Genomic DNA, 266,746 nt, shown 5'->3' on the forward strand with positions numbered 1-266,746 from the left:
GCCTTTTCCTAGGCCGTGTGGGTTGGCGGTGGCTCTGTGTGGAGCTTCTGCTGAAAGCTGAAGACTTGAGGCTCCTTGGGCAGCAGTCACTTGGGTCTCACATACAGTGCAGGGCCTGGGCTTCTGCTCTAGACCCACCCGAGTCAGAGAAAGCCCCACTGGGGGTCTCCCGTCCTCATCATCACTGCTGGCTCAGCTTCCCTCCTTTTTCAGGGTTCGCCCTAGGACACCCTCTTCTGGGCAGCCTGCTTCTGCCAATATGCCCAGTCTGTGGGACCTCAAAGACACAGAAATGGTGCCCATGATGGGAGTCCCAAGTGATATACTATGAACAGTGGAGCATTTGAGTTTGCTTATTAAGTTTTTGGGTTTTTTTTAAAGAAGTTAAAGCAGACTCAAGTGTTTATTCATTTATTTATCCATTCATTCCTATTGTTTATATTGATCTGTACACCAGGTACATTAGTTTTCTGACATAGTATCATAACTCATCTTTAGATATTTTTATTCCTAAATTACAGATGAGGAAACTGAGAGGCAAGGGGTAGCAGGCACTTAATCCTTGTCTGGCTTGTACTGGTCTTCCAGCTTGGTGGTGGGGTGCTGGTAGCCTGGGCCTTGACCTTAAAGTGAAGGAGGCAATGAGGGGAGTTGGATGTGCCTGTGGGCCATACGTGACAGAAGAGGGGGTTATGAAAGAGAAGGCTGGTGGGACTTGAACAGACGTGGGGAAAGAGAAAGTGGGGAATGGGGTGCCCTCAAGCCCTTGCAGAGCAGCTAGTGGCTAGATGGTGGGTACCCAGTATAAATCATCCTGCAGAGGTGCCCTGGCAGAAAGTGATAAGTCTGCCTTGAGGGTGGGGTGGGTCACCTCATGTCTCCTCCTCCTCTGGGCTGAAGATGGGGGAGGGAGTCCAGCTCATGAGCCGCACCCATCCCTAGGGGTTATCCAGAACTGTTGTTGGAGGGGAGGTGTCCCTAGCAGGTGGGAGAGGGTGAGCAAGTGAGCCCTGTGCCAGTGCTTTTCATTCAAAATCTCCCTCCTTCCTTCCACAGTAAGAAAGTAAGAAAGGCGTAACAGCCTCATTTTAGAGATGAGAAAGGAGGCCAACCATGTCCAGTGACTTGCCTGTGGTCACAAAGTTGGGCTGGGGTAAAGCCAGGATACAAACTTGCCTTTCCTAGTCTGGTGGTGGACTTTGGTGTAAACCCCAAAGCAGTTGGTGCCAGGGACAGGGCTGGGCAGGTGGTGGGGCAAGGGAGCCAAATAGAAGGGGAGCAGTGGATAATTGAGCACCCCCCCCCAACACCCACCCTCCCAGCACCCCCTTATTCTGGGCCAAAAAAAGAGGCAGGGGACTTTTAGGTAACTAGTGGGTCCTATGGGCACACACAGAGGTCATGCACATCCTGGCATAATAGGCCTGGCAGAGTGCAGAACACTGAGAAAGAATGAGTGTGTGTGTAAATGAATGAATGAGGGAGAAGTGTGTGTGCAAATGAATGAATGAATGGAGGAGAGAATGGATGAAAGCTGGGTTTGGAGGCCTGTGTCTGTCTGTGAACCCGTGTGCTCCTGCATGGATGCGACAGCCTGCTCCTCCCGAGTCCTCTGAGCTCCTGCAGGTCCAGCCTGGCCAGGAGGGCACCTTTCGGGGTGTGGTGGCAGAAGCACAGAATTGGGAGTGAGGGACCCCCAGTCTGCTTGACCCCCGGGTCTGCTGCTTCCTGGTGGTAAGGTCCTGAGCGAGGCGCTTCACTTCAGCCTCGCCCTCTGCATAGCAGGCCTACAGACTCGTGGCTCCGGAGCTCGTCACCCACGACCGCCTACTAAGCTTCATGAACGGGAAGGCTCTGCACTGATGGCGCCCTGATTGCGAGCAGCCACAGCCCTGGACACAGTCCACAGGCAGCTGGCCGGCCAAGAGGCTGAACAGGACCTGGGGAAGGGCTGAGAAGGGAAGGCTTCAGGCTGAGCGGGGGCCAGGGGCGGTGAACACCCAGGGCAGAACTGGACTGGGGAGGCGGAGCTCCTGGCTGCCCCAGGCCACACAGTCCCCCGTGTAGCTCTGCACCGCCAGCCGCACAGGCCAGCTGGGGTCCTCCCTACCCCCTGGGTTCACATCCTCCGGGATGCGTTGCTCAAACCGGGTTCCTCATAGTCACCACCTCACTTAGTCTGCCCAATTGTCCAATTACCCAGCTGGGTAACAAGTACCCTAATTTTATACCAGGGAGGTGCTTCCGGGAGGTGATTTGCTTAAGGAAACACAGTTGAGAAGTAGCAGAGGCAGGATTTGAGCCAGGGACCAGGCACCCAGACACCCCAGCCCCTCCGGCAGAGTGCAGGCCCCCCGCCCTGCAGCCCTCTGGCCCCAGGAGCACGGTCTCGAGCTCAGGGAGGGCCCTCGCTCTGCTCTGTGGGGCCTGTCTTGGCTTTTCACGGCGTGGGGAGCCCAGCACCTTGGTGGAAGCAGAGCAGGTAACACTGGGAGTCCTGGCTCCCCACAGACTTCCTCCCAGCCACGGTGGGTAGCACTCCCCCACTTCCGACCCAGGAGCACAGGGCCAGCCAATCAGGGAGCCCCTCAAAGTCCATAGGGGTGCTGGCGGCCAGGGGGTTTTCAGTAGTGGATGGGAGACGGCCCAGTTCTGGGCAACTGAGAAGAGCTCCTGGAGAGCAGACCTGGGCCCCAGTCAGGTAGGCCCCGGGTGACAGGGAAAGGCCCCCATGGCCAAGCCCACATCTACTTCTTGGGTTCACCAGCATGCCCTACCGCCCCCCACAGCCCAGCTGAGCAGTAGGCACAGTCTCCCCAGTTGCCCCCAAATGCCTTAACGAACTCTTTGCCCACAAGGGTTTCATGCTGTCCCTTCTAGGTACAGGAGCCACGGCCATAGGCAGGGCTCAGGCTGACCACAGCCTGGCCTTTCTGCCCTCCACCGGGCTGTGGTCACATGTCCGCACACAGCGTCCATGGTGTGGGCCACAGGAAGCCCCTGTGGACTTCCAGAGGGTGCCCCTCAAGGTCACCATGGGCAAGGAACAGCATGCCAGGGCAGTGGGTGCCCCTCCAACTGCCCACTGGAGGCAAGGAGCCACAGTAGTTTCCATGGGTCCCTTCTCCTTCATTGAATAAACTCATTTTGAGGAGTATCCTGGTATGTTTCCTGGCTGTTGCGTCCGAATTGGAATAGGCATGGGGAGAGAGTGGGGACTGGGAGGTGTGGCTGGGCTGGGCTGGGCTGGGCGGGGGGCGGCTGGGGCTGGGGACCAGAGGCTTGAATGCAGGAGGTCTTCTGGAAGGATCTGCCGGCCCTCTCCCCTCCTGCACGGAGCCTTGCCTCTCCTGCTGCTGGGGCTGGAGTCTCAGGACTGGCCACAGCCTCTACTGTCAGCCCCAGGCTGCCTTCGTCGGGCCTCATCTTGGAGTGAGGCTGACTTCCTGCCTGTCTGGGTCCCCTGTGCCGTTCACCCAGGGTGCCCAGGCCTGACACGTACTCCCTCCCCAGGCCTGAGTGGTACCTTGGTGGGAAACCCCTGACACCATAGAGACTTCTCCTCCCAGGCCGGTGCTGCTCTGAGTTCGGAGGAGGGAGATGAGAGGTGGCTTCCCCTGACACTCACTGCCTGCCCCATGGCCGGGGTGCCGCCACCGCTTGCCCCCCCAACACCCATAGTACTATCGCTCACCCCTGCACCCCTCCTCGTATAATCCTCTCTGGAACCTGGGAGCTGTTACTGTTATTGTCCCTATGGCAAAGATGGGAAACTGAGCTCAGTCAGGGGATATCTCGGCCTGCCCAGGGCCCCAGATATTGGGGGGAGAAGCCCTGGGCAGGGCTCCTCTGCCTCCCAGCCCCCTACTCCAATCCATGAGGAATTGTTCAGTTGGCTCCACTGCTGTATCAGTGAATGCTGGGGGCGGGGGACACCTGTGGGTGCAGGGGGACTGCTGGGGGCACGGTACACCCCTTCTTCTGCTTGGACTTACCCCAGCCCTGGGCCCAGAGGTCATGGAGACCTCCTGAAACCCCTTCCTGGGGGAGCTGCTCAAGGGCAGACAAGCCTGGTGAGGTGCTAATTACTAGGCTAATTGGAGCTGAGGGAGCTACAGATGGCCTGGTTGACAGGAGATGGGCACTGCGAAAGGGGGAGGGGGCTGTCGGCAGAGGGTAAGGAGGCAGGCCAAGGCCCAGGCCCAGAGCAGGCTGTGTTTGTTCAGAAATCGTTGATTGCCTAGCACACTGACCAGCTGCCTTAAAATGCATCCTGGGCTCCTCCACACTTCAGTCTGGCCCTGGCCTTCTCCCCAGGACCTGTGTTCTGAGGCCATGCTTGTTGGGAGAGTTCCCTGTGCCTGGGGATCGGCGGGGGGTGGTGGGGTTGCAGACTGCTTGCTCTGAGGGAGTGCGTGTGGAGGAGGCAGGCCCAGCACCCTGTCCTGGGGCCTCCAGGCCTGCTGCAGCCAAGCAGACACGGGGTGGGCGCTGTGGGACACCGCTGTGGGAACAGAGGAGAAGTCACGGAGCTGGATCATCTTGGAGGGGTCTGGGGCTCACCCTTCCAGCCCCACCTCTTTCTGGACCTTGGCCTGGGCTCCCTCCTTCTGAGGGCTGGCCTGTGTGGCCTCCTGAGGGCACCGGAGGGCTAGCGAGATGGACTTGTGCCCTGTGACGATAGAGGCCTCATTGATAGGTGATGAGATTGACCCCCAGACGGAGGGCAGGGGAGTTAGTGAGGCCATTTTGCTGCAACTAGAAAGGAAACAGGTAGCACCCCCTTCCACCCCCCAGATTTCACTGTTCACAGCCCACCTTTCTGGCTCAGTAACTCTTAGAACTCTGGAACTAGGGGGGACTTTGATCCGCTAGGGCCAGACCTCTGGCTTCAGCAGGGCAGCATGTGGCTGTCCCTCTGGGTGCTTCAGCCCATGCCAACTCTAGCCCAGCTGGCTCCCTGGACTCCAGGCCTTTATTTAGGCTGAGTCCCAGCAAGCGGAGCTTCTCTGCTCCTTTCTGCCTGGTCAGGCGCTCTGCACTCGGCAGGCTCTGGTTCCGTCTGCATCCCAGACTGCTCTGTGACCTTCTGCTGGGCCTCCCGGGGCGCGCACAGCCCCTGCTCCTGCTCCTGCCCACCCCTCACCAGGTGGCACCCAGGCCCAGGTAACTGGAAGGGGGAGCCGGGAGGCTGCACACTGCCAACAACGGATGCTTGTCCCCCCTCCCCTCCCTCCCAGGAAACTTTCAGAAGTAAATTAGATGATGGTTATGAAAGGCCTTTGGTTGTGATTCTGGTTTAATAACATGATAATAATCACTCCAATTTTGTAAGTCTCCACTTCTGAGCCAGGCATTGTGCTGGGTACTTTCTGTGCACATCTCACAGCAACCCTCCAGGGCTGAAGTTTTTATTATCTCCACTTTTCAATGAGGAAACAAAGGCTCAGAGAGACCAAGCAACTCATCTGAAGTTACAGAGCAGCTAAGTGAGGGAGACTCCCAAGTCACTACCCTCACAATGGGAGCGGGGTTGTTATTATTTTTTTGCCGACCTGTTTCCTTCCCCCTTTGCCCTCCCTGCCTCCCTGTTATCCTCCGCCTGGTAAGCTTGCATCATTACTAGAGCCCAGGAGTCCAATTAGGGACCCTCCCCAAGGGAGGTGACTGAGGCAATCCCTGCCCCAGGGGGGCCCCCCTGAACCCAAGTTTTAATTAGCCCGAGCTGCCCGCTGCTGCACCGGCTCAGCCCGGCTTTCTCGGAGGAGGCAGGACTGTACTGACCAGCAAAGTGGCACAGCCTGAGGCCTCCCCTCCCTCCCCGCAGGGGAAGGAGGCCTGCCGGGGGCCCCAGGCCCTCCACAGCTCCCTGAGTCTGCCTTGGCATTATTTCATTTAATCCATTAAATGGATTAATAAAGTCAATGGATTAAGTGACTTAATCCATTAAATGGCTTAAATAACTTCCACATGTTAATATTTGTAAAACATTTACAATAGTGCCGGATACATAGTAAAGGCTATATGAGTGTTACATTAAAAAGACAAGTTAGCAGGGATGAGGCACAGGCTCTTCTTGGATATGAAGATGGCACGGTCCTGGAGCACGTGGCAATGCTGGGTGGCCCACGTGGTCTGTCAGCATCTGTAATGCTCGCCCCTTGCAATGGGGGAAGCTTGGGGCTGAGAACACAGGGCTTGGGGGAAGGCAACGAGCAGGTGTGGACAGGAAGCTGTGTGCCAATCGCCGCACCGAGCATTTTGCCAACTGTGCACTGCCTTATGAGACAGGCGTTATCATCCCAGTCTGTCGATGAGGCGGTCGAGGTGCAGACTGGCAATCAACACGTCCAAGGTCACACAACCACTGGGAAGCAGAGCAGGATTTAGACAACACCTATGCCCTGTACCCTGGGAAACCTGACTCCCGTGTACCCTACTTCAGGCTACGGGACGGTGGTCAGTAAGGCCGACAGGGCCACACTCATAACCCCCAAAGAGGGCAAATTGCTTTTCTCTGCTCCTACTCAGCCTCCCTTCAACCAGTCGGAAACCTGAGGGCTTTGAATGTGGGCATTTGTGTGGAGGACCCTGGAGACCCCTTTCCCGGGGCAGGGCTGTGTGCTGAAGTTGAGATAATGATAAGGAGTTTCTGAGGTTGGAGAGCTGAGGCACCGCCTCCGCCCCTCCTGGGACCATGAGGCCTCCGGACCCGGCCTGGCTGTGCGTCTTCTCCTCAGCAGCAGTGGCTGTACCAGCCCCAAGCCAGAGCTGAGCCCTCGGACGTGGTTGCCTGGTAACCTGCCCTAAGTGACGGAAACCCCAGCGGGCCACTAATGAGAGGGCAGCGTCAGCCACCTGGCCCAGGCCCCACTGGCCTTAGGAAGGCTCCGATGGACAGTCCTCCCAGCCTGCCCACGGTAGGAGGGGAGGGTGCTCTGGCGGAGGGAAGAGGCCCCGGCAGAACCAGGAGAAGCAGGGTTGGCAGCCCCCCAAGACCTTTGAACTGAGGAGCTGGGGAAAGGTAATTCCCAATGGAGGCCAAAGCCCGACGGCAACGAGGGGGGCACTGGGCCAGAGGCAGGGTTGTGGGTATAGCCCGCCCAGGCCCAAACATCCACCCTGGAAACAGCTCTGCCAGGGCACAGAGGCCGGGGGAGGGGTCCCCAGAGGGAGGCCCTGGAGCGGGGGAGGAAGGAGGTGACCAGGGAAGCTGGCAGAAGCCCAGGCGTGGGGCAGGGGGAGCAGCCTCTCGCAACACTGCGCGAGAAATGCACCAGCCTCCGCCCCTCCTCCTCCTCGCAGCCTCGCCCTGAGGCGGGCAGGTGGAGCCAGTCGGGCGTCTTCCCACCCGAGGGTGCCGGGTGGGCTGGAGAGGCGGACGCAGTGTACAGACTGGACCAGCCTTCAGGAGGCCCAGGGTCCAGGCCTGTCTGCCCCAGACTCTGGGCATGTGGCTGCCCCTTCCTGGGCCTCGGTGTCCCCATGTCGAAGGGGGCCTGACAGGAGGCTCTTGCTGGTCTGAAGTTTGGTGTCACGGGTCCAAGAGGCTGAGAGGGGGAGGGCCGGGGCTTCAGGGGAGCTGTGGCCGCAGGGGCTCCTTTCAGGCTCTCATCTCTGGACCCAGGGGGGTTTTCCGCCTTTCTTCTCTTTCAGATGTGCAGAGCTCTCCTCTGCCATTAATCCGTCCTCCATAACCACGGCCTGGCTCAGCCCTGTGCTGGGCACTAGAGTCCCAGCGCTCCGGAAGACCCAGGCCATGCCCTGGGGGAGGTCCCTACCCAGCCTCGTAGAGGAGCCGGGCTCGTAACCAGGCAGTTCAAGCCCAGGATGCTGGGCTGGCACAGAGATGAGTTCAGAATGCTATGCGGCCTCAGAAGAAATGATCAGACTTGCCTGGAGCTCTGGAAGGCTTCCTGGGGGAGAGGCCTGAGTCTTGAAGGCTGGCTGGACAAGGAAAGAGCTGGACAAGCAGCTAAGGCCGAAGGAGAGCGCGCAGCACCGTGACCCAGCAAGCAGCTCGGGCTGGCCCTGGGAGCGGCAAGCGCCAGTCGGGAAGCGGGCAGAAGCCAGAGCAGGGGACTGTATCCCGAGGGGGGCCGTTGGAAGCTCAAGCTCGGAGGTGACAGGGTCAAATGTAGGCACTAGAAAGATCTCCACGGGGGTAGGGAACGTTTCCTATTGCTTCCAGCCCCAAGCCAGACACCCCAGTGACTGGGCTCTGTACAGCCAGAATGGGGGACCCGCCCCCAATTCAAGGTCCAACGCCCTATTCCTCAGGCCTCCCCTGGGCCATGGCAGCTGCACACCCACACAGCACACGTGGCGCTGGAGACCTACGGTCTGTTTTACACGTGTCTCTCACGGCCCTGAGCGATGGCACCTTGGTCCCTGCTGACTGCCAGCATAAAGCCTGGGGGCCCTCAATATTCGGTAGATTGAAGGAGGGGAAGGATGGTTAATCCAACCTGGCTGTTAATTAATCAGTGAGCTCCCCCTGCCCTACAATAAGGTCCCCAAATTATTGTGTGTCGGTTTTTCTAGACAGTAAGCTGGCAGGCACGGTCCTGCAGAGTGACCCACTGGAAGCTCATTCTTTTTCTTAGTCTTTGGGATCCACCTATGAGAGATTCTGATTTCCTCTGGAGGTGGGACAGGGATCTCCCAGAGTTTGGGGGGGCTCCCCGCTCCCTTTACACCATGTCAGAGCAGCGGGCTACTGCCTCCTTAGCCTTCCTGCAGAAGGAAGTTCTGATTTGCCTACACACCCTTGGAACGTGGCTCATCTCACTCCCATCAGACCCCATGAGCCTCCCCCTCCCAGCCCCCAGAAGATGTTCTGAGACTAGGCTGAAGGCCACGGGCACAGCTCAGCCCTCAGGCGCTGTGTGCTTGGGTGCCAGAGGGTTCCTGAACACCAGCTGTGCCTGGACTTTCTCTCAGAAGGGTTTGGGGGTCACACAGTCCTGAGCAGGGCAGTCCCAGCTCCTCTATTTCTTAGCTATGTCAGCAAGCTGCTCCCCTGCTCCTCCTCTAGAGCTACCACTGGTTGGGGGCTTCCTATAAAGCAAGGAGTGAACTGGCTGGCCCTGCACAAGCCCCGTGGCATGTTCTAATTGTGCCCACTTGACAGATGAGCAAACTGAGAAGTTAAGTTTACCTACGGTCACACAGTGAAGTAGGTCAAATCTCAGTTTGCTTGTTTTTCAAACTTCTGCCTGACATGGTGGTTGTAAGAATTAAATGAGGTAATGTCTAACAAGTGACTGGCACAGGGCCGTGCCCCAGTAAGTGCTCCTTGCCTTGCCCACTAACCAACACTGAGATATTCCTCTGCTGGCCGGGAGTGTGGATGAAGGAAGGGGTAGAGAGGAGTGAGGAGGAAGCAGAGAGGGCAGAGAGGACCTGTAATGCGGCCCGGGGCCCTTGCCTCCCCCAGGAGGAGGTGTGAAGGGCCTGGAGAGAGCATTACTGCGTGTCTTGGGGAGAGGCGCCACACTTCTCTGTTACTCAGCCAGTAGGGTGGCTGCCGGCACCATGTCTCCCTCCTCTGGGGTAAGAAGGAGCTCCCCAGGGGAGGGAAGGAGATCTGTGGCGATGGTATTATTAATAAACATAATGAGCTGAGATTCAGGGAGCTGGCCTTTTACCTTCCCTTCCCAGGGAGCCGGGAGGAGCCATCAATGTCTAGGCTAGGGCGGAGGAGAAGCAGGTGCCTGCAGAGCTTGTGTGATCCTGGTGTGCTGGTGGGGTGGGGGGCGTGAGTGTGGGACTTCCCTTCTAGGCTTTTCTATGCTACTTTTCTGTGTTAGCTCCACCCGGGAAGCCCACATAAGGACAGACAGGACCCTCCTCTGCTTCTGTTCCCTGTTTCTGCCAGACGCAATACCATTTCTCCTCTCCAAGACCGCAGCCTAATAAACACTTGGGGCTCGCAGGGCAGTCACCTGTATTGACCACCTTTCCTCCTCCAACAAAGGCTCGATAGCCGCCTCTCTCCGCAGGCTCTGAACGTGACCCTTGGGGTAGAGAAAAAGAGGGCAAAGTCTGGGGCACAGTCAGCTGACACTCCACAGAGCTTTTTGTAGTTTACAGGCAGTTTCCCACACTGGTTTTGTCCGACACTCATCTTGGTCTGTGAGGCAGGCGTCATAGTTCCCATTTTGCAGATGAGGAAATTGAGGGTCAGAAGGTCACAAAGTGGCTCCCAAGCCCCCGACCCTGTGTCCTTTCTTTTATAATCCAAGGTTTTTAAGGATGCCAAAAAGAAATGGACAAAACACTGATTAAGGGGGCTGCTATCTTTGTGAAGTGCCCCTAAATTAAGACGGTTCAATGGGGCTGCAGAATCCTAACTGGCCTCTAGGGTCTCACTAGGCTTGACCTGGTCTGGGTGGGCCCCACTCTGGCTCAGAGATTGGAGAGAACATCGAGCACCTAAACCTACAACCTGAGGGTCCTAGAGGCCCTGAAAGTGGGGAACTCCTCCCACACCCCAGCAGCAGGGCCGAGGTGGGGAATGGGTGCTGTGCTGGCGGAGGGGGAGGGGAGAGCAGAATCGTTGAGGACCAAGAGTGGGGAAGAACGGCCTATGACCTGAGGTCTGGCCATGGATCCTAATTGTCAGCACACAGATGCACTTCCTGACATCAACCTGTGGCAGCACGAAGATCTGCAGGCTGAGAGCCAGGAGATCTGAGTGTCTAACCCCAGCCTGCTGTGTGATCTTGGGAAATGCCCCAGCCTCTCTGATTCTCTTGACTATTTCTAAGAACCTTCCAGCTTTCAACTGATACCCTCTCCCCACGCCCTGGATAACCTCTGCCTCCTCTTCCTACTCCTCCTGTGACGTCCAGCCCCTCCTCCTCAGGTCAGCTGCTCCAGCTGCTCCCTGACTTGCGGAACCTGTGGCCTCAGGCCTGCTCTGCCCTCTGACTCGGGCAGACCTTTGGGATGTGAGTGGGTGGCCTGGGTGGATTTTGCCCCATGAACTTGCTCTGACCTTTGGCATGACCACCTGTTCCTCTCCTCCACAGCACACATTGTGGCCAGCCTTCGGGAAGCCTAGGGACTGTGAGGGACCAGGTTTCTGTAGAGAAGACAGCACCACAGGGGGGCCTCTCATTCGCTCAGATGGCCCAGAGTCAGAGCAGATGCCGAGAGCCCCCTTCCACCCCTCCAGCCCCTCTGGGAACCATGACATGCCTGGCTGGGATGCTCCACCCCAGCCCACCTCCCAGGCTTCACTGGCTTAAGCCCGTCTTACTGAGGGAGATTTGCCAAAAAGGTTCAGAGGTACCCACTGAGGCCGCTTGGGAAACCCCCTAGCACCCTCACTCCTGGCTCAATCCAGAGATGGGGAAATCACCCCTGCCACAACACCTCGGGTGCGGTGCCCTCGCAGGGGCTGAGACACATTTGCCCCCACTGCATCGAGAAGAGTGGACAGACTAAGGAGCCCTTCTCCAGCCCTCTGAGGCAACTAGTGCTGGCCAAGGGGGCCTGAGGACCTACTGTGTGTCGGGTATTTGAATACAACCTCCTCCGATCCTTACACCACCACTATTTTACTAAAATAGGGAAACCGAAACTCAACGAGGTCAAGCGGCATGCACAGCGTCACACAGCTACAAAGCGGCAATGACTGAATGATTCAACAGAGGGACTGAGTGAAGGTACGGAGAGCGGTGGGTACGGACAGCGCCCGGCGCCCGCGGCCGGCTTCCGGGAAGGCGGGCCCAGGCGGGCCCTCCGCACCCTCGGGCCCAGGGGAGCGCAGGCTCCCGGAGGCGCGGCTGGGCTCTGCCCCTCACCGCGCGGGCCGCCCCGCCCCCGCCCCGCCCCCGGCCCGGCCCCGCCCGGGACCGCAGACGGCGCCCGGCGGCGGCGCGAACAGCAGCTCCGAGGGTGGCTCGGGGCTCGGGGCTCCCCGCGACTCCCCGCGTGGCGCCCGGCCCAGCAAGGACCTGCAGTCCCGGCGGCGCTGGAGGATGCGGCCGCGGCCCCGGGCAGCAGCAGCGGGAAGCCTGACGCCCTGCAGGTAGAAGGTCGCCCACTTGGCGGGCGCGGAAACTTGGGCCGAGTTTGCGGGTGGCGCTGCCCCGGGGCGCCCCTACAGGCCGGCCCGGGGATGGGGCGCACAGGGCCTGGGCCAGGCGGGGCGGCTTCTGGCTGCCGAGGGTCCTCGGCGGGCGGGCTGCCGGGGCAGCTGCTCCGACTTTGCCCGGACTTCGAGGCTCCCGGAGCCGCGGCGGGGCCCCGGCGCCCGATCCGGCGTGGGGCTGGTGAGAAGGAGCCCAGGCCCGGCCCTCCGGGCCTCCCGCGGGGCCGGCTCACGTGGACGGCCCGGGCGGAGACGAGGGGGAGGCGGGGGGCTGGGCCAGGGGGGCGGCGGGTGCCGAGGCGTCTCGCGGCCCTGGACGCGCCCTGCTGGGACGGGACTGCCCTGCGGTTTCCTCGCGAGGGCTTGACTCACCCTCTGGCCGCAGCCCAGGCTGGGGATCGCCCCGAGGCGGTGGCTGCCCAGACTCCGCGGCCGAGCCCGTCTTTGGGTCTCCGTCCCCGGGGCACGGGGCACACGTGTGCCGGGGCCCCAGCAAGGGGAGAGGCGTTGCTGGAGGGGAATGTGTGCAGATAAGGGCCGTGCACGTACTTGCAGGCACGGGTCTGCGTGCGTGGCGGCGGCCTGTGTATCGGCCTGCTGGGGTGCACGTGCGTTTCAGCGCCGCCAGGCAGGACATGAGGACACCCGGAAGCCCCAAAGTCAGCTGAGGGCCCCGGGCCCCCGAGTCGCTGGCAGGGCAGGTAGTGTGAAGGGGGCGGAGGCCGCCCCCACGGCCGTTCCCCCTCCACGGGACCTGAGCTGCCCCGGGTTCGGTTGTAGAAGCCTGGCCCTGAGCCTCTGCCGAGAGGTGTGAGGAGGCTCGGAGGGGGCCGGGACCCCGCCCTCTGAGGGTCCAGACGCTGGTCACAGCTGGGCGGGATCGTTGCCTTCTCCTTGGTCTTTCCCATCGCTCATCAGATCTCCCAGGAAGGGGAAGAGAGAATTGGGCCTCGGAGCTGTTTGCTTCCCCTGCTACTTAGACTGGGATGGCCCCGCGCGGGGGTGCGCCCTTCTCCTGGGCCCTGGCTGAGGTGGGTGCCCCCAGCCCACTCCAACCTCAGCCAGCAAACAGCTCGGTGATGTGACCCTGCACCCTGGGGTCCCCTTTCTCCAAGCGATTGCTTGCCTCTTCAGTGTGTGTGTGTGTGTGTGTCAGGGAAGGAGGCACCTGCTTATTGGCTACCGTCTTGAATGGGCAGGGGTGCTTGAGGGAGTGTGCTGGCCATCTACTGGCGGGAAGTAACGCCCCCCCCATACCCTTCATACCTCTTTTGGATCCCCGGAGCCCCCATCTCTCCCCCAAAGATCCTGAGGGACCCAGGTGGCTTCACCTCTATTGGCTGGCTCCCCGGGGTGGGGGTGTTTCAGAAAGTCTCCAGGGCAAAGGGCACACAATGGGCAGAGCCCAGGAGAGAAGGACTCCTGCGGCTGGGGGTGGGGGTGGAGCAGACCCTAGGGAGCATGCCAGGGAGCCGGGACCAGGGCCAGTACTTAATTAATCCAGAGATGCCTGGGTGCTCAGCACCCCCAAAACGATACAACCTCTTCTTGCAAGGTTGCTGTGCAGCAGGATAGGGGCTTTCCTCCGGGGATGCAGTTCCCTCTCTTAGGGCATTGCTTTCGGGACTGTTGCCCTGAGGCCTCTTCCTCTGCGGAGCACCCCAGTCTCTAGTTTGGCCTGAGGTGTCAGATTCTGGCCAGGAGATGAGCTAACCTATCTGAGAGTCTTACCTGGTTTCCTTGGTGCAGTTAGACTGGGGTGGGAGTGGATATTGGCCCCCATACTGCCTTGGCTTTTCTTGTCCCCAAAATGTGCTGGTCTAACTCTGAGCCTGTGGCTGCCACTGGCTACCAGCCAGAAGGGAGGAGAGGGGGCTGATTTTGGCTCGGTGGTGATGAAACCTGTGACATCTGGCCCATCGCCTAATCATAGCAAGACTGTGCTGATTCATCCTTTTAAGCCACCTGAGAGTTTCAGGGCACAGGGGCTCTCGAGGAGGTATAAGTAGGTCAGCGTGGCCCTAGCAGATCAGCCTCAGGTGCCCCCTGAGGGGTCACTGGGGGCCTGCAGCCTCTGGGCCTGGGTCGCCATCCTTGCTTGGCCTTTCTTCAGGCCCTTAGTCTTTCTTTGGCAGTCAGCTTTTACATCAGGACGAAGGGTGTGGTTGCCAGCTCTTATGCTGCGGCCCCTGGGCCCTGCCTGGACAGCCACGTCCTTCCACCTCCCTACCTGCTTGTCCCTGGTTCCGTACTGCCCCCCACATGCCTTGGCATAACCAGCTACTGGGGTGCTGGGGTGGACACAGTCTCTTCCTGCACACTTTTGGGACCTTCGTGCTGGCACCACAGCACCACCTGCCGGGCAGCTGGTTCTCTCCTGCTGGAGGCAGGGCTCTGGTGAGAGGCGTGGGGTGGTACCAAGCAATGCCCTCTGTGACCTTTCCCCGGGGACCACCCTCTGGAACCGAGCCCAGAATCTGTGTCGCTTTTGACGTACAGACCTGGGTTCCAGGCCCAGCTCTGCCATTTTTGATAAGTCTGGTAGGTCAGGGAGTGAGAGCTAAAGAGCGTCACAGAAACTGAATTTGTAGACTGTGCAATTCCACGTCTTAGCTGTACTGGGCATCTTGGAATAAGAGCTTATTGTGAGAGGTAGGAAGACTCCCTCTCGGTCTCTTCTATCAGTGACTTTGAGATGCGTGGGCCCTCTTCTCTGTATATGGGGAGGGGGTAAGCAGCCAAGTGAATTGATCCTTAGGCTGTGCCCTGCAAAATTTGAAATCCCTAGGAAGGGGTCTTGGGAGTCAGGTGGAAGAAAGCGAAACAGAAGGTGCTCCTGGAGTGGGGGTGGGGGGGTGGGGGTAGGGCTGCTGCACAAGAATTTAATAAACAAAGGGTTGTGCTGCTTGAAATATAAAGCTGGGACTTCTGCATTATGTGGCTCATGCTTTCATCCATTCATAGTCATTGTGGAGCATCCACCGAGTGCCAAGTTCCCGGGTGTGGCAGTGAGCCAGCGAGGGCAGAGCCCTCTATTGTTTGCCTTACGCCTGTTCTCTGATGGCCCCTGCCTTCCCCCCTCTCTCCTAGGTCAGCGGTTGAATAGCTGGGGCCCTGGAGGCTTGAAGCCTTCACAGTGATGGCAGAGAAGCGGCCACTGGGGACCCTGGGGCCTGTGATGTATGGCAAGCTGCCTCGCCTAGAGGCTGACTCTGGGCCCGGACACAGCCTGCCCCCCTCTGCTGGTAACCAGGACCCCTGCAGCTACAAGGGTGCCTACTTCTCCTGCCCCATGGGGGGTGCTCCCAAGGCAGGGTCTGAGCGAGTGACATCCTGGGCTCCGTACCCCCCCGTGTATCCTTCCACCATGGCTGCACCCCCACTTCGGGCAGACAACCTGCTGCCCAGCTGCTTACTGTACCGCCCAGCAGCAGAAAGCTCTGAGAAGGTGCAAGACTCCGGCCCTGTTGACCTCCTGCCCTTCAGTCCCCAGGCCCATTCCTACCCAGGCCCGCCACTTGCAGCGCCCAAACCTGTCTACCGTAACCCTCTGTGTTATGGGCTCTCAACTTGCCTGGGGGAAGGGGCGGCAAAGAGGCCACTGGATGTTGATTGGGCGCTGGTGCCTGGGCCCCTGTTACCACCAGCTGACCCACCTTGTTCTCTGACCCCAGCTCCTGGCAAGGGCCAGTCGCTGGATGGCACCTTCTTGCGTGGGGTGCCGGCTGGGGGATCTGGCAAAGACCCCTCAGTGGGCTTCTCCCCGTGCCAGGCATTCCTGGAGAAGTATCGGACCATCCACAGCACAGGCTTCCTGGCTTCCAAGTATGCAGGTCCTTACTCTGGGGACCCCAAGCAGGCATTGTCTGAAGGACCCCCCAGTCCTTGGACCCACCTGGCCCAACCCCTGGGACCAGCCTGCCAGGATGCAGTGCCCGCCCACTACCCACTGCCTTGCCCTCCAGCCTGTCGCCACCCGGAGAAGCCGAGCCCCTACAGCTCAGTGCTTCCCCTGCAGCCTCTGGGAGCACCCAAGGGGGCTGGGTACCCAGCCGGCGGGCTGAGCAGCCCCTACCTGAGGCAGCAGGCAGCCCAGACGCCCTATATGCCCCCAGTGGGGCTGGACACTTACTCCTACCCAACTGCCCCCCTCCCAGCACCCTCGCCGGGCCTCCAGCTGGATCCCCCTCTCACTCCACAGTGCCCACTGGACTTTGCCCCCCAGACACTGGGCTTCCCTTACGCCCGGGATGACCTTTCTCTCTGTGGAGCATCCCCAGGGCTCGGAGGGGCGCCATCTTCCCAGAACAGCATGCAGGATGTGCCGCAGCCCAGTGCCTTCCAGCAGGCATGCCAGCCTCTGCCTGCCAACCAGCCATGCCCAGAGCCTGTGAGGCCAGCAGAGAAGCCAGTGCAGGAAGCCGAGAAGATGTGGCTGCCCAGATGCAGGAAAGAGCAGCTCCAGCCCCAGCTGGGTGAGCACCCTGGGGCGCCCATTGTAATTGGAGACAGTCCAGTTCCCTGCACCCCACCAGCACTCCCACCCTGCGCCCAGGAACGCCAGTCTCTTCCTCAGAACCAGGGCGCTCTGCCACCCAGCTCACCACCAATGCCTATTATTGACAATGTCTTCAGTCTGGCCCCCTACCGTGACTATCTGGATGCTCAGGCGCCCGAGGCCACGGCTGAGCCTGACCCAGCTCCAGCCCCCAAAGAGAGCCAGGACAAAGACTGCAGGGGCACCCTGCCTGGCCAGGAAGCCCCCTCAAGGGCACACTGCTCACTTAGGGAGGAGGTGGCCCTGGACTTGAGTGTGAAGAAGTCTGTGGCAGAGGCTTCCCCTGTCAAGGTCCCTAGTCCTGTGGTGCCTGCCAGACCCACTGCAGCCACGGATGTGCCAGGCATGGGGGGCACAGTCCCAGATCTGCCAGACCCAAAAAAGGCAGTAATAGAGGCACCAGGGCTGCCTGGGGAGCCAGTGACCACAGAGGCCACCCCAAGGACCAACTTCCACAGCTCCGTGGCCTTCATGTTCCGAAAATTCAAGATGCTCCGGCCAGCAGCACTGCCTGCAGCTGTGGTCCCATCCGTGCCCACCTCAGCCCCTGCCTCTACCCAGCCTGCACCCGCCCCCCCATCTGTGCCCCTTGGACTACAGATTGTCACCCAGCCCTTGCCCATGGCCTGCTTCAACCTGGCACTGCCCAGCCCTCCAGCTGCGGCTGTGGCCTCTCCCACCCCAGGCCCCCCCCCGGCCCCATCGCCAGCTCCAGCCCGGGCTCCAGCTCCAGGGGCAGGCCCTGCTCCAGCGTCTACCCCGACCGTAGCAGATTCCCCAGAGCAACACTTTGCAGGACTGCACGCGTCTCTGTGTGATGCCATCTCGGGCTCAGTGGCCCACTCCCCGCCTGAGAAGCTGCGTGAGTGGCTTGAGACGGCTGGGCCTTGGGGCCGGGCGGCGTGGCAGGACTGCCAGGGAGTGCAGGGGCTGCTGGGCAGGCTGCTGTCCCAGCTGCAAAGCTTCGTGTGCACACAGCAGTGCCCCTTCCCCCACGTGGTGCGGGCCGGGGCCATTTTCGTGCCCATCCACCTGGTGAAGGAGCGGCTCTTCCCAAGGTTGCCGCCCGCTTCCGTGGACCATGTGCTTCAGGAGCATCGCGTGGAGCTGCGGCCCACCACACTGTCGGAGGAGCGGGCGCTGCGGGAACGAGCCCTGCATGGCTGCACATCCCGCATGCTGAAGTTGCTGGCGCTGCGCCAGTTGCCTGACATCTACCCTGACCTCCTGGGCCTGCAGTGGCGTGACTGTGTGCGCCGCCAGCTGGGTGAGCATGGGGCGGCCCCAGTAGCCACCGGAGCTGTGTGAGCGAGTGACAGGTGTGTGGGCTGTGTGAGGGGTCACGGCCAGGGGCTGAGGGGTTCCTGGGCCTCTGGAAAGGGCGGGAAGGCCCAAGAACTTTGCCAGGGGAGGGAGCCGGCCTTCTAGAGCCCCCCATCATCCCTCTTCACACCAGCACCAGCGGGAGCCTTCACAGCCTCTTCTGGAAGTCTCTGAACGCGCCAACTGGTGCATCCCCATGGAAACCCTTCCTCGGCCTCCCCTCGTGCTGCGCCTTCCCGGGCTCCCTCCTCCTCTGCTGGGCCTTCTCTGTCTTGCAGCCTTCTTCTTTGGGCTCTGGGGCTTTGACGAGGCCGTTTTCTATCTCAGTTCATTTTCCCTGTGTCTGCATCTCACCCAGCCAACCCTCTTCTAAGCCTGAGCCCCAAATAGCCTACTGTGTGCTGGACTTCTGCACCTGGTGTTTCTCTGACTCTTTGCTCCTCCCTAACCACGCTTGTGAGCCCACTTCCCACCCCCCGTCTCCTCTCCCTTAGTGAACAGCGCCCCCACCCACCTGGCAAGGGTCCCACCCGCCTCCCCACTGTTGCCCTTTGTGCAGTTTTTGGCAGTCCCAGGTATCTGCATCTGGCGACCTGTGCCTGTGAACCAGAACATTGTTTTGTGGTTTGCTGTCCCTACTAAACGGTGCCTTACCCAGGTTGCTCTCCCGTGTGCTCTCTCGATGCCCTGGAGCATCTGCATGGGTTCAGGTCGCTTGGCCAGCTCTCAGGAAGTGCTGTGGTGTCTCGTGGTGTGTGCCATCTCACTTCTCAGCCAGGGCTTTGGTGATGGTGCCAGGTGGTGTCTGGCGTGATCACCCCTGCACAGGACGCCTGTGTCAAGGCCCAAGGCCCACCCTGTAGTCTTCCCCTCCCTGCTCCCTGCCCCCGCTGCCCAGCCTCTGTCCGGGCTGGGGCTGTGTCTTCACAGGAACTGCCCCTTGTCCCGCCTCCCCGCCACGCCTTCCTTGCTCTGGGCTTTCACCCGGGCCTGGGCTCCAGGCCCCGGGGGAGAAGGACCTCAAGTCAGTGAGGTACAGATGTGGGCTCGGAGTCTGACAGACAAGCATGACTGACCCCAAGCACTTAGCAGTTGGAGGCGTTGCCCTGACTGGGTGCCAAACAAATGCAAGTGTGCGCACTGTCTTCCTGGGTGAGGAGGGGATGAGTTTCCTGCATCCTTCAGGCCTCCTGGCCCCGTGTTCTCCTGTGGGCTGTCTGTGGCCCAAAGAGGGACAAACCCATTTTTCCTGGGCTGCCTGCTGGACAGGCCCGGGCACTTCACAGACCCTTCCTGCTCCGACTGGGCTTGCAAGAGCCTGGGGCCTGGTGAGCAAGTGACTGGGTGCAGCTTCCTGCCTCTGGCTGGGTGCCCCTGGCCTCACACCCTCCTTGAGCTGTGGGTCCTCCCCCGGCTTTTGGAGAGCCAGCCTTCCGTGGGCAACCTTAGACAGTGTTGGGGTCTGTAGCCTGACTGTGTGTTCATTTTCCAGGTGACTTTGACACTGAGGCTGGATCTGTGGCCTCCTCAGAACCCACCACAGCCAGAGAAGAGCCGGAGAGTCTAGCCCTGGCTGTGAAGTCACCTGCCCCCAAGGCCAGGAAGCCAGGGAGGAAGCCACCAACCCCTGGCCCGGAGAAAACAGAGGCAGCTGCTGGGGGAGGGTCCAGTGGTGCCTCCCCTGCCCCTGTGGGCAGCACCAGCCCACCTGGCCCCACGCTCAGGGCCCGCTTCCGCAGCCTGCTGGAAACTGCCTGGCTCAATGGCCTGGCCCTGCCCACTTGGGGTCACAAGGCCTCAGGACCGGAGCGGCCCTTGCCCCGCCCACAGCTGCTGGGGAGCCAGAGCCATCACCTGTAGCGCCGTCGCTGGAGTTGTTCGGACAGCTCCTGTCTGGGGATTACTCTCCCTACCCCTCCCTTCTGCCAGCCCAGCTGCCCAGGGCCAGAAGTGGACATGCCCTTGGAGGTTCTCCAGCTCTTACTGCCCACTCCTTCCAGCGGACGGGGTTGAGGGCCCCTGAGCGTTTAACTTGAGGGCCTTTGTTGGCAAAGGACTACTTCCTATTTCTTCCTTAGAGAAAACGTGCGGGCTTGGGAGCCCAAAGCCTTGGGCTTGAGTCCTGGCTCGTGTGTTCCTTGCTGTGTAATCCGGCCAGTCACTCCCTCCCTTGAGCCCTCAGGTCTCTGGAGAACAGGACAACCAGCCTACCTCACAGGACTGTTGTGGGAGTGATGCCTGACACACCCATTACGGTTTATTCTCTGCTCCCTCCCCAGGGCAGGGGCCTAGACCCCAGCCACATCCTGGAATTTGAGGCTAAGGCAAGCAGAACCTTCCTCTAGAAAGTTCCTGTATCACAGGACTTTGTTCTCTTACAGTGGGATATTGTTCGGTGTACGTGACTTACACTTCCCAGAGGCATCCCCCAGGAAAGCCCGCGGTTGCAACCCGTGCCCCTCATCCCCGGCCTGGAGCTCCCCTCCCGTGCTAAAGGGGGCACAGCCATCCTTGTTCTGGGCCTTCTGCTCACCCCTGGGAGTCCCTAGGCTGGTCCTGAATTAACAGCACTGGCTCCCCTGAGCTGCCTCCCCAACTGCGGCATCATCCCAAGAAAGCGTGTGTTTGCTGGAAGCCTAGCAGCGGGACTCGGGGACTAGAAGGCACAGGCCGAGTGATGGCCTGGGAGGTCTCTGAAGATAGGGAGTGGGGGTCCTGGCACTGCCCGAGCCCTGTCAGCCTTGCCTGCTGTGAATTACCTACCGGCAGAGCACCGAACAACCCCACAGCCGGCAGGTGGGCGTGGCCTAGTCAACATTTGTAACAAGGCTGTGGGCCCTGGAGGCAGGCCATTGAGCATTAAAGCGTTTGGGTTGTTTTTGGACCTGGGGCCTGGCCAGTGTTTGGGGGTCAGAGGGTGAGTGTATCCTTACCAGGTGCCTAACCCTGTGCTCACAGGTGGCAGCAGTCCCTGCCCTCAGCCCAGAAGGTGCTGAGACTCCAGCTCCTTTGTGCCAGCCAGCCCTGGCCGTGTGGGCCCTTGTCACATGCCCACCAGGCAGCCACTTCCCTGCTAAAGGAAAGCCCCTCCCTCCTGAGACCCTTGTGTGTCCTGGGTTGTTGGTCTGCAGCCCACTGCCCCATGAGAAATGCTGGTCACCAGACCCAGAACATGACCCTCTCCCAGGAATGCCTAGAACAGAGCTGTCACACCCTCCCCATGCTGGTGACTTTATCCCACTGAGAGGGACAGCTATTCCCACAACTCATCTGGTGTGGGGAGGCCTTTGGGTATCCCCTCCAGAATCCCTGCCTCTGCTGGGTTCTATTCCTACAGAGGTTTGTTCTCCGGGCTGCTGAGCGGCACCTGGGCCAGGGGTCAGTCCACTAGAGCAGGTCAGGTCTGCCCAGCATCAACTCTAATCTTTGTGGGTCTTACTGAGCCCAGCTCCGTATCCCCCCTGTGTACTGCGCCAGGATTTGGAGCGGCAGGTGCCATCACCCCCTGTATGTCTATCCACAGCAGACTTGAGGAGTTCCCTGGCCTGTGAAGGGGACAGGCCAGGCGATGGGCAATCCCAGCACACCGTGGTCACCACTGGGACAGAACCTGGGGGGCGGTTACTGTGGGAGCTCAGGAGGGGCCTCTCCTAGCCTGGGGATGAGGTGTCCTTGGGTCCCAGAAGAGGGGCTGCCTGCAGGAGGCCTTGAGGACAAGAAGGAAGACGTAGTAGCAGTGTGAAATGCCATCTGAGTCAGTTGAGCAGCTCATGCCGAGACCTAGAGGTAGATTTGGAAAAGGGGAAGACCCAGGTGCAGCTGCCCTGCAGGGACTGGCGGGGCCAGGAAGCAAGGCTGGAGACGCACCGGTTTCGAGCACATCCTCAGTGCAGACCTCGGTCCTGCATCCTGAAGAATAGGGATGCGGTGTGTGTGGTTTACAGAAAAAGGGTGAGGAGGGCATGAATGGCTTGAGGCTACTCGAGTAGAGGGAAGACAGGATTGCAGTGTAGACAGAGTCCTGGAGCCCCAGGCCTTGGGGAGCCAAGTGGAGGCTCTGCAACGCCTTCAGCTGCATCACCTCTTCGCTTTTACTTCCTGGCTTTATCCTTTCTTCCCCCCGCCCCCCCTTCCTGTCTTCCTTATGTTGCACACCTACTGTGCCCCTGCTACCTGCCAGGCATACATCTTGCCAGTGGTTACAGGGCCAGGTCCTAGGCCTCGGGATAGGCGGGGCCACTCAGCACCGGGTCTGTCCACTTGCGGCCCCAAAGGACCGTAATGGTGCAGGGCTGGATCTGGTCGGGGCAGGTGGCTGCTTCCCACGGGACGGCTCTGTGCTCGGAGCCACAGTGCGAGGGGAGAGACCTGGCCCTGCCCAGAGGATTCTAGGGGAGGATTGCCCAGGAGCTCTGGTGGGCGCGGGAAGAGGGCTCTGCCCGGGACTCCCGTCTGGGGGAAGCGGCGCCGCCTCCCCAGGCGGGTTTCACAAAGCCTGTTCCCCGTGGTCAGAGCATCGATGGCTAAGAGCCGAGGAGGGTGCTGGCTGCCCCCCACGCCTCCAGGGAACAAGCAGGTCCCCCTCCCCCTCGGCTCAGCGTGGGTCTCCGGGCCCCACAGCTTCCCTGTAACCATCGAAGGCTCCTGGCCTGGGCTGCACCCGGGTAGGTGACTTCTCAAACAGGATCACCTGGAAAATGGTTTCTTGGGCCCCAGAAAGAATAGTCCTAGTCAGGGCCCAGGAACCTGGGCTTTAATTGAACTTCCAAGGTGATTCTGAATTAGGGGTTCAGGAATCATTTTGAGTAACATCACTCCCTTTAGGTCACAGATGTTCAGGAAATGGGCTCAGGACTTGGCCGAAGGTCACATCAAGTAGGGCTGAGGGCCAGTGGGGAGGGAGGCCAGGAACCCTCTGCCCCCAGCTCTCTTCACCCCGTTGGCCTAGCTTGGACCCCTGCCTGGGCTTCTCTCTGCCCCAAGTGGCCCTGCTATGCAGCGTGTGTCTCTTGCCCTGTTAATAAAAGGAGGACGGTGCTCAGGTGAGCCCCCAGCTAGAGTGAGGCCCTGCTTCCTGGCCGCCCCACCGGACACCCCAGCCCAGTACAGAAGGCTGAGGAGGCCGACCTGCTGGCTTTGCTGCCCGGAGTTAAGCCTGCAGGGAGGTGGCCGAGAGGGAGCTACTCTGTCTCGAGCTGGTATCTCGTGGGGCGGAGGAGGGCAGGCCTGCGCCGGGGGGCGGGATTATGAGGACCCCCTCCCTTGGTGGCCCCCAGGTCCTTCCTGCCCTGGCTTGTTCTTGCCGAGGGGTGTGGATGGGGCAGCTGGGTCTCCCGTGAGCACCCTCAGGAGAAGGCCCAACTGTGACCTGAAAGAATGTGTCTCTTCCGACCACACAGTCGCCTTCCGGCGGTGGTGGTGGTGACCCCAGCCCACGGGGCCGGACCCCAGCCCAGTCTGCTTCACCATCAGGCCCCGCCCCAGCTGAGAAGGCCTGGAGGGAGCGTGGCTGTGGGGGAGGCCCCCGGGGGCCCTCCAGCCCTGGGCCCTGCTGCTGGCTCTTGTCCTCTGCTCTCTGGACCTTTTCCCTGCACAGCTCCCCTAGCCCCTGACCCCAGGAACCCCAAAGAGGAGGCCCAGCCCAGCCTAGTGCAGCCCTCCAGGCCCTAGGGCTGGGGACGGTGCTGCAGAGCCCCTCCTCTCCTCCCTGGCTGGACACGAGCCCCTGACCGGGCAGGCTGGCAGGCGGATGGACTCCTCGGGTGTGGTGTTTGCTGCTGTGGGGACCCTGACCCTGGGCCCTTGAGCTGTTGCCCACTCAGGCTCCCCCAGGCTGGGCCCTCTGCCTCAGCTTGGTCTGCTCCCCGTGTCTCCGGCACCCTGGCCTCCCAGACAGACCCAACTCTCAGGCCCCTGTGTCTTCTCAGGACAGGGCGGGCCTGGGGTCCTGGGAAAGGGGTGCTAAGCCCCTCAGAAGGACTTTATGAGGCTGGCAGGGGGTCCCTTATTTCTCTACCAGCGACCAGATGAGGTCATCTTTATGACTGCTTCTCAGATGGGGGCGATGGGACCGGGGAAGGCCCCCTCCCCTCCCGAGGGGAGTTCAGGGCCTGCCCTTTAAGTTTCACAGCTACTTCTCACCACAAACCTCCAGACCCAAGTACCCCTGTCAAAGGGACTGGGGCTTTGGCTTAGGGCCTGATGGCACAGAAGCCAGGGTCCCCTACCAGTCTTGTCTCCTGAGCCCTCAGCATTTCCTCCTATCCTTCATGAGGCCTGGGCTCCCATCCGCCTTGAGTGGGCAAGAGACTCTGGGAAAAGCCCCTTCTCAAGGAGGCCTGGGGCCCCCAACAGCCCTGGTCCCTGCCTCCCGTTCTGCAAGGCTTGGCCCTTCCCTGTGTGGGAGCCGGGGTAGCCCTGTCCAGCCTTTACTGCCACCCCTCAGCTTGCCACCTGCTAGCCCTGAGGAGTCACCAGGACGCCCGCTTCCAGAGGCCAGGCCCTCTGCAGTCCTTCCCGTGCACCACCAGCTTGGCGTCACCAAGTCCTGCGGGTGGCCAGTGTGCCCAGCCACTACAGGACTGGTCATCATGGGATTTGCGTGGTGCTTGCCCAGCACTGCCTTCCAGACCACAGGGCAGCCCAGGCCCCGGCTCCCAGTAGCCCAGCCCTTTCCAGTTGTTGCCAGCTTGGAGCCTTCCAGCCCCACGCGTTCTGTATCTGGAGCCGGCTTGGACCCCTCTCCTGGTCTCGCGGAGCCTAAGCCCCGGCAGCCTGACCCCAGGGTTCCTCGGGACTGAGGGGAGGCCTCCCGACTCGGCTGACGCCTCGCTCTGCACCTCCACGTAGCACCAGGAGGGAGCTCCGTTCCCTTGTGGCCCCCAGACCTGCACCCCTGATGAGGGCCCCAACCTCCAGAGGGGTGCACGCCCTGCAGGGGAGATGCCTGTGGCTCCGCACCACTTCCTCTCATGCTGCTCTCCCTCCCAGGGACCCCTCTGGGGCCGGGGGCCGTGGACCTCAGGGAGGCACAGCTCGGCCCCTCTTTCTCCTCACCCATGGGGGGGTCTCTCCACCAAGGCCCCTTTTCTGACTGCTGGGGGACCCACACCAATTCCTTGGACCAGCCAGACCTACGGCCCCCTGCTTTTTGACTGCTGAGCTTTCCTCAGCCTGGACACCGGAGTCTCTGGGCAGAGGCCTAACGGCCCCCATGACATTCCTCCCAAGCAGAGAGGCTACTTGGCCCCAGGCCCTGGCTTCCGGGCTAGGCTGGGCTGTGGGCGTGTCCCCAAGGCCACCAGGGCTCAGGCCTGAGAAGCCAGTGCTAACTCCTGCTGTGTTCCTGTCAGGCATCCTGCCCTGGGGACTGCTGGACCGCTATCCTGACCCACCCGGGGTCACGGGACGCTCCAGGAGACCATAGCCAGCCGCGAGGAGTGCCGGGTGATTCTGCACCCCTTTCTATGGTGCCCACTGGGTGGAAGGGCCTGGGAGCTGAGGGGACTACATGTCCCTTCCTCCCCACCGCCAGGTGGGTGGGTTCCAGCTTAGGAGTCTAACCAGAGGATGGGGCTGCCCCTGGCACAGAGGCGGATCTGAGCAGCCCAGCCCAGTCCCGCCCTTCAGCAGACTCATCCGGTCGGCAGGCCCAGCGTGTCTGCCCTGCCAGTGTCCGTCCCACCACTGCCCCTGCCCTGACAGCAGTCTGGCTCCAGTCCTGGCCTGAAACTTGGGACCTCTGAGTTGGAGGCCATGTGTGGCAGGTGCCAGCATGACGTGCCCATGGCCAGGGCAGGTGGCACGTCCGAGGCCCCAGGCCTGACTGCCGGGGCTGCCCTGCCCCTCTCCACTGCGTCTCATGCCTGTCAGCTCTCCTGCTGAATCCAGGCTCCGGCAGCTTCCGCTCAGCCAGGAAGTCCTACTGGCAGCAAGAATAGTGCATCTGAGTTTCAGGCCAAACAGAGAATGCTGGTTGCAGGGCGGGTGTCAGAGGGCCTGAGGCAGAATACCTGGGGGCCCCTCACTGCTTATCTGCCTTCCTCCGTGGCCCTCAGAGAAGGCCCTTTTCTCCACATCCTCTACCTTGCCCCAGGCACACACAACCCTGCCCCTGGTTCTCCCCTCGCTACAACCCCCCCCACCTCCCTCCCCGTGGGACTGGCAGCTCTGTTTTGCCCTGGGGTCCACATGAGATGCAATGAGTCCTGGTTTGCTCAACAAAGAGGGCCCATGGAGGCGGAGCAGCGGAACAGTTCCCTCACTGCCCCAGCTCTTAGTGGCAGAGCCCAGCCCAGCCCTGCCCAGGTGGCGCCCAGCTCAGAGGCCTCCCTCTCCTCTTTCTTCAGTTTAAGTGCGTGCTATCCTCCCCACCCAGCCTCCTGAAAGCCAGAATCTGTTTCTAACAAGTCTCCTCAGCTTCACAGGGCTGGAAGTGGGTGCTGCTGGCCCTGGGCTGTGCCCCGCTGCCTCCCAAGCCCCTTCCAGGCTGGCAAGAGGCCTAGGACCCATTGCTACTGGTGCCCACAGAGTCCTCTTCACCCCTGCTCCCTGCAGCCAGAGGTGCGTCTGTCTTCGGCCAGGTGGAGGTCCGGGGCACATTTTGCCCACCAGTTCAGACCCAGGTGCACCAGTGTATGAACAGCTCCTCCTGTCCTGTGGATCTGGCCTCGCTCAGCCCCAGTGGTGAGTGGGTGGATGTCTGCTGTCTTCCAGAACTGGCCCACCACACACCTTTGTCCTCCTGGGCTCCCTGGCAGAGGGATGCATGTCACTCACCCCTCTGACTGCCCTGAAGCCCAACCCAAACCTCCTCTGCCCCCAAGAACCTTTCCCTGAGGGTCCTCCCTACCCTCATACCCCCTCACACAGAGTGTTTAGTAGGGGCTCATGTTAGGGTTGGGTTTTTGGGGGTGACATATGAGGGCCTAGGGCCCACAAAGCTGTAATTCCTATAGGGCAAGGACCCTCATCTTCCCAAGCCCCACCTTCCAGGACAAGCCAGAGCCCTGCTTCCTGTGGTCTTGTGCCTGCTGGGAGCTGTGCTTGCCCAGGCTTACCTAATCTGACATGCCCATGAGACAGAAGGGGAGGCAGGACTAGCAGGCAGTCACCCCAGGACAGAGTTGCCAACACCCTTTCTGTTTTGTGGCCTGCAGGGTACACCTCAGAGCACCTAGGGCTGGAGAAGCTGCCCATCACCTTGGTGATCCCGAGATCAGCGCCCTGCTCATGGCAAAGGCCAACTCACACCTGCTGAGCAGCCTGCAAGCAGGTGTAGCCCCCCCACCCCACTCACCTGTGGCCTGGGAGGATGTTCCCAGAGGCCTGGGGCTGACAGCAGGATCAGGAGGACCGGGCATCCCAACCAAGCCCTGTCCGGGGGTACTCTGGGCTCCAGCGTCAGAACCGTTCAGCAGGGCCCTTCCCCTGCGAGGCTCGCAGCCTCAGAGAAAGCAAGCAGTTTCTCCAAGGTCACCCCGCAGGGAGGGGCAGAGTGGGCCGCTCGCCCTCAGCACCAGCCTTTTCCTCCCTGCCCCTCCGGGTGGCAGAACCTCTGGAGGCTGTAGCCTGGTAAGCAGGGAGGGCGAGGGGGCTGAGGGCCTCCCAGCCTTCCCTCACCTGCCAGCTCTTCTCCCACTGAGGAGAGTGGCCTTCGGGCTGCAGCATGAGGGCTGCGACTAGACAGGCACTTACATTGTTTGTCGAGCCTCAACCAGGCTGTGAGCTGAGGGTGGGGACAGGGTCTGCCTTAAGTGGACAGGATGTCCCAGGACATCTGCTTACGCTCTTGACCCCTGTGGTCTCTTCTGGGCATGATATGCCCCATGCTTAAGTGCCGGCACATGGCCACAGTGACTTCTCTGCCACCCTCTCTTCCTCGGGCCAGGGTCAGGGCACCTGAGGTTCTAGGCAGAGCTGGAGTGCAGAGCCAGGCCTGGCAGGTGGGTGCCCAGGTGCTGCAGGCCCCAGACACCAGCCCACGGACCTGAGCTCCCTGGCTTTGGCTGGTGAGTGAGACCCCCCACCAGCCTGCTGCCCCTCCAGGGAGTGGGCCTGGGTACAGCTGACCCTTTGTCTGCTTCTGGCCCCTCCTGTGCCTGCCAGGCTTTCAGCTAAACATGACTGTTTTGCCTATTTCCTAGACCATCCTCAAAGGAAGTTTATAGGGCCTCTCAGGGATATCATGTCTCTTGTCCATCAGGTCCTGCCAGACATGTGGGCACTTCAGTATGCCTGGGAACAGGCTGGAGGTAGCCAGGGGTCGTGACCTCCTTCTGGGACCTAGCCCCAGGGGTTCCCATAGGCCCTTCTCCATCTGAGCAAAGGCCTGGTAGGCAGCTGCCCCTTATCCCTGGAGGGCACTTGGGGAGGTGGAAGTAAGGGGAGGAAGGTCAGGCAAGAGATCTGTCCCTGCCTTTCCCACCCAAGGCCGGTTGAATGAGGGGTGCCCATCCCTGCCTGCCTCCCCTTCCTACAGGTGCAGCAGGGGCTAAGCCCCTTCCCTGACCTCCAGCAGGTGCTGATTTCAGATTCCCAGTGAGTGTTTCTGGGGTGGCCCTTTTCATACTCTCCCTGACCTTCAGGCCCTGGTGAACCACTGGCCCAGTGGAGCCTTGGCCTGGGCCAGCTTGTTTCCTGCACTGCCACCAACCAGAACCTGGGGCTGTGTGCCCTGACCCCTGGGCAGACAGAAGGAAGAAGCCGAGTCCCCCTTCCAGGTTCAGACCTGAGGAAAGCCCCTGCCATGGCGATGGGTAGTGAGGAATGCGGGCTCTGGACTCAGGGGGCTGCGGTTCTGACCTTGGGCAAGTCTTACCTTCTCTGCCTCCCTCTCCTCAGCTGTGAGGTGGGAGTAAAAGCACCTGTTTCACAGGTGTGTGATGAGCTTTAGGTTGTTAGCCTGAATGGAGTTCTGGGGGAGGTGGTGGGCAGCGTGATCAAGGCTACATTGCGTGTCCATTTCTCTGAATCCCTGATTTTTTCATTCTCCAGGGACTCGAAGTCACTGTGAAAACCAAATCTGTGCGATGCAGGTGGTGGGCATGGGAAATGTACCTTGCAGGCCCCATCCTGTCCAAAGGGAATAGACTTGCTCGTCCGTGTGGGGGAGCTGGTATTCCTGGGCCAGGCCCGCCCACTGTTCTGCAGACACCCTGGTGGCCATCTGGCCGCCCCACCTTCCAGGGTGGGCCTTTTCTGCTTATATGTTACAGGCACTGTCATGTCACCTCCAGAGAGGCCCTGCTAGGCATGTGGGTTCCCTTCCCTGTGCCCCTTCCTAGGGCATGTGCCTCTTCCCTGAAACCCAGCATTCACTGGATGTGTCTGAATTATGTCTTCATGAGAGGCCTCACATGAGGCTCAACATAGCCTAGTTTGTGGAAGACCAGAAAGCCAAAGCCGAAAGAGGTGAGGGGCTCAGAGCGCCCCCGGGCAACCTGGGTCCTTAGGCTCCATCCCTGTTCACCCCACGCCCCCTCCCACAGCACCTGCAAGGACACCTGTGGTCAGGGAGGTAGCCTGAGAGAATAAGGCTGGCATAACCGCCAACCCCAAACCAGACGAACACTAACGGGGATGTTCTAGACACGACAGTCAGCACAGCATCTTCCAAGGACTCCTCCTACACCCTGGCCTGCCCTGGCCCTTCAGTCTGAAGTGACCGATGGCGGGCATGTGACCTGGGATATGTGCATACATCAGGCTGGTTTTGGGGTGCTGGGTAGAGCCTTGGGGAGTGGGGGCAGGGGCCCTCAGGGGTATGAAAGGTTTGCATATTCCAGAAGCACAGAGGAAGCTGCCATAAGCTACAGCCGTCCTGCTGCCCCTGTCTGGCATCTGGCCAGGTGTCTTGCCAGTGGGTTTCAGCCCCGGGCAAGGTCGCTATGGATTCAATGTGACCAAAGAAATCGACAGCAAAACGTTCTTGGGTGAAAAGGTTTATTACCCGGCTTGTTTTCCTGGCGGTAGGTCGAGCACTAGCGTCTCTGCCCCCGCCCAGAGCACTGGGCCGAGCTCTCTATGGAGTGCAATAATAGCTATTGCCTAAAGCTGTGGAAGCAGAAGCCAGCAACAGGCCAGTTACATCATCAGGTGGTTTAAGTTCAGTGAGGATCCTGGCCGTAGGAACCCCAACTTCCCCACACTCCACCCCTTCAGGATTCTCGCCTTACAATCAACACACTTTCAATCCTCCGCAGTGGTCCCTCTGTGACAAGGCTGGTGCACTGCAACCAGATTCCACAATAACAACAGAGGATAACAACAACTTAGAGGTAATAAAAATTAAGATACAGCAAGATTTTGATACAAAAATTATAATAATCCTCAAGCCAGAGGTCGTTCCCAATCCACAAAGACCTTAGGGGTGATAAGACACATGTTTTAACACCACCAACAGAGGCCAATCTTGTCCATCAGGTAGGATGCATGCAAGAGAGTGGTCCTGTGACAGGACTGTAGCAGGAAGGGGGTCCCTTCCAGGTCTAGTGTACCACACTTTCACTCCTTTCCCCGTGGGGGTTACTGAAGGGTCCATATGTAGTGCTACTGGAGCTGCATGCACTGGCCACAATGATAAAACAAAACTCCCTGGTAAGATGCTCCTACCTTCTGGCCGTTCAGGATATACTACTGTGACCTTTGGGGGCCACTCTGCTGTTATTCCAGGAATACACAGGAGGCCAGCTTCCAGGCCTTGTCCCCAGGTGTCAGGAGAGCCAGCCATCACTGGTCCATGTGTCGTAAGGTCCAAGGCCACGTCCACTCAATGGAGTCTCCGGGGTTCAGTGCAGTTGGTGCTGGCAGCAGGATGTTATTCTGGTGGCTGAACCTCGGCTTCAGTGATTCTTCCTTGGTGTGTACTTGCAGTTGTACAGGGGAGGCAGCCGTGTGTGTTAACATGTCTACGGGGCTCAGGGCTCCCTTTCAGGGTCTCTTGTTCAAGCACCATAGCAAGGTCCATAAGCGGACTGACCATCCCTGCAGACTATTGGTATCTGACTTTAGCCCGGATTTTAACAAGCCACTGTGCCTCTCTGCCATGCCTGCTGCGGTAGGATTGTATGGCACATGAAACTTCCACTTGATTCCCAGCTGTCGCACCCATTCTTGCAGTGTATGTCCAGTAAAATGGGTGCCCTGATCACTCTCAATCACCTGTGGTCAGCCATAGGCGGCAAAGAGATGCTCCAGGCCTCTGTTGGTCGTCTGCTGGTCTGCACAACGGGTAGGAAAAAGCAACCAGAAGTCTAGTAGCCGTGTCTACACAAGTCATTGCATACCGATAGATATCCTTCTGACACAGGTAGAGGCCCAATGTAGTCTATCTGCCACCTGATGAGGGGTATAGGCCCCTTAGCTATTGTCCCATGTTGTTGTGGAACTCGGTGTAAGTCCCTTTTGGAGCACACGACACACTCCTGCTGGGCTCTACTAACTTCTTCAAAGGTCAAAGGCAAGCCCCACCGACAGGCTACAGCCCACATTGTCTTTTGCCCTGCATGCAACAAACACTGATGTAGCCATTGGGCAACATTAGAGGCAGGCTTTCCTTCTAACCAACGTATCTGGGCCAATTTATCTGCCTCATCATTTCCTGGGGATGCCACTGGGAAATGACCTGTCACATGGTACACTGAAATTATTTTAGTCTGACCACAGGACCATAAGTCTTGCCATAATTCTTGCCCCCAAAGGGGTTGGTGACCAACCAGCCAGTTGGCATGGTACCAGGTTGGTAGCCACAGGGTCAAGCCCCGATAGACAGCCCAGCTGTCAGTGCAGACAACTGTAGGACAGGGCTCCTGGCTGGTCACAAGCCACACAGCCCACAGCTCTGCCCACTGGCTGCTCTTCCCCTCACCATCTTCCATCCATATTGTCTCAGTCTTAGGATGGAAAGCTATGGCCCTCCATTTTGGGGGCTGCCCACAGGTGGAGCCATCTGTGTACCATGCATCTTCAGGTATAGGGGCTCTTCCCTCCGCATAGGGACTCTCTGCTACTGATGGTTCAAAAGCACGTTCTTCCTGCTTTTCACTAGTATATGGCACCATCCCCAATAAGCATTGGAGTTCTTCACTCAAGGGGCTACTAGAGAGGGCACTACACTGCTGTACGTAAGCACCCCACTTGGCCAGTGTGGGTGTTTGCACCACACCACTCCTTGGCTTTTGGGTCCAGTCTCGTACCCACCCCAAGATGGGATAAGTGGTTATTACCTTTATTGGGGCCATTCCAGTGATGGGTTCTGTAGCCAGCAAGGTGTGATACACGGCAGCCAGTTGTTGTTTTATAAAAGTGGATCATAACTCTGCCCCCTTCCAGAGTTGTGACCAGAATCCACAGGTTGGCGAGTTTGTTCAAGCCACTGCCAGAGACCCCAGCCATAACCATGTTCACTGACATGAACATCCAGCTCACAGGGCCTTGAAGGGTCTATTACACTCAAGGCCTGCATGGCCTTAACCGCCTGTTTTGCTGTAGTAAAGACCGATGCACATGTCTCATCCCAGTCCACCTGACACCCTTTCATACCAAACGGTATAAGGGCTTCAGAATTTGCACCAAGTGTGGGATAAACACTCTGCAGTAGCCTAGAAGACCCAGAAACTCCTGTAGCAATGCTGAAGTTGTGGGGGTAGGAGAGGCCTTTGTCTATAACTGCTTCTGGTATAACCTTGGTCTTACCCGACCAGAAGACCCCCAAGAATGTAACAGACAAACCAGGTCCCTGAACCTTGGTGCTGTTCACAGCCCATCCTTTCTCCTGTAGATGTTGCAGCAGTCTAGGTGCTGCACCTTCTAGATCTGAAAGAGAATCGGACGTGAGCATGACATCATCAATATAGTGGTCCAGCTGCACCATTGGCGGTTTCTCCCATGTAGCCAAGGCCTGGGCTACAAGTCCATGATGGATGGTGGGGCTGTGGATGTATCCCTGTGGGAGGACGGTGAAAGTCCATTGCCGTCCTTCCCACGTGAAGGCAAACTGTCCCTGACTTTTCTGCTCAATGTCAATGGAAAAGCAGGCATTAGCAAGATCTGCCACATAATGGTATGCTCCTAGTTCATGGCTGAGGGTATCCATCAGGCCTGCAATAGCGGGGACAGCAGCATGCATAGGGGGTGTGACTTTATTCAGTTCTCTGTAATCCACAGTCATACGCTAGGAGCCATCTGGCTTTTTTACAGGCCACACTGGGGAATTTAAAGGACTATGGGTGGGCTTTATAATACCCCCTTTTCCAGCTCCTGGAGAGTTTCTCCAATCTCTTTATGCCCTCCAGGCAGTTTGTATTGTTTGGTATTAGTCACCCGCCGAGGCACAGGCAAAGCTATGGGCAGGTGCCTAGCATGTCCCCTCAGAACTGCCTTCACCACACATACTCAGTCTGAACTCACCTGCAGTGGTCTGCAGCCAGAGACCCTGCAGGATATCAATCCCCAAAATATACTCAGGGATAGGAGATATATATACACAGTATACTCTTTTGGGAGTAGACACCCTATTCCCAAAGGGATTTGGACTTTTTTCACCCTGATAGCCTTCCCCCCGTATCCATCTATGATAGTGGGGGTCCTGGGGAGCCTCTCAGGGTTACCGTGAATCAGTGAACATTCAGCCCATGTCCACCAGAGCCAGGACACGTTGTATGTTCACTGGGGACCAATGGATAGCTATTTCAACATGTGGCCTCCGGTCCCCATGCTGGTCCCTCAGGGAAGATACCTTGACCTTCCCCTCAGTCAAACCGTGTTCCCCAGTCACCTTCCTGTGTGGGCTCGAGTGAGGTTGTCTCGTTCCCCAGCAGGAAGTCTTGCAAACACACAGGCCGGACTCGTGGCTCTGTCTCTGACCTCTGCCTCCTTGGTCTTAATGGCTGGAACTGCTGCTCTGGTTTCAGCTGTTGCCATAGCCATAGTAAGATTGTATTGGACTTTCCATCTAATTTCCTTCCATCTTCTCCTGCCCATATTAAATCAACCCATATCTGGGTCCTCATAACCTTCAGGGGGCCCTGTAAATTCTTCTTGTGAGTAACAGGTCTTATTTCTTTCTGGATTCTCATTGCTTCTGCCTCTCCTAAGTCTGCTACTATACGTGTTCCCTCACTTGTGGGCTGCCCTAAGTGAGGGGAAAGAATGGCCACTGGAGACCCAAAGAGGGATGTAGGAGCCATTTGAAGTACAATAGTTCTCATCCCATTAGTGAAAATCTCTTCATCTGGGCCATAATTCTCTGGACTATAGATGGCATTTCTCATGCCTAGCTCTCACAGCACCTGTTGGAGCTCAGCATATGTCTGCCATCTAACAGGAGAGGACAGTAGATCACCCAGATTGGACCACACAGCACAAAGTGCAACCATAAGCCAATCGAGGAGGGAGGGACTCCCTGGGGTCTGTAGTGCATTTTGTAATCACTGCCTCATTGCAGGCTGCACTGTCAGGGAAGACAGCTTTCCCATCTCTGATCCCGACAGAACAATTCCATCCACCCCGAAGTCCCACAAGCTGATATTGACTCCGAGGGCTTCTGCCTAAACCAGGAGCCAAAATCCACCAGCTCAGCCTGAGTATAGGGGCAGATCACAGAGTGCTCCACGACCTGGGGAAGGGGCTGCTCCTCTCCTTGGGGAACTTTCAGCTGCTGGGTCTTTATTTTCTTTACAACCACTCGGTGTGCTTTCAATACAGGAGGCACCAGAAATGGGGCTGATGGCACCTTTCTCTCCCCTCCCCCAAGTGCCTCCTTTGCTACCGTGCTTCGCAGCAATGCCAGCTCAGTCTTCAGAAGGTCTCTTACCTTCAGCTCAATGCTGCGCAGCTGACGTTCTCATGCCACCTCCACCTGTGCTTCCCTCAGGAGTTCCTCTGTTTCCTTGATGGCCTCTTCCTCCTTCAGAACATCTGGCAGCGCCGCTGTCTCGTCTTCAATGGCCTCTTGCTCCTGGTGCTCTCGTGCCGCCTCCTCCCGCATCCAGGCCATCTCCCTCCTCAGGGCATCCAGAGGTTTGCAGCTCGTGTTCTTGTGCCGCCATTTTTTGGGTCCTTTCAGGAGCGTGTCCTTCTCCTCTGTAGACTTTTTTAATACTGTGAGAAGCAGCCAACCCACAGTCCCCACTGCCTCCCGGGCACTCTGCTTCTCAAAGGATCTGCTTACTATACCAAGGGCCACCCCTCCTGCCCCAGGGGTCACCTCCCCTTGCCTCCAGTCCTGGGGTGGGGCCCAGCCCTCTAGGAGGCAAGCCCCCTCAGACCACACACCCACTGGGGGACAATCCACTGTCTCCCCGTTCATGGGGCAGCCCGCTGAGGCACCCCTCCCATGAGGGCAGCCTTTTTCCTTGGTCAACAGTGAACCCTGCCGACTTTACCAATTGTCTTGCCAGTGGGTTTCAGCCGCAGGCAAGTTCGCTATGGATTCAATGTGACCAAAGAAATTGACAGCAAAACATTCTTGGGGTGAAAGGGTTTATTACCCGGCTTGTTCTCCAGCGGTAGGTCGAGCACCAGCATCTCTGCCCCCGCCCCGAGCACTGGGCCGAGCTCTCTATGTAGCGCAATAACAGCTTATTGCCTAAAGGTGTGGAAGCGGCAGCCCAGCAACAGGCCAGTTACACCGTCAGGTGGTTTAAGTTCAGTGAGGATCCTGGGCATAGGAACCCCAACTTCCCCACAACCTGTAACTTCTCAGGGACATTTTCCTACATTGGTGGTTTTCAAAGTTTAGTCCCCAGACTGGCAGCATTAGCATCGCCTGGGAATTGTTGGAAATGCAAAATTTCAGGTCCCATTCCAGCACCACTGAGTGAGAACATGTCTGGGTGAGGGCCAGCATCTGTTCTACCAAGCCCAGGTGATTCTCCTGCAGGCTGATGTTTGAGAACAACCGCTCTAATAGTCAGATAACCTTTATTTCTCCCCAACTTCAAGCTCTACTACAAAGCCATGGTAATCAAGATAATTTGGTACTGGCACAGGAACAGAGCCACAGGCCAGTGGAACAGAATAGACTCCAGACATTAACCCAAACATATATGGTCAATTAATATTTGATAAAGGAGCCATGGACATACAATGGGGAAATGACAGCCTCTTCAACAGTTGGTGCTGGCAAAACTGGACAGCTACATGCAAGAGAATGAAACTGGATCACTGTCTAACCCCATACACAAAAGTAAATTCGAAATGGATCAAAGACCTGAATGTAAGTCATGAAACCATAAAACTCTTAGAAAAAAACATAGGCAAAAATCTCTTGGACATAAACATTAGCAACTTCTTCACGAATACATCTCCCTGGGGCAAGGAAAACAAACGCAAAAATGAACAAGTGGGACTATATCAAGCTGAAAAGCTTCTGTACAGCAAAGAACACCATCAATAGAACATAATGCATCCTACAGTATGGGAGGATATATTCATAAGTGACACATCCAATAAAGGGTGGACATCCAAAAATATATAAAGAGCCCATGCACCTCAACAAACAAAAATCAAATAATCCAATTAAAAAATGGGCAGAGGAGCTGAACAGACAGTTCTCCAAAGAAGAAATTCAGATGGCCAACAGGCACATGAAAAGATGCTCCACATCGCTTGTCATCAGAGAAATGCAAATTAAAACCACAATGAGATATCACCTCACACCAGTAAGGATCACCACCATCCAAAAGACAAACAACAACAAATGTTGGCGAGGTTGTGGAGAAAGGGGAACCCTCCTACATGCTGGTGGGAATGTAAATTAGTTCAACCATTGTGGAAAACAGTATGGAGGTTCCTCAAAATGCTCAAAATAGAAATACCATTTGACCCAGGAATTCCACTTCTAGGAATTTACCCTAAGAATGCAGCAGCCCAGTTTGAAAAAGACATATGCATCCCTGTGTTTTATCGCAGCACTATTTACAATAGATAAGAAATGGAAGCAACCTAAGTGTCCATCAGTAGATGAATGGATAAAGAAGATGTTGTACATATACACAATGGAATATTATTCAGCCATAAGAAGAAAACAAATCCTACCATTTGCAACAACATGGATTGAGCTAGAGGTTATTATGCTCAGTGAAATAAGCCAGGCAGAGAAAGACAAGTACCAAGTGATTTCACTCATATGTGGAGTATAAGAACAAAGAAAAACTGAAGGAACAAAACAGCAGCAGAATCACAGAACCCAAGAATGGACTAACAGTTACCAAAGGGAAAGGGACTGGGGAGAATGGGTGGGAAGGGAGAGATAAGGGCGGGGAAGAAGAAAGGAGGTATTATGCTTAGCATGTATAATGGAGGGGGGCACAGGGAGGGCTGTGCAGCACAGAGAAGACAAGTAGTGATTCTACATCTTACTACGCTGATGGACAGTGACTGTAATGGGGTTTGTGGGGGGCACTTGGTGAAGGGGAGAGCCTAGTAAACATAATGTTCTTCATGTAATTGTAGATTAATGATAACAAAATTAAAAAAGTAAAAAATAAATTTAAAAAATTCTTCCACAAAAAAATAAATATTTGTGAAACAAATCTATGACAGTGACATTAAAAGTGCATGTCACCCACCTTTTTGACTTATTTACATATTGAAATAATCTGATGTTAAGTTTGATGTTTGTTGTTTTGTTTTTCAAATATACTATCAACTTAAGGCAGCTTTCATCTATTCCTAATTTTTTTCTCCTTTTTAATCAAAAATGTTTTACCAAATCTATTAGTTTTTTCCTCTATTCTATTGATACGATGAAATACAATGAACCATTCTTATATCCTTAACATTTTTCTTTGACATGCTGTAGTATTTTAATACAGTGTTGACCTCAACATGCTGATGTTTATGATTTTTTAAAAGCTCTTTATAAATGAGATCAGTTTCAGCATGAATTGGGAAGCTTCCCATCTCTTTCTATTTATGGAGCAGTTTAATTGTCATGGGCTGTCTGTCCTTTGAAAGCCTGAGGGGCTGCAACAATAGAACCAGCTGGGCCTGGGGTACGGGGAGGTGGGAGGGTGGCAGTGGTGGAACTGAGAGATCTCAAACTGCTCAATTTCTCCTTTGGTCATTAATCTGTTTTCTAGTGTTCTTTTGTGGTTGCATTTCTGTCCTTTTGTTTTTACCTCTTCAAGTGACTATTGGAAACTTCCTTTCCTAGACCATCCATTTGCTCAAACTCACCAGTAAGCCAACTAATGCAATTTAAAACAACCTATTTCGCTTGTTAGATTGGGAAATATTAAGATAAAACATCTAATTGATACTGGGGTTCTTGTTCAGAGCCAAAGAATGAACTTCACAAACACTCAAGGTATGAATGCAAGGTAGAGGCTTTTATTAGATAAACTGAGAGGACAGAGCTCCTGGCTCACACCAGGAGGGGACAAGAGGGTTCGTGGTGGTGCATTCTCTAGGGGTTTTATATGCGGTTGAGGATTTTCAGGAATGGGGGTAAAGGGCTAGGGGTGCAGACTTGTTGTAAGACAGCCTGCCCTGCCCCCAGGTGGGCTGGATTTTTGTTTGCTGGAGAGGGTTTAAATATATTACTTCTTGACTTCTTGGACTGTTTATAGCTGGGATTCCTTATCAAATTAGTCTTTTGCCTAGGTTGCAGATTACTCGATTAGGATTAGAGAAGGAAAAACGGCACATAGGTACAGTTAAAAATAAGCTCGGCCTATCCTGCCTAAAGCAATCTATAGATTCAGTGCAATTCCTATTAAAATACCAACAGCATTCTTCAACGAACTAGAGAAAATCATCCTAAAATTCTTATAGAACCACAAAAGACCTTGAATAGCCAAAGCAATTCTGAGAAGGAAGAATAAAGCAGGGGGAATTATGCTCCCCAACTTCAAGCTCTACTACAAAGCCACAGTAATCAAGACAATTTGCTACTGGCACAAGAACAGACCCATAGACCAGTGGAACAGAATAGGGAGCCCAGATATAAACCCAAGCATATATGGTCAATTAATATACGATAAAGGAGCCATGGACATACAATAGGGAAATGACAGCCTCTTCAACAGCTGGTGTTGGCAAAACTGGACAGCTACATGCAAGAGAATGAAACTGGATCACTGTCTAACTCCATACACAAAAGTAAACTCGAAATGGATTAAAGACTTGAATGTAAGTCAGGAAACCATAAAACTCTTAGAAGACAACATAGGCAAACATCTCCTGAATATAAGCACGAGCAACTTCTTCCTGAACCCATCTCCTCGAGAAAGGGAAACAAAAGCAAAAATGAACTCATGGGACTACATCAAACTAAAAGGTTCTGTACGGCAAAGGACATCAACAAAACAAAAAGGCATCCTTCAGTATGGGAGAATATATTTGTAAACGACATATCTGACAAGGGGTTAACATCCAAAATATATAAAGAACTTACACACCTCAACACCCAAAAAGCAAATAACCCGATTAACAAATGGGCAGAGGATATGAAGAGTTGGTTCTCCAAAGAAGAAATTCAGATGGCCAACAGACACATGAAAAGATGCTCCACATCACTAATCATCAGGGAAATGCAAATTAAAACCACAATGAGATATCACCTCACACCAGTAAGGATCACCACCATCCAAAAGACAAACAACAACAAATGTTGGCGAGGCTGTGGAGAAAGGGGAACCCTCCTACACTGCTGGTGGGAATGTAAGCTAGTTCAACCATTGTGGAAAGCAGTATGGAGGTTCCTCAAAAAACTAAAAATAGAAATACCATTTGACCCCAGAATCCCACTTCTTGGAATATACCCAAAGAATACAACTTCTCAGATTCAAAAAGACTTATGCACCCCTATGTTCATTGCAGCACTTTTTACAATAGCCAAGATATGGAAGCAACCTAAGTGTCCATCAGTAGATGAATGGATAAAGAAGATGTGGTACATACATACAACGGAATATTATTCAGCCATAAGAAAGAAACAAATCCTACCATTTGCAACAACATGGATGGAGCTGGAGGATATTATGCTCAGTGAAATAAGCCAGGTGGAGAAAGACAAATACCAAATGATTTCCCTCATTTGTGGAGTATAACAATGAAGCAAAACTGAAGGAACAAAATGGCAGCAGACTCAGAGACTCCAAGAATGAACTAGTGGTTACCAAAGGGGAGGGGTGTGGGAGGGCGTGTGGGGAGGGAGGGAGAAGGGAACTGAGGGGTATTATGTGTAGTACACATGGTGTAGGGGATCACGGGGAGAACAGTGTATCACAGAGAAGGGACATAGTGGATCTCTGGCAACTTGCTGCACTGATGGACAGTGACTGCATTGGGGTATGGGTGGGTACTTGATAATATGGGTAAATGTAGTAACCACATTGTTTTTTCATGTGAAACCTTCATAAGAGTGTATATCAATCATACCTTAATAAAAAGAGTAAGCTGGCTCTTTTAGCAGGCTAAGGCAAATTTTACAGTGTCATGATCTAAGTGATACAGTGAAGTCACGGGTCATGCTGAGACACTCTTATTTGCGGAACATTCAAACATTCCAGGCCAAGTTATTCCTGGCTTTTTGAGCTTTAACTGATCTCACTGAAGAGATTCCTAGTCTGGTATCTTTACCCTAGGGAATTAGTGTGACTCTGACTTTGAATAATACTTAACAGTTTCCATTTGGGACTTCTTTGCACATTGTTACATTGTTTTGACTGTAATTATCTTGCTTTGCTTTTTTTCCGGAGGTCCTCACCCTACTCTGCCTAAACCCATGGTCCCTGTCTCATAATGTTGGTGAGGCCATAGGGGGAGAGTTCTCGAACATGTCACTAGTTAAAGCCCTTTTTGCTAGGCAACTAAGGGGACTCATCAAAATAAAATAAAATACCCAGGCACTTGAAGTAGGTATGTTACCGGTAACGTTCTGTTTCCTTATAAGGGTGCTGCTTACATGGGGCGTTCATATTTCAGTAAAGTTTTAAAAACGTCTTCTGCCACAGCCCCAGCTTATATAACCGCACTGCTTACTGGTGGAAAACCTGGGACTGACCCGACTACGCCTGCGTAGGAGCGTTACTCTGGCCCCTCCCCCCTCAGGCCGGACAAATTAAACTGCTCCCACTCCCGTCCTCCCTTCTCCTGCTTTCATTCTGCCCTCGGTTACACTGGGGGCTGGCGCTGCCCGTTTCTGGGGAAGGGCTCGGGGACGGGGAGCGGAGGCGCCGGCCTTCCGAGCCCCGGCAGCCCCAGGGTCCGCGCCCCGCCCCCGCGTCACGTGGCCGGCGCGTCAGGTGACCAGGCGCCGCCGGGAGGATAAGCTCCGCGGCCCGGGCCCCCTGGCGCGATGGTAGGCTTGGGGGCGCTGGGGGCGCTGGGGGCGCTGGGGGCGCTGGGGGCGGGCGGGGTAGGACCCCGGCTCGCTACTGCCGCTGCGGGGCGGAGGGGGCGCGGGTCTGCGGCGGCCCCTCGGCAGACACCTGCGGCGCGGTGCTGAGGGCCGCGGCCCGGGGGAGGAGAGCCCCCTCCGCCCACCCCCCAGCGGGACGGGCGAGGCCCCGGGGCGTGCTCGGCGGGGAGGGGGGGCCGCCGCCTTCTGGGGGAGGAGACCTTCCAGGCCCTCTGCGGCCCCAGGAGAATCTCCCAGGAACCTTGGGAAAGGACTTGCCTGCAGTTTGGCTCGTCTTCCTCGCTGTTCGGAAGCTGCTTCGCTCCTCCGAGAGCCAGGAAAGAAGAGGTTTGGAAGTGGGGCTTCCCAACTCGTGCATCCATTCGTTCCTGCTCTAGACCGTGCACATGCCAGGCCCTGGGGCTCCAGCTGAAGAGGCTTGAACTGACAGGCATGGTTAACAAGGCTTGAGAGAAGGGGCCTGACAGGGCCTCCTCGTGCATGGGACGCTTCCCGAGAACAGCATCAGCTTAGGGCGGGGAAGAAGGTGCCGGCTGCGTGCAGTGTCGTCTGTGTACCAGCGGTTAGGAGGCACTGGGGATGGGGGGCTGTATCTTCAGACAGGGGACACCGTGTTCCAAGACCAGATGAGAGTGAGCACAGTCCCCTGGGAGTGCATGCATGTCACCTGCTGCAAGAGTATAAACTGGAGGTTAATAGAAAATGGGGCTGGACAGGTGAGTAAAGGCCAAATCTTGCTGGGTCTTCAAAGCCACGAAAAGGAGTTTGAACTTCAAGAAGACGGCACTGGGAAGCTAGGAAGATCCTTTTGGCCGACCTGTGGAGAAAGCGGGAGGGGAGCAGAGAGTCCAAGCTGGGGCAGCAGATCTCCAGCAGGTGGCAGTGACCTGGGTTAGCGTGGAGATAGAAGTGGGGGAAGCCAGCAGGGCCCAGGGGCTAAATGCATGAGAGGAAAAGGAGACGGAGGAGTCTGGGCTTGGTGTTCAGTGAGGTGGGGAACCCAGGAGGGGGAGCGGGTTTCAGTGAGAGGAGCATCGGTCACTTCACACATGCTGCTGTTTAGGAGACAGTCCGGATTTAAGGGTTAGGAGCTTGGCAGAGAATCCACAATGGCAGTTATAAATTTGGGAGTCATCAACACAAAGATGATCTTTGAACCCTAAACACTTGGAACCTATCTCAGCAAGAAATTGAGTTGGGAAGAGAGAGCCTAGGACAAAGCCTAAGAAATGCTAGCATTTTTAGAAATTACACAAAGAACACATTCTGCAGTTTAAATAAAATAAATAATGGAGAGATGGCAGAAGTAAGAAAAAGATGGTAGAAGACTTTCATGGGTAGAAGTCAGGGGCCCGTGAACTTAGGAAAACTCTTACATTTAATTTTCACTGATTTCAAACTGAAAAATAGTCATTTCCCTCAGTTATGAATGTCAGCAATACGACCCGCTATTATCAGCACCTCTGACTTCGACACTAATTGAAATCAGGTGTTTTCACATCACATTACAGCTGTTGGCATTGTTTGCATATTGTTTATGCTTGTCATTTCTAAATTACAAGGGTTGTTAGACTTGAAGCGTATACCATATCACCAATTTGTTTTGAATATTTTGATAACTTTTCATAAGTTTTCTTCGCAATTCTAAGTATTTTATGCGTTTAAATTGTTCTGAGAAAGGCCTGTGGAATTCACCAGATGAGTCCATGTCACAAAAAGGTTAAAAAACCCTGAAATAGAGAAAAGTGCAAGACTGTCACCACCTTGCCAGTAGTCCCAGTCCTGTGTCCCAAGGTGATGACAGCAGGCAGTCTGAGGAGATTGCCGTTTGGGGCCTGGGGAAAGGAGAGTGAGCCAGCAAATGAGACCTGGGCTAGGCTAGAGTCCAGACGAAAATGCAGCTTCAAGAAGGAGGGGTTCATGCCAGATGCTGCTAAGGAAGGAAGGAAGACTGCATTTAGTGACAGGAGTCATTTGTGACTGTGGCTAGAGAACGTCTTCAGAGGCCCACATAAAAGCCCCAGCAAAGTTGAGTCAGGTGTGGTGGGTGGATGTGGCGGGTGAAAACGGGCAGGAGGGTTGGAGGTTGTGGAGCAGGTCTGCAGTGGTTGGTAAGGTGAACCGTGGGCCCAGGCAGAGGATGTGGAGTTGCCAGGCTGCATTGCAGGCCCGGCACAATCAGGAGAACATGGACACAAGTGTCTTCAGTTTGTGGGGTTTTGTTCCCGACATTTGTAATCAGCCCAGGTAGAGGCATGGCAAGATGCACATGTACGTTATAGTGGGTTAGAGCTTTGCCGGCCAAACAGAGCAAAGGACAATTGATTGGGGAAAAGAGGATGTTGGTAAGACATGGTTGACAGGATGGGTTTGCATTCTAAGAGAAGAAACAGACCTCGAATAAATAATAAAATGTGCAGTGATAGATGTTGTGGAAATGAAGATGATGGTGAAGAGCTATTTTTTTTTAACAATAAAATAATAAAATCTTCATACAATAAGCCACACATAGGTAAATGTACAGTTTGGTAAGACTTGACACATATGTGCTTGTGAAACCATTACCACAGTCAAGATAGTGAACATATTCATTGGCCCCTGACATTTCCTTGTGTGAGGGGTTATTTGAAAAGGTATGGTCAGAGAAGGCCCGTCCTTTGACCAGAGATGGTCAAGAAGCATCATTTGAAGAGAGACCTGAATGAGGAAGAGCAAGCCGCACAGAGGGGACGGCTTGGGTGATGGCAGGAGTGTGCCTGGTGGGACTGATGAATGGCAGGGAGGCCAGTGTGGCTGGAGCCGGGAAGGGAAGAGAGGGGAGAGGTCGTTGGTGGATGAGGCCAGGGGTTTGGTTTTGTTCCATGTAATACTCCCAGTACGTAGAGTGGGATCTGTCCCAGAGAAGGCACCCAGCTCATGTTTGCCCAGCAGATGAATGCCTGGGGTAGGCATCTGGACAAGTTTGGTGGCAAGGTGGGTCAAGAGAGTTCTCTGAACTGCCTGGGGAGACGTGGCCAGAGGACAAGGAGCAGGGGTCCCTGAGGAGCAAGTGTGGGAGACAACTGACCACCCTCAGCCCTCCCTGCAGCCTGACCACTCACCTCACTCCTGTGCAGAGGTTCCGGTTCTGTGGTGATCTGGACTGCCCCGACTGGGTCCTGGCAGAGATCAGCACGCTGGCCAAGATTGTTAAGTGCACGGGGTCTTCTTGGTGGTGGGGAGGGCGGGGCCGGGGATAGGCCACGCAGGCGCAGGGTGGTGAGGTCCCCTGGGGCCGCGGCCTCGGTGCCCTCTGCCCGTCCGAGCATGCTGTGGGGCTTTGGTCACGTGGCCGGGCCGTCTGGCTCATGGAAGGCCTCCCCCTTCAGTCCTCCGTGAAGCTGAGGTTGCTGTGTAGCCAGGTGCTGAAGGAGCTTCTGGGACGGGGGACTGACGTGAGTGCAGGGCCCGGCACCCCCTTGCCCCACGACCCTGTGTCCCCACTGCCCTGAAAGTGCCCCAGACCCAGGGGTGAGGGTGACGAGCCTCCTGCCGTCCCTGGATACCTAACATCCTCACCACAGGATTCGGGTTCAGGGGCAGGGGACTGGTGCCCCCGCTGAGCGCCTCCTTTCCCCCCAGTACGAGAAGATCCTGAAGCTCACGGCCGACGCCAGGTTTGGTGAGTATCCAGCCCCCAGCCCTCTGGGTGACCATGGGTACTTGGCCTGGGGCCTGGCACGGAGGCCTCTGCTCCCAGCAGCCCACCCTGACCCACCCACCTCAGCAGAGGAACACGAGGGGAAGAAAGACATTGACAGTCCCACCCCAGGGTCCTCTGCCAGCTCCCGGTGGGGTGGAAGCAGTGCTGGTGGCTCAAGGAGGCCTGGGGCCGCGGTGACACCCCCACCCTGCTCACGGGTCCTCCCAGAGTCGGGCGATGTGAAGGCCACTGTGGCAGTGCTGAGTTTCATCCTCTCCAGCGCGGCCAAACATAGCGTGGACGGCGAGTCCCTGTCCAGTGAACTGCAGCAGCTGGGACTGCCCAAAGGTAAGGGGGCTCAAGCGGCAGGCGGGTAGCCTGTGGGCCAGGGGCTGCTGGGCAGCAGGCCAGTGTGAGCCTGAGATGCGTCCTGCCTCTGTGGGCGAGGACCCTAAGTTTGCCGTCAGAGCAGCCCCAGCCTCCACCTCCTACCTCAGGGACCTCCTTTCCGCCCCCAGAGCACGCAGCCGGCCTGTGTCGCTGTTATGAGGAGAAGCAGAGCCCCCTGCAGGAGCACCTGCGGGCCTGCAGCCTTCGGGGTGAGTGTGGGGCACATCGGGGTGGGGCCTGGGTCCCAGTCTAGCAGGTGCATGCAGCGCGGAGGTGCTTGTCCTCAGAAAGGAGACGTAGCCATAGTCCCATGTTAGCAGCCAGAGCTGACTCCATGTCCACCCAGGTTTCTTTCCTCAGATCCGCTTGGAGAGTTTGGGCTTCCAGTTATTGAGTACCTGCTGTGGGTGAGAGGGGTGAGAGCTTCTCAGAGGCCGCAAGGCCTTGAAGGGCTGGGGGCTGCCTGGCCCGCCAGCCTGCGATCTTTTTTTTGAGAGGGTATCTCTCATATTTATTGATCAAATGGTTGTTAACAACAATAAAATTCTGTATAGGGGACTCAATGCACAATCATTAATCAACCTCAAGCCTAATTCTCAACAGTCTCCAATCTTCTGAAGCATAACAAGTCCTTACATGGTGAACAGTGCAAGGGCAGTCATATCACAGAAACTTTCGGTTTTGATCACGCATCATGAACTGTAAACAATCAGGTCAAATATGATTATTCGTTTGATTTTTATACTTGATTTATATGTGAATCCCACATTTCTCCCTTATTATTATTATTATTATTATTTTTAGTAAAATGCTGAAGTGGTAGGTAGATGCAAGATAAAGGTAGAAAACATAGTTTACTGCTGTAAGAGGGCAAATGTAGATGATCAGGTGTGTGCCTGTAGACTGAGTATTAATCCAAGCTAGACAAGCAGCCTGCGATCTCGAGGGCCCTGCCCTGTCTCGCAGTGAGCAGGCTGGCGGGCGCGGGCTGGCGTGTGGACTACACCCTGAGCTCTAGCCTGCTTCGGTCCGTGGAGGAGCCTGTGCTACACCTGCGGCTGGAGGCGGCAGCTGTGGCGGGTGCCCCGGCCCAGCCGATTGACATGTCCCTGTCGGCAGACAAGTTCCAGGCCCTCCTGGCAGGTGAGACTCAGTTCTAAGTGGGGAGGAAAGGGGCCCTTCCAGACCCCGCCTGACTGCTGCCACCCGCCTCCCCACCCCTGCAGAGCTGAAGCAGGCCCAGGCCCTGATGAGCTCCCTGGGCTGAGAGGAACGCTGGGCTGGGTGGGGCCGCCCGCCTGCATCGGGCCAGGGCCCTCCGGACATCTCTAACGGCGGGGGGGCCCCAGCTCCAGGACCCTGGGGCCTGGCCTCTCACATCTCTGGCTTCCTAGGTTCCCACTTTGAAAATTGAGCATGGGGATTCCGAGGACCTTTTCCAGTATTGCCTTCCCTTCCCCATGAAACGTACTTGTCAATGGTTTCACAAGCAGGAGGAATAAACAAGTGTAAAGGAGTGTGTGCCCATGTTTCTTTCTGGGTTCAGATCACCGGTTTCTGTGACATACGGATGTCTCAGCTGCTGACTGAGGCCTGTCAGGGTGGGGCGGAACACGGACCAAAGTGAAACAGCTGTCTTTAGGTCGGAACACCGGAGTCCCAGCTCCCAGTCCTGTGCTGCTCTTGGCTTTGTCCTCTCTGTGCTGGTCTTGTCCTTAGCCTGTCAGCAAAGAGGTGGCCCCCGGGCCAGACACCCCAGGTAGAAGAAGTAGAGAGCCCTTGTTCTCCTGCCATCTTCTTCAGGAAGAGAGAAAGGCCAGTGTGTGAACCACTTGTTGCCAAGAGGAACGAGGTTATGGACTGAATGCGTCCTGTGAAAGTGCATGTGCTGAAGCCCTAACCCCCATGAGATGCTTGTAGGAGGTGGGTTCTTTGGGAAGTAATTAAGTTCATATCAGGTCATGAGAGTGGGACCCTCATGATGGGATCAGTGCCCTTTTAAGAAGAGAGACTCTCCATGAGCATATACCAAGGAAAGGCCCCGTGGGAACACAGCAAGAGGGTGGCTGGCCATGAGGCAGGAGGGGCCCTCACCAAGAACCAGAGCGGCTAGCTCCTTGGCCTTGGACTTCCCAGCCTCTGGGACTATGAGAAATGTCGACTGTGTCAGCCATGCAGCCTATGGTATTTGGTTACAGTAGCCTGAGTAGACATACGGCCTCTCAGAACTGGCTTAGACCAACGCAGGCTCCTTGCAGAAGAGATGCTTCCAGGGCAGGGCCGGAGAACACAAGGCCAGCCAGAACATCTGGGGATGCAGGGAAGCTTACGACAGCACGTATGTGAGAAGGAGCCAGCTTGTCCCACTGGCCAAAGATGGGACAATTTAGGCATAAAAAGATAAGTGCTGACTCTACTCCTGCTTCTGGAAATGAAGTAGATGCACCTTTCCCTTTCCTCCCGCTGAGGACAGCTGGGAACCTTGGATGTTATAATGAAACGAACGTACGAGGACTGACAGATGGGGAGAAGGCAGGCCGGCTGGCTCCTCAGGACCTGAAGAATACAACAGAGTATTCAAGATTGTCTTTTCGCTTCATGTGTTCATGTGTTCAGACCGAAAAAGCGTGTTACCCTAGCCAGAGGCCCAGGACAGGGGCAGTCCAGCAAGACAGCAAGCTTCCAGGCAGTGCCTGCTGTGCTCCGGCAGGAAAACTGCAGCACCATTGGCACCTCTGCCAGCAAAGGCTGGGTGGAGGCCCAGACTCCCGCCCCATCTGGCAGAGAATCAGAAGGCCAAAGAAGGATCTCTAAACAGCAAGGAAATGGTAAAAGAAGGAATCTTGAAACATCTGGAAGGAAGAACAATAGAAGGAGTAAAAGTAATGCAGTCGGCTTTTCTTCGCTGGTGCTTTTTAAATTATGTTCAACAGTTGGAGCAAAACTTACATACAATATTTGATCTGATTCTCAGTGTGTGCAGAGGTTATTATAAACAGGAGAGGGTGAAGGGAAGTAAGGTTTCTACACTTCACGCAGCTGGATGAAATGTCGATACCAGTGAACTGTGGAAAGTGCAAGTGTGTAATGTAGTATGGAGAGCAGCCACTTCAAAGGCTTGTACAGTGTAAGGCACTCAAAAACAGTGTATAAGTCAAACTGAATTCTAAAAAATGTTCAAGTAGCCCACAAGAAAAAGAAGTCAAAAATGAAAAAGTGGCAGAAAGAAATCACAAGGAAAGCTCTTAAGTCTCCTCAAACGTGTAATACTAGCTTGGTTTCTCAGAATCCCAGAATCCCATGCATACTTCTCTCCTTACTATCATAACACTGCATTGTAATTTTGTATTTACTTGTTTGCCTCTTTTGCCAGTCTGAGTTTCTTAAGAATGGGCACTGTGTCCCCATGTCTGTATAGCCCCAATGCCTAATTAAAGTGCCCCTTCAGGAAATAGGTGCGGCGGGGGAAGATAAGGACAGTGACAGATTGAAAGGTGTTGAATGTAAACAAACTATGAGTCCATAATAGAAAAGAGTCCCTCCTCCACCAAAAAATACCGAGTCAATCTTGATTAGTCACCATTTGATGTTGTTACACCAAATTCTTAGTCTGAAACTTGATAATTAAAGAGAAGAAATTCAGAATATGGGTAAACTTGACTTTTGGGTATTTTAGGATGACCAAATAACCCATCGATGAGGTAAAGCTCTTCAGACTTCCAGCTAGTTAAGTGCCTCCAGCTAATTCCTGATTAATTGAGGCAAGGATCATGAGGGACGATAACGCTGAGTATTTGCGTGGCACTGAGCAGTTACCTGTGTAAACAACCCGGGGTCCCCCAAGTGGTGAATGGATGCACACTGGAACAGCTGCGCTGTGGAACACTCCGCAACAAAAAGGAGTGAATGGATAAGCATGTCAGCAAGGGTGGATCTCACACGCACTATGCTAAGAGAAGTCACACTCAAAAAGCTACATTCTAAAGATTCTTTTTATGTAGTAGTATGGACAAGGCACGCACTAGGGACAGAAAACAGCTCACTGGTTTACAGCGGGTAGGGTGAAAGTGCTGACTGCAAAGATGCATGCACAGATTTTGGGGGGGTGATGGAAATGTATTCCCTCTTTTTTTTTTTTTCCCAGTTGTCAGAAACTTTTATTTATTTTTATTTATTTTACTTTTTGTATTTTTAAAAATTTTTATTAAGGTATGATTGATATACACTTACGAAGGTTTCATGTGAAAAAACAATGTGGTTTCTACATTTACCCATATTATCAAGTCCCCACCCACACCCCAATGCAGTCACTGTCCATCAGTGCAGCAGGATGCCACAGATCCACTGTGTGCCTTTTCTGTGCTACACTGTTCTCCCCGTGACCCCCACACCATGTGTACTGAACATAACACCCCTCAGTCCCCTTCTCCCTCCCTCCCCACCCGGCCTCCCACACCCCTCCCTTTTGGTAACTGCTAGTTCATTCTTCGAGTCTCTGAGTCTGCTGCCATTTTGTTCCTTCAGTTTTGCTTCATTGTTATACTCTACAAATGAGGGAAATCATTGGGCACTTGTCTTTCTCCACCTGGCTTATTTCACTGTGTATTCCCTCTTGATTGTGCCAATAGTTATGTGAGGATATGTATTTGGGAAAACTCACTCTAAAAAGGGTGAATTTACTGAATGCAAATTATACCCTAATTTAAATAAAAAGAGACCAAAAAAAACACAAAATCACCCCACAGATTACTTAAGTGGTCACAGAGTGTGAAACATACCTTTGCAACGCAGAGGCTGTCAAAGTCTCACCCACGGTCAGTTCCAGCCTAAGTGGGACACCCAGATGTTGGGTGCTTCCAAATGCGATACAGTTTGGACTACAGAGCAGCCAGCATCTAGAAGATAGGTGATGATAATTATGATGGAAATAGATATGACAGATCTGAGGAAACATTCAGAAATCCACAATGTGATGGGGCATCTCAAAGGATGATTGGCTTGAACTCTTCAGAAAAGTATTATGAAGACCCCCCAAAAAGGGGTGGTGGGAAAGGTGATTGCATCCAATTAGAAATGACTAAAGAGACATATCCCTATTGGACACTTCCTTGAACAAACCAGCTATAAAAGGCATTTGGGGGACAATTAGGGAGATTTGAATGTGGATTAGGTATTAGATACTAAGTTATTAACTTTAGTAAATATGATAAAGGTTTTGTGGCTTTGTATGATACTGTTTTTTAGAAATGCAAGCCAAAGTGTTAAGGATGAAATGTCATAATTTATCTAATTTACTTTAAAACACACCAAAATAAGTAAGTAGATGAAGGGGGCAAATCATGGCCATGGGACAGGCACCGGTGCCTCTACACTTAGGATGAAACGCAGACGCCTTACAGAGGTGTCCTGAGTCAGAAGCTGACCTGACCTTGCTCATGTGTCTGCCCTCCCCTCCCAGCACTGCCCTCAGCCACACTCTACTGCATAGGCCATCTTTCAAAGGGCCAGTGGCTTTCCCGTCTTCGAGCCTTTGCACTGGCTGTTCCTGCCTGGTGTAAGGTCTTGCCCCCACTCTTTGCCTACTGGCTCCTGCTGAGGTCTCAACTTAAATGTTACTGCAGAGAGGGCCACCCGCCCCCTCCCTGCCCCACCATCACAGGACTACCGGAAGTGGGTTCTGCTTCTCAGCTCTAGTTTTTGTAGCTTGGCTGCACTTTGTACCTGGCAGGTGGTGGTGATGTTTTTGTTTATGTGTTATGTCTGACTGTGCATTGATACCTAGGATCACCACCGGGTCCCCTGGGCCTGCACTTATTGTGCATCTGTGCCAGCCCTGCACACAGCTGCAGGCTTCTCTTCATCTGTACGTTGCTGCTGTTTCCTGCTGGGAGTGTCTACCCTGTCCCAGACTAGCTGGGTGACTTCCCCTAGCCACAGAGAGACGGCTGCAACCAAGCAACTCAGACCTGACCCTGATTCTGCTGGTGCTGGGCACCAGGAAGCTAGGCTCCCAGCCAGGTGACTGCCCCGAAGCCCTTCCCACACCCCGGGCCCCCTAGCTCAGGACCCCCACCCCGAACAGCCTCTTACCACCTGCCCCTGCCCCAGGAACTACACTTCCCGGCAGGCGGTGGAGCGGCACCACGGCTCCCAGCGTGCTCCTGGGCGCGGCAACGCCCCTGGCTCAAAGCTGAGTGGCTGCAGGTTAGGGCTCTAGCCTTGCCGGGAGCTGCTCTGGACACAGGTACGCTGGGGCTGGGGGCAGCAGGATTGAGGAGAGGATGGTATTTGGGGGTCTTGGGGAGGAAGGGAGCAAGGGTTAACCGAGGGCAGGCCCCAGAGGTCGGGGGATGGGAGGCGAACCCTAGGGCACCCCTCCCTCGAGAAATTAGGTATCTGGACGTTCATCTCTTCCCACGAAACGAACCCTTTCAGGTGCCAGGCTCTGGTCAGCGCTGAGGTGGGGGAGCCAGGACAAAGGAGTGTGCCCTGGCTAAGCGCTCCACTCTGCCCCACACATACCTTCACCTTCCATCACACAATGTCCCGGGGTAGAAGAAACCTGGAGGGGGCAAGGGTGAGGAAGTGTGGTGTGCCCGAGACCCTAAATGGGCCTTTCCTAGTCCCCCTGGGCCGTGCTTGCCTAGAGCTCCGGGAGCCCCTCCTCGGAGCCCTGTGGACTTGGCTTCAGCAGATGCACCTGGGGACACCTGCCTGCCTTCCCTCTTCCTCGGCCCTGACCGAGGATGGTGGCAGGCTTGTCCTCACTGCTAGCCGAGCCTCCGAGCGTCCGTTTTCCCAGCTCTCTACCAGACAGGGTCAGGTCCATTCCCTCAGTCCTGTGGCAACAGATGCAGGACAGGTTCTAAGCAGATGGGGTGGTGAGCAAGCAGAGCTGCCACTCTGGGTGGGAGTGGTGCAGAGGCAGGCAGGAAGACAAATTCCAGGTTCTGGGAGTACCTCCAAGAAAAGAGGTGGAGGTGGGGGATGCTACCTTGGATGGGGTGGTCAGGAAGGACCTCTCTCAAGTGCCCCAGACGGGTAGGACAGCAGGTGTGAAGGCATGGAGATGGGAAGAGCAGGTTCTTGGAGCAAGTGAATGAGGGGAACCTGGGAGGAAATGAGATGATGGTTTGGGCCCAGACAGGATCTGGACTTTATTCTAAAAGCGTCAAGCTCCTGAAAGCCCATGGAAGGGGGTTAATGAGCAAGGCAGTCACACGTCCCCAGTCTGAGTTCCCCAGTGCCCTAGGCTTTCCCAGCACTCTCAGGTAGGGGCCAGGGGCTGTGAGGATAGCTGACTTTCCTGTCAACTCCAGTTGACTGTGGTCCCCTCTGACCCTCAGAGTTCTCCTTTGTAAATGAAGGTGATAATTCCTACCTCATAGTGTGCACACCTGGCCCAACCTGCTGTCATCCTCCTTCCACAGGGCCCAGCCACCCCTTCTACAGAATGCCTGAGGGTCCTGAGCTGCACCTGGCCAGCCACTTTGTGAATGAGGCATGCAAGGGGCTTGTGTTTGGCGGGTGTGTGGACAAGTCACCTGTCAGCCGCAACCCTGAGGTGCCCTTTGAGAGCAGTGCCTACTGCATCTCAGCCTCAGCCCGTGGCAAGGAACTGCGCCTTACACTGAGTCCCCTGCCTGGAGCCCAGCCCCCACAGGAGCCACTGGCCCTCATCTTCCACTTTGGCATGTCTGGCTCCTTCCAGCTGGCACCTGGTGATGCGCTGCCACCCCATGCCCATCTGCGCTTTTACACAGCTCCACCCGGTCCCCGACTCGCCCTCTGCTTTGTGGACATCCGCCGCTTTGGCCGCTGGGACCTTGGGGGCCAATGGCAGCCAGGCCGTGGGCCTTGTGTCTTGCTGGAGTATGAGCAGTTCAGGTAGGGCCAGCAGCTGGGGCCCTGGGCCCGGCTCTGTTAGCGCCTCACTGGCCAACGAGGGGTGAGTCCCAGGCCCTCTAGGCCTCAGTAGACCAAGACAGTGTCCTCTCCGGAGGACAGCCAACTGAGCTAATGGATAGGGAAACCCAACGCTTGTGTTGGGGGGTGAGGTTTAAGAGGAGGGTGGGTAGGCATGCCCTGGGAGCATGGCCAGTCAGCACCAGAGCGGGGGCTTGGATCAGCATCCCACTCTGCTTCTGGGTGCCCTCAGGAGGCTGAGAAGGAAGGAGGTGGAGCTTTAAGGACAGGACCAGAAAGGAAGCGAGCAGGAATTGCTTCAAGTGGGTGGGGAGAAGACTGCCTAATGACACAGACTGAGTTGGGTTTTGTGGTCTCCCACATTCTGCCTGCCCACTGGTCTGCATCCTGTGGTCTCCTGTGACTGTGTCCTGCTTGTGGGAAGGATAATAGCCCACCTAGGATGTGGCAGGTTATTTGAGATAACATGGTGTCAACCACTTCCCTCCCTCTAAAGATGAAACATGTATGAGTCCTGCTTCATGCCAGGCCTTCTGGGTGTTGGGAGTGCAGCATTAATCAAAAAGGATGTGGCTTCTGTTCCCACAGAGACAAAGTTCAGGCAGGGCAGGGGGAACAAGGACACAAACTAGATGATTTCAAATTGACACATCTGAAGAAAAATCTAACAGGCAGAGAATGACTTCTGGCCAGGGATGCAGGGGAGGGATATTAGAAGTGCCACTCTGACATCTGAGCCTGCCTGAAGAGAAGGAGCCAGCCACGCAGAGCTGTACAGGAGAAGCATTCTAACTGATAAGGATTGGGAACACAAAGGCCTGGTGTGGACCGGGCAAGCCCTCCCTCCCTAAAGGGCGGTGTGCCTTCAGTTGGACCTCAGGAGACTTTATTGCCCCATGGGGTGAGGCAGGGCTTCTGTTATCACAGAAGGCAGCTGACTCCAGGCCTTCCCGGGCATGACCTTAAGTACACCCCTGGGAAGCGTCTGCAGTGGTCCTGTATTCCTACCACCCCACTTTTCCTGGGGAGTCATGCCCCAAGTCAGCCGCCAGCTGGCTCTGAAGTTTCTGAGCATTTTGGCTGCTTTCAATCTTACAGCGGGGGAGCCTGTGGGCATCTGCTCCCTTCAGTGATCCAATCACCCAGGCTAACCTTTGCCTTTATCTTTACCCCAAAGCTCTGTCTTCTGGCCCCTATTTCATATGTTCCTTGTGCCTATCACTGAGTCAGTCTTGCCATGACCCTTTTACACAAAGAAAGAAGATGTGTCTTCGTGGTGGTGGTGAGAGACCTGTGACCCTTGCAGGCTGGTGGGGGCTGCTGGAGCACCGTGAGCCAGGACTTCCCCCCATGCACCTGCTGCCCACAGCCAGTGCCAGCTTCCCCAGGTCTTGAAAACAGCTGACGCTGCCGACGGCAAATCCCCGTACTGAAGCAACCAGAAGGCCTAGGGAGTTCCCGACTGAGCACCACGATGTCTGGGGATTGAGGCACTTTGGTGATATACATACAGTATATACAAACTCGCGTTTCCTTGAACACGTTGCTTCTGATTGGTATTTTTCACCTTTTGAAGTGAATTAACACCCCATATTGTTCCCATTTAACAGGTAGCAAAACTGAGGTTCCCACTGCCAAAATAGCACTGAGGCTGGGAAAAGGGGTCCTGGGACTCCCAGTTTCTTTCCCCAGCCCCTCTCTACTATCTCATGACAAGAAGGCTGGCAAGAATTGGGGGGTGCCCAGCATGGGGGGAGAATAAATCTCATGTGCCCAGGCTGTGTCCCCCCAGGAAAAATGTGTTACGAAACCTAGCGGACAAGGCCTTTGACCGGCCCATCTGTGAAGCCCTCTTGGACCAAAGGTTCTTCAATGGCATTGGAAACTATCTGCGGGCAGAGATCCTGCACCGGTCAGCAGGCAGCCCCGGGCATGAGGGCCGAGGTGGGCTGGCTGTGCCCCCATTCTCCACTGCCTACACGGCTTCTCCCCCACCCCCTTGCAGGCTGAAGGTACCCCCCTTCCAGAAGGCCCGCACAGTTCTGGAGGCACTACGGCAGCGCAGGCAGGTGAGGGCTCAAGGGGGGATGCACACCCACCCACTGGTGCAGGCCACCAGGGGCATGGTCTGGGGTCAGGTGTCTTCAGATCAGCTCCTTTCTCAGATTTGGGTCTCGCTTCCCCTTCTCTACAATGTATGTGATTGGGGGGTGGGGTTTGGACGCACATCTCTGAGTCCTGCCAAGCTCAGAGGGGATCTGCTCCCTGGGAGGTCAGCTACCTTCTGAGTGGGCCTGCCTCATGTTGACAGCCAGGTCCTGCCCCTGCCCTTCTCTAGAGCCCAGAACTGACCCTGAGCCAGAAGATCAGGGCCAAGCTGTGGAACCCGGACTTGCTGGAGCTGTGCCACTCGGTGCCCAAGGAAGTGGTCCAGCTGGGTGAGGTCCAGAAGGCAAAAATGGCCAGCCACCTCTGCTTTGGCATATTGTGAGACCCTGGGACAGTTCCTGCCCTTCTCTGGGCCTGGTTCCCTGCCTGCGAAATGGAAGTTTGCATATCTTCCAAGTTTGTTGCTAAATGCACTAGGCCTCTTCACTTGCCAGCTCTCTATGCCCTCCAAGGTGCCCCTAAGGCAGGCAGGGCAGGGATTCTTCCCCTCACTCCCGGATGGGGAAGCCACGGCCCAGAGCAGGGAACACACCAGCCTCAGGTCACACTGCCGGAAGAGGGGAGCCCTGGCCCTCTGACTCCGTCTGTCAGCTGACGCGGCTGAGCGCTGGGCCAGGTCACCCAGGCTCTCCTTCCTCCCAGCCTGACGCAGCCCTCTGACCTCCTGCTGCTCCTCTGTCCCACAGGGGGCAAAGGTTACGGGCCAGAGCGTGGGGAGGAGGACTTTGCTGCCTTTCGTGCCTGGCTGCGGTGCTACAGCATCCCCGGCATGAGCTCTCTGCGGGACCGGCACGGCCGCACCATCTGGTTCCAGGTTTGGGCCCTAACGCTCACGTAGTCAAAGGAAGCCGGTAGGGTGGGGATACCTGGAGTTACAGCAGGGCAAGAGCTGGGGTCTCCCAGGTGGAGGTGATCAGGGCCTATCTAGGGCCCCAAGGGCCACGCTGCTCCTGAGGTCTAAGCCTTCCCTGTGCTTCGCCCCCCACTCCTGAGTCCCAGCTAGTGCAGCAGCCCAAGGCGGAGTGGCCTTGTAGATGCGGGCTCTCACCTGGGGGGAAGAGGATCAGTCTTCCTAGGAGGAGCTTCACTGACCTGGAAGAGACAGGTGTGAGTTCCGCCTCTCCGGGGAAAACTACCCCTCCCCCAACTGGCTTGATTCCTAAATTCTCCTCATTACATTTTAGGGGGATGCTGGACCCCTGGCACCCAAAGGTAAGCTACTCCTAATGTAAGAAACTAACAGAGCAGAAGGCACTGGTTGCCTGCCAGAGCTACGCACGCTTCTCCATCCTAGTCCCTGCCCCAGGCCTGGGTGTTACTGGAGGGGGAGAGGGGGAGTCTGGGGAAAGGGGGCTGAGGCCACAGGGCCCTCCCGCCCCAACATCAGTGTCCTGCAGGGGGCACGTCCCGCATGAAGAAACTCAAGGGAGCACAGTGGGGTCCTGAGGACAGAGTGGAGGTACGGCCCCTACCCTAGGTGTGCTTCTACCTCCTTTGCCCTGTCCCCTGCCGGGGCCACACCTCCCAGACCAGGCTTTTGGGCAGCTGCCTTCCCCTAACAGGGGGGGTGCTGAGCATCCTCTGAACTACTCTCTTAGCCACTCAGGGACCTGGGTCTCACCCAGGACCCTCCACTTCCAAGCAAGCCCCGTTCCAGGACACGCAGGGCACGGAGAGGCCCTCCTGGGCAGCCTAGAGCCCAGCAGCCCAAGGAGACCAGCATCCAGCAGGATCCAGAAGACCCCCCAGTCCCTGGAAAGGGGAAGAGGATGGGATGATTGGCGACCTCGGGTGGGCCTTCCTCAACACCCTGTTCTGAGGAGGGAAGGGGCACCACCAAAACAGGCTGGTGGAGCAAGGCTGCTGGGGCAGCCCCCAGCCGGGGCTCTGAGCTGCCATCTCACCTGTCTTCCCCACAGGCTGCCGCAGAGCCCAGAAACCAAAGATCAAGGCTGATACCCTATCCTTGGAGCCTGAGAGGACGTCAGACTCCTAGCAGGATGGTCTCCTTCCTTGCGTCCACCTCAGCCCACTGGACCTGGTGGCCTGTGCGGCTTCCTAAAGGCAGGAGGTAGTTGTGGGGGCTGGCTGCCCATGGCTCTGTCAGCTGTTCCATGCACGACTATGACGTTTTAATTGTAATCCACCTTCCCCATTTTTTAAGCCCATGTAAAAAATGCTGTAACTTTTTATAAACTGATGAACTTCTTGATACTTCTTGGACCGGCTGCTAAAGGTCTGGGAAAGCCAAGTTGGGAGGGCCTGCTGCCAGCCCTGGGAACAGGTGGGCCACTTCTTCAGCACGTCAGACCGAGCCCCATACCAGTCCTCAAAGCCCTGGCTCTCAGAAGACAGTCTGCCTCTGCCGGGACATCCCCCCAGAGGTAGTGTGGAGATGCAGGCCCCAAGCAGCCCAGGCTCCACAGGTCCCCCAGTACAGGAGTCCTGAGGGCCTGTGGCTGTTCCTGACCCTGACTAGTCAACGCTCCTCTTAATGGGAGCCAACCAGAACTCCCCTCGGGCCTTCTCCCCAGCCCCAGGTCCTCGGCGTGCTGACACAGGGGAGGAGCTTCCTACTGCGCAGTCTCATAGCTTGTAGTCCCTGAAACCCTCCATCTCTGTCCTGGGGCTGCAGCCCCAATCTGCACACACAGACAACCTTAGGTCCGCTTGCTCCTGCCCCCAGGTGCCTGGGGAAAACCCTTCCCCGGTGAAAGCCGGAAGCTAGGCCCCCAGGGCAGTGAGCCAGTTCCCGCAGGGCTCCTGAGCCAAGGGTTTATTGCTCAAGCAGTGACAGAACCTTGCTTCAGGTTGGGGAGGCCAAATGAGGAGCCCCCAAAGGCTTCCCAAACAAAACCCCGCCCTCAGGGGCTCAGTTTTCTGGGGACCGCAGCGCGAGCACCAGGGACCGCACTTGGAAGGGAGAGAAGGTGAGCTTCAGGCAGGTGTCCCGGAGGGGCAGGTGGCCGGCGGGGTCACGCCGCTCCAGGAGGTCGCAGCTGGAGGACAGGAGGGGCTGTGAGGGCCCTGCTGGGGCTGGACTCCCACCCCCACTCTGCACCCCACTCACAGGAAGGCTTCCTTAACTGGCAGCGACGTGTGCAGCCAGCAATCGACGTGGCTGCCATGGGCTTCGTACAGACGTAGAACCAGCCTGCGCCCCTCCGGGCTGGCCTCGGCCTGTGGGAGGAGGTGGGTGGTGGGTGGTGACAGGTGAGGGACGGGCTTGGGACCCCACCCCGGCCCTTGCCTGTTTGACGGTCTCCACCACCACCGCAGGCGAGGACACTGAGAAGGCGCTCCAGGCAGCAGCGGGCGCCGGGCCCGGGACAGGCAGCACCAACAGGGGGAAGTTAAGGCTGTAGGCAGCTTGGATGACGCTGGCGTCCTGGAAAGAGCCTGGGTGCGGACCGGAAAGGGATGTGTGGTAGAAAGTAAGGGTGGGGGTGTGGGGCTGCAGCAGTCTCCCCTACGGACTGCTGGAGAAACCGAGGTTCAGAGGAGAGCGGTGCAGAGCGGCGTCCCGGGACGCAGCACTCACCCTGGTGCGGCATCAGCGCGTAGGTGAACTCATGGCGCCCCATGTCTGCAGTGGCGTCGGGGGCCTTAGGTGCCCGTAAGCTGGGGTGGGTAAAGCGGGTGTGAGCCGGGCAGGAGCTACCTAAGTTCTGCATCGGGAAGACCCCTGTCCCATGCCAGTTTCCCAGGCCTGACAGGTACCCAACTCACAGAGAGAGGCTGAGGACGCTGCCTCGGACCGACACGCCGTACTTGCAGTCATTGAGCAGGGCCAGCCCGAAGCCGTGCTCTGACAGATCCACCCAGCGGTGGGCCCACACCTGGGGGGCAGACACGAGACCACGTGACGGCCCCCCTCCTTGCGCCCCAGGGCTCCTTTCCCTACAGTGAGGGCAAGCGCTGGGACCACAGGGTTTGATTTCGGCTCTCACCACCCAACTGGTGTAAGCCTCAGTCCCTCATCTGTGAAATGGGGATAACAGTACTTACCCCACCAAATGGGCATGAATATCAAACTGAACATAAAGCATTTAGCATAATGCCTGGCACACATGTTAGGAACCAGCAAATGCTGGTCACCCTCCTCCTCACCCCTTACCACCACCTTGTCTCTTCCCAACCAGTGAGGATCCAGCCCCCCGGAGCCCATCCCATGTTGGACCTCAAATCGAGCCCAGTCCCAGGAGGTGTTGCAGTGGGTGGGCCGCTGCAGATGGCCAAACTGGACCTCATAGGTAGCCTGGGGGCTGCGCACACGGGCAGGGAACTCCACCTTCAGGAACTTGTGGGCCTCATGCCAGTGCACCTGGGTTAGCAGTGGGGGGGGACGCGGAGAGGGGCAAACACACACAGGCCTGGTCTGGCCCCTCTTCGCAGCCCCACTTGGGGAAAATGCCCACCACCCTGCCCCCACTGCTACCTCAGTGTGGAAGCAGACATAGGGGCAGCCAACATCCAGCACAACCTCCTGGCGCAGCCAACTGCTGGGGCTGATCTGCAGCAGGAACCAGGCGCTGCCTCGCACGCCACCCTCAGTGCCCACTGCCAATGTCCCTGACTGGCCCAGCACTGGCTTCCTGTGGGACAGGTGGGAGGCTTGAGCCAGGGCAGGCTGATGGAAGGGACCCAACACATCTGCACTCCCATCACCATCCCTCCAAGTCCTGCCCAACACGTACCGTGTCTCCAGGTGGTAATCCATGACGTCCCACGCATCCCAGTACAAGGGGACATCTTCAAACAGCACGAACTGGTTCCCCATGGCACCCTCAGCAATGGCCTCCCTGGAAGGACATGAGGATTAGTGCTTTACAACTATATGACCTTGGTCTCCCCAGCCGCTCAACATGGGGTGGGGGAAGGGTGAGTAGGCCCAGGGGATAGGAGACAACAAGCCCAGCCTGCCCTGATCCACTGGAGTCCCAGTCCACAGCCACTGGGGGATTGCTGTGGGTAGTGCTATGGCTGGCCTGAGACCAGAAGGAGCAGGGTCTGGGATCCACCTGCCAGGCACTGGGAGAGCGCAGTGGGGGTGGGCACCTGCCAGAAGCCACCAGCACCAGGGATGTCAGGCAGCCAGTCGGGTTCAGCCTCGCCCGGACGATGCCGTTGTCCAGAGTCACAGCACCGTCAGTCTCGGTGGGAGGAGGCCTTAAGGCTGAGTCTGCACGGGCTTCCCACAGCCAACAGCCTCCCAGCCCCACCCCGGCCCCGGCCCCGCCTCCCCACCTGCTCCTGGCTGGAGAGCTCAGACATATCCTGTTAGGGATGGCCCAGGACAGCCGCACCCCGTGGGACACGCCGGCACTCACCTCTTGCACTACCGACACAGGCTGTTGGGGCAGCAGGGGCTGCAGGGAGGCGGGGGTGGGAACAGGAGCATAGCCCATGCTGGGCACTGTCACCAGGGCTGGGGATAAGGCCTGAGCATCAGGGCTGCCTCCCTGCACTTCCGGAAGCCGTGCTCAGGAGGTGGAGACCGCTACCACTCTCCAGCCTGGGCGCCCCAGGGCACATCCCCAGGGCAGTGTTCCCAGCTCTCGACCCCTCCTGCTGCAGGGGCAGCCCCTCTCCCCAGCTCATACCGAGGCTGCGGGCCCCACCAGGCCTTGGCAGGGCCAACACTTCAGTGCGCTCCCAGGGCAGTGTGTTGACAATGAGGAGGCCCTCAGGACCTGGCTCCCCAGCGCACAGGGCTGCAGCTGCAGCACTGAGCAGTGTGTTGCCATGGGAACGGATGTCTAAGGAGAAATTGGTTGGCATGAGTGGCCAACGGGCCTGGGATGACCTGAGTGTCCTACGGGGGTGCTGGGGAGCGTGGCAGGAATGCTGTCAGCCTCACCTTCATAGTGGCACATGGCTTCCTCTGCCACCAGCTGGATGCAGCTTCCGGTCACCACATCATGGAACTGGTTCAGAAGCAGGAGTCTACGGAGGCCAAGGGCAGGAGATGGGGACGCCCGGGAGGGGAGGAGGAACGGAAGCTGGGGGGACAGTCACCGAGATGTCTGAGGTGAGGGCAGGCGGGCAGCAGGGGGCAGAAGCCGGGCTGACCTCCACAAGCCCTGCAGCTGGGCTGCTGGGTACAGAAACCGCGCGCTGCGGGCCAAGGCCAGGCTGCTGAGCAGCTCCACGTCGTGCAGGATCCGCTCACACTCCCGGTTCCCCTTCTTGATCTGAGCCGGGGGGAGGGTCAGTCATGGCCGCCTCAAGCTTCCCAGGACACCTTCCGAGAGCCCTCCCTCGCTCAGAACCCCGGACGGCTCCCCAGGGCTTCCTGCACAAAGCCTCTCCTTGGTGACCTGCCCCAGATCCTCCCCTCTCCCGTCAGCCCGGCCCCCCTCCTTCAGGGACTCGGTCCTGCCTCCTCCGGGCTCCTGACTGACTCAGCTCCCCGGTTTCTTTCCTCTCAGCTCCTCCTTGAAACACTGCCTGTTCCCTCGGATCTGGGCTGGGCTCCATCCCGGGCTGCCTTCTCCGACCCTCTGCAGAGTCCCTGACCTGGGCGTGGGTGGTATAGGTGCCGTTATGTAGCTCCAGGAAGAGCTCCCCGACCCACGTGCACAGCTGCCCGGAGTCGCTCTCCAGCGCCGAGAAGAGTTCTCCCGGAGAAGACAGCCGCACCCTAAAGGAAACGGCACGTCTGGGTGTCCCAGTGTCAGCGGTCACACGGCTCACCCTCCATGCCAGAGCAGGAGAAATCCAGCCACGGCGGAAAGGAGCTGCCTCAGGAAACTCCCGGGCCACACCAAGCCAGCTGTGGACACGCCAGCAGGGTTCTGTCTGCTGGGTTTAAGCCCTTCCCCACCCCCAGGGGGGAGGTCGGGAAGGGCCGACGGTCCAGGACTGCCTCAGACGGTCTAGAGGAGGGGTTGGGCCCAATGCTTGAGCAGGAAGAAGGGTTCCCGGTAAGGGCCGAGGGCTGCAGGAGGCCCAAGTCCGACCTCGGCAGCCCGTCTGTATTGCGCAGCCGCTTCAGGCGGTCCACCATGGTCTGGGTGGGGCCACCACCCCCGTCCCCAAAGCCGAAGAGGAAGGCGCTGTGGTTGGTCCGCCCCTTGTCCCGGTTTTGGGCCACTGTCTTCAGCACCTGGACAGGTGGGGAGAGGTCGGCGTGAGTCAGCCCGGGACAGGACACCCAGTCCTCTCCGGCCTGCCCGTCCCCGCACCTCGGCCACCAGGTGCCCCTCACCTCCTCCACGCGGCCCTGCATCCCGTATGAGTCACCAGGTGGGAAGTGGGCCAGCACACGGGAACCGTCCAGCCCCTCCCAGAAGAAGGTGTGGTGCTGCGGGCGGGGAGACAGAGGCAGAGGAGAACATCAGGGCCGAGGCAGAGCCAGGCCCTCAGACCGCCCCTGCCCGCCGCGGGACTCTGGGGCATGGGTACCTCTGGGTGGGAGTTGGGGGTCTGTCCAGGGACCCTCCATAAGCCTGAGGAGAGGTGAATGGGCCAGGCAGGGACCCACACCCGTTCTGACCCCGGCCCCCGGGGTCCTGCTCACCGGGAATGAGTTCACCAAGTTCCAGCTTAGTTTCTGAGTCAGGAAGTGCCGGATGCCACAGCTGCGCATGATCTGAGGCAGCTGTGCCGAGTAGCCAAATGTGTCTGGCAGCCAGAACTGCGGGGAGAAGGGCCTCTGCGGCACCGGACCAGGGCTCCGGCCCCTCCTGCCCACGGGCGCAGCAGCCCTCAGCCTACCTCGGAGCACCTCTTCCCGAACTCCTGCAGGAAGAAGTTCTGGCCCTGCAGGAACTGCCTCACCATGGCCTCTCCGCTCGGAAGATTCCCATCCTGGCAGGGAGGGAAGCGGGAGGCGGCTGGGGTCAGCGCCAGACGGGGACTGGGCAGGAGCCCCGCTCCCTGCCCTGCAGAAGCCAGGCTCTGACGAAGGGGCTATTAAGGCCGGCGCCCAGGCAGGGTCCGTTTCCTCCCCTCAGGCCCGACTGTCTATCCTCGGAAATGCAGGATGTATTTCCTACAGGGGACGTGAATGGCCCACAGAGCCATCAGCAAAGGCAGGAGGGCCATGGTGCTATGGCCTGAGGCTGAAGGGCCGCAGACCGCACTCACCATCTCCACCCAGGTGCCCCCGACAGGTGCAAACTGCCCACGGTTGGCAAACTCCTGGAGCCGGGCATACAGGCCCGGGTAGTGGACCTTCACCCACTCAAGCTGCTGTGCCTGTGAGGCAGATTGGGCAGTAGCTGGGTCAGGAGTGATACCCCTCCTGGGGCTGGGCATCTGGGTCCCAGTGGGCAGCTTCGCGTGGGGAAGAGCCCTGCCCCTCGGGCCTGAGAGACCCTCCGAACCTCACCCTTGGGCCTCCTGGGCTCCAGAGCCCCCCCACAGCTGTCTCTCTGACCTGGGAGCAGACAAAGATGAATTCAGGGTTCTGCTCCATGAGCCTCACGGCTGTCACCCAGCTCCGGGCACATTTTCGCACCGTTTCTTTGAAGGGCCAAAGCCAGGCTGGACAGAAAGGCGGGTGGAGAGGGGAAGGAGAGTGTCCCAGTGCCCAGCTCCTCACAGAGCTCTGGCCTCACCCCTGAGCTCCCCCCACCCAGACCGGGCCTGGCCTGGGCCACCAGAGGATCATCCTAGCCCTCCTCCCATTCCAGGCCCTTTTCCCTGCAAAACTCTGTGGCCTCCCTCCTGAGCTGTTGCTTCAGATCGTCCCTACAGAGTGAGAGTCATCAGTGGGAAAAGGAGCTTGGCACAGTTACCAGCTCATTTTCACAGGTTAGGAAATGGAGGCCCCAGGCCCTGCAATAGCCTCCCCCGGAGGTTTCATACCCCCAGACAGGATCCTGTGGGAGGCGTAGGAGCAAACCCTTCCCTGCAGCTGCACAGATGGATACCCTAGGGCAGAGGCACAGCTCCCCGAGATACACCTGCCGCGGCCAGCCCCCTGCACAAGGCACTACAGCTTCTCCTGACCTCTAGGCCTCGGACCCTCCCTGACCAGCCCAGAAGCCCACACTACCCCCACATCGCGGCATAACAGAGGAAGCACCTGTTCTGTGGTTCAGAAACCTCAGCTGCGAAAAGCTTCTGTACAGCAAAAGACACCATCAATAGAACAAAAAGGATCCCTACAGTATGTATGGGAGAATGTATTTGAAAATGACACATCCGATAAAGGCTTGACGTCCAGAATATATAAAGAGCTCACACGCCTCAACAAACAAAAAACAAATAACCCAATTAAAAAATGGGCACAGGATCTGAACAGTTCTCCAAAAAAGAAATACAGATGGCCAACAGACACATGAAAAGATGCTCCACATCGCTAATTATCAGAGAGATGCAAATTAAAACTACAATGAGGTATCACCTCACACCAGTAAGGATGGCTGCCATCCAAAAGACAGAGAACAACAAATATTGGTGAGGCTGTGGAGAAAGGGGAACCCTCCTACACTGCTGGTGGGAATGTAAATTAGTTCAACCATTGTGGAAAGCAGTATGGAGGTACATCAAAATGCTCAAAACAGACTTACCATTTGACCCAGGAATTGCACTCCTAGGAATTTACCCTAAGAATGCAGCAATCAAGTATGAGAAAGACCAATGTACCCCTATGTTTATCGCAGCACTATTTACAATAGCCAAGAATTGGAAGCAACCTAAATGTCCATCTATAGATGAATGGATAAAGAAGATGTGGTACATATACACAATGGAATACTACTCAGCCATAAGAAAAGGGCAAATCCAATCATTTGCAGCAACATGGATGGAGCTGGAGGGTATTATGCTCAGTGAAACAAGTCAAGCAGAGAAAGAGAAATACCAAATGATTTCACTTATCTGTGGAATATAAGAACAAAGGAAAAACTGAAGGAACAAAACAGCAGCAGACTCACAGAACCTAAGAATGGACTAACAGGTACCAAAGGGAAAGGGACTGGGGAGGGTGGGTGGGTAGGGAGGGATAAGGTGGGGGGGAAGAAGAAGGGGGGTATTAAGATTAGCATACATGGGGAGGTGGGAGAAAGGGGAGGGCTGTACAACACAGAGAGGGCAAGTAGTAATTCTACAACATTTGCTATGCTGATGGACAGTGACTGTAAAGGGGTTTATAGGGGGGACCTGGTATAGGGGAGAGCCTAGTAAACATAATATTCGTCATGTAAGTGTAGATTAATGATACCAAAAAAAAAAAAGGCAGTTCCTGTGTGGAGACCTCCAATGAGTCCTACACAAGGGTATAAAGGGCATATAAAAGTGTAGGCAAAGGGTCTGTTTGTGTTTATACAGAGGATCAAAGCCTAATTGGGCTACCCCGAAAATGAACTAAGATACGATATGAAAAAGAACTTCCAACATCAGCACTCTCTGGAAGACTCATGCCAGAAGATGATCATCAAAAAACCCCAACAAAGATCCACGCACTGCTACAGCTGTAGATGCACTCATCCCACCAGCTCCTGGACTTGCCATGGGAATGAAGAAGGAGATATCTAAGCTGGCCTGTGCATACAGTAAAACAACAAATTTGACTGGATCTATATTGTTGGAACTCAACCAAGAATTTGGAGAGGTGCAAATTGTAGTGCTCCAAACTCTTACAACTACAGACTATTTACTGTTAAAAGAACATATGGGATGTGAACATTCCCCAGGAATGGGTTGTTTTAATTTGTCTGATTTCTCTCAGACTGTTCAAGTTCAGTTGGACAATATCCACCATATCATAGATAAGTTTTCACAAATGCCTAAGGTGCCTAACTGGTTTTCTTGGTTTCACTGGAGATGGCTGGTTATTACAGGTATGCTTTGGTTATGTAACTATACTCCTATTATGTTAATGTGTGTGCGCAATTTAAGTAGTAGCTTCAAACCTATATATGCTGAAGTTACTCTACAAGAAGATATGTCAAAGAAATAATCAATCTTCCCATGTTTTCTTCCGTCTGCTACTTCTAAAGCTTTTCTTCTTTCTTCCTAACTACAACCCTTAAATAGAATTCGTGCCTCATATCAAATTTACCAAGTATCATAATTCTTCCAAGTGGTAAAGATACCTCAAGACAAATGCTGGGCATAGAAGCCACAGGGCATAAATATGCAAATAATTAAAAAGCTAACCTTTTCAAACAATAAGGCTTCCCTCTCACTTACCAACTTCACATTTCCCTGTATGGCCCCGGAAGATGACTGGTTAGCCAGAGACGGGTAAGATTCCTCAAGGGAGGAACAACCTAAGACAGGCACAGTCACAGGGGGGCCATCAGGTGAGAAATTGGGGATCAACAGAGGTGAGGCTTAGAACCTCACGCCCCCTGTTCTGAGAGAAATCTTCTGCATAAGTGGATGTTTTATTGCCCTTGTCTAGCTTGGATTAACACATAGTCTACAGGCACACACCTGACCATCTACATTTGCTCTCTTACAACACTAAACTATGTTTTCTACCTTTATCTTGTATCTACCTACCACTTCAGCATTTTATTAAAAATAATAATAATAAAGAGAGAAATGTGGTATCCACATATAAATCAAGTATAAAAACCAAATGAGTATTCATATTTGAACTGACTGTTTATAGTTCATAATGCATGAGCAAAACCGAAAGTTTCTGTGATGACTGCCCTTGTACTGTTTGCTATGTAACTTATTCACTATGTAAGAACTTGTTCGTTATGCTTCAGAAGATTGGAGACTGAAGAAAATTAGGCTTGGGGTGGATTAATGATTGTGCATTGAGCATTGACTCCCCTATACAGAATTTTATTGTTGTTAACAACCATTTGATCAATAAATATGAGAGATCCCCTCACAATAACAACAACAAAAAGTACACACTTCCAATTGTAAAATAAATAAGTAACCGGGATGTAATGTATAGCATAAGGAATATAGTCAAAATATTGTAACAGCTTGGTATGGTGATAGCTGGTACCTAGAATTATCATGTATATAAATGCTGAATCACTGTGTTGTACACCTGAAACTAATGTAATGTAATACTGTGTGTCAACTACCCTTCAATAAAAAATAATTATCTAAAAAAAAAAACAAAACAAAAAGAAACCTCAGCTGCATCAGAATCAAAACTTTGAGGAACTTGTTAAAAAGAGACTCCTCATAAGCTTCACAGACACTGCAAACGCATCAGGTTCAAACCTGAACTCCTGGTCCGACCCAGGGAACTTCCCCTGCCCTTGAGCCCCCATCTCGATCACGTCCACATCACTCTTCCCTGAGGCCTTGGGCACTCTTACTTTTGTCCAGACTCTTACTCATTCTCACTGAGTTCAAAGGTTACCTGCTCCCCAAAGCCTCTTGAATCCCCCCAACCCAGTTGGGTTAAGTGCTTCTTCTGGGCTCCCCAGCCCGCAATCTTCCATCATGGCACCAATTGTGTCTATTTTGTGATTATCAGTCTTATAATCCTCGTCTAAGCCCTTGTCTAGCATGGGGTCACACAGGGCATCAGATTTTGTTGAAAGAACAGATGAAGCCATACCTAGCACAGCCCTCAGCCAATCCCTTGCCCCATTCTACAGATGGAGAGAACTGAGGTCCAAGAGGGGCAAGAATTTGCTGAGGATCACGCAGTGCTTCAGGAATAGCCAGGGCTTCAAGGGCATTCCTGCCTCCCCAGACCACCCACAAGCTGCCACCCTACCTGTATCAATGTGGCAGTGCCCCATGGCATGGATAGTATGTTGGCTTTCACCTCCACGTTGGCCGAAGAACCTGGAGGCCAGAGCCTGGGCCACTGGGAAGGTCTCAGGCTGGGCAGGGTCACACACATTCACGATCTGGTTGGCCGTGTACAGGGCCTGGAAGCTGCGCTGGTTGTCCTCTCCAAGGCCCTGCAACAGCGTGCCCCCCCTTAGTCCCCATCTCAAGCAAGTGGGGTCTCCAGAATTAGGCCCTGGTGGATCTCCCAAGGAAGGGTTGTAGGTAGAGGTGCTCCCCGTCTCCGGCCCTCTGCTCCTGCTGGTCCCTGCAGCTCAGGACTGTCTTCCTCCTCCCCTTTGCACAGGGAAATCCTCTCTGTACTCAGGCAGGCAGAAACACTCTCCCTATTCCGGATTCCCAGACTCCCAACTATCTGACCCAAGAAACAACCCGCCTGGAGCAAGGCTAGAGAATGACCAGGGTGGGTGAGGGTGGCGAGTACCTTGGCCATGCCCAGCAGCAGCTCCAGGTCCACCAGGAGCTCACAGACATGCCGGCGGAACACGGCCAGCTCAGCCCGGCTCACCTGGAACCTCTTCTCTGGGTCAGGGGCTGCGATCATGCTCCCCTTCCCAGCTCCCAGGAGCCCGCTGCAGGCCACTTCCACATAGAGGGTCAGGCTACCAATGTGGGGAAGCAGCTTCAGGCCAAGGGACTGGCAAAGGACCCAGGGGGTATAGGGAGGGAGGAGCAAGAAGATGTCCGGCTGACCCCTTCCCATGCAGCTGCAGGGCCCCACAGTGTGTCAGGTGTGTGCGCAAGAGGGTCCTAATGGAAACCCAGACCGAACCTGCATTCTGCTGAGTATTCTGCCTCAGCTGGGGAGGATAAGTAGCCAAGTTTGCAACTGTGTGAATTTGCTGCCTTTTATTTCCAAAACTGTCGTTACAAAGCACTGTCTTGGTCTAAGACCCTCTTTGCATATTAAGAACATACTCGGATCTCCCAGGTCTAACCTTTCAGAGTGAGCATCCGTTAGCCAGCACGGTGTGGGACAGTCTCTGGAACAGCATGGCAGGCTGCGGTGCTGTTCTCAGTGCCGAGAGAGCAGACACGCCCTCCCCGGGGCAGCCTCCCTGCCCCTGCTCCCACCCCTCTCCCAAGTCCAGACCAGATTTCTCCTACCGAGTACCCCGTGTGTCTTTGCAGAGCCCTCATCAGGTTGGCAATTAGGGAAGTACAAATGAGCCCCCTTTGCTGTCAAAGGCCACGTTACTCACTATCATAGTCCTACATCTGGAAGGGTCAGACACACAGTGTTCAATAATTATAAAATATAGTAATAATGCCTAAGAAGAGTTTTTAAGGTGTCATAAAATACACGTTACTATATGGAATGAAAAAAATCAGGATGCCAAGTATCAAAGAAATACAACCTCAACTAGTAAAAACTATGCTTCGAAGAATTCCTGAGATGAATGCAGAGATGTTGATAATGGTCATTTCTAGGTGGTGGGACAATGGGAGCTACTTACTTTTTTGTGCTTTTCTGTATTTATCACAAGAAGACAAACATTATTTTCACAGAAAGAAAATCCTGCTTTTTAAAAACGAACTATGAAATTTGAGGATGATTATGTTGGAGGTGGGTGTGTTTCTGAGACCACTTTGGGCCTCAGCTCCTCCTTGCCCACTGGTGCCCTCTCCCCCATAGCACTGGTCAACTAGGGAACAGCAACTCACTCACCTCCGGGGGTCTCCTTCCCCCAGCCTGTCAGTCAGGACATAGCTAGTCTTCTCCCCTTCTTTGGTCAAACCCTGGTGGGTAGTGGGGTGAAAGAGACAGGGCCTCAGCCTTTAGACAGTTCAGATCAAGTATAAGCTGAAGGAGGCCATGCCCCTCCACCCTCCTCACTCTCAGGTATGGCTAAGATTGATAGATCAGGGACTCCTGGTAGCAGGTGCCCCAACCCCTATGGAGGCCAGTTCCATGACCAGCAAATGGCACCTGTTCACCAGCAGAAAAGCCCCTGGTCTTATGGGAAAGGCCTTGGGCAGGTGTCAGGAACCTTAGGTGTGACATCTGGTGGCCTCTGTACTCAAGTATCTGAAGGGAAATTCTTTGAAGTCAGGGACAGGTTTGCCTCATCCTCTGCTATACCCCTGGTGCTTAACACAGGGCCTAGCCCACAGAGGTCACTCAGGAGACATCTGCTGAGCCAATGAGGGAGGGTTTGCCATCTTTCCATATAGGCAGAACAACAGTCCTGAGACTTAAAAGTTAGTCCAGGTGGATTGGAAGCCGTGTGAACCTGAGTTAAGTGAACTAACCTCTGTATATCTGTTTCTTAACCTGTAATTGAGCATAAAGACTCACCACATAGGATTATAAAGATTAAATCTGATATGGTTGGATGCATAAACAAGACAATAGTTGTTATATTTGGGGAACTGGGATGGGGTTGTAGGGAGAGATCCATTACTTCAGAGGAAGAAGACCTAAATTTTTACTTTTTACTATCCAGAGCTGTTTGAAAGCATATATTACATAAAAGCAGACAATATGGTTTGCAAAGCCACTAGTCTGGCACCTGGCACCTACTAGAGGCCTAATAAATGGATCTGCTATACTTAGTGTTCTTGTACTTGATTAGAAACTATTTTCAGTCCAAATAGGGAGGTGGTCAGTTAGAGGCAGTGTTGGTTTAGCACTATTTGTGTTTGGACCCAGAACCTCGCCATTCAATTTCCCAGTATGAGAAGGACCAACACACAGGGGCCTAAGCAGCAACTTCTCCAGTCCTGAAATCCTGATGCCACACTGCAGGCAGAGCCACTCAGCTGTGGCTTCTCCAGAGACCAAGGCTGACATATGGTCATACCTGTCCCTAAGGCAGGGCACCTCACCTGGACAGGTTCCCCATCACGCCACACCAGACCTTCTCCATCACTTTCCCAGCGCAGATGAACTTCCTGATCCACCCATGCCTCTGGGATAGTCAGCTCAACCCGGAACCAACAGGTCCACCATCTGCAAGAGAGGCACTGAGATGGGCCCGGGGTGGAAGTCATCCTCGACATTCTTCCTTGGCTTCAGGGTCAGCAGGGGCTTGAGACTTTCTCCGAGTATCTGCAGTATCAGTCACATGATATTCTGCTTTGATCCACAAGAACAGAACAACAGGGTGTGAAGCAAGGTGGGGGAAAGAAGCAGAATCAAGGGTCTGTGCCCCTTCCCTAGGGTGCCCTCCCTTAAGGGGTGTCCAGGGACTGGGAGGATAAAATGAAAACTTCCCCACGAGTACTGAGACCAGGGAGCTGCTCCCAGCAGAGGGTGCTGCTCCGCCGCAAGAGGCTGTCTAGGGCAGAGGTCTGGCAACGGAGGTGTGGCCCTAAGAAGTCAGCGGGCCAAGAAGGGACCCTACCCTTCCGCCCGCCGTCCCGCCCTGCTCCGGGTGTTACCCACGTGGGCCCGAAGCTGTCGCCGACGTGTGCGGGGCGGAAGTCCTGCCGGACTGCCTCTTGGTAGGGGAGCCTCTCGGGCGTCAGGAAGCTGGAGAGCGCGGCCACCGGGCAGCTGTCCCCGAAGAGCCTGGGAGAGAGGGGCCTGTGGGCACGCGCTCTAGGCCATCCCCTTTCCGCCGTGGACCAGCCGCCGGATGGAGACGCGCGTCCTCCCGATCCACTGCCCCACACAGCACAGCCCTCCTCGACCCCTTCCTCCCGGGTTCCTGCCCCGTCCGCGCCGGGCACTTTGTCTTTCGGCCCTGGTGGCCGAAGCCTCGGTTTCCCTCCGGAAGGGAAGGCGGAGGAGCACGGATGCGGCCGACTGGCGCCCAGGGCGAGGGGACCCCACCTGCCGCGGAGGTTACAGTCGGTAAAGTAGAGCGGCGAGACGAATTTCTCCACCCGCTCCAGGGTAGTGCGCCAGTGCTTCAGGGCCGGCGCCGCCGCCATCGCCACGCGCCCGCCCCGTTCTCCGGAAGCTCCTGGAGCTGCCGCAGCGGCCCAGGGCCTGCAACCAAAGGTTCCGGCTTTCAAGGGCGCCTTCCGCCCCGGGGAGCTTTCCTGGGAACACCGGCAGCTCTCGGAAGCCCGGCCGCTCTGGACTTCTGAGCTGGGACACTGGAAGTTGAAAACCGCGCTTCCGGGGCGGCTTCCCTGTATCTTCTCCCAGCTAGTAGGCCACCGGGCAAATCCCTAAATATAATGGCAAGTTTGATGCCCAGATTCTCCCAATGTCTCAGGAGACGGGGAACCATTAGGCATGATAGGCGAAAGCCTCGGCTGCCGCCACGCTTGTCATCAAGCTTCAGAAGCAAGCGGTAACCCCCTTGCTCCCCAGTCTGTTTCACCTGTGGCTCTGGTTATCTGAAAAACCTGCCTTCTTAACATATAAAGAACGGGCGCCAGGGATAGGGGCTTTCAAGGTGATGGGTGGTCACAGAGTTGAGAGGGGTTTGCTACCCCAGTAGTAACCTGTTTCCTCTACTACATATTATATGTAGGTGGGCAACTGTTGCCCATCACCAGAAACTGCAAATATTTTGATTTGAGATGGCAGATCAGAGTCAAAACATTCAAGATCCTAATGGAAGAATGTATTTTACCACACAGAGACTGAAAGCCCTAATTCCAGAAACACCTCCAATTTCATCCTGTTACCCTAGCTGTACTCTGAACATAACCCTGTGCAGGGACAGCAACAGCTGGGGCCGCCCTGGTAAGGCCCCATCAATTTTCCCCATAATTCCAAGTCAACATGATCTTTCTTGAGCAGAGAGTTATTGCTGGGAAGACATGAATTATCTTCCCCAACCCCAATATGTATCACTCCACCTCCAAATCAGGGACTGCCCCCCAGCTTTGCCCTAAATCTTCCACAAGGCTATTTTGCCAACATACACTTTTGGGCTCAGTCTCCGGTCCGTGACAACAGAACAGTCTAAAATTGGAGAAGTCTACAGTGTTTCGAAAATCTACAAGCCAGAAAATTTTGTGGGTTTTGGGGATTTTTAATTAAAAAGCAAAACCACATAAAACACTGTTGGTTACTTTGTAACTATTACTAGGGTAATGGTTGCTGGAGAAAAATCCACCAGAACACTGGGAGGGTTTAGATGGTCTTTGTTCAAAGCCCAGAATGACTACATATAAATACCTAGTCACTCCTGTTTAACTGTCTGCCAGTCTGTTTACGATATAAAAAAATATATATATATTCTATTTATAGTTGCTAATGAAATGTATCAAATCTTCTCCCTCCCAACCCCAATTATACCACATGCCTTGTATATTACTGCTTTCAAATACTGGTTTGGTATTTGTTTGCCTTAATTTCCTATAAGGTTAAGAAAAAATAGAGAATACAAACTATATAGCCAGACAACTTACCCAAATATGAAATATTTCCAAACAGTTTAAATAAGGAGAAAAAACATGTACTAAAATAAGTTTCCTACTTTCAAAGTTTGGAATATTTTCATTTGGGCCAAGTCTGATTGACTATTAGCTACATAAAGTAAAATCCTATTTGCACAATGGATAAGGAGCTGAAGCCCAAACCTCTGCTTCACAACAGTTCTCTGGTGAGGACAAGGGACTTGGGTTGAGAATTTATTCCTTAAGAACCAAGCTTTATTTATTTACAAAAAAAATGTTGGGGCAAGGGGGAAGACAAGTTTTACACAAAAGTACTACAACAGTAACTCCCTTTGGTAAAAAGTGTAATAAATGTCTTGTACATCTGTTCATAGGTCCTAAATCTGAAGCCACATAGAACTATGGTACACAAGAAGCTAGAGCAGTTATGCTAGCACATCAAAGCATATTTCTTTTAATAAAAAATTGACAGTATGTACATTATTTACACACAAAAAAGGAAAACCAAGTTAAAATGTGTGTGTGTGTGTGTGTGAGAGAGAGAGTAAAGCTGGTGGATGGCACTAGGGTAGACTAGTTAAGAAGCAGGTACAAAACAGTTCCACGGGAGCTAAAAAGGACAACTGAATTGAACTTGTTGAGGTTGAGAACCAGAGGACAGAGGAAGGGTAGGCAGCAAGGGATTCGTCAGATATCAAATCCACAAGATGATCAATCCCAAAGCCAACTGCACTTCCCACATAAAAACTAATGGGTATCTAGATGTACTCGAGTGACCAGGAAAAAAAATGTAATAAAATCCAGTTGTTTTTTTCCTTTTGTGGGGAGAGGAAAGGTGCAGTGACCATCAGAGTTACAATCCATCTGAGTATGGAGTCCTTCCCCAGTCTGTTCGTCAATGCATACCCATCCAGTCAAGATGTGCACAGCATCTGGTTCCCCAGGCCCCAGGAGACTCCAGTCTTACCTCTGTTGGTATATGCAAGCAAGCTGCACGTCTCTGTGCTTGCATGGATTTCCTTCCCCTCTGGGGCAGGCTAACAGCCAAAAACCCACGGGAAAAGTTCCAGCTCTGGCTTTGTAAGGTATCCGTGTTCCTTTTATGTAGCCCACGTGGTGCCAGGTTGCACCAGCCACATACAGATCAGGCGGCCATGTCCCAGAGGCCCATGAGGATTGAAAGGCATCTTCCTTGTTTCTTCAGTGTGTGTGAGTGGATGTGCCCCCCTCCCCAACACACACTCCCCTCAAGTTATCTGCTCTGGCTTTGCAGTTATGGGGCTTTGAACACTGTGCCATATTTGACACGGTACTTGTTAATGCTCACAAAGTGCAGGGTCTCTGTGTCACAGGTGGTGGTACAGGGCACCAGGCCCTCCAGCCCTTCACCCATGAGCCATTTGCTGGTCTCTGCTGCCATTTCACGGGGCACATGCTCCTTGGTCCATTGATCTACCCAGGCCTGGAACCTCTGATGAAGCCGCTTGCTAACACGCTCATGGGACTGCAAAATGAAACAAAGAAAAAACACCATGAACCAGGACCAAAAAAGCTCAAATACAAAGCCCAATTTTCTCCTAAGCAGCAGAGGGAAGATGTGGGCTCAAGTGTCTGATACTACTCGTTAGTAAAAAGAAAGGCAATAGGAATCCATTTAAAGAGAATTGAAAAAAAAGTAAACACAGAACATGTAAGAGGCTGGAACCTATAAAGCTCACAAAAAAAATGCCAACACAGGGTCTGGGCAGAACTAGCCCAGTGCTTCTCAATTTCAGCAAGCATTAGTATTACCTGAGAAACCTGATACAAAGGTACAGGTTTCCTCATTGCCATCAATCTGCATTTTAAAACCAGCAACCCAGCTGATCCGAATGCACCCAGAATGAGACACAATGAGTTGTGGCTGTTGGTCATTTGTCAGCAGGGCAATCTACTTGTAAGTAAGACAATGCAAAGCAAATGACTTAAAACCCACTCTTCCTTCACCTACCCTGCCCAGCAGAATGCCAGGCACAGCAGTGAAGGTTTACGTTCCTACCTATGTATCCAGTAAATATTTATTGGTGCCCGTGTGCAAGACAGGATACAGGATACAAAGATGAATTAGGTGTTATCTAGTTCCCCAAATAATTTGAACCAGAGACACAGCACCATGAGAAAGTACATTAAGCCACCAACCCAACGTCTCCCACCTGTATGTTTTATAGTTTTTTCAGACTTAACCAGTTTCAAAACCAAATGCTTGATCTGCCCCCCAAACCTGGTAACCCCTCCTATCAGCAGGTGTATTCCTCAACTTCCCATTTACTCCAGCAGAACAAACGAAACCCACCACGCGTCATCCTCAGTGCTCTCCTTGCTCTCCTCTCCTCGCACCCAATCATCACCAAGTCTACTGCCGCCCTGGCAGTCCAGGCCACCGCCACCTCTCACCTGGACAAGAGCAGTCTTCTGGGAGGTCTCTGCCCTCCCAACTCTGTGCTCACACACACTCCCATTCTCCTCACAGTAGTCCAAGCCATCTTTGTCCGTGATGTCCCAGTGCGCCTCAAACATAACTGTGACCATGGCATATAAGGCCAAGCAATGTGACCTCTGTATACTCTTCCCACTTCATGCATCCCGTTTTCCCTATGGCTCAAGCCACAGTGATGTGGTCAGTTTCTCCAACATGCCAAGTCCTTTCCTTCCTCCCAGCCTTGTACTTGTGTGTTTCTTTTGACTACAAAGTACCAACCCCCAACTCCTCACTGGGATGGAGCCTTATCATTGGCCAAATCTCAAGTGTCACATCCTTAGAGAGGGCTCCCTAACAAAGCAGGGCCCGCGTGCCAGTTACCTGCGATCACTTCACCTAGTTTCTTTCCTTGGTGGTCTATCTCACTACATTATATGCTCCACTTCCTGGTCATCACAAGGCCTGGCACAATACCTGGGATGCAACTGTGCCAGGAAGCTTTCACAATGGAGACAGCATGTGAAACAGGATTCATACAAGTAATACCACTTGAAATGTAAACGCTTGAAGGAGCTTCACTGGAAGGTGCTACTAGCAGTTATGGGTTACACTGTGTCCCCTGCAGATTCCTATGATGAAGTCCTAACCCTCAGTACCTCAGAATATGATCTGACTTGGAAATTGGGTCCTTGAAGATGTAAGTAATTAAGATGAGGTCGTACTGTCATAGGGTGGGCTCATAATCCGTAACACACACACACACACGGAGAATGCTATGTGAAGACAAAGGCAGAGGTCTGCAAGCCAAGGAATGCCAAAGATTAAAAGCACACCACCAAAGACTAGGAGAGGTGTGGAATAGATTCTCCCTCACAGCTCTCAGAAGGTTCACACCAACTCTGCTAACACTTTAATTCAAACTTCTGGCTCCCGGAACTGTAAGACAGTAAAACTGCTCAGCCACACAGTCCGTGGTGCCGGTACAGCAGCCCTAGCAAGATGATACACCTGTTTACTCAACAATTTGCAAATCCAAAAGGAGGTTTTCATAAAAGGAGAGAAACAGTAAGAAGCCTCTGGGGATGGGCCTGATCCTGGCTGGGCAGGGATATATGTGGAGAGATTCCAGTTACTGGTTCTCACCTGATGCGCCCGGAGCAGGGCGGTCCTCCGATACATGTAGTCCTCAGACTTGATCACATATACCATCTTGTAGGAATTCAGCTTGAATCTACATTCCAGCTTATCCAGGCTGTCCACATTCTCCATGGTCTTCTTGCTATTCCCTTCTTTGCCTTCCTTTTCCTGCTGTTCTCGACCACGCTGACACTTCCGGATCCGCCGCAGATTCCTGCAAAGCAGTAAACCCTGCTGGATGAGAGCTTGTCCAGACAGACACAAACAACTCCCCTAAAAGGGGATAAAAACCTCAAAATCAGTTTTCCTTATTTCATTTATGTTTTCATAACACATCACAGTTCCAGTTACATATACAAAATGTTCAATGGTTTCATTGCTACAAAACAAAATTTTTTTTTTTACAAAACAAAATTTTAACTGCAGAGATACATAGAATAAAAATTACAAATCTTCAACCATTCCTTACTCCCAATTCTCCAATCTCTCTCGTCTTGTTTGCAGTTTTGATTTAAAACCTTCTAGGGGAAAAAACAAAACAAAACAACCTTTAAGGCCTCTCTGAATTAACATGTAATCACTCATACGGTTGTTTTGGGATTTGCTTAAAACACAACAGGATCATACTATGAATATTAATCTATTATTCTCAACTTTTCACTTAGTGTTGTAAAGATTTTTTTTTCATTGTACTACACATAGATTTATCTCATTCTCTTTAACTGCTGCAGAGGAAATGTACTTTAACCATCCCTGAACAACAATCAATCAGGGTTCCTCATCTGAACCACAGAGCACAGAAAATTATTTGAATACCTATTTTTTCAGTTCTCCCAGTACATTATTGCTATTCTACACACCAAGAAAAGGCAATTCACATCAATTGATGCCTTAGAGGATATTGAGAGCTTATTTCTCTCTAACAACAAGCAGAAAGGTTGTCAGCTAATCAATTATATTGTTTCCAATACTTTGCTATTAAAAACATTGCTTCAGTGATTTTCTTTGTACAGAAGCTTTTTAGCTTGATATAGTCCCATTTGTTCATTTTTTATTTTGTTTCCCTTGCCAGAGGAGATGCGTCCAGGAAAAAGTTGCTCATTTTTATTCAAGAGATTTTTGCCTTTGTTTTCTTCTAAGAGTTTTATAGTTTCATGACTTACATTCAGGTCTTTGATCCATTTCAACTTTACTTTTGTGCATGGAGTTAGACAATAATCCAATTTCATTCTCTTACATGTAGCTGTCCAGTTTTGCCAACACCAGTTGTTGAAGAGGCTGTGATTTCCCTACTGTATATCCATGGTTCCTTTATTGAATATTAATTGGCTGTATATGTTTGGGTTTATATCTGGGCTCTCTATTCTGTTCTATTGGTGTATGGGTCTGTTCTTGTGCCAGTACCAAGTGTCTTGATTACTGTAGCTTTGTAGCAGAGCTTGAAGTTGAGGAGCATAATCTCCCAGCTTTATTCTTCCTTTTCAGGACTGCTTTGGCTATTCAGGGTCTTTTGTGGTTCCATATGAATGTTAGAGCTATTTGTTCTAGTTTATTTAAGAATGCTGTTGGTACTATGACAGGAATTGCAACATTTTAAAAATTAAGGTATCATTGATACACAATCTTATGAAGGTTTCACATGAGCAACATTGTGCTCACTACATTCACCCATATTATCAAGTCCCTCTCCCCACACCCCATTGTAGTCACTGTCCATCAGCTTAGTTAAGATGCCAGTCACTACTTGTCTTCTCTGTGCTATTCTTGCCTTCCCCGTGACCCCCCTACATAATGTGTGCTAATCATAATACCCCTTAATCCCCTTCTCCCTCCCTCCCCACCTCCCTTCCCTTTAGTAACCACTAGTCCCTTCTTGGAGTCTGTGAGTCTGAGAAGCAGAAACATTTTAATTCAATCCCAGCCCCTTAGTTCACATCTTTTTAATATGTTGTGTGGTAAAATGAGAATCACACATAGAGCCCCTTTGTGTGCCTGAGTACAATGGTTCTCAAAGAAAGCCACTTGAGCACTGCTTGAGTCGCAAATGGATCATCATTTTTACCTGAAAAAAACAATTAACTAGCCAGCCTGGGGTATGTAGCAGATATTTTCTCAAAAAAATGAAGGGGGGCTTGCACTTCAAGGAAAATAACTGAACGTATTTGTTGTCTATGACAAGATTTAAGCTTTCAAGTAAAACTGAATTTTGTTAAACTGGTATTTGGTCACCATGAGCTGACAGTTTCCCACTACTTAAAGATGTGTTTGATGAGGTCAGTGACATACTAATAATGTGATTTTTTTAAATGTAAAATTATGTCATCATTTGGTAGGTCTGTATAACTTAATGAATTAATATTTTTCAAATAACCAACTGCATGAAGCTATAAAATCATGCATGAAAAGATCTGCTCAATGTACAAGATAGACCAGTGGATTTTGACATAACTGTATGAAAAGCTCACTAATATTTTCACCAATAGTGCAACTGACCTTTAAGAAGCCACCACCTGGAGTTTTGTTGTCACATCAAAAAATACCTACAATTACCTGAAAATATATTAAAATACTTTTTTTTTCTTCTACCTGAGTATGGATGGATTTCCTTCACATATTTCAAGGAAACAACACAGTGCAACAGACTGTGTATAGAACCAGATATGAGAATACAGTCATTCTTCTTTAAAGTCAAACATGAAACAGATTTGCAAAAATGAAAAGCACTGCCACTCTTTTCACAAAGTTTTTGTCTTAAAATAGCTTTTCATTAAAATACTATTTATAACAATGGGTTTAGTATTTTTTAAAATAAATTCATAAATATTTTAAATATTTTAATTTCTAATACGGCAAATATTACTAGAGGTAATCCACATAAAGAAAAGCTTTTTGGGGTACTGAATATCTATGAATATAAGGGGTCTCAAGGTCAAAAAGACTGAAAACCTTGGCTGTAATAGTTATTAGAAATCAAAGTCCTATGGTAAAGATGCCTCACCATGTTAACTGCCCTGACCCAGAGTGACTGCATCAATTTATATTTTCTCCCACAGTGTATTAATGTGCCATCCCTTCCCCAAACCCTCTACAACACAGATAATCTTTTAAAAAATGTGCCAATCTGGTGAGAAATACACAATGGTATGTTTATTGTACATTTTCTTAAGCATGGAGACTAAAACTGTTGAGAGAGGCCTGGCACAAAGCAGCTGCACAAAGTCTAAACAAATCAATGAATGGACAAATCTGGCAGGGCCCTTCTGCTCACACCCCTTTCCGTGGTCTGCTTAGGACTAAGTCCAGTAATACTTAGGATGGGTTTATTTGGACATAACCTCATATCCTAAGTTGAAAATGCATTTAATACACCTAACCTACCAAACCTCATAGCTTAGCCTAGCCTACCTTAATCATGCTTAGAACACTTCCACTAGCCTACAATTGGGAAAAATCATCTAACACAAAGTCTATTTTATAATTAAGTATTTAATATCTCATGTGATTTACTGAATACTGTACTGAAAGTGAAAGACAGGATGGTTGTAAATGCATCAGCCGTTTACCCTTGTGAGCGTGTGGCGGATTGGGAGCTGTGGCTCACTACAACTGTCTAGCATTACAAGAGAGACTTGTACCAGCATATCGGTAGCCCGGGAGAAGATGAAAATTCAAAATTCAAAGTATGGTTTCTAATGAATGTATACCACTTTAGCACCAGTGTGAAGTTGACAAATTGTAAGTCGAGCCATTGTAGGGATCATCTATACTGGGATAGTACCTTTCTGGAAATGTAGGATTTGAGATTTCAATTCCAAACTTTTGGGAAGGCAAAGCCACTTTAATACAGCAAAACCTACTTTCTACTTCGAAACTCTGTTTTCCTCCTCTCAGAGAGGACCAGCATTATCATGTGCCAATATATAGGAAGGAAAATTTTAAAACTCTTTAAAGAGAGTTAACATAGCAGGCCTAACACTGCTGTCCTTAGAAAGGCCTGCTTACAAGGCTGTACCCTGCCTAGGTTCTGGGATCTTGACTTTTGGGAGTTTCCACCATGCCCTAAATGGCAAGTGGTTCACTGTACTGCAACTGTACAGAATATATAGTTTATGCAGAACACCTGCCTTCCTTCTGGGAGCCTGGAACTTTGGTACACGCTAGGTGGCACCCAATAAAAAATCCTGGCACTGAGTCTCTAATGAGCTTCCCTGGTAGAGAGCATTTCAAACATATTGTCATAAATCATTGCTGGAGGAATGAAGAGCGTCCTGTGTAGACCCCCTGGAAGAGAACTCTTAGAAGTTTGCACTGGGCTTCCTCTGACTTCACCAGAGTCACTTTCACCCTTTTCTGATTTAGCTTTGTATCCTTTCACTGTAATAAATCAGTCACTATATGACTATATGCTGAGACCTGTGAGTCCTCCTACTGAATCATCAAAGTTTGGAGACTCCAACACACATTCCTAGCCAACATAGGGAAGTTACTGTGGATTCCCTAAAATTCTCACCTCCCTGATGGTTTGGAACACACTCCAGGTAAGCTCATGGTGTAACAGCCACACAAACCTTGAATTAGTGTCCTCAGCAGAAAGAACAACAAATAGAGTAAGTAAAAAAGAAGAATCTCAGAGTCATTTAACTTTACATTCCTTAACTGTGCCCAAGCATATACTGCTGCTATGTGGCTTGGCTCACTCACCTGGGGAGAAATACTGGTTTCCGGGCCAGATGCTCACGAAGCTCAGGAGAGGTAGTATCAGAATTCATGTATCGCTCCACATAGTCTGACCAGCGCTAGGATTTAAACACAAAATGGGGGTGGGGAGAGAGCACAAAAACTGGACTCCATCATCATCAGGTAATCTAGCAAATTCTATGACTAAAATGTCGGAAATCCTTAAATTTCAAGATCAAAAAAATCTTTCCATACGGACATGCTTGTTACTTGGTGTTGAAACACAGCTTGAAAGTTTCATTAGATAACAAAACCCAGTTTCTCTGAGATACTTAACAGTTACCAGAAGTCAGGAATGGATAGAAGCTGGCTCCCTGACAAGTTCTGTTTCGCTCACAGAGGGTTTTGTTAAAGAACAAAGTATATAGTGGCAATTCTGACAATCAGTATCTTTTACATTAAAACCTGGATTTCTGGCATCTCTTACAAAAACTCAAAAATCTGGCAACCGTGGGCCAGTACTTCCACAGAACGGTCTTCCCTCCAGACTCGCGCCCCCATCGCCCATGTGGCTCGCCCCTCTCACTGACACTGCCTGCTGGGCCCAGCTAGAGCGACCCGCTTGCTCTGCACTGTGGGCTTGAGGACTCCTAGCCTCACCTATCCCAATAAAAAGTAAACATGGTACAGAGACTCGAGATGATACTGGGCAGATGGCACCTCATTTGTTGTTTCCTAACTTCAGGAGAAAAACAGGAAAGCTGCCAACCATGAGATTTCCTCAGAGGAAATGGCTTTGCTGAGGGCTAGATGAGATTGCCATCAAACCCAAGTATCTGCCACGAGGCACCCTTCTCTCCAACTGAAGACGTGGCTGGAATGACCTGTACTTTAAGCACCAGATCCCTTAAACAGGCCTAAAGTTGTCCTGGCCTTTGAAAAGACAGTCACTACACAGACTCTCAGGACATGAAAGCTCTCTCAGCATGCAGCTTCTGCAATATATGTATCCATACTTCTGCTTCTACAGGGTCATCCGAGTTCTCCTCTTCTGTATCCAGAAGCTCAATGGTCAGCTGAACCTGGCCTTGGCTCTGAATGAACATAAGCTGCAAATAAGAAACATAAGTGTAAACAAAAGACCATCTCTGAAGCTACCATCTAGCTTTTTAAGGGTTAGGTGGTGTGGAGGCAATCAAGTTATAAAACTTAGCTCTAATTGAGATGAGGAAAATACTCAAAAGCTTAGGAGATGGTGATTAAAAAAAAGGCTAAAGTCCAATACTGCTACCCAGCCAAATGAAATGTTAGAGCAAAAAGCACTGTTTCATGTTTCATACTTCTTGAATTAGCTAAAACAATAACGTCAGTCAGTATAATGACTTTGCCATTTCACTTGATAATCCCATTTCTGGGACTTAATACAAAGAGGTAAACAAGTCTACAGCATTTTAAAAAAAGAAAGAAAAGAAAAAGAGAAAGGAAAATAAAAGAAACTTCTCATACCAAATGAAGTGGAAAACTTGCAAACACAACAGAGAGTAGCAACTGCATTTCCACGACAAACAAGACTACCCAGGACAGCAACTTGCCATGGGGCAAGGAACACAAAACAGCAACATGTTAACAAGTGATTTACTGCAATAGTTACCAATCATATTTGAAGTTCTGAGTTCTGTTAATACTGTGTGATTTAAAAAAAATTCTTATGTGAAAGAATACACTGAAAGAGGTAAAAGCAAGTCATGTTTTGCACAGAAGAACCATCAAATGTGACGGCACATGGATCTCCCCTTTCTGAACCTGAATCCTGAGATTCTCATGCCCTTACCTTAAGGGCTTGCTGCAGACTAGATCACTATATGAGTTACATGGAGAAGATAAGAGCTTACTTAGAAGGAAGCTTGAAAATAATTTATTTCAACCTTCTTCATTTAACACAACGAAAAATCTAAAATTTAGAGTTCTGATTTCTCAACACCACACAGCTTTTCAGTAAAACTGGACCAGAAGCTAGTAGTGCTGTGGTTCAGTTTTCTTCCAGATAAGCTTTAAAAGTTACTATCTGCTAGTAAAATTTAGAACATGACAAGAACATAATACACACACACACACACACACTTACTTTCAAAATAGATTTGAAAAAAACTGCCCCAAGGATTTGCTAAAACCCCCTGAACTAGGATGACCAAGAGCGTCAAGATCGATCTATTGATGTACTATAATCACCCTTCAAAGTGATATTGAGACGACACTCTCCCTCTACAGGCTTAAAACTCACCTCAGCAGGCTCCCCCACCCGCCATCTGTCTTGTCAGGTCCTCTGCAATGTGTTTACCCCAGCTCTCTGAACTCTGCAACCACTCTCCCGATCTTGAGTAGCCAACCATTACCCAACTCAGTAACTGTCTCCAGTTGTAAAACACACCTCTGGCTCCTCCACTCCTTACTCAGTGCTACCAAACTGATCTTCCTGAACACTCCAATCCAGTGGGATATGTAGACCCTAAACATGCTTCACTGCTCACCAACCTTAAGAAAATTCACACCCTTTACTTAGTATGGCTATAAAAAGCCTCTATCATTTGGACCCCCTTTCTACATACTTCCTTTGTCAATATCCTACACACTACTTCATTCATTCAACATACAGTCACTGAGTGTGACACAGGCACATTCAGGAGAACATGGTTTCTTCCTTGGAGAAGCTCAATTTAGTAAAGGAAACAGGCATATGAACAGCTATATTTATATTACTACTAGGTAACTACAAAGGCACTATTCTAGATGCATGGGCAACATGCTGTGGGAATAAACATTCTTCCTCAGTGAGCTGGGAAAGATTCCACGTCACTGACGTAACACTCAGCTGGGCACTGACGTGGAAGACCAACCCATGGCAGAAAAATTATGACAGAGAAAACTGTACTTTAAGAAGCACATACAAAGAACTCTACCTCCCTCCCCCTCCCAAAAAAAGGTTGAAGGATATGAATAAGCAATACACAGAAAAGAAGAAATGGGCTACAGTAGGAAACAGGAAAATACATAATGTATTAAAATAATGTAATTTTCTAACCCTTGAACTGGCAAAAATAAATAAGTCTGATAATACCAAGTGTTGATTAAGGGTAGGGAAGTAAATGCTCTTATGAAAATGTATACTGGAACGGCCTGTTACTTTGGAAGAGTAAAATGGCAATATCCATTAAAATTAAAAATTTTAAATATGCATACTCTTTGACCCAGTGATTTTATTCCTTGGTCTGTGCCTTAGACATGCACACAAAGATACAAGTACAATAAAATGCTGTTCCATGCAGCACTATTTCAGTATGAAGTATGGCATGGCAGAAATGAGTGGGATCTATATCAATCCAAAATAGAGAAATTAAATTCTTAAGACACAGTAAGTGAAAAAAGCAAGATGCAGACTCTGTGCAAAGCAGTATCATTTATTTCTACATGAATGTACCTATGTATGTAAATGCATAGCAAAGGATCTGCATCAGTATACACAGAATTAAACATGCCTGATTTTTAAAAAGCTGTGAAAAATGTACATAGAAAAAAATGGAGAGAATACTGAATGTGGGGGTGGGCAGATTTCAAAGGTTGCTTATGCTTAGCTTAATGCCAATACTATATTAAATTTTATTCTCTGTAAACATTGTTTAGAACAGGATCACTATGGGGACACAATTTTCCTTGTCACTAAGCTTTTGTTCCTGCTATTTCCTCTGCCACTCTGACAAATATTCTTATCTAGAGGGTGAGTCTACCCAATCCTTCATAGGCCCTCACCACACAACTGAATACATTGTTCACCATGAAACTAAACACACAGTAAACTCATCATACACATTTATAGATCTAAAACCCCGAAAAGCTTAGGAAATCTATTCTGTAGCGGGCAGGCCTACAGGTAGAATACCAGATCTTATACTGAACTTGATAACTCGTTTACAGTTCCCTGATTCTAAATTAAGCAAACAGTACACGTGTTGGGTTAGAAAATAGCTGAAAATAGCAGACAACTAAATGAACTTGGGGCCAGATCATTAAAGTACATGGAACATACCCAATAAGGTCAAAATTTTATTTAGCTTAGCTCTCTGCTCAGCCAACTACAAACCTTATTCTGGGCCATCTAAACCTGTCCTTATGTAAATACACACACACTTGTTTTGCTATACACATTTATCACACAGCTGCAATCATCATACACATACATACTTGTGCATCCTTTTATTTGCCTCAGTATTATAATTTATAATAAACTTTGAAGGGCTACAAAATATGCCATCCAGTATTCACACAACAGGCTGCCATCAACCATTCCCACAGATTGGACATAATAGGTTGTTTCCAGCTGTTTGCTTTTCTCATTAGCTATTATAATGGTGGAAACTGGAAACAACCTAAATGTCCAACAAGACAGGCACAATTCTCCATAAAATGAAATATCAAATAGTCACAAAAAGATGAAAGTGTTGCTAATTAAGCAAAACAAGTCACAGAACATTTTGCTCAGTCATATCTCTTTCAAAATACATACAAGCATAGAAAAGTCTAGAGATGTCATCAGTGATTATTTCTGGGAACACCTGTAGGTGACTATTTTTTCTTCTCTGCATTTCCTATATCTTACGATGATCATGAATTAGATGTATAAACATTTAAAAATAATATTTACAAAGCACTATAATATGAAAAATGTTCAGATTAAAGAAAGCACAATACAAAATTATAAAAATCATATATAAAAACTAATTTTATTAAAGTCAAGAAAATAACAGACTGTCCATGGGAAACTTAACTTCCACTTTTCCATGTTTTTTATACTCCCTCCAGTGAGCTCATAGGAACTCAAAGCAGTTTCAGGAGTGGAAACACTGGGTCAAAGTATCTGGTGTGGCTCTGACTTCTGGTGGGGACAGTTCCAACAACTGACAGTGTCACCAGCCTGGTCCTTGCCCATCTAAGAAACTCTCACCTTAAAACAATTCTCATCTGACATGAGTTGCTCAGCCTTCCGCTGATACGTTGATTCCAGAAGACTCCTTGAAGTCTGCGTGCCCAGCTGGCCTCCAGCGGCCCCATTACTGTTTTCCGCTAGGTAAAGGTCAGTCACCTGCACACAGATCTCATCACTCACGATGTGCTGCAGCTGGAATCAAGCAAAGGCAAGTTGTCGGGGAAAGAAGTACTTCTTCCCGTTATACAGTCAACCTTCCTTTAATAGTTACGGTCACTCAACTCAAAGTTTTTTTGACTGGTAATTTAAAAAGTTAATCACACAAAACCACTGTTTCATCTTCTTGGAGAACAACCAAGCCAAAATCTTCAACCATATCAACAGTCCATGAGCAAAACTTTCATACCCTTTTAAAAGCAAAACCATAGGCAACCCTGGTTAATGTGCTGCTTATTTAAAATTCCAAGAAAATTTTAAAAAATTTAATGTGAAAGAAAATTTCCATGGCTTCCTATTTTTATGGTGCTTCTTTACCATGTACAATTTGCTTTCACAAGTATTTTCATTGGATTTACACTACTCTTGGAAGCAGGATAAAGATGGGTGTCATTTTATATGAAGCAAATTTACACGTTCGATGAGAAAACTCACTGTGTGACAAGAAGAGGAGGACCCTGGAAAATCAAAAGCAAGATATGTGTCTATATTTCCAGCCCTAGTACGAAATCTGAAACTCATTAAGTATTTAAGAAATTGGTGCTAATTAACTGCCCAGGGGCACTCAGCTGAGTGAGAATCAGGACTAAAATTCAAGCTTCCTGACACCTGGGCCAATACCTTGTCTAACACATCACCTATTTTCCTACATTTAATAGAAAATATAGTAGTTTAATTGTATATAGTGTCAATTAAATCAATTTCAACATATGTCAATCACAACGGACTATCGGTAACTTTTATGACTATCTTATTAAACTATCTGATAACAAAAAAGTTGAACCTTTCAGAGTTTCCAGTTTCATAGGTCATGACAGTATTTCTACTGTGAAATAAAAATCACGGCAAATGAAGCTTTACCTATCAAAATGCCAGAGAATGTGAAAAACATACAAAAAGCAGCAAAATGTTAATTGCATATCAATTTGTCTATTTTACTTTAAAATACTCATAACCAGTAAACCATTCTATTTTTAGGGAGATATATGCTTTTTGAAGGGACAGTATCTATGATAACTACTTATCTTTAACATTTAAAAGAGTCTTAAATGCAAGTATGTGTGTGTATTTGTATTTGTAAATAAATGGCCACAGTGTAAGGTCAGAGAGTGAGTTATATATGTTATATGAAACCCTTCCTGTAAAAAGAACTTCAAATATTAAATGACAAAGTGCATAGAATTACCAATACCTACAGAAGAGGAAGCATCAGGCACTGAGAGTCCACTCCTGGAAAGATGAGGTTAAGAGTTGGGCCAGTAGGGCAGGGGCTGGGTAAGGACCAGTGCTTGCTCTTTAAGCAGCCAGGAAGAAAGGGGCAAAACATGAGGTCTAAGGCAGGCTCATGTGACTGTGAGGGCGTACAGAGCAACGCACAGGAATCAACCATGGCTGCAATACATGCATTCTGTTAACAGGAGAAACCTGACATCATGTTAATCCCTGCTCCCTTCTACAGAACCATACTTCCATAAACTTTGTTTTATGAGAAAACTGCCTTTTTTCCCCAACAGAACTCTTGTCTTTTCTCTTTGCCTGATCCATTTCTGGGTAAGGACTTCTTCCCTTACCAAACCTGGCCTCCACTGTGCCCTCACCTGTCTGACAATGCTCTGGATCAGTTTGTCCATGGTGAACGCAATGTAGGCATGAATAGTGAACATCTCTCTCAGCGAATCTTCATACTGTGACGAGTCTATGTTACCATCCAGCAGGCTACGCACCATGTCCAGGAAAGCTGGGTAATAATCTTCTACATCAACATCCACTGTGGGAGAGATGGGATAGGTGAGGTCTTACCCTGCTAAGAAAAGATTGGGAGAGGGGGCAGGGCAACTCCCATAGCTGGCTTAAAGAGCATTGAAAGAATAAACCCTGGGTATTCAAAACATACCTACTCAATCTGCCACAGACAGAGATGAAATGTGACAGGTGGCCACAATCACCAGCGCTATCAGAGGACAGTGACTCCGCAGCCGCAATTCTAGCACTCTGACTGACCGTGCCAGAAAAACACTTATTTACAGTATGGCTAGGCTCTGCACAATAGGAGAGCAAAATATTCCAGGGAAGAAGTTTCTCCAAAAAAGCTGGTGGCTCCCCTACTGAGAGGAACCTGCGCTCTCAGCCTGCAAAGAGCATTGCTTACATGAGTCACTTGCTCATAATGCTATTTCAGTGAAGCATAAAGTACAGATGAGAAAAGCCAGACAGAGCTATACTCTAGCACCGAGAAACCTCCTGGGAACAGAAAAATAGGAGCACAAATTAAACCCCCTATGAATAATAAAGTAATCTGCATTTGTCAAAGTCCTTTTGTTTAAAAATGGATTCCCAACATTGTACTTCATAAACTGCACTAAATTATTTGTGCTTGCTGCAAATGAATCACTTCACCTACCAGCCAGAATCCTATCGGCAGTTACAGAGACGTCTGGCAACAAGCAGAGCATACAAGGAACAGGGAAAGGACCCTGCCTTTAGCTTACTAAAATAAGACACAAAGCTCAAAACAGGTCAATCTGATCTCTAGTGATGGCAATCAAGACAGTGGCACAAGTGGGGCTTTTAAGAGTACTGGCTATGCTGTTTTTTGATCCAGGTGCTGGTTACACAGGTGTGTTCACTGAGTTTACATCTTGGATTTGTATACTTTTCTGTGTATCTGATGCACATCAATAAAAGTTCACTAAAATGAAAAAAATCACAAAAAGAGCTCTGTCATTGACATTTGGTTACCTCTTTGTAAAGTCTGTACAGGGAAAAAAAGGCTATTAAGCCCATCTTTGTTTATCTAAAGTGTGACAGACTCATTACAACAAGCAAAACAGGGCAATTACTGTTTAAAAGAAGTAACCAAGTTGTTTTTCCTCACAGGATATCCCAGCTTGCTCAGACCCATAGCACAGGCTCGGACTGTACTAGCGCAATGAAACATGCTTTTACACCAGAATAAAGCTGAGTGCAAACCACAGACTTGCCATGACCAGTGTGAGGCTTGGCATCATCACTCAAGACCAAACTATGTAAGCCTCAAACCAGTTTGAGTCAGTGGTAAAGCCAGGATCAGGCCATTTTCTCTCTCATTTCTACCCACGCAGATGGAATCACAACAATGAGGTCCAAAAGTTGTATCTCAAGCTAGGATTAATCCAGATAAAGGCTTTTAGAATGAATTCCCAAAGTCATCAGCTCTTCAACAAATAGAGGGGGTGAGGGCCACACATGGGCTTCTTCTATCAGCAACAGTTAAAAAAAAAAAGATAATTCACTACACAGATTGGCTGTTTCCTCAAGAGCACAGAAGAAGGCCGTCATGAAAAAGCTTCTGGCTCACAGCTCAAGCACCTAACTTATGAACTGAACAGTATCTAGAAGCAGGCAGCACAGATTACCTAATACCATGGTGGCTTCCTTAACCCTCATTCATTTCCTATTGCTGAGTTCTCTATATATTTATTCCTGTTCTGCCTATTCTGCCGCCTCACACCATCTTTTGCAATCCAACCTCCTTTCCATAAACTACTCTTCATTTATTAGGAATGAACCATGAACCCCACTGGTTAAAGAGGAGTCCTGCCCAAACATATCTGAGGAAATGTGCATCTGTTTTAGGCACGAACAACTAGGAACTTATGTTCTGTCATGAAGTGGAATCAACCGTGACATTTTAGACCCTCTCTGTCCTTTGAAACACTTTGTGATAACCTAGAGATCTGCCAGTTGGGATGGCAGTTGACACCAGTGTCTACACAAGGCACTCAGTACAGGCACTGAGTACTACAGAGGGTGCTTTGCATATTTTTTCCAGTTCCCCCAACAACCCCATAAGGTAACAGGTAATGCCTGCATTTTACAGGTAAACAGGTTCAGGGAGTTTAAGGTCACACAAATTGTAGAGCTAGGATTTGAACCCTGGTTAGGCTCTAAGTCCTGCCTGTGTTCTATGTATAAAATAAAGGCAGTCCTGAGTCTTACTAGGCCCTGAAATCCCCAACCCCTCCCTTCCTCTGTAAGCCAAGCCTAATAAGCACTCACTTGGTTCTTTGAGACGTAGCTGGATGGCAGGGCTGTCGCTCTTGTCGCGTTTTATGCCCAGCACCTCTCGTTCCCACTCTCTCTCTCGGTTTTCTTCTTCAATTTGCCGTTCGGCTTGGGAACAAATCCGCAGCAGCCTTAGGCAGAGAATCTGATGCAATCGCATAAAGATATACCAGTTGTTATTAACATAGAAGAGGTTGTATACTTCATCCATCCCTCTTAACTTCTGAGCTGCTGTGTTACTAAACAGTAGCTTGGACTTAGGGGGACTGCCCCCAACACCATTGTGCTTCTTAGCTGCCCCTGTGGCTTCATCTACATCCATCTCTTCTTCTTCCTCTTCCTCTACATCCGAGAGATCACCTCTCTGAGCAAAGAGCAGATCTGGAATGAAATGATGCATGATTTGCTTGATTTTATACTTGTCCTCCTTCTGAATGCCTGTCTGCCTCTTCACATGGTGGATAATTAGAGCAGCAGCATCTTCTAGGATCTGCTTGTCTTCATAGGCAAGTGAGAGATGTGGGCCAACAGGTACACCCGCATTTTCTTCCGTAGCCTGCTCTTGTCTCTAACAGGAGAGAGATGCGAAGTGTTACATGACGTACCTACAGCAAGACGGCCGTATGAGACTACGCAAGCAGCACATTCTATTATTACCACAGTGGTTATGATTTCCCAATCCCAGACCTCCAGAAACAAAAAGGTAATGTGGGAAATGTGGCTTGATACCAACATATTGGTACCTTCTAGACTCTGAAGACTTATAGGGGACAACTGTGACCACCTTTTAAAATTCTGGATTAGTATTTATGAAGGATAAAAGAGAAGGTCTACGATTTACTTAAAAGTATTTCTGGAGCAGGCGGGAGAGTGGATCATGATAGGTATATAATGAAATTGGCAAAATAGGGATTATTTAAGTTTACGTAAGAGCTCATTCTGCTCTTCCCTTTCACGTATATTTGACATTTTCATAATTTTATTTTAAAAAGTTTTTAAAAAATTCAAGGCCACACCCCTAGGAATTCTCAGTCATACTGTATTTACATTTCTTCTATCCCTTAAAACTGTGAGCTCAAAGGAAGCAGGATTAACTTCTTATTCGTGTCTGTATCCTAGCTCCCAATTCTACATATGATACTGGTACGTATGTTGGATGAACATGGATCACAGAGTCTGGGCATCATGAAGTAGTTTAGTTGTGGGAGACTGAGATGGGCTATACAAACACATTTGAGGGAAACAGACGGGAAGACAAGTGGGAGAGGGAGGCAAAGGGCGTAAACTGAGACCAGGATGGGAAATCGGAAAACACGTAAAACAGTTTAGGTCTAAGGGGGAGCTTTGGATTTACAGAGGTAGAATCAGGAGTAGAAGTCTATGACAGTTATGGAGCAAGAATCAACAAGTTCTGGAGGGTCTCACTTTCATATAACAAAGGTAATTTCCAGAAATCGAAGCTATGTCAAACATAAAGACTAAAGTCCCCTCCTAGATTTAGAAACCTCCAGCTTACCTCATCATAGATACTCTCAATCTCATTGAGTAAGCTCTTAGACCTCAGAACCTTCGTATCATTCTGTTTAAAGTTGATGCCCTGGTGGTCCAGAGACTTCAAGTAGTATTTCTCATTTTGCTCTCTCCACACCTTGTTAAAGCCTCTTTGAGCTTCTCGCCATTCTTCCTCTTTCATCTTCAACCTGGTAGGGTATTAAGAGGCGGATAGAAACGGTAAGACATGGGAATTCAGTTGTGGAATTTAGAAGGTAGGGAGTCAAACTCCTTGGATTGGAATCCTAGCTCCACCATAACTAGCCAGAAACGAATGTTTTTATCAGTAAAATAGAGATACCATTACCTACTCTCATAAAGATTTAGAAGGAAGAAATATGTCAAGCTTACTTTATTTAAAAAAATCAAAAGATACAATAGGTCTATCAAAATTACCGATAGACGTGGAACAAATGTTATTCAAACTCGTCTTGAACTCTGTTACATGAGGATATTACTCACTCAGGATTTAATCTAAGGAAGTAAGCTGTCCCAAAATATCACCTCAAATAGGTATATTCACAGAATACCCCGGAGGAAAGGGTTTTCTTCCTTGGCCCATTAAAACAAAGTTAAAAAGTTTCTCTGCTACAGACTTTTAGGAATGCTCACTATGCTGATGTGAATGCCAGTGTCCAGGAGCAGAGAACCTCCACACCGATGCCCCTGTGGACACAGGTGGGACGTTCTGATGAGAACAACTGGTCCTAACACTCCAGAAGAAGAGAGGAGAGCAAAATGAAAACCAGCACTAAAACTGAAGAACATTCTACATCTCAAAACCAAAAGTCAAATGCTCCTGGCACATTAAGAGCTATGGCCTGTGTAAGACCTTAAGGGGAAGACTGAGGAGGAACAAAAAAATCTGGGCATTTGTGCACCGAGCAGCAGACAAGAATCACTTTTCCTCAGGCGATACTGATGAGGCCCGGCCTTAGGCGGGTACAACAGCGCCTCAGCGGGAAGGCTTGTTAGGAAAAAGTAAGACATTCTTGGTAAAAACAGCAAGCTAAGTCTTTTTAAAGAATACCAATTTTACAAGTCAAAAAGCGATTTCTCTTATTAAAAAAACAAAGATGTTCACGGTTAGTACAGAGTGGCAAGAATGTGGGTGGTTGTTTTCTACTCTGTTCTTTTCTCTATTTTAAAATAGGAATGCCCTCAAACAGAGCATTCCATGATGGACTTCCAAGGTTTGTGACCTACTATCGGTTACACAGAACTCCATCAAGAAGCTCCACCATCCCACCCTGCCCCCGATTTCCTCAAACCAGGGCTGAGGAGAAATGGAGGTCTCCTGTGATAAGTCCGGTCAACCCGACGGCTTATTTAATGGGAGGACACTGGAACTCATGAAGCACAAGAGAGCACAAAGGCACGTCCATTCAGGTACCTTTTAAGGACAATTGGGACAGCAATGGAGGGGTTCTTCCTCAGACCATCAATGATGTCAGCTGCTTTATCAGCATATATCCTCTGGAGTGCTTTTCGATGGATGACTTCCGACGTGCCCCCAAGGGTGTTGTCCAGGCGAAATTTGGCCTGTTCCTCAGCAGACAAGCGGGAAAGCTTCTTCTGAATCGCTTCTAGAACCCGGATTGTTGCCAGATTGGTCTCTAAAACTACATCAAGCTGAAGAAAAGACAAAGTGTGTCAGGACCCAAACCAATGCTGAAAAGTGGTCAGGAGTTTAAGGTAGGGAGTCAAACTCCCTGGATTTGAATCCTGGTCCTGCCATACTAGCCACATAAAACTCTTTCCTTATCATTAACATAGAAATAATACCATCTACTCTCTAAGGTTGTTTTCTAGATCAAATAATACAACTCACGTAAAGGGTTATGCACAATGAACATCCAATATATGGGGGCTAAGTGGTAGTTACTACTTTTACCACCACCACCACACTTCGCTTGGAACTACTGACTCCAGACTAGAGGGATTTATCAATGCACATGTAGGATGACCAAGAAATAGATCTGTTTTTAACAGCCACTGAAATTTGGGGGTTATCTGTATTGCAGGATTACTAATCTACCCTAAGTATAAAGGAACTTCTTCAGACGAGCCCGCCCCACTCAATCCTTAGCGCGTGCGCACACACACACTTCTTTCACCTTCACTCCTAACATCACAAATGGAAAATGTGGGTGTTGCCTCTCATTTGCAGGCATACCCAGTTGAGATTAATAAAAAACTGTCCAAAAAAGATGCCAAGCTCTGCTTTCTAACTCATCATCTAGCCTTACTAAACACAGGGAACATAGAAATGCTTTCCTCAGCCTGATAAAACTTTCCATGGAGGTTAACATCTGTCATGATTGTTTTCGCAAATGGTTGAAATTCCTCATACAACGGGGCAGAGATGGCCAACTACCTGCCAATGGCCAAGCAACATGTGGCTCTCCATTCAAAACATGCCAGAAACAGCTGAAACAAGTGTGAAGGGGGATAACTGGGAGAGCTAAATCCGTATGGATTTAAAATAAAAGAGCAAGTTATCTCCCATCCATATAAATAAGCAGGGCCAGTTAGTTTTATACGATGAATACATTCAACAGGATACACATAATTTTACCTTTTTAAATACATTTAACATTCCCTTTTTGCTGATGATATCAGCAAAACAGACATTTTTACCCACTGGAGATTCTGAGCCCACTTTTATAACTCTCTACCATCTCATTTAACTCCAGCTCTTCCCTTCCCAACTACTTTAAAATAAAATCCCTAATTTAACTTTCTTTCAAAAGGAGTCAAATCAGCATCAGAGATATAAGCAAAGAATTCCACTTCTCACAGGAAAGCTAGTTTGCTAACCATGTCAAGACACCTACTAAGAACAATAATACACACTTTAAAATAATTTAAAACAACTTAATGAAAGCCCAGAAGGCCTTAAGATATGGATTGTATAACACATGTAAAACACAATAACCTTTAAAATGTTGATAAAATGCTGGTTATTATCCAACCAATAGATAAATTGTTCTAAGGGTTAAAGTGGCCTAGGTAAGTACATTTGTCATAAAAATATTACTAATGTATCTGACAAACTCATAAAGCATGGTAAATACAACAACCAGGATTTACCACAGAAGAGTGTGAGCCTCTGGCTCTTCAGTCCAAGAGCCAAGCCTCACAGGTAGCTTTTATCTCATCAGTTAGCATCTCCCACTTCCTCCAACTTGAAATGATAGAGGAGCCTGTACCTCAAAGCGTTCATCTTCACAACGGTAGATATGTTCTTCATACTGAGTTTTCTTGGAACTAACAAAGGTGGAGTCCTCAGACCAGGAAGGGAAGGAAACCCAGGTATCATTTAAAACCTTTGGGTAAAAGAAGAGAAATCGAGACAAAAGTGTAATAAAACTTTCTGGTGATAAAGCATTCTCAATAAAAAGACCCAAAACTCTAGGGGAGGGAAGAAGCAGCTAACATTACAAGTTTCAACTTTAGCAACTTTATAAAATATATTAATAAGGAAAAGGTCCTTAATGAAAGTGTAAAACATTTTCTTCTGAAGATACAGAAGGGTCTTATTTCCTCATTCATGTAAGTTCTTGACCCCTGGTACCACCCATTTCTGGAGGGAGCTGAAGATGCAGAGCTGACTCTTTCTTGGGGAGGCCGTACCTCTTTACAGAGAGGAGTCCGTCCTGTGCACTTGGGCTGCTGGTAACTTTTTGGTAGTGCTCGATAGCTGGAGCCCAACCGTTTACAAGAGGCATAATCTATCTCCATGGCAATGCCTTCTGTGGCTCGTTCCTTTGGAAAGGTTTCCAGATGTACAGACTCCTTATAGCCCAGGAAGTTTTTAAACCAATTAAACAATTCAGGGAATTTCCTGAAAAATCAAACAAAAACATGAGCAATTAGAAACATGATGCCATTATCCTGAGGTATCTCTGCCACTACTTGTTGGGTCAGAGCTCTGCTACCAGGGATAAATTCGAGTGACGAGTATTATTTTCTGCTAGAGAAGCACTGCTTCTGAGCGCCTGGTTTCCCCTTCTCTTGTAGAGCACTCTAAGGTCAACTATGGTGGTGATGGAAGAGCTGTACTGAAACCAGGTGACAACCAGCCTTTCTTCTCATTAAGAATATTGTTTCTATGTTCAGATAATTCTTAGGTTGTCAAATAGTCAAGATTCTAGAACCCTGAAAGAGACTGGTCCCTATAAACATCAACAATGGTTGAGGATCAAGAGACCACTAGTTTTGGCCAACGCCTTCTCTATTTTTTCGATCTCTAAACATTAACTGGAGGACTTCCCAGAGGAATCTTTTGACACTGCCATTTTATGAGTCAAGTGACCCACAATCAAATTAATTTTGCTTATGTATTTCCAACAAACTAAGTTTTATTTCACCTCCACATCATGCATCAGGAATAAGCCCCTCGTTTCACTTACCCCAGGAAAGGAGAGACTAACTGCACAAGCTCAGCCCGAGAGATCACCTCCTGGTTAAAGATAACAAGACAGCGCAGGAAATTTTCATAGGCCTCTGCACTTCGCAGAGCCTTTCGGACCTTATGGAGACATCCAGAAGAGAAACAGTTACAGAGGCAATCAAGAGATACTGGACTGCTTTTAAAAGATTGAGGAAATTAGAGCTGTTATTTGATAACACTAAGAAATCAGTGTTTTTAGATGTGATAATGAATGCTTGAGAAAAGGTGTCATTTTAAGAGACCTTTTAGTAAAATACCTATGGATGAAATAATAGAGTATCTGGGATTTGTCTCCAAATAATCTGGGGTGGGTCAGAGCACCTGTGAAACAAGTAAACTGTCTAGGAGTTGGGTACTGCTGAAGCTGGACAATAGGTAAATGAGGAGTCATTTTACTATTTAATTTCACATGGTTAATATATTTCCATAATAAAAAAATTTTAAATGAGACCCCGGAATTAAGTAAGATACTTACTTTCTCATATGCCTAATTCTCTGGACCACATCAGAATTACCCAAGCTTTTGTTATCTCTCCTGACAAATGCTTACAATAAGTCTTTATCAATATTGTTTTTAACTCTGGTAATCTTGAATAATGATCTTTTTTAAATAAGACACTTCCATCCCCTGACTTGATCCTTTTCCTTCTTCCATTTATAAAGCCAAAGATGAAAAAGCACTGTACTTTTCTGTACTATACACTATATATATATTTTCATTTTTATTAGCTTTTGAACATACAAAAAAGTAGAGAGAATAGTCTAATGAACCCGACATACTCACCCAGCCTCAACAATCAACATATAAGTACATTTTGTATCATCTCTTCCCATTCCCCTCCCCGACCACTGATTTTTAAAACAAATTCCAGGCATTTTATCTACTCCAAAAATAACAAAAAATTAACTTATTCAACTCCTCTTTCTCCCCATGCTTTCCTTGCCACTTGTTAGTTGTGACCTGGACTTCCACATTTGCCTTAAATGCACGAGTGCCTAGGCAGCCCAGAGAAATGGTTCAAGTCAGAGCCAAGGACTCCTGACTGTTTTGCACGACAGTTCACACAGGCACAGCAGAGTAGAGAGAGATCAAAAGGCACCAAACATGGAGATGCTAAATCATTTGTCCTTTTGCAGAACAAAGAGGTGCAAGACAGGGTGCATATTACCACCAGGTCAATCCAGGATGGTTCCTACCAGTGAGAACTCTGACAGCTGCTGGCTATGATGATGAAAAGTACCTGCTATTCATCAAGTGGACTCCAAGGGGAAGACAGACACAAGAGGAAAGTCAAACTAAGACACAACACAACACTGTTTACATCAGTAATCTCAACTCTGGCTGCTTATTAGGATTACCTGGGGAGCTTTGAAAGGAAGCAATTAAATCACAACTCTCATGAATCCTATCCATGATACCACAGATAAGTACCACAAGCAATTAGAAGAGTACAAGTCAACTTAAGTCCTCAACAATTGGTGCACTGACATTCCCTATTGATACAGACCTGGATATCTGCAATGGCAAGCTCCAAACATCTTTCAAGAGTAATAGCATGCATATTTTAAAGCTGTCTTCCACCATGGAAAAGGTTTTTTTACTGCAAACTACTTTACAAAACCAAAGCAAACAAGACTACCATTTCTCAGCTTTTATTTCTTAATAGTTCTAGTAAACTGAAAGGACCTGCAACTTGGAGACTATGTTAAAAACTTGGTCCTAATCAGCTTAAAGCCTATAAAACAAAATCGTCCTATAGAAGGGGTGATTTTCCTTTGCCATTAATAGCCCATATTAATTTTAATTCATTCATTACTCACCTTATCAAAAAATAATGATTCAGTTCCTACACCATGCTTACTGGCATCTGCCATAGAGGAATCCTTTAGGCTAAGCAGTTTGGGTTTCTTCTATAAAAAAATAAAAATATTAACATGTAAGATTCAAAGAGTGGACTTCTCTGAGTTTTATTTTCATCTGTGTTCAATGTTTCCATCACTGACCACTGCTGATCAGTAATTTGCAACAAATGAAAGAATTCAAGTCATTAACTTGCTTTACAAGTTACAAGGAAATTTCTACCAGTCTTCTCTATTTGAGTTTGCCTGTTAGTTTTTCTCCCCAGAGGCTCAGAGACCATTCTACTCCCTAAATATATTCTCTCTACAAATGGCCATAGCATTACTGTGATATTAGAATATCCTTACTTTTTCCATGGGCCAAAATTCACTTTATTTGGAACCTAATGTCATTACTGTATTTTAGCTATTGAGGCAGAAGAGGCTGTTTATAAAAACAGATGGAGGACCTTGCCTGGAATGGATAGAAATCAATCTTTAACCTTTATAGTTAAATTTAAAAATTAATGAAAAAAAATCCTACTTTCCTAACAGAAGGAATAACTATCTCATCAGTAATATCCACTCAGCCTAACTGAACACTGCTCTAACAAAGGGAACGAATAGGCTATGACACAACTGTCAAGCAAGAATTTACTTTTAGAAAGCCACCTCTCAATTACCTGTGAATGCACAAACTTTGGAAGAAGCAACACACTTACTTTTGCCACCGCAGAGAACACTCTCTTAGGAGCCATAGCCTCTGCTTACACAGCTATGGAGAAAGCAGGAAGGGAATTCAAACCCCCCAGTAGAGCACTTCCACCTGTGGGTGATCAAGTGTTGGAGGAGACCGATTCCAGGAGAGCAGACGTGCTGACCTGATTCTTGCTACCCATGTAACACTCTTTACTGAAGTGCATATAGAATATTACTATGTTCAACTTGCTTTCAAAAGGAGAAACCATTACAAACACCAAAAAATAGTCCTTCAAATGTCAGCTACACCTAGTATGTCAGTCCTTTTTATTTATTTGCTTGTTCACCAGTCACCTCTCACACTAGAAATTCCACCAGCTTTTGTTATTCTTAATTCTGCAGACACACTTACCCCTTCCGGGTTATACACTGTTTTAGAATTCACTGCTGTAATGTTCAGTACATACACCTGGCCTGCGCCCTAGTACACCTGCAGTACATTAAAGGGAGTACGCTGAGCTTTCTGCAGGCAGACCATCAGTGTTTACTATAACAAGAGGCATCATGATACAGCATGATAGGGCAATAACAGGTCTTAACAATTAAGACCTCCTTCTGCTACAGCCCAAAGGTCCTGCCTGGGAAATTAAGATGACACAGATGAGATCTGGCAACCCAACAAAGAACCTTGGGCAGGACAGGCCTCTAGACGAAAGAGATCTCACAAAGCATATGCACTTTACTCACAGGAGGACCTCAGAGACCACTGACTTACTTCTGAAACAGTTACCAAGCTTAATAAATCTTCTTTCCTACTAGCACAAGACTGAGTTAAGGCATCAAGTCAGCAGGCAAAAATCAGTTAAGTCTAAGAAATTCTGGGCAACAAACAAAACTAAAGATGACAGGTAATAGTAGAGAGAGAAACTATAGAGAAAACCAGTAAGAAATTTAAAAAGCACAGCAATTTGCACAATTGGTGGTTTTATAACATTTTACACAGCCAGAGAAGCAGCTTTGCATTGAGTTTCTGTGACATATACCAACTCACTCCAGACATCCAGGATCCAACTGTCAACACCTCGGATAAGACGCATGACCAGCCGTAGAGTACTCGTCCACCAGCAGTGCTCCTGAAAGCAAAATGAGCGGCAGCTGCCCCTTCTCACCTTCACTGGAGGGGTAGCTCCTGTTCCCGAGTGCCTGCGGATCTGACAGCCATTCTGGCTGGGCCTCTGAGGCTTGTTGTTTAGTTGGGGCTTCTTCACAGTGCCTCCATGGTCATTTCTCACGGAATCAACCTTCTCAGCAGTTGTTTTGCTTAAAAGCTAATTAAGACATGTGAAAGAGATTAATGTTCTTATCAAAGCTAGCACTTAGGAAAGTCCCCTTCTGATTTCAGCTTTCTACCTTATCTAAGATAGTAATTCTAAATAGTGTGTTCTTCTAAATAAAACTTACCACAGAGCTGTTAGCATCTGGAAGGAACTGTCCAAACTCTGACAACAAATCTTCCTGATTTTTAAAAAGACGAGCCACCTGGGCGTACACCTCCTGCTCAGTCAATGCTGGAGTGTAGTTTCCTCCAGCTTCCTTGGCATTTCGCTGCTCTTTCTGATAGGAAATTGCAAAGGGGAAGAGATCATGTTAAGGGCACACTTTCTAGGAAGTCTGATAGGCACTCTGTATGTAATCTCCTTGGACTACACTTAAGATGAAAGCCTATGTTTTTTGCACCAGTTATGACTGTAAGCTTTTAAGTTGAGAAAAGAATGGAAGACGGTGGCTGACAATTCCTTTTAAAAATAGGGCAATAAATGTGAATGCTCAAGGAACCACTACTAAAAGATAAAACACAAAACCCAGAGAAATTTCTCCTTCTTCCCCTGCAGAATACTGTGTATACTACACAAATCATCCTCGAAACTTCCCAGATAAACAAGCATTCATTTCACAGGGGACTAACTTCACAATTCCTGACTGACTGCTACCAGGAAATTAAAGTCAGGCAAATCTTTATAAAGGCACACCATAGTTCCTAACTGGTTAATTTCCACTAAGAATTAATGGATACAATAATGATTACTTAGGTTCTTCTTGGACTAGATACCCTCAAAGAGTAACCCGTTTAGAACAGGTTGAAAGGGCAACCCTCTTACCTGATATGTGTGCAAAATCTCCAGGAATGCTTTGTAGATGTCTGGTTGGCCCTGGAACCTGTTCTTGATCTTATTAACATAGTTGATAGCATGATTAAACTCCACAGGCTGATTGTTCTGCAAGGATGGGGCTGTTCCCAATGAGATTGTCACTGGTGTATGCGGCTGGACAGGTGGAGAACGTGGGGATGCATATGGTGGGAGTGGCGGAGTCTGCTGGCTGGCTGGTGTATGTGCTTGTAGTTGGGAAGGCTAAAAATGAAAAAAATATTTTTCTCAGAAACACAGATGGTTTGACATAGGAAAGAAAGTTCAAATTAAAGTGAAACAACGTGTCTGATCAACATGTGTACTTTATTCACTCTGGCCAGGCCACTTGAGCTGAACTCAAATCACACTGGGCAGAGGTGGGCAGTGTACAGGGTTCCCACATTCTAATACAAAGATTTCAGTCTCAAATTTTCTACATACAACCTTACAAGTGGCTACATCTCCAATTACAAGGAAGAATTTTTTCCTTGCAATTATTTTGAAGCTCATTAGTTCAACAGGTACAAATAGTATAGAAAAAAATTCATTCCACATAGTTCTTTAATGTCAAAAAAGACAATATGATTGTTGCAATACTTCCACATAAAAGTCTTCTGAACCAGCTGTCCAACAGAACTCTGTGAGATGACGGAAAGTATTTTTTTATTGTTAAGATTAATTAATTTTATTCCTTTAGTCAACAAAGATATTCAGTGCCTACTAATTACTATTTGAAGCCAGTAGTTTTTTTTAAAATTAAGGCATCATTGATACACAATCTTACGAAGGTTTCACATGAGCAACATTGTGGTCTCAACATTCACCCATATTATCAAGTCCCCCCTGAACCCCACTGCAGTCACTGTCCATCAGGGTAGTCAGAAGCTACTGTCATTACTCGTCCTCTCTGTGCTATACTGCCTTGACAGAAATGTCCTTTATTTGCGGTCCTGAATGATAGCCACTACTGAGAACTTGAAATGTAGCTTTCAGTACAACTGAAAACTGAATTTAATTTGTTTTTAAATATAGCCACATGTGACTAGTGGCCACTGTGTAAGACAGTGCAGTTCTATACAAAGGACACATCGTCATCATCGACAGGATTCTCTGCTGTGCTTGGTATGACCTGATTAAGCTGGTACATGGAGTGACTCGTGAAATGACGACGATGCGGGCAGCAGCACGATCTGATCATAGGGTGACTGAAGTGCCACTACATAGACAAAACTGGCACCTTTCGGGATGCTCACTGGTTTAGTGAGGCAGAAACAGGGGACAGGAGTCCTAGTAGGTCGTTGATGTACTGATTTAAACAGGTATCTAAATAAGTAGTATGTGGATGTGAGTTTTATAGGGATGTGACTACTGTACCACCTGTGATGAAATCACCGTGACTTGTTTCTCTCTCCAAGTTTCACATAAAAGAGAAATGTCAAAGGTGTGCACTTTCTAGAGATTCATCTCACATGATACAAAGTCTTCCAAGTGCTCACCTTGCTGACTTTGGCAGGTGGGGGCTGAGGAGCTGGCTGGGCAGGAGCTGGGGCTGACTGGGCCGAAGGCTGGGAAGGATGCTGGGGTGGTGCCTGAGGCTGGGGCTGGATGCCATGGGTGGGGATCTGATGAACCTGGCCAGGAGTTGTCACATTCACCATGTCATTCGTCTGCACCTCGATCTTGTAGCCGGGGGGCAAGAAGGTATTGAAGCCCATGATCAGGTCAGGGTGGCCTTTGAACAGTTGGGAAACGCGGCTAATCACTCCCGGAGTGTCAATGCTGATAAAAAAATGAAAATTAAAGTGGCAAGCCTTGACAAACAGGCTGTTAAGAAAAAAAATATTCACATACCGCTAGAAAATTATTTAAACAGATAAATAAATTAAAATAAACCAGCTTATTATAAAATTAATGACATGCAAAGAACTGCAAAATTCCTAAGCTATTTAATTCCACATTCAAAGAGACTTGGTCACAATTTGGTACATAATATACTTTCATGATTAACAGTCCTATCAAGCAGATACTCAGTTTATCTAAAGCTGTGATTCCCACGCAAGGCCCAACCTTTGATACACCAGTTTAAATCATTACCTATCTACATTGTTCAGATGAATTACTCTCTTGTAACAGTGAACCATGCCAAAATTATTAGTTTATCTTAAATCAATTCAAAGAGCAAGCAATCATTACCAGTTTACTTTTCTGAGATAAAATACTAAGAAAAATTTTAGTTAAGAAAAACTTACCAGTAGTGAGAAAAGGTTTAGGACTTACAACTTTTATCAATAAAGCAATATATAAAATAAAAGCAAAAAATTAAACCCCCAAAAGAGGGCATCCTTTATCTTCCAGATGAGAATAAGCTATATCCTCCCTCCAAAATCAACATTCCAAGCACAAACTTGAGTACAATCATGTAAATCTTTTCTTACCTCTGAGATTTAAATTCCTTCATGATGTCAAGGAAATCATTGTAGACCTGAGGCTGACTACCAAATTGCAGCTTCACCTGGTCAAGATAGGACAGCGCATCCTCCACCTGAGGCAGGGAGACATCTCAAGGTTATAAAAAGAAAATAAGCCAAGAATTATTTTTTTTAAAAGTATGCCTAAATAAAATGTAGTAAATGAAAAAGAAATATGTAGTAAATATACATGAAAGTATTAAAAATTAAAATGGATGCCAATAATAAAACTCAAGCTTAAAATAAAAATCAACTCTTAAAATCTATAGCCTTGCCTTGGATAATTTTGGGGAATGAAGACTAATCACATTAACGAATTATTTACTTATTGCTCATTTATTCATTTCCCAAATACCTACTAAGCTACATGCTACACCAGGCCCAACATGAGGTACTAAGGGGCCAGTGACAAGTGAGCCGCATCCCTGCTCTATAGAAGTTCATTCACATCTAGTTGGAAATCATAACACAGTGGGTTAAGTGTATCACCACTGAACACCCAGAGAGCACAAAGGAAGGCACCCCCACACACATACACACACTAAAAAAATCCCATGAGGACATAAAGGAAGGCGTCACCAGGAAGTGATATCTAAACTGAGACCTAAGGATGAGTACAAGTCAGCAAAAGTGAAGACCCATGAAGAAAGTCAAAGGAAGCACATGGGCAGATCCCAGACAGGACACCATCTGGGACATTTGGAAAACTGAAAACAGTTTAGGTTAGAGGATTTGTGGTGAAGAAAAGGGATGGTGGTAGTGAGAGTGACAACGATGACACTGGAGAGGAGGCAGGAACTAGATCCTGAAAGGCTTTGTAAATTTTGTTAAAAGGCAATTTAGAGTTTAACATCTGCATTTTAGTATACTCAATTTGGCTATGTGTTGGGAACAAACCGGTGCAAAGGCAGGAGAGACTGAAAAGAAGCAGGGAAACCTGTTACGCTCTAAGGCTAACTTACATGCGGACAACAGTGGCTTGACTTACAGGACCGACCAGAGGCATATTGAGCACTGAATAGATTCAAAAGCTTTTTAGAAGGTAGAAGTGACAGGGTTTAGGGACTGACCGGATATGGACGATATGGGAGAGAAAAAGCATTCACAAGAGTGCAAATTATTTGGGCATTCACAAAGAGGAATAAGTTTGAAAAGCCAGAAAGTTATGAGTCTGATTTAGGACAACTTAATTTTTAGTCACTCAGAACATATCCAAGAGAATTACCTACTAGGTATTTTCTACACACTCTGGGATTATTTTAAATATTATAAAATATCAAATTAAGTAAAGTTACAGCAATAAAACATCTGATTTATAAGCCCTACTCTTGTGATATATTATGAAACAGAACATTTATGTTCAAAATGGTGTATCAATAGTTGCCCGAATTTCCATACGGCAATGGTTAATCAGAGAATTTCAGTGTTGCTAGAGCACAGATCGTGTATTTGATCAATACCCACACCACACATCTGATGGTTAGTTTTTCTGTACTTTACAAATAACGTGACAATTTCAGTTGAATTCAATGGACTATTTTTTTTTTTCAGAGTTTTAATCATTTCTTTACTTAATTTGGAGGGAACAGAGGGCAAGATTAGCAGTTCTGGCACAGCCATATTTCAGAAAGCCCTGTAGGGATGTGTCTTCTCTTGTGATCGTGGGAGTACTTATCTCCCTGTGCTCTGTTCTGGAGCTTTTGTGCTGTTCGCCCTTGCACCCCTTGCCTCAGGGAGCTCCCACCTCCCTCACCTAAGTGATGAGCCTGGGTGCACTCACTCTCTGCCCCTCATGCCTTCTGCAATTTCCTGGGAGTCTTCCTTCCAACAGCCCTTCTCTAGCCTTCCCTGAGCAATAAGGGCCCTCTTTGTCCTATGTGAATACCCCTCGTCCATTCAGGTGCCAACATCACCCAGAGCATCCCTCTAGCACAGCTTTCATCACATGATTGCAGGTGATGTACTACCCCTTTCCCCAGCTAGGTAATAAATAACTTCAGAACCAGAGTCTTGCCTGATTTTATTTTGTAGGTGAGTGCCTGGAATATAGGAAATACAAAATTTTTTTGTATTCCTCTTTATGTCTGCAGAAGGAACAAAGACTTTGGAAGATGTTTAAGAATAGCATTCACAATCATATAACAAAGGAAGAGTTATAAAAAATAAACAAAACAATGTTAAATAAAAAATAACCACAATATGGTATAATTACTACAGAGAAAGAAAAAGAGCAGAAACCAAAGAAATTGTATGTCATATGTGTATGTTAGGAATAGAAAGGTATAGATCATAGTGAACCACTGTTTACAAATTACTTACAAAATAATACTACACTTAAAAAAAACCCAGCCTGACACCCACATTATAAATGTGATACCTACATATTATAGAATAGTGAGGAAATTCTCTCATTACCTAACATATAGTTCAGCACTTTATAAAAAACATGTATACAGTTCTAGGAACCACAACTCAGAAAAAAAAACCCCAGCTTTGAACTAGTTCATTAGAAGCTACAGATTTAAGGAGGCACTTGGGGAGACCCCTTCGACTCTGCTGATGCATTTTCCTGGCTCACTTCAACAGGCATTTATTACTAGGGTACCCAACCTCCCAAAGTTCACAATCCTGTAGGGGAGACAAGTACAAACAGTAAAGAGAATTTGCTAAATATGTGCCAAATAGCTATACTGCTGGCTTTCAACAACTAAATCACAGCAAACATGCCTCAAGTCATTCAAATCCTCCTTGTCGTCAATCTGCCAAAGACAAAAAAGAAAAGTACAGATAATGTTGATATTTGAAATAACCTAAGCGTTCTCACCGAACATTTCCTTATTACAGAATATAAATGGTTTACTGAAGTTGATTCAAATGCTTGTAAAACATTTTAAGACTGATCCAAAAACGGCAGGCAATGTGGGAAAGCTGAATGAAATTACATGGAGGCACAAGAAAGCATTTTACCTCTCCTCATTAGACAGGAAACCCAACAAGTTATTGTGTTCAGGAATCACATTCAAGAGCTTGTAACTAAAAGAAAAGAGCAAGAAGTCCTAACTCTACTACATGACTCATGCTATAACCCCAACTCTAAAGCCTTTGCTTGCTTCCTTGATAGTTTCCATAAAACAAAAAAGAACAATCTATATACTTATATCCAACTGGGAAAAGTGAGCAAAATAGGTGCTGTTTGCTTAGATAGGGTTGGCTGAAAAAGGCTACAGAAAAAAAATATTTTTGTTAGTTTAATAGCAAATGTATAAGCTCTTTTGCAACATTAAGGTATTAACTGCTGAATATGGTATTAATACGGAATTAAATCACACCAAACCAGCTTTTGAAAAAACATTTTTAGGACTTGGTGAAGTGTAAGGTCCATAGCAATAACACACTTTGGTACAGACATCACTCTACAAGCGAGAATAAAAATATTTTAAGGAAAACAACAGTATAGCTTACACAAATTTTCCCAAAGACAGAGCTGAATCAAGTTTCAGGCCCAAATAATTTGTACTCTTCCATATAGTCAACTCAATTTTTTAAAGCTAATTTAGACACTGTAAATTTTACAAAGTCCCTCTATATAGCTTACCTTTAGTATGCTTTGTATTTATGGAGCATTTGATTTCCTTAGGCCAATATTAACCAAGTTCCTGAGAACCCAAATCAGTCAGGGCAGGAATCAGGGAGAAGCAGATTAAGAATCAAGGAAAACAGAAAGCTAAAATATTGCCTACACAGGGATGTGTCCTGTAAGGGTATGTGGTTCATTCCTACCTGTAAGCTACCTGATATAATTAGGCGGATCTGACCAAATAAAGATTCAACATCTTACCTCTTTGTAGTTCTTTTATATTTCTGTACTCAATTAAAAATTTTAGGTAATATAAAATTAGAAAAATTGAAATCCGGACACTTGCTGTAACCATCACACATTTTGAGAAAGCAACTCACGTAAGCAGAAAAGAGAAAGTTAGATGGGAGTACAAGCTTCAGTGCTCCATAGATGCCTCATGAATTTCAAAGCATTGAAAACCTACAGCACATACTCAGCAGAACAGATAAAAACACTGACACTTCACTCACAATTACAGTCTTTCCCAAACTTTATTATAAAGGTTTCCTAGAAAGGAGCATGTGTTTTACAAAGTATGGACTTGAAGATGCCAGCCAATTCAGCTATTCATAAACAGGAATAAAAGGATTAAACTCTCTGATAACGTGGGGCCCATTTTACTGCACAGGACTGTAGCCAACCATGCAGATGCTCAATAAAACCTTATACCATGATAAGAACTATGAGTTCTAAAGGAGACATCCAAAAATTGAACTTCATTTCATATGAAAAATCCGTCAACCCTGATATGTTGGAGTACCAGTCATTCATACATTCCAACATTTCTTGAATGTATTCACTGGATCAGGTACTGGTGTTAATATGGGAAATCTAAGTTAGGTTTCAAAACAAAAACCAAGTAAAACTTGTGATTCAACCCCTGGTCTAGTGTGTTAAAAACTGTAACACCTCTTAATAGGTTGAAGCCAATGTTGCCTGCTAAGGAATTTTCTGAAGGAAGACAAATAGATGAATACAACCTTGAGCCTCTGAAACTGCTGCTGTCCCTGCACTGGTGCAACTGGCGGGGCTGGATGAGCATGACTCTGGACCACCTGGCCTCCATGGGGCTGCACAGCTGTTGGGTGATGATGGCTACTATGAACCGCTGCTATGGTGGGCCCGTGACTGCCAGAGCTCTGTGGCACAGCTGAAACCTGCGGTGGACAAAATACAGACAAGAAACTTCAAGGCTTGTGCGTTCTTTCCCAAGTGCACCTTAAGAACATGCATACAATGCATATCTTTGCATATACAAAGATACAGTCCTTTCTTGACTTGCAACGGGATTACATCTGGATAGACATTATAAGGTGAAAATATCATTAAGTCAGAAATGAATTTAATATCCCTAAACCTACTGAACATCATAGCTTAGCCTGGCCTACCTTAACCAGAATATTTACATTAGCCTACAGTTGGGCAGAATCATCTAACACAAGGGCTATTTTATATTATATATAACTAAGCACTGAATATCTCATGTAATTTATTGAATATTGTACCAAAAGTGAAAAGGGTACAGAATGGCTTTAAGTATATCAGTTGTTTGCTCTCATGACCGCATGGCTACTACAGCTCACTGCCACTGCCCAGCATCAAGAGGATAGTATTCCATGTATATTGCTAGCTGAGAAAAAGATTAAAATTCAGTTGAGGTATAGTTTCTACTAAATGCATATTGCTTTCACACTACTGTAAAGGTAAAAAATCATAAGCTGGGTACCATCTGTAATCAGAACCCAAATTCCCACAAAGGGGAACTGGTGACATTAACTGTCATATTATAACATAATTCTCTGCAGCTATTAAAAGTCATATAGCTCAGTACTCTCAAACTATCTATTGTGAAGGACAAACTTTTCTTTTTTCTTAAATTCTAATCCATCATGGGCTACTACTTTTATAAAATACAGTGAAAATGAATTAGTAAAGAAGTGAATAAAAAACACAAGTATTCTGGTTAAGTAGGCTATACAAAGCTATGATGTTCAGTAGATTTAGGGGTACACTTTTCATTATTAGATTTTAGATATAAAATTACAATCTCCAATTGACAGAAATGTTCTAAAACACTCGATTTCTGTACTTATCTCACTACAAACCAGTAAGAAAGTATATACATCAGCCATCTATGAACCACATTTTGGATAGCACTTATATAGATGCATATATTTTAACATTAAAAAGTTAACGATCCATAAAGGTGAATGGATTCATGTGCTGCATATGGATTTAAACTTTTAAATGATTTTTTAAATAAGTACATTACAAAACAATATATATACTATATTAAAAAGATTTTAAACCCTAGACAACAAATATCTGACAAACTGTTAGCACTTTATCTTGTGGTAGTGGGATTAGAGAAGGTTGATGATTGATATTTGCTACTTCTAAAGTAAAAAAATTTCTTTAAAATTGTTGGTAATTTGGCCTCTAAGAGATCTCTTTTTTATAGGGGGGAGGAATAGAAAAGAAAATGATATGAAAGTCATAATACAAATATGAGGGTTTTTTTAAAACTGTCAAATGTATGTGAATTTTCTTGTAATTTTTATGTTACTGGTATTTAGCAAAATGTCATTGTCATCAGAGACTATGAATGATTGTAGCCATGTGATATTTGATGAGACTTGCTTTTTGATCCATTTATGGTTAATTTGAATAAAAAGTTACATGTGTGCTTAAAAGAAAAAAAGTTTAGGGGGGAAATCAAAGCACAAACCCCTTTCCTTCCATTTCTACTTCAAGAAAATGATAGATAAAATTTCCAAGGCTTTTTCTTTTCCCATTTCAGAACTGTTAATCACTATATAAGACAACATAGGGCAATATACTACATCACCAAAACAGACGAAATAACATGAAACTGTCTCTAAGCAATATGAGTTGCCTATTATTATACCTTAAGAAAGAAAGGTTTTTTTCCAAGTCCCCACAAATTTACAAAGATTACCTTGGGTAGAATGGAGGATGGGAAATACAGCAACTACAGTTGACCCTTAAACAACAGATGGGCTACCTCAGCGCCCTATGAAGGCATTACACTGCCTCAAGGGTATCCTCCTGAGGAAGAGTGGTACCTAAGGAATCACTAATTACCTGCTTCACCTGGGTTTCCTCCTTCTTGGATTCTTTTCTTTTTTTTGTTCTTTATTTTGGTATCATTAATCTACAATTACATGCAGGACATTATGTTTACTAGGCTCCCCCCTTCACCAAGTCCCCCCCACATCCCCGTTCACAGTCACTGTCCATCAACATAGTAAGATGCTGTAAAATCACTACTTATCTTCTCTGTGTTGCACAGCCCTCCCCGTGCCCCCCCCCAACACTATACATGCTAATCGTAATGCCTCCTTTCTTTTTCCCCGCCCTTATCCCTCCCTTCCCACCCGTCCTCCCCAGTCCCTTTCCCTTTGGTAACTAATAGTCCATTCTTGGGTTCTGTGCTTCTGCTGCTGTTTCGTTCCTTCAGTTTTCTTTTGTTCTTATACTCCACAGATGAGTGAAATCACTTGGTACTTGTCTTTCTCCGCCTGGCTTATTTCACTGAGCATAATACCCTCTAGCTCCATCCATGTTATTGCAAATGGTAGGATTTGTTTTTTTCATAAGGCTGCATAATATTCCATTGTGTATATGTACCACCTCTTCTTTATCCATTCATCTACTGATGGACACTTAGGTTGCTTCCATTTCTTGGCTATTGTAAATAGTGCAGCGATAAACATAGGGGTGCATCTGTCTTTTTCAAACTGGAGTGCTGCATTCTTAGGTTAAATTCCTAGAAGTGGAATTCCTGGGTCAAATGGTATTTCTAATTTGAGCATTTTGAGGAACCTCCATACTGCTTTCCACAATGGTTGAACTAATTTACATTCCCACCAGCAGTGTAGGAGGGTTCCCCTTTCTCCACAGCCTCGCCAACATTTGTTGTTGTTTGTCTTTTGGATGGTGGCGATCCTTACTGGTGTGAGGTTTTAATTTGCATTTCTCTGATGATTAGTGATGTGGAGCATCTTTTCATGTGTCTCTTGGCCATCTGAATTTCTTCTTTAGAGAACTGTCTATTCAGCTCCTCTGCCCATTTTTTAATTGGATTATTTGCTTTTTGTTTGTTGAGGTGTGTGAGCTTTTTATATATTTTGGATGTCAACCCTTTATCGGATCTGTCATTTTTGAATATATTCTCCCATACTGTAGGATGCCTTTTTGTTCTATTGATGGTGTCCTTTGCTGTACAGAAGCTTTTCAGCTTGATAAAGTCCCACTTGTTCATTTTTGCGTTTGTTTCCCTTGTCCGGGGAGATATGTTCATGAAGAAGTTGCTTAAGTTTATGTCCAAGACATTTTTGCCTATGTTTTTTCTAAGAGTTTTATGGTTTCATGACTTACATTCAGGTATTTGATCCATTTTGAATTTACTTTTGTGTATGGGGTTAGACAGTGATCCAGTTTCATTCTCTTACATTTAGCTGTCCAGTTTTGCCAGCACCATCTGTTGAAGAGACTGTCATTTCCCCATTGTATGTCCATGGCTCCTTTATCGTATATTAATTGACCATATTTGTTTGGGTTAATGTCTGCAGTCTCTATTCTGTTCCACTGGTCTGTGGGTCTGTTCTTGTGCCAGTACTATATTGTCTTGATTACTGTGGCTTTGTAGTAGAGCTTGAAGATGGGGAGTGAGATCCCCCCCATGTTATTCTTCCTTCTCAGGAATGCTTTAGCTATTTGGGGTCTTTGGTGTTTCCATATGAATTTTTGAACTATTTGTTCCAGTTCGTTGAAGAATGCTGTTGGTAATTTGATAGGGATTGCATCGAATCTGTATATTGCTTTGGGCAGGATGGCCATTTTGACAATATTAATTCTTCCAAGCCAAGACCATGGGATGAGTTTCCATTTGTTAGTGTCCTCTTTAATTCCTCTTAAGAGTGTCTTATAGTTTTCAGGGTATAGGTCTTTCACTTCCTTGGTTAGGATTATTCCTAGGTATTTTATTCTTTTTGATGCAATTGTGAATGGAATTGTTTTCCTGATTTCTCTTTCTATTGGTTCATTGTTAGTGTATAGGAAAGCCACAGATTTCTGTGTATTAATTTTGTATGCTGCAACTTTGCTGAATTCCGATATTAGTTCTAGTAGTTTCGGAGTGGAGTCTTTAGGGTTTTTCATGTACAATTATCATGTTATCTGCAAATAGTGACAGTTTAACTTCTTCTTTACCAATCTGGATTCCTTCTATTTCTTTGTTTTGTCTAATTGCCGTGGCTAGGACCTCCAGTACTATGTTAAATAACAGTGGGGAGAGTGGGCATCCCTGTCTTGTTCCCGATCTCAGAGGAAAAGCTTTCCGCTTCTCGCTGTGGGTTTATCATATATGGCCTTTATTATGTTGAGGTGCTTGCCCTCTATGCCCATTTTGTTGAGAGGTTTTATCATGAATGGATGTTGAATTCTGTCGAATGCTTTTTCAGAATCTATGGAGATGACCATGTGGTTTTTGGCCTTCTTTTTGTTTATGTGGTGGATGATGTTGATGGACTTTCGAATGTTGTACCATCCTTGCATCCCTGGGATGAATCCCACTTGGTCATGGTGTATGATCCTTTTGATGTATTTTTGAATTCGGTTTCCTAATATTTTGTTGAATATTTTTCCAACGATGTTCATCAGGGATATTTTCTTTTTTTGGTGGGGTCTTTGCCTGGTTTTGGTATTTGGGTGATGTTGGCTTCATAGAATGAGTTTGGAAGTATTCCCTCCTCTAATAATTTTTTGGAAAACTTTAAGGAGAATGGGTATGTTTCTCTGTATGTCTGATAAAATTCTGAGGTAAAACCAACTGGCCAGGCGGTTTTGTTCTTTGGTAGTTTTTTGATTACCGCTTCAATTTCTTTGCTGGTAATTGGTCTGTCTAGATTTTCTTTTTCTTCCTTGGTCAGTCTTGGAAGGGTGTATTTTTCTAGAAAGTTGTCCATTTCTACTAGGTTTTCCAGTTTGTTAGCATACAGGTTTTCATAGTATCTTTAATAATTCTTTGTATTTCTGTGGGGTCTGTCGTGATTTTTCCTTTCTCGTTTCTGATTCTGTTGATGTGCGCTGATTCTCTTTTTCTCTTAGTAACTCTGGCTAGGGGTTTATCTATTTTGTTTATTTTCTCGAAGAACCAGCTCTTGGTTTCATTGATTTTTTCTATTGTTTTATTCTTCTCAATTTCATTTATTTCTTCTCTGATCTTTATTATGTCCCTCCTTCTGCTGACTTTAGCCCTCATTTGTTCTTCTTTTTCCAATTTCGATAATTGTGGCTTTAGACGATTCATTTGGGATTGTTCTTCCTTCTTTAAATATGCCTGGATTTCTATTTACTTTCCTCTTAAGAATGCTTTCACTGTGTCCCACAGAAGTTGGGGCTTTGTGTTGTTGTCATTTGTTTCCATACATGGCTTGATCTCTATTTTAATTTGGTCATTGATCCATTGATTATTTAGGAGCATGTTGTTAAGCCTCCATGTGTTTGTGAGCCTCTTTGCTTTCTTTGTACAATTTACTTCTAGTTTTATACCTTTGTGGTCTGAGAAGTTGGTTGGTAGAATTTCAATCTTCTTGAATTTACTGAGGCTCTTTTTGTGGCCTAGTATGTGGTCTATTCTGGACAATGTTCCATGTGCACTTGAGAAGAATGTGTATCCTGTTGCTTTTGGATGTAGAGTTCTGTAGATGTCTATTAGGTCCATCTGTTCTAGTGTGTTGTTCAGTGCCTCTGTGTCCTTACTTATTTTCTGTCTGGTGGATCTGTCCTTTGCAGTGAGTGGTGTGTTGAAGTTTCCTAAAATGAATGCACTGCATTCTATTTACTCCTTTAGTTCTGTTTGTATTTTTTTCACCTATGTTGGTGCTCCTGTATTGGGTGCATTTATGCTTATAAAGGTTATATCCTCTTGTTGGACTGACCCTTTTATCATTATGTAATGTCCTTCTTTATCTCTTGTTACTTTGTTTTGAAGTCTACTTTGTCTTATACTAGTACTGGCACACCTGCTTTTTTTCTCCCTGTTGTTTGCATGAAATATCTTTTTCTATCCCTTGACTTTTAGTCTCTGCATTTCTTTGGGTTTGAGTTCTCTTGTAAGCAGCATATAGATGGGTCTTGCTTTTTTATCCATTCTATTACTCTGTGTCATTTGATTGATTCATTCAGTCCATTTACATTTAGGGTGATTATTGAAAGATATGTACTTAGTGCCATTGCAGGCTTTAGATTCGTGGTTACCAAAGGTTCAAGGTTAGCTTCTTTACTATCTTACTGTCTAACTTAACTCACTTATTGAGCTATTATAAACACTGTCTGATGATTCTTTGTTTCTCTCCCTTCTTCTTCCTCCCCCTCCATTCTTCATATGTTGGGTGTTTTTTTCTGTGCTCTTTTGTGTTTCCTTTACCTGCTTTTGTGGGTAGTTGATTTTATTTTTTTGCCTTTAGTTAGTATTTGGTTGGTCTGCTTTCTTTGCTGTGATTTTATTTTGTCTGGTGATATCTGTTTAGTCTTAGGAATACTCCCACTAGAGCAGTCCCTCTAAAATACCTTGTAGAGGTCGTTTGTGGGAGGCAAATTCTCTCAACTTTTGCTTGTCTGGGAATTGTTTAATCCCTCCTTCATGTTTAAATGATAATTGTGCTGAACACAGTATTCTTGGTTCAAGGCCCTTTTGTTTCTTTGCGTTAAATATACCATGCCATTCTCCTCTGGCCTGTAAGGTTTCTGTTGAGAAATCTGATGATAGCCTGATGGGTTTTCCTTTGTAGATGACCTTTTTCCTCTCTCTGGCTGCCTTTAATAACTCTGTTCTTTTCCTTGATCTTTGCCATTTTAATTATTATGTGTCTTGGTGTTCTATTCCTTGGGTCCCTTCTGTTGGGAGTTCTATGGGCTTCCGTGGACTGAGCGACTATTGCCTCCCCTAGTTTGGGGAAGTTTTCAGCAATTATTCCTTCAAATACACTTTCTATCCCTTTTTCTCTCTCTTGTTCTTCTGGTGCCCCTATAATGCGGATATTGTTCCTTTTGGATTGGTCACACAGTTCTCTTAATATTGTTTCATTTCTGGAGATCGTTTTATCTCTCTCTCTGCATCAGCTTCTCTGCGTTTCTGTTCTCTGGTTTCTATTCCATTAACGGCCTCTTGCATCCTATCCATTCTGCTTTTAAGTCCTTCCAGAGATTGTTTTATTTCTATAGTCTCCCTCCCTACTTTGTCCGTTAGGTCTTGCATTTTTCTCTGCAGCTCCATCAGCATGGTTATGACCTTTATTTTGAATTCTTTTTCAGGGAGATTGGTTAGATCTATGTACTTCTCAGGGGTTGTCTCTGTGATTTTCGTCTGGATCAAATTCTTCTGCCTTTTCATGGCAATAGAGGTAACTGTGGGGAGTTGGCACGTGTGTCAGCTGGGAGAACATCGCTTCTTGCTAGTTTGTGGCCTTCCTCTCCTGGGAGAATGGTGACCCGTAGCGGCTTGTGCTGGGTAGCTGTGCGCAGACGGGGCCTCTGATTCCTGCCCAGCCACTACGGAGTTTAGCTCCGTGGCTGCTGTGGGCATGTCCGGCCTCAGGCTGCTACTCCGCTATGGTGGGGCCACACTGGAGGGGGAACGGACGGAGGGCTGCTTATCGCCATGAGGGGCCTCAGAGCCGTGCTGCCGCTCAGGGAGTTAGGGCGCCCGAAGTTCCCCAGGATTCCCAGCTGCTGGGCTGAGTGCACCGGGATGCTTCGTCCAGCTGTGAGGCCCCTGTCCCTTTAAGACTTTCAAAGAGCACTTGCTTTTCTTTTGTCCCGGGGGTGCCCTCTGCGGGTACCCATTCGCAAATTTTACTGTCCTGTTTCCCTAGTATCCAGGACCCCACGCATGCACTGTGTCCGCGCTCTGGTGCAGATGGCTGGGGCTGGGTGTTCAGCAGTCCTGGGCTCTGTCTCCCTCCCGCTCCGACTCCTCTCCTCCCACCAGGAGCTGGGGGGAGGGGCGCTCGGGTCCCACCGGGCAAGGCTTGTGTCTTACCCTTTTCACCAGGTGCTGGGCTCTCGCAGGTGTGGATGTGGTCTGGATGTTGTCCTGGGTCTTCTGGTCTCTCTTTTAGGGAGAGTTGTATTTGTTGTATTTTCAAAAATATATATGGTTTTGGGAGGAGATTTCCACTGCTCTACTCATGCTGCCATCTTCGCTCCAAGTCCACCAGCCATACTTTTTTTTAAAAGTTGCTAATAAACAAGTTAGGTTGATGGCCTCTCCAAACCATTCAAAGAAATTATTATTCAGACTGAATTGGAATGGAATATTATAAATGCAGTGATTTTTTAAGTTACTTGGATCTACACACATATATTCAAGTGGAAAGCTATCTACTATATAGTAAGTGAAAAGAGCAAAGAGCAGAACAGTATGTAATATATGATCTAAATTGTGTAAAAAGAGATGTGTATCTAGGTAGACAGACAGGTAAACACAGATATGCTTGTATATGTATATAAAATTCTGAATACCCAAGATATGCACCAGTGGGATGACATCTGAGAAGTCAGAGGAAAAAGTCATCTTTACATCATTAAAAAAAAAACATGGTGATATTTACATTCATAATTAAAAGGGCAATGAACAAATTTCTTCCAATTTTACAAAACAGAATGAATAGACAAGAAATGAATGATCAGTGTTGGCCAGGATGTGGACCAATAGGAACATAGGATGCTGGTGGAAATATAAACTGGTACAACTTTGAAAACACAATTTGACATTACCTGCTAAAGGAGAAGAGGTACACACCCTAAGACCCAGCAATCCCTCTCCCAGACATTCATGGAACTCTTCCCAATGTGCCCTCAAACCTGCTAAGTGGTCTGCAAGAAGATAAGGAGTTCACACCAGAATGTAAACCAACTACTTTACTAATAAGCATGCTGTTTAATTCCCCTGCTTTTTTTCCCCATAAGATGACTCTCCTGCTTTAAAAAAGAAGTACCTTGATTTAAATCCTGGTGCAAGCTTATCTTGTCCTTGAATTGCGAGTACCCCTGCACTAGGATAAACACCTAAGAACATTCATTCACAGTAGCACCTTTATAACAGTAAAACTCTACAAAAAGCCTGATAGTCTACCAACAGAAGAATGGATAAACTGGATATATTCATGTAATTTGTAACAAAGCAAAAATAACTCTATTAGTCACACAATGAGCAAAAAAAGTGAGAGAAAAAAGAAAAAAATATGTGAAAATCTTTATATATTTTAAAACTGAAGAAAGTCAAGGGAATGATAAATACAAAGTAAAGATTACTGATTACTTCCAAAAGAAAGGAAAAAGAAATGGAATCAGGGAGGGATACACTGTCAACTCCAAAGGTCATCATAACATTATTTGTTTAAAAATTTTCTGTGCTATGTAAGTATACATTGTTTTTTACTTTTAATTTTTTTTACTTTGATATCATTAATATACAATTACATGAGCAACATTGTGGTTACTAGAGTCCCCCATTATCAAGTCCCGACCACACACCCCGTTAGAGTCACTGTCCATCAGCTTAGTAAGATGTTATAGAGTCAAAAACTTGTCTTCTCTGTGCTAACTGCCTTCCCCGTGCCCCACACCCTATGTTAGGTGTGCGAATCATAATGCCCCTTATCTTCTCCCTCCCTTCCCACCCATCCTCCCCAGTCCCTTTCCCTTTGGTAACTGTTAGTCCATTCTTGGGTTCTGTGAGTCTGCTGCTGTTTTGTTCCTTCAGTTTTTGCTTTGTTCTTATGCTCCAGAGATGAGTGAAATCATTTGGTACTTGTCTTTCTCCACCTGCTTATTTCATTGAGCATAATACCCTCTAGCTCCATCCATGTTGTTGCAAATGGTAAGATTTGTTTTCTTCTTATGGCTGAATAATACTCCATTGTGTGTATGTACCACATCTTCTTTATCCATTCATCTACTGATGGACACTTAGGTTGCTTCCATTGCTTGGCTATTGTGAGTAGTGCTGTGAAAAACATAGGGGTGCATATGTCTTTTTCAAACTGGGCTGCTGCATTCTTAGGGTAAATTCCTAGGAGTGGAATTCCTGGGTCAAATGGTATTTCTATTTTGAGTTTTTTGAGGAACCTCCCTACTGCTTTCCACAATGGTTGAACTAGTTTACATTCCCACCAGCAGCATTAGGAGGGTTCCCCTTTTACCGCACCCTTACCAGCATTTGTTGTTCCTATTCTTTTCTATTAGCCCATCCTATCTAGCGTGAGGTGATACCTCACTGTGGTTTTAATTTGCATTTCTGTGCTAATTAGCGATATGGAGCATCTTTTCATGTGCCTGTTTGGCCATCTGAATTTCTTCTTTGGAGAAGTGTCTGTTCATATCCTCCGCCCATGTTTTAATAGGATTATTTGCATTTTGGGTGTTTAGGTGTATGAGTTCTTCATATATTTTGGATGTTAACCCCTTTTTGGATATGTCGTTTACAAATATATTCTCCCATACTGTAGGATCCCTTTTTGTTGTGCTGATAGTGTCCTTTGCTGAACAGAAGCTTTTTACCATGCTGTAGTCCCATTTGTTCATTTTTTGTTTCCCTTGCCCAAGGAGACGTGTACAGGAAAAACTTGCCCATATTTATATTCAAGAAATTTTTGCCTATGTTTTCATCTAAGAGTTTTATGGTTTCATGACTTACATTCAGGTCTTTGATCCATTTTGAGTTTACTTTTGTGTATGGGGTTAGACAATAATCCAGTTTAATTCTCTTGCATGTAGCTGTCCAGTTTTGCCAACACCAGCAGTTGAAGAGGCTGTCATTTCCCCATTGTATATCCATGGCTCCTTTATCGTATATTAACTGACTATATCTGCTTGGGTTTCTATCTGGGCTCTCCAGTCTATTCCATTGGTCTATGGGTCTGTTCTTGTGCCAGTACCAAATTGTCTTGATTATTGTGGCTTTGTAGTAGAGCTTGAAGTTGGGAAGCTTAATCCCCCACACCCCCGCTTTATTCCTCTTTCTCAAGATTGCTTTGGCTATTCAGGGTCTTTTGTGGTTCCATATGAATTTTAGAACAGTTTGCTCTAGTTCACTGAAGAAGGCTGTTGGTATTTTGATAGGGATTGCACTGAATCTGCAGACTGCTTTAGGAAGGATGGCCATTTTGACGATATTACTTCTTCCTATCCATGAGCACAGGATGGGTTTCCATTTATTGGTATCTTCTTTAATTTGTCTCATAAGTGTCTTGTAGTTTTCAGAGTAAAGGTCTTTCACTTCATTGGTTAGGTTTATTCCTAGGTATTTTATTCTTTTTGTTGCAATTGTGAATGGAATTGTTTTCCTGATTTTTCTCTCTGCTTGTTCATTGTTAGCGTATAGGAAAGCAACAGATTTCTGTGTATTAATTTTGTATCCTGGAACTTTGCTGAACTTAGATATTAGATCTACTAGTTTTGGAGTGGATTCTTTAGGGTTTTTTATGTACAATATCATGTCATCTGCAAAAAGGGACAGTTTAACTTCTTCCTTGCCAATCTGGATGCCTTTTATTTCTTTGTGTTGTCTGATAGCCGTGGCTAGGACCTCCAGTACTATGTTGAATAAAAGTGGGAGAGTGGGCATCCTTGTCTTGTTCCAGATCTTAAAGGAAAAGCTTTCAGCTTCTCGCTGTTCAGTATGATGTTGGCTGTGGGTTTATCATATATGGCCTTTATTATGTTGAGGTACTTGCCCTCTATACCCATTTTGTTGAGAGTTTTTGTCATGAATGGATGTTGAATTTTGTCGAATGCTTTTTCAGCATCTATGGAGATGATCATATGGTTTTTTGTCCTTTAAGTTGATGTGTTGGATGATGTGGATGGATTTTTGGATGTTGTACCATCCTTGCATCCCTGGAATAAATCCTATTTGATCATAATGGATGATCTTTCTGATGTATTTTTGAATTCGGTTTGCTAATATTTTGTTGATTATTTTTGCATCTGTTCATCAGGGATATTGGTCTGTAATTTTCTTTTTTTTGGGTGTCTTTGCGTGGTTTTGGTATTAGAGTGATGCTGGCCTCGTAGAATGAGTTTGTGAGTATTCCCTCCTCTTCTACTTTTTGGAAAATGTTAAGGAGGATGGGTATTAGGTCTTCACTAAATGTTTGATAAAATTCAGTGGCGAATCCGCCTGGTCTAGGAGTTTTGTTCTTAGGTACTTTTTTGATTTCCAATTCAATTTCATTGCTGGTAAGTGGTCAATTCAGATTTTCTGTTTCTTCCTGAGTCAGCCTGGGAAGGTTGTTTTTTTTTAGAAAGTTGTCCATTTCTTCTAGGTTATCCAGTTTGTCAGCATATACTTTTTCATAGTATTCTCTAATAATTCTTTTGTATTTCTGTGGTGTCTGTAGTGATTTTTCCTTTCTCACTTCTGATCTGTTTATGTGTGTAGACTTTCTTTTTTTCTTGGTAATTGTGACTAGGGGTTTATCTATTTTGTTTGTTTTCTCGAAGAACCAGCTCCTGCTTTCAGTGATTCTTTCTATCGTTTTACTCTTCTAGATTTTATTTATTTCTGCTTTAATCTTTATTATGTCCCTTTCTACTGACTTTGGGCCTCATTTTCTTCTTCCTTTTCTAGTTTCGTTAATTGTGAGTTTAGACTATTCATATGGGATTGTTCTTCTTTTCTGAGGTAGGCCTGTATTGCAATTTACTTTCCTCTTAGCATGGCCTTTGCTGCGTCCCACAGATTTTGCTGTGTTGAATTATTGTTATAATTTGTCTCCATATATTGTTTGATCTCTGTTTTTATTTGGTCATTGATCCATTGGTTATTTATGAGCATCCATGTGTTTGTGGGCTTTTTCGTTTTCTTTAATTATTTCTAGTTTCATGCCTTTATGATCTGAGAAGCTGGTTGGTACAATTTCAATCTTTTTAAATTTACTGAGGCTCTTTTTGTGGCCTAGTATGTGGTCTATTCTGGAGAATGTTCCATGTGCACTTGAGAAGAATGTGTATCCCGTTGCTTTTGGTTCGAGGGTTCTGTAGATGTTCGTTAGGTCCATCTGTTCTAATACATTGTTCAGGGCCTCTGTCTCTTTACTTATCTTCTGTCTGGTGGTTCTGTCCTTTGGAATGTGTGGTGTGTTGAAGTCCCCTAAAATTAATGTATTGCATTCTATTTCCCTCTTTAATTCTATTAGTATTTGTTTCACATATGTAGGTGATCCTGTATTGGGTGCACAGATATTCATAACAGTTATATCCTCTTGTTGGACTGACCCATTTATCATTATGTAATGTCCTTCTTTGTCTCTTGTTACTTCGTTTTGAAGTCTATTTTGTCTGATAGAAGTACTGCAACTCCTGCTTTTTTCTCCCTATTAGTTGCATGAAGTATCTTTTTCCATCCCTTTACTTTCAGTCTGTGTATGTCTTTGTGTTTGAAGTGAGTGTCTTGTAGGCAGCATATAGACAGGTCTTGTTTTTTTAAATCCATTCAGTGACTCTATGTCTTTTGATTGGTGCATTCAAACCATTTACATTTAGGGTGATTATCAATATGTATGTATGTACTTATTGCCATTGCAGGCTTTAGATTCATGGTTTCCAAGGAGTTCAAGGGTAATTCCCTTAGTATCTAACAGTCTAATTTAACTCACTTAGTATGCTATTACAAACACAACCTACAGGTTCTTTTTTTTTCCTTTTTCTTCCTCCTCTATTCTTTATATATTAGGTATCATATTCTGTACTCTTTGTCTATCCCTTGATTGACTTTGGGGGTAGTTGAGCTGATTTTGTGTGTGCTTAGTAATTAATTGTTCTACTTTGCTGTGTTTTTATTTCCCCTGGTGACAGCTATTTAGCCTTAGGAATACTTCCATATATAGCAATCCATCCTAAATGTACTGTAGAGGTGGTTAAATTCTCTGAGCTTTTATTTATCTGGAAATTGTTTAATCCCTCCTTCAAATTTAAATGATAACCTTGCCGGGTAGAGTATTCTTGGTTTGAGGCCCTTATGTTTCATTGCATTGAGTATATCAGGCCACTCCCTTCTAGCCTGTAAGGTTTCTGTTGAGAAATCTGATGATAGCCTGATGGGCTTTCCTTTGCATGTGATCTTATTTCTCTCGCTGGCTGCTTTTAATAGTCTGTCCTTATCCTTGATCTTTGCCATTTTAATTACTATATGTCTTGGTGTTGTCTTCCTTGGGTCTCTTGTGTTGGGAGATCTGTGCATCTCCACGGCCTGAGAGACTATTTCCTTCCCCAGATTGGGGAAGTTTTCAGCAATTACCTCCTCAAAGACACTTTCTATCCCTTTGTCTCTCTGTTCTTCTTCTGGTACCCCTATAATGCGAACATTGTTCCATTTAGATTGGTCACACAGTTCTCTCAATATTCTTCCATTCTTAGAGATCCTTTTTTCTCTCTGTGCCTCAGCTTCTTTGTCTTCCTCTTCTTAAATATCTATCCCATTTACTGTCTCTTCTACTACATCTAATCTGCTTTTAAATCCCTCCATTGTATGTTTCATTTCAGATATGGAATTTCTTAATGATTGAATCTCCATCTTAAATAGGTTCCTGAGTTCTTGAATATTTTTCTGTACCTCCATGAATATGTTTATGATTTTTATTTTGAACTCTCTTTCAGGAAGATTAGTGAGTTCAGTTTCATTTGGCCCTTTTCCTGGGGTTTGTGAGATTTTGGTCTGAACCAGGTTCCTTTGACGTGTCATATTTCTATGTGTCACCCCTCTAGTGCCCAGAAGCTCTAGTCTCTGGAGCTGCTCAGCCCCTGGAGTGAGGTTGGGGGCACAGGGGAGCAGCGCTGGTGCCCGGTTTCATGAGGTCTGCTCTGTTCTCCAGTCGTATGCAGTCTGGTACAGGCTTCTTTCCTGTTGCTCTTTTAGGATTAGTTGTATTAACTGTATTTTTGTACTATATGTGGTTTTGAAAGGAGTTCTCTGTCTCTCACCTCTCACGCCACCACCTTGAATCGATATGTTTTTGTTATTTTTTAAATACCTTACACATATCCCATAAATATTTTTTATATCTAACTGAATGCCTAACAAAAAACTTTTTTTTAATTAGATGAAATCACCAATGTTCCTCCCTCACCGCCAGCTCTTTGGTAGGCTACCCTTACCTGATAGCTGGGTGTTACAGAGTACTGAATTCCTGTGGCTGACTGCATGGTCTCCGACACGGCTTCATACACGGGTGGGGCAGGGGCAAGCACCCGGTGCTGGTGGGGAAAAGTCTCTGTGCTACCAGGAATCCGACGCTGCTGTGCCGCATACACTGGTGACTCCTGGTCATCCAAACGTCGCTTCATTCTGTGCTCATGCTCAGGGATACACTATAAGACCTGCAGAAACCAAGAGCAATGACATGCAAAGCAAATTGCACTCCAGTATGATGTGTATGACTTAGGACCAGTCATCCGAATTTAGTACAAGCTCAACTCCCAGAACCAAATATCACCTTCATCCTAAAGATGATCACTGGGTAGTTTAAGTGCATGCTTGCACATGCACACCCCACAGTGGACAGGTTATCAAACTGAAAAACAAAAATTTAAGTAACATAGTTTGAATTTTAATTTGGTACTACAAAGTTGAAGAATTTGTGAAAAACACACAAATACAGCTGAACCTGAACAACATGGGTTTGAACTGTGCAGGTCCACTTATAAGCAGATTTTTTTCAATAAATATATTGGAAAATTTCTTGTAGATTTGCAACACTTTGAAAAACATTTTTTCTCTAGCTTGTTCTAAGAATACAGTATTAACATATAAAAAATATGTGTTTATCAACTATGTTACCAGTAAGGCTTCTAGTCAACAGCAGGTTAATAGGTAAGTAAATTAAAATTAAAATAGTTACCAAATTAAAATTATCAGTGAGACTTCTAGTCAACACCAGGTAATTAATAGGTAAGTTCTGGGGAATCAAAAATTATACATGGTTTTTCAATGGCTGGGAGGTCAGAGGGTGTTGACATCCCTAATCCCCTCTTTGTTTAAGAGGCAACTGTATACCTTTCTTTATTCTCTAGTTTTCTCCTCAAATGCCATCATTCCTAATAATTACATATTCACATGCTACAAAAACATTCAAGTGGCTTCTTCCTAACTTCTCTCTAAAAGTAATATAATTGTGTTCTAATTTTTTTAAGTCAATTGTTTCAACAATTTAATGCTATCATGGAAAGATCACTGGACCAGGAGTTAAGAGAACAATGGTTCTAAACTGTCAATTTAAGCAGCTATATATAGTAATATTTCAAAAAGGTCTCACTCCATGTTGAGTTCGTTTCTCCAGCTATAAAATATGAAGGTTGGAACAGATCATTTCTAAGATTTCTTCTGACTTTAATATTCCTTAACACTCAGGAGATTTCAGAATTCCTTAGTTTAATAATCCATTTTTAGGGGGACACTTCCCTTCAGCACACAAAAATTTAGTATCCCTTGGCCACGAATCCAGCTAGGCCTTTTCAGAGCTTTTCCAACATTGGTATCACTAATACAAGCATATCAATAAAAGAATGCTTTGATCCAAAGACAAGATCCACCACTTTTTCAGTCACAGAAAGTATCTTAAAACTGATACCACTCTAAGATTCCTCAAGGGAGGAACAACCTAAGAGAGGCACAGTCGCAGGGGGGCCATCAGGTGAGAAATTGGGGATCAACAGAGGTGAGGCTTAGAACCTCACCCCCCCTGTTTTGAGAGAAATCTTCTGCATCCGTGGATGTTTTGTTGCCCTTGTCTAGCTTGGATTAATACTTAGTTTATAGGCACAGACCTGATCATCTACATTTGCCCTCTTACAGCACTAAACTATGTTTTCTACCTTTATCTTGCATCTACCTACCACTTCAGCATTTTATTAAAAAAAATAATAATAATAATAATAATAATAAGGGAGAAATGTGGGATTAACATATAAATCAAGTATAAAAATCAAACGAATAATCATAATTGACCTGATTGTTTATAGTTCATGATGCGTGATCAAAACCGAAAGTTTCTGTGATGAGTGCCCTTGCACTGTTCACCATGTAAGAACTTAATTCACTATGTAAGAACTTGTTCACCATGTAAAAACTTGTTCGTTATGGTTCAGAAGATTGGAGACTGTTGAGAATTAAGCATGGGGTTGATTAATGATTGTGCACTGAGTCCCCTATACAGAATTTTATTGTTAACAACCATTTGATCAATAAATAAGAGAGATGCCCTCTCCAAAAAAAAAAAAAAAAAAAAACTGACACCACTCCTGTGGCAAGAAGATAGAAAATACAGTAGTATTAGGAGATCTCATGAGCCCCCTCAATCTGAAGCAAGGCTCCCTTTGCAAATGGCAGAGGGTGGGACCATTACCTAACTTCTAAGCCCACCCACCCCTCTTTTCTTCATTCCTGGGGTATGCAAGCCCAGAAGGGGAAGCAGTCCTCATCAGGGCTCCCCAAATCTTTTCCACCTTTTCTCTGTTCTTACCATCATCCTTAACCTGCCTGTCACTCTAATCCTGACTTGAAATAGTGCCTCAGGTTTTTCTCATACCTCACAAACCTAAGTTAGACCCTGACACAGCAGCAAAACTGCCTCATTTTTAACGGGATCTTTTTGTAAATCTCAAGACACATATATCCTCTTTCTGTTGACTATAACTTTAGACCAAAGAACTAAAGTCATCCAAATGTATGTGATTATGTTGGACTCAGTTAACTGGAACTGGAAACATACTGCTGACAGCTGCTGAGGGGAAATAATTTTTAATGTCTTAACTAGTTTTCCTAGACTTTTCCAGGAAATAGCATGAAATAGCATGTTTAGCTTAATTATTTCAAAGCTTTCCAGACATATTAAAGAGGTTAGAAATACAGATACTATTTGATACTTAAGAGCCACCAGTCAAATAACTATGAACACTCAACCTCAACTTGTGAGGATTAGGAAGTTAAGTCTAATAACTGGATAAAGCAAGGAGTCTTACAGACTTTTTGGCTGCTATTTCCATGTACGCCCATGATCTAAGATCATGGTTTGGTTTGGGGTTCTGCTGGTTTGAAACACAGATGCTTAATTAAACTCATCTGAGATTAAACACCAAGTCAACACTTCATAAATAGAAAACCAAAGTTATATCTGTTTTTTATATGTACTATATCAGAAGAGCACAGCACAGGAAAATGAGACTAGAATACATACCAAGACCCAGATTCTAGTCCAAACTCTGACTCAAATCTGTATAACTTTGATCCTGTCTCCTCATCTGCAAAAGGAGGTGACTGACGACAACAGTGATTCCCAAATGCCGGTCTATGGACCAGCCTACCGGGGAAAAAAGGGCAGGGCAGGAAGGTGGGAAAATGGTATTCTGTTGTTCATAGGTGAACTATTAAAGTACTATGCTTTATTCTGAGTTCATGCCCTATCTTTTAGCTGTAAAAATATCATTTCTTCTATAAAATGGCTGTGATTTTACAAAGTATTTAACTTCATTCGCTTCTACAGTTTGCCTTCCAGACTGTCTATGATACTGAAGAGGCTGCCCAGATCTGTACTTTCTCTGAACCATACAATCACCACTCTGAATTCTATTTCCTAAATGGTTCTCAAATCAATTGCTTCTTCTCTAGTCATACAGTTAGTCCCTAATTTCAAGCCCTCATCATCCCTTATTACCCACACCCTTCAACCTTTCTCAGGTCTAGTCTTTCAAAAATGGCCTGCATCAAAAGCAAATCAAATCCAGTTGCAAATCCATCACTGGTTTCCCATCACTTAAGGTAACAATCCAAATTCCTTAGTTAAGCATTAAAATTCTTCCTTACTGATTGGGGGACAATTTAATTTACCAATTATCTCCTTCCTATCCTCACCCTATCATCCATTCCTGTCAAATGCTTTGGCAGTATTTATTCATTCATTTAGCAAATATTCAGTAAGCCAATATGAAGGAGGTGGTAGGTGATCTTGGCCCTTGCCCTATAAAAACTTAAAAGACCATATATACCTCACTAGTAATCAAAGAAATACAAAACAAAGATACCCCAAAGCAACTGGCAAAAATTAAAAGAAATGATGCTATTTGGTGTGGATGACAGTATAGGGAAAGACTACTGGCAGAAGTTTCAACTGGTATAGACTATTTGGTTGGCATCTATTAAAACTTTTAATAAAATTCGGAATGTACATACCCTACAACCTAGCAACTCTACTTCTAGATCTCTATCCTATACATCTGGCAAGTATATTTTTATTGTAGCAAAGTCTGAATAGATAGACTGACTAAATGTCATTCAATAGGCAAATAAACTTGATACATCCACAGTAAGAAAACTATATAGCAATTAGAAAGATTAGGGTTCATCTACAAGGAAAATCCTGCAAGACATATTATTGAGTGAAAATAACAAGTTATAGAAAATATACTGTGTGAGATCAACACACACACACAATGTACTCTTAAGATTTGTGCATTTTACTGCACATAAATTTTGCATCAAAAGCACAGAGCAATAAACACACACTGAACTCCAGATAAGAATATGCATACTTAAGTATTGTACTTAGGTGATTAATGTCTGAAATTTACTTTGAAATTCATTAAGAAATTAGTTTGGATTAATAGATGGAGGGCTGAATATACATATGATAAAGCAAGTACTATAAAAATGGTAATGGTAAAATCTAAGTAGTGTGGTAGTATGCATACGAGAGTTCACTATAAAATTCTATCAACTTCGCAGTGTATTTGAAATTTTTCTTAATACAATCTTGGGAGGAAAAGCTAGCAATACAAGCCACTTCACAAAGTGGTACAAATAAGTATTACAAATTTGGAAGGGAGTAGAATACATACCTTAGGAAAGACTCTACAGAGAAGGTAAATGCTTAGTTTTACCTTGAAAATGAATTGGGGTATGGGGGTGTACAGGATGAAATTAAAACATTACAGTTACTTTCAACTTATAGGCCATAAACAGCTATTTACAATCCCTGCCAATTCATTTATCCCACAAATAATTCCCAAGTTATCTACACATGCCAAGCTCTGTGTTTAGTGGTGGGGCTTCAGCACTGAATTGGGATGGATTTGCTGCCCCACAACAACCAAATCTTCCATATGACTCTAATCAGTTGATGTGCCCCTCATAATAGTCCTGTCAGATGGGCACACCCAGAAGCCTCATTTAGAGGGAAACTGATACTCAAAATTAAGTGACTTGTTCAAGGTCTCACAGCTGGCGGAAGAAGCAAGAAGGCAGACTCTTGCTTCTTGGAGTACATGACCAATCTGTAGTAGAAATACTGGACAGACTATAGTATCCTGCTTGCAGATACACTAATTCCAGTCTATAAAGTATTTGAATGCCAAATAATGGAGCCACAAGAGTCTGACAAAAGCTACTTTCAAACCCTGCTTCAACTGACGTGATTTTCATCTGCCGCTATCGTCTCTGTTTCAGATTCGAAGCTTACACTTGTTATCAGAACTCTAGTCTATGAAGACAGAATTTTTTTTTTTTGTAGATAATTATTTTTTATTGAAGGGTAGTTGACACACAGTATTACATTACATTAGTTTCAGGTGTACAACATAGTGATTCAACATTTATATACATGACAATTCTAGGTACCAGCTATCACCATACCAAGCTGTTACAATATCTTGACTATATTCATTACATCCCAGTTACTTATTATTTTACCATTGGAAGTGTTGAAGACAGAATTTTTAAAAGAAAAAAACAAAGGACAGAAACTAGTAAAAAAAAAGGCAAATGTGAACAAACGATGGCAACAGAACACTAAAAAGTCATCTGGCCATGTGTTATAATAAAAAGTGGTAATAACCATGCAAAGGAATCATAGCTCCCAAATGAGAACAGAGCGGGATAATTCTGATATTGCAGGGAGTCTTCTGGAGTAGGGCAGAACTGAGGTGCAAACAGGACACATTTCAGACAAAGGTTATAGCTGGGCAGAGATAACAGCTAATCCTTTCAGAAGAAGGAAAATAAAAAACCAGTTTTCTAGTTCTACAACCTAAAATGTCTTCAATCACAATACAGTTGGTCTCCTCCAAAGACATTTCTCCATACTATTAAAATCCAAATGGAAAACCTTTTCATTTAGATTACATTTCACAAATTGGCTTAAATGCAAAACAACAGAATCATTTAAGTCAAGATTAACTCAAAATAATAGGGTGCATGGAACAAACTATTCTGGAAGCTTCTAGGTATATTTAAGCTTTCTTTCTGAAAAGCAGTTAATTTACGGTCAACCCTTTTAGTGCCTCTTAATATTGTATTGATATCATCTTGAGTTAGACATATTTTGAGGCTCCTTTATTTAGATAATTTTTTTAAAATTCTCTGAAATTACTATCTCTTACTGGTGGTCAGGATCATAAAAAATCACCTAAACTGTGGCCTGGACAGTCTACTTCAATGAATACTCTTGAAACAATGGGACGTTTCTCTTCAAAAGCAAAAGCACTTCTGTCAAAGCATTCAGCAAACGTTAACGACTTCAACCTAATGAAACTGCCTGCCATGGTCTACTTCAAAACCTGTCCAAAGATCCACTTCTGGATTTAAATATGCTAGAAAATGAAAAGTATTCCAGAATAAATGAAAAAAAAGCAATCTATTTAGATTTCCCGTATTACTTAGAATAATAGCTCAACAAAATTAACAACCCATTCTTCAAAAAATCCCACGAGATCTAACACCCAAGCCTGCCATGAAAACAGTTTACATTCTTCTAATGAGGTGGTCCTCAATCTAGGAGCAGTCTGCACCCAAGGGCACATCTGGCAATGTCAGAAGCCATTTTCAGTTGTTGAACTGCGGGAGACAGGTGCTGCTGGCATCTCATGAACAGAGGGCAGGGATGCTGCGCGTGCACTGGACAGCCTCCTACAACAAACAATTATTTGGCCCCAAATACTCACAGTAACTATTTGGCATTTATCTCTGGTGAGCTTTGGTGGGATTATGTCATACTGTAGTGTGACAGCAATTTTACCCAGTGGGCTCAGGACAATCCTCTTGGCTCTGCAAAAGGTTATCACGTCTATCTTTCTGATATGTGACTAACCTTTAACATTCAGTATACTAGAACAACTTATTATCATTGACTATTTGGGTGAAAACAGCTTTATTAAAAATTTTAGTGAGAATTTAAATAGCAAACCCAAATTTTTATTCTGTATTTTCCTCATTTTGAAAAAAAAAATACCCAAAATAGGCAATATCCTCTGTTTGTTTATTTATTTTTTATTATTAAAATACCATTCACATACAACCTTATGATGATGATGGTGGGCAATAGCCTTTAAAATCCAACAAACTAGTCATGCATGAACTTAGGAGCTTCACCATTCTGTACCTTTTGATTCCACATTTCAGGCACATCTCTAGTAAAGTTCTAGCTTACTGCCACTCTGGGAACCCCCCCTTTTTTTCTGCCTTTGCATCATTAAACACAGTATTTTGAAAAGTTAGTTCTTAGTTTTGCTAAAGAGAGAACAATCATCTTTGCTTCAAACTGCAAGCATTCTCAGTTTCAGACTAATAAATACCAATTAGAACAATCAATCCAATGATTTTTTTCATTTCTACATCATGTTTCCTTCCAATCACCTCAACTTACACCTGCCTTTGGCATCTGTCCACTTACAAACCATATCAAGTAACTGTTGGTACACAAACATTCTAAAAGATGGAAGACTACTACTACTGTACATCCTTTTAACAAATTGGAATGGTTTTGATTCTTGATAAAAATACTGAAGTCCTTCCTGTTGAATGACATACTTCTCACCCCCCCAATCCCAGAAATATACTGTGCACTCAAAAATTCTTAATTTTGAGACAATTTACCTAGAATTTTGCCATCTGAAGACTCACAGTCTGCAACCAGGCTTACACAATCAATTCTACCATCATCATTAGTCTAGAGTTTTATCTCTTGCACTGCATTCATCTACCAGTTCCCCTAATAGTTATGCAATGTCTTTCCTCTGTTAGTTTTCTTCTCTTTGCTATTACAGGAGGAAAATGAAAAACTATGGATTATCAAACATGTTCAATAAAAACTTAAGTTATAAAAATAGCATAAAGAATTATTATCTACACCTCACCCAGATTCCCCAAATGTTAACATCTTACATAGTAATGTTTAAGATAGTATCTCCTAGGACAATGACTGCAATGGGGAATGGGGAGGACTCGATAATATGGGTGAATGTAGTAACCACGTTGTTTTTTCATATGAAACCTTCATAAGAGTGTATATCAATAATACCTTAAAAAAAAAAGATAGTATCTTCTAACTTTTTGTACTTTTTTGAATGATGCTATAATGCTTTGGGCAAAACAGTAAGAAAACTGAAATGTAATAGTGATGATTTATTGTACTACTATATCCTTCTAGGTAATTCCATTTTTCTTCCATTTTTAAAAAATCATTTTAGGTTTTTTAAGCATAGTTGGAAATATTGATAAGTAATGATGAAATAATTCTTAGGATGATGAAATACCAAAATTTTTCAAGATACAGGAAAACTAAGATCATTAAGATTCCATGCTATAGCTCACATGTATAAATGGCAATAGCTAAAATGAATTTATTCTATTAAAAAAAGTAAATTTCCTTTGTTCTTTCAAAGACATCCAATAAATAAATAAAAGTCATGAAATGTAAATCTTTACAAGTAGTTAATACTTGTAAACTCAAGAAGAAACTCAAAAACTACAACTGGGTCCAACTGACACTGATGTTAATAGGTAGAAAATGAATAGGAAACTAGTTCAATCAAAAGGTAGTAATAATTTTATCAATGATAACTTCCAGATTGAGATTACTGAACTACAGTTTTGTAACATGCATTTGGGAAATGTGGGTGAAGAAAACATTGCAATTCTGTGTATTATTTTTGGGCATTTTTCTGAAGTCTAAAATTACTTCAAAATGAAAAGGTTAAAAAAATTGAAGTATTAATAGTAGGGCAATATAAAAGGAAATCAACATGTATCCTTATTCTCAAGGGCATTACAGTTCAGTTTGTGTGACAAGTGACAAGGTTCCATCAGTTGAGAATGGTTTACAACAACAGACTGAGTGTAACAGCAGATATGCTTAAGAAAGCATTATAAAGACTAAGACTCAGAGTCTTTAAGAGGATAGGTAGATGTGTCACTCACCTCATGCTGCCTTTCTCATATTAGTTTATTTCTGAACCAATACAAACATGGGCACACAGACCTTTAAACATCTTTGTGCATAGCACCACTGCCTTACCTGCAGTGGAAACCAAATCATTCATTCACGCATGCATGCATCCTGTAATATTTAGTGAGCACATACTACGTGCCAGGTATCATTCTAGGAGCTGGGGACTCACTCTAAACAAAACAAAAATCTCCTTCATGAAGTTTACCTTCAGTGGGAGAAACAGACACTAAAATGTTCAGAATATTAGACAGTGAGAAGTGTTAAGAAGAAAAAAGAGAACGTCTTTGAAATTTTAGATAAGAATGACCAAAGAAAACCTCATTAATATAACTTGTTAGTAAAGGAAGTAAGGAGCTAGCCATAGGGAGATCAGTGGGGACAGCAGATTAAGGCATAGGGGACGGTAAATGCAATGACCCTGATCCATACACACGCTTGATTATTTCCCAAGAACAGCAAAATGGCTGTGTAGCTGGAGCTGAATGGAGGACACACTAGTGGAACATGAAGTCAGAGAAATAGTGGGGTTGGGGGTACTAGGTAGGAAGCATATCATGGTTGTTCTCATAGGTTATATTAAGGACTTGGACCTTATACTCAGACCAAAAGAGAAAGCAACTGGAGGGTTTTAAACAAAGATGTGACATGGTCTGACTTGGGTTTTAGAAGAATCACTTGGGTTGTTGTGCTAAGAATAGACTGAGGAGAGGCAGTAACAAAGCAGAAAGAATAGCTAAGGTGTTGCTGAAATAATCCAAGCTAGAGATGTTAGTGGTACTCACTGCAGTAGTTGGGGCTTGGAGGAGCCATTTAATGGATAGTATTTTGAATATAGAGCAAATAGGATCACCAACAGACCACATATGAAAAAGACAAAAAGAAAGAAGTCAAAGTTACCTAGTAGATATCCAAAAGTAAATATGAAGTGGGCCACTTGATGTTAGCCTATAGTAGTACAAAGAGAGGTCCCAGTGAGAGATGAAAACCTGAGAGTGATCAGCGCTGTTTGGATTTTAGAAAGGTAATACAGGGCATAGCTCTCCAGGATTCTGCACCAAGAGGGACAGCCAAATCAAAAGGGAGTTAAACAAACAAAAATTCTTGCATTTCAGAGCTACAGATAAGAGACTGTGAACCTCTGTATCTTTCGACAGCCTGCAAAATAAGCAGGCCTAGCCCTGGAGGATACCAGCAGGAGGGAGGGATGGTTCACCCTGATGCTAGTAAACACAAGTAACTTACAGGCACGCAAGATAGAATGGGGGTGGGGAGTACAAAAGCAAAAGAAGTGAGGGACAAAAGAGATCTACCAGTTGGAAATTGCTATTAATAAATGCCTAACTAACTTTGAAATCAACTGCAACTGAACAGAGTAGCCTCTATGAGCAAACTTTAAAAAGCCATAGAGTTCAGTTTGTAAACTATTTTATCACTGGCTATGTGCCAGCACTGTCTTAGGCACTGAGGCAATTAAGAAAGTCAAGTACCTATCTAGAGAAGCCACTTGTGCAGCTGTCCCGAAAGAAAACCAGTATTAGGTAGTTGCCCTACAAATGTATAAAAACAAAAAACTCTATGCATTTGGTCATAACTGAAAACAAATCTCACCAGTCATGTATTTTGAAGACATCCAAAAAGAAACTTCGTAGCTAAAGGAAGCCACATTTTTTTAAATGTGTTGTTAAAAAACAAACAATTGTCTAATGATACTTAGAATTCTTATTTTTAAAAAAAGTATCTGTCAGGAAAACAAAATTTCTTGAAATACTGGAAAGAACATAATGGAATAATGGCAGAACCCTGATTCATAGACTACTTTAGTATACTGCTGAATGTGTTTCATTATTTAACCTTAACCTCGACAAAAAGCAAACACCCAGAACATCCAGTTTATTTGCTTGAACTCTAACAAGAAAAACATAAAAATCCTCAACTATTACCTCTACTACTCACTTATTAAAGCAGCAGAAACAGGAAGGCATGTAAAAGAAGTATTAGGAACCAAGAGTTATTAACAAACATATTAATAATATATCCTGAGCTTGACAGGGTAACGGTAACAGTAACAGTATGTGCCATATCCATAATTTCTCCACTGTGATTCTCAAACGCCTTCCAAAGCAATAGAAGCTATCAGGTCCACAAACTAAAGAGAACAAGATTCACAAACTCTGTTAAAGATACTACAATTTATGTGCCAATTTCAACATGACGCCACTCCTAATATTCCAAAACACACTCTCAGGGTACTTTCAGTGACATGTCTAAGGTCATTTAACAACTTGCTTCAACTCAATCTATGATTTCAGACTTCACTCTCCTATTTTTCATTCAGTGTCCCTCTTCCTCCACCCCAAAGGCAGGGCTCTCCCTCCTCTATTTCTTACAGCTCTTTGACATTCTACCTGTAGTGATGTGTAGTAAAATCATCACGTGTATATTTGCCTCTCCTTCTAAGAATGTAAACTTGGGGACAAAGACTCTCCCTGTGTCAGCCCAGAGCTATTTAGGAAGGTAGCTGATAAATGCTTTCAAAGGCCACCGCTCCTCAAAAATGCCAGTTACCACATGATCCAGCAATTCCACTCCAGGGTATATACCCAAAAGAATTTAAAGCAGGTACTTAAAGAGGTATTTATACACCCATGTTCACTGCAAAATTATTCACAACAGCCAAGGGGTAGAAACAACCCAAATGTCCATTGACTTAGGAATAAACAAAATGTGGTATATACATACAATGGTATTATTATTTCACCACTTAAAAGAAAGGTAATTCTGACGCATGCTGACACAATGTGGATGAATCTTGAAGACATTATTCTAAGTGGAATAAGCCACACAAAGGGCAAATACTTCATGATTCCTCTTACATGACATGGAGTAGCCAAATTCAGAGAAAAAAAGTAGAATAGTGGTTGCCAGGGGCTGTGGGGAGGCTTAAGGGGAGTTGTTATTGTTTAATAGGTGAAGAGTCTTAGTCTGGGAAGACAAAAAACTTCCAGAGATGGGTGGTGGTAATGGTTGCCACCACAATGTGAATGTACTTATTAATGCCATTGAATTGTAAAATTTTAATGATACATATATATTTCACCACAATCAAAAAAAAACTGACCACACTGTTCCTTCTGTGTTTATTATCCTTAGACCAGAGGAAACTGAAATATAAAGTTAAGAGCATGGATTGGATCCAGAACGCCTGGGTTAAGTTCCTGACTTGGCCACTTACCGTATGTCTAACCCCTCTGTGCCACTGTTTCCTCATTTTTAAAACATGGACTTCATAGGTACCCACTACACAGGTTGTCATGAAGATTAAATGGGTTAATAAACGTGTAGTGCCTACTTCAGTGCCTGGGACATGGTGCGGGGTCAATAAATGTAAGCTCTTATTTTTATTCAAGGAGATGGAATAATTTGGAAAAGCAGATAAATACCTTTTTTTGGGGGTAAGAATCTGCAGAAAGTAAAGCTTAACAAAGTCTTGGTCGGTGGATTACCTAGAAAAGTGAGAAAGCCTTTTAAAGCACTGTGCTAGATTACTGAATACCACGAATATAATCTTTTATTTCAACTAAAATCCACAATCATTGACATTTATTTGCCTTGCACAGCTCTCTAGTATCTTGTCTGTTTGCACTGAAGATGTAAATAGGACCATGTTTTGCCAGGAATCTTATCAAATTACTACATACCTCCTTCATTAAAAAAGAAAAAAATCATACACTTTATACGAAATGTTTTAATTACAAAATGCCTATCTAAGGTCTTTAACAGAACTATAGTACATAAAACTAATATCGGGAGAGGTAAGCATTTAAGAAAACTTCCCTAATACAGACAGTATAACCACACTCTTACTTGAACCCTTAAAGCCCGTGTGGGACTTCTGACCCTGGTGCACCACAAGACAACATACTCTTTAAGGGCATGAATTAGGTCTTCTGTGTTTCCCAACATACAGCATAGCAAACAGTGGGAACAACTATGTGTTAACCAAACTTTCCTCAACGGTAAATTCTTCACTATCTTTGTCAGTTTATAGCATCAGGGGGAAAAAAAAAACGTTTTCTGTCTCCACCAATTCTACTATAGCGACCATTAATCACACGAAAAAAGCTACTTCTGCCATTGACTATGCCTTAACTGAGAAGGCGGGACTCACTCCCTTCACAAGAGTATATGGCAGAGGGCACGAAGCTTTCAGTCCCAAATGAGTAAGGCGCAAATCTAGAATTTAACTTCAGTTCAGATAATCAGTCAAAGAGCTTATTCAGATGTTGGTGCATAAATAAATACATTCGTTTCATGTCACATAAAATATCAAAATTAAGTAATTTCTCTTAAAAGAATGCATCAAGTCACAGAAAACCCCTCAATTAAAATGGTTCATTAAGCCTGAAATGTCCTAACGCAACTCGCCAATACAGGCTGGAGGGCAACATAACATAAGTCACATACATAAAAGACTACTCTAGACCTGGACTTCACCCTCCTCTATGTAATAAAACTGAGCAAGAGCACTTACTTTATGGAATACAAATAGGAAGTGGTCTCAATATTCTAACAGAATTACATAAAACCAGAAGAGAAGACTTTTCAAGAACCTACAGTTAAGTCAACTACAACTTATTTATTTGTAAAAGTAAGCTTATACAGAACCATCTGCACAATGAAAGTATTAAAAAATCCAAGAAAAGAAATCAGAGCATTTTATTCAGTCTGGGTCTTCTTAAAAATCACCATCTTTCATAAGCAGATCACTTTAATAGTAAAATGTAAATCCGACCCTTCCTTTTCCAAATCTCAGTCTTATAAAAGCAGGAGCTTCCAAAGCCTTTTTTTCATGGCTAACTCTGGTTGAAGTCCTAAGGCACGGAAACAGTGGCCAAATCTAACTAACTACCCACCACCTCATTGGCTCAAAGGAAGCCCCACCCCGTACAGCACCGTAATTGAACAGCAAGAGAACTCCAGGAAAGGTTGTCCCCACTTTGCAAGTCTTGGATCTATCAGCCCCTACCCCCACCATCATCACTGCGGAAGCACGGTCACAGCACGATCATTACTCTACCGTAGACTCCAACGAAAAGACCTAGAGCACCAATAATTGTAAGAAGAGAGTGGCAGTGACCATGCTCCCACTCTCCAAGCTGCACCGTGCCATCCACGCAGCAAGAAGCAAAGCAAAAGCAGCTCTGGCACTGGGCCCTCGTGCCCCAGGCAAAAGGCAGGACACCTCCACAGCTCCCAATCGACGGGGCCCCTCCCACCCCACGAAGACGCAGAGCGGGGACAGATCTAGGCGCCGCGACTCCCAGCCGTCTGAGGACAGCGTGCTATCCCGGGCCCGCCTCACTTGCCAAGGAGGCGGAAACCCGGGGAAGGGAGAGGACGGCCAGGGGGAGTGGCATCGCCGCTCCATACGGCCCCTCCGGCCAACCCGATCTCGAGAAGGCGGAGGAAGGGAGACTTCACGCCCTCTCCCTGCCGCGCCCCGAGTCCACACGCGGGAGAACCCCTTGCCCGTCCCCCAACCCCAGCAGGGCAGAGCGCGGCAGAACGGCCAAGGCCCCGCCCAACCCGAGAGAACACGAGGGATGTGTCGGCCACAAACTGCACTTAGCTCAGGGTGGGCCCCGCCCCTTTCTCCACAATCGCACGCGCGCGCCGGCCCCGCCCCTGAGCGGCGGCGCGAGAGCCCGCCCCCTCCGCGCGCACCGGGACTACGCTCTCCTCCCCCTCCCGCCCGGATAGCTATCCCGCTCCGCCCCCCACCCCCCTCACACATTCACACACCTCCCGCCCGCCTGCTCTACGGGAAGCCGAGGAGGTCAGCCCCCACCCCCCCCCTAAAAATACACAGCCTCGAGTCCGGCATTAGCCGCCACCGAGCTCCCCGCCCAGACCCCGGCACAGCGTGCTCTCACCGCAAAGCTGCTTCGGTCGTTCCTCACTGCGGGTCCCTCTCGGCGTGAGCCTTGAGCTCAGCGGGGAGGCCCTGAGAACGGCGCGGGGCACAGGCCCGCCGAAGCGGACTGGCAGCCTCTTCTCCCCTAACGAAGCAGTCACAGACCCCGGTGCCCAGGCTGGGAAGGAGGGAGGGAGGGAGGGAGGGAAACTCCGAGGGGGGAAGGGGAGGGGGGAAGATGAAGAAACCGTCTCCGCCGCCTCTACCGCCGCGGCCGCTTCTCTGTTACCCGGGAAATCCCGCCCACTCCCCAGGCCCGCCCCGCAGAGGGAAGACTCAACTTCGCTCCGCCACAGGTCTCTTTATCCGCCCGTCAAAGACTTAGCCAATCGGTAAGTTCTGCATGCCGGCTGCCCGCCCCTTCCCCCGGCGGGGAGGGAAGGGGGAGCCGCTCAGCTTCTCCACGCCCCTATTGGCGGGGAGCTTCCCTAACTCAACCCCGCCTATTGGAGACGAACTGCTAAATCCCACCCCCAAGACGCAACACCATTGGAGAAAACGGGAGAACTCTTCACGTCTCATTGGAAGACTCCACATATCCCGCCCAGTGCTGTCTCAGCCACAGGGCCAAGTCGGCTCCCGCCTTCACCAGTCATCGCATTGGAAGGCTACCTCTGGCTCTCGCTGCCCCAGGAAAGTAGGTAACCAATGTGGGGGTGAAATGTCCGTGAGACAGGCTCCTCCTACCATACTGAGGGGCCAGGCCCCGCCCCGACCCTCGGATTGGATATTTCGGCGCCGGTAGAAGCCTCCATTGGCCATGGCGCCCGTCTAGAAAGGGAATGACTCCGCCTTGTGCGAGGAGGCTGAACCTTAGCAGCCCTTTTGTGGAATGTTTACACTAGAGACTGAAGCTCAGAGTTCCAGGGCCTGAAGCCGGAGGTGGCGCGGCGCTCAGCCGCTGAAATGCGATGCCCCGGATTTGAGAGGCAGCAGCATTACCATCCTGGGGGACCCCCATACAAGAAAAGAGAGCCTCATCCTTCCTATCCAGTTCTCTCTTGTACAATTTACATTTCCGGATGCTGCCTCCTTGCAAATACAAATGTCCGAAGCAGCCGACAGCTCCTTTCAGTAAGTACAGTGTAAGGGTTGGAGACCAAAGCCAAGAAATAGCTTGAGGAATTGCAGCCCGCAGCTACGGTTGGTTGCACACTTTTAATACCCACCACACTTCTTAAACCAGAATATGCAGTCCTAAGAGGGCGGAGATAACCAAAATGAAGGCAGGGCCCAAACAGCCACCGCCCTGGCAAGTCTCTGGAAGGCGGAGCAAGAAGCCTAAAGGCTCGCGGTCTCGACGGTGGATCTGGAGGTATACCCAGACTCGAAGAATTGAAGGAGACAAAAGAGGCCACAGCATAAATGAACCGTATCCCCACACTTAAGAGAAAATATAAAAATTGAATAGTTAAGAACAAAAGATAATAATGGCTGTTCACCTTCTCCTTTGGTAACGAGTGGCAAGTGGCAGGCTCTAGCTCCTCTCTGAGTAACAGTGCCTGGAACACACAGGGAAAAAAGGCTTCCAATACCTAGATTGCTTTTATTTATTCACCAAATAGGGTGAAGAACTGAAACTGACCTTGCTTTGGGGGCGCTCACGGAACGCCAGGAGAGGAGGGGGCGGGACTAAAGATTTCCCGCTCTCCAGTAAAAAGGTTACTCCCCCAAGACAGCCGAGTCAGTCCCCAAATGGCAGGCCCCAAGGAACTCTCTCCTACACCCTATCTTGTACTCCTTGGCAATCCAGCGCTGGCGGCAAGAAACGAAGGTTGGCAACAGGTGGGCCTGACTCCAAGGATGGCTTTGAGCCGCAAGGCAAGACAACAAGCCGTGAACTCTGTGAGTAGCTAACAGATGTGAGCAGCCTTGCCAGGAGCCAAGCTTGCCCCAGGAAGGAGCTCTAAAAATAAGTCACCCCGACGGAAGCGAACCCCGGGCCAAACTTCTAAATCACAAAGAAGCAGCACTTCTGCAGAACTGACCGAGGACTACTCTGGGCGGTCCTCTGCTTCGCGGACTGGGTGCCACACGGCTCTCCCACTTGCGACTACTCTGTCAACAGGGGTTGTTGAACCGCCCTGGATCTTGCCTAAGGCACACAGGCCAATTCTAAGTTCCTCAGAATTTTAGATGAAGCCGACGAAAGTGCCTCCTTTGCGCTGGGAAGAACACACACTGCCAGCGTCCGCAGCGTTCTCAAGCTTAAGCTTCAGCTCAGGGCGATCTCCGAAATAGCCAGGACGCAGGGTTAGAACTTTAGTACTTGGACGCAAAAAACATCCTACCTCCTCCTCCCAAACCCTGCAGAACCCCAGAGCTGAGCCCCGCAAATGCACTCCACACCATGAATCCCTAACTTCGTCGCAAAGGCTACCAGACCTCCAGCCTTGGAGGTATCATTGTGTACCTTCTCGGTTTTCCCCGCCCCCGCCAAGTGCTCCACGCTTGAGACTTCCGGGCGGGAGGACTGTTCGGAGGAGGGCGGGCCTCACACATGTGCCTGGAGCGCACACAAGCTAGAGGGGGCGGGGAACACTGGCGGACTTCCCCTCCAACCGTGCTACGCCAGAGGGAGGGGGGGGAAAAACACCCAGCCCACCAATCAGGGAGAGGGGCGGGACCTTGCTCCAGACGTCCTTTGCCGGGTTGGGGGTGGGGGTAAATCCTCCCTCCGCCCTTTACGGAAAAAAAATCGTAGCAACTTAAAAACTCCAGCCCGGCCTCCGATAGGCGGAGCTCGGAAGAATGTCATCCAATCGATAACCGAGGAGGAAAAAAAGGGAGTCTCGCCCAGCCAGTGGAAGACAAGAGAAGGCGGACCCTCTGGAGGAGCCCGAGGTAGAGGGCAGAGAGAGGAAGAGGCCCCGCCCCTCAAGTCCCCGCTCCCGGCCGGTTGCACTCGCCGTCGCCGGAGTAGACAGTAAACAGGCGAGGCCGACTAGCGGAGGCAGGGGCAGCCCTGCTTTCCGTGGGCCCGAGCCCCTGCTCCTCCTCTCCTGGCGTCGCCCCTCCCGACCCCGGCGATTAGTACCGGCTCCCAGCCCGCGGCCGCCATCCCGGCTGACAGGCGCGCCCCTCGCGTCCCTCCCCGCCCGCTGATGCATTTCCTTTTCCCGATTCCAAGCGTGTAGACTGTTTTCCCAGTTTCCGACCTTCACTGCCCCTTTCAGGCCACCCCTTGTGGGCGTGCTCATACGCCCGCGCCCCAGCCCCATCCACGGGCGACGGCGAGGCCTGGGGAGAGGAAGGGAGCCGCCGCCACCGCCTTGGGGTGGGCGGGGAAGGAGGCAGCTCCATGTTTGCAAGGCGATCAGCTGGAGCTGCGGATCGACGCCGCCGCCGAGTTCCAGGAGGTTTTCCACACCCCCAGGCCGAGTACCGCGCTGGCTCGCGGCCTGGGGCGTTCCGGCGCCGAATGCTGGCTCTATTGCCACAGCCCGGGAGTTCGGAGAACCCAGACCCGCGCGTGGAGACAGTGCCGAGGCACAGGGGCTCTTTCCGATGGCCTCCCCGCCCCTCCCGCAAGGCCGGTGTTGCCCCCGCCCCCAGAGTCCATAACAACCGCGGGCCCGAGGCTCCCCGCGCCTTCCTGGAGCGTGCCCACAGCCCCCTCCGACAAGTTTGCAGGCAGAAACAAAACCCTCGGACGGCTGCTGCCCTCGCCCGGCTGCTGCCCTCGCCCGGCGTAGTTTGCGGGGAAAGCCGCGGGCCGGGGTTAGCTCGCTCGCTAACTCCAGCTCTCGACCAACTCCGGGCGCCACGGGTTCAGCAGCCCCGCCGGCCGCACTCAGGCCGCCGCCCCCTGCCGAGCCCGCGCGGCGCAGCTGGGCCCGGTTTCAGCCGATGTATGAAATCTTTTTCTTTACAATAATTCTTTTAAAGGCATTTCGGGAGCCGGGAGGATTTCCTCCTGCCCGCCCCTTACCCTGTCCACCGCCGAAACCTACCGAAACCGACTGCTCGGTGAAATAAACTAGGCAGCACGGCCGCAAGCTGGTGACCCCCGGCCGGGCTGCCCCCTCCCCACGGATCCGGCCCGGCTTGGAAACACACACACTGGCAAGCGGGCGGCGCCAAGATCTCTCCTTCCTGGCCTGCCGCGAGCCTCCCTTGGCCTCCGGACTCCAATCCTCCCTTAGCTCTGGCCCGGGGCCCGGGGGACCCGCACCATGGCGGCCCGGCCAAAGCGACCGGCCGGCGAACTAGACCCCCAAAGCCCGAGATTGGGGAGACCAAATTAAAAGCAGCTGTTTAACATACCTTGCGAGCCAGGCAAGAAGTACTGAATGGGGGGAACGCCCCCCACGGACCATTGGCTCCCGGGCGCTTGCGTCAGTCACTCTGGCCCGCCTCCTAACCTCGCTCCACCTCGTCCCCTTCTTTGAACGCCCCCTCCCTCCAAAAAAAAAAAGCAAATCAATTAATTAGTAGCGAGTGGGAGGTGCGTATGTGGCAGAGGCCCCTATCTCTTAGGTACCCTGGCCTCAAGTTTCTTGAGATCCTTGGACTGGATGGAGATCATCTGGGACTCCGAGATCAGCAGGATAGACCTGGAGGAGGAGCTATCGGGACTACCCGACCCCCACTTCCTTCACATACGCCCCTCTGGAGTTCGGGCAAAGGGAGGCGGGTAGGGACTTTGCGACTGCCTGGATTGTCCCAGCTCCTCTGGATGTATAGCCTAACCGTATCCGGCCCATTCCGTCACGCCCTGCCTAAAAATGAGCGGTGTTAAGTGTTCAGGACAACAGATACTTTCTACTGAGGGGTAAGGCACACTCACATCGCACCTGCTGCTGGGTGACATAGACTGGATGAGGTGCTCACTCTGTACCCTCCAAGGGCTCCAGACGTAGCTAAGAAGATGCTACAGAAAGAGCTAAATAAGGCAAGGCAGAAATAGAGAGATCCACAGGAGTTCAGGTCTGGGAGATTCTTTTCAGTGGAGGAAAACTGGGAAAGTCAACATGGTGGGAAGGGGCACTCAAGTAAGGTATTGAAGATTTGATCAGGCAGAAATGGAGGGGTAAGTCGTTTTCAGCAAAGGGCACAACGGGGTAAATAAAAAACAGTGTGGCTGTAGTAGTAAAAATTAGGGTTGGAAAGATGGAACCAAACAGCAGACTTTAAATACCTGGTTTAAATTCTTGGACTTGCACAGCAGAATGTGCAAGCAGCATGGTCACAGGATCATATGCCCAGAACTATGGTTTTAAGATGCTAAATATCCCAGCAGCTGGATAGGTTCTGAGGGTGAGTTGAGTGAGGGGTGCCCACCGGCAGCAAGGAGAGGCACAGAGGCTGTTGTAATTTGGGTTCTGAGACTAGAAGTACATCTTTTCTGGTGGGAGAAAACAAGAGGTTTCTTTTCTCTCTTTCAGCCACCCAATCCAGAAAGCCTCCCCTACCTTCAGAAGCCTTCAAGTCAAAGCTCTGACTCAGACTCTTCCCTGAATAATTTGCACTGTTTGTCGTAAGTTTCAATCAAAAAGTTTCTGGAAGGCAGAGGCTACTCCACATGTCTGTGTTCAAAAGAGCTGAGCCTGGGGCCAGATTACACAATGAGTGATCCATAAAGGCCTGTTGACTGATGCATGCAGGAAAAGTTAATGGATTTGGGGCCAGGAGGGTGGTGCAGAATGCGAAGGGCCTTAGAGTCTTGTGGGGCAGAATAGGGGCCTCCTGCCCATTAGGCTGTCCCAACATTTCAGGTGGGATATAATCAGGACTTGACCAGGGCAGTGGCAATGGGTAAACAAAAAGAATAAAAGACATGTGTTTGAGACTCAAGGGAACTGGGTGAGTGATTCACTATGGGTAATCACTTGCCATTAAGGAGAGAGGGCAGATAGGAAGAAATACCGAGTTGGAAAGGGCAGGGGATCATCCCTGGTGGAGGGAACATTAAAATTTGGGTGCTAGCTTGGTTGATGGAATCACTGAGGTAAAGGGTGAGGCAGGGCAAGGCCAGGAGGTGAGGACTTCAGTGGGAAGTCCAGCAACTGGCAAGGCAATGGAGGTCAAGGCTCATTCTCAGACTAGGGGCTCCCCAAGGTAAGGACCATGTTTTTCTGTACCAAAACAGAGATCCCTTCATGTCTGGAGCCCCAACTCAGATTCCTGCTCTATTTCCGAAGAGGGTCTACCCTAGATGAAGGAATAACTGACACTGTGTGAATGTGAGATGACACAAGTGGTGGAGCACAAAGTCTGGACGTTGAGTCCATGGTTCCCACTTAGTCTCTTCGTATTATCTGTGATCAGCCTCCTGTCCTGTACAAGAGAATAAAACAGCAATCCTTGCCCTGTTATGAAGATCAAATGTGATGATTAAACTCATGTTAATATACCTAGTGAGGTTCTGCCCTGCTGTGGAGGCCAAAGGCCCAAGCGTCTGACTGTGAGCCTGGACAGCAAGTGGTATACTGTGGATGTAGTTACTTATGCAACATTTGCAAATAAGTTACTCCCACTCAGACAACCACACTTGGCTGACACTCCTTAGCCCCCTAAGCACCATCCCGATGGAAATCACCTCCTGAACACCCCCTAGACTGAGCTCCTCCGGGACAGCCACTCTAATTCACCTGAGACCCCAGCACTCCCAACAATTAGGCACAGGAGGCCCCTTGGAAGGGGTCTAGTAATTACTTCTGACTCAGTACATTGATGCCTGCATAGCACAGACAGTCCTGGACTTTTTGGGAAAGTATTTGATTTGGTGATATTGGCCTCCCAGCTGCATAACAACCCAGGCTGTTGAATCTAAGCCACTACTCCCCTATCCTGTCAGGACAAAACAGTGAATAGATCTAGGAGAGGGCCTTTCTTGGAAAAGTCACATTGGGAAGACAGATTCTGATTCCCAGGAGGCCTCGTGTGTATGAATTAAGGATTATCATCTTATTTATAGTTGAGCAAACTGAGGCTCAGAGTAGTGAAGTGGCTTGCTCAAGTCTGGGCCCAAGGCCCGAGCTTTGTTCATTTCCCCATGTGCTGTCTGTACACACATTAGGGTCCATGATCCAGGTTGGAACTTCTGGAGAAAAACAGACTCCCATCTGGCTCCTCCAAAACCCTCAGCTCCAAGAACAGTTCTTGTCCCCAAATAGTTCTAAATGACTTCTGGTCCTTTCCAAAAAAATAATCCTCAAAGAAGCAAGGTTTATCTCCTAATCACATACACACATGCATCCTTATACTCCAAACTGTCACTTCTGACATCCTGTCTCTCTCACACACACACACACTCATTCGTAAAAAGGACCCATTCAGTTCTTTAGGGTGCTTACGTGAGAGAAATTTAGGACCAGCACTTCAGTGACTCTACCAAAAAGATGTCATGCCAATGCCTTACCAACAGAACCTCTGCCAGCTATAGAAGACTTTGGTCAGCTTGGGCAAATCCAGGTGAGGGCCAAGTGAGGCTTGCTCCCTACACCCAACCCAAAGTACACTAAAAGGGGGTGAAAACTCAAGCTACAGGTCAGAATCCCAGTTAGCCACTTCCCAGCTGGATGCCTTTGGCAAATCATTTATCTTTTCAATTTCCTTATCTGTAAACTAAAAATATGCACAAGACCTTTTTCACCTCTCTCCCTCTTTCTCCTCCTGGCCATGGAAGTGCAAAATCCGTGGCGCTAAAGTCTGAGAGAGAAGAGCCCAGGATAGGCCTAAAGGACAGCAATCCCACTGTGCGAAGAACCTCCTCTCTGGCGATCAGCCATCTGAGGTTGTCCATATTCTGTGTTGGTTGTTTCTGGGGGGCTTTGGAGACTTCGAACTGTTCACTGGGTCCTAAGACTGCTACTCATTGCCTTGAAATGTCTTCCCCTCACTGAGCATTAACTGACCTCTCTGGGTCACTTTCAGCCCAAATCTAGAAAATAGATTTAACAGTATGTTCATTCTCCAGTTTACCAGGTTTATGTTTTCATAGTTTCCTATTGTCAGTTATTTAGTGCCTTTTTTCAAAGCAGGCATTTCCTTTGTTCAAATGAAATCTTATTCAGAGACCTAATATATAATAAAGTGAGCCTTGCCTTCAAGTGGAGACAGCCCAAGCACTGTAGTCTATTGCTTCATTTCCCATTCATGCCTCCTCCCTGTCAACCCTTGCCCTGAGACGACTAACGAACCTACACTTCTGAATCCTGTTCGTTCATCCCAGCCATTCCCGACCTCCCACCAGTCGGTGAGAACACAGCCTGGCCTCGTCCTCAGTTACCTCGGCCTATTGGTCACACTCTGTTACAGGCTTTTCTTCCTCCATCTTCTCCTAAAATGTTGGTGGCTCCCAAGGGTCTCTCCTCTCCTCTTGCCCTCCCCATTCTTCACCTGTCTCACCCACTTCCAATGCCCTCCCCATTCTTCACCTGTCTCACCCACTTCCAAGGCTCCTCCTAGCTTCTATCTAAACTTCTAAGTCCCTAATTGTTATCTCTAGTCCAGAATCTGCCCTCAACATCAGACTGTATTATATTCACTGGCTGCTGGCCACAGAATAGGCATCCATTTAAGGACAAGGACATAAAACAGAGACCCCACAGGCTGGAATGGCTGACCTGGGTTCAGCAGAACACCTAACCAGTCTTAAGACAACTACATTAGAGAAGTGGCCAGGACCTGATGTTGGGGGAAGGGTACGAGGACGTGAGTGTGGAGTGGGGGTGGGGGCGCTGTGTGGTTTTGAACTACCTTCTCTACATCTCATTGTCTTGCTTTCCTACTTTCATCATCATCTTAGTCCTAACAACCATCATGAACATACTACACTGAGTTACTGAAAAGAAATCACTACTTCCAAACCATCCAACACTGCTAGCTAGGTGTAGGTTAGTGAGCTATGTCTACGGCTTTAATCAGAAAAAATATGGGTATTTAGGACTGCAGCATGTCAGAATTAGCTTAAACAAAGGAAGGGTTTTATGAAAGCTATGGGTGGAGGGAGATTAAACATTGCAACAGATTTCTGAGAGTGCTAGATTTCTACTTGTGGAGAAGACCCAGTCTTCTCTGTGGTCAGTTAAGAGCAGTGTGGTCAAAAACACTTGATACTCTGTGAACAGTTATGAGATGGAAACCATGGGGCAGATAGCTCCCAAGAGAAAATCTGTTTCCGAAGCTGGTGGGAGCTTTTGGTCCTGCCACTGGGAAGCTAACAGTAGGTAGTTACCAAGGCCTGAGACAAACCTAAGACCTTGGCCGGGAGCTCTGGTCAGTTCATTCTTTGTCTCCGAGTCACCCTCTGCCCCAGTGGAACAGCACTGTGGCCCTAAAGGATTATGCTTTGGTCTGGGAATTACAGGAGGAATTTTACCTGCTTTCTAAGTTGGGGGCCAAGTGGGAAGGGATCTGAGGGAATATAGGGAAGTGGCAGCAGCTTGCAAGACTTTCAAAAAAGCTTTAGCTGGGGGCTTCAAATGGGAGCTGACCCAATGGGCAAGGGGCCTGATGGTTCCTTTACAGGCATTTGCACCATCCAAAAAAGAGCTAGACCCTTATGCATCGGAGGACCGGTAGCAGGATCATCTAATGCAGCCCCTTCTTTTATAAAAGGAAGTAACGACTTGGGTTGAGTGATGAGACCTCAAAACTACCGAAGAGCTCAGTCACTCTAGGAAGGCTTTCTTCCTAGCCGACTTCTTGCCGGGTCTCTGATTTGAGAGTTTCCATTACGTGTCTCTGGTTTTACCTAGTGATAGAAGGCCTTTAAGGGCAGGAGTCCCATCTCCCTAGAGCTATGATGCTAAATAGTCCAGTCTCCCCAAAAACCAGTCCCATTCTGCCATTTGTGGGCACATGCTGACATGGATATTGACAATGGTGGGCCTCCTAGGCTGAAGATGCCGGAGCCCCTGTCACCTCAGGAGTCCCATCCTAGTTGACAGGATGGGCAGGGTAAAGGGACCAATGCTAGAGGGAGTTAGGTTAAAAAAAAAAGCTATCAAATCAGAAACAGAAGCCTGAGTTAGCCCACAATGCTCACGCTCTCTCTCCTGAACATTTCTTCTTCATTTTATATTCTCAACTATACAATCCAGCATTTAATTATGGGTTCTCTTGCTTTGTTTCACCAAATCTACTGTGTAAGAGCCTTGACTTCCTGCACAGATTCAGGACTCTGTCTCTGTCCTCCTGTTTAACTCCTTCAACACCGAGCACAATTAGGCTCACACCGAGTATCAGTTACCTTCCCAATGATAAAACCTACATGAAAACAATGGCAGTGGGGGGCTGGGGAGTGCTACTGTTACCTTTCACTCAGATGTAGATGCCAATTTGCTAACCTTCCTGAAGGGACATGGAGTAACACAGTAATTCTAAAACCTGGATCATTCTGTCACTCATTTAACCATTTACAGGGCAGGACCCAGGAATCTGCATTTTCATGGAACTCTTGCAAGTGATAGCCTCACGAATCCTAAGACATGAAATGAGAAACTCAGGTATAACTTCTGAATTTACAGAACAGTTGGGTTTTAGCCTCTTCAAATAAACGACAGCTCAAGATCTTTTATCACTAATCCTGTTTTCTACACATTTCACCAAATGCTTGATCTCTCCAATTTCTCAGATTTCATGTATCTCTGTTCACTTCTTATGCTTGCTTGCCCCCAAGAGAGTAACAGCTCATTCAGGGGAAGGACTGGCTTAATCTTTTGCTCTACACTTAAGCTCTTGATCAAGGTAAGAAACTCAAGAAAAATTTGTAGGCAGATCAGGAGATGGATCCTTAGAGGGAGTCTAATGTAAGAGTTAACAACAGATACTTTACAGTCAGATGGTCTGGGTTATTGGCTGTGGCAAATTAATTTTCCTATGCCTCGTTTCTTTTTTTCTGTCAATACCTACCTCAAAAGGTTGTTTTGAGGGTGAATGAGATACTACCTAGACAGCACTTTGAACAGTACCTGGAATAGAATGAAGTATCCAGTAAGTGTTAGCTGCTATCACTTTTATTAAGAACACCCCAGTATCTGCACACTTTCCAGGCCAGAACTGCCCCAACTGGGCAGACTGCCGTTAGTCAACGGGGATCAGCAACATGGCACAGGGAGTGGTCCTACATGGACAAAGCCTCGGGCTCCATTCTAAGAGGGGACGCATATGACTCCGTACCTTCCCACAAAGACCGGTACACCCACATGTATGGAGTTTCCCTGGGAGAATGACTCCTTTGGTCCTCTGCAGACCTGTGGATCCTACCCAGGTGGTCCTATCTGGAAGAATTAGTCACCAATTCTGTCACCCTTCCAGTCTACTACTTGCAGCATGGGTTTAAGAACAAATACCTTGAATTTAAGAGATGTTTGCACTCTCAGAGGAGAGCAATAAAAACCTCTGGTTTCCAAAGACAAAATACTATTTTCATCTCTGAGAGGCAGCAATGCAGTATAGGGGCCAAAGGCTTTGCAAGCAGACCACCTTGAGCTCCAGTTCTAGAGCAAATCGCTGTAACCCTCTGGACCTTACCTTCCTCATCTATACAGAAATAGAAGGGAGGGAGAATAATGATCTCACTGGATTGTTGTGAGGTTTGAATGAGGTAGTGAGGGAAAAAGCATCAAGCATAGCTAGCACCCTCAAGCACTCAACTGGTGCTGGGGTTTCCTTTACTTGCCCAGCATTAGGGCCATGACTTATGGACTAGGTGGGTGGCTCTCAGAACTGAAGTCTCAGATACTGAGGCCTTGGGTCCCTCCTTGCCTCCCCACCCCTCCCAGACCAGCTCTTGGACACCCCCTCTTCACCTTCCCAGCCCCATACTGCTACTAAATTGATGAAGCTAAAAGGGTTTGATCATGTCGGTATATTTAGATGTAAATACAAAACTGTACCGCTATAAGATATTGAATATGAACATTTACAGTTATTTTCTGAATCTGACTCAGTCCATTGATGTTAAATACAAAATGAAAAGATTGTAAAAATAAGAATATATACATTCAAAGAGCTTATTACAGTATAAAATTATTGAGGTCTGATCAGCTGCCAACCTCATCTGCAATGGGGGAAGGTCTATGGGTTCCTGTGGTTTTCTTGGGAATGTGAAATGCTGGGACTCTTAATTCCATCCCTAGCACATCACGTTGGGTAGGCCAGGAGCAGAGAGCAGACAAGTTGGGTAAAAGGGTGCGAACAGTGATTGTAGGGGGCTGCCTCACTCAGCCAAGTGTTCAACTTTTTACTGACCCAGAACCCACCCAGCTTGAGCCCGAAGGTCTGGCAGTCTAGTAGGCTGGAAGAGATGGGCATCTGAATGGACAGGGCCAAGCTGTATAAGGAAAGGAACTTTCTAGCAGAAGAAAAAAGCCCCAGCTCATTCTCCCAGGGAGGGATTCTTATAGCAGTTTCCCCTCTCTTATACCTGGGCTCCCTCTCTTTCCTTATAAGACTTTGTACCAATGTTTTTGGCACTGGCTGCTCAGCCAGCTTATTTCTACTACCAGACCCCAATCTCCAAAAAGTAGAGAGAGGAAAGAAAGTGTCTGGAATCACAGTGGAGGTCTATCCCCAAAATTGGCAAGTAAACAGAAATATCGTTAGATAAGGGTAATCCATGCTGAATTAAACCAATGTCACCACAAACCAGTATTCTTGGTTCTAACAGGCAGCATCCTAGAGAGAGATAAGTCATTATGTAAGGATGAGGGCCTGTGGCAGGAGCATAGAAGAGTGGATTACGTGTGTCCTCTTCTCCCACTCTGTGGTCTGACGCCAGGAGACGTGGTCCCCAACCCCAGCTAGCCCAGGATAAACAGCAGGGTCCAAGAAGCACTGTAACATGGAGCCCCAGGAAATTTTACAAAGGAGTATCTCTGTGTATATGTATTTATAGAATATGAACATATTACCACATACAATATGTATTATATACACACGTACATATAGACCCATACACGTAAGTGCACATACACGCACATGTGCACACACACACACACACACACAGAATGACAGAAGACTGGAATACACGCCCTAGGTATACCGTGCTTGGCACTTGGGACGTTCTCCAGAATATGTAACTTGGTCACGCTCATCGTGAAGGAAGGTAGATGCTCACCAAATCTGCCCATCAAATCCTAGCAAAAGGATAGAATGGGAAAGAGACCTCAACAAGGAGAATGGTACTGGGAAAGCGGGAGGAAGTTTCCTTCCCCACTTACCTCAGGGCCCCTGGCAAAAACTGATAGCCACAATTTGGTTTTAATAAGGCACAGTTCGATAGCAGGTGCTAGGAACTAAGAACACATTGCTGCTGGCCCTTTCTAGTGGCGACTTTACCACATCTACCTGGCCAACGGGAAAGGCCGCCTTGTATGCATGCACTGGGAAAGACAAGAGGCTGGTCCAAGGCTTCTGTGGAACTGATCGCAGCCTATAGGCTCAGTCGTGTCCAGGGTGGTTTAAGGAAGGCTGGCCAGCAGGCAGGAGGCTTGTGGGACAGTTACTGACTATCCACGGCCAGGAGGTTGTGGCTGGAGGGCACCATGCCTTCTCTCTCTGCAAACTCCAGGATTGCCTTGTAGCAAAAATAGTACTGCTCTGGGGTCTGGATGCTGAAGGCCCTCTGGGTCCTCATGCGGGACACCGTCTGGAACACATTAAGGGTGCCAAGCTCCTCCAGCTGAGCCAGGCAGATGTCCAGTGAGCAGAAGGTGCCTGAGGGAAGGAAGGGAAGAAGTCACACCTGGTCTGCCTCTCCCATTTCCCTCCCTCTGCCAATTAACCCGGGCAAGACTGGATGATGAATTCAAAGGCAAGGTGCCTCATGGCAGGAGGCCAGCTGGCTAGGCCTGAAAGGACTCGAGGAGGAGGTCACAGGCAGTGCTGGAGACCAGAGAAATGTGAAGGCTTCTTGTCTTTCAGGACATATGTGGGGGTAATAGGAAAAGTAGGCAAGAAGGTGACAAAAAGGAACTACCTGCTTCAATCCCAGTCGGAACCACAGCATTCCCACACCTGGGCCCTATTTCCAAAGACAAACCTATTCTTCCCTTCTCCCAAAGGGAACTCTATACGAGAAAGGCCAGCAGCCCCTGCAGTGCACATCCCCTTGAGGGAAAAGCTGCTAACCGGCTCCAAAATGAAGAACACAGCACAGGGTGGGCGTCTCCCCAGGGAGGCGGACGGGAAGGAAGTACAGCCTAGCTGAGCTCTCTGGGACACCCAAGTGACGGTGATGGGGTCAGAAGATAATCATATGATAGGCTAAGCATCAACCCCTAGAGAGCCTGGCTTGGGAAGTGTATATTCTGGCCAGCAAACCTAGCACTAGGGATATGACATTAAAGAGGAATTTTTCATGGCAATTTACCACCAATGGATCAAATTCTCTCAAACTGGCAACTAAGAGCTTTGTTATTCTCCCCCACCCTTACTGCCCCTGGATGCTCTGAGAGCTCCACCGGGTGCATTACCTGTCCTGCCAATGCCTGCACTGCAGTGGACCACAATGGGTGGCTCAGGGCACTGCCCTCTGGAGCGTGCTCCCATGCTGACGGCCAGCCTCTGCTGGTTCCTGACCACTCTCAAGAAGTCAATGAGGGCAGCTGCTGAGGAAGGGACACCGTAATCTGGCCAGCTCAGGAACTGAAAGTGGGTCACCTGGCGTTTCTGCCGCTCCTTGAATGAAAAAAGAAGAAAAGTTAATGAGGTCATTTCTGCTTGCCCCTGACTACCTTCAGCTTTTCCAGATTCTCAACCCCTGGGGTCCCCATCTCCAAGGTTCCTGCCTACCACCCTCAACCTTTTCCATCATCACTTCTCTACAAACCCCCAAAAATGACTGAATATCTGGAGCAGGCAAAATTTCCACATTGTAGGATTTAGATTTCTTGTGTTGAGACAATACAGCTATACTGGCTCTGAGCTGAATATCATGATCCCGTTCCCAGAAAAATACATTATAAATTCCCTGAAATCCTACCTATGCCCTTTAGAGATTTTTATTGTAAAAGTTCTCCCCCAACTGTAGTAAGTGAGAAAACAGAAACCTGGATTTACCTCTGTGTTGTGAATTTCTAGCGTTGTTTTCTTATAATGGTTCATGTTCTCCACGCCTAGATTGGTCACTGTGAGGAAGCCAAATCGGATCCGAGAGTCTTTTTCCAAAGGCCAGTATTGGCCACACTTTCTTCTGCCGCCCTCCTCAAAGCTGAAGACACACAGAGCAGGGTAAGCTTCTCATCCTTCCTCTGAACAATAATAACCTGCTCTCCCCATGACCTGCTACATGCACTGCTAGGCAGTAGAATCATCTCTTGTACTGCTTCTATCTAACTTACACCCTTGCTGTTTGGCAGAAAAGAAAAAAAAACTTTATTCTAAACAGATATAACTCATACTCATTTAGCTGACTTTTATCAAGTACCTGCTACATCATTTAGCCCCTTTCCTGATACCTCTTGGTACTCCTCACACACCTGGATTAATTACTGGGTGAACAAAGACAGATAGTAGAGAAAATGTACTGGGCCAGATTGAAACCTCTGTCCCAACACTTGACGACAGTTCATTCTCTTCCCCAAAATAAGGTCCCTTGGCTGATAAAGGAGTGGGAAAGTCACAGTTCCTCAAATGCCAGCAGGAGGTTTGTATAAAGGCTTAATGGCCACCTCCCTAACTTTCAAAGAGTCAGTGATTCCAAAGTACTCCGAGGTGGGACTTCTTCCACTACCACCTCTCCAAATCAAAGGTGGGTGTGACAGTGCCAGGAGGAAGGGAACTGAACAAACATTTTCATTAATTTATTTCAAAATTTCAAAAAAGATTCATCAAGAGCTTCCTGCCTGACCTATTAAATGTCACCTCTCTTTTTTTAGTTCTATCAGTTGAAGTACGAACAAGCAAGAAAATGATTAAAAGTAGCAGGGAAAAGGGAAAGCAGAGGGAACTGGTAATTCAGAAGTCAGGAAGACGCTGCCCTTTGGAAGCAGGGACCGGTTTAAAAGTGAATTGCCCAATATTTTCCAATACTTCCTTTAGTGGATAAGACCAGGACCTCAGAATAGGCTGTAACTGGTACAGGGTCCCAAGGGCCATGGATCAAAGCTCGACAAGTTAGATCTATCAATCTCCACCATACTCTGGCTGAATGAATTCTGGGTCAGCTAAGACATCTCAAACTCTCTGCTGTGGCTTTCCTAATCCTCATTGTTTCTAGGAGCTAAACTCCTATCTTGAATTACCCATACTTGGGGACATGGTGGGGGGAAGAGGGAAGTGGGAAGAAAACGGATGAACTCACCGGGTGGTCATGACAATCACCAAGACTTTCTGCTCCCAAACCATGAGCCAGAAATCACCATAGGTATTCTCTAAAGGGCCTGGAATGAAAGGAGAACACAAATAACAGGACACTGGGAATCACTTCTTTCTTTATTAGGCTCTTCCGTTTTCCTCCCAACTAACTCCGAAGCACAGATGACGGTTCCCTGCTTGTCTCACTACATCCCTGATGTTCACAGTGCTCTTGGCCCAGCACCAGCGTATGGGAGAGTGTTGGAAATGCACAATCCACATTTCAGTAAGATCCCCAGGTGAAGGTGTAGGTAGGTTACAGTTTTACAAGCACTGTGACAACCCTCGAAGCCCCATCATCAAGGCTTCAGTTATCACCTCGACATGGACAGTGCCAATGTGTACATGTCTCTCTAGCTGTTTTCCTCTCGCCTAAGTCTTATGATCACCCGCTGCCTACCCACCCACTCCCCTTCCATGATCCACCATCTCCTCAGACCCAACATGTTTGAAATTCCAGCTGCTCCTTCAAAATGACCTTTATCTCTCCACTTTCCCAACACTGTTAACAGTACTGATATTCTTAAAGCACTCAGTCTTAAAAAGTTGGAGTCAGTTCTGACTCGTCCATTTTCCTCATCTCCCAGAAGCAGTCACTAAGTGCTAGAGATTTTTTGGTTTTGAAATGTTTTTGGTTTTTATCCTTTCGCCTCCATATTCATTTACCTGCCTAATTTCACTGCCACAAGGACCATATCATCTTTTGACTGAGTTACTGTAATACCATCTTGGCTTGCTTTTCTGAATAGGGCTCTTTCATCCAGTCTATTGTGCATAACCCTGCCAGATTAACCTCTCTAAAAAAAACAGCTTCATCACAATATAGACAGCTCTTGATGGCACAGCTAGATCAAAACAGCCTAACCATCTAATGTATATGGTCTTACATCATTTTACTTTGTGAGAATTAATCCTGTCTCTGTAGACATGGTGCTGAGGACAAGGGCCATGTCATCAAGTTCTCCTTTTAGAGTCAGAATCTACACACTCAAAAGAAACTCTGAGATACTTGTGTACTAACAAGTACCCTTTCAATCAAGGGAGTAACAACTCAGGATAACTCCTCCACCGTTCCCAGTCTGTTTCCTCCCCTGCTTTCAGGCAATGAGGGCACTACCAAGGGTTAATTCTGTCCTGGAAGTCTGCTGGTTTCACTGACACTTTTGCTAAGCCTTGAAGTCAGCAAGCACCAACATTTTATGATACTAGAATTTCCAGTTCGCAGAATAGACACTGCCAAAAAGCATGTGAGGTCTTGGAAACAAGCTAAATGTCTAACAAGAAATAATTAGTTAAATCATGGGCAGATGGCATCCCCTCAATTTAAGCAATCCACAAAGGTGGCGATGTAATATCTGTTTTTCTGCTATAGAAAGGTATTCACAAGATACTAGCAAATGAAAAGAGATCACGTATAAAAACTGCCCATTTTGTTGGGTATTTTATATGTCTGTAACTATTTGTATGCATAGGAAAAGGTATAAAAGGAGACACTACAAACTATTAACATTAAATTATCTCTGGGTGTCAGGGTTTTGAGTGATTATCGTCTTCATTTTCTATATTTTCTACAATACACATGCATTACTATAGTACACACATCAAGAAAATAATAAAAACACCCTTTCCCTATCTCTATGCCCAGCCTTGTTCACATCTCACTACCCTGCACCACAGCAGCTCTCTTTTCCTTGTTTCCCATATACAACCATTGACAATATTGGTGTTGCCAATCACAGCACCTGATAACCCAGATACCACTCAGACTAAGGCTAGGCAGAGAAGGATCATAACTTCCTCAAAGAGAGAGATTTAGAAGAGATTACTTCCCATATTAGACAGTAGAGTTTTCTAAAGAAATAAAATCCCCTCCTACACCATTGGTGGGAATGTAAATTGGTTCAACCATTGTGTAAAGCAATATGGAGGCTCCTCAAAAAACTAAAAATAGAAATACCATTTGACCCAGGAATTCCACTCCTAGAAATTTATGCAAAGAAAACGATCCCTGATTCGAAAAGATATATGTACCCCTATGTTTATCACTGCACTATTTACAATAGCCAGGATATGGAAGCAACCTAAGTATCCATCAATAGATGAATGGATAAAGACGATGTGGTACATATACACAATGGAATATTATTCATTCATAAAAAGAAAAGAAATCCTGCCATTTGCAAAAAGATGGATGGAGCTGGAGGGTATTTATGCTCAGTGAAATAAGTCAGGCAAAGAAAGACAGATACCAAATGATTTCACTCATTTGTGGAGTATAAAAACAATGCAAAACTGAAGGAACAAGAAAGCAGCAGACACACAGACACTGAGAAGGAACTAGTGGTTACCAAGGGCGAGGGGGAAGGGAGTGAAGAGGGAGGGAGGAGGGGATTAAGGGGCACTATAATTCACAATTACAACATAAGCAGGTCATGGGGAAGGCAGTACAGCACCAAGAAGACAATTAATGACTACAGCATCTTACAACGCTGACGGACAGCGACCACAAGAGAGGGGGTAAGGATTTGATAACATGGGTGAATGCTGAGAAACCACTGTGTTGTGTATGTGAAACCATCACAAGATTGTATATCAATGATACTTTAATTTTTTAATAAAAAGAAAGAAAAAGTCAGTGGTTTGTGCTGACATAGGTGAAACAATCCACTGACTCGGCTTGCAAGGACTTTTGAACCCAACAGACATATATTTACATTCAAATCCTGGCCCTGCCACTTACTACCTATGTGATCCAAGGTCACCTAGGCTCTTTGGGCTTTAGTTTGTTCATGGATTAATAAACCTTTCTTGCAGGGTCTCTATAATAATTAGATGGATTGTGTATCTGATACATAACAGATACTCTCAATAGATGAGATATTATTAGTAGAAATGTTATGAGTAAGAATCAGAATACTGAATACAGCCAAGGTTAGCCAAGCAAATGAAACCAGCTTCTCAGCATCACAGGACCCCATCGTCTTCTAGTCCTGACAAAGTGCTGATGCCTTTTAAAGATGATCAGTGCTTGACTCAAGAAACCCTTTCTTTTTCATATTCCTGGAGGAGTTTCTTCTCCTGGAGAGGGCCTTCATAACCAGCCAGAGGATCCAATTCCTAGATAATTAGCAGCTCTAAGCAGTGACCTTGCTTTGTAGCTTGGAGAAAGGAGCATTCTGAGGCCCTCTAGAGCCAATCCTTAACCTGCGTGACTCCAGCCATGTCTAGGTCATCATCCTCAGCAAAGCCCCTACTCTTAGGTACATCATATCATATCCTGTATCTGCCAAATATCTTTCTTGATTGTCCTCTTATTTCTTCTTAGGGTCTTGAAAGGACTAATTTTGGAGGGAGGGGGTCTCTCCTGGGGGAAAAAATAAACCTGTGACCATTGTACCAATTAACAATGTACCAAAAATCCAAAGACCCTTTTCCTTTTCTTCCTCCCTTAACTTACTATGAAAAATTTTGAAACCTACAAAAAGTTGAAAGAATAGTAATATGTACTCATACATTCTTAGGTCAAAAGCTATCATTTTGCAATGTTTGCTTCTCTTTATACATACACATATTTTATTTTTTACTGAACTATTTAAAAGTAAGTTTTAGACATTATAACATTTTACTCTTAAATATTTATTTAGTAGAACAAGGACATTATCATACAGAAAAAAATACCACTATCACACTTAAACAATTAAACACTGATACAATAATATCACCTAATACACAGTCTACAATTGCCCAAACAAGTTTGTCCCTAACAGTTTTTTTTTTGCCCAAACTGAGGTTCTAACCAGGGGTCACACATTGCCTTTAGTGATCATGTCTTTTTACTCCACAATGGTTCTTCATGGCATTAACTTAGAAGAGTCTATGCTAGTTTTCTTATAGTATGTCCCACAATCTGGATTTGTCTGGTTTATTTCTCATGACTACATTCAGAAACTGGCAGCATACAACATAGGTCATGTTGTACAGTTCTCACTCGATCACAACAGGAGGCATGCAATATCAGTCCATTACTCAGGACACTAAGTCTGATCACTTGGTGAAGGAGGTGTCTGCCAGACCTTTTGCAGGCCATGCTCTGCAACAGTCAAAGGGCCTTTGGTCCACAGAGTGGCCTGTTATGTCCTCCTATGTTGTGATTTCTTCCCACCTTCTTCGAAGGCAACCGGTATTCTCCTTAAGATGGCACAGGCCATGTCAGGAGTGCCGGCGCCCACGGAAGCATTTATAAAAACTCCGTCTGATATCCCCCTAGAGCCCAGCACTTCGCTGTCAGATCTAGCACAGACTATCCATGTCAGAAGACTGCTGGGCTCCTCTGTGACGGTACAGGGACCAGCACACGCCTCTTAGGGTGGCAACGCCGTTAACATATGCGGCTCATTCCCTGGGAAGTCCCACTGCTCTTCTTGGCTTTGTACCAGATACAAGAGCATCTCACTGGCCAGAGAGTTCTGGTGATTTCAGAATCTGCCAGTGCGTCCCTTGAGTTGGCAATATTAAGACACTCTAAAAACTTTTACCACTGCTGTGTGTTCAAATCTCCAGTTTATCTCTATGCAGTGAGTTTCCAGGCACATTTGTTATAAAAACTCTACCTATCACCTGCCTTCTTCAATAACCTCTGGTCTTTATGACAGGCCACGATCTAGTGGCCACAACATCACCTCAAGTCACCATTTCTTTTTAAAACCATGCTATCATGTGGTGCAAGGAATCACAGGCAGATGACATGGAACCAACCTGTGAGGGGCGGACTCACTCACCTTGTGTACCAATGTAAGCGTTCTTCTGCTTGTAGCCGTCCATGAAACTGGCATTGATGTAATCCGTCTAATGAGAAAGAGGAAATATGACTGCAGCTTCATGGAATACACCACTTGGGTGGGAAAATGATGTACTAGGTAAACAAACCCAAGGTGTGGATATTCACCTCTTGTCAGGCAGAAAATGAGGAGCGAAAGGGTCAATTCAAAACCTCACTTCTACAAATGTTGCTGGGACAACTGGATATCCACATATAGAAAAAAATAAAATGAAGCTGACTACTTGACCATACACAAAAACCAACTCAAAATGGATTACAGACCTAATGTAAGGGCTAAAATGATAAAACTTAGAAGAAAATGTAGGATTAAATCTTTGTGACCTTGGGTTAGGCAGAGCCTTTTTGGATGACACCAAAAGCACAAGCAAAAAAAGAAAAAAACAGGTAACTTGAACTATATAAGAATTGAAAACTTGTGCTTCAAAGGACACCATCAAGAAAGTGAAAAACAACCCACAGAAACTTGATAAGAGATTTGTATCCAGAATAGATAAAGTACTCTCACAACTCAATAGTAAAAGGACAATCCAATTTTAAACGCAAAGGATCAGAGGATCAAAATAGCCATTTCTCCAAAGAAAATATATAAATGGCCAATAAGCACATGAAAAGATGCTTAATATCATTAGCCTTCAGGGGAATGCAAATCAAAACCACAATGAGATACCACTTCACACTCACTAAGGTGGCTATAGGTAAAAGATAATAATACTGGCAAAGATGTAGAAAAACTGGAATCCTCCTGCACTTAATAATAATGTAAGATGGTGCAGTCAGTCTGGAAAATAGGTTGGCAGTTCCAAAGAAGGCTGAACACAGAATTACAAGACCTAGCAACATCACTACTGAGGGAAATGAAAACATATATCCACAGAAAAACTTATATACAAATATTGATAGCAGCATTATTCATAATAGCCCCAAAATGGGAACTAAAATGGTATTCAGGAGATGGATGGATAAACAAAATGTGGTATATCCATACAATGGAATATCATTTAGCAACTAAAAGTAGTGGAATACTGATACATGTTACACCATGGATGATCCTTCTAAACATCCTAAGTGAAAGAAGCCAGACACAAAAGGCCATATGACTGCATTTATATGAAATGTCCAAAATAGACAAATCTATAGAGACAGAAAGTAGACAGCAAGTAGGTGAACTGGGATGGGCTGGAGGGGAATGAAGAGTGACTGCCAAACATATGGTATTTCTTTTTTGGGTGATAAAATGTTCTAAAATTGACTGTGGTGATAATTGCACAACTCTGTGGATATATTAAAATACACTGAATTATATACTTTAAAACAGTCAAATTGTATGGTATGTGATTTGTATCTCAATAAAGCTGTTATTTACCAAAAAAGGACTCCATTAGGACTTGCAGCACTGTAGTTCAGAACCAAAAGGGACGCAAACCAAGCAATCTGAGCAAGAACATCTTGTCCATGCTGCCACACAGAAAACGCAAAGAGTGACTGCAGAAGGGAAGAAAGCTCTATCCCTCTTTATCCAGGACCATCAACAGCCTAGGGCCAAATGCCCAGGCTCCGTTTGTGAATCAACACAAGGCAACAGCCAGACAAATTCAGAAGAGTCCAATGAACAGCTCCTGACTCATTCTCTTCTGGGGCCTTCTCCTATGTACCAACGTCCTCAGTCTTCAACTTACTTCATTATTTGCCATCAGAAAAATTAAATAGGATCTAATTTTTTATTATTTTTATTATACCTCCTCACAAGATTTCTGCAATGTCCTTTAATCCAAGCTGATTAAAGAGAAACACGATGCAGCTACAGTTTCAAATCATGGTACAACTACCTGAGAGCATCTAGCAGCTACAATGGATGGTGGAGTATATGGAGGGTTGAAGGAAGACAAAATAAAGCACGCTTCAATAGCATACTAGGGAAAACCCACACTCCACTCCACTGTTAAGGAGGTCAGAGTGACTGCCCCACACCCCATCTCCCTTTCTCTGAGTTCTGTCACATGGAGGGCAGTTGAAACTGTCAGTACCCTAACGCTACTCAGAAGACATCTCCATCTCATCATCAAACCCATGTTACTTGAATATATATATACCCATTAGCCAGGCATCTACCAATTTATCCTCCCACTAATTACTTATTCAAGAGTTTCCTGCTGTTCTCTCTTCCCACAGCAGGTGGTAGTGGCTTCATACTCCTAGTGCTCCACCCTGACTGAGACATCTTCACTGAGCTAACCTGCAGCAGACGCAGCAAGAGCTTTCCGTACCCCCAACCAGGCTTCTCACTCCAGGGCCCACCCATATTCAGCCAAATCCCACGCTCTGCTCAACCTGTCCCATAAAGTGGTATACCCTGGAGGATCCAGGTGAGCAGGGATGGAAAAGGACAGCGGATTTACGTGGTACATGCCTATTATCATTACTATGTAACTAATATGTGAGCCGTCCCTCCTGGAACTACCTTCATTCTTTGAAAAGAAATCATCACCTCCTTAAGGGAGACTTTTTAAAAATTAAGGTATTATTGATATACATTCTTATGAAGGCTTACCACGAAAAAACAACATGGTTACTACATTTACCCACCCATACTACATTGCACTGACTGTCCAAAAGCGTAGTAAGATGCCACAGATTCACTATGTGCCTTCTCTGTGCTACACTATCTTCCTGTGACCCCACACCATGTGCACTAAATAAAATATCCCTGAATCCCCTTCTCCCACCCTCCCCACCCGACCTCCCACACCCCGCCCCTTTGATAACTGCTACTCTCTTCTTGGAGTCTGTGAGTCTGCTGCTGTTTTGTTCCTTCAATTTTCCTTCGTTGTTATACTCCACAAATGAGGAAAATCATTTGGCACTTGTCTTTCTCTGCCTGGCTTATTTCACTAAGCATAATACCCTGTAGCTTCATCCATGTTGCTGCAAATGGTAGGATTCGTTTCTTTCCTATGGCTGAATAGTATTCCATTGTGTATATGCACCATCTCTTCTTTATTCATTCATCTACTGATGGACACTTAGGCTGCTTCCATATCTTGGCTATTGTAAGTAGTGCTTCGATAAACATAGGGGTGCATATGTCTTTTTGAGTCTGAGAAGTTCTATTCCTTGGGTAAATTACTAGGAGTAAGATTCCCAGATCAAATAGTATTTCTATTTTTAGTGTTTTGAGGAACCTCAATATTGCTTTCCACAATGGTTGAACTAGCTTACATTCACACCAGCAGTGTAGGAGGGTTCCCCTTTCTCCACAACCTTGCCAGCATTTATTCTTCTTAGTCTTTTCGATGCTGGCCATCCTTACTGCTGTGAGGTGATATCTCATGGTTTTAATTTGCATTTCCCTGATGATTAGTGGTGTGGAGCATCTTTTCATGTGTCTGTTGGCCATCTGAAATTCTTCTTTGGAGAACTGTCTCTTCATATCCTCCGACCATTTTTTAATTGGGTTATTTGCTTTTTCTGTGTTGAGGTATGTAAGTTCTTTATATATTTTGGATGTTAACCACTTGTTGGGTGTGACGTTTACAAATATATTTTCCCAAACTGTAGGTGGCCTTTTTGTTCGGTTGATGGTGTCCTTTGCCGTACAGAAGCTTTTTAATTTGATGGAGACCACTGGGTTCATTTTTCCTTTGTTTCCCTTGCTCGAGGAGATGTGTTCAGGAGGAAGTTGCTCATGTTTCTATTCAGGAGATTTTTGCCTATGTTGTCTTCTGAGATTTTTATGCTTTCATGACTTACATTCAGGTCTTTGATCCATTTCGAGTTTACTTTTGTGTATGGGGTTAAACAATAATCCACTTTCATTCTCTTGTATGTAGCTGTCCAGTTTGGCCAACACCAGTTGTTGAAGAGGCTGTCATTTCCCCACTGTACATCCGTAGCTCCTTTACCATATATTAATTGACCATATATGGTTGGCTTTATATCTGGGCTCTCTAGTCTGTTCCACTGGTCTATTGTTCTGTTCTTGTGCCAATACCAAATTGTCTTCATTACTTTGGCTTTGTAGTAGAGCTTGAAGTTAGGGAGCGTAATCTACCCAGCTTTATTCTTTTTTCTCAGGATTGCTTGGCTATTCGGGGTCTTTTGTGGTTCCACAGGAATTTTAAAATGATATGCTCTAGTTCATTGAAGAATGCTGTTGGTATTTTGATAGGAACTGCATTGAATCTGTAGATTGCTTTAGCCAGGATGGCCATCTTGACAATATTAGTTCTTCCTACCCAAGAGCATGGGATGAATTTCCATTTGTTAGTGTCCTCTTTAATTTCTCTTAAGAGTGTTTTGTAGATTTCAGTGTATAGGTCTTTGACTTCCTTGGTTAGGTTTATTCCTAGGTATTTTATTCTTTTTGATGCAATTATGAATGGAATTGTATTCCCAATTTCTCTTTCTGGAAGCATTCCCTCCTCTTCTACTTTTTGGAAAACTTTAAGGAGAACGGGTATTATGTCTTCTCTGTACATCTGATAAAATTCTGAAGTAAATCCATCTGGCCCGGGGGTTTTGCTCTTGGGATGTTTTCTGATTACCATTTCAATTTCGTTGATGGTAATTGGTCTGTTTAGATTTTCCGTTTCTTCCTTGGTCAGTCTTGGAAGGTTGTATTTTCCTAGGAAGTTGTCCATTTCTTCTAGGTTTTCCAGTTTGTTAGCATACAGGTTTTCATAGTATTCTCTAATAATTCTTTGTATTTCTGTGGGGTCCATCCTGATTTTTCCTTTCTCGTTTCTGATTCTGGTGATGTGTGTAGATTCTCTTTTTCTCTTAATGAGTCTGGCTAGGGGTTTATCTATTTTGTTTATTTTCTTGAAGAACCAGCTCTTGGTTTCATTGATTTTTTCTATTGTTTTACTCTTCTCAATTTTCTTTATTTCTTCTCTGATCTTTATTATGTCCCTCCTTCTGCTGACTTTGGGCCTCACTTTTTCTTCTTTATCCAATTTCAATAATTGTGACTTTAGACTATTCATTTGGGATTGTTCTTCCTCCTCAAAGTAGGCCTGGATTGCTATATACTTTCCTCTTAAAACTGCCTTCGCTGCATCCCACAGAAGTTGGGGCTTTGTGCTGTTGTTGTCATTTGTTTCCATATATTGCTTGATCTCTATTTTAATTTGGTCATTGATCCATTGATTATTTAGGAGCATGTTGTTAAGCCTCCATGTGTTTGTGAGCCTTTTTGCTTTCTTTGTACAATTTATTTATAGTCTTATACCTTTGTGATTTGAGAAGTTGTTTGGTAGAATTTCAATCCTTTTGAATTTACTGAGGCTCTTTTTGTGGCCCAGTATGTGGTCTATTCTTTAAAATGTTCCATGTGCACTTGAGAAGAATGTGTATCCTGCTGCTTTTGGGTGTAGAGTTCTATAGATGTCTATTAGATCCATTTGTTCTAGTGTGTTGTTCAGCGCCTCTGTGTCCTTACTTATTTTCTGTCTGGTTGATCTGTCCTTTGGAGTGAGTGGTGTGTTGAAGTCTCCTAAAATGAATGCATTGCATTCTATTTCCTCCTTTAATTCTGTTAGTATTTGTTTCACATATGTTGGTGCTCCTGTATTGGGTGCACATGTATTTATAATGGTTATATCCTCTTCATGGACTGACTCCTTTATCATTATGTAATGTCCTTCTTTATCTCTTGTTACTTTCTTTGTTTTGAAGTCTATTTTTCTGATACAAGTACTGCAACACCTGCTTTTTTCTCCCTGTTGTTTGCATGGAATATCTTTTTCCATCCCTTGACTTTTAGTCTATGTATGTCTTTGGGTTTGAGGTGGGCCTCTTGTAACCGATTTCTCTTTCTGCCAGTTCATCGTTAGTGTATAGGAATGCAACAGATTTCTGTGTATTAATTTTGTATCCTGCAACTTTGCTGAATTCAGTTATTAGTTCTAGTAGTTTTGGAGTGGATTCTTTAGGGTTTTTTATGTACAATTTCATGTCATCGACAAACAGTGACAGTTTAACTGCTTCCTTACCAATATGAATTCCATTTCTTTCTGTTGTCTAACTGCCACAGCAAGGACCTCCAGTACTATGTTGAATAGAAGTGGGGAAAGTGGGCGTCCTTGTCTTGTTCCCAATCTTAAAGGAAAGGCTTTCAGCTTCTCGCTATTAAGTATGATGTTGGCTATGGGTTTGTCATATATGGCCTTTATTATGTTGAGGTAGTTGCCCTCTATTCCCATTTTGTTGAGAGTTTTTATTATGAATGGATGTTAATTTTGTCAAATGTTTTTTCAGCATGTGTGGAGATGATCATGTGGTTTTTGTCCTTTTTGTTGATGTGGTGGATGATGCTGATGGATTCTTGAATGTTATACCACCCTTGCATCCCTGGAATAAATCCTACTTAATCATGATGGATGATCTTTTTGATATATTTTTGAATTCAGTTTGCTAATATTTTGTTGAGTATTTTTGCATCTATGTTCATCAGGGATATTGGTGTGTAATTTTCTTTTATTGTGGTGTCTTTGCCTGGTTTTGCTATTTGATGCGGGGCTTATAGACTGAGTTTGGAAGTATTCCCTCCTCTTCTACTTTTTGGAAATATTTAAGGAGGATGGGTATTAGGTCTTCACTAAATGTTCGATAAAATTCAGTGGTGAATTCATCTGGTCCAATGGTTTTGTTCTTAGGTAGATTTTTGATTACCAATTCTATTGCGTTGCTGGTTATTGGTCTTTTCAGATTTTCTGTTTCTTTCTGGGTCAGCTTTGGAAGGTTGTATTTTTCTAGAGAGCTGTCCATTTCTTCTAGGTTATCCAGTTTGTTAGCATGTAATTCTTCATAGTATTCTCTAGTAATTCTTTATATTTCTGTGGTGTCCATAGTGATTTTTCCTGTCTCAATTCTGATTCTGTTTATGTGTGTAGACTCCCTTTTTCCTTGATAAGTCTGGCTGGGGGGGTTATCTATTTTTGTTTATTTTCTCAAAGAACCAGCTCCTGCTTTCATTGATTCTATTGTTTTATTCTTCTTGATTTTATTTATTTCTGCTCTAATCTTTATTATGTCCCTCCTTCTACTCACTTTGGGCCTTATTTATTCTTCTTTTTCTAGTTTTGTTAATTGTGAGTTTAGACTGTTCATATGGGATTGTTCTTCTTTTCTGACGTAGGCCTGTATTGCAATATACTTCCCTCTTAGCATGGCCTTCGCTGCGTACCACTGATTTTGCAGTGTTGAATTACTGTTGTCATTTGTCTCCATATATTGCTTGATCTGTTTTTATTTGGTCATTGATCCACGGGTTATACAGGAGCATGTTGTGCAGCCTCCATGTGTTTTTAGTGTTTTCCTTTGTTTTTTGCATAATTTATTTCTAGTTTTATGTCTTTGTGGTCTGAGAAACTGGTTGGTACAATTTCAATCTTTTTGAATTAACTGAGGCTAATTTTGTCGCTTAGTATATGATCTATTCTAGAAAATGTTCCATGTGCACTTGAGAAGAATGTGTATTCTGCTGCTTTTGGGTGTAGAGTTCTGTAGATGTCTGTTAGGTCCATCTGTTCTAATGTGTCATTCAGCGCATCTATCTCCTCCTTACTTATTTTTTGTCTGGTTGGTCTGTCCTTTGGAGTGAGTGGAGCACTGATTTCTCCTAGAATGAATGCACTGCATTCTATTTCCCGTTTTAATTCTGTTAGTATTTGTTTCACATATGTAGGTGCTTCTTTGTTGCATGTAGATACTTACAACGGTTATATCTTCTTGTTGGATTGGCCCCTTTATTGTTATATAATGTCCTTCTTTGTCTCTTGTGACTTTCTCTGTTTTGAAGTCTATTTTGTCTGATACAAGTACTGCAACTCCTGTTTTTTTCTCCCTATTAGTTGCATGAAATATCTTTATCCATCCCTATATTTTTAGTCTGTGTATGCCTTTGGGTTTAAGGTGAGTCTCTTGTAGGCAGCATATAGTTGGGTCTTGTTTTTTTATCCATTCAGTGACTCTATGTCTTTTGATTGGTGCATTCAGACCATTTAAATTTAGGGTGATTATTGATAGGTATGTACTTATTGCCATTTTGGTTACCAAAGTTTCAAGGTTAACTTCCTTACTATCTAAGAGTTTAACTTACCTCACTTCATATGCTATTATAAACACATGCTAAAGGTTCTTTTTTCTCTTCCTTTTTCTTCCTCCTGCATTCTTTATATATTAGGTATCATATATTCTGTACTCTTTGTCTATCCCTTGACTGACTTCGGGTGCAGCTGATTTAATTTTGCATTTGCTCAGTAATTAACTGTTCTACTTTCTTTACTGTGGTTTTATTACCTCTGGTGACAACTATTCAACCTTAGGAATACTTCCATCTATAACAGTCCCTCCAAAATACACTACAGAGATGGTTTGTGGGAGGTAAATTCTCTCAGTTTTTGCTTATCTGGAAATTGTTTAATCCCTCCTTCAAATTTAAATGATAACCTTGCTGGTGGATAAAGTATTCTTGGTTCCAGGCCCTTCTGCTTCACTGCATTAAATATATCATGCCATTCCCTTCTGGCCTGTAAGGTTCCTACTGAGATGTCTGATGACAGCCTGAGGGGTTCTGCTTTGCATACGATCTTATTTTTCTCTGACTGCTTTTAATAATCTGTCTTCCTTGATCTTTTCCATTTTAATTATTATATGTCTTGGTGTTGTCTTCCTTGGGTCCCTTGTATCGGGAGATCTGTGCACCTCCATGGCCTGTGAGACTATCTCCTTTCCCAGACTGGGGAAGTTTTCAGCAACTAGTTCTTCAAAGACCCTTTTATCTCTTTTTGTCTCTCTTCTTCTCGTTCCCCTATAATACAAATATTGTTCTGTATAGATTGGTCACACAGTTCTCTCAGTATTCTTTCATTCTTAGAGATCCTTTTTTCTCTCTGTGCCTCAGCTTCTTTGTCTTCCTCTTCTCTAATTTATTTTCATTTGTCTCCTCCACTTTATCTAATCTGCTTTTAAAACCTTCCATTGTATGTTTCATTTCTGATACTGTGTTCCATAATGATTAGATCTCCAACCAGAATTCATTACTGAGTTATTGAATATTTTTCTGTGTCTCCATGAGCATGCTTGATTTTTATTTTGAAATCTCTTTCAGGAAGACTCATGAGATCAGTTTCATTTGACTCTTTATCTGGTGTATGTAGGATTTTGCTTTGAACCAGGTTCCTTTGACGTTTTATATTTGTATGTGCCCTCTAGTGCTGAGGTACGCTACTCTCTGGAGCTGCTCAGCCCCTGGAGCAATGTCGTGGGTCGCAGGAGAGCAGAGTTGGTGCCTGAGGGGAGGAAAGAGCTATTATCCTGCTTCCAGGCTGCTATGCCTGTCTCCACTGCCAGAACCACTGGGACGAGCACACAGGTATAAGTCTCTGTGCTTTGTGTTTGTAGCTGCTGTAGACAGGGCTTCCCTCTGGGTGGCCTGACACCAGGGCAGGGTTTGCCGGTTTGCGAGCCAGGTGCAGGCTGGCCAGGAGGAAGGTGCAGCATGCTGTGTATCATGGAGGGGGGCCTTGGAGCTGCTCAGCCAGCCAGGAGGCTGGAGCACCTGAAGATCGTGAAAGTTCCCAACCTGCTGGGCAGAGTGCACCCAGACAATTTTGCCTACCTGTCCTATCTCCTGAGCAGTGAGCTCTGTGCAATTCTTGCCCCTTTAGCAGCCCTCTTGCTAAGGGTTTCCTTGTTAGGAAGGCTCTCAGATTGCCCGCCTTTCTTTTGTCCCAGAGCAGCCTGATATGGATCCCTGTTTTCCACAAGTGGCTGGAATCTGTCTCCCTGGGTATTCTGCCTGTCTTAGGTTTCCAAACCCCCTAATCACCAGAGCACATGCAATGTAGGTTTGTGCTTCCAGAGCAGATCTCTAGAGCTAGGTGTTCAGCAGTCCCAGGCCTCCACTCCCTCCCTGCTCCAGTTCTCTTCCTCCTGCTGTTGAGCTGGGGTTTGGGAAGGGCTTGAGTCCCACCAGGCCATGGCTTTGGTACATTACCCTGTTCTGTGAGGTCTTTTCTTTTTTCCATGTGTATGCAGTCTGGTACAGCCCTCTTTCCTGCTGCTCTTTCAGGATTAGTTGTATTAATTATATTTTTGTATTATGTGTGGTTTTAGGACGCGGCCTCTGTCTCACCTCTCATGCCACCATCTTTGATCCAAGTCAAGAGGGACTTATTTTTTATTTATAACTAAGGATACCAGCTTTTAGTATCCTTGTCTTTTTGAGAGCACTGTGAATTAAAATGAGTAGTTTCTGAAGAATCATCAGGTACTAAAACTGTAAATCAGCTCAGAGATAAAGGCATAGATTTGGGGGCAAACTGAAATAGCAGAGAGAACCAAACCACACATAGCACATTATGGGCCAGGTTTAATACCAACTATGACTAACTGTTTTATAATTACAGGAGCAAATCTGGTGAACGATTTACTAATAAACCTGAATCCTCCATCTATTGTGGAAATAAAGCTTCTATCAGTGTTAGTAGTAATGAGAGGGATTATAACTCAAATGATGATCTTCATATTGGCACACCAGGATTCACTCATTTGTTCATAAATAATTCCCTGAATGTCTGATACATGCCAGGCACTGTTCCAGGTATTGGAGACAGAACAGTCAACAAAATAGATAAATACAAATACCTCTGACTCCAGAGTCCCAACTCAACTGTTATACCCACTCCTTCAGCGCATATACTATGACAATTCCAATAATACTGATGAATGTGCCCTTAGTCACTCAGGCTTTCAGCTAACGCTTCTGCAGGAAAACCCTCTATAAAGGTCCTGGACAGGTTTATATGCTTGAGAACAGTATGGTAAAAAGAGAGTGAAACCATGATTCTAGGGTCCGACACATGTACCATATAGGCCCAACTACAAGGCAATGACTTTTCCCAAAAATTATCCCTCAGAAAAAAGAGGGGATATAACAAAATGAGTATTATGTTAAAGGTGCACTATTTAAATTCCTTTACATTGAATAGCAATTCGATCAATGCTGTTTTTCCTAGAGGTGACCAGACAGAATCAGTACATCAGAAGGAAAAAGAAGAAATGTAGCACTTTTGTTGACCTCAAAATTATAAGCATTGGATGTTGCTGTAAAGAAGTTATATTAAAGAGGACTTGAAAAGGAATAAGTAAATGACCGTGCTACAGAGCATCCATGAGATACAGGATGAATGAAAAGAGAAAACTATGCTAATGTTATTGTAATAGATTTTCTGGTTTAGGACAAAGTTTTCAATGACAATACCATGCACTTAAAAGGAATTAAAAAGGATGTGCTCTGGAAAACTGTATTAGATTGACTCAAATGAGGACAACGACACTGACTGATGTTAAAGGTGCATGTGAAGCGTCTGAAGAACATTTTCACTAGACAGCTACACTTATATGTAACTTTTAATATGTACAGATATAATTAAATTAATACATTAAATAATGTAATCATTTGACCATTTCATCTCTATTCCCAGATATTCATGTATACACTGGATACCCCAAATTTTTTTCAGATTGCCTAGATGGAAAAATCAGAGGTCCCTTGTAATCAGAATTGCTTTGTACAATGCACATATACTCACTAATATGATGAATAATATTACTATGATTTTACAGCTAAAGAGTAAAAGGAGAAATAATTGAGCATTTACTGTGCACCTAAGATATATCAGATCTTGTACTATTAGCATTTACATAAAATATTTCATTTAATTTCCACTTAGTACTTTGAGATGGGCATACAGGGACTTGACTATGGTAACAGCCTAGTATATAACAAAATTAAAGCTCAAACCTTATCTCTCTGACTGAGAATCCATGTTCTTTCTACTATAGTATTAAGTACTATACACTTTGAAATAAGCTTAAATTTCCCTCAGTGCTCCAGAAAGATGGCATTAATATGTCTACCTGAGTATGGCCACTTCGTTTTATAAGCTTCACTCTAGTTTGGTCCAGGCAGGGTACATCCCCATAGCGGTTCTTCTCAAGGTTTCCTGGAGACCTGTAGGAAATGAAACAGACAAACTAAAATAAAGAAAAAGAGAAAGTGGGGGCAGTATGTATGTACAAAGTCTGGGACTGCAAAGTTGGGTGTCAGTTACTATTAGGAGTGGAGACATGGAGCTTTTAATTTTCTAGTCTATGTAATTTTGTACTGTTTAACATTTTTAATGCTAAGTATCTATTATTATGGAAATAAGGATATTTCCGTTCAAAAGAGAAAAAGGAGAGAGAATAAGCGTACAGCACTAAAAAAAAAACCCTAACTTTAAATAAAATTTTCTAATACTCATTTTTCAAGACATTCAAAATAAATCTCTTAAGTTTCAGTTTAACACAGTACATTAACGACACGACTCTATTCCAACCAGCAGCCTCACTAAAATGATAATAAAGAAGCTACTCAGGACAAACTGAAAAAGGGACAGCAGAGACATCAGCAGACAAAAATTTCAACCCATTTTGGCAAAGAGAAAACAGATAGAAGAATTTAGCTGATTTGGCCAAGTGCAGAAAAGCTAGGATCCCCAGAGGGGGGTATCTACAGAGACACACAATGATTCACTCTCCGAACTCCCACACCCTAGAAAGCTAAGTAAGACATAGGACTGAAAACAGGAATAAGTGAAAATTTGAATGATAGTGAAAATCCCCTGCTCCATTCTCACTGTCCTCTACTCATATCTAGGCTTGGACCCTACCAGGCAAGAGAGTGTATGTAGAATTCCTCTCTGGGAAAAGTGAATGGCCCTACATAAAAGTTCTGTCATTTGGAGTATACACCAACAACAAGCCAGCTGATCATCCTCATTTGAAGCTCACCCACACAAACAGGACTTCCAAACAGTTTTGAAGGACCCCACTCTTAAGTGTAAACAGCCATGGATTTCCAGATAATTAAGGAAAGCCTCTAACACAAAAGAGACTGATTCAAATACACAAGGGTAAAAAAGCACAAAAGAGTGAATACAAGTAAATTAGTTCTAAAAGGTTATAATTAATATCCTCAAAAAGAAAAATATTCTGTATAGATGAAACAAGAATAGGATTCTATGAAAAAGGACCAAGAAGACAAGCCTTGGAAATTAAAAATATCCAAAATAACAATTTTAATGGAAGAGATGAGAAAAACTTGAGTAAATTTCCCAGAATATATATATTTTTAATGTCAAAGCAATGAAAAATATGACAAAATTTAAGAACATAAGAGAATGATTCTAGGACAGGTGTCAGCAAACTACAGCTGGGTCACCAGTTTTTGTAGACGAAGGTTATATGAGAATACAGCTAAGCCCATCAGTTTAGTATTGTCTATGGCTGCTTTCACACTAAAGCGGCAGAGTTGAGTATCCTTTGTAACAAAGATACATTACCTTGCCACTTAAGAAAAAGTTAGTCACTCCTTGCTTTAGCTTTAGGAGATCCAACCAGAATGACAGAAATATTCTACAGAGAAATGACATAATATAAAGAGGGAACTGAAAAAAATGTTTTAAGAAGTCCTAGAAACCTAGAGTAAAACAGCCTATCGAACACCCAACAAAATGAATGAAGAAAAAGACCTGCATGAAGGCACATCACTGTGAAATTTTGAAGTGGAAAAATAAAGGGATTACCTAAAAACAACCAAACAAGAAAAAAATGATCATTTACCAAGACTTGAGAAGGAATTAACATCAGACTATTTAGTAGCATTGTTAGTAACTGCAAAGGGATTGCTTTAAAAAATCTGAGGTAACATTATTTCCAATGTAGAATTTTATGCTCTATTATAATGAAATATAAGTAAACAAAGAAGATAGGGGGCCCCCAGGAAACAAGAGCCAATAGACGAAAGTGGAGAGGGAAAATCTTAAGGTGAAAGCTGAGGAGCAAATCTGGACAATAAGCAACCTGTTTACACTTGAGCAAAAAAACCAAAAAGTTCTGGAATGGAGATCTCCAGGGAAAAAATGGAATCAACTGATTATCTGACATACCTGACCATTAGGAAAATAATGATAGTGCAAAATAAATCGGACTAAACATGAGGAAAAAACAAAGACAGGTATAGAAAACTAAAAGCAATAAAAAAATGAGGTAATTAACTTCAGAAGAAAAAAATTAGACTTAATAAGATTTAACATGTTTCATCATTCCACAGAAGCTCACTTAGCTCCTAATTTAAAAAATAACATAAAATAAACAGTGACTACTGATTGAATAAAAAATTATGACAATTATGTTGGAGGAGATTGGATTAAAGATGGTGGCATGAGAGGTGAGACAGAGACCTCCTCCTAAAATGACATATAATATGAAAATATAATTAATACGACTAATCCTGAAAGAGCAACAGGAAAGAAGGCTGCACCAGACTGCACACACCTGGAGAAAACAGCAGACCTCATGGAACAGGGTAATGTACCAAAGCTGTGACCCGGGGGGCCCAAGCTCCTCCCCCACCCCAGCTCACCAGCAGGAGGAAGAGAAACAGAGCCGGGAGGGAGTGGAGGCCGGGGACGGCTGAACACCTAGCCCTGCAGATCTGCTCTGGGAGCACAAACCTACATTGCATGGGGCTCTGGTGATTCAGTGTGGTGGGAAAGCTAAGACAGGCAGAATACCTGGAGAGACAGAGATCCCAGCTGCTTGTGGAAAACAGGGATTCATATCTGGCTGATCTGGGTGGGCTGTCTGAGAGACTTCCTACACGCAAGAGGGCTGCTAAAGGGGCAGGGATTGCACAGAGCTTACTGCTCAGGAGAAAGGACAGGTAGACGAAATTGTCCGGGTGCACTCTGCACCACAACGTTGGGAGCTTAAATGATCTTCAGGTGCTCCATCCCACTGACTGGCTATGAAGCTGCAAGGCCCCCCACCATGGTACACAGCCTGCCTTTGTCTTCCTCCTGGCTAGCCTGCACCTGGGTCAGGTGCGCTAACTGGCAAACACTGCCCTGGCATCAGGCGTGCCAGAGGGAAGCCCCGCTTACAGTAGGTACAAACACAAAACAGAGAGGCTTCCACCTGTGTGTTCTGCCCACTGGTCCTGGGAGTGTAGACAGGCATAGCAGCCTGGAAGCAGGAAAGAGCTCTTTCCTCCCCCCAAGCACCAACAACGCTCCCCTGCGACCCCCAATATTGCTCCAGGGGCTGAGCAGCTCCAGAGAGTACAGCTTCTGGGCACTAGAGAGCACCATAGACAAATTATGAAATGTCAAAGGAACCTGGTTCAAAGCAAAATTATGAATACACCTTAGAAAGATTCAAATGAAATTGACCTCATGAATCTTCCTGAAAGAGATTTCAAAATAAAAATCATTAACATGCTCATGGAGGTACAGAAAAATATTCAAGAACTCAAGAATGAATTTAGGACGGAGATCCAATCATTGAACACAATGAAGGGTATTAAAAGCAGATTAGATATGGAGGAAGAGACAGTAAATGAAATAGAAATTAGAAGAGAAATACAAAGAAGCTGAGGCACAGAGATTGGATCTCTAAGAATGAAAGAATACTGACAGAACTATGTGACCAACCCAAATGGAACAATATTCGTATCACAGGGGTACCAGAAGAAGAAGAGAGAGAAAAAGAGATAGAAAGTGTCCTTGAGGAAGTAATTGCTGAAAACTTCCCCAATCTGGAGAAGGAAATAGTCTCTCAGGCGATGGAGGCCCACAGATCTCCCAACACAAGGGACCCAAGGAAGACAACACCAACACATACAATAATTAAAATGGCAAAGATCAAGGATAAGGAAAGACTATTAAAAGCAGCCAGAAAGAGGAATAAGATCACATACAAAGCAAAACCCATCAGGCTGTCATAAGACACATCTCAGCAAAAAACCTTACAGGCCAGAAGGGAGTGGCATGATATATTTAATGCCATGAAGCAGAAAGGCCTCAAACCCAGAATACTTTATCCAGCAAGATTATCATTTAACTTTCAAGGAGGGATTAACAATTTCCAGATAAGCAAAAGCTGAGAGAATTTAGCCCCCACAAACCATCTTTACAGTGTACCTTGGAGGGACTGTAATAGACAGAAGTATTCCTAAGGTTTAATAGCTGTCACCAGAGGTAATAAAAAGGAAAAGACAAAGAGTACAGAATATGATACATAATATATAAAGAATGGAGGAAGAAGAAAAGGAGGGAAAAAAAAAGAACCTTTAGCATACTGAGTTAAGTTAGACTCTGAGATACTAAGGAAGTTACCCTGGAAACTTCGGAAACCATGAATCTAAAGGCTGCAATGGCAATAAGTACATACCTATCGATAATCACCCCAAATATAAATGGTCTGAATGTGCCAATCAAAAGACACAGAGTCACTGAATGGATAAAAAAACAAGACCCTACTATATGCTGCCTACAAAAGACTCATTTCAAACCCAAAGATACACAGACTAAAAGTGAAGGGATGGAAAAAGATATTTCATGCAACTAATAGGGAGAAAAAAGCAGGTGTTACAGTACTTGTATCAGACAAAATAGACTTCAAAGCAAAGAAGGTCACACAAGATAAAGAAGGACATTAAATAATGATAAAGGGGTCAATCCAACAAGAGGATATGACCATTATAAGTATCTATGCACGCCACACAGGAGCACCTACATATGTGAAACAAATACTAACAAAATTAAAAGGGGAAATAGAATGTAATGCATTCATTCTAGGAGAATTCAACACTCCACTCACTCCAAAGGACAGATCAACCAGACAGAAAATAAGTAATGAGACAGAGGCATTGAACAACCCATTAGAACAGAAGGACCTAACAGATATCTACAGAACTCACCACCAAAAAGACGCAGGACATACATTCTTTTCAAGTGCACACGCAACATTTTCCAGAATAGACCACAGAGTAGGCCACAAAAAGAGCCTCAGTAAATTCAAAAAGATTGAAATTGTACTAACAAACTTCTCAGATCATTAATGGTATAAAACTAGAAATAAATTGTACAAAGAAAACAAAAAGGCTCAGAAACATATGGATGCTTAACAACATCCTAAACAATCAATGGATCAATGACCAAATTAAAACAAGAGATCAAACAATATATGGAGACATATGAAAACAACAGCACAATGCCCCAACTTCTGTGGGATACAGCAAAGGCAGTTCTAAGAGGGAAGTATATAGCAATGTACGCCTATTTAAAGAAGGAAGAACAATCCCAAATGAATAGTCTAAATTCACAATTATTGAAACCAGAAAAAAGAAAAACAAACAAAGCCCAAAGTCAGCAGAAGGAGGAACATAATAAAGATCAGAGAAGAAATAAATAAAATTGAGAAGAATAAAAAAAAAATAGAAAAAAATTAATGAAACCAAGAGCTGGTTCTGTGAGAAAACAAACAAAATAGATAAACCCCAAGCCAGACTTACTAAGAAAAAAAGAGAGTCTACACACATAAACAGAATAGGAAACGAGAAAGGAAAAATTCCTACAGACACCACAGTAATACAAAGAATTATTAGAGAATACTATGAAAATCTATATGCTAACAAACTGGATAACCTAGAAGAAATGGACAACTTTCTAGAAAAATACAACCTTCCAAGACTGACCCAGGAAGAAACTGAAAAACTAAACAGACCAATTACAAGCAATGAAATTGAATCAGTAATCAAAAAACTACCCAAGAACAAAAGCCCTGTACCAAAAGGATTCACCGCTGAATTTCATCAAACATTTAGAGAAGACATACTACCCATTCTCCTTAAAGGTTTCCAAAAAATAGAAGATGAGAGATTACTTCCAAACTCATTCCATGAAGCCAGCATCACTTTAATACCAAAAGCAGGCAAAGACACCACACAAAAGAAAATTACAGACAAATATCCCTGATGAACATAGATGCAAAAATACTCAACAAAATATTAGCAAACCGAATTCAAAAATGCATCAAGAGGATCGTACACCATGATTAAGTGGGATTCATCCCAGGGATGCAAGGATGGTACAACATTTGAAAATCCATCAAAATCATCCACTACATCAACAAAAATAAGGACAAAAACCACATAATCATTTCCATAGATGCTGAAAAAGCATTCGAGAAAATTCAACATCCATTCATGATAAAAACTCTCAACAAAATGGGTATAGAGGGCAAGTACCTCAACATAATAAAGGCTATACAGGACAAACCCACAGCCAGCATCATACTTAACAGTGAGAACCTGATGGATTTTCCTGTAAGATCGGGAACAAGACAGGGATGGCCACTCTCCCTGCTTTTATTCAACACACTACTGGAGGTCCTAGACACGGCAATCAGACAACACAAAGAAATAAATGGCATCCAGATCGGTAAGGAAGAAGTCAAAGTTTGAAGAGAACATGATATTGTACATAAAAAACCCTAAAGAATCCACTCAAAAATTGCTAGAACTAATATCTGAATTCAGCAAAGTTGCAGGATACAAAATTAACACACAGAAATCTGTCGCATTCCCACACTAACAATGAACTAGCAGAAAGAGAAATTGGGAAAACAATTCCATTCACAATTGCATAAAAAAGGATAAAATACCTAGGCATAAACCTAACCAGGGAAGTGAAAGACCTATACCCTGAAAACTATAAGACACTCTTAAGAGAAATTAAAGAGGACACTAATAAATGGAAATTCATCCCATGCTCTTGGGTAGGAAGAATTAATATTGTCAAAATGGCCATCCTGCCTAAAGCAATCTACAGATTCGATTCAATTTCTATCAAAATACCGACAGCATTCTTCAATGAACTAAAGCAAATAGTTCTAAAATTCATATGGAATGATAAAAGACCCCAAATAGCCAAAGCAACCCCGAAGAAGGAAGAATAAAGCAGGCGGAATTACCCTCCCTGACTTCAAGCTCTATTACAAAGCCACAGTAACCAAGACAATTTGGTACTGGCACAAAAACAGACCCATAGACCAGTGCAAACAGACAGTCCAGATATTTACCCAAGAATATATGGTCAATTAAAATATGATAAAGGAGCCATGGATATACAATGGGGATATGACAGCTTCTTCAACTGCTGGTGTTGGCAAAACTGGACAGCTACATGTAAGAGAATTAAACTGGATTGTTGTCTAACCCCATACACAAAAGAAAACTCAAAATGGATCAAAGACCTGAATGTAAGTCATGAAACCATAAAACTCTTATAAGAAAATATAGGAAAAACTCTCTTGAATATAAACATGAGCAAATTCCTCATGAATATATCTCCACTGGGAAATAAAATTAAAAATGAACAAGTGGGACTATATAAAACTAAAAAGCTTCTGTACAGCAAAGGACACCATCAGTAGAACAAAAAGGCATCCTACAGTATGGGAGAACATATTCATAAATGACATACCCAATAAGGGGTTGACATCTGTAATATACAAAGAGCTCATGCACCTCAACAAACAAAAAGCAAATAACCCAATTAAAAAATGGGCAGAGGATTTGAACAGACACCTCTCCAAAGAAGAAATTCAGATGGCCAACAGGCACATGGGAAGATGCTCCACATCACTAATCATCAGAGAAATGCAAATTAAAACCACAATGAGATATCACCTCACACCAGTTAGGATGACCACTATCCAAAAGACAGACAACAACAAATGTTGGCAAGGATGTGGAGAAAGGGGAACCCTCCTACACTGCTGGTGGGAATGTAAATTAGTTCAACCATTGTGGAAAGCAATATGAAGGTTCCTTAAAAAACTAAAAATAGAAATACCATTTGACCCAGGAATTCCACTCCCAGAAATTTACCCTAAGAATGCAGGAGACCAGTTTGAAAAAGACATATGCATCCCTATGTTTATCACAGCACTATTTACAATAGGCAAGAAATGGATGCAACCTAAGTGTCCATCAGTAGATGAATTGATAAAGAAGATGTGGTACATATACACAATGGAGTATTATTCAGCCATAAGAGGAAAACAAATCCTACCATTTGCAACAACATGGATGGAGCTAGAGGGTATTATGCTCAGTGAAATAAGCAAGACGGAGAAAGACAAGTATCATATGATTTCACTCATCTATGGAGTATAAGAACAAAGAAAAAAACTGAAGGAACAAAACAGTAGCAGACTCACAGAACCCAAGAATGGACTGAAAGGAATGAACTATGCTCTATTGCCAACAATAGTTATCAAGTAGTTATGAACTAGTTATAAATTAGATAGGTGGTTTTGTGGTAGGATGTGGATAGAAGGAAATCCCAAAAGGCTAAATTCCTAAGAGGCAACTCTTTTCTCTTATTGACTGGATTATTTTATTTACATATTTATGTATATGTTTATTTATTTTTGCTTTTTTTAATTGAAGTATAGTTGATATACAATCTTACACTAGTTTCAAGTATACAACACAGTGGTTCAACAGTTACCAATATTCTTAAATCCTTACTCCCTCTAATGCAGTTACTATCTGTCAACATAGGAAGATGTTGCACTGACTGGATTACTTTAAATGCACCAGAAACACTCCCCCTTAGAAAACAATGTTATACTATAAATGCTCTACGGAGAAACTGCCCAAATGAAAGGACCAGAGATCATAGTGAAGACAGGAATAGAAAGCCTATGTTTTGGGGGTTGTTTCCTAAAAACACTTGCATTTTCATATAATATCAAAAAACAGTGCCTGTTATTACAGGGTTCCCTTATTGATACCAAAGATCTTCAGAAATGTCAGAACATAGGATGTTGCCAACAAACACCAAAGCAAGAGGAATCTCTGTTTGGACAACAGAGACTCTGCTGTTACCAGAGGTATCAATGGATAACCAATCTTGGCCCAAACCTTTCCTACTTACATGGAACAGTGGAAAGTGCCAACAGGGTTCTCACGACGGATGTCTTCATACTCTTCATATATCCCCCGCTTTTGCCTGGTGCTAACATAGTCCATCAATTCTTGGATGGTCATGGCATGAGGACCTGGAACATGCACCGAGTCCCAATCAAAGGCAGGAGGGAGGGAGAATAGGATGATCTCATCAAAGGGATCTGGGTGGCCATTCATCTGTGGTAGGAACTGGAAATTCCAAGTGGCGAGGTCAATTTTGATGTACCCACCCAGATTTTCTGGAAGGCACTCCCTGGGCAGGTGCTGTGTGACCTCAGATGTCTTTAATATCTGAATCTAGAAGGCCAGAAAGAACCATGTGAGTACATGGGGTTGAGGGGGGCATATAGATAGTGAAGGTAAAGAACAAATGTGCTTTTATTAGGTTTGGAGAACAGGATGAGATTTGCTTGAAATATTTGGTATACTTGTAAGAGACGTAGAGTGCCTTTCATCTGCCTGGGGTTGAAGTCCTGTGAATTTCCTTTTCCCAAAGGAATGACTTCCCAGGATGTGTATCAAATTCACTTCTGGAATTAGGGGTCCTCTTACAAACCTTTTGAAAGGAACTACCATGTAACAAAAGCTTTATACAAAGCTTCCCAACACTATCTCATTCAGGTATTTACCTTTTGGACTAAGAATGCATAGGTAGTCGTTATTTTTGTCACCTCCATACTGAGGCAAACAATTCTAAGCCTGTCAGCGTGCTTTACTCACATCTTGGTATGAATTTTCTCAAAGTAGGTTCGATTAAGCAAGACAAGACAGGCTACCCAGAAGCAGGGTAGCCCAGGGAAAACCTACAGAAGTGAACATAGCAGCAAATTTTGTTCTCTGCCTGGACACAACCATACTAGACTAAATAGTCCGGTTGGTCCTCCGTGGAATCCGCGTGGAATGGGAATGCTGTCTTCTTGCTATTGCCTCTTCCTGGAATGCCCACTTTGCCTCCTCAGCCTCCCCAAGGACCAGCCTACACAGAGCTCGCCTCTCCCACACAGCCGTCCCTGCCTGCCCGAGGTGATATTCTCCTCTCTGCTCCTGTAGCGCTGTAGCCTCTGCACATATCTCTGTGTTCTCAGTCAGAATCATGAGCTCCTTGAGGGGAAGGACTACCTCACTCAATTTTTAATATTTTTATTTATAATAAGGGAACTTACATATAAAATCTATAAATATATTTTAAAGTATCTTTGGAGTTTATACATGCACTTATACTTGTATATAACTCAAGTGCAAGAACTTGCCTAAGGAGTTATCATATTATCACAGGAAAACCTCTCCTAGGTCCTAAGTAGTTCTACAAAGGCAAACATCTTCAGTTTCCCCTCTCTAACCCAAGGTGCCTCAGCTATAAAGATCTGCATTGTAATTATTAATATAACCTCATAATCCTACACTACAAAAACCGCTGATATTATTTCACAACAACTTTATTACATTATTATGTGTTTCAAATGCCCTTTCTTTCAAGGGTGAGGAATGAATGAATGAATGAATGAATGAAATCATCTTTTAGTCCTGGCACACTCAGGGGATAACAGAATTAAGATAATTTTTGACAAATATTTGAAGTTAGGAACAAGCTGTTTCAAGAGGGAATGACAGGAGTAAGAGTGAGAGACTTTCCTCCACCATCCTGCTGGTCAAAGGGACCATTGGTATTTCCAATTGAACAAATTTAAACACCAGTTCAACTAATGCACTTATATTAGAAGTTGTTAAATATTAAAGGCCTGTATGCCTCTAGCCTAAACTTTGGAACTAGTGGTTATCCCTAAGTTACCCACAGGACACATTCCTTCAGTACTATCTTTGCGAAAGGTGCTATGGAGGGTGAGTGCCAGACAAACTATGTCTAGTTCCTAACTTCAAGGAACTTAATAATGCAGTAAGAGACGCAGCCTATACTGAGCTGAGTAAAGAATATAGCAGAGAATATAAGTGAATGTACTAACAGAAACACAAAGTGCTCTAGGAGACAAGCCAGGAGGATTTTTTTTGAAGGCAGAAAATTAATTGACACGTTTCAACCGTAGAGATGGGAATTTATCTATCCACCTCCAAATAAAATAAAGCTAGCATGCCTTACCCTTTCCCGGACTTTGTCCTTCAGCAGGAGGCTGATGATGGAATAGGGCACTCGGAACCACATGGGCGCTCCCACAATCAACACTTTCTTCAAACGAGCTGGAAATGCTCCCTGTGGAGAACACATAGGAGGATTTAAAGATAACAGTCAGGGCCCGGCAACAGCCCTAATGGCATCTGTGACTGTTCAAGCCCAGCGTTTAGGTTTTCTGTTCCTCTCCCCATTCTTACCCAGTAGGGGGAGAGTCTACAGCCTAATCAGGTTTCACTTCAGTAGCTAGAGAAAAAGTGGTTAAAAAGATATACATTAAAAGCTGATTTACCTTTAAAATAAGATCTACCTTTACATTACGCACTTGTTGACATAAGCCTTACGGATCAAATACTTTTCTAACTTTTCTTATCAGCATATATGTGTATATCGTCAACTTCTGCTTATCAGAACTTACAATTAGATCATGAATAAACATGAAAGAAAGTTTTCTCTCATTTTTCTTTTATTCTGATATCTGTGTATTTATTATCAGGTTTTTTTTTCCCATCTCTTTATTTATTTATTTATTTATTTATTTATTTATTTAATCAATAAATAAGATCTAGTGAGCACAGGGTAAATGAGGTGTAAAAGAAAGGAGCCATCCTGATCTGCACAAAGCATAAGAATGAAGTTATTTGATCTTAATCCACACCTCATTTAGTTTCTCAATATTCCATTCCTTCTCATGGCTATAAAAATTTACACACCACATATATACTTTCACAGAGAAAAAAAACAGTGTGAAGAATTATATATCGCAAGTTCAATAGAGTTTATCTTTGATAAGTGAGATGATGAGTCATTTAACTTTATTCTTTACATTTTTCCTATACCGTCCCATTTCCATAGTATAGCAGTTAGCACATTCGCCTCACATTTTATTTCCTATAAAACTTTGTATTACTAGAAATTCAGATGACCAACAGGCACATGGAAAGATGCTCCACATCACTAATCATCAGAGAAATGCAAATTAAAATCACAATGAGATATCATCTCATACCAGTTAGGATGGCCAATGTAGAAAAGACTAGGAACAACAAATGCTGGCTAGGATGCAGAGAAAGGGGAACCCTCCTACACTGCCGGTGGGAATGTAAATTAGCTCAACCATTGTGGAAAGCAGTATGAAGGTTCCTCAAAAAACTAAAAATAGAAATACCACTTGACCCAGGAATTTTACTCCTAGAAATTTACCCCAAGAATGCAGGAGATCAGTTTGAAAAAGACATATGCACCCCTATGTTTATTGCAGCACTATTTACAATAGCCAAGAAATGGATGCAACCTAAGTGTCCATCAGTAGATGAATGGATAAAGAAGATGTGGTACATATACACAATGGAATATTATTCAGCCATAAGAAGAAAACAAATCCTACCATTTGCAACAACATGGATGGAGCTAGAGGGTATTATGCTCAGTGAAATAAGCCAGGCAGAGAAAGACAAGTATCAAATGATTTCACTCATTTGTGAAGTATAAGAACAAAGCAAATACTGAAGGAACAAAAATAGCAGCCCACTCACAGAACCCAAGAATGGACTAACAGTTGCCAAAGGGAAAGGGACTGGGGAGGGAGGGTGGGAAGGGAGAGAGAAGGGGAATAAGGGGCATTATGATTTGCACACATAATGTTGGGGGAGTGGGCATGGGGAAGGCAGTTAGCACACAGAAGACAAGTAGTGACTCTATAGAGCATCTTAACTGCACTGATGGACAGTGACTATAATGGGGTAGTGGCGGGGTCTTGATAATGGGGGGAATCTAGTAACAACAATGTTGCTCATGTGATTGTGTATGAATGACACCAAAAAACAAAAAACAAAAAGAACTTTGTGTTACTTCTACAACCTTAAAAAAATGTTTACATCCTTTGTCCTAGTACATCTACTTTTAGAAATCTGCTTTCAAGCAAATTGCTGTGAAAAGATATGGATATAAAAGGTTTCCCAAAAAAATTGTTTATGATAACAAATGGGAAAAAAAATCCAACACAGAAATCCAACATAGTAAATACAGAATAGATTATTATTCGATTATATGTTCATAAAATATAGTTGTTGGAGATTATACACTGAAATTCTATTAATACAATTAAGGTCATACTGAAATATATCCAGAAGAAAGTGCCATAAATCAAAATGTCAACAGTGTTTATTTTTGCATGGTATATCAAAGGCAATCTTTTTTCTTTATACTGGTCTGAGCTGTCCAAAATTTTCTACAATGAGTTTTGTATTATAATAGTATTTTAAAGTATAAAAGATAAATAAGCGCGGAGATAAATAAATAACAGAGAGAAGAAAGCAGGTGTTGCAGTACTAGTATCAGACAAAATAGACTTCAAAACAAAGAAAGTAACAAGAGATAAAGAAGGACATTAGATAATGATAAAGGGCTCAGTCCAACAAGAGGATATAACCATTATAAATATATATGCACCCAACACAGGAGCACTAGCATATGTGAAACAAATACTAACAGAACTAAAGGAGGAAATAGAATGCAATGCATTCATTCTAGGAGACTTCAACACACCACTCACCCCAAAAGATAGATCCACCGGGCAGAAAATAAGTAAGGACACGGAAGCACTGAACAACACAGTAGAGCAGATGGACCTAATAGACATCTATAGAACTCTACATCCAAAAGCAACAGGATACACATTCTTCTCAAGTGCACATGGAACATTCTCCAGAATAGACCACATACTAGGACACAAAAAGAGCCTCAGTAAATTCCAAAAGACTGAAATTTTACCAACCAACTTTTCAGACCACAAAGGTATAAAACTAGAAATAAATTCTACAAAGAAAACAAAAAGGCTCACAAACACAAGGCGGCTTAACAACATGCTCCTAAATAATCAATGGGTCAATGAACAAATTAAACTAGAGATCAAGGAATATATGGAAACAAATGACAACAACAACACAAAGCCCCAACTTCTGTGGGACGCAGTGAAAGCAGTCTTAAGAGGAAAGTATATAGCAATCCAGGCACACTTAAAGAAGGAAGAACAATCCCAAATGAATAGTCTAACGTCACAATTATCGAAACTGGAAAAAGAAGAACAAATGAGGCCTAAAGTCAGCAGAAGGAGGGACATAATAAACATCAGAGAAGAAACAAACAAAATTGAGAAGAATAAAACAATAGAAAAAAATCAATGAAACCAAGAGCTGGTTCTTTGAGAAAATAAAAAAAACAGATAAGCCTCTAGCCAAACTTATTAAGAGAAAAAGAGAATCAACACACATCAACAGAATCAGAAATGAGAATGGAAAAATCACAACAGACTCCACAGAAATACAAAGAATTATTAAAGACTACTATGAAAACCTATATGCTAACAAGCTGGAAAACCTAGAAGAAATGGACAACTTCCTAGAAAAATACAACCTTCCAAGACTGACCAAGGAAGAAACACAAGTTAAACAAACCAATTACGAGCAAAGAAACTGAAACGGTAATTAAAAAACTACCCAAGAACAAAACCCCCAGGCCAGACAGATTTACCTCGGAGTTTTATCAGACATACAGAGAAGACATAATACCCATTCTCCTTAAATTTTTCCAAAATATATTTATAGTTCATAATGCGTGATCAAAACCGAAAGTTCCTGTGACGACTGCCCTTGTACTGTTCACCATGTAAGAACTTATTCACTATGTAAGAACTTGTTCACCATGTAAGAACTTGTTCGTTATGCTTCAGAAGATTGGAGACTGATGAGAATTAGGCTTGGGGTGGATTAATGATTGTGCATTGAGTCCCCTATACAGTATTTTATTGTTGTTAACAACCATTTGATCAATAAATATGAGAGATGCCCTCTCAAAAAAAAAAAAAAGATAAATATGAAAAAAATTAGCCCCTACAAATAATAATCAGCATAAAAGTATAATAAAAGTAAAAATCTCTGATTTATAATCATGTACACACACCACTCACACAAACCATCTCACTCCTTATATTTCTCTCTCCCTGTTAAGTCACTGGTCTTACAAAACATATGACTTATCCTTGTTGGGTCTGTTATGTTTTTACATATATATGTACATTTTTTTAGCCTAGGAATAAACTTCATAAGATGTAGGATAAATAAAATAATTTTGAAACTTAATTAAAAGACATAGAAAAGACTTTAATAAAAAGCATAGCTTTCCTGGATGGGAGAAGGTAACACCAGTAACACTATAAAGATGGCAAAATTCAAATATGCAACTAAATTATTAATTCATTATATCCAAATAAAATCCCAGAGTGTTTTTATTTTCCAGAACTTAACTGAATGTCTCTATGGTTCATCTAATAAAAAGGTAATGATTACCTTTTAAAAAATTTCTCTCATCAGATTTATAATTTCAAAAAAGTAGTTACCTCTGGGGAATAGCACCAGGGTTTCTATGGGAGGAAGTGAAAGACTTTTCCTTGAATCGCTTTTTAAATTGCCTTTGTAATTTAAATAACTAGCTATAGAAGTTCATTTTCAGTATGCATGTCATGTATCAGTAGAAATTTAAATGAAAGTTATGTAAAAGAATAAAAGTGTAAAATAGTCATAATAACTTTTAGAAATAAAAGATTATGAGGATTTGTTGCTGCCCTATTTGTAATAGCCAAGATAAGGAGGCAACCTAAGTGTCCATCAATAGATGAATGGATAAAGATGTGGTACCTTTTATATACATGATAATATATACCTTATTATTCAACAATAAAAAGAAAAGAAATCATGCCATTTGCAACAACATGGATGGATCTAGAGGGTATTACACTCAATGAAATAAGCCAGGTGGAGAAAGGCAAATACCAAATGATATTATTTGTGCAGTATAAAAACAAAGCAAAATACAAGGAACAAAATAGCAGTAGACTCATAGACACTGAGAATGGACTAGTGGTAACCAAGGGGGAAGGACTGGAAAGGGTGGGAGGGGAAGGGGATAAAGGGGCACACTAATTTGCAATCACAATATAGGTTGGTCATGGGGATGGCAGTACAGCACGGAAATTAGAGTCAATGATTCTGTAACATCTTACTACATTGATAGATCATTACCGCACTACAAGGGATGAGGATTTAATAATATGGGTAACTGTTGAACCACTGTGTTGCATATTTGTAACCAACATAATACTATCAATGATACTTCAGTAAAAAAAAAAGTTAACAAATAAGATTTTTCTGACAGACCCAAAAAAGAAAAAAAAGATTATGAGGGAGCTTGTCCTACAGTATGTTAAACTTTATTATAAAGCTATAATAAATAAAACAGTGCATATGTTGGTCTAGATGGCTAGATCAGTAGAAAGAACAGGGAATCATAAAAGAGACAAACATACCATATAAGAATTTAAAGTATTACCGCAAGTGAGCAAGGAAAAAATGTATTAGTTGGCAAATGTTGCCAGGACAACTATTTGAAAGCAAATTATTTTATCTATAATATTATGTATCATATATGATATATGTTATGAAATACACTGCGTATAATATAGAATATAAAAATTATAATGAAAAATAAAGAAAACCTGTAATATGACAAAATACATCATAAAACTAAACAAATTATAAACTATGCTGGTAACACATACTTAATATTCTTAATAACGAGTCTTATAAATCAGTAAGATAAATACTTCAGTAGAAAAATGGTTAAAGTTTGTAAGAAAACTTTAAAATACTGACGATAAATATGAAAATATGCTAAAGCTCTTAATAAGACAATAAAAACATGAATGTGATTAAAAATCTGAATAATAAATCAATGTTGATGAGACTGATAAAAAAGCAGTTGATGGGAAGTATAAATTTGAACTAAGATTTCAGAGGGCTATTTGGCAATATTTATTAAATTTTAAATGTGTGTACTCTGACCCTACAAATCTGCTTATAGCAATTTATCCTGAGGAAATGATTGGTCAAATATACAAAAATGTATGTAAAATGATGCTTACTAAAACTAAAGGCTTTAAATACAAAAGAAAGGCACGAACTTCATTTTTTTCTGCTTCATATATTAATAAAAGGAATACTCTATAGCCATTTAAAAAAAGTGAGGGAAAAAATAAGTAAGAGCTATATGTATTAACACAGAAAGATGATGATACACTAGTAAGTTAAATATGTCGTTACAACCACTGGATATAGTACAATTCCATATATTTGTGAAGAAAGAAAAATCATGAACTATACTCATAAATTATACACACACACACATTTAAAAAATCTGGAAGTATATACCCCAGGCTCTTTATATTGATAATCTCTAAGGGGTGGGCTTACAAGTAATATCTTATCTCTGTCATTTATTAGTTGTATTACCTTTGCAAGTTCTTAAGTTATCTAGGCCTAAATTTCTAGATCTGTGAAGTGGAGACAGTAATAGTAATAGCCATCACCCCTCATAGGAGTGATGTCAGAATTAAATGAGTTTTAAAGCATGAAAAGGGCTTAGAACAGAATACAAAACATTCAGTAAGTGTTAATAATTATTACTTTATAAGTGTCTACACTAATGAATTTTTAAAATATATTTTAGCCATGTAGTTCATAATCAGGAAAACAGATTTATCTTTCAGGGGGGTAGATCCCATTATCTGATTTAAATGTTTCATCTAAAACAATAATTGAAAAGTTAAGAATCCATATGATGGCAACTAAAATAGGTTATGACATTTAAAAATTTAAGATGACAATCAATCCTAAAAAATATACCAAGAAGGGGAAAACCTACTCAGATCAACTTAGTTAGAGATTAATTCGTATTTTTATTCCAATGTCATATTTTTGACCTAAATCCTTATCACATATTAAATACTGGAAACTCATATAAATAGAAATTTGGAGTGTGAGACTGTGCATTAAAGAGAAGCTTCTATTCACAACTTTCATGAGAATGAAGATGATAGGGGGATCATGTTTAACATTTTATCTGTTCCCAGTGAAAGAGCAACTAAGTCCCTAATAAGAACATAACACAGGTTCTAAAGCAACAGGACTTCATTCCAGCCTTTGAATTTATATAGCAAAAACAACAACAAAACTTCTACAGTATTTATTCTGAAGCAAATGAAGGAGGACACACAAACAACTCAAGTACACTTGTAAAAGAAATACAACTTCATTATTAAAGGAGTTCCAACAAACCAACAAAAATTAGAGATACCATTTTAGAATTCCTAAATTCAAAAAGGGAAAAATCACAGAGTGCAGTGCTGAGATGGTTCAAGGAAGTAAATACTCATACTTGATGACAATGTTAATTTTTTCCCACTTTTATGGAGGGTAACCTAGTGATATACAAGAGAGGGATAGGGATATTCATAATCTTTAGCCAAATAATCCAAGTCTTAGAAATACCTTCTTAAAATAATTTAAAGGAAAAGCTAACATCACCATGACAGCATTATTTAAGCCTGAAAACAACCTGAATAATACAAAAAGATAGTTAGATGGCTAATTAAATTGTCTACAGTATATTAATCTACCAGCTTATTATGATTTTGTAAAAACTGACAAATAGAAAGTCTAAACTGTAGCAAGAAAGGACTACTTAATGTGTAAAACTGGAAAAAAAATAGCTATCCATATTCAGGAAATAAATCAGACTCCTACATCTCATACCATATTAAAAAAAATAAACCCCAGATTGATTAAGGTCTTAAATGACACAAACAAAACTTTCAACTTTTAAAAGAAACCACCTCCTCAAAAACTTAAATGTGGAATTACAATAATGATCCAACAATTCCACCTCTAGGTATATACACAAAAGAATGGAAAGCAGGAACTCAAACAGATGCTTGTACACCAACATTCACAGTAGAATAATTGCAAACAACCTAATGTCTACCAACAGATGAACAGATGAACAAAATGTGGTACATATGGACAATAGATTATTACTCAGCCTTAAGAAGGAATGAAATTCTGGTACATGCTACAATATGGATGAATAATCTTGGAAACATCCTACATGAAAAAAACAGACACAAAAGGGCAAACATTGTATGATCCCACTTACATGAGAAGGTACAATAGGCGAGTTCATTGAAACATAAAGTAAAACAGGTTTACCAGGAGCTGGGGCAGGAGGTCATGGGGAGATACTGCTTAATGGGTCCAGAGTTTCTGTTTGGGATGATGAAACAGTTCTGAAAACGGATAGTGGTGACAGCTGCATTGTGAATTACTTAATGCCATTGAATTGTACATTAAAAAACGGTTAAAACCATATTATGTATATTTTACCACAATAAAAATAAACTAATAAGAAGGGGCGGAAGATGGCGGGCGGCGTGAGTAGAGCAGCGGAAATCTCCTCCCAAAACAACATATATCTATGAAAATATAACAAAGACAACCCTTCCTAGAATAAAGACCAGAGGACACAGGACAATATCCAGACCACATCCACACCTGAGAGAACCCAGCGCCTCGCGAAGGGGGTAAGATACAAGCCCCGGCCCCGCGGGAGCCGAGCGCCCCTCCCCCCAGCTCCCGGCGGGAGAAGAGCAGGCAGAGCGGGAGGGAGACGGAGCCCAGGGCTGCCGAACACCCAGCCCCAGCCATCCGGACCAGAGTGCAGGGCCCTCGATACTGGGAAAACAGGGCAGCAAGAACAGTGAGCGGGCACTGGAGGCTGGGCGACAGAGGACATAAGAAAAGCGCGCGACCATTTTTTTTTTGCTTTTTTGCTGTTTTGTTTTGGCGAGCGCTTTTTGGAAGTCTTAAAGGGATAGGGACCCCAATACTAGGGAAACAGGGCAGCAAGACCGGTGAGCAGAGGCCTGAGGCTGGCGCCAGAGAATAAAGAAAAACGAACAACCACCTTTTTTTTTTTTTAATTAAAAACTTTTTTTATTTTTTTTAATTAAAAAATTTTTTTTCCTTTTTTTTTTTTGGTGGTCGTTGTTTGGTTTTGGCGGGTGCTTTTTGGAAGTCTTGAAGGGGCAGGGCGGGTCACTTAACCCAGAGGTAGGGAATCCGGGATCTCTGGGCACCCTAACCCCTGGGCTGCAGGGAGCAGGGAGGCCCCTTACGGAGATAAATAGCCTCCCAGCAGCTCCTGCTCCAACGCGACTCCACCATTTTGGAGTAGCTGCCCGAGCCAGGCCACGCCCACAGCAACAGCGGAGATTAACTCCATAGCAGCCGGGCAGGAAGCAGAAACCCTGTCTGCGCGCAGCTGCGCAGCACAAGCCACTAGAGGCCGCTGTTCTCCCAGGAGAGGAGGGCCACAAACCAACAAGAAAGGAAGTCCTTCCAGCCGTCACTCGTCCCAGTTCTGCAGACTATTCCTATCACCATGAAAAGGCAAAGCTACAGGCAGACAAAGATCACAGAGACAACACCAGAGAAGGAGACAGACCTAACCAGTCTTCCTGACAAAGAATTCAAAATAAGAATCATAAACATGCTGACAGAGATGCAGAGAAATATGCAAGAGAAATGGGATGAAGTCCGGAAGGAGATCACAGATGCCAGAAAGGAGATCGCAGAAATGAAACAAACTCTGGAAGGGTTTATAAGCAGAATGGATAGGATGCAAGAGGCCATTGATGGAATTGAAACCAGAGAACAGGAACGCATAGAAGCTGACATAGAGAGAGACAAAAGGATCTCCAGGAATGAAACAATATTAAGAGAACTGTGTGACCAATCTAAAAGGAGCAATATCCGTATTATAGGGGTCCCAGAAGAAGAAGAGAGAGGAAAAGAGATGGAAAGTATCTTAGAAGAAATAATTGCTGAAAACTTCCCCACACTGGGGGAGGAAGTAATCAAACAGACCACGGAAATACACAGAACCCCCAACAGAAAGGATCCAAGAAGGGCAACACCAAGACACATAATAATTAAAATGGCAAAGATCAAGGACAAGGAAAGAGTGTTAAAGGCAGCTAGAGAGAAAAAGGTCACCTATAAAGGGAAACCCATCAGGCTAACGTCAGATTTCTCAACAGAAACCCTACAGGCCAGAAGAGAATGGCATGATATATTTAATACAATGAAACAGAAGGGCCTTGAACCAAGGATACTGTATCCAGCACGACTATCATTCAAATATGACGGTGGGATTAAACAATTCCCAGACAAACAAAAGCTGAGGGAATTTGCTTTCCACAAACCACCTCTACAGAACATCTTACAGGGACTGCTCTAGATGGGAGCACTCCTAGAAAGAGCACAGCACAAAACACCCAACATATGAAGAATCGAGGAGGAGGAACAAGAAGGGAGAGAAGAAAAGAATCTCCAGACAGTGTATATAACAGCTCAATAAGCGAGCTAAGTTAGGCAGTAAGATACTAAAGAGGCTAACCTTGAACCTTTGGTAACCACGAATTTAAAGCCTGCAATGGCAATAAGTACATATCTTTCAATAGTCACCCTAAATGTTAATGGGTTGAATGCACCAATCAAAAGACACAGAGTAACAGAATGGATAAAAAAGCAAGACCCATCTATATGCTGCTTACAAGAAACTCACCTCAAACCCAAAGACATGTACAGACTAAAAGTCAAGGGATGGAAAAACATATTTCAAGCAAACAACAGTGATAAGAAAGCAGGGGTTGCAGTACTAATATCAGACAAAATAGACTTCAAAACAAAGAAAGTAACAAGAGATAAAGAAGGACACTACATAATGATAAAGGGCTCAGTCAAACAAGAGGATATAACCATTCTAAATATATATGCACCCAACACAGGAGCACCAGCATATGTGAAACAAATACTAACAGAACTAAAGGGGGATATAGACTGCAATGCATTCATTCTAGGAGACTTCAACACACCACTCACCCCAAAGGATAGATCCACTGGGCAGAAAATAAGTAAGGACACGGAAGCACTGAACAACACAGTAGAGCAGATGGACCTAATAGACATCTATAGAACTCTACATCCAAAAGCAGCGGGATATACATTCTTCTCAAGTGCACATGGAACATTCTCCAGAATAGACCACATACTAGGCCACAAAAAGAGCCTCAGAAAATTCCAAAAGATTGAAATCCTACCAACCAACTTTTCAGACCACAAAGGCATAAAACTAGAAATAAACTGTACAAAGAAAGCAAAGAGGCTCACGAACACATGGAGACTTAACAACACGCTCCTAAATAATCAATGGATCAATGACCAAATCAAAATGGAGATCCAGCAATATATGGAAACAAATGACAACAACAACACTAAGCCCCAACTTCTGTGGGACACAGCAAAAGCAGTCTTAAGAGGAAAGTATATAGCAATCCAAGCATATTTAAAAAAGGAAGAGCAATCCCAAATGAATGGTCTAATGTCACAATTATCGAAATTGGAAAAAGAAGAACAGACGAGGCCTAAGGTCAGCAGAAGGAGGGACATAATAAAGATCAGAGAAGAAATAAATAAAATTGAGAAGAATAAAACAATAGCAAAAATCAATGAAACCAAGAGCTGGTTCTTCGAGAAAATAAACAAAATAGATAAGCCTCTAGCCAGACTTATTAAGAAGAAAAGAGAGTCAACACAAATCAACAGTATCAGAAACGAGAAAGGAAAAATCACGACGGACCCCACGGAAATGCAAAGAATTATTGGAGAATACTATGAAAACCTATCTGCTAACAAGCTGGGAAACCTAGGAGAAATGGACAACTTCCTAGAAAAATATAACCTTCCAAGATTGACCCAGGAAGAAACAGAAAATCTAAACAGACCAATTACCAGCAACGAAATTGAAGTGGTAATCAAAAAACTACCAAAGAACAAAACCCCCGGGCCAGATGGATTTACCTCGGAATTTTATCAGACATACAGGGAAGACATAATACCCATTCTCCTTAAAGTTTTCCAAAAAATAGAGGAGGAGGGGATACTCCCAAACTCATTCTATGAAGCTAACATCACCCTAATACCAAAACCAGGCAAAGACCCCACCAAAAAAGAAAACTACAGACCAATATCCCTGATGAACGTAGATGCAAAAATACTCAACAAAATATTAGCAAACCGAATTCAAAAATACATCAAAAGGATCATACACCATGACCAAGTGGGATTCATCCCAGGGATGCAAGGATGGTACAACATTCGAAAGTCCATCAACATCATCCACCACATCAACAAAAAGAAAGACAAAAACCACATGATCATCTCCATAGATGCTGAAAAAGCATTTGACAAAGTTCAACATCCATTCATGTTAAAAACTCTCAGCAAAATGGGAATAGAGGGCAAGTACCTCAACATAATAAAGGCCATCTATGATAAACCCACAGCCAACATTATATTGAACAGCGAGAAGCTGAAAGCATTTCCTCTGAGATCGGGAACTAGACAGGGATGCCCACTCTCTCCACTGTTATTTAACATAGTACTGGAGGTCCTAGCCACGGCAATCAGACAAAATAAAGAAATACAAGGAATCCAGATTGGTAAAGAAGAAGTTAAACTGTCACTATTTGCAGATGACATGATACTGTACATAAAAAACCCTAAAGACTCCACCCCAAAACTACTAGAACTGATATCGGAATACAGCAAAGTTGCAGGATACAAAATCAACACACAGAAATCTGTGGCTTTCCTATATACTAACAATGAACCAACAGAGAGAGAAATCAGGAAAACAACTCCATTCACAATTGCATCAAAAAAAATAAAATACCTAGGAATAAACCTAACCAAAGAAGTGAAAGACTTATACTCTGAAAACTACAAGTCACTCTTAAGAGAAATTAAAGGGGACACTAACAGATGGAAACTCATCCCATGCTCATGGCTAGGAAGAATTAATATCGTTAAAATGGCCATCCTGCCCAAAGCAATATACAGATTTGATGCAATCCCTATGAAACTACCAGCAACATTCTTCAATGAACTGGAACAAATAATTCAAAAATTCATATGGAAACACCAAAGACCCCGAATAGCCAAAGCAATCCTGAGAAAGAAGAATAAAGTAGGGGGGATCTCACTCCCCAACTTCAAGCTCTACTATAAAGCCATAGTAATCAAGACAATTTGGTACTGGCACAAGAGCAGAGCCACAGACCAATGGAACAGACTAGAGAATCCAGACATTAACCCAGACATATATGGTCAATTAATATTTGATAAAGGAGCCATGGACATACAATGGCGAAATGACAGTCTCTTCAACAGGTGGTGCTGGCAAAACTGGACAGCTACATGTAGGAGAATGAAACTGGACCATTGTCTAACCCCATATACAAAAGTAAACTCAAAATGGATCAAAGACCTGAATGTAAGCCATGAAACCATTAAACTCTTGGAAGAAAACATAGGCGAAAACCTCTTAGACATAAACATGAGTGACCTCTTCTTGAACATATCTCCCCGGGCAAGGAAAACAACAGCAAAAATGAGTAAGTGGGACTATATTAAGCTGAAAAGCTTCTGTACAGCAAAAGACACCATCAATAGAACAAGAAGGATCCCTACAGTATGGGAGAATATATTTGAAAATGACACATCCGATAAAGGCTTGATGTCCAGAATATATAAGGAGCTCTCACGCCTCAACAAACAAAAAACAAATAACCCAATTAAAAAATGGGCAGAGGAACTGAACAGACAGTTCTCCAAAAAAGAAATACAGATGGCCAACAGACACATGAAAAGATGCTCCACATCGCTAATTATCAGAGAAATGCAAATTAAAACTACAATGAGGTATCACCTCACACCAGTAAGGATGGCTGCCATCCAAAAGACAAACAACAACAAATGTTGGCGAGGCTGTGGAGAAAGGGGAACCCTCCTACACTGCTGGTGGGAATGTAAGTTAGTTCAACCATTGTGGAAAGCAGTATGGAGCTACATCAAAATGCTCAAAACAGACTTACCATTTGACCCAGGAATTCCACTCCTAGGAATTTACCCTAAGAATGCAGCAATCAAGTTTGAGAAAGACAGATGCACCCCTATGTTTATTGCAGCACTATTTACAATAGCCAAGAATTGGAAGCAACCTAAATGTCCATCAATAGATGAATGGATAAAGAAGATGTGGTACATATACACAATGGAATACTACTCAGCTATAAGAAAAGGGCAAATCCAACCATTTGCAGCAACATGGATGGAGCTGGAGGGTATTATGCTCAGTGAAACAAGCCAAGCGGAGAAAGAGAAATACCAAATGATTTCACTTATCTGTGGAATATAAGAACAAAGGAAAAACTGAAGGAACAAAACAGCAGCAGAATCACAGAACTCAAGAATGGACTAACAGGTACCAAAGGGAAAGGGACTGGGGAGGATGGGTGGGTAGGGAGGGATAAGGGGGGGAGAAGTAGGGGGGTATTAAGATTAACATGCATGGGGGGGTAGGAGAAAAGGGAGGGCTGTACAACACAGAGAAGGCAAGTAGTGATTCTACAACATTTTGCTATGCTGATGGACAGTGACTGTAAAGGGGTTTATAGGGGAGACCTGGTATAGGGGAGAGCCTAGTAAACATAATATTCGTCATGTAAGTGTAGATTAGTGATAGCAAAAAAAAAAAAAAAAAAAAAAAGGGCAGTTCCTGTGTGGTAACCTCCAACGAGTTCTACACAAGGGTATAAAGGGCATATAAAAGTGTAGGCAAAGGGTCTGTTTGTGTTTATACAGAGGATCAAAGCCTAATTGGGCTACCCCGAAAATGAACTAAGATACGATATGAAAAAGAACTTCCAACATCTGCACCCTCTGGAAGACTCATGCCAGAAGATGATCATCAAAAAACCCCAACAAAGATCCACGCACTGCTACAGCTGTAGATGCACTCATCCCACCAGTTCCTAGACCTGCCATGGGAATGAGGAAGGAGATATCTAAGCTGGCCTGTGCATACAGTAAAACAACAAAATTGGACTGGATCTATACTGTTGGAACTCAACCAAGAATTTGGAGAAGTGCAAATTGTAGCGCTCCAAAGTCTTACAACTACAAACTATTTATTGTTAAAAGAACATATGGCATGTGAACAGTCCCCAGGAATGGGTTGTTTTAATTTGTCTGATTTCTCTCAGACTGTTCAAGTTCATTTGGACAATATCCACCATATCATAGATAAGTTTTCACAAATGCCTAAGGTGCCTAACTGGTTTTCTTGGTTACACTGCAGATGGCTGGTAATTACAGATATGCTTTGGTTATGTAACTATACTCCTATTATGTTAATGTGTGTGTGCAATTTAAGTAGTAGCTTAAAACCTATACATGCTGAAGTTACTCTACAAGAAGATATATCAAAGAAATAATCAATCTTCCCATGTTTTCTTCCGCCTGCTACTTCTATAGCTTTTCTTCTTCCTTCCTAATTACAACCCTTAAATAGAATTCGTGCCTCATATCAAATTTACCGAGTATCATAATTCTTCCAAGTGGTAAAGATACCTCAAGACAAATGCTGGGCATAGAAGCCACAGGGCATAAATATGCAAAGAAGTAAAAAGCTAACCTTTTCAAACAATAAGGCTTCTCTCTCACTTACCAACTTCACATTTCCCTGTATGGCCCCGGAAGATGACTGGTTAGCCAGAGACGGGTAAGATTCCTCAAGGGAGGAACAACCTAAGACAGGCACAGTCGCAGGGGGGCCATCAGGTGAGAAATTGGGGATCAACAGAGGTGAGGCTTAGAACCTCACCCCCCCGTTCTGAGAGAAATCTTCTGCATACGTGGATGTTTTATTGCCCTGGTCTAGCTTGGATTAACACATAGTCTACAGGCACACACCTGATCATCTACATGTGCTCTTACAACACTAAACTATGTTTTCTACCTTTATCTTGTATCTACCTACCACTTCAGCATTTTATTAAAAATAATAATAATAAAGAGAGAAATGTGGTATCCACATATAAATCAAGTATAAAAACCAAATGAGTATTCATATTTGAACGGACTGTTTATAGTTCATAATGCATGAGCAAAACCGAAAGTTTCTGTGATGACTGCCCTTGTACTGTTCACTATGTAACTTATTCATTATGTAAGAATTTGTTCTACATGTAAAAACTTGTTTGTTATGCCTCAGAAGATTGGAGACTGACAAAAATTAGGCTTGGGGTGGAATAATGATTGTGCATTGAGCATTGACTCCCCTATACAGAATTTTATTGTCGTTAACAACCATTTGATCAATAAATATGAGAGATGCCCTCACAAAAAAAAAAAAAAAAAAAGGACAGACTTCCAATGGTTAAATAAATTAGTAACCGGGATGTAATGTATAGCATAAGGAATATAGTCAAGATATTGTAACAGCCTGGTAGGGTGATAGCTGGAACCTAGAATTATGTATATAAATGTTCTACCACTGTGTTGTACACTTGAAACTCATGTAATGTAATACTGTGTGTCAACTACCCTTCAATAAAAAATAATTATTAAAAAAAAATAAATAAATAAATAAACTAATAAAATTAATACATATGATGAAACAGTGGTAGAGCAGTAGAAAAAAGGAAATAGTTAATACTTTTTTTTCTGACTTTGGAATAGGGAAGGATTTAAGATGCAAAAAACATTAGCAGGTGGGTGTGACCACTTTGGAAAACAACTGGACACTATCTTAAAAAGTTGAATCTTCACAGACCTTATGACCCAGTAGGTCTACTAGACGTATATTCTAGAGCATGCATTCTCAATGGAGGTGGTATCACCCCAAGGGGGTGAAATTAGTTTCGAGGAAGAGTGGGGAATGGACACACACACACACACACACACACAAACATACTCTTTGTATATAAATCACAGGTATACATTCAGTACATAAAGATACACCCAAAACCATCTGTGGTATTAAAATTTAATTAAAGAGGAATGGGTGGAATGGAGTGGGGGGAGTCTAAAAAAGGGTCCTTAGTGAGGCAATAATGAAGAAATGGTTGAGAAATACTGCCCTAGAGATACTCTTGCACACATGCACCAGAAAACATGTATTATGAATGTTAATAGCAGCTCTGTTCAAAAATCAGGAAACACCACAAGGAGCCACTAATGGAAAATCTATCAATGGTAAATCTATCAATGGATGACAAATTAAAGGTATGAATCCTTCAACCATTAGTAAAAAGGAATGAATCACTGCTACATGCCACAATAAGAATTTTAGTAATATAATAGTGAGTGAAAAACATAAGTCCTAGAAAACAACATGTAATAAAATACCCTCTTTGTTGTAAAGCTGTCACAGCAAATAAACACTCCTAAACATCTAGCACCAATAATCCCAAGCAAGGTCCTGAAACAAAGACGGCATAGACTCCTATATCGACGTTTCCCACACTGTGGCAGGTGGTCACTCAGTGGGTCCTGAATTGATTTGGTAGGTCATGACTGATATTTTTTAAATGTTTAGTAGAATAATCACAGTGACTGCACTCTGCATAGGTAGGGTAAAACTTGCTTTGTAAAACTTTTTTGTTCTATAAATATGTACACACACATCTGTACCCTTATCCTCGTATTCTGAAATCTAAAGAGCTATGAAACCTTAATTTTCTTTTGTAAGTTTGGTGCAGATTCACAGGGCAGCAAAATCTGACCTGAAATGCCTTAGGCACTTATAGCCTTTATTATTCTTTATTCATTATGAATAATACATTTCATTGGAAAAATACTAATGTATTTCATTATAGGTGGCATACATATTATCTTTTAACATTCAAAATAACAAAGAACGTCTCTGGACCTTAGAGTTTGGGAGAAAAGATTAAGAACCTATCTATGTATATAATTCTACATGTATATATATATATACATATATATATATATATTTGGTGTACATATACTTGGTGTGTACTGAGTCAAAATGTAAAACAAATTTCTGACCAGATTAAGACAAAAGTGTCCGGCATTACTGGCTAGGTGACATTTTTCACAGGCACTGGCCGTACCTATGCCTCCATAATTCTTATTCTACAAAACTCTAGGAAAGGGACATCCCACTATTATGACTCAGAATGTTCCTGTGCTTTTTTAATTTTAATTCCTCCCTATTTACTTTTAAGACCATTTCATGTTTGGAGGGAGCAAATTCAGTCATCACTTACAGGTGACCTTTAAACTGAACACAATAATATCTTAAGTTTACATCAATCCTGTATTTCCCAAAGAATAGAAAAAAAATACCCTAAGCATGGAAGGAGAGTCGAAAGAGCCATCTCAAAGCCTTACCTTCAGAAGGTTTAGGACTTTCTTGCCAAGATCCAGTTCAAAGTTGGCATAATTAGAGCCACACATGTCATAGATAAACACCAATCCATTCCTCTGAGTTTCAAAGCTGTAAACCAACCATTGAACAAGAACATTTATAAGTAATAAGATGGATGAAGCAGGTTGAAAGCCTAGGGCAAAAATAAAGACACAGAGAGTATGGGACACATCTGGGACCAAAATAACTGCCTCCCTGAAATCTGGTCATACAAAAAGATGACTTATCTTTGGTATCTACTATTCTTATTGTAGTATTGATATTCATAATCACAAGTAATATATTTGGTCTTCAATCCTGTTCCTGGCATAAAGTTCTTAATACTCTTGGAATTTCCAAAGTGAAGAGAGAGATAAAGGTGTCTGTTGTTATGTTAATGAGGTGACTTCTGGAGTGCCCCCAGATCACCAAAGGATGGGGGCTAGTTGCCAAAGCAATCAATCAACCATGTGATTAAAGGGTCTCCCTCACATCTGTCCCCACCGTCTTGTCCATATCATCATCCCTCACCCCCACCAACCAAGCCATCACCACCATCCTCTCCACAGAGAGGGTAAGGGTGCAGAGACTAACTTCAATCACCAACTGCCAATGATTTAATCAATCATACCTATGTAATGAAGCCTCCATAAAAACCCGAAGGACAGCTTCAATTGGAGAACCTGTGTATGTGCTGAAAGAGTAGCCCTCTCAGAGCGGGCACGGAAGCTCTGTGCCCCTTTCACCATACCTTGCCTTATGCATCCCTTTCATCTGGCTGTTCTATGCTTTCACTATCCTTGTTCTATCCTATTGCTGGTTCTAAACCAGTAATCCAATAAGTGAAATTTTTCTCAGTTCTGTGAGCCACTCTAGCAAATTTACTGAACCCAAGTAGGGGGTTATTAGAACCTCCCATCTATAGCCTATCGGTCAAATGCATAGGTGACAACTTGGACTTGCCATTGACATCTGAAGGGCAAGAGAAGGGGGATCCAACTTGTCGGACTGAAAACCCTTAACCTGTAGGATCTGACGCTCTCTAGCAGGTAGTGTCAGAACTGAGTTGAATTACAGAACACCAAGTTATGTCAATTGCTTGACCATGTGGTTGAAAACCTCTGCATGTTAGAAATGGAACTATACTTATTTATGCATATTTATCCAGATGTATTGAGTGCCAAGCTCCTAGGTTAAGAATGTTCCAGAGTTATGAAGGAAGAAGAGTTATACATCTAGGTTATGAAAATTTTAACTGTTTTCTCTGGTGTGTCTGAATCTATCCAAATTCTCTAACAGTTTATATTCAACTCAAAAGTTACCTTTTCCATGACTTCTGTATAACTGTAATCAAATGTACCCCTCATCCCCTGAAGTCCCATAAATCTTCCTACAGATTTTTCTTGGGACTCTTAAAGTACTCCAATTTGTGTAGCCATCTGATTCTTTCCTAGAGGAAAAAATGTGCTCTGTTCACCTCATTACCCCCAATGATCCTTAGCATAGTGCTTGCAGATAGGTATCTAATAAAGGGTCACTGAGTTCTATTCAGTGGACTGGAAGCCCATTAAGAAAATACTTTAGACCTGTGGGAAACAAGCTCAATGATGGTGAATTTGCCTCTCATGACTTGGAGAAAGAGAACAAACTCACAAATGGTGTCTGGAAAGTATTTTAAAAACACAATTAAGAGGTGGTAAGCTAAGTCTCAGATTGAGGTTAGGAACACACAGGAAGGTCTGAAGAGTATTCCTCATTCCCATCTCCTTAATGCCTAAAGACTGCTCAAAGTTGCACTCCTCCACCTAGGCAGATCTTTACCTATTTCTGATCTGCAAACCCAAAAGGTCGTTTAGGAATAAATTGTTTGACTATTTACAAATGATGGCCAACAGTTTTCAACAACAGTCAAACAATTGTACATCAATTGAGAAAGTTTTCTTCAAGAATCTCAATGTTACTTTGTATGCTAAAATTTTTTTGCACCACATCCTAGAAGCCTCCTTATCTTCATCCTTTTAACAAAATCCAAGGCAGAAGCACTCACCCAAAAGCACCATTTTGAACATTTCTAATTCTGATGTAGTTTTTCCAGAAGACTGAGTTTCAAATGGTCCCTAATGGGTTAGTTAGAGTTATATCTTCAATCTTTTTTTCATGACCTCAGAGAGACTATGATTCACCAAGATCAAAGATGCTAATGTATGGTACAATTATTGAGTAGAATCCAGGCCATTTCTCCATAAGCTCATCAAGGGCCAAATTCAAAGAATTATTATAGGTTTTCTTTATAATATATTTCTATATAATATATTATATAGAAACCATCATAAGATTGTATGTTAATGATATTTTAATAGTTTTAAAAAAACACAACCATAGTTTCTGACATTTGTTTCAAAATAATTGAGGGTGGGCATGGGCAAAGGGCTATCAATGAAACAAGATTGATTACAGATCACTTAAGAAGACAGATGATGGGTATGTGTAAGTTTATGATACCATTTCCTCTCCACCTATGGAGATTTGGGAATTTTTCATTATATAGTGTTAAAAAGAAGGCTCCCTGCCCTCATGTAGCTTACAACCTAGTGTGAATTAGAAAACAACAGCATAAGATAAGTGACATCATAAGGCCATGGATACAAAATACAGAATGATCAGTATTAGTAATAACTGCTATTAAAGTCACAATAAAAGGAGTTTTATTTATGACAAGTTGGAGTGGTGAGGGAGCCAATCATAGAACCTAGGCCTTAAAGAAAGGGCAAAATTTAGTGAAAAGGAGGGGTTTCTTTCTCTTCCATCCTGGTTCAAGATAACATGTGAAAACAAGAATTACTACTCACTAGTGAGAATATTTTGCTTGGAGAAAAGGGTTCACATTGTCTTCTATGCACCCTCTGAATAATGAATCACTGAGCGTTTTAAGAAAGGGATGGACATCATGAAAATAATGCTTTAATTACTTTTACCTGTATGGTCCTCCTGTACAGTCCAAATATTCACAGTGGAAAGAGCAAGCTATGGCCACTGCCATGTCTATGAAAGCTCTATCTAAGCTGCCCAAGGAGGAAGGCCAACATTGAATTTTCTGGTAAAGTGGCCTTTCATTCATTCCCCTGAGCTAAAGAGGCATTTCAAAAGAATCTTTATAAACTATGCCTGATGCCAATCACAGGCAATATGAACTGAGAAATTCCACACTTCTGACTGGGCAGCACAGGGCCCCTAAGATCACTGGTCCTCTCTCCTTGGTTCTCTTTTTCAGAATAATGCTGTGTGTGGTTTGGATTTATCTCCCACTGAGCATCAAAAGTAGAACCTAAGTATGATGAAAGTAACAAGGCGATACTAAGCAAACTAGACAGAGAGTGCTACTTCAGACAATCATTTGGCTATTACCATCCTCTTAAGTCCAAAGTACAACTAAAGCTGTGCACAGCTGTCTCTCACTATCTCAGGGTCTCAATCCTTGATTGTATTACTTCTAACTCAGAGGACAAGGCAATGAAGTCCAAAACAATAACAAACTATAAATGGCAAGGAGCAAGGAAAAAGGGAGCATGGCAGAAAGACAACATAGTAGGGTACAAACAGACCTGGCCAAGAGCAAAGAAACGAGAATCTTAGACCTAGTTGGACTGATTGGTATTGACTGTAGAAAGTTACATAACTTTTGGGGGCTTCATTTTCTTTGTCTGTAGAATAGTAGTAATTACCACATACCTTAGAGGAAGGAGAAATGACCTGAGTAGGCTCTTTTTGCTTATGCACCTGTTTATAAAGTGAGTTTTCATAACTTTATACTTATGGACTGTTTTCTCCTCAATGTCAGTTCTCAAAAATCCTCTGAGTTAAATGGCATTATTCCTTTTTCACAAAGAAACTAAGGCCCCAGACGGTTTTGAAAATCAACATTCAGAGGAGAAAAAGCAAAAAGAACCTGAACAGGTCATTTCCCCTTTACTCTCTTTCAACAAGTAATTCTCAATACACTGAGGATTGCTAGTTAACTGGCCTTCTTGGCTTCTGTTATCCCGAAATAGAGCCAAGCAGGTAAAGATACAGAATACCACTATCTTGATAGTATCCAGAAACATGACAAGCCCTGAAGGACATGGAATGTCTCCTATTCATAGCACTGCCTAAGGCCCATCCTACAAGCATGATGAAGGCACTGCTCAGTTTAAGCAAAGCAAAGACTGTCACTTTACCATCTGGATGCAGACCACCTAAAAGATAACCTCCATGCTCACCTATCCACAGCTCTGTCTAGCAAGTAAAACAGAGCCTGAAGTACCACGTGTTGGACGGATTTGTGGGGATGATGCAATCTGGCAGTGAAGAGGGCGATGGAAGCCCCTGTTGGGTCCCGAACATTCTAGAGCAAATAAAACAGGAAACATTTAGAATCAAATGGAAAATCACAACAATCACTAAGGCTTCTTATATCCTGAACAAAGGTTGATATGAAGAGAACAGCTGCTGGCAATAATTCTCGGACTTGCATCAATTTCTTTGGAAAGGGAAGAAGGTTTCTGTCATCCCATGCCTGATTCCCAGCACCCCCTGGATCATATTCTGTAGTAGGGAAAAATCACATTCTCTTAACTCTTCAACTGTAGAGAGATTAAAGGATGGTCTACACTGGCTGCCTAGCTAATTTCCCAGGCAGCAGGAGAAAACCAGAGAATACAATCATGGTTTCCACACTCTGCCTTAAAACAAATTCAAACTGCCTTAAAAATATCATTGTATACTTATCTGAAAGACTGCGGTCTCTAAGTGGAGAGAGCTTGCATTAAATAAGGAAGGATGGGCCTCTGAAACACTGTATACCCAACCCAAAGGCCTCAAATAACAACCTTAAACAGACCAGTGAAGAAACTCTTCTAAAGAAATCTACTATATAATTAATTTTCAATAATTTTAATTATTATTAGAATAATTTTGTGTCAAACTGCACAGCTTTTTTACATCTGCTCCCAACTGTTGAGACTCTCTAGATTCAGAATAAGGTACCTAGGAACAAAGTCCAAGGAGGACACCAACTACAAAAGGAAATGAGATACTAGAAGAGGAGTTCATAAAGACTCACTAAGATGGTGAATTTTCCACTGAGGATCTCAGAACGGAGAGGTTCCTCATGAGGTTTCAGCTTCACAATGCCTTCCTTCCTTCGTGTTTCCTAAAAATAAAGCATAGCAAGATCAATCAACATAAAAATACTGTATATCCAGGACACCTTTATATAACCACCAGATCTCAAGAGATAAGGGATTTTATAAGTCAACTAACTGAATCACGAATTCCTTTGTAACTGCCTTCTAGGCCAGCTGAGCGCTATCAGAATTCTTGTCCAAAGCCACCTGATCAGTCCTTTAGGTAGGATATTTCCCTTTGAACCAGTGAGAATCTTAATTCCAAAGATAACCAATATGTATCATTAGAGTTCAGGGTCAAAGATTTTAAACATTCAGCAGCACTGATATTGCATCAGGATATTAAAATATGTACCCACTAACCGTCTGGAAACAGACACCCTCACATATCCTCCAGGCTTAGGCCTCTCCTACCTTAAATAGGAGCCATCCTTCCCCTCATATTCTCTCCAACAACAGCTACCATGACCTCATTTTTCCTTATCTCCACGGAAAGATGTCTTGAGCTCACCCTTAGTTCCTCACACTCAGTCTGTTGCATTCTCATCTCTCCTGTTATCTGACTGAGGGGCCCTGCTCCAGTGGCCAGCACCTTCCTGTCACTGGACCCAGTGGGCATTTTCAGTCCTCTTGACATGACAGGGCTGACCGCTCACATTCCCTTTTTCCTGAGACATTAGAAACTGCTCTTTTGGTTCTCCTATTTTTTCAACTTCCCCTTCTAAGTCCTTTTGTGGGCTTTTTTACATTCGAATATTTGCTCAATTCACCCACTGATTCACTCACTGACTCATTCATTCACTCTACAAATATTTGTAGAGCAACTATTATGTGCCATGTACTAAGTGCTAGGAACACACTGGTGAATAAAACAAATCAGGTCTTTTTTATATTCTTTCCCAATGCATCCCTAAAATCAAATTCAAATGCTTTCAGAGGCAAGGCAGCAAGTGAAGAGAGTATTAGTGCTGGGATCACAGAAAAGCACATGCCTACCTAAAGCATTCAAATTCCACTTTTAAAACAATACTGAACCAAGACAGCAAAAAAGTCTGAGGTGATGTTCTGCCCTACACATCTTCCTATTCCTCATTCTCCCAGGCTGACCTCATGCTTGCTCATGGCTCCAACATTCAGCTCTACTTTGATCACTCTGAAATATGTACTTCCAGTCCAGATACCTTTTCTGAACACTATACTCATAGTCCAGCTGCTTAAAGGACATGTCTATTTAGATATTCCAATGGCACTTCAATCTTAACATGGCCAAACTGAATTGGTGGCCTTGTGTTGCCACATACCTGCTCCCACTTCAGTGTCTCCTAAATTAATGAATGCCACCACCCCACTTACCCTGCCACCCAAGTCAGAGACCTGGGACCTTTAACACCTCTTTCCTCACACACTACCTTAAGCAACCCTGTTCTACCAATTTTACCTCTAGAATGTACACACTTCTTCTCTATCTCCCCTGATGGTACACCTGAAGACACCACGATCATCTCTCTCCCAGTAAGTACAACAGTCTTCTAATTGGTCTGTCTCCACTGTAGCCCTTCTGATCCTTTTCTAAATCACAGTGACAAATATCTTTCCAGAATGCAAATCTGATCAAGTCATTCTGCTGTTTATACCTTTGATTAATTCCTCTGCTCTTAAGAAAAAGCAGATACTCTCTGATCTACACATGCTCACCTCTGCTGTTCAATCTCTTGCCATGTCCCACTCTCAGCTCAGCATTTCTGCTCAGTTTAATTTCTCTTTTGCCAGTAGGCATCTGACCTTGCTGTTCTCTCTTCCATACTCCCTTACCTATCTGATTCCTACCCATTCTTCAGATCTTAATACAATCTTTACAATACCCTCCTAACTTAATGTGCTTACACAGAACCCTATCATAACATTTCTGTAATTGTTTGTTCTCTCTTTCTAAATAGTAATCTCTGTACCTGGAACATAGTAGACATACAATAAATATGAATAAATGAGTGAATATTAAACAAGATAGGTATAAGTGAGCTTTAGTCTTAAACTAATTCTTGTACTTCTAATCCCCTCTTCTTTTTTTAACTTAGGGATATGTTGTTATTGCTTCAGAAAAATTTTCAGACTTCGTGGTAGGGCTCGTAGATACGATCCAGTTTTTTTTTGCTTTTTTTTTTTTATGGGAGTGGGGAGAACACTCGGAGAACCAGTGCATGTGCAGCACCCAGCAGAGAGAAGAGTAGCACGATGAGCCCAACCGCCAGAGGTACAGGGCCCCCCTGAGCCACGTACTCGGTAGGAGTGGAACAACTCTATGGCCCGGACCACATCAAACTTCCGGGCCATGAGGAACTTGACAGCCACATTCCAAGAGAGAGGGGAAACGTTGTACTGAACTGTCCACTTGTTAATCTCTTCAAGAAACTGCTTGGTGGCCTGTTTGACAAAGAAAATAAAGAATAATTAGTAAGTTGAGAAATACTATGGAAACAAAAAACAAATAAGCAAGGAAAAAAAAATATCAGTCTTTTCCCAAGCAAATCTGAACCCAAAGTTTATTACCAGAAGCAGGGAAAGACAAAAGTTGGAAACAGGTCTGAAGCTAGAAATAGTTAAAATTTGTACAATTCAATGAGGCCAGAAGCCAGAGCTAGGTTCAGAGAGCAGGGCTTAGCACAGGGGTGAAGAAATAATGAGGGGGGACAAGGCTCCCAAATGAGATGCAAATCACTGGCTCCAAAGCAAAAAACAGCAGAGTTTGTTTCTTGTTGTTTTTATATGGGTTTGTTTGTCTTTTTTAAAGGTGGGTGGGCCAGCTCAATGTGGGCTATTGCTTAATGTGCAGTATAGTACAGCACTCTCAGTTGCTGCTTTGGTCCCAACAAACCACCCAGACACAGCAAAAGAATCAGAAAATGGTTTTGACTAGCTTTGGAATTAGCAATACTATTTGAGAGCAGCAAAACTATTACCAAGAATTTAACAGATCAAAAGGCCAACTGTTCTCTGGGCTAACTGACCCCACAGGACCTCTTCATGTTTCATGTGGCAGCCCAAAAACCGATATGAGTGCCCAGAGAGTCATCAACAGCCCCTCTGGATAGTGATTTTGGGGGTCAGTGTAGAGAGCCTCATATTGGTGCAAGGGTGGGAAATTTTTATTTTCAGTCTGATCCCAAGCTGGCAAGATGCCTGTTTCTAGAATCATTCCAATCTCTTGATTAACCCATGTTCTTTTATCCCCTCTCACCCTATTTCTCCTTACAATTATAACAAATTTTCACTGTAGCCACACTACCCATTTGTGTCTTTATTTTAGAATAGGATAGATTTTTTTTGTAAGCACATTCTAAATTGCTGAACACTTTCTGCATAGTTATTTGGTCCCTTGCATACAGAAACCTTTCTCACGTGTTGGTCAAAATGTAATCAACTTGATGAGAATTCTGAAATTAAATTCTGAAATAAATCAACCGATCTCCCTACAGTTAAATGTATTTATTATCAAACTATTATGTGATTATTAACTATTTGTAATATCTGTGCTAAGAAGAATAAGTAATACAAAAATGAGATTAGCTCCAAAAGGTATAAGATTGAAACCACTATGTGGCTGGGCCAAGGTGATTCTTCTTCACCTCGCGTTTTCCACTTGAAAAACACGGGGACAAAAGGTGACAGCAGTGACCTATTCCAGAGTCTTGGCAACAAGTCCTGCTTTGCAAATATCATCCAAATTGCCACATTCATGCTTAAAAAACTAGCAAACTAGGTGATCAAAACCGAAAGTTTCTGTGATGACTGCCCTTGTACTGTTCACCATGTAAGAACTTATTCACTATGTAAGAATTTGTTCACCATGTAAGAACTTGTTCGTTGTGCTTCAGAAGATCGGAGACTGATGAGAATTAGGCTTGGGGTGGACTAATGATTGTGCATTGAGCATTGAGTCCCCTATACAGAATTTTATTGTTGTTAACAACCATTTGATCAATAAATATGAGAGATGCCCTCTCAAAAAAAAAAAAAAAAAAACTAGCAAACTAGAGGCTCAGGAGAGTCAGCAATACCTCACACAGAGTACCTAATCCATCCCCGAATCTCCAGGAAAGGAAAAAGGCACTCTGCAAACCGGAATAAAACAGAAGCGGTGCTCAGGCTGCACCTGAGCTTCGGTACCTTCCAAGTGAAGCAATATAATTTACACCACCGGAAAAGAGGAAACCAGCAAAACTAATCAGGCAAGAAGTGCATATAAAGAGCCAAAATATTAAAGCCATGAAGAAAAACTTTGAGATAATTTGGCCAGAAGCAGTTTAAATCAGACCAGAAAAATGAGTCCCAGAGAAGACAACAGGACAAACTTAGAAGCTCCGCCAGAAAACAGTTTGACTTGGCCCTGGTGGGTAAGTGGCCAGGATCCGAACGAGGAAACACAGCAGGGAGAAGAATAGTGGGCACAGAAAGAGCCAAGACACAAAACGTCAGTGAGTCCAGAAGGTCCCCAGAGTGTTTGTAAAGGGTATTTATTTATAATTAACATCTTTTAAATTCTGGCTTCTCCTCAGGCTTGTCTCAGGAGCTGTCTGCAGAATAAAACACCTGAATAACAGAACATACTTTTTCCCTTTTCCTCATAAATACTACAAACAGAGAAATCAATATGCAGGTAGGAAGGAAAATATAGCTAAATGACCAGAAGATGTTATGAACTCATCACATATCCAACTGTTAAAATGATTTTTCATTTTTCATAAATAAACCATGCCCTAATAAGAGACACGCAAGATTTACAAACTTCCTTCAAAGTACATACTGGGTTCCTTCTTATTAAATTCCTCAAGGTTCTTAATGTTCTGCAGCTCCCAAGAGCTGTTGCCTTGAACTGACCTCTGTTCCCTGCAGGTCAGGATGTTATTTTTGGCTTTAAGCACGGGAACAATTCTTCCTGGTCTGGCCTGACTGGCCTTGCATGAAGAGTCCAGTGTACTGTAAACAGTGATGTGTTATTTCCAGATACAAACACATATACACATCACCTGTTACAGTCAGCCTCGGATTCACACCTTGCATCCCCATCCCTCTGATGGAAGATACAGACCTCTGAAAGAAGTCAGAAAGGATGGTCTCATCTGTAACAGCCTTTCTCTAGACAGTTAATCAGATCTCTTCCTTTGTTTACACATAGATTTGGCACAGCCACTGAGTACAGACCAATTTGTGGCCTTGCTGGTTACCAGAAAAACAAGTCCCAGCAGTTTCAGTGAGCAATACACTCTTCAGAAAGGTTAACTACAATTCCTGAAATTAATATTGTGTATTTCTGCTGAAAGAAGGAATGAGCCAAAAGATGAGTCACAGATAAGAAACTACTTCAACTCAAGGTCAGTGGATTGAACCTATCTAGCCTTGAGTTACCCACAAGTTGGTAACACCTGGCAGCTAAGGAGTGGCCATAGTTCAAACTTTGGTCTTCCTTCAGAAAAAGGTATTAACTGATACACAGAAAAACTAACATTACCGCTTACAACCCTCCTCAACCAGCTTTTCAGGTACAAGATTCGTTTCAGCGTAGTTGCAAGCTTACTGTAATTTCATACTTCTCCCACAGCCATTTAAACAGATAAAAACGAATTTCTTGACTATGGACATGAAGAAAAAGGCACTAGAGAACCTGCTATAAAATGACTAAGAAATCTGTCGGTTACGTGGATGACACCCTGACACCATCCACCGGAGCTGAAATATGGTGTAACAGAATAAATGAAACCAACAACATAGTCTTCGTGTTAAACCAAAATCCCGGAGAGGAGCCACAATTTTGAGATGAGTTCCAGGCAAAGGGCTAGCCGCCCAAAAGGCCAAGAAAAATGTGTTGGCACACTCAGTCTCATAGTTAGTGCCTTGAAGCCTGTATTCCAAGACAATGTGGGAGAGTGAAAAGCTAGACCTTTAAGAAACCTACTCTAGGAATAAACAGAAAACTTCTATCTCTTAGGATGTCAGCTACCTAACCACCAAAGAAAAGTCTAGTAGTCTTGGGAATACTTTTGGGAACTTGGGAATCAGAAAGAACCCATCCTCTCTCCATGCCATGTGATAGTTGAGCAAGTCATTTAACCTCTCTGAGCCTTCAATTTCCTCACCTGAAAAGATGAGGCTTGAACTATAATTTGCAATCACAATATAGGTAGGTCACAGGGAAGGCAGTATAGCACGGAGAAGACAAGTAATGACTCAATAGCATCTTACTATGCTGACACGGTGACTGCAATGGGGGTGTGTGTGAGGAATTGACCATATGGGTGAATGCTGAAACCACAATGTTGTTCATGTGAAACCTTCATAAGATTGTATATCAATGATACTATAATTTTTAAAAAGTGAGGCTTGACTGAATGTGACAACAGACAGAAAAACATCCACCACACCTGGAACAGGGAAGATGGACCGTGAATGGCTGCTCATTTTTTTTTACTCTAGTCATTTCACATTAAAACTTTTTTCAACAAAGACAGAGTTCGAAATAATCAAGCGACCTCTTTTTTACTTTAGCCTGTTAGCAACTCAATTTCAAGAATAAATTTTATCCAAAAGAACAAATTTAAATCAGAAACTGCCAAAACGTGTTTGTTCAACTGCAAGACAAAAGCCTCCAAAGGAGCAACTCCTCCTCATTCGGACTCTGTGGCAACACAGAAGCTGGGTCCGAAAGTATTTAAACCCACCCCTATTCCCATCTTTCAATCCTCTTGTCCCTACTTTCAGACTCACTGGCAGCTTTGGGGATTAACACTGTCATCCTGAGCCCAAGTCCTTTTTAACAGCATTGAACTTACTAAAGACTATTTCTCATTATAATAAAGGGACAACTTTGTGCAGGACAGACACCATGCAAAAAATGCAGTCAGTCACCCTGCACTGAATATCTAAATAAGGAAAGTGATTCAATATAAGTCTCAGTGCCTCCCCTTTACCAAATTTGAGGTTACCTCTGCATTTCAGCAAATATGCCATTTCCTCCTTAACTTCAGTGACAGATGCATTGGTAAACTTCCTCTTATGCTCATTTTCCCAGATTTCCTTCACTGTAAATCATTGCCTGTTACATCTATTAATCCCTTCAGTCCATATCAATTTGATAATTGATAAGAATAGAATGTATGTGAAACAGAATATATGTGAAGATACACTAGCTTCCTGTAATAGAGTAAGGTAAAGTTTGTTGCATTTCCAAACGGAAAGACTGTATCTTGTCATTAGCCTTTGTTATTGTGCCAAATATGGAAATGAACCTAGTCCCTCTGAATAATATTTACTGGTTTATCTCAGATATTTTCATTTTATCAGGAAAATTTTTCCTTTTCTTAAACTGATTTTAAAAGAGCCAATGCTTTCCTAAATAGCGTTGTACTGCCATCTGGGAAGGAAAAAGTTTAAAGAAGAATTTCTGGTTTCATGTTATGAAACAATGTAATTAAGGTAATTTGCAAAAAGGAAAGGTCACCCATAATCCCATTGTTCTGCAAAGCTGTTTTCATGTTTTTAACAATTTAAAAATTAAGGTCAACAGAAAAATACTAATAAATAACTTTCTAAGTATATGTTCCCACAACCCCCCACACATACCCTCACTCCCACCCACACCCACCTTGGCGGTGGGGGGAGGGAAAAGAAAGGAAGAATATATTCAAGTACATATTGTTCTAGGTCAGAGAATCATTTCCTGGCTCACCAACTCCCATGGCCAGCAGCAGCAGTATTCATCTGGGCAACGGAACAGTCGCACCAGTTCGGGCATCCAGTCCTATATAGTCAGTCAAGCATTCGCAAGTATTTGCTGAGGACCTACTCTGTGCCAAGCAGTACAGTAGCAATTGAGAAGAACCAATTTAGAGAGATAAAGATCCTATTCTGAGCAGTGTACAGTTATTTAAATATGCAGACATGCATAAATAGGTCATTCTAGGACGATCTACGAACTGAATGTTATGGGATTTGGGTACCCTCTTGGAGAATTTTTTTACATCTTTTTAGAGGAGTGACTGGAAGGGTGAGTCAGAATTTGCCAGGCAAGAGACAAATATTCTAGGTTGGAGAAAACTAATTTGTAAACCTAGTAGTCATGAAAGAACAGGGATTATTGGGGATACAGTGTAGCTGGTGTGTCCAGTTTGTATGACAGAGAATGGTAGGCTAAACCACACTGCGAAAGCCCTCGTGTGCTGTGCTCCAGGTACCAGACATGATCCCATATACATGAAGGAATCAACAGAGATCTTTAAGCAAGAAAAGGTTAGCTGGTCCTCCTCTGCCCACTAAAAATAACTCAGTTAGCAGAGGGAAAAAAAACTGGAAGGGAAAAATCTATCAGCAAACAGGGAAGTTCTGTCTATTTTATTTACCTAGTTCCTAACACTGTACCTGGCACAAAAAAAATATCTCTTTAACAGTATCTCCTAAACATGTATGATGAGTGAATGAACGCTAAATGAACTCCTTCAGAATGCTAAAGAACATTAACATTTAGAAGGCAGATGGAGGAGGAAAAGCCAAGGAACCTTTAGATATACTTTCAGAAACATTAGTAATCACTGAGTATCAAAGAGATGTAAATTTTAAGAGTTATCAAATATCACCTTCAAAATAAACCTTCATGGGACAAATAACTCTCAAGTTAGACAAAGAAGTACAATGGAGGAACAACACATCATAACCAAAGAGAGCTTATCCCTGGAATGAAAAGAGAGTCTGACATCTGATCTATCAATTAATAAATTTCTATATTAACAGATACTAAGGGAGAAGAAGTATATAAGCTTCTCAACATATGCTGAAAGTGCATGGAATAAAAGTTAACACCCATTACGATTTTTTTTTAATTTAGCAAACTAGGAATAGAGGGAACTACCTTAATTTGGTAAGGATTATCTAATAGAACCTAAGCAATCATACTAAATAATGAAACATTAAAATCATTTTTTTCCTATTAAAGATGGAAAGGCCACGAGGCCTTCTGCTATCACTACTATACAACACTGTGCTGAAGGTCATATAATGCAAAAGGACAAAGAGAAACCTAATGCATGAAGATGGGAATTTTAAAGAAGAGAATAATGTCCAGAAATAATCCTATGTATATACAGGATTTTTATATATAATCCTTTGCATATAAATGCTATAAGTGATATGACAATTATTTGGAGAAGTATATTATATGAATTTGTTCATATATATATAAAGTACTTGTAAAAGGATACAGACAAAAAAATGGTAGCATCAGTCACCTATGAGGAGAAGAACTAACTGAATTGGGGCTAGGAGGGTAAACTACAAACTTTCATGTCCTTTACATTTTAAACCATGTCCACACATAACCTAGTCAAAAGCTAAATAAAATGTATAGACTTTAAAAGATAAATTTTAAAAAGATACCATTCCTTTCAAATGACAAAAATTAAAAAGACTGACAACATACAGTATTGGCAGTAATATGGGAAATGGGTGCTTCTACACAATGTAGTAACTATGTAATTCACACCACTTCTTTTATCAATTAGGCACTTATATAGTACAGTTTTAAACATACAAACTATTTTGACTCACACCACCACCTCTAAGAATCTACTATACAAAAATATAAGCATGGAAGGTACAAAGACAGACAGATATACACATGTATGTTGTTTCTAGTATTTTGCCATTAAAAACAATGCTGCAATGAATGATTACTGGATGTATGGATATTCACTTGTAGTACTGTTTGCAATGGCAAAACTTTAGAGATAATCTATATTGAAGTAGAGTAGGGACATGAAACAAGCATATTAATTTTTCCTGCCTAAGATTAAAAATGCCAAGATATAAATAGTATAGTAAGAACAGAAAGGACTCCATCCTAAGGCTAAGATTCCTAACATATTTTATGGTAATCAGCCAACAACTGGCCCTATCTTAAGGCAGGGCAAGCAGTCCTAAATAGTATCTTTCCACTGCTTCAGAGTAACCACTATCTTGAAGAAGAACAGGATCAAGAAATTCCTTGTGTAAGTTTATTTTGCAGACTATCTAGAGGACTGACTATGCATGATGACATATTGTCTCTCACTGAAGACAGACATCATGAGACAACGTGTCAAGCCTACGCACCCCCCGTTCTGGAAATCCTTAACAGACAGCATCCTAGCCTTTAAGCATGCCTCCTATCTGAGGATGCCCTCACTCCCCCTTCTTCAAGTGAGAACTCTGCCTTACATAAAGCCTTCTTGCTCCTCAGCTCACTGTATTTTGTCTCTGTGCTCCTCCAGTGGTTACGTGTCTTTGTTAATCGGCTATTTCATTCAATTTTCTAGACTTATGTACAAGTCTTCTCTCTGTGTTCTACTTCAAACAAGTAAGGAAGGGCACTAAGATCTCTGATTGGGGCTTGCAAGTTCCCATCGCCTGGGTGACTCGGACAGAACTGCGGGTGTACAACCATGCTCTTTAGTAGCCTGCCCCCAAATCTCCTTTCTTTGCCTTTGGGAAGTTTTCAGAATATAATCTCACTCCAACCAGTGCTCTGCAAGCTACCTCAAATCCTGGGCTGTTAGGGGCTTAGTACCATGCCTTGCAAATTCAAGCAGACACTGGATCCCAGTTGACTTTAGCAGCTGACTTTGGCTTCAATTGTTGGCAAGGGATCTGCCCCATGCCGAGCAGGAGTTCAGTGACTTTCCTTTCCTCTCTCTGTCCTTTCCTGCACTCTGAGCCTGCATGGCTGCCGTCATTCACTACTTGCTTTAATGAATTCCTTCCTTACCTACTACAATCATCTGACCTGTTTGAGAATTCTTTCTTCATCAGAGTCAAGAACCCTCCCCTGACCAGGATGAGGTTCCACACCTAATACACAGGGAGAGACCTCTCCAGACACAACTGCCTGACAACAATATGACTAACAATAAACAAGGAAATTAATGAATTATGAAATGTCCACATAATGGACCACACAATGGACCATTGATGCCAAAGTACATCACAGTATGTTAAAAACACTAAAACACCCCAAATATAGCATTAACCTGTAAAACACTGAACCAAAAACCTTTTATTCTTTTGTCTCATTTTTATTACTTCTCTTCTAGAAAAATAAAATGGGAAAGCATACATGAATTTCAAATTTAATCCAAATTAGTTCTGTTACTTATAATTTAGGTTATACAGTAATGCAAATTATTGCCAATATTACTTATAGTTATTACTGCCACTAAAAACTTTCTAAAATAAAAATAAAAACCAAAGGGCAGCCTTCCAAACTTGTTACCAAAAAAAAAGTTGGAGATTAAGCAAATCTATGCTGCAGCTATTCTACCTGTAAATGGTTCTCATTTTAAAGGCAGTAACTTTTACATTTTTTTAAAAAGAAAAAAGCTAATTTCTTTCATAAAAAAGTGAATATCCTGTTATCAATTAACCAAGTAAAAAATTGTTAACATTTCAGTGATTTATCATCTCGATTTCTCATCCACCTCCAGCTGGGATCAGCTCCTGAATCACTTTTAGAACTGCCAAAAAATATACACAGGAAGGCAGTAGAGATAGTGCTTGTAATCAGACCTGCTTCACATTTTGCTTTTTTTTAATGTGTTCAAGTCTGATTGATTTCTACTCACTTTTCCTTCATTGTCTCCTTTTCATCACTCTATTTCCACAGGCCAAAAAAATAGTTTCCTTTCTTCTTTTTTTCCCTAAAAAAGAACTTTCCTTCAAAAAGTCAAAGAAATTATAGGGTATTTTAAGGTCTCCAATGTATTTTTCTGACTCCTGTGCAGGCCTTGGCTCTAAGAAATTCTGTTTTTTACATTTCCAATAAATAAAACATCCATACAATTCCTCAGTCCATATATTCAAATGGATAAACATTTCTACCTTCCAGTAGTTTCCCCAATTAAGTCTTCTCTACCAATATACTAAATCCTTTCTTTCATAAAAGATATAGCGAATATATTTATAAAAGATAAATAATTAATAGAACTACTCCCAGAAAAACGGGTAACAGTATTTGGGGAACTCACAATTAACTGCTTAAAACAACACCCAGCACAGAACATTGTACAGTGGGTATTCACATTTTTTCTTAACTTAATTTAAAAGATATCCCGACATTATTAGATCTCTTTATTCTGGTATCCTTGTGTTGCAAGATGTAAAGTCTCATTCTTTCACCCATTAAGAGGCTGAGTGAATTCAAACTTAAAGCCCTCCAAATCCTATCAAAAATGCTAAGGCCACATAACCACGAAGAAAAGCCTAACACCATCCTCCTGAAGAAACTGAATGGGAATGGTTGTCAAATTCCAGAATCTTCCATCCGTTACATCAAGCACTGTGCAAAAACCAAAAAGAAAAAAAACTGCTATTAAAGGATTAACATTACACTGGGAACTGAAACAGCAGGACAACCCAGATTAGGGCAGGCCAAGGGAAGCTTTCCTCAAGAGACCAAAGCTTCAGGCGACTCAAGAGGTCAGCGTTAACCGAGCCTTTAAACCTGAAAAGCTCCTCAGAGTTAATGGCTTCCTACCAGGGGCAGTGAAGGGCTAGGTTTTACCAGCACTCCACCAGCCAAGAGTGAAGGCCTCAGACCAGAAACATCCAGTGTCCAATACCTGAAGAGCAAAAGATGTTCTGTTCCTTTCTAAATACTATTTTTGTCTCCTTGGCTCATGGTTTCCCTCCATGTGTAAGAGAGCACCGAGCAGATACTACAGTAAAGCCATTCAATCCACTTACTTTGATCCTCCTGGTGCTCAACGGCCAGTGTGGTCCGGCAAGAAATAACAAAAGTAGCAACCATCTGTAAAGCATTTAACACGCACCAAAGGAACTATACATACACCTTATAGAACAGGCTTGGCATGCTGAGTATTACTAACCACATAAACAAATCAAAGCACACAGAGCCTAAGCAAGCTGCTCAGGGGCAGAGCTGAGGTTTGGGGGTTTGACTCTAAGCCTTTTCAAATCCTACAGTCTTTCCACTCCATTAAGCGAAGTTATGAAATACAAGGTACATATCATTCATCTTATCAGACAATATATATGCCATCTGTTTGTCTATGCACAAAATTATCCTGGAAGGATATACAAGAAAATGGTAACGTTGGTTGTCTCAGAGGAAAACTAGGACATGGCAAGACAGAGAATATTTACCACAATCTTTTCTGTACCTTTTTAAGTTTAAATCATGTGACTATATTATCTACTTAAAAAATAAAAATTTATTAATTTTATGTAGTCTTTAACTAAAATATGTGTAATAGGGGTATCTGAACATACTGTTTTAAAAAGTACTATAAACAATGCCACCAAATTATAAGTTTGTTGACAGTCTTCCTATGAGAGCCAAAGGGAATGTGTTGGGGAGCTCTACAAAGTGGTAGAGGAGCACAGCTCCTTTTAGGAGCCTGCACGCCAAAACGGGGCACACTCCGAAGCGCTCGGACTTGTGTACACACACTTCACTGCTGGAGGCTTCTGCCAACAGCACGTTCACTAAATGCAAGCTGGCATCTCTACTCTCAGGCTTAAAAGCCACTCTCCAGACAAAGGTTATCAAAGAGATTAAAAAACTCCCAGAAACAATGTAGGAAATAATTCAACAAGAAAACAAGGAAGTAATTATTTCTGAATTGTGGTAGGAGAAAATTCATGTGAAGAGGTTGAGGGGCAGAAGAATATAACACAGAAGAGAAACAAACAAACAAATTTTAAAAATCTGGACAATGAACAGGAGGCTCCTTCACTATCGGCAAGAGTAAGTCATCCAGGTTGGGGGGGCGGAACACTGCAGCCGGTCACTTCCACAATGAAGAACCCAAAGGCTGTTTGCCAACTGCCTCTCATTGCCAGCTGGTTAATGAAGGGGACATACAACCAGAAGGAACTTGGGAAGTCTTTTTAAGGAAAAAAAAAATCTAAAGGACTTGGAGGACACCTACAGGGTGTCCTAGGAGGCCTTTGGCGGGAATTTTTATCTCTTCTTCCAACTGATGGTTGAGAATTTAGAAAAGAAAGGACGCATGGTGAATGGCTGCAGATTCCTTGGCGTTTATTTTGCAGATCATGCTGGAAAACATTCTTCTCCTTCCCTTACTCCCAACCCTGTTTCACTCCTATTCACTCTTTAGGTGTCAGTCTAAATCCCACTTTACTTTACTCTGGAAGTTTTATCGCTTCCCAGTCAGGGATGCAGTTATTATGAAAGTTTATGTTATTGTCTGTCTGTTTCCATCAGACTCGAAGCTTGGGGAGGTGCAGGAGCCAAGTCTTCCGTGCTCACGACGACACCAAATGCCTGGCGCCATTCTGACAAGTGATGTATGAAAGACGATGGGATCCTGGCCTAATGAAAAGGAGCGGGAAGAATTCTATGTCCGAACATTTGCCAACCTGATAATGAGACCTTAAAATTGAAAACAGAGGAAGAGAAAGAAAATAAAGGGAGAAAAATTCCTGGATAAAACTGGAAAAGAGTATCAGGAATGACATGGGGGGAAAAGCAATGGGAGAGGTGACTATTAAGTCACAAAAGAATGTATCTGAGAATTAAGTTGCCAATACCTTAACTTCAGACATCTAAAATGGAGATATCCAAAATAAATTGAAGTTTAGGAATAATTTTGTAAAGTATGGTTCCTACCCATGAAAATCTGAGTTTGGTGGATTTATGAATACAGTATACCAATGGATGGGTAAATTTCATTCAAATCTTACCTACAAAGGGGTAGTGGGATGGCAGTGTATCTCAACATGATATTCCCCAGTAAAAATCTACAAACTACATAGGGAATTTCTCAATAAGGATAAAAGAGAGTAATGGACATGCTGTAACTGCTGGAGTACCCTTGAGCCTGTTCAATAATGGAGAATATGGATCGTTTTCTTGACTCAGATCCCAAAATTGGCACAGTGATCATGATGTTAGAGATAGGGACCGTCACACACCTTGTCATTTGCTGGATATCACATTTATCTTAAAAGGGAGAAGGAGGTGGAAAATCTGATAAATTCCTACTGACAGTTTTATCCTACAACGATAAGGAACTATTACACTGGACTGAATTCAGACTAAGAAAACAAGAGTAGTTGAAAATTTGAAACAGTCTCAAAGAGAAAGTAACCATGTAACCTTTAAAAGTGTGGCAGCCAACAGCTAGGTGTTATCTGGAGGAGGAAGATAAAACAGCAGGTTCGAGTTGTAGTACTAATAATCCTAGATTAGGACCCAGGGTTCTGCCACAGCCATGTGCCTTTAGTCAACACTCTTCATGCCACAGTTTCCTCATTCAGAAAAAAGATAACACCTGCCTAGCTCACATAATCACTGGCTATCTGTGAAGGCATTATGTAAACCTTACTACATTGATTTAAATAAGACCAGACCTTTCACAAAATTCACTATTAACAATAGCTACTATTTATTGGGTATGTGTTCTAACCACCAATCACCTACTAAATTTTACATGGGTTATCAAGTCCTCTCAATGGCCCTAAGAGGTCAATGCTTTTACTATCCCTGCATTACAGATAAGAAAATGAAGTTTTCCAGCTGTTAACTTGCCCAAAAGTTCCCAAAAGAAGACAAGTGGTGGAGTCTGAATCAGAACCCAGGTTTCTGACTCTTGAGAGCCCAAATTTTTGTTCATTGTGCTTCAAAAATGTAGATTTCACAAAATTAATTTTTAATTAACTAGAAAATTAATCTCATGATCTAAAACTCTAAAGAGAAGACAGATACTGGTATTTTTTTTTTAAAGAAATCCACAAAAGTGAGAGTCTGACAATCAATTATGCAATTAATTATAAATTATGCCAATTCAATTTTTTAAAAGGAAACAATCCGAAGAAACTAGTATGGCTATACAGCATTCATTATTGAAAACAGATGTTAAAAGGACTCCCAAAAACACACACATGTACAAAGGAAAAGGGCACAGAGAAAAGATAACAGTGTGGTGGTTCTGGCCTAAAGAAAATGGCAGGGAAAGTCACAGCCCAGAATGAGCCATGACCCATTATTAAAGCTAAAGCTAAAAAAACGGACTTTGTGAAATTGTCTAGATCAACTCCTACTTCTTCCATTTCTCTGTCAACAAGCACCTGAAGAGGGGGAGAACAAGCCTTGTGGGAAGTGAGAAATGAAGTTCAAAATAGTTGAGCCTCTCATTATTCCAAATCAGTTCAAGCATCCAGTCCTATACACCTGACAATCCTGAGAATCCCAGGGGAGCCTGAACATCTGCTGTAGAACTCTAAAGATGAGCAAGGTGTCTAAGTTTGAGCAAATGAGGTCCTAATTTCAAAGGCAGCATCTCCCAGTCCCTGACAACTTTGACATCAATCCTTGGTAAACTGCACAACTAACTGATCTTTCTTCCACATCACATCTAGCTCTGGATTCTTCTATTGGATTTTCTTTAAAAAGGTGGGCTTTGCACTATTTATAATAGCCAAGAAATGGAAACAACCTAAGTGTCCATCAGTAGATGAATGGATAAAGAAGATGTGGTACGTATACACAATGGAATATTATTCAGCCATAAGAAGAAAACAAATCCTACCATTTGCAACAACATGGATGGAGCTAGAGGGTATTATGCTCAGTGAAATAAGCCAGGCGGAGAAAGACAAGTACCAAATGATTTCACTCATATGTGGAGTATAAGAACAAAGGAAAACTGAAGGAACAAAACAGCAGCAGACTCACAGAACCCAAGAATGGCCTAACAGTTACCAAAGGGAAAGGGACTGGGGAGGAAGGGTGGGAAGGGAGGGAGAAGGTGGGGGAAGAAAGGAGGCCCTACGATTAGCATGTATAATGTGGGGGGGGGACACGGGGGAGGGCTGTGCAACACAGAGAAGACAAGTAGTGATTTTACAGCATCTTACTACGCAGATGGACAGTGACTAATGGGGTATGTGGAGGGGACTTGGTGATGGGGGGAGTCTAGTAAACATAATGTTCCTCATGTAATTGTAGATTAATGATACCAAAATTTTAAAAAAAAGGTGGGCTTTGACCTTTTAGAAAGGGGGTAGTGATCATCAGAAGACTGAAACTAGTCTTTTAAGAAAGAAAATAATTAAACTAAAAAATAAAGGAATGTAACATATAGCAGTGCTACTTGACGTGAAGTCCACAGACCAGTAGCACTAGCATCACCTTGGAGCTTGTCAGAAATGCAGACTCTCAGGTCCCACTGCAAACCTGCTGAATCAGAATGTGCGTTTTAACAAGATCCCCAGATGATTCTTGTGCATGATAAAGTTTGTAAACCACTAACACATAGAATAGATCTACGTTTCAGCAAAGCATTTGATAAGCATTTCGTGGTATCTCTGTAGACAGTAAGATTTCCTTCTAGTAATCTGTTATACATATCTGCCATGTAAAATATCACGTTGTTGACACACTAATGTAATTCTTGTAATAACCCTACAAAGTAGGCAACATAATCTGTAATTTCTAGATATTAATAGTAGCGAAGATTAAACAGTACTGTCAGGCACTGTTCCAAGGACTTCATATATGTTAACTTATTTAATCCTTGTAACAACTCTTCATGGTAGGTATAATTATTACCCACATTTACGTATAATGAAACTGAGGCAGAGAGGGGTAGACAACTTGCCAAGTCACATTACTTGTGATGATACAACCAAGATTCCAAAGCCAACTCATGACTCTAAAGTCCATGCTCTTTCCCTTATTTGCTCTGCATCCATTCAAATGGGCCTGGTTCCATTGGTACAAATGACCTGGATAAGGGCATTGGGTCACACTGCTCATTAAGAAGAGGGCCTTTAGCTAAAAGAACAAATATTTTGTAAAACAGAACATGGATCTAAACAATCAAAACAGGATGGAACAGTTGGCTAGAACAGTATTCAAAAGCAAGAAGCTTTGGAGTCAAATAGACAAGGGGTTTGATTACCAGGTTCAATCACTTACTGTTTAGAATGCAAGCAAATTACTTAACTTCTCTGAGCCTTAATTTCTACATCTATAAAATGGGAAAAATGCTGCATAGATTTATTACAAGAGGGAAGAAATGGTAGTATTTGTTAAGTTATTGATATAAAAGGCTTGGGAAAAATTGTCACAAAATTTTTAGTGAATATTAAACCTAACAAAATGAAATTTAAGAAGGATAAGTGCAAGAAAATCAATTTTAGAAACACAAGATGAAATTTAACAGTTAGGGATCTCAGTTGACTTGAATCTATGAGTCAACAGTTTGCTAAGACTGCCAAAAATTATTGTGAATTTGGAGCACATCCAGAAGCACAGGGTCCAAAACAAGTAAGCCCCAAACAAGGAGGCCTACCCGACTTTATCTATAATCCTGCCTTCAGTTCTGAGAGCTAAACTTTAAGAAGGTCACTGGCAAATTAGAATCCAGAAAAATCAGAGCAGAATAGTGAGACACTTTGAAAACACAGCAGCCAACTCCTTCCTTTCTGGTTCTCTATTACCTTCTCTTCACACAACTGAAGCCACAGGACAGCTGCTCCTATTTCCCAACAACTAACTGACTCCTCCGCTCCCTCCATCATCTCCCTCCCTCCCTGTCCTTCTTTCCCTTCTCCTCACCAGCTCCCCCCACACACCTCAACTTCAATTCTGCCCATGTCAAAAGGACATGACCAGAGTGATTTGATGACTTCTAGGCCAAAACTCTACAACTTGGTATATAAGACCTGTGGCTAAGCTGGCCCCGGCCTTCGGATTAGGCCTGCTGCTGCTAATATACACCAAATTTAACTGGCCCCTGCTTTCTTCCTGAGACCAGTCCCACAACTTGTGCCCAACTGATTCCTGAGTCTCTGTCACATACTCAAGAAAATGGGACTCTTTCTAAATGTCTTCATGCCCCATTGCTCCATTACTCCCTCAAAGAGATACGGCTGGCTGGGAGTACTGCCATTAGGCCACACCAGTCACCTCAGACCTCAGCCATTTCAAATTCACTGGATCAGCACTTCCAAATCCAAGCAGGTTCTCAGATAAACTCAGGGACAAATCTACTCATGTTCATAAAACAGTACAAGTAGATCAGTTTATTGTACCTAAGAGAACATTTGCAAACCTAAAACAATAAAGTTTGGAAAAGTTGCCTTCAATCTGGCCATTCTCACTGCAGTGTCCTATTTTCAATTCCAATTAGTACTGGGCTCAGCTCCTTGGAAGGACCCAGACAGTAAAATCTGGTAACTCCAAGATCCAGATTATCAGAGCCACTGACACTATAGTAACACAAGCTTCCCTACGGAATAGCCTTGTCAAAGTTGGCAGGTTTTACTAACAGAATCAGAACTGCCTGTGTCTCCTTTCATTCAATACTCCCTTGGAGGCCAAGCATCTCTCTAGTGAAAGCCATCTGCAGTGGACATCAGGTGTCTCAATGCTGTTTTCAATCATGCAGACATCCTGGTTTCCATTTCTACTTCTCAAATAGAGGCTCCGCTCTTTCTTTTGGATGAGAGAAACCATGGTAAATGCCAGTCTTTGAGAACTTTGTCTTACTGTTCCTTTCCCATGAAAAGCACAATTCCAGTTCAGAATCAGATGATTTCTGGAGCTTTCGTCCAGCTCAGACAAGTTCTATACTCAGAACTTCAGAGCCAGTTTGTAAATCCAGGCCTCTCCTTACTGAAGGGAGCCTGAATGTCTAAACTCACTTCTAGATGGTTCCCCAACCAACACAAAGGCACCTTAGTTATTCTCTAAAACCAGTTCTCAAACTTGAGCACACATTTGGAGGCCTGTTAAAATACAGATTATTGGACCGCACCCCTAGAATATCTGACTGAGTAGGTCTGAGGTAGGACTTGCATATTTGCATTTTTGACAGGCTCCCATGGCATGCTCCACATTGCTCATCTGGACACCACACTTTGAAAATAACTGCTCTAGAAGAACAATATTTCAAGTAATTTCCAGAACTATACTGGAATGGGGGAGGGAAAGGTGTGTGTGAGGAAGATGCTATAGATATGGGTCCGTTTGCATCATAACATTCAGTGCTTTGTCCTACATGGAAAACTCCTTATTCTGCAGAGTAGACCTAAACTGGATCTCACAGGTGAAATATTCAGTAGTTTAAAACAGATCACAAATCACATTCTAACAAATTATTAACATAGATACATTCTGTTACCAAGAAAGAGAAATGATACTTATATAAATTAGCTTCTTGGCTCAAGATGAACAGGGCCAAGTCGAAGTGCAAGTAACACCTATTCTCTTTCCCTTGCCTCATCAGCCACATTATCCAGTAAATGAAATCAATTAAAACCTGGAAAGAACTTAAATAATGTTTAGCCACTGTTTATTTAGTATGGTGGAATACACATAATATTTACCATTTTTCTCATTCATAGGTATACAATTCAGTGGCATTAATTACATTCACAATGTTGGGTAACCGTAACAACTATCGATACCCAAATCTTTCTCATCACCCCCAAGAAAAACTCTGAACCCATTAAATAATAATTCCCTCTTCAAATCTCCCCCCAGCCACTGGTGTTCTACTTTGTCTCTGAATTTGTCTCTTCTAGGTAGCTCACATAAATGCAATCATACATTTGTCTTTCTGTGTCTGGCTTATTTCAGTAAGCATAAAGTTTTCAAGGTCTATCCATGTTTAGCATATATCAAAACTTCATTCTTTTTTTAAAGCTGAGTAATATTCCATTTATGTATATACCACATTTTGTTTATCTATTCATCTGTGGACAGACAGGCTGCTTCCACTTTTTGGTTATTGAGAATAATGTTGCAATGACACGTACATGTAAGTATCCATTCAAGTCCCTGCTTTCCATTCTTTTGGATATATACCTAGGTGTGAAATTGCCAGGTCGGGCATATGGTAGTTCTGTTTTCCACCATGACTACACCATTTTATATTCCCATCAGCAATGACACTTGTTATTTTTCTTTCTTTTTTTCCTTTAATTATAGCCATCCTAGTAGGTAGTGCTCAGACACTATTATTATCAGAAGTTTTGATGTGGGCTTTTACCAATACTTGTAACACTGTAAGGACAGCATGTTAACAATTAGAAGTTGTGACTAGTTTCCAAGTTCATACAGTCCTAACAGTTTCATTCAAAATACAAGTTTTCACAAATCCAACTATTTGCAACAACATGGATGGAGCTGGAGGACATTATGCTCAGTGAAATAAGTCAGGCAGAGAAAGACAAATACAAAACGATTTCCCTCATTTGTGGAGTATAACAACGAAGCAAAACTGAAGGAACAAAACAGCAGCAGACTCACAAACTCCAAGAAGGGACTAGCAGTTACCTAAGAGGAGGGGTGGGAGAAGGGGATTGAGGGGTATTATGATTGGTACACATGGTGTGGGGGGATCGTCGGGAAGACAGTGTAGCACAGAGAAGGCAAATAATGACTCTGTGGCATCTTACTACACTGATGGACAGTGGACTGCAATGGGGTATGGGGGGGGCTTGATAGTATGGGTGAGTGTAGTAACCACATTGTTTTTTCATGTGAAACCTTCAAAAAAATATCAATGATACCTTAATAAAAAAAATAATAAAATAACAAAATTAAAAAAAACACAAGTTTCCAGTTACTAATTTTCTCACAAAATCACCACCAAAGTTAGCAATTCCCTAGCTTATTATCAACTAAGAAAATGATGCTTTGTGTGGCTAAAAAGGATAATGATTTTCAATTTTTAAAAAATGTTTCTGATAACTTAATTCCATAACAATACTGAGTTTACCTATAAACAAAATGACACACTGGCATTCACTTCAAGAAGTGTCAAAATGGTTTCTCTAAGATGTTTAGAATTCTAAACTAAAAAGATGTATTTTTGGAACCAAAAGTATGTTGGAAAATCCTATACATTTTAATCTTACTAGCTATATCACTTTTAAGTCTTTGACCTAGCCAGAACTCCCATTTTCTTTTCACTTTTGGGATTTTCTAGGCATGGAAGAGCTAAGGGCTCAGTGAGACAAATGGCCATTCTCAAATAAAACTGTTTTCTTGTGTTCATGTACTATATTCAAGGCTCAGGCCTTTCTCCCAGTAACTCTTTTTCTTTCTTTATGAATCTGTGAAAGAGAAAATCTGGAAACAGAGAAATTAAAAACAAGAAGAAAAAATCCTTTATTTTTCCTTTGGAAAAATCTCATCCACTTTTACATTTGCCAAGAGTTCAGAAAAAAAATCTAGTAGTAGCTTAAGCACAGACAAAAACATGGACAAAGTGAAGGTATCATGGAAAAACAATTTAAAAAGCTGTAGTCTCTGGAAATCTTCTGCATCTGTGGATGTTTTGTTGCCCTTGTCTAGCTGGGATTAATACTTAGTCTATAGGCACAGACCTAATCATCTACATTTGCCCTCTTACAGCACTAAACTATGTTTTCTACCTTTATCTTGCACCTACCTACCACTTCAGCATTTTATTAAATAAATAAATAAATAAGGGAGAAATATGGGATTTATACATATAAATCAAGTATAAAAATCAAATGAATAATCATATCTGACTTGATTGTTTATAGTTCATGATGCGTGATCAAAACCGAAAGTTTCTGTGATATGACTGCCCTTGTGCTGTTCACCATGTAAGAACTTGTTCGTTATGCTTCAGAAGATTGGAGACTGTTGAGAGTTAGGCTTGGGGTTGATTAATGATTGTGCATTGAGTCCCCTATACAGAATTTTATTGTTGTTAACAACCATTTGATCAATAAATGAGAGATGCCCTCTCAAAATAAATTAATTAATTTAATTAATTTAATTTAATTTAAAAAAAAAGCTGTAGTCTCTGACTTCAAGCTCTACTACAAAGCCACAGTAATCAAGACAATTTGGTACTGGCACAAGAGCAGAACAATAGACCAATGGAACAGACTAGAGAGTCCAGATATAAACCCAACCATATATGGTCAATTAATATATGATAAAGGAGCCATGGACATACAATGGGGAAATGACACCCTCTTCAACAGCTGGTGTTGGCAAAACTGGACGGTTACATGCAAGAGAATGAAACTGGATTATTGTCTAACCCCATACACAAAAGTAAGCTCAAAATGGATCAAAGATCTGAATGTTAAGTTATGAAACCATAAAACTCTTATAAGACAACATAGGCAAAAATCTCTTGAATATAAACATGAGCAACATTTCCTGAACACATCTCCTTAGGCAAAGGAAACAAAAGCAAAAATGAACAAATAGGATTCATGCTAAAAAAAGCAAGGACACCATCAGCAGAACAAATGGGTATCCTACAGTGTGGGAGAATATATTCGTAAATGACATATCCAACAAGGAGTTAACATCTAAAATATATAAAGAACTCACATGCCTCAAAGCCCAAAAGGCAAATAACCCTATTAAAAAATGGGCGGAGGATATGAACAGAAACTTCTCCAAAGAAGAAATTCAGATGGCATCAGGCACATGAAAAGATGCTCCACATTGCTAATTATCAGGGAAATGCAAATTAAAACCACAATGAGATATCACCTCACACCAGTAAGGATGGCCAGCATCGAAAAGACTAAGAACAACAAATGCTGGCAAGGATGCGGAGAAAGGGGAACCCTCCTACACTGCTGGTGGGAATGTAAGCTATTCAACCATTGTGGAAAGCAATATGGAGGTTCCTCAAAAACCTAAAAATAGAAATACCATTTGACCTGGGAATTCCACTCCTAGGAATTTACCCAAAGAAAACAACTTCTTAGATATGCATCCCTATGTTTATCACAGCACTATTTACAATAGCCAAGATATGGAAGCAACCTAAGTGTCCATCAGTAGATGAATGAATAAAGAAGATGTGGTACATATACACAATGGAATATTATTCAGCCATAAGAAGAAAACAAATACTACCATTTGCAACAACATGGATGGAGCTAGAGGATATTATGCTCAGTGAAATAAGGCAGAGAAAGACAAATGACAAATGATTTCCCTCATTTGTGGAGTATAACAACGAAGCAAACTGAAGGAACAAAATGGCAGCAGACTCAGAGACTCCACGAAGAAACTAGTGGTTACCAAAAGGGAGGAGTGGGGGAAGGCGGGTAGACGAGGAGGGAGAAGGGGATTGTGGGGTATCATGATTGGTGCACATGGTGTGTATGGGGTCACGGGGAAGACAGTGTAGCTCAGAGAAGACCTATGGGGACTCTGTGGTATCTTACTGCACTGATGGACAGTGACTGCAATGGGGTATGGGGGCAGACTCGATAATAAGGGTGAATGTAATAACCACATTGTTTTTCTTGTGAAACCTTCATAAGAGTGTATATCAATGACACCTTATAAAAAAAAAAAGCTGTAGTCTATCCTAGTTATTGGTAGGCAAGTATTCCGTTTATATTTCCCCATTATGCTGATGATAGTATTTGAAAGATTAAATGGCACATACAGAAGACTAAAGATTGGTTTTGTAAAGGCAAAAGCAGACCTACAACATTCTGAAAGGTAAACTAGAGACCTCCATAATCCTCAAATTCACTAACCGCATTGAAGCATGTAACTTCTTTAATAAATAGATGTACATTAAGCAGCGAGGACAATGTAGCCACATCTCTCTAGGGAAATTTGTGAATGGCTAAAACCAGAAATGTTCAACCCACAAATGCTGAGAGAGCTATTGCTGGTGTATATGTACATAGGTGTGTCATACATAGAAACACATGGTTAAGACGATGGAATGTACTAGAGTACTGCATTTAACCAGAAGAGCCTGAGTCCTGGGGCTGCCTCCTCAGTATTTTACTGAAAGCTCTGAACATCATCTCTGTATCATAAAGATAATCATCCTAAACAAAACAATGTCAGCTTCATGGGTTGTGTGAGGAATAAATAATTTCAGAAATTTCACTCATTCTTCAGCAAACATATTTTAAACTTTCACAATGTGCAATAAGAATATAGAGATGGAGTCCCTGTCTTCACTGTGTGTTAAGAGGATCTCCTCTTTGTTGGGTACTCCACAATTCAAGAACTCCTTAGAGAAAAGTAGAGAGTAATTCCTCAAGGACAGAGAGCCCCCAGTCCATGCTGAACAAAAACCTGGTACACAACAGTACACAATAAATGCTTGGCTTGCTAGATGAATAAACAAATTGTATCTCTGTTTATGATCCTTAAAACCTTCCTCTCAGTTGACATCAACATGAAAAGAAAGACATTGATTCTTAGTAGTAACCTCCCTCACAGGGAGTAACAGACACTTACTAGGAACACTTAGACACCTTCAGAGGAAAGCAAAAACGACATTTCCCACGAGCACTCCAAGGAAGCGCTCGGTAATGTTCTGCTCGCATATACCCCTTATGTCATATAAATCCTGTGTCCCAAAACCCTGAAAAGGCTGGAGAAATAGCTCATTTTATCCTATGATGGTTATGCTGCAAAATACGTTCTAGACTAGAGTTTTTCAGTAAGTGAAGTCAATCGCTGAAACCAGTATTTGAGGACACTTAATTGACTATATACTAAATGTGTTAACCAAAAACCTACCTTTAACTGGAAGTAGGAACTTGTAATTCTTTTCCTAAGAACTAAAAAATTCTTCAGCTATAAACTACAGTTTCTCAATCTTACAACTGACATTTTGGGCCAGATAATTCTTGATTGTGGGGGGCTGTCCTATATGTTATAGGATGTTTGGCAGCATTCCTGGCCTCTCCCCACCAGGTGCCAGTAGCAACTCCCAATTGTGATAATCAAATCAAATTACCTCTAGACATTGACAAATGTTTGGGGCAGGGGGGATAAAATGGCCCTGGTTGGGAAACACTGAGTAAAAGAATGAGAATTTTTTCATAAAAGCCATTTAAAAAAGATGTGGAAGATCATAGAAACTGTCATTCTTTGCACTCTGAGTCATTTTTAGAGCATCAGATGACCTTTCAAAGTTTTATCCGGGGAGAAAAAAAAAAAAGATGGTGACCAGTGTATCTAAAGGCAAATCTGTGACCCAGAAAGAAATGATCCAATGAACCAATGTACAGGACATAAAATGGATGACAGATGAACCACCATCTTCTAGATAACATTACCCACACACTTCTCAATAACGGTCAGAAGTTTTAGGCTATCTTGAAATCTCCCATTTCATTTCTACAAAGTCAGATTCTTAATTTTTCTCCCTATTCATATCTGAAAAAAATTGTTTCCTACATCACAGAAGGCAAGAATACAATTATCACAACTATTTATTGAGCTTTTTATAACTGTAAGGGATTCTACTTATTTAAATTAAACAGGTCTCCTAAAGGCTTGTTCAGGAAAGATGACAAAACCCTCAAAAAATATTAAACAAAATGCCTGGAGCCACAAATGAGGCTATGGATTTCTTAAGTTTACTTAAGACTCATTGCCATCACCTACCAAAAGGCTTTTTTTTTACAGGTTTCATTTGTAAATAGTTCTGTTTAGAAAAAGGTCAGATCTGCATTAATCTTAAATACTGGAATCTCAACACTTAGTAACACAATCCTAAACCCGCATAGAACATGCAGCATTTTTTACAAAATGCTATTGGTTTTAATTACAAAAAACATATGGTCATTCTAGAAAACATAAGGCCTATTTTTAAAAAGACTAATTTTAATAACATTATGTAATAATGATGCATACAAAAGCAAATGCAAACGTTAAGATTAGCCAGTTGTTCAAGCAATTGACAAGTAATTAACGGATTAATGTCCCCAGACACTTCAGTATTAAAGTCACAGATGGCTCTCCTTAGAAATCTGCCTATCAACTGAAAATAAATTCTGGTTTCCTAATAATTCTACAAGCTTAAGCAGATCTGTGCCACCCCTGCTGGGTAAAAAGACAAGAACTTGTGTGTGTGTGTGTTTTGGATGGGCTTGGTATTTCAGAGGAAACTGGTACATATAATAGAAACTATCTTTTCCAGGGAAAAATATAATGCTTTTCTCAGAAGAAAGTAAAGAAAAAGTCACCTCTAATCTACTCTTTTGTCTCATCATTTTATAGTCTGGACTTAAGAGATAACCAACCCTTAATAAACAAACAACTCTTCCCTTGGGCTCTGGGGCTTCTCAGCCTCCCACCCCTGTATCCCATGACATCTCAGTTCCCACCCCTGTATCCCATGCCCGTGCCATCTCAGTCTCCCACCCCTGTATCCCATGCCCATGCCATCTCAGTTCCCACCCCTGTATCCCATGCCCATGCCATCTCAGTCTCCCACCCCTGTATCCCATGCCATCTCAGCCTCCCACCCCTGTATCCCATGCCCGTGCCATCTCAGTTCCCACCCCTGTATCCCATGCCCGTGCCATCTCAGTTCCCACCCCTGTATCCCATGCCCGTGCCATCTCAGTCTCCCACCCCTGTATCCCATGCCCATACCATCTCAGTTCTCACCCCTGTATCCCATGCCCGTGCCATCTCAGCCTCCCACCCCTGTATCCCATGCCCGTGCCATCTCAGTTCCCACCCCTGTATCCCATGCCCATACCATCTCAGTTCTCACCCCTGTATCCCATGCCCGTGCCATCTCAGCCTCCCACCCCTGTATCCCATGCCCGTGCCATCTCAGTTCCCACCCCTGTATCCCATGCCCGTGCCATCTCAGTTCCCACCCTTGTATCCCATGCCCGTGCCATCTCAGTTAGGTTCTCAAGAGAGGTCTTTTCAAAATCAGGCATGAAACTGCTCATTCCAGTAGGTACAGGCCCTTCAGTACTCAAGGGTGCAGGCTAAACTACCTGTTCTAGGAACAGGTACCCCTACTGCAGAAGAAGAGGAATGAAAAACAATGACTATTCCTATTCTGATGGCCAGAAAGGGCAACCAAGGAGGTCTTATGTGAAGGTGTGTATAGGGGGGAAATGTGATAGTAATTGATTTGGGAAAAAATAGTACTCATAATTGTCTGAGACACCAAGGCAGGATGGTAGAACAGGTGTGAAATGTCTGCAATCGCACTGGAACTTTCAGGATCTGAATAAATAATTGGGGGCTATGACCTCTAATCTTGACACTGCAGTGGACCAGCCATTCAGCTATAAAATGGGCCTTAATATTTAAAAAAACAAATTTGGAGTATCCTCAACATACTTTGTCTTTTCCAAGACAATAAAGATATGTAAGGCAGAAAATGAGACTCAAATGCCCTAACCTACAATGAGTTTTAACTTTTACCTCTGTAAAACAGTTTATTTGTCATACTTTGCAATTCATTGATAAGTACAAAGGTCAGGTTTCTTTGAGAAAACCTCCAGGCCCCTTAACATTCATAAAACTAAGGTCCAAGGCTCTTGAGATACTCAGACATTTTAACAACAGAGTAAAATTCTCACATACAAATGAGATTTTACCTAATTGATCATTACAATATCATTAGTTCCTGGCAATAACAAAAATAATGAGTATTCTTCATCTTTTCTCTCCTCTCCTTTTTCTCTGTGGAAGGCCTCAACCTCATGAATCATTTGATCTCTGATGTATGGTTACTTCCGGGGGGACAGATGACATTTAGCACAGGACACGTAAGGTTGTGGGAAAAGGAAGCTTTTGGTCACAGAATCAGGACAAAACCTTTGCCCTTGGGAAAAGTGCCAAAAATCTCTGAAGTCTACTGCAAGGCAGTTAAATTTTTAGCTTTAGAAGATTCCATTCTAAGAACACAAACCACAGCATGGAATCAGAATAGGTTTTTGAAAACTATAAAGTTCCAAGATAACTATTTTCTGGCATTCATAAGAATCCATGCTAAGTTCCCAGGGTGAATACAATTATTTTTTTCCCCTTGGGATAGGTTTAAGCTTATTTGGCTCTAAAATCTTTCACTATTCATAGACAGAGAATATCATGATAATGGCTATCTTTACTGAGTACTTACTAAGTAAACATCTGGCTAAGTGCTCTACATGTATTAAGCTATTAATCCTCACAACAATGCTAGATATATATTTTCTTCAGAAGCTTTGAAAATAAGTATTAGTCGACTATTTTTTATAGCAACTTCAAAGAAACTCTGAATTATTTTTGTGAGAGAAGCACTGTATGAGTTATTAAAACTATCTTTGTCCTAAAATGAAGACATGAATAAAAGCATTAAGGACTTTAGAAAACTACTCTATTATTCTATGCTTTCAATCACTACTGGAAAATCCATGCAAAACAAAAGACCCTAAAAGGAGGTTATAATTGCTGAATTCAATTCCTTAGAATTCTAGTAAAGTCTTTATTTTACGGGTTACTGCAAAAAGGAGTTCTCCTTACATCTAACGCCCAAACAGCCCCAGTTAACTTTCTGTAGGTGACATAGACATAGAACAACAGCATAAAATAACCTTAACTATCCTTGGTGGTCATTAATTAAAATTTAGTAAATTCAATAAAATTACCAACTTCAAGTCAAGTTACAAATGTGAATATATGCTTTGGAAAAATAAAATTAGGACAATAACATAATAAGAATGAAGATTAGTACTAATACATAGAAATTACCCTTCACACTGCCAAACTTACAACTTTGCCCACTCATTAAGAAAGACTTTTATATTTACATATATATATATATATATAAAGGAATGTATTCCTGATGCAAAATACCTTGGTTTTTACAGTTTGGAGAGGTAATACTTTTCATATTTGGCTCCAAGTAATTTCCAAGAGTGATTTCATTACAATTTCTTGCATAGACTGTACAATACGTTTCTGCAGGCAATACACAGGTCTGGGTAAAAGTTTTCCAAATGTTTTTCTCTGTGCAATTATTAAACCATATTTTAAGAAGCACTGTGGATAAAATGAAAGTTCCTGTGGCCAGGATTCTCACCTGGCCCTGGCTGGCTAGCTTACTACACACGTGTGGGCAATACGCTGCTATTGACTCTATATGAAGAGCTCCGCCCAGTGCTCTGGGCGAAACGGTGGCATGGCTGCAGGGCTGCAGGAGAGCAGAGCAGAGGCTGGAGTGGTGGCAGCGCCAAGGACAGAGGCCCAGAGGACAGCTGTGCGGGCAGAGAAGCCTGGAGGATGGCTATGCAGGCAGACAGGCCCAGAGGCAGAGACCAGCTTGCTGCGTGCAGACTCATTCTGAGTGGATGAGAGTTTAGTGATTGACCTGCCACCGTGGAAATAAAGTTGGGTATAACCCTTTCACCCCAAGAACGCTCTACTGTCATTTCTTTGGTCACACTGAATCCACAGTGAACTTGCCCGGGGCTGAAACCCACTGGCAAGACAAGCACCATCAAAACCAAACACATATATGAATGAATACCCAAGACCACAAAATCAGCTATTATATACCCACATAAGCATCTTATTAACTTGGCTAACTCCTGCATGAGAAATTATGTAATATCACAGAGGGAACATTTGCAGTACAGGCAGGATAACCTAGCTCTGAGTGGAAATCATGGCTCCATCACTTACTGGCTATGTGATCTTGGGCAATTTCCTTCTCTCAGAATGAGTTTTTTTCATTTGCAAAATGAGGTAATTCCAGTCTTAAAAGGATTAACTATATATGAAATGCCCAGCACAGAGCCTGACTCAAAGCAGGAGCTCAGGAAAGTTACTGTTATTACTCTGTTGTTATTCACGTAAGCTTCTTAAAGGCAAAGCATACTTTTTCTTGTAACTCAATTGCAGTCTCTGTAATTATTGAGAACTGAAAAAATAAAAGAAACATCAAAGTTACAAATGACGATTTGGTGTAATATCATTTCAACACATACCTAGATAGGAAATGAGACTATGAGGTAATAATGATGACTTTCAAAAGTGTATCAAAATGAGCAATGTCCTTTTTTAATTAAAGTATTCGTTGATATACAATCTTATGTTGGTTTCAAATATACAACACAGTGGTTCAATAGTTATCCATATTCTTAAATCCTCACCCCGTCTAGTGCAGTTATTATCTCTTAACATAGTAAGACGTTACAGAATCACTGGCTATATTCTCCATGCTATACCACCATCCTGCTGGGCCAGCGACAAATTTACATTGTGATTGTAAATTATTGTGCCCATTATCCCCTTCACCTTTCCTCCCCACCCACCACAGCCCCTCCCCCTTGGTAAATAACCACTAGTCCCTTCTCCATGTCTAAGAGTCTACTGCTTGCTGTTTCATTCCCTCTGTTTTGCTTTGTTTGTATACTCCACAAATAAGTGAAATAATTTGGTATTTGTCTTTCTCTGTCTGGCTTATTACACTGAGCATAATAGCCTCTAGATCCATCCATGTTGTTGCAAATGGGAGGATTTTTTCTTTATTTTGGCCAAATAATATTCCACTGTGTATATGTACCACATCTCCTTTATCCATTCATCTATTGATGGACAATGTCCTTATTTTTATAAACCACTTGGAAAGGAAATAATGTGGTCTGTGTACATATCACACATAACACTGCTCCTCATTCCACAAGTACTTCCTAATGTTCACTAAGTGCCAGTCATTATGCTAGGAAATGTGCATATGATTATGAGCAAAAGCAGACAGAGTTCCAACCCTCACAGAGCTTCCAATCATGCAATCACACAGTTAAACTCATAACAACTGATGTAAAGGACAGTACATGGTACTCTGAAAGACAGTAACAGAGATCTAACCTACTTGGGGAAGTCAAGGAAGGTCTTCCGGAGGGAGTGAAGGCTAAGAGTTTAAGGATGAAGGAAGAGGTAACCAAGGAGGGTGTTTCCACACAGAGGAAAACCGCTTGTGCAAACACCCTGCAGTAAGAGGAAATGGAAGAAGAATGCTGGACCAAAAGACCAATGTGCCTGGAGTAAAGAAGAGGTGGGAGAATTAGCTAGGGCTCTAGATCACACAAGGGCTGAGGCACAGTAGACAGTATCAAAGGCTGTGAAGATCCCAAAAGGAATGAAAAGCCACAAGGATTTTATGAATGCTTATTTGGGGGCAGGCAGGTTGACCGGAACAAGCAATCAGATGTGCAATTTGCCTTTGGCTTCTGGAATAAAAAGCCAAGGAATTCAGATGGATCAGGCAGGAAACAGAAGTTCTGTCCTGATAGCTTGGGAACTAGGGTGATGGTGGTGGTGGGCAGTGGAAAAAGTCAATGAACTCAAGAAATATTCAGGAAAATCTGATTACATGTAGTACACAGAGGCTAAGGGAAAACTACAAGTGTCCAAGAAAACTTCTGGATTTCCGATTCACATGACTGTATAGAACAAGATAACCAATCTGGAGAGCTCTACTCCAGGTAGCTTACACATCCCAAAAAGGGCATGTACGCATTTCACTTGTGCCTGAACTTGTGTTAACCTAGTCTGATCCCCTATTTATGAAGTAGGGTTCCAACAAGATTTACTGCTGGTTCCAAAAATCAAGATGACTCTCAAACATACAAGATTTTTCCCAGTACCCAAGATATTTCAAAGATTTTGTCCCAAATGTTGAAACCACAATGTTGTTCATGTGAAACCTTCATAAGACTGTATATCAATGATGAATGAAGGGAAGGGGGAGGGGAAGGGAACGGAAGGAAAGGAAGAAAGGGCCTTCAAGGGCCTGTGGCATAATTAAAAAAAAAAAAATTCTGTCACAAGTTTTGAAATCAACACCAAATAAGTTCTAAAATTGGTTCAAGCAATGGGGCAGCATCACAGAATGAATGCATCATTTCCCATGAAGACAAACACAATTTGCTGTATAATTTAAATATTTTAAAGAAATTTTAAGAGTCAAGACTACTCTTATGTGATTTTAAGCTAAAATATGACATTTTATCAGACATTAAGTAATTGGAACTATGCTGCTTTTACATTTGTCTTTCAACATTTTGAAATGTGCATAGAAAACTCGGTATTCTGTAGGAAAAGGGATGATCTTTACAACCATGTAACTTCTTGATCTTAATATATAAATATTTTACTGTTTCCAACCAGTCCTTATTAATGCCCATCACATTCATTCAATGGAAAAGACTTTTACACACTTGTATATATATGTATTTACGCACTACATCAAAGATTAAAGACAATACTTTATTAATACTATCAATATTTTAATATTTCCTTTCCTCGGTTTTGATTTTTTTAATTTGCAACCTAATACCATTCTCTTAGTGGAATACTAATGGCTTTAATTCTTGGAAACTTCAAAACTTCAAAACTGACTAACCCAAGAGTTTTGCCCCTTTAAAATCAACCTAACACATCATACCTTAGTACTGATTTCCCTGATTCTCGCAGTATAGGCTCCTCGGCCACCTGCTTGCACTAGGCCCTGACGAGCACTTTAATACTCAACTGCAGTTACCGGAATGTTACCGCTGCTTGTATAGAATACCAGAATTCTATTTTTTTCCCTATGCTGATTTTATCTCAAAGGCAAGACAAGACTGTGTGACCTGAGGCCAAATATGAAAAATGTGACCTCCACAAATGGAAGAAAAGTCAAAGGCTTTTTAAAAATCAAGTCTTAAGCAACCCCTTAACCAATATTTAGTTTGTAAAACCAGATTGTGTTCACACTAGAGACTGATATCAAACGTGGTCCTTGGGAACAACAGCTGGAGAGCTTGGAAGGGGTTCCCAGAACGGTTCATCTTTTTATTTCAGACGGGTCTTTCCTTCTTTTTAACATGGAATCAGCCTATGACTATACCCGAGCATAGCTAAGGCAGGGCGTGGGCAGTGCCAAGGAAGAGACGGCAGAACGCCTTCAGGGTCCCAGTCTCAGCGCTTTCCCGTCTTCCTCCGAAGGGGTGGCCCCTATTTCCCCGTAAGGAATGTGGGGGAGCGAAAGCTGGAAGGGCCCCGGGCTTCTCCTTCCCAAGCCTCCAAATGACCCCGCAAGCCTCTTCCTTCTGGGGACCGAGGGTCGTGGGCTTTAACGGACAATGGGGCCCAACGTGGGTTCCAGGAACATGGAGGCGGTGAGATGGGACGGGGGTGGGGAGGTGCGGCCGGGGGACGCGCCCGGCCCAGGCTGACTGGACGGCCAGGGCCGGGGGCTTCGGGAACGAGGACGGCCAGGCCCTCCCGGGGCCCGTCGGGGGGGGGGGGGGGCTGTCCAGGAACTGCGGGGAGCCCGAGAGGCTGGTCTTAGAATCCAGGGCATCTGGGTACCCAGTGCCATCACCCTCTCCTCGGGAGGGCAGACGGGCTCCGCAGAAATACTCCCACCGACTGGGATTTTTTCTGCCCTTAAAAATCCACAAACCCTTACGGAGAGAAGCGAAACGCTCACGGGGTGGAAACGGGGGGCAAGCCGGCGTCTGTTCTGCAGACATGGGAGGCGGGGGCTGTCGGAGGAAGGGCGGCCGCCCCGCTGCCCCGTTCGAGGGGCTCCGGTCGCCGCCGGAACGGGGCAGGGCTACGTGAGGCCCGCAGGCCCCGGGGTCCGCAGGCCGGGGGCAAGCGGCGGGTCCGTCGGCGCTCCCCGCTCCCCGGATGCCCGCCTGGGGCGCGGCCGACCGGGGCAGAGGGCACCCGAGGGCCGGGGCTGCGGAGAGCTCGGCCCGGGCCCGCAGAGGCCCGCCTAGGCCCCGAGGCGCAGACACACCCCCCGCCGCGGCCCCGCTCACCTGCTCCTCCTCCGGGGTCAGCGCCGGCGCCATGTCGGGCTGGGGCGCGGTCGCAGGCTCCATCCCGCCGCCGCCGCCGCCGCCGCTCGGCGGACGGAACTCGCCGGGAGCGTGGGGAGCGTGGGGAGCGCGGCGCGGTCGGCCTCCGCCCCCGAGTCCCGCGCCTCAGCAGCCGGGAGCCGGCTCGCGCATGGTCGGGCCCGCGGGGCGCGGCGGCCGCGGCGGCCGCAAACGCCGCCTCTGTTGTTAAGCAGCAGCGCAGGCCCGCCGCTCTCTTCCGAGCGGAAACCCTTCCTGATTTTCTCCGGCCCTCTCCTTGCACCTCCCCTCCTCTCCCGGGGGCGGAGGAGGAAAGCGCCGGCCAGGGGCTAGGAGTCCAGCGGGCTCGGAAAGGGAAGCGTGAAACCGAGAACTTCGGAAGCCCCGAGAGGAGGGCCGCGGCGGAAACCTCCCGCCGGCCGCCGGCCTCCCCGGCGTCCCGCCTCTCGGCCGCGCTGCGCTGCCCCGGAACGGGAGCGGCCCTCGGGGCCCCTGCGCGGCGGCCTCTCCGCCCGGTTCCTCAGGAGCCGCGGGGGCGCGAGTGGGCGCGAGCGGGGGGAGCGCGCCGCCCGGGCCCCCCGCGGCTTCATTGAGAAGCGAAGCGTCCCATTCACAGGCCGGCGGCGAGGAGGGGGCCGAGCAGGGACGCCGGCCGGGAGGGGGAGACGGAGCGGAGCGCGAGCCCGGGAGGCGGGGCGGGGCCGGGAGGCGCGGAGGAGCCGGGCGGGGGAAGGGCCTCGGCGGCTGCGGCCGCGGGGAGGGCGGGGAGGGGGGGCGTGCGTTTGAAAGCCGGCTGCTGACGGGCGTCGCGCCCGCCGGGACTCGCCGCCCCCGCCTCATGTGTGAGAGGCCCACAGCCCGTGTCTCCTCGCCGCTCGCTGATGGACGTGCTCCGGAGAGACGGCCGGGGGGGGCGCAGGGCGCCCAGTGCGAGGAGCTCGGCCCGCTCGCTCCCCGCCGACGGCATCCCGCAACCCACCGGTGCAGCTGATTGTGGCCCCTCGCAGAAGCAGCGCGGGGTCTCAGGCCTCACTCGGGAGCCACGCGGCCTCTGCGAACCTCAGGTTCTCCCTCAGGCCAGCACAGCAGAGAGCCTGGGGTTTTACAGGACACGGTTGTGGAGTCACTGTGGGAGGCACAGGGATTATGTTTTTGCATCATTCCAGACCAAAAATAAATATTCCAAAAGGTACCCGACTGACAAGTGAGTGCCACAGTTAGTGCCAAGGGCTGAAAGAAAGCCCGGAGAGCGCAGAGAGACTTAGGGAAGAGGTCTCGGGACAACCGAGAAAGGTGCTCTGGGTTCTCATGGGCTTCTAGGGCTTTAAAAGCAACCTCTGACCTCACTGCGTTTTAGCATCATTGCAGTAGGAATTTAAGGCTGCCCTTGATAAGCGTTGGGTCTGACTTGTTATGATTTCAAGTGCATTTTTTGAAAGCCTTTTTTTTTTTTTTGGACAATGTTTGTGATTTGAACTAGTTTTGAAGAAATTGTTTTAAAGTTGGATTATTAGGACTTTCCTACACGATAGTAACTGGCAGTGGTGTCCATCATGTGATGGACTTTTTTTTTTATTAAGGTGTCATTGATATACAATCTTATGAAGGTTTCACATGAGCAACGTTGTGGTCACTACATTCACCCATATTATCAAGTCCCCCCACATACCCGATTGCAGTCACTGTCCATGTGATAGACTGTTAAACTTTAAAAACCAACAGGTTTGACCATCAACTCAAGAGTGTTCAGTCTGGGCGAGGTCAGTCTTGCTGGTCTAAATAGCTCTCTGAAGATCTTGAGACACTTGCTTGTGCTGTGGCCAGGCCACTACTACTGGTCAGCAGTGGTAAGCCGCCAGCAGTGTCAGAAAGAGAAAGGACGTCTGTTCCTGCCTTGGAGAGGCTATACCTTGTACACAGTGGTGCAGCCATGTAATGGTGCCTGGAGTAATAACCTTTGGAGCATGGCACCTTCCATGCCAACACCTGGGTGGTCAAGGAACCTAAGCTGGCAGCTGATATCCAGCTCTCAGTTGAAAGGACTGACTTGACCCAAAACCAACTTGTAGAAAGGTATACCTCAACAAAATGTGGACTTTCTTTTGCCTAGAACAGTAGTGTAATTAATCGATCATTGGCTTTGAGTATGTTCTTTATTGGCTTATTAATAGATATTATCCTGTGTGCTGTTGGCTTGTGAAATATTACTATGAGTTATGATCCCTCAGTGAACCTATGTTAAATAAGTTACTGGCAAAGATAGCTTCAGTCTCTGAGAATTATTTGCCTCAAACAAAACAAGAAGAAACGCCTGGGGCTTGGATCTGTTTCTGTCTCAGGTTATTTTATCCCTTTGCACAATAAAGTTGACTCTAGGTTGAGTTCATCACCCCATACAGGAGTTACAGTTGCACTATTGCAATTAGACACTCCTCTGGCAGAGAGTCTATTTTACCAGTATAGTTCTATACCAGGCCCTGGGCTATGCACTTGGGTTACAGTAATGAACAAGACAGTGCTATCTTCCACATGTAAGGATACAGAATGATCCCTGAGCTATATTATGAAATGAAAAAAGTCAGACTCAAATAGTATGCATAATATGCTGTCATTTGTATAAAGAAAAAATGAACATATATTTGTAAACTTACTTATACATAGAAAACCTTTGGGAAAACACCAAGAAAGGTAACAGTGGCTGTCTATCAGGATGGGAACTGAGTCTGGGAGACAGAGGGGAGAGAGAGACTTTTCCCTATATGGTCTTTTGTACATTTTAAGTGTTGTTTTTCTAACATTTTATTGAGGTATGATATACATACAGAAAGGTGAACACAAATACAGCATGATTTATTTTCACAAACTGAACACATCCATGTAACCAGCACACTGATAAAGAAAAAGAATATTCCCAACTTGCCAAAGCCCCGTTATGTCCCTTCCCAGTCATAATCTCCTCAAGAGTAATTACTATCTTGGCTTCTAACAATATAGTGTGTGTGTGTTTAAATTTTGCATGTGGATGTATAACATTTTCCAAAAAAATGTTTAAGCAGTATTTCAAACAGATACAGTTTTTCTCCCCATGAAGGCAAATGGCTGAAGGCTAAGCTGGGGTAGGAAGTGGCAGGACCTGAGTAGGACAAGCCACTGAGCGGACACAGGAGAGCAAGGAGTTTCAACCCACTATCCACACTTTTACACTTGTTTTGCCAAGTGACCCTCAGGACACCAGGAGTCAGTGATTTATCCAAATCACAGAGCTAATTAATTAGTATTGAGCTAGAACTTAGATCCAGGCATTCTAACTCCCAGTTGCAAGGATCGGGTTAAAAGAATTGATAACGAAAGGTTTAACAGAGCAAGCCAGGCAAGAACTCAGCAGTGCTTTCAGAGGCACAGCTGTGTGTGTGGGCACGTGGGTGTATAAGGGCACAGTTTCCCAGAACTTGCCTATCACAGTCCTAACAGGACAATGTTTGGGAGTTTCTAAGAGAGACATGGGTAACAAAATCAACTGCAAAGCAGCTGGGTGGATTTGCTCTAAGAGGTAAATCTTGAGAGAATCAGAGTATAGAGGCTTACCTTTAACTGCAGGCTATAACCAACAAAATCAAGTATGGTGCTGTCATCCTGCTCGGTCAGATCTCAGAGTTGCAAAATGGTTTGTAATGGCAAGACATAAAAATGAAGGCCCATTAATAAGAAAGTAAATAAATTACCCACATACACTGAAATAATAAGCTCACATTGTGTGTCCTTATCATGCGCCAGACACAGTTCTAAATGACTTTCATTCATCTAATCTCACCACCACAGTATGATAGTTGAAATTATCCTCACTTTACATAAACAGAAAAGATATACATAAGGCAGATCCATATGCATTGACATAGCCGCCCTGGAATTTCCAATGCTTGGCGGAAGGGCCTTGGAGGGCAGGCTACAGTAGGGTTGGGAAAGTGCAGGTGACAGACAAAAATCACATTTTTATTAACATGAACTGAAATCTGAAAGTGGAAAACAAACTACAAAAGAGGGAGCCTTGGGGGATGGGGTGTTACAGGTTGTACTTTTGTTTTTTGCTTTTAAAGCATAGGTTTCAGGTCTCTGCCTAGAAAGCTTGTCCTCCACTTCCTCCTACCTCCTTCACCATACAAATCTGATTCATCCTTAAGGTCTCAGCTCAAAAGTCACTTCCTCAGCAGTATCTTCCTTGGCTACTCCCTGAAATGAATTAGACTCCCTGCTGCTATCTCACAGCACCCTCTTATTTTTTATCAGAGAGCTGGTCACAATTTGTACTTGTATCCTTGTTCCTATGTGCATTGGCCTAGGGCCTGCCTGCTCTACTAGACTATAAGCTCCCAGAAGGCAAGAACCACATTTGTCTTGGGCCCTGGGCCCTCAGTGCCTACAGCCCAGTACCTAGTAAGCATGCCCTTTATAAATATGTGTTGAATGACTGAATCACTGAAGGCAGCCACCTTAACTCTGAGACCTCTACCTCATGATTTTCTCCTGCCATTCTTTTATTGGTTTGGGAATATTTGTTTGGAATAGAGATTTCAAAAGTTGCAACTGGAATTTTATTTTAATTTATTTTTTTAAATTTTTTATTAAGGTATGATTGATATACATACACACTTATGAAGGTTTCACAAGAAAAAACAATGTGGTTTCTACATTTACCCATATTATCAAGTCCCCACCCACACCCCAATGCAGTCACTGTCCATCAGTGCAGCAAGTTGCCAGAGATCCACTATGTCCCTTCTCTGTAATACACTGTTCTCCCCGTGATCCCCCACACCATGTGTACTAAACTTAATACCCCTCAGTCCCCTTCTCCCTCCCTCCCCACCTGCCCTCCAACACCCCTCCCCTTTGGTAACCAATAGTTCATTTGTGGGGTCTCTGAGTCTGCTGCTGTTTTGTTCCTTCAGTTTTGCCTCATTGTTATACTCCACAAATGAGGGAAATCATTTGGCATTTGTCTTTCTCTGCCTGGCTTATTTCACTGAGCATAATGTCCTCCAGCTCCATCCATGTTGTTGCAAATGGTAGGATTTGTTTCTTTCTTATGGCTGAATAGTACTCCATTGTGTATATGCACCACCTCTTTTTTATCCATTCATCTACTGATGGACACTTAGGCTGCTTCCATATCTTGGCTATTGTAAAAAGTGCTACGATAAACATAGGGGTGCATATGTCTTTTTGAATCTGAGAAGTTATACTCCTTAGGTAAATTCCAAGGAGTGGGATTCCGGTCAAGTGGTATTTCTATTTTTAGTTTTTTGAGGAACCTCCATATTGCTTTCCACAATGGTTGAACTAGCTTACATTCCCACCAGCAGAGTAGAAGGGATCCCCTTTCTCCGCATCCTCACCAGCATTTGTTGTTCTTAATCTTTTCGATGCTGGCCATCCTTACTGGTGTGAGATCATATCTTATTGTGGTTTTAATTTGCATTTCCCTGATGATTAGTGATGTGGAGCATCTTTTCACGTGTTTGTTGGCCATCTGAATTTCTTCTTTGGAGAACTGTCTCTTCATATCCTGTGCCCATTTATTAATTGGGTTATTTGCTTTTTGGGCGTTGAGGCATGAAAGTTCTTTATATATTTTGGATGTTAACCCCTTGTTGGATATGTCATTTACAAATATATTCTCCCATACTGTAGGATGCCTTTTTGTTCTGTTGATGGTGTCCTTTGCCATACAAAAACTTTTTAATTTGATGTAGACCCATGAGTTCATTTTTGCTTTTGTTTCCCTTTCTTGAGGAGATGCATTCAGGAAGAAGTTGCTCATGCTTATATTCAGATATTTGCCTATGTTGTCTTCTAAGAGTTTTATGGTTTCATGACTTACATTCAGGTCTTTAATCCATTTGGAGTTTACATTTGTGTATGGGGTTAAACAATAATCCAGTTTCATTCTCTTGCATATAGCTGTCCAGTTTTGCCAACACCAGCTATTGAAGAGGCTGTCATTTCCCCATTGTATATCCATGGCTCCTTTATAATATATTAATTGACCATATATGCTTGGGTTTATATCTGGGATCTCTAGTCTGTTCCACTGGTCTGTGGCTCTGTTCTTGTGCCAGTACCAAACTGTCTTGATTACGGTGGCTTTGCAGTAGAGCTTGAAGTTAGGGAGCGTAATTCTGCCTCTTAGTTCTTCCTTCTCAGGATTGTTTTGGCTATTCGAGCTCTTTTGTGGTTCCATATGAATTTTAGGACGATTATCTCTAGCTGTTGGTATTTTTATAGGAATTCCATTGAATCTATAGATTGCTTTAGGCAGGATGGACATTTTGACAACATTAATTCTTCCTATCCATGAGCACGGGATGTATTTCCATTTATTGGTATCTTCTTTAATTTCTCTCATGAGTGTCTAAGTAGTTTTCAGAGCATAGGTCATTTGCTTCTTGGTTAGGTATTTTATTCTTCTTGATGCAATTGTGAATGGAATTGTTTTCCTGACTTCTCTCTCTGCTACTTCATTCTTAGTGTATAGGAATGCCACAGATTTCTGCGTATTAATTTTTTATCCTGCAGCTTTGCTGAATTCACATATTAGATCAAGTAGTTTTGGAGTGGATTCTTCAGGCCTAGTTTTTTATGTACAATATCATGTCATCTGCAAACAGGGACAGTTTGACTTCTTCCTTGCCAATGTGGATGCCTTTTATTTCTTTGTGCTGTCTGATTGCCATGGCTAGGACCTCCAGTACTATGCTGAATAGAAGTGGGGACAGTGGGCATCCTTGTCTTGTTCCTGATCTTAAAGGAAAAGCTTTCAGCTTCTCGCTGTTAAGTATCATGTTGGCTGTGGGTTTATCATATATGGCCTTTATTATGTTGAGGTACTTGCCCTCTATACCCATTTTGTTGAGAGTTTTTATCATGAATGGATGTTGAATTTTGTCAAATGCTTTTTTAGCATCCATGGACATGATCATGTGGTTTTTGTCCTTCTTTTTGTTGATGTGGATTTTTGAATGTTGTACCATCCTTGCATCCCTGGAATAAATCTTACTTGAGCATGATGGATGATCTTTTTGATGTATTTGCTAAATTTTTTTAGTATTTTTGCATCTATATTCATCAGGGATATTGGTCTGTAATTTTCTTTTTTTGTGGTGTCTTTGCCTGGTTTTGGTATTAGAGTGATGCTGACTTCATAGAATGAGTTTGGAAGTATTCCCTCCTCTTCTATTTTATGGAAAATCTTAAGGAGAATGGGTATTAGGTCTTCACTAAATGTTTGATAAAATTCAGTGGTGAAGCCATCTGATCCAGCAGTTTTGTTCTTAGGTAAGTTTTTGATTACCAGTTCAATTTCATTGCTGGTAATTGGTCTGTTCAGATTTTCTGCTTCTTCTGGGTCAGCCTTGGAAGGTTGTATTTTTCTAGAATGATGCTCATTTCTTCTAGGTTATCCAGTTTGTTGGCATATAATTTTTCATAGTATTCTCTCATAATTCTTTGTATTTCTGTGGTGTCTGTAGTAATTTTTCCTTTCTCATTTCTGATTCTGTTTATGTGAGCAGACTCTTTTTTTCTTGAAAAGTCTGGCTAGGGGTTTATCCTGGTTGTTTATTTTCTCAGAGAAACAGCTCTTGCTTTCATTAATTCTATTGTTTTATTCTTCTCAATTGTATTTATTTCTGCTCTAATCTTTATTATATCCCTCCTTCTACTGACTTTGGGCCTCATTTGTTCTTCTCTTTCTAGTTTCATTAATTGTGAGTTTAGACTGCTTATATGGGATTGTTCTTCTTTCCTGAGGTAGGCATGTATTGCAATATATTTCCCTCTTAGCACAGCCTTGGCTGCATCCCACAGATTTTGCAGTGTTGACTTATTGTTGTCATTTGTCTCCATATATTGCTTCATTTCTGTTTTTATTTGGTCATTGATTGATTGGTTATTTAGGAACATGTTGTGAAGCCTCCATGTGTTTGTGGGATTTTTCATTTTCTTTGTGTAATTTATTTCTAGTTTCATGCATTTGTGGTCTGAGAAACTGGTTGGTACAATCTCAATTTTTTTTAATTTACTGAGGCTCTTTTTGTGGCCTAGTATGTGATCTATTCTTGAAAATGTTCCATGTGCACCTGAGAAGAATGTGTATTCTGCTGCTTTTGGGTGTAGAGTTCTGTAGATGTCTGTTAGGTCCATGTGTTCTAATGTGTTGTTCAGTGCCTCTGTGTCCTTACTTATTTTCTGTCTGGTGGATCTGTCCTTTGGAGTGAGTGGAGTGTTGAAGTCTCCTAGAATTAATGCATTGCATTCTATTTCCCCTTTTAATTCCATTAGTGTTTGTTTCACATATGTAGCTGCTCCTGTGTTGGGAGCATAGATATTTATAATGGTTATATCTTCTTGTTGGATTGACCCCTTTATCATTATGTAATGTCCTTATTTGTCTCTTGTGACTTTCTTTTTTTTTTGAAGTCTATTTTGTCTGATACAAGTACTGCAACTCCCGCTTTTTTCTCTCTATTAGTTGCATGAAATATCTTTTTCCATCCCTTCACTTTTAGTCTGTGTATGTCTTTGGGTTTAAAGTGAGTCTCTTGTAGGCAGCATATAGATGGGTTTTGTTTTTTTATCCATTTAGTGACTCTGTGTCTTTTGATTGGTACATTCAGTCCATTTATACTTAGGGTGATTACCGATAGGTATGTACTTATTGCCATTGCAGACTTTAGATTCGTGGTTACCAAAGGTTCAAGGTTAACATCCTTACTATCTGAGAGTCTAACTTAACTCACTTAATATGCTATTACAAACACAATGTAAAGGTTATTTGTTTTTGTTTTTGTTTTTATATCATTATTCTACAATTACATGAGGAAAATTATGTTTACTAGACTCCCCCAATCACTAAGTCCCCCCAACATACCCCATTACAGTCACTGTCCATCAGTGTAGTAAGATGCTATAGAATCACTACTTGTCTTCTCTGTGTTATACAGCCCTCTCCATGCCTCCCCCTACATTATGTCTGCTAATAGTAATGCCCCCTTTCCCCCCTTATCCCTTCCTACCCACCCATCCTCCCCAGGCCCTTTCCCTTTGGTAACTGTTAGTCCATTCTTGGGTTCTGTGATTCTGCTGCTGTTTTGTTCCTTCAGTTTTTTCTTTGTTCTTTTACTCCACACGAGTGAAATCATTTGGTATTTGTCTTTCTCTACCTGGCTTATTTCACTGAGCATAATCCCCTCTAGCTCCATCCATGTTGTTGCAAATGGTAGGATTTGTTTTCTTCTTATGGCTGAATAATATTCCATTGTGTATATGTACCACATCTTCTTTATCCATTCATCTACTTATGGACATGTAGGTTGCTTCCATTTCCTGGCTATTCTAAATAGTGCTGCCATAAACATAGGGATGCATCTGTCTTTTTCAAACTGGAGTGCTGCATTCTTAGGGTAAATCCCTAGGAGTGGAATTCCTGGGTCAAATGGTATTTCTATTTTTAGTTTTTTGAGGAACCTCCATACTGCTTTCCACAATGGTTGAACTGATTTACATTCCCACCAGCAGTGTAGGAGGGTTCCTCTTTCTCCACAACCTCACCAACATTTGTTGTTTGTCTTTTGGATGGTGGCCATCCTTACTGCTGTGAGGTGATATCTCATTGTGGTTTTAATTTGCATTTCTCTGATGACAAGTGATGTGGAGCATCTTTTCATGTGTCTGTTGGCCATCTGAATTTCTTCTTTGGAGAAGTGTCTGTTCAGGTTGTCTGCCCATTTTTTAATTGGATTTGCCTTTTTTTTGTTGAGGTGCATGAGCTCTTTTTATATTTTGGATGTCAACCCTTTATCGGATCTGTCATTTATGAATATATTCTCCCATACTGTAGTATTTCTTTTTGTCCTATTGGTGGTGTCCTTTGCTGTACAGAAGCTTTTCAGGTTGATAGAGTCCCACTTGTTCATTTTTGCTTTTGTTTCCCTTGCCCAGGGAGATATGTTCATGAAGAAGTTGCTCATGTTTATGTTCACTTGATTTTTGCCTATGTTTATGGTTTTATGACTTACATACAGGTCTTTGATCCATTTTGAATTTACTTTTGTATATGGGGTTAGGCAATGATCCAGTTTCATTCTCTTACATGTAGCTGTCCGGTTTTGCCAGCACCATCTGTTGAAGAGACTGTCATTTCCCCATTGTATGTCCATGGCTCCTTTATTGTATATTAATTGGCCATATATGTTTGGGTTAATGTTTGGAGTCTCTATTCTGTTCCACTGGTCTGTGGCTCTGTTCTTGTGCCAGTACCAAATTGTCTTGATTACTGTGGCTTTGTAGTAGAGCTTGAAGTTGGGGAGTGAGATCCCCCTCACTTTATTCTTCTTTCTCATGTTTGCTTTGGCTATTCGGGGTCTTTTGTGGTTTCATATGAATTTTAAAACTATTTCTTCCAGTTCATTGAAGAATGCTGTTGGTATTTTGATAGGGATTGCATTGAATCTGTAGATTGCTTTAGGCATGATGGCCATTTTGACAATATTAATTCTTCCTAGCCAAGAGCATGGGATGGGTTTCCAGTTGTTAGTGTCCTCTTTAATTTCTCTTAAGAGTGTCCTGTAGTTTTCAGGGTATAGGTCTTTCACTTCCTTGGTTAGATTTATTCCTAGGTATTTTATTTGTTTTGATGCAATTGTGAATGGAATTGTTTTCCTGATTTCTCTTTCTGCTAGTTCATTGTTAGTGTATAGGAAAGCAACAGATTTCTGTGTATTAATTTTGTATCCTGCAAGTTTGCTGAATTCAGATATTCTACTAGTTCTGGTGTGGAGTCTTTAGGATTTTTTATGTACAGTATCATAAAGGTTATTTTCTTTTTCTCCTTTTTCTTCCTCCTCTTTCTTTATATATTAGGTGTCATATTCTGTACTCTTTGCCTATCCCTTGATTGACTCTGAGGATAGTTAATTTAATTTTGCATTTGCTTAGTAATTAGCTGTTCTTTCTTTACTGTGGTTTTATTACCTCTGGTGACAGCTATTCAACCTTAGGAAAACTTCCATCTTTAGCAGTCCCTCCAAAATAGACTGCAGAGATGGTTTGTCGGAGGTAAATTCTCTCAGCTTTGCTTCTGGAAATTGTTTAATTCCTCCTTTACATTTAAATGATAATCTTCCCAGATAAAGTAATCTTGGTTCCAGGCCCTTCTGCTTCATGGCATTAAATACATCGTGCCCCTCCCTTCTGGCCTGTAAGGTTTCTCCTGAGCAGTCTGATGTTAGCCTGATGGGCTTTCCCTTGTATGTGATCTTATTTCTCTCTCTGGCTGCTTTTAATAATCTGTCCTTATCCTTAATCTTTGCCATTTTAATTACTATATGTCTTGATGTTGTCTTCTTTGGGTCCCTTGTGTTGTGAGATCTGTGTACCTCCATGGCCTGAGAGACTATCTCCTTCCACAGATTGGGGAAGTTTTCAGCAATTACCTCCTCAAATACACTTTCTATCCCTTTCTTTCTTCTTCTTCTGGTACCCCTATAATGTGAATATTGTTCCATTTGGATTAGTCACACAGTTATCTCAATATTCTTTCATTCTTTCTCTCTGTGCATCAGCTTCTTTGTACTCTTCTTCTCTAGTTTCTATTTCATTTATCATCTCTTCCACCATATCCAATCTGCTTTTAATACCCTCCATTGTGCTCTTCAATGATTGGATCTCCAACCGGAATTCATTCCTGAGTTCTTGAATATCTTTCTGTAACTCCATTAGCATGTTAGTGATTTTTTTTTGAACTTCCTTTCAGGAGGAGTCATGAGGTCCATGTCATCTTTCTCAGGAGTTATATTAATTTTACTCTGAACCAGGTTCCTTTGTCATTTCATATTTGTATATGGCGCCTCTATTGTCCACAAGCTCTACTCTCTGGAGCTGGGCAGCCCCTGAAGCAATGTTGGGGGTTGCAAGGAGTGGTATTGGTGCCTGGGGGGAGGAAAGAGCTGTTTCCTGCTTCCCAGCCGCTATGCCTGTCTCCAATGCCTGAAACAGTGGGCTGAGCACACACATATAAGCCTCTATGCTTTGCGTTTGTAGTTGCTGTAGACAGATCTTCCCTCTGGCTGGCCTAACGCCAGGGTAGGGTTTCTGGTTTGCAAGCCAGGTGGGCCTGGCCAGGAGAAAGTCGCAGTAGGCTGCCTATCACGGAGGGGATCCTTGGAGCTGTGTAGTCATCCCCGGAGCTGGAGCACCTGGAAATCATGAAAGCTCCCAACCTGCTGGGCAGAGTGCCCCCAGACTATTTTGTCTACCTGTCCTTTCTCCTGAGCAGTAAGCTCTGTGCAATCCTTGCCCCTTTAGCAGCCCTCTTGCTAAGGGCTTCCTTGTTAGGAAGTCTCTCAGATGCCCGCCTTTCTTTTGTCCCAGAGCAGCTGGAATCTCCGTCTCTCCAGGAATTTTGCCTTTCCCAGCTTTCCAACCCCATAATAATGAGAGTATCATGAAAACACCATGAAATGTAGGTCTGTGCTCCCAGAGCAGATCTCTGGAGTTAGGTGTTCAGCAGTCCCAGCTCCCCACTCCCTCCCCGCTCTGTTTCTCTTCCTCCCGCTGGTGAGCTGGGTAGGGGAAGGGCTTCGGTCCTGCCAGGCCATGGCTCTGGTACATTTCCCTGTTCTGTGAGGTCTGCTCTTTTCTCCAGGTGTGTGCAGTCTAGCACAGTCCTCTTTCCTGTTGCTCTCTCAGGATTAGTTTTATTAATTATATTTTTGTATTATATGTGGTTTTAGGAGGAAGCCTCTGTCTCACCTCTCACGCCGCCATCTTTAATCCTTCATGGTTTCTTTCGCAACTGGAATGTTATAACCTTTCCCTAAAACACCTTACCTTCTAAAACCCAAAACTACTCTCAAACATTGCTTCAAAACATCCACTGCCTGTGAAGGAGATGTGCTGTGCTATACATACGCTTTGGCTGCCATTTTTCTAAAAGACAGACATAGAGGAAATAAGGCCATACTGTCAACCAATGTCTAGGGTAACATCTTTTTCCTTGTTTCTTCATAGGTCACATCTATAATGACTAGGATGGCTGAATGTGAGCCCTGTAAGGAAAGTGAAAAACTTACCCCATTGCCCCATTGCTCACAATACTACAGGGAGCAGTCCTTACCTATCGCTCTCCTCCGCTTTTTTTTTTTTAACTAAAACATGATGTCTTTCCACACACAAATAATTTTCTCGTCTGACATCCCTACTCACCATTGCCAGATCACAGGTTAATCCATCACTTCTATACCTGATACCTGTGTCATGTTTACCCAACACTCTGAATTATAATTATTTGTGTCCTTGTCTGGTTCTCCTACTAGACCATGAGCTCCTTGAGGGTAGCGACTGTGCCTTATTCATTGTTCTCTCTTCAGAAACTAGCACAAAATACAGTACACAAGAGGTAGTGCTCAATCAGTTTGCTGAAAGAATCGATCTGTCTTTTTCTAGCTGACAAGGTCCGATTTTTGCCAAAGAATACCAAACAGGTTTGGTTACCCTGGGTATTTAGTTGCTTTTGAGAAAACATTCCATTTAAGATGGACGTACCATCGAAGTTACGTTGCTCTCGCTCACTTTGACTTAGCTGTGTTAATGGGGAAGCCAGAGAAGAGTGGATAAATTAAACCCACAGACAGAACTCTGAGCCAGTTTCAACTTCCTCCCTTATAAAAGTGTTTGTTAAAGTTGCCAGTGAGAAGCAGAACTGAGAGATCTGAGTTCCTTGTTTCATTTACCCCGTCTGCCTGCAGAGAAAACCCGAAGGGCAAAGCAGAGGGAGTGGGAAGAGGCTCGAAGGAGGGGGATGGGAGGAAGATGCTGCCGCTGCCAGCGGTCTAGGCGAAGTTCTAGCCAAAAGAGCTCTCAGGTTTCAAAATTTGCCTCCTCTGGTCCCACAGTCCCTCAAGATGAAGAGAAGGCCTGTGGGCTGGGCCCAGCAATGAGGCCTACCTCCCGGCTCCCCAGGCTGCCTCTGGCCACTTCCTCAGAACAATCACCATCGCTGGGAATGGATGTGAGGAAACAGCCCACGCATCCTGCATTGAGACCCTGTCGCTACCCTTAGATATTTGCTACCTGAGGCCATTTTTAATTCTCCTTCACTACTGCCAGCCTCCCAGCTCTCCAAGGCCTCTCCTTCTTGCCTCTCCTTCACTATTGTGTGGTGGACTCTGTGCAACGAAGGGCTGTGTAAGTCACAGTCAAACTGAGGCTCGAGACCAAACCTCTCAGGACTTGGTGCTGAAACAAAATCTTAAAATTAATATTTCTTCTTTGATATAAATATTTGGTATAATCACAGACTCAGAACACAGGATGGGAGCTCAAAAATCAGCTTATCTTAGATGTGATTAAGTTAGAGACCTTGAAATGGGGAGATTATCCTGAACTATCCATGTGGTCCAGTGTAAGCATAGGGATACTTAAAATTGGAGAAGCTTTTCTGGCTATAATCAGTGGTACATGTGACTGTGGATGAATGGACAAGAGAGATGCATCACTGGGGCTCTGAAGATGGGGGAAGGGGACCATGAGCCAAGGAATATGGAGAACCTCTGGAAGCTGGAAAAGGCAAGGAAATGGATGCTTTCTTAGAACCTCAGAAGGAACCTAGCCCTGCTCACACTTTGATTTTAGCCCAGTGAGAGCCATGCCAGACTTCTGATCTACAGAATTTAAGATAATAAATCTGTGTTGTTATAATCCAAAAAAAGAAAAAAAGCACCTCATCTTACCAAAGCAAACAGTCATACTTTTGCTAAAAGCTCAAGGCTTTTGTCTACTTTTCTGTCCCTACATATCAGAAGGCATAAAACAAAACACCACATTTGCCTAAAAATATATACTGTGGGGTTTTTTTTTTAACAAAAGAAATTTGTATTGTATTCTCATTAATTTTTTTCCCCCTTATGTCTTTTTTGTTGTTGCTGTTGTTATCATTAATCCACAATTACATGAAGAACATTATGTTTACTAGGCTCCCCCCTTCACCAAGTCCCGCCCACAAACGCGACTACAGTCACTGTCCATCAGCGTAGCAAGATGCTGCAGAATCCCTACCTGTCTTCTCTGTGTTGCACAGCCCTCCCCATGCCCCCCCACCCCACATTACACATGCTAATCATAATGCCCCCTTGCTTTTTCCCCACCCCTATCCCTCCCTTCCCCCCATCCTCCCCAGGCCCTTTCCCTTTGGTAAAAGTTAGTCCATTCTTGGGTTCTTTGATTCTGCTGCTGTTTTTTTCCTTCAGTTTTCCTTTGTTCTTATACTCCACATATGAGTGAAACCATTTGGTACTTGTCTTTCTCCGCCTGGCTTATTTCACTGAGCATAATACCCTCCAGCTCCATCCATGTTGTTGCAAATGGCAGGATTTGTTTTCTTCTTTTTTATTTTTATTTTTCTTATTTTGGTATCATTAATCTACAATTACATGAAGAACATTATGTTTACTAGGCTCCCCCCTTCACTAAGTCCCCCCAACATACCCCTTCACAGTCACTGTCCATCTGCATAGTAAGATGCTGTAAAATCACTACTTGTCTTCTCTGTGTTGCACAGCCCTCCCTGTACCCCTCACGCACTATACATGCTAATTATAATGGCCTCTTTATTTTTCCCCACCCTTTTCCCTCCCATCCTCCCCAGTCCCTTTCCCTTTGGTAACTGTTAGTCCATTCTTGGGTTCTGTGATTCTGCTGCTGTTTTGTTCCTTCAGTTTTTTTCTTTGTTCTTTTACTCCACAAATGAGTGAAATCGTTTGGTACTTATCTTTCTCTGCCTGGCTTATTTCACTGAGCATAATACCCTCTACCTCCATCCTTATTGTTGCAAATGGTAGGATTTGTTTTCTTCTTATGACTAAATAATATACCATTGTGTATATGTACCACATCTTCTTTATCCATTCATCTACTGATGGACACTTAGGTTGCTTCCATTTCTTGGCTATTCTAAATAGTGGTGCGATAAACATAGGGGTGCATATGTCTTTTTCAAACTGGGCTGCTGCATTCTTAGGGTAAATTCCTAGAAGTGAAATTCCTGGGTCAAATGGTATTTCTATTTTGAGCTTTCTGAGGAACCTCCATACTGCTTTCCACAATGGTTGAACTAATTTACATTCCCACCAGCAGTGTAGGAGGGTTCCCCTTTCTCCACAACCTTGCCAACATTTGTTGTTGTTTGTCTTTTGGATGGTGGCCATCCTTACTGGTGTGAGGTGATATGTCATTGTGGTTTTAATTTGCATTTCTCTGATGACTAGCGATGTGGAGCATCTTTTCATGTGTCTGTTGGCCATCTGAATTTCTTCTTTGGAGAACTGTCTGTTCAGCTCCTCTGCCCATTTTTTAATTGGATTGTTCGCTTTTTGTTTGTTGAGGCGCATGAGCTCTTTATATATTTTGAATGTCAAGCCTTTATCGGATCTGTCATTTATGAATATATTCTCCCATACTGTAGGATGCCTTTTTGTTCTATTGATGGTGTCCTTTGCTGTACAGAAGCTTTTCAGCTTGATATAGTCCCACTTGCTCATTTTTGCTTTTGTTTTCCTTGCCCAGGGAGATATGTTCATGAAGAAGTTGCTCATGTTTATGTCCAAGAGATTTTTGCCTATGTTTTTTTCCAAGAGTTTTAATGGTTTCATGACTTACACTCAGGTCTTTAATCCATTTCAAATTTACTTCTGTGTACAGGGTTAGACAGCGATCCAGTTTTATTCTCTTACATGTAGCTGTCCAGTTTTGCCAGCACCATCTGTTGAAGAGACTGTCATTTCCCCATTGTATGTCCATGGCTCCTTTATCATATATTAATTGGCCATATATGTTTGGGTTAATGTCTGGAGTCTCTATTCTGTTCCATTGGTCTGTGGCTGTTCTTGTGCCAGTACAAAATTGTCTTGATTACTGTGGCTTTGTAGTAGAGCTTGAAGTTGGGGGGCGAAATCCCCCTTACTTTATTCTTCCTTCTCAGGATTGCTTTGGCTATTCAGAGTCTTTGGTGTTTCCATATGAATTTTTGAACTATTTGTTCCAGTTCGTTGAAGAATGCTGTTGGTAATTTGAAAGGGATTGCATTGAATCTGTATACTACTCTGGGCAGGATGGCCATTTTGATGATATTAATTCTTCCTAGCCATGAGCATGGAGTGAATTTCCATTTGTTAGTGTCCCCTTTAATTTCTCTTAAGAGTGTCTTATAGTTTTCAGGGTATAGGTCTTTCACATCCTGGGTTAGGTTCATTCCTAGGTATTTTATTCTTTTTGATGCAATTGTGAATGGAATTGTTTTCCTGATTTCTCTTTCTATTAGTTCATTGTTAGTGTATAGGAAAGCTACACATTTCTGTGTGTTAATTTTGTATCCTGAAACATTGCTGAATTCAGATATTAGCTCTAGTAGTTTCAGAGTGGAGTCTTTAGGGTTTTTTACGTACAATATCATGTCATCTGCAAATAGAGACAGTTGAACTTCTTCTTTACCAATCTGGATTCCTTGTGTTTCTTTGTTTTGTCTAATTGCCATGGCTAGGACCTCCAGTACTATGTTGAATAACAGTGGGGAGAGTGGGCATCCCTGTCTTGTTCCCGATCTCAGAGGAAATGCTTTCAGCTTCTTGCTGTTGAGTATGATGTTGGCTGTGGGTTTCTCATATATGGCCTTTATCATGTTGAGGTACTTGCCCTCTATGCCCATTTTTTTGAGAGTTTTTATCACGAATGCATGTTGAATTTTTTTGAATGCTTTTTCAGCATCTATGGAGATGATCATGTGGTTTTTCTCCTTTTTATTTATGTGGTGGATGATGTTGATGGATTTTCAAATGTTGTACCATCCTTGCATTCCTGGGATGAATCCCCCTTGGTCATGGTGTATGATCCTTTTGATGCATTTTTAAATTCGGTTTGCTAATATTTTGTTGAGTATTTTTGCATCTACGTTCATCAGGGATATTGGTCTGTAATTTTCTTTTTTGGTGGGGTCTTTGCCTGGTTTTGGTATTAGGGTAATGTTGGCTTCATAGAATGAGTTTGGGAGTATTCCCTCCTCTTCTATTCTTTGGAAAACTTTAAGGAAATTGGGTATTATGTCTTCTCTGTATGTCTGATAAAATTCCGAGATAAATCCATCTGGCCTGGGGGTTTTGTTCTTGAGTAGTTTTTTGGTTACCGCTTCAATTTCTTTGCTGGGAATTGATTTGTTTAGATTTTCTGTTTCTTCGTTGGTCAGTCTTGGAAGGTTGTATTTTTCTAGGAAGTTGTCCATTTCTTCTAGGATTTCCAGCTTGTTAGCATATAGGTTTTCATAGTATTCTCTAATAATTCCTTGTATTTCTCTGGGATCAGTCGTAATTTTTCCTTTCTCATTTCTGATTCTGTTGATGTGTGTTGATTCTCTTTTTCTCTTAATAAGTCTGGCTAGAGGCTTATCTATTTTATTTATTTTCTCAAAGAACCAGCTCTTGGTTTCATTGATTTTATTCTATTGTTTATTCTTCTCAATTTTATTTATTTCTTCTCTGATCTTTATTATATCCCTCCTTCTGCTGACTTTAGCCCTCATTTGTTCTTCTTTTTCCAATTTCAATACTTGTAACGTTAGACTATTCATTTGGGATTGTTCTTCCTTCTTTAAATATGCCTGGATTACTATATACTTTCCTCTTAAGACTGCTTTCGCTGCGTTCCACAGAAGTTGGGGCTTTGTGCTCTTGTTATCATTTGTTTCCACATATTGCTTGATCTCTATTTTAATTTGGTCGTTGATCCATTGATTATTTAGGAACACATTGTTAAGCCTCCATGTGTTTGTTAGCCTTTTTGCTTTTTCTGTACAATTTATTTCTAGTTTTATACCTTTGTGGTCTGAAAAGTTGGTTGGTAGAATTTCAATCTTTTTGAATTTACTGAGGCTCTTTTTGTGGCCTAGTATGTGGTCTATTCTGGAGAATGTTCCATGTGCACTTGAGAAGAATGTGTATCGTGTTGCCGTGTTGCTTTTGGATGTAGAGTTCTATAGATGTGTATTAGGTCCATCTGTTCTAGTGTGTTGTTCAGTGCCTCTGTGTCCTTACTTATTTTCTGTCTGGTGGATCTGTCCTTTGCAGTGAGTGGTGTGTTGAAGTCTCCTAAAATGAATGCATTGCATTCTATTTCCTCCTTTAATTCTGTTAGTATTTGTTTCACATATGCTGGTGCTCCTGTGTTGGGTGCATATATATTTAGAATGGTTATATCCTCTTGTTGGACTGAGCCCTTTATCATTATGTAATGTCCTTCTTTATCTCTTGTTATTTTCTTTGTTTTGAAGTCTATTTTCTCTGATACTAATACTGCAACACCTGCTTTTTTCTCCTTGTTGTTTGCCTGAAATATCTTTTTCCATCTGTTGACTTTTAATCTGTGCATGTCTTTGGGTTTGAGGTGGGTCTCTTGTAAGCAGCATATAGATGGGTCCTGCTTTTTTATCCATTCTATTATTCTGTGTCTTTTGATTGGTGCATTCAGTCCATTTACATTTAGGGTGATTATTGAAAGATATGTACTTATTACGATTGCAGGCTTTAGATTTGTGGTTACCAAATGTTCAAGGTTAGCTTATTTAGTATCTTACTGTCTAACTTAACTCGCTTATTGAGCTACTATAAACACTGTCTGATGATTCTTTATTTCTCTCCCTTCTCATTCCTCCTCCTCCATTCTTTATTTGTTGGTTGTTTTATTCTGTGCTCTTTTGTGTTTCCTTTGCCTGCTTTTGTGGGTAGTTGACTTTATTTTTTGCCTTTAGTTAGTATTTGGTTGGTGTGCTTTCTTTGCTGTGATTTTATTTTCTCTGGTGACGTCTGTTTAGTCTTAGGAGTGCTCCCATCTAGAGCAGTCCCTCTAAAATACTCTGTAGAGGTGGTTTTTGGGAGGCAAATTCCCCCAACTTTTGCTTGTCTGGGAATTGTTTAATCCCTCCTTCATATTTAAATGATAATTGTGCTAGACATTGTATTCTTGGTTTAAGGCCCTTCTGTTTCATTGCATTAAATATATCATGCCATTCTCTTCTGGCCTGTAAGTTTTCTGTTGAGAAGTCTGATGATAGCCTGATGGGTTTTCCTTTGTAGGTGACCCTTTTCCTCTCCCTAGATGCCTTTAAAACTCTGTCCTTGTCCTTGAGCTTTGCCATTTAAATTATTATGTGTCTTGGTGTTGTCCTCCTTGGGTCCCTTCTGTTGGGATTTCTGTGTACTTCTGTGGTCTGAGTGACTATTTCCTCCCCCAGTTTGGGGAATTTTTCAGCAATTATTTCTTCAAAGACACTTTCTGTCCCTTTTTCTCTCTCTTCTTCTTCTGGTACCCCTATATTACGGATACTGCTCCTTTTGGATTGGTCACACAGTTCTCTTAATATTGTTTCATTCCTGAAGATCCTTTTATCTCTCTCTGCATCAGCTTCTATGCGTTCCTGTTCTCTGGTTTCTATTCTGTCAATGGCCTCTTGCATCTCATCCATTCTGCTTTTAAATCCTCCCAGAGACTGTTTTATTTCTGTAGTCTCCCTCCCTACTTTGTCCATTAGCTCTTGCACATTTCTCTGCAGCTCCATCAGCATGGTTATGACCTTTATTTTGAATTCTTTTTCAGGGAGACTGGTTCGGTCTATCTCTCCAAGCTCCTTATCAGGGGTTGTCTCTGTGATTTTGGTCTGGATCAAATTCTTTCTCCTTTTCATGGCGATAGAGGTAGTTGTGGGGAGCTGGCATGTGTGTTGGCTGGGAGAACATCCCTTCTTGCTGGTTTGTGGCCCTCCTCTCCTGGGAGAACGGCGACCCCTAGTGGCTTGTGCTGCGCAGCTGCGCGCAGACGGGGCCTCTGATTCCTGCCCGGCCGCTGTGGAGTTAATCTCCGCTGTTGCTGTGGGCGTGGCCGCTCTCAGGCTGCTCCTGCGCTATGGCGGAGCCGCGTCGGAGGGGGAACGGGCGGGAGGCTGTTTGTCGCCGTGAGGGGCCTCCGAGCTGGGCTGCCACCCAGGGGGTTAGGGCACCCAGAGTTCCCCGCGATTGCCAGCTTCTGGGGTGAGTGTCCTGAGACGCCTCTGTCCAGATGTGGATTCCCTGTCCCTTTAAGAGTTTCAAAAAGCACTCGCTTTTCTTTTGTCCCAGGGGCACCGGCTGCGGGGACCCGCTCACAGGTTTTACTGTCCCGTTTCCCTAGTATCCAGCACCCCATGCAGTGTGTGTCTGTGCCCCGTGCGGATGGCTGGGGCTGGGTGCTCGGCAGTCCTGGGCTCCGTCTCCCTCCCGCTCTGCCTGCTCTTCTCCCGCCGGGAGCTGGGGGGAGGGGCGCTCGGCTCCCGCGGGGCCGGGGCTTGTATCTTACCCCCTTCGCGAGGCGCTGGGTTCTCTCAGGTGCGGATGTGGTCTGGATATTGTCCTGTGTCCTCTGGTCTTTATTCTAGGAAGGGTTGTCTTTGTTATATTTTCACAGATATATGTGGTTTTGGGAGGAGATTTCCGTTGCTCTACTCACGCCGCCATCTTGGCTCCTCCTCTCCTATTCTGGGGTTTTTATGCATTTCCTTACTAGAAAGGAAGTCTGTAGCTACTAGGAAAATAATTTCTTTCCCTCTCACAATGTACGTAGTGAGACGTTTTTAGGCTATCCTTTTAATCGCACTCACAATATGGTTCTTGTTCTTAGAAGTCTACAGCGTATCAACCACCTGTTCGCAGCCCACCAAACACCTCGATCCAGCCTGCTCTTCAGTGTCACTCTTCTGTGCAGCAGAGAGGGAAGGGGCTCTCCTGTAGAATGCATTCTCGCTGCAGCTCATCACTTCATTCAACCAACATTTATTAATTGCCAGGTATAATGCCAGGCATGGGGGATCTAAAGATGAATAAGACTAGATCCCTGACTTCAAAGAGCTTACAATCTAATAAAGGGAGTGTGTAGTAAATAATTTAACCTTGCCCAAGGAGAGATTGGCCTTTGCCCTTGGCTCCTGGGAGGTAACCTCTAAGCCCTTGGAATTTCCTGCAAAAGAAGTTTCTTTGTCTACCTGGGCATCTTTAGCCACACCAGACAGCCTAGCAGTGTGATTAGGGGGCACGGGGGCTTTGGGTCATGAGTTATCAGCTAGATGTCTGAGGGAACTAAAAACTGAGGTCAGCCAACCAGGTCTACATGATGAAGCCTCAATAAGCCTTGGATACCAAAGCTCAAGTAAGAGTCTCTCGCTGGCAATATTCCATGAATATTGTCACACACAGTTATTACGAAAAGGATGCTGTCCATGGCACTACTGGGAGAGGATAATTGGAAGATACACACTTGGGACTTTCCTGGACTCTGTACCATTCATTCTTCCCTTGGCCAACTTTAATGTTTCCTTTTACGGTGATAAACTCTAACTGTGAGCATAATAGCTTTCAGTGGGTTCTGTGAGTTTTTCTGGTGAATTATCAAACCTAAGTTAGGGAGACTATCCCTAACTTTGGGAAATAGATATGTAGTGAGATGACGGCATAAAGAAGAGAATGACTAATTCTATCTACAGAGGTAAAAGTTCAAACAGGTATCTATTGAATTCGAGTTTTCCAAAGATGAGTAGATATATTTACCAGGTGAATGAAATCAGAGCGAGAAATGTTGTGGGTGGGAAAGAGCATGAAATATGTTTGTACAACTGTAAAGCAGCATTACTAGAGAGGCGGCAGCAAAGAAAGCAAGGTGATATATGAAGCTGGACAGCTCCACTTCAGGCTGGCCATCAGGAAACTTGCATGGCAAGCCAAAAAGCTTCACAGGTACCTTGCAGGCAATGGAAAGTCCTTGAAAGATCATGAACAGACTTGCATTTTTAAGATTAGAGGTGGGTGGGAAGACTGATGGCAGGGAAACTAGGTAAGAGACTGGCATACTTTATGAAGGACATGATGAAGACTTGAATGAAGGCCTTAGGGCACAGAGGAAATGGAGGAGAGAGAAGTGGGGTTTAAAGGACATGGTGAGTTACTCATTAGCTGTGAAAGGTACAAAATAAATAGGAATCATCAAAATGATTCCTAGGTTCCTAGCTTGGGTGAATAAATACTACTTACAAGGACAAGGATCCCAGGAAGAGCATGACTGAGGGAAAGAGAATGAGTTCAGTTTGGGACATGCTGTGTTTGTGGTGACTGGGAGACTAACCGGGAGACTAACTGGTAAGTAGCTATATATACAGGACTGGAGCTCAGGGAAGGCATCAGCACATATTTGGCAGTTGAAGTCAGGTAAGACAAAGCCTTGGAAATGTCCCTTAGATTTGGAAAACAGAAGACCACTGGTCCCTTGATGAGAGCTCTTGAAGTAGTAGAAACAGAAGTCAAATTTCAGTGGATTCAGACATGAGTAAGAAGTGAGCTAGTGAAGAAATAGTGAATGGAGATAAACTACTGTCAAACTCAAGTGGATTAGGCTGACACCAATTCTTTCGTGCAGGCATTAGAATCCAGCCTGACTTTTCTAAGTTAACATTAAAAAAACCAAGACTACTTATTTTGCATCTACAGGTTGAAAGCCTCGTCTCTTCTACATGCATGGGTACCAGTGACACTTGAGATGAGATGAAATAGGTGATTTCAATCAGTAGTCCCTTGCTAACTCATGCCATGCTGACCCTCCAGCCAAGGCAAGCAGGATGGGCCACAGTGGGCAGGGATATCAGTTAGGATTGTTTGGTTGCAAGCCCAGAAATCAGCTCTGGCTAATTTAAGCATGATGCAGTTTACTGGATGCTCAGGTTTCAGAGCAAGAACAAGAAACACCCCCTGCCTTTCCAAGGGTGAAAGAAATGAATTCCAACAGATTCACTCTCTTTGTTCTTCTGCTCAAAACACAGATTCTTGGTGAGGAGTATGTGATTGGCCCATCTTGAGTCAGGAGTCTGATACTTGGCTAAAGGAGGTCCCATGAGACCCAGAACATGAGGAAGAGATAATTCCACAAAAAAGAAACTGGCAGCTATCCGAAGGTTGACCAGAAAACTAACAACAACTATATCCACTCACAGCAAACCTATAACACAACCATCTTGGAAACAGGTGGCAGAAAGTGGTTTTATAATTCAGAGAAAAATGACCAGGAGAACTAGCCCAACACTGAGGCTAGGTCACTGGTGTGCTGACACATATTCAGTGATAGATAATACAAGCTTCTCGTTAAAAATATAAAGGGCACCCCTCTGAGATACACCTTTCAACCCACCAGCCAACAGTATCAAGTTGTGTGTAGTGTAGTTAAGTTTGGCTGATACGTCCTTTGACTCATGCACCTGTCCCCAGAGAGTACCCTTTGAGGAAGTAGTCCTTCCAGACCTGATCATTTCTGGGCAGAGCCTGTCCAAGTCCCTACTGATAGTAGTATACACAGCTCCTGAAATAATACAGTTGGCTGCTGAGAGCACAAACTAGAGCATTCAGATTATCAAGCAGAGACTAAATGTCTAGGCAGCCCACATCATGCTTCTTGGCAAGAGGAACAAAATGTTCCCATTGCAGAACTGAACTAAATTCAGGAAAAAGCTTATTGATGTAGGCATGTTAAAATCTGCAGCCAGCAAGATAGGTGGGGGTGGGAGGCTTTTCCCTTCTCCGATTTTAGAGTCAGCTTGGGCAGCTCTCTTAAGGGCCCGGCACTGAGGCCAGTTCACTGGTGTGCTGACTGTGTGATCGGGCTCTGCTTACCGCAACAACTGCCCAGATCTGCTCCCAGTTTTCATCAACACGAAGGAACAACTGCATGTCGGACAGGATCTGACCGGGATCCCTCTGAAATGTCTGCTCCCGTACTGCTGGGGGGGAAGAGTGAAATCCTCTTACCCAGGAAGAGAAGTCCTGGGAGGTGGAAAGCGGCGTGGGGGGCAGACTGAAGCCACAGGGGAGGGGACACACTTCCTGAACACAGTGTGAACTAACTGGTTAGTCTTAGATACAATCTTTTACTCCCATAGCTGGCAGAGTTCTAGTTCACCAATCTGAATGGATCATGCCTGCTCAAAGGTTTTCACTGGCTTCCTTTCATCCAGGACATAAAACCTAAAAACCTGTGCATAACACACGAGGCTCTTCTGCTTCTTTTTTTTTTGTTATACCTCTCCATTTATTTTTTTTATACTAAGGCATTATTGATATACACTCTTATGAAGGTTTCTAATGAAAAAACAATGTGGTTCCTACATTCACCCATATTACCGTGTCCCCCCCCATGCCCCACTGCAGTCACTGCCCATCAGTGTAGTCAGATGCCACAGTCAGTATGTGCCTTCTCTGTGCTACACTGTCTTCCCCATGACCCCCCCACACCATGTCACACCA

The 266,746-nt window shown here is 44.7% G+C and overlaps 6 protein-coding genes and 1 long non-coding RNA gene across 30 annotated transcripts; 3 read left to right on the forward strand and 4 right to left on the reverse strand.

The window, feature by feature from the left end:
• The first annotated feature begins 11,848 nt into the window (after positions 1-11,848).
• On the forward strand, positions 11,849-23,021 carry C11H15orf39 (chromosome 11 C15orf39 homolog). 4 transcript variants are annotated; one of them, XM_036907663.2, is made up of 4 exons: positions 11,853-12,040; positions 15,194-15,348; positions 15,778-17,928; positions 19,477-23,021. In XM_036907663.2, exons 2-4 carry the CDS (start codon positions 15,243-15,245, stop codon positions 19,842-19,844), a joined length of 2,625 nt encoding a protein of 874 aa, XP_036763558.2. In that variant the 5' UTR covers positions 11,853-12,040; positions 15,194-15,242; the 3' UTR covers positions 19,845-23,021. The 4 variants fall into 4 exon arrangements, with proteins under 4 accessions (XP_036763556.2, XP_036763558.2, XP_036763554.2 ...); XM_036907661.2 differs by having other exon boundaries at positions 11,849-12,040; positions 15,194-17,980; positions 19,477-19,615; XM_036907659.2 differs by having other exon boundaries at positions 15,194-17,928.
• An 18,104-nt stretch (positions 23,022-41,125) lies between these two features.
• On the forward strand, positions 41,126-46,941 carry COMMD4 (COMM domain containing 4). 3 transcript variants are annotated; one of them, XM_036907656.2, is made up of 8 exons: positions 41,126-41,292; positions 44,469-44,540; positions 44,721-44,786; positions 44,974-45,013; positions 45,263-45,382; positions 45,553-45,633; positions 46,391-46,567; positions 46,651-46,941. In XM_036907656.2, the coding sequence occupies exons 1-8, from the start codon at positions 41,290-41,292 to the stop codon at positions 46,689-46,691; spliced, it is 600 nt and encodes a 199-aa protein (XP_036763551.1). In that variant the 5' UTR covers positions 41,126-41,289; the 3' UTR covers positions 46,692-46,941. The 3 variants fall into 3 exon arrangements, with proteins under 3 accessions (XP_036763551.1, XP_036763553.1, XP_036763550.1); XM_036907658.2 differs by lacking the exon at positions 41,126-41,292 and adding an exon at positions 41,450-41,787; XM_036907655.2 differs by lacking the exon at positions 41,126-41,292 and adding an exon at positions 41,817-42,068.
• Positions 46,942-49,658: 2,717 nt separating this feature from the next.
• On the reverse strand, positions 49,659-52,962 carry LOC130679637 (uncharacterized). Its single transcript, XR_008992682.1, has 3 exons — positions 52,419-52,962; positions 51,852-52,263; positions 49,659-50,319 (listed from the first exon to the last, which is right to left on the reverse strand). It is a non-coding gene; the product is annotated as an uncharacterized LOC130679637 (long non-coding RNA).
• NEIL1 (nei like DNA glycosylase 1) lies at positions 50,953-57,729 on the forward strand. 17 transcript variants are annotated; one of them, XR_008992679.1, is made up of 10 exons: positions 50,957-51,668; positions 52,855-53,311; positions 55,128-55,262; positions 55,356-55,419; positions 55,689-55,788; positions 56,206-56,333; positions 56,704-56,731; positions 56,917-56,978; positions 57,177-57,310; positions 57,439-57,578. XR_008992679.1 is itself a non-coding variant. In XM_057488997.1 (10 exons), the coding sequence occupies exons 2-9, from the start codon at positions 52,878-52,880 to the stop codon at positions 57,295-57,297; spliced, it is 1,131 nt and encodes a 376-aa protein (XP_057344980.1). In that variant the 5' UTR covers positions 50,960-51,668; positions 52,855-52,877; the 3' UTR covers positions 57,298-57,310; positions 57,439-57,578. The 17 variants fall into 17 exon arrangements, 14 of the variants coding, with proteins under 14 accessions (XP_057344982.1, XP_057344985.1, XP_057344984.1 ...); XM_057488997.1 differs by having other exon boundaries at positions 50,960-51,668; positions 57,118-57,310; XM_057488998.1 differs by having other exon boundaries at positions 50,961-51,668; positions 57,145-57,310.
• Positions 57,730-58,280: 551 nt separating this feature from the next.
• MAN2C1 (mannosidase alpha class 2C member 1) lies at positions 58,281-72,220 on the reverse strand. 2 transcript variants are annotated; one of them, XM_036907651.2, is made up of 26 exons: positions 72,030-72,220; positions 71,640-71,765; positions 71,081-71,204; positions 69,921-69,991; positions 68,676-68,853; positions 68,175-68,364; positions 63,903-64,009; positions 63,611-63,721; positions 63,239-63,331; positions 63,042-63,158; positions 62,730-62,825; positions 62,482-62,627; positions 62,039-62,162; positions 61,592-61,713; positions 61,380-61,465; positions 61,123-61,278; positions 60,850-60,960; positions 60,578-60,710; positions 60,217-60,321; positions 59,958-60,114; positions 59,700-59,843; positions 59,249-59,358; positions 59,061-59,140; positions 58,770-58,918; positions 58,590-58,699; positions 58,281-58,518 (listed from the first exon to the last, which is right to left on the reverse strand). In XM_036907651.2, exons 1-26 carry the CDS (start codon positions 72,128-72,130, stop codon positions 58,392-58,394), a joined length of 3,174 nt encoding a protein of 1,057 aa, XP_036763546.2. In that variant the 5' UTR covers positions 72,131-72,220; the 3' UTR covers positions 58,281-58,391. The 2 variants fall into 2 exon arrangements, with proteins under 2 accessions (XP_036763546.2, XP_036763545.2); XM_036907650.2 differs by having other exon boundaries at positions 60,578-60,672; positions 60,850-60,947; positions 72,030-72,211.
• A 1,760-nt stretch (positions 72,221-73,980) lies between these two features.
• SIN3A (SIN3 transcription regulator family member A) lies at positions 73,981-139,334 on the reverse strand. The gene is made up of 21 exons (XM_036907639.2): positions 139,124-139,334; positions 124,072-124,293; positions 108,867-109,043; positions 104,235-104,341; positions 103,296-103,578; positions 101,770-102,021; positions 101,072-101,224; positions 100,780-100,938; positions 98,894-98,983; positions 97,032-97,150; positions 96,253-96,463; positions 95,829-95,945; positions 94,010-94,248; positions 92,582-92,765; positions 91,060-91,633; positions 88,620-88,789; positions 86,824-86,997; positions 82,844-82,936; positions 81,852-81,946; positions 77,157-77,364; positions 73,981-75,059 (listed from the first exon to the last, which is right to left on the reverse strand). The coding sequence occupies exons 2-21, from the start codon at positions 124,258-124,260 to the stop codon at positions 74,829-74,831; spliced, it is 3,825 nt and encodes a 1,274-aa protein (XP_036763534.2). The 5' UTR covers positions 124,261-124,293; positions 139,124-139,334; the 3' UTR covers positions 73,981-74,828.
• An 11,633-nt stretch (positions 139,335-150,967) lies between these two features.
• PTPN9 (protein tyrosine phosphatase non-receptor type 9) lies at positions 150,968-241,981 on the reverse strand. 2 transcript variants are annotated; one of them, XM_057488990.1, is made up of 14 exons: positions 241,302-241,980; positions 237,169-237,406; positions 208,971-209,114; positions 206,630-206,719; positions 205,788-205,912; positions 201,513-201,618; positions 183,274-183,384; positions 181,147-181,475; positions 172,235-172,328; positions 160,251-160,317; positions 155,420-155,498; positions 154,177-154,327; positions 153,591-153,795; positions 150,968-152,832 (listed from the first exon to the last, which is right to left on the reverse strand). In XM_057488990.1, exons 3-14 carry the CDS (start codon positions 209,022-209,024, stop codon positions 152,618-152,620), a joined length of 1,626 nt encoding a protein of 541 aa, XP_057344973.1. In that variant the 5' UTR covers positions 209,025-209,114; positions 237,169-237,406; positions 241,302-241,980; the 3' UTR covers positions 150,968-152,617. The 2 variants fall into 2 exon arrangements, with proteins under 2 accessions (XP_057344973.1, XP_036763531.1); XM_036907636.2 differs by lacking the exon at positions 237,169-237,406 and having other exon boundaries at positions 241,302-241,981.
• Between the last annotated feature and the right edge of the window lie 24,765 nt (positions 241,982-266,746).

The sequence above is a fragment of the Manis pentadactyla genome, chromosome 11 (genome assembly GCF_030020395.1).
Source record: "Manis pentadactyla isolate mManPen7 chromosome 11, mManPen7.hap1, whole genome shotgun sequence".
NCBI classification, from domain to species: domain Eukaryota; kingdom Metazoa; phylum Chordata; class Mammalia; order Pholidota; family Manidae; genus Manis; species Manis pentadactyla.

Bases quoted from the DNA above. Each gene is read 5' to 3' on its own strand.
- COMMD4 (XM_036907655.2), top strand. From the start codon at position 41,979: ATGAGAGTGAGCACAGTCCCCTGGGAGTGCATGCATGTCACCTGCTGC. The intron at 42,069-44,468 runs GTGAGTAAAGGC...ACTCCTGTGCAG, and splicing joins TAGAAAATGGGGCTGGACAG to AGGTTCCGGTTCTGTGGTGA. The intron at 44,787-44,973 runs GTGAGTGCAGGG...CTTTCCCCCCAG, and splicing joins TTCTGGGACGGGGGACTGAC to TACGAGAAGATCCTGAAGCT.
- NEIL1 (XM_057488991.1), top strand. From the start codon at position 52,878: ATGCCTGAGGGTCCTGAGCTGCACCTGGCCAGCCACTTTGTGAATGAG. The intron at 55,263-55,355 runs GTCAGCAGGCAG...ACCCCCTTGCAG, and splicing joins CGGGCAGAGATCCTGCACCG to GCTGAAGGTACCCCCCTTCC. The intron at 56,732-57,117 runs GTAAGCTACTCC...CTACTCTCTTAG, and splicing joins TGGACCCCTGGCACCCAAAG to CCACTCAGGGACCTGGGTCT.
- SIN3A (XM_036907639.2), bottom strand. From the start codon at position 124,260: ATGAAGCGACGTTTGGATGACCAGGAGTCACCAGTGTATGCGGCACAG. The intron at 104,342-108,866 runs GTTGTATTCATC...TCCCTGCCTCAG, and splicing joins AGCAGTTTCAGAGGCTCAAG to GTGGAGGATGCGCTGTCCTA. The intron at 88,790-91,059 runs GTGAGTGCTTAT...TCTCTCCCACAG, and splicing joins GCTACGTCTCAAAGAACCAA to TGGATGTTGATGTAGAAGAT.
- C11H15orf39 (XM_036907659.2), top strand. From the start codon at position 15,243: ATGGCAGAGAAGCGGCCACTGGGGACCCTGGGGCCTGTGATGTATGGC. The intron at 17,929-19,476 runs GTGAGCATGGGG...TTCATTTTCCAG, and splicing joins CTGTGTGCGCCGCCAGCTGG to GTGACTTTGACACTGAGGCT.
- MAN2C1 (XM_036907651.2), bottom strand. From the start codon at position 72,130: ATGGCGGCGGCGCCGGCCCTGAAGCACTGGCGCACTACCCTGGAGCGG. The intron at 61,279-61,379 runs GTGAGGCTGACA...ATTTCTCCTTAG, and splicing joins AGCCATGTGCCACTATGAAG to ACATCCGTTCCCATGGCAAC. The intron at 59,141-59,248 runs GTGAGTTGGGTA...TACCCACCCCAG, and splicing joins AGCGTCCTCAGCCTCTCTCT to CTTACGGGCACCTAAGGCCC.
- PTPN9 (XM_036907636.2), bottom strand. From the start codon at position 241,364: ATGGAGCCTGCGACCGCGCCCCAGCCCGACATGGCGCCGGCGCTGACC. The intron at 206,720-208,970 runs GTACGTGGCTCA...CTTTATTTTTAG, and splicing joins AGTTGTTCCACTCCTACCGA to GAAACACGAAGGAAGGAAGG. The intron at 153,796-154,176 runs GTAAATCCAGGT...TTTTCATTCAAG, and splicing joins TAGAAATTCACAACACAGAG to GAGCGGCAGAAACGCCAGGT.